The sequence below is a fragment of the Pristis pectinata genome, chromosome 16 (assembly GCF_009764475.1).
Source record: "Pristis pectinata isolate sPriPec2 chromosome 16, sPriPec2.1.pri, whole genome shotgun sequence".
Lineage (NCBI taxonomy): Eukaryota > Metazoa > Chordata > Chondrichthyes > Rhinopristiformes > Pristidae > Pristis > Pristis pectinata.
Genome location: NC_067420.1, coordinates 34,714,945 through 35,003,302, shown reverse-complemented (window position 1 = coordinate 35,003,302; position 288,358 = coordinate 34,714,945). Strand labels below are relative to the sequence as shown.

Genomic DNA, 288,358 nt, shown 5'->3' with positions numbered 1-288,358 from the left:
AATTTTTTGTGTCCCTGACAGAAGTTTATAAGATTATGAGGGGCATAGGTAGAGTAGACAGCCAGTATCTTTTCCCCAGAGTCAAAATGTCTAATACTAGAGGGCATGCATTTAAGGTGAGAGGGGGTAAACTCAAAGGAGATGTGTGGGGCAAGTTTCTTTTACACAGAGAGTGGTGGGTGCCTGGAATGCACTGCCTGCGGTGGTGGTGGAGGTAAATACGATAAGAGACGTTTAAGAGGCTCTTAGATAGGCACATGAATAAGCAGAGAATGGAGGGATATGGACTTGTGTAGGCAGGAGGGACCAGTTTAGTAGGCTCTTAATTACTAGCTTAATTAGTTTGGCACAACATCGTGGGCTGAAGGGCCTGTTCTTGTGCTGTACTGTTCTATGTTCTGACTATATTCAGTTGGCCACATTGTTCAATGACTAACACCAAGCTCCTGAAGTGGACACTCTATTCCAACCCCTGTCATTAAAAGAGAGTACCCATAGCTAGGTAACTCAAGAGAGGAAAGAAGAGAATAAAAATCTGGATTTTAATAAAACCTATTGTACTATTCAATGTTAATTACAATTATATAAGCATCTTTCAGGAGTGAAATAGTTTTAAAGCATAGTACTTTCCTTATGGGAGTGGTAAAGTTTCACTGTGAAGATTTTGCCATGACTTCCTTTCCCTTGCTTGCTGTCTCACTTGTTTTTAAAACTAGAGTTCTCTCTGTTTTATTTTGAAATGTCAAAGGAATACCGAACACGCAGAGTAGCTGCTGTTATTACACAAAATTAATCATATCTTGCAACCTGAACTGGGAGAGGCTTGAAATTTATATATATATATAAAAAAAACCTCAATACAACTAACGCATTCAACTGCAAATAAGCACCATCAATCATGGTACAGTCAGAAATTCATGTCTACTTCTACCTGCTAGTCACCGGCATGACTCTCAGAGTCTCTAGAGCAAATGGTTGGTTTTGTGTGAAAAACTACTTGTCAGCAGACAAATGGCAGGTGTGTTAGGAAACATTTTAGATTTTGCAAAGTTCTTTTTTTTATCCTTCTTGTGAAGCAGGTCGATAAGCGAGATGACTGGGACATCCACAGGGGTTACAAGCAGTCCGTCCGCAATCCACTTACACCTCCCTTTTTGCGTGGATATGTTGATGCACTTAAAACCCTTTGCTTGGAGCGTTCCACGGTTAAGCCGAGAAAAGCCACTTGCTACTTCAAGTGAAGCTCAACTTCAAATGGCACTATTCCCCTGTGAGATGAATATCTCACAACTGCAAATTATGGAACAGCAGGTCGGGACTAACTTCATCATTTAGGAGCAGATAGGTGAGAGTCAGCATCAGATTAAGGAAATGCTCAAGGGTTTTCTCAGCTTTCATAGTACTAATGAAGCCTGTCATTGCGTTTATATGGAAGCAGCTGAATTGCTCAGTCTGTGGTTTAAAATCCACTTATTAAGGCATAATGAAACTAAGCACACTGCTATCGCTGAGAACTTGTAAGTGAGAGCTATGAAAACAGGTCTCACTGTAAGCCACTATAATGACATGTTAAAACTACTTCCATATGGCAACCTTTCAAGGCTTCTTCAACACCCATACCATCACCCTGCAAGCTTAAGGCAGACTTGTCAGCTGCACATTTTGTGCTTATAATGTTATTCTAACTCAGTTACTTATGCAGAGTACAGCAGAGCAGAATTAGAATCAAATGATGCAACTCCACCAAAGATTTTCTGTTCAAAATTTGCACATCTGTTACAGCCTTCCCAGTCCTCCAAAGGAAAAGCCCAAATCTGACCATTTATAGCTCATCAGTGTCGAAGTTGTATTTGTATCACAGTCAGCATGGGAATGTTAGTCATGTGTTGCCAGTCTGGCCAGGTTGCTTAGGAGGAGGTTTCTTTAAAGCCATCTCCCTCAGAGTGTGACACGTGGATGGTTCAAAGTGGGGTTCAGTACAATACCCACCCTGTTCTATTAATGTTGCAGGGGTTAGAATTTGTTTTTGTTCCTTCTATATTGGGTGCTGGTTGCAGATTTGTGAACCTGAATCTACCACGGATTGACTGAAGCACTTGTGGATAATGTACAATGATATTACTGGATTAGCAATTTATAGACATGGTCAAATAATCTTGACATAGGATCGTGACACACAACATTTATGAACTTAAATTCAATTAGATCAAAAAGCTAATGGCAGTAAAGGCAAATAAATACTTATCTGCTTCACTCCCTGGGAGAAGGAAACCTGCCGTCCTTACCTTTGGCGTATATATGAATCCAGACCCCAAATAACATTGTTGACTCTGAACTTGTGCTTGGAATGGCTAAGCAAGCTATTCAACTTCAAAAGGATTGGCAATTAATTCCAATCTTACCGGCAATCCACAAATCCTGGGAATGCATTAAAATAAATTTACCCTCCTTTGCACCAGGTCAATGTGTGACACAGCAAAGTATTCATGTTGCACTCTTAAGAACATAGGCGAAAATTTCAGATGCAGGATTCTACCTATATATGTTACATCGTTATGCACTCAGCACATTACAACAAGGCTAAGGTTCCACCCAGTAATCTCTTACAGAGATTATCTTTATGTAACTATAAACATACAGATGAGTCCAACCAGACCTGTCGTTGGAATCTTGAAGAGGCCAGATAGCCAAACCAATGCTCGCTCAGATTTCTGTGTCTCTGGACATCTTGTTAGACATGCTTATCCATGCATTAATCTTCTTTATGTCCTTTGTATTATGTTTGTCACAAGCACATCCCAATGAATATAGAACATAAAACATAGCACAATACAGCACAGGAAAAGGCCCTTTGGCCCACGATGTCTGTGCCAAACACAATATCATATTAAAATAAATTTCTTCTGCCTGCACATGATCCATATCCCTCCATTCCCTGTATATTCACATGTCCATCTAAAAGCCTCTTAAACATCACTATCGTATCTGCTTCCACCATTCCCCCCGGCAGCCCGTTCCAGGCACCCTCCACTCTCTGTGTAAAAAACTTGCCCCACACATCTCCTTTAAACTTCTCCTATAGTTAGTCTTTAAAACATTCTGCTCTTTCAGAAGTGATCAAACAGAATCTCCTTATTTAACTCACAAAAATTCACAGGGCAAGACATAGTGGTCAGATGCATGGTCCATGATTGGTTCAAAATTTATTTGAGTTATTTTCTGATAAACTTCACTTGCTTTAATGGGTACCTTAACATATAGGAGGGAAAAACAAAGCAGTGATAGGTGGACAAAAGAGAGGAGGCGGGGTGGGCACAGGGTGGTGATGGGCAGGTAAGAGATAGTGATAGGCAGGTGCAGGGAGGGTGGGGAGAGCAGATCGCCCGGGGGAATCTTACCCAAAGGTAAGGAGAGAAAAGAAGAAAAATGTACAAAGTACTTTTTTTCCTTTCTGTTTCTTTCTCTCCTTACCTTTGACCCATCCCCAGGTGGATCTGCTCTCCCCTCCTCCCCCGCATCTACCTATAACTATCTTTTACCTACATCTACCTATCACCACCTTGTGCCCACCCTACCTCCCCTCTTTTGTCCACCTACCACTGGTCTGCTTTTCCCTCCTATGTATTGGGCTTCTCCTTTTCCTATCATCAGTCCTGAGGAAGGGTCCTGACCCGAAACGTTGACCGCCTGCTTTTCTCCACGGATGCTGCCTGGCCTGCTGAGTTCCTCCAGCATCATCATGTTTTTCATCTAGATTCCAGCATCAGCAGCCTTTGTTTCTTTAATGGGTACCTTATCTTCAGATGCTAACAGCCAGTTCTGCTCACTCCCTAACAAACCAGGATTCATCTTTGGTTACCACCTGTCTTTTTAAAGATACTTGCCCCAGTCAGTTGCACTAAATGCTTAATTTTGACGAAGGGTCTTTGGCCTGAAGTGTTAACTCTGTTACTCTTCCCACAGATGCAGTCTAACTTGCTGAGTATTTCCAGCATTTTCTGTTTTCATTTTGCACTAAATGAATTATGTAGTAAGATAAGACAAGATATCTTTATTAGTCACATGTACATCGAAACAAACAGTTAAATGCATCTTTTGCATAGAATGTTCTGGGGGCAGCCCGCAAGTGTTGCCACGCTTCCGGTGCCAACATATCATGCCCACAATTCCTAGACCGTACGTCTTTGGAATGTGGGAGGAAACCGGAGCACCCGGAGGAAACCCACACAGACACAGGGAGAACATACAAACTCCTTACAAGCAGTGGTGGGAATTGAACCCGGGTCTCTAGCACTGTAATAACATTATGCTAACCGCTACACTACCGTGCCGCCATAGTAGCATCGCCATATTGTAGTCTGAACAAATTTGAGGTGGAGTACAACTCAATGATGCTACTGCAAATCATGCCTAGCATCACAGACTGAGAATGAATTTCCAAGCAAAGCCTATTACTATTTTTTGCTCTGATGAACATTTCTGAAATGTTATCTCTCTCTCTCTCTCCCTTTGTCAAGGAGATGTGCAAGGCAAGTTTTTTTACACAGAGACTGGTAGGTGTCTGGAATGCACTGGCAGGGGAGATGGTAGAAGCAGATATAATAGCAATTCTTAAGACCCATCTAGATAGACACATGAACAGGCAGGGAATAGAGAGGTACAGACCAGGTGCAGGCAGATGGGATTAGATTCATTTGACATCATGATCGGCGCAGGCATGGTGGGCCAAATGACCTGTTCCTGTGCTGTACTGTTCTATGTTCTTTGTTCTATGATCAATGCATCACAAAGGTTTTCATTGAATCTTCAGCATGAAGCACATCTGATACCACCACTGTGCTGACAACTTCATCTTAAAAGTATCAATTACATGGTTAACTTCACCTGGCAATGCACTCCAATATTCAGTCAGGCTAATGATTGGACCTGTATAATTAAAGCCCTCTGTGGTTGGGGGTGTGCACTTAGCTCCACTTGGTCCTTATTAAGCTACACAAAGTTGTCCTATAACGACAACTGTGTAACTGTCTTGCCCTGTGGAGCTTCATGAATTACATAAGGAGATACTGTTTGATCACAGAAGTCTAAAGAACAAAGGCTATTAAATCACTACAGCCACCTGTGGAAATTTTTCAAATCTCACCCATCAATACAAATATTGAGCAGTCTGATGAACTTATTTTCATATGAGTAAATCATCTCTTAATTTAACAATGGAAGTTTGGAAGAGAGGAAATTAGGTGTTTGTTGTCAAGCTGACTGTGCAAAACATACCATAGCTGCAAATTGCCACACTATCAATTTGCATAGTGTGTGCTCACCAATGATCAGCTCATTAAGCAGCCATGTGAGCAAAGCCATACATCTTCTTTCAAAACAGTAAGCCCCTACTGTTATCCTGCTGCCATCTGTGTGTTCAAGTGCTGGAACAGGCCAGGCTGTTTCCCTGACAATAGTACAGGACAGTGGCATTGCCCCACAATACTGGCTGGACTAACAGGATCCAGTGTTGCAGGAAACAGCACAAAAAGGCTGAGCGCTGGCTCAGTTGGCCCAGTGCAAGAGCTAACATTTATCACAGGTTGCTTCGAATGAGTTAATTTCAAGTTGAGTTAGACATTGATGGGTGTTCCAATTAAGTATCACTTTCATTAGAGCCAATATTAATATCAAACTATATTGTTGGTAATTGAATCAGAATTGGAGCTCCAATCATGAATTCGGATTCATAGATAGTTAATTAGGTTCATTTTGTGTTTATTCAGCCCTTAATATGGATGAAGGAGAAGAACAACAACTTGTGGTGGCATTGTGCACTTACAATCTAAAGCTACACTCCACACAAATTTATCAGAACAGTTCTTTCGCTGAAAAACAGGTCATGGAATAATGCAATTTTGCAATCTTGGCTTCAAAAGCGAGGATTCTGTGTAGTGAAGAACCTTCCGTGCACAAGGAGCCCACAGACAATCTGAAGCAAGTGATAACCTTAAAACCCTCAATATTCATGGTCATAGGCTACCTGAAACAATTTCACAAAATAACTGAAGACCCTTGATACAAATAAAACAAAATGCACCCATTCTGAAGACATTTGGATATGCTCTCTGAGGAATATTTGAAATATTTAATGCCTATGCTGTAATTCTAGCCCAGCTGGTCAGAGCCGAGTATTTGATCTTGTAGGTCCCAGTTTTGCTTTGCTGCCAGAGGAAAGGATGACCACTTTGGATGATGTCTGTTGCAGGATTAGATAAAACTCGAAGGTCAAAGGAGAGGATTATAACATGAGCATTAAGATGATATGAATAGAGTTGTACTCAAACAGAATTTGTTCACTGTTTTCAATGTCCAAGAATGATACTACAAGTCATTCCAACGTCAGATGTGAGAATCTTCGGTGGGGCACTAATGATTTAATTATGTCCTATACTCACACCATATGCACAAATCATATGTTACAGAAAGTGGCTGAGTTCACACTGGTTCTTTCAAAGCAAAGTCCAACCTGTCCTTCACCCTCATTCTTCCCCCATATCCCTGCATTTCTCAAGTGTTCCACTTACTTTTGAAGGCTCCTACTGAATTTGGTTCCAGCTGTATATCAGGAAGCTGACTCTAAATTACATAAAATTTTTCCTTGTGTCCACTTATGCCAATCACCTTGATCTCTACCTTCTGGCTACTGACCCTTGTAAACAATTTATCTTTACCTGCTCTGCTTCTAGAAGAAAACACCTTTTGTGTTTTATTCCCCTCAAACGCTGGGCGTGAGACACAAACTCCCATCATCATATTTTTCCCCTCTGGCTCCCTATGAGCTCAGGAATTAAAAGACTGGGAATGAAGCAAAGAAAACAAACTTTTACAGACAGATCAATATGTAATTATGTGGTGAGTCTAAACTATCAGGTGGTAATGCAGGAGTCATTTTATCTTATTACCTGTACAATATGTTTAAATGTATTAACTGTGATCCCTCAGTACAAAAATGATCTGCTGCTATTCACTGATGGATCCTGAGGTGACTCAGTAATCTGATCCGAGACCCACAGATCCGCTTGTAGAAACCACAGACGTTTTCGTGTGGGAGAACTGCCTGCAGGCTGAGGTGTCTTTCCCTTTCCTTTCAACGAATGCTTCAAGGGCAAAGTGTTTCTCTTTGAAACAAGCTAACTGAGGTTATGATGCCATTGAGATTAGTCAGTTAGTTAACCTAATGTTAGTTAACCTAAGACCCTGGATTTAGGCAGCAAATTCAGTACAAACAGGGGCATTTCCAGGAATATTTTACACAGGTTAGTACAGTATTAGCAGAACTGTCCACGTTGTTATTTCAAAAATCAGGCATACTAGTATTTTCTGATGAATCCTCTTCTCCCATTGCAGGTAAGATATGAAAAATAAATTGATCCTCAAAATGTGTGAGAGTTTTGCTTTAGTTCAATGTTTTAAAATGCTATTGAAGATAAAACATCAGCTTCACTCTGGTTATCAATGGTTTGGGTATCACAACACAGAGGTTGTATTTGATAGAATCTACCGCCTTCATTTCTGCCACTGATAAGAGAATTTATAAATAGCAAGAGCTGTTTTGGAGAGTGCGATCTACAGCACCAATCCGACTTGTCAATCTATCAACTATAATCAAAGATCTCCACCATCCGGGCCATGCCATCTTTTCGCAGCTACCATCGGGCAGGAGGTACAGAAGCCTGAAGCCCCACGCCACCAGGTTCAAGAACAGCTACTTCCCTTCAACCATTCGGTTCTTGAACCAACTGGCAAAACCCTAATCACTACAATTTAGCAACTATGACCACTTTGATCACTTTGCTATAAAATGGACTCTGTTTTTTGTTCTAATTGTGTTCTTTCTTGTAAAAATTGAGTATAATTTATGTTTAATTTATATTTTTCCCATGAATGCTACTTATATGATGTTATGTGCCTGTGATGCTGCTGCAAGTAAGTTTTTCATTGCATCTGTGCATACATCATGGCTTGCTTCATTAGGAGTTTGAGGAGATTTGATATGTCACCAAAGACTCTTGCAAATTTCTACAGATGTAGGGCAGAGAGCATTCTGACTGGCTGCATCATCACCTGGTATGGAGGCTCCAATGTGCAGAATCAAAAGAGGCTGCACAGGGTTGTAGACTCAGCCAGCTCCGTCACGGGCACAACCATCCCTACTATCAAGGACATCTTCAAGAGGCGGTGCCTCAAAAATGCAGCATCCATCACTAAGGACCCTCACTATCAGGGACATGCCCTCTTCTCATTACTACCATCGGGGAGGAGGTACAGGAGCCTGAAGACCCACATTCAATGTTTTAGGAACAGCTTCTTCCCCTCCGCCATCAGACTTCTGAACGGTCCATGAACCCATGAACACTACCTTGTTATTTCTCTTTGGCACTTTTTTGTCATTTGTTGTAATTTTTATATCTTGCACTGTACTGCTGCCGCAAAACAACAAATTTCACAACATATGTCAGTGATAATAAATCTGATTCTGATGTACTTGTGCATTTGACAATAAACTCGACTTTGACTTCGAGACTAGAAAAGTAACAGTGAGAGCTAGGCCTTCAATGGCTTTAATCTGAATTTTTTGGGAGATGAGAGCAAAGACTTTTTTTGCAGGAGGTGTGTTAATTTATTGAATTCAATACATTTTTAACTGAGGACTATGAGCCTTAAAATCACACCTTGCCTTATCAAAGATCAAATATCTCACCCCACTATTTTAACACACAAGTTATTGTGTTTAATTTACACAGATTAGCAACTCCTTCAAAGAATTTTGGATAGGAATTTCAGATTTAGGCACAATCATAGCTCTTACAGTGCCTTCAGGATACTTGGGCATTACTGAATGAAGATGTTTATCACATTCACAAAGCAGCCTGTAACCCATTTTGTTCTGTAATTATCGTGGGATTCAAGGTGCCTGAAAAAAACCAGTGGCACAGTTTCAAAACTGAACAATTGTCTATTACTATGGTACTAACTATCCACCTGCTGGATTTTTTCTTCTATTCTATTTGTCAAAGTATTTGGTAGTACAACTCAAGCTAATATTGTATCCAAATAGAAAAGAAAGAGGAGTTGATGGTTTTTTTTGTTAGCAACAGATTTACCGAGAGGGAATTGTTCAAGTACAGGCACTCACTAAGGACAACCAGCCTGCAATCGTTTACAATCATAATCCAAGCAGAGAAAGGTATATAGGAAGTCAAACTCTTTTTTTATTCATTCATGGACACGGGTCCTGCTGTTGAGAAGGTGATGGCAATCTGCCCTTTTGAACCACGGTGAAAATACTCCAATTTTGTGACTAGTTCCAGGATTTTGGTCCATCACCAGCAAAGGATCGATGATACATCTCCAAGTCAGGGTGAGGTGTGATGGTCACCTCATGGTCACCTCTTGTCTTCCTAGATGGCTGAAGTTGCAGGTTTAGAAAATGCTGTCAAAGAAGTATCTGTGGAGCAACATTTGATGGTACGCATTGCAGCCACGGTGAAGGGAGTAAATATTTAAGGTGTTGGATGGGACGCCAGCCAATTAATTGTTTTGCACCTAATGATTTTGAGCTTCTTGAGTGTTGAATTCATCCAGGCAAGTGAAAAATATTCCATGTTATCTTGCCTGATTTTAACCTTGTAGATGCTGGAACGGCTTTGGGATCAAGCAGTGAGTCACTCGCCACAGAATAGCCAACCTGTGACCCAATCATGTAGCCACAGCATTTATGTGGCTGGTCTATTGCACACAGCTATCTTTTTTCTTATTCATTCTCAGGACCTGAGCATCACCGACATTCAGAGTCATAGAGTTATACAGCATGGAAACAGGACCTTCAGCCCAACTTGTCCGTACCAACCAAGATGTCTGTCTAAGCTAGTCCCATTTGCCTGCATTTGGCCTATATGCCTCTAAACCTCTTCTCTCCATGTACCTGTCTGTTAGACATTGTAATTGTACCCGCCTCTACAGCTTCCTCTGGCAGCTCATTCCATATACCCACTACCCTGTGTGTGAAAAGGTTTCCTCTTAGGTCCCTTTTAAATCTTTCGCTTCTCACCTTAAATCTATGTACTCTAGTTTTAGACTACCCAGACTATAACCATCCACCTTATCTACACCCCTCATGATTTTATATACCTCTGTTAGATCACTCCTCAGCCTCCTATGCTCCAGGGAAAAAAGTCCCAGCCTAACCAGCCTCTCTGTATAACTCATAACCCATCCCTAATTGCCCTTGAGAAGGTGGTGGTGATCTGCCTTCTTGAACTGCTAGAGTCCTGGTAAAGATATTCCTCAGTACTGCTAGGTAAGGAGTTCAAGGATTTAGTTCCAGCAACGATGAACGGCCAGTGATATATTCCAAGTCAGGGTGATGCGCAACTTGGAGAGGAAATTGCAAATGTTCCCATGCACTTGCTGCCTTCAGTTTTCTTGGGGGTAGAGGTCGCAGGCTTAGGAGGAACTGTCAGAGTACCCTGGGCGACTAGCTGCAGTGCATTTTATGGATGGTGTGCGCTGCAGCCACTGTGCATCCATAGAGGAGGGAATGAGTGTCTGGGGTGGTGGAAAGGGTTCCAATCAAGCGGCCTGTTTTGTCTTGAATCGACCTACCCTCTTCAGAAGAGAGATTCTCCAGTGAGATTGTGCCTTACACGTTACACAGTCATTCCCATCCCCCCTCCAATGGTTGCATTTAATAGGTCTTGAGAAACACTGGAAGTTCCCTTGGGATACCGTTGAAACTACTGACTGAAGAAGCGATAAAGTCAGCATGCATATGAAATTTAGGTTGGAAAGTTAATTTGTGCCGTAGTTTGAACATTCAGCTACAGAAGTATGATGAGGGTGCCCTGAAAACTAAGCCTTCGGGCCATAATTCGAGTCTGATTTGAACATGATTAATAGTCCCTTCCAAAATGCGAATATGATGTACTCACCCTGACACAGAATATTGATCTATGCTTGACTAAGGTCAAATACTGAATACCCAAAGGTATTTACTCAGTACTTTGAAGTAAATCCCCATCCTGCATTACTAATAGTAAACTTTTTTTTAAATTCTGACAAGCAACTAACGCCTTATTTTTGAATGACATATGTTTAAATGTTTAAAATCCTGAATCTACCTACAACTTAATTGCCAAATTGACTCTTCTGTTCATTTCAATAGTTTATCCCAGCCCCACTTCTTTATAGAATCAGTGACATTGTTTAAAAAAGCTGGAAAACAATTTTGGAAATAAATATATATATATGGATAGACATCAGATTTGGAAAATTTAAATGCAATTTTAGCTTCAGCCAAGGGGCCAGTTATCAGCTAAAATTTTAACCCCACTGAAATGTCTTAACAGAATTACAGTATATGCATGCCTTATGATGAGATGAATCAGCAAAATGAAAAGACAAGTTAGTAAATTGCAGAAGGTAAATCTGCAAAATCTAATGGATGTAGACCCAGAAAATGGACAAATTCCCTTCAGCATCATTGGTATGGGAACTAGGACAGATGGTTCATTGACAATTGAGTGGAGAGGGAGGTCATGTAATTCATCTATGGTTTTAACCAACATCAGAGTCAGTGAAGTTTTAGTACATTTGTTTTTTTCACCCTGCAAAGTTTGCAATGCCTTATTTTGAGTCACATTAAATGTAATTATTTATTCAATAACATTTTGTCTGCTACACCTTAATATTATATCTGCCTAGAAATTCATTCAACTTTGGGTAGTGTTAATTGCAGTATATGGTGGTGTCAGCGCATTGTACAATGAAATTCATTCCATTGACTTGACAATCAATAACAACAATATATCCTAATTCCCACCCTTCCAAATGTAAAAAATATTATTCACTACAAGGTTATTTGAACTTTAAAAACAAATTAAAATGCTGAATTTGCATTTCTTTAGTTTGTGCCGATTCACAATTTCATTCTTTGCAAACTGTAATAGAAGATTAATAACTTTGGTATCACGATGGGACCTAGGGCAGATTGTGCACTCAAAGCTGAATGGAAAAGGAGGTTCTGTAATTCATCTAACATTAGAGTCAGTGATATTTTAATATACTGAAAGTACATTTTTCCTGGAGAATTTACGATGAAGTTTTATTTATTTTTAGTCAGTAAAGTCACTAATTTGTTGGGTCATTAATCAGCAGCATCAGTACTTTCCCTTCTTTGGAAACAATGGGACCCTGAGTGTATGTGACTGCCTTTTCTGCCTAGAGTAAGATGCATTCTTTCTGTCCTGTTCTTTTTGGTTGATGGAAATACATAAGGATGTGTAACTGTCAGTGAGCAATGAGTGCAGGGCCTTACAGGCAATAGAAGTGCAAATCAGGAGATACCATAGTCCCCTGGGAAGTTTGGAAAATCTCAATATGTGGAAAATGTTACACAAACTTGGAGAATGTTGTATTACAGCCAGAACACACTGGGATGTGTGGTAGATACTACACTTGCATTCAATGTTAGTTGCCATCAATGCAAATAGACATTTATGACATTCCAGGACTGATCATTTTGCATCAGTTGGCTGACAGTGACGGTGTCTGTAGGTTTGCAGGAATGGACAGCAGCTCCCTGAAAAATGCAGTACTCATTGAGCTCTTGCCCCATGAACTCATGGACATTCCATGTCAATGACTTTGTTCTCTAGTCCCTGCAGACTCTCACTTTCCTTTTTCTGTTGTTGGTTTTCACAACTTACCTCAATATAGAAAAGCAAATTAACTTCAGTAAGGGCAGACTAATTTGTATAGAATCACAGAGTGGTTACAGTACATTTGGCCCATTGTGTCAGCACTGGCTCTTTACTAGAGCAAATGATTAGTTCCATCCCAGGCCCCTCTCTGCAGCCCTGCAACTTCTTCCTCACCATATATCAATCCAATTCCCTGCTAAAGGCCACAGTGGAACCAATCTCCATCACATTTTAAGGCAGTGTGTTCCCCTACTCTACTCCCTATACACTCATAACTGCGTGGCCAGACTCTGCTCTAACATCATCTACAAGTTTACAGATGATACCACTGTAGTGGGCCGTATCTCAAATAACAATGAGTCGGAGTACAGGAAGGAGATAGAGAGCTTAGTGACATGGTGTCATGACAACAATCTTTCCCTCAATGTCAGCAAAACAGAAGAGCTGGTCATTGACATCAGGAAGGGGTGGTGGTGGTGCACATACACCTGTCTATATCAGCGGTCCTGAGGTCGAGAGGGTTGAGAGCTTCAATTTCCTAGGAGTGAACATCACCAACAGCCTGTCCTGGTTCAACCATGCAGATGCCATGGCCAAGAAAGCTCACCAGCGCCTCTACTTCCTTAAGAGCTAAAGAAGTTTGGTATGTCCCCCTTGACACTCACCAACTCTTATCAATGCACCATAGAAAGCATCCTACCTGGATGCATCACAGCTTGGTACAGCAACTGCTCTGCCTGGGACCACAAGAAACTGCAGAGAGTTGTGGATGCAGCTCAACACATCACGGAAACCAGCCTCCCCTCCATGGACTCTGTCTATTACTTCTTGCTGCCTCAGTAAAGCAACCAGAAAAATCAAGGACCCCACCCACCTGGGACATTCTCTCTTCTCCCCTCTCCCATTAGGCAGAAGATACAAAAGTCTGAAAGCACGTACCATCAGGCTCAAGGACAGCTTCTATCCCGTTGTTATAAGACTATTGAACGGTTCCCTAGTACAATAAGATGGACTCTTGACCTCACAATCTACCTCGTTATGACCTTGCACCTTATTGTCGACCTGCACTGCACTTTCTCTGTAGCTGTGGCACTTCACTCTGCATTCTGTGTTGTTTTGCCTTGTACTACCTCAATGCACTGTGTAATGAATTGATCCGTATGAATGTTATGCAAGACAAGATATTCATTGTACCTTGGTACAAGTGACAATAATAAACCAATTCCAATTCAAAAGAGTCCAAATATATATTGCATAAAAAAAATTAAGTAACTTCCTCTTCCTCTTTGTTTTATATCTGTGATCTCTGGTCCTCAATCCCTCCATGAGAGTCAACAGCCTCCGTCTATCCACTCTGTCTAGACCAAGTATCATTTTATGTACTTTCATCAGATCTCTCCTCAACCTTCTCTCCTCCAAAGAAAAAGGTCCTAGCCTCTGGACTCTATCCTTGTAACTGTAGTCCCTCATCCCAGGATCCATTCTCATGTATCTGCTCTGGACCCTCTTCAAAGCCTCCACAACCCCTCTGTAATGAAGTGACTAGAACTGAAGAACCGATTTTATTCCATTTGAGGCCAGACCAGTGTTTTATAATGGTTCAGCTTGGCTTTCCTGCTTCTGTAGTCTATGTTTCCACTGATAAAAACCCAGAATTGGTGTATGTCTTTTGAACCGCTCTCTCAGCCTGCCTTGTCACCTTCAGTGACTAAAGCACCCATGCTTTGTTCTTCTGCTCTTGCACCCCTTTTAGCGAAATATCCTTTATTCTGCGTTGCCTCTCCTCATTCGTCCTGCCAAAATGCTTCACCTCACGTTTCTCTGTATTAAACTTATCTGCCCATTCTTCCCACCTGTTTATATCCTGCTGCAAATTATCACCATCTTCTTCACAGTTCACAATACTGCCAAGTTTTGTGTCATCTGCAAATTTAGAAATTGTGGCTTGCACTCCAAAGTCTAGTCATTAATTTCGATCAGAAAAGTAATGGCCTAACATCGATCCCTGGGAATCACCACTATTCACCTTCCTCCAGTCCGATTAACGACCGTTCACAACACTCCGCTGTCTGTTACTTGGCCAATTTTGTATTCATGCTATCTTGTGATTTTATTCCATTTGCTTCACTTTTGCTCAGCATCAAGTTATTTAGTGTGTCCTAACATGATGGTAAAACTAATTCTATTCTCAACTCACCCTTAATTGATCTTACAGTAAAATAATTTAAATAATCTCCAACTACCTTGAAATGATCTACAGGGTGAATGAATCCAATTAAAGATCTCTTCAAGTAAATTTAGATTCAGCTATTTATATTCAATAAATAATCTTTTCTTGTCAGTCTCTATTTGTATGTTTGTCCATTAGCTCAAGTTCATCTTGAAAATGTTGTATTAAGATCAGAAGTTTTCAAAATTAGGCCCATTCAGAAGAGTCTTCTAAAACATGAACCGACTTGTATTTGAAAGGAGCAAAGCGACCTGAGAAGGATAGCTCAGAGGCATGTTCGGAAATGTGACCCTTCTGCCAAATAAAACCAACACCCTGACCACTATTTCCATTCCCAAACTAGATCACATTAATTTAAAGTGTATTCTGTTTTTCTTTTAATTTAAAGACTCAGAAATGCCTCATATATTCAGATCGAGTATTCTGCTTCTCATTAAAACAAAAATAATATTTACTTTACAGGATATTGTGGTGTTTCCTTTCTAAGACTTTTTTATTTATTTGTTTTAATCTTTCTCATAGATTCAATCCTTTTAAAATGATATGGTCAAGAATCAAATCACCAGATTAACATGTCAGTAGAGAGAAAAGGAACATGTTATTTTGTACATGGGAACAATTATGTAAGGGCCAGCTCCAGGCGCTTGTTAATTTGAGGCAAAAATAACTTGAGTGCCAGCATTTAGTGCACATTTCAGCACAGAATAACGCTGACCATGCAACCTGCCAACCACTCACAGTCGACCAAGAATTCAATTCAGAACATTAGAAGCTCTAACTACTTCCTTCATTTTGTTTTAAACAACCTGAATGTGTGTATGAGGAAACTTGATCTCAACAAATTTATAAAATCATAGATCCACCATCGATCCCCGACTCTTAAGCAAGTCTCTAAAGCACAGTGGCTGCTGAATCCTTTCCCTGATAAAAGACACCAATTTAATTTACAAAGAGAAGCCCTCCTGGTCATTTTTCAAACCAGTCGAAGGGTCTAGTCTCTTGCTATTAAAGTAAAAACGAAAACATAAGCAGAGCCACATTGTCCCGTTCTTCTTGATTTCATTTACAAACTAAACAATATTGCAGGATGATATGTACTGACAGGCAAGGAAAGAATACAACGAAGGAAAGCCACAGGCTGGACAAGACCAAAACTCACAGAGAATGATTATTCATCAACATTTTTCCATCCGAATTTAGTTCATGAGAAGAAAAGCTGATTTCAAGGGAAAACATTGAGGAGGTATATAGTGAGGCCAGTTAGAAATATGCGTTGACTGGAAGTGTGAATGTGCGTTAATATTTATCCCTTGGGTAAAATCTGAGCGGGAATGAAGTTTTGCCTGTGGGTTACATGGAAGGCTTGAAGGAATTTCTACCTAATGTTTCCACACCTAGGATTTAATAGCTTGAATATTTGAAATTGAGAATTAAAATTTAAAATATGTTAAGGAAGTAGAATAATTTAGCAGTGCCTGCACAAAATAAGTCATAGGGGAGTGATGATTCAAATCTAGAGATGCAGTGTGCAGCAGGGTTTCAGAAAGCAGGTTGCACACAAGATTACAAATATCTAATTGCTCATTGAGGGGAATTCATTGAAAGGCGTAATGATGAAGATGTAACGATCAGTTCCTGAGTTAAATGGCAACATTGACTGTAACTTTAAAATTTATCGAAGTGAACAAAATCCTTCCTCCTGACCATTATTCAGGGATCCAGACTCAAAAGTTCTCAGGTGTGAGTTCACTGTCTGCACAGTGGTAATGCTTCTGAACTTATTGAATAAAAACAGACAATGTTGGAAATACTCAGCAGGTCAAGCAGCATCAGTGGTGAGAGAATTGGAGTTAATATGATCAGAACTGGAAAAAGTCAGAAATAAAACAAGTTTCAAGTTGCAGAGAAAGTGGGGGAAGCTGGAGAGAACAATAGAGGAGATCTATGGTAGGATGGAGATCATGCTGGTGGCACTGGCTGTAACACGGTGGTAAAGGCATTTCTGAGGGAGCCATAAACAGGAAGAGTTGAAAGAAATCTGAAATACCAAGAGAGAGGATCCTAGAAACCTGGAAATGTGAGATATAGACTGGAACGGTTGATTATGAAATTGCACCTGGACTAATAATTTGGAGACATGGGATCAAATTCCACCAAAGCAGCTTGGGAATTTATGTAATTAAATAAATCTGTAGTTAAAAATCAGTGATTGTGACAAAGAGACTTCCCAGCCGTACCTCGTCTTGAATACTAAGAAAAGTGATAATGGAGGGTGACCTCTATGGTGAGGTAGCATCTTAGATAGAAGTAGAATCATCCAGAAAGAGATCTGGCTTAGAAATTCACCTCCCATTACAAGCTCTAAATGCACTGTTTGGTAACTTCCTCTCTGCCTCCAAAATTCTTTCCATTGACTCGACAAAATAACTTTGGAGCAGAGTAGAATACTGTTATGTTTCGGGCTATCAGTGAGGGATGTACTTCTTGCTACTTGTTTAGAGAACAAGAGGGAATAATATTGAAATAAGAAATGAATCTTGAGATTTGGTAGCATATTTCTTGGTGTTTTATGATTAATGAAGTCTTTACACAGTGCTTTAGAATTATATGAAACCCAACACCCATTTTGCAGACAGCAAGGTATCCCGAAGGGAAATGAGATGATGACGAGATAACCTGTGTAGGTAATGCTGGTTGAGGGGTATATATGACATTGGACACTTCAAGGACTCACATACAGAAAGATGCTATGGGATGTTTTACATCCATCTAAGAAAGAACAGTTGGGATGCTGCCCAAGACCAAACAGTTGAATGACTGTCATACATGTTCAACAGAGAGAGACATGAGAGGAGCACTGGGGTCCATAAGACGTATTGTGAATGTCAGATCACAAATAACATTTCAGTGAAGAGAAGAAGAGGCACAAACCAGACTAACACAGCAGAATTACAGAGAACTGTTGGACATGATTTCTCCCTCAATCATTAATAGAATTTCCTCACATTTTAAATCACCATTCTTGAGCTTTATGTGAAGGCAATGCTCCTATAATTGGGACACATCTGCACTCGTTGATTCATCCAATTCAGGAGGTTCACACCAAACATCTCCAGGAATATATCAAGTAGCCTGTCTCTTCCTGTTTATACAACCAGCATCCACAGAGAAATGTGAGTAGTTTGGAGAGAATGTTGAGTTAATTTCCAAAACTGTAAGAGACATTCAATAAATTCCATTACAAAAACAGTCTGTGTGAAGACAACAGCATCTGAAATTGAATGAAATAAATATGTTATGTTGTAAGAATCTCACTTTCTGAAGAGGCTCCTTTTTTAAACTACATTATTGGTAGTAACAGTTACATATATCCCACCAGAGTAACATTAGTTGTTTTAGTCATCTAATAGGCTGCTTTGTAAGGACAGGAGTACAATACATGATAAAAAGTCTTATTTTTCTGCTAAAGTGGAGCTGTGTGTGATCTACTCTGTCCCTTTTCTAATTGCTGTAAATGGGCACATACTTAGGTTACTAGCTAAGCATTTACTGAGGTCAGAGGATAATTGTTTCTCAGTAGCTTGCAGCTGCTTTTAAACCCCTGGCTGCTTCTAAGACGAGAACCAGCAGGAAAGGTGTCTCCCTCTCCTGTTTTAAACTATCTTGGTTCTCTGAAGTGTGATCCCAGAAGTGTGATATCTGACTTAATAACAATATTTCATGACATTGTTTGAAATACGTCAATGCAAATTTGAAGAAAACCTGAAGTGCTATTTATTTTTTTGTTGTGATTTTCTTTTCTCACTATTAGGGACTACTTTGTTCACACCCATAATGGAAACTGCCTGCATAACTTTGCATGTGACAATCTTGAAAGCACTTCTTGAAAGGACAGTGTATGGAGATTCAACTGGAACTTTCTAAAAGGAGACTGGATGTATATGTCAAAGAAACGCTCACGAAGCTGGAGGGAAGGAGAAAGCATGTGGATCTAGCCAAAGAGAGCTAGAACCAGTGAAATGGATTGAATGGCCTTGCTCTACTCTATTGTTCAATAATCTATATTCCAACTTAATTTTATTTGTTCAGGACTTTATAAATTTCAGATTACAGCATGGTTCCTTTAAACTTGCCAATGAAATCTTCAAAGAATATTTGAAACGGGTGAAAAAAAGCAATGCAATTAGTTTTCGATTTTTCCTATTATTTTATAGATATCTGTGGTCCTGTGGCAAAGGCTAGGTGCTAGAGCTAAAGCATCAGCTGTCCACCTTGTTCACCTCCCGATATTCAGTTTGGTAAACAGAGATGGCTATAAGGATGGGAGCACAACAAGCCATCAACACACTGGCACACATAAGCGACTTATTTTCAGTGTGAAGGTAGAGAGAAAGGAGAAAGGCTCAAGGAAGTCAAACAAGATGAGATATCAAAATGAAAAGTCAGGAGATTGGGAGGGGAAGAAGCAAACAAATTCAAATTACACATATCGTACAGAATATAAGAAAACAAATTTAACCAAAATCATTGATTAAATAGAACATTAAGCCCTGCTGTACTGTAGTCAGTGATTTTACTTATGAATAATTTGTTTGTAAAACTCGTTTTTTTTAAAACCTTCATTTAATAAACACAAGCACTTGGGGATAAAATAAAGAGTCACCAACATCAGGAGCATTATCCAGAACAGAGGTAACATCATTGTGCCTGTACATATTCTCTATAATGTTGTCTTTATTGGATGAATTGCATCATTAATTAAATTGCACAACTAAAAATGCACCATTAATTTCAGAAACAACAGTAAGTACATCTCATTTCATATGTAGGGTCTGCATTGAAATATTTTGCCTGCAGCTACCTTTGCAAAGTATTAGAATCACATTATATAAACTATAATGATGTAGTCACATTGCTAAAGTGTCTGTAATATGAAAATTAATGTCTTTTTAATTGTCTGTGACTTGTATGAAAGTATTCAGAGTGACTGACATCAGTTCCATTCTCCCAATGCCTTGAATTTAAAATTCTCACCCTTGTGTTAAGATCCCTCTAACTCTAGACTGTTGGGTACTGTCCATTTCCTTTCCCCTGGGATCATATGCCTAAACCTCTCCACTTCTGTCTGCTCCCTTAAAATTCTTTAAACCTCACAAACTTCTGTCCACCTGAACTAGGGGTCCTGGAACTGAAACATTAACTGTTTCTCTTTCCGCACGTGCTGTTTGATCGGATGAATTTTCCAGCGTTTTCTAATTGTTTTTCAGATTTTCAAAATCTGCAGTTTATTTTGATCTTCATGACTTGTCAATTTCTGACTGAGTAGTGAAGACACAAGCGACTGCAGATGCTGGAATCTGGAGCAAAAAAACAAACCTCTGGAGGAACTCAGCAAGTCAGGCAGCATCTATACAGGAAATAGACAGTTGATGTTTTGGGTCATGTCCCTTCATCTGGACTGCTGACTGATTAATGCTGCATCAAAGATGATATATTAATGCAAGCTAGTGCTATTGGCTTAATGCAAACTCTTCACAAGGTATAAACCACATGACATCCATTCACCTATATGACAACTAAAACAGGAAAACAACTTCTTTAAATCTCTTCCTTTAAATCAACTTCCTTTTTCAAAAACATAGAGGAATGGTGAGAAATACTTTTAACCAATGAGTGATAGGTATCTGGAATTCACTGCCTTCAAGGGAACTGGAGGTAGAAATCTTCATCACAATTAAACGTACATGGGTAAACACTTGTATGTGCTATAACCTACTAGACTAGAGACTGGGAGCTGGGAAGTGGGATGATCTGAAAAGCATTTATGGCACGATGGCATTATGGCTATCTGGCCTCCATCAATGTTGTAAACTTCTATGATTCTGTGAAAGGTGCAAGTCCTTTATGAAGACTAGAGGTAGTCAATCAATAGTTAGTCTTGTAATACCATCCACAATCATGATCTGGTGAGCAACTCCTTAATGTTCAAATTCAAAATTTGGATCATTCCTTCAATATCCCCCACCAAACCTTCTTGATTATGGATAAGTAGTACATTGGGAATGACTAGTGTGGAGGAATTGGTTATTGAAGGGTATTAGTTATTTATAAATGAAGTAATTGTGGGATATCTCTTCTAGAGATTTTCTTTAAGTCAAGCTTAAAGGCTCTGCACTTACCAACACCTCTGCAGCCAAGAGAAACTCCATTGATTGCACTCAGCTGAAGGGAGAGATTATGATCCAAAGTCAGGCAATGAAACGTCATGTCACAGAGGCAGCTCTGAGTTAGAGAGTTAGCCATAAGTTAACTTTTCAAAGGTACTTGCCAAAGACATCCTCCACTGTTACAAAAACAATTCAAAAAAGGAAGGCTTTCCTTGAAGTGATTTCTCTGTGGGATTCTGCTGTCTGGCATGAGAACCTCCATAACAAGTCTGATGGAGCACAGCATTGAAGTCCCAAACATGGTGAAGCAAACGCAACGGAGCAGTGACTCAACAAATCCAAGTGGAAGACAGACTCCAAAAGTAGAGCACTGGTTCAATATTTAATATTTGGCATGGCTAACCGCCCCCTTCCAGTGTCTCCTCACCACTGTACAGCTGGATGGAATACCACCCACCCCTTACCCACCCACCCCTTCATTCAGTCGTAGCCACAGAATCACAGCAATTGTGTCACTTCCTGCGCATTGATGTCCCACAGGGGTCAGTCCGCTGATTCTAATTTACAGTCTATCCATTGACACCATCATCAGCAAATACAACATAAGTTTCCACATGTACGCTTATGATGTCCAGTTGTACCTCACCGCCACCTCTCTTAACCCCACCACCATCTTGATGTCAGATTACTTGTCTCATGACCCATTCTGAATGGACAGAAATTTTCTCCAATCTTTGGACATAGTCACAGATTTCAGTTCCCCAGCCACCATTTACACCACTCAAGCAATGACCTGAAACTAGACTAGACTGCCCGCAGCTTTAGTTAGTTCTGATCTCAAGTCCATGCTATACATGGAATACTCATGTTTACCTCCATAACACCACCTAAATCTGCCCCTGCCTCAGCTCAGCTGTTGCTTGTCTTCATCTCTGCCTTTGTTATCTCCAGTTATCACTTTTCCAATGTCCTGTCTACTGTTCGTCATTCTGCATTCCAAATCCTGCTACATGTCCAAGTTCCCATTCACCCATCACTCTTGTGCTTGCTGACAGACACCAGCTCACAATTAGCCAATGCCTCACTTTCAGAAATTGTCATCTTTGTATTTTTTTAAATCCTCCATAAAATTACTCCTCCCTACCTCTGTAATCTCCTTCAGCCCCATAACCCTCTGAGATACCTGCCCCGAGCTCAATCACTTTACTAATGATCATCTTCCTTGGCCTCGACCTCTGGAATTCCCTTGCTAAGCTTCTCTACTTCTCCACGTCTTCCTTTAAAGTGTCTCTTAAAACCTACCTCTTTGATGGAGGTTCTTATCATCTGCCTAATATCTCCTTCTCTGGCTCAATGTCAAATTTTTGTTGATAACACTTCCATGAAGACTACTGGCATGTTTGTGCTAAAGGCAGTAAGCAAGTGGAAGCTGCTGTTGTTATCGTGATGAATTTGTAGCAGAAAGTGATTGGTTTGAATTTGAGCAACTTCTCACAGAAGAGTAAAGCAACATGTGAACATACTTCAGGAATACACAAAATGACCAAAGCACTGGCTAAATTTCCTTTGACAGGAAAGTGTTGCAGTTCAAGTCACATTCTTTCTCCCTCCCCCTCTCTCCATCTGAGGAGCAGGATCTATTTTAGTGTTGCAAAATCCCACTAGCGGTACTTGTGCTACACAACATTAAACACATCATTCCTATTACAAAATCAATTCCTTTAGCTTACAAAACACACTGGTTGTAAAATCTTACAGTTTCACAACCCTGGTCTACCTTGTCTAATCAGCAGCCTCAGCCCATTGAATTTAGTGAGGGATGCAGACTCCACTGCTGTAATTGATTATCTTAGAATCACCTCATATCTGATGTAGGTTATGTCTTCTGAGGGTTGTCTTTCCATTAAAAAGCAATGCAGGTGCAACCCTAAGCTTCATGCTGAATAATTTCTAGAAGTAGATTATATAAGCGACAGCCATCCTGGAATTGACAGATTGGGATTTGGATAAGAAAATCAGAAATCAGAATTTTCATTGCGATGCAAATAAACAGAGTTGTCCAGCAACAGAGGTATGGTTCATGTGAAGGTTCCTCCTCTCAGGACAACAATACATCCAGATCTATTTGCCAATCCATTTCACTGGCAGTAAGTGTGGGTAGGAACTGGTATCCCAGGGCTGTGGTAGATGTCAAGGTTCATCATCTGGGGCAACTGGGAGAATGGGCAACACAGACAGATAGGCAAGCAACCAGAAAGTAAGGGTACAGTGGCATAGTGATAAAGTTACTTGACTAGCAGCCAGGGTCTGGACCATTAACCACAAGACTTGAGTTTGAATCCCCATATGGCAGCAGGGGAATGAAATAAAATCTGTGATTTGCAAAAAAATTCTAGTCACAGTAACAGTAACCACGGAACTACTGCATCACCTTAAAACCGATCTGGCCATCAGGGAAGGAAATCTGCAATCCTTACCCAGTCTGACCTACATCTGACACCAGACACACCAATGTGGATGACTCTTCACTACCTCTTTGGTTCAAGGTCAACAAGGGATGAACAATAAATGCTGATATTCATGCCCCCCGAACAAATATAAACAGAAGGTTAATTTTTAGACCACAGAGGAGATAGATATCAACAAAAGTAGATGTTGGCATTTTTTTAAATTTACAACTCATTTAAGGACATAAAATTTGGTCGATTAAGCCTATTTCTTGAGGCTGGTTTGTTGCAATTTTGGGTAAAATCTACAGGCAACAGAAATTAGATCCATGGTAGTTTATACATACCTTCAGTCAGAGGAAGTGAAAGGGTAGCTGGTACGAAGGACAGTTGATCCATTAGATCGTGTGTGTACTTACAAAGGAAAGTTGTAAAAGTTTGGCTTGATCAGCCCACAATGATAACTGTCCTACATTTGGGTGTCCTCCCTACAGTTAAGTGTCCACCATCTCTAGTTGCTCCATAGTTGTGATGCTTTGGATGACAAAGTTGTGCATTATTATTTGAACCTCACAAGAAAGTACAAGATTCATCGCAGGAGGCCATGGTCACAGCCCTGGAGATTTTGGTTAGACTCATCTGCTCCCCCCTCCTTGAGGCATCTAAAATGCTTCAACATGTCTCACAAAGCTTCTTGTAGCTATATACCGCTCGAGGTCTGCGTGCTCAACAGATGTTTTCAGTTGCCACAAATGTGTCCTAAGTGAAGGCTTTTGAATGGAATAACAGAGATTCAAACTTCAAATGCCGCATTCAGAAATTGCAATAAAATTATGTCTTTCTGTAACTAAACTAACAGTGAACTCAGAAACAAAAACTTCTCCAACATTCATCCACAAAATCCAAATTCACAGTTAAAAAAGCATAAAAATCAATATAAATATCGAAACTGACACTTCAGTATAAGATGCAGGGAGTTCCATACTGTCAGAAGTACTACCTTTTGGGTGAGATGTTAAAACACATTTCCTTTTGCTCTTTTGGGTGAACTCATGCTATTATTTAGGAGAGAATTGGGATCTCGTTCAACACTTTTCCTCCAACCAACATCACAAAAACATTTCTATTGTGGGAGCTTGGTGTGTGTAAATGGTCTGATGCATTTCCAATTTTATAATGGTACTTCAGAAAGATCCCACCAATTGAGAAGTGTCATAGTTTGCACTGAAAGAGATGTGAAAGGCGATATACAAATACAACTCTTTGTTTCTCTCAAGCATGCACTTGCTGTCAACAAATAAACCCGCAGCCTTGGTCTCCTGACCAAAAGAGGTTGCATGAACACATGTCACGTTCCTGCAGCAAGCTACAGCCAGTTCTAATTTATTCTAATATTTAAGTGATGCTTTTAGCTGCTGTCACCAACAGCCACCACCCAGCCTACCAGACAACCCGGACCCATTGCAATTCGCCTATCGGCGAAACAGGTCTACAGCGGATGCCATCTCCCTGGCCGTACACTCAACTCTGGAGCATCTGGACAGTAAAGGCACATACGTTAGACTATTGTTTATTGACTACAGCTCTGCCTTCAATACAATAATTCCAAGCAAGCTTGTCACTAAGCTCTGAGACCTAGGACTCAACACCTCCCTCTGTAACTGGATCCTTGACTTTCTAACAAACAGACTGCAATCAATGAGGATAGGATTATTCTCAACACTGGTGCCCCACAAGGCTGCGTTCTCAGCCCTCTACTCTACTCCTTATGCACTCACGACTGTGTGGCCAGATTCTGCTCTAACTCCACCTACAAGTTTGCAGATGATACCACCGTTGTAGGCCGTATCTCAAACAGCGATGAGTCGGAGTACAGGAAGGAGATAGAGAGCTTAGTGGAATGGTGTCATGACAACAACCTTTCCCTCAATGTCAACAAAACTAAAGAGCTGGTCATTGACTTCAGGAAAGGGGGCGGTGTAAATGCACCTGTCTACATCAATGGTGCTGAGGTCGAGAGGGTTGACAGCTTCAAGTTCCTGGGAGTGAACATCACCAACAGCCTGTCCTGGTCAAATCACGTAGATGCCACAGCCAAGAAAGCTCACCAGCACCTCTACTTCCTCAGGAGGCTAAAGAAATTTGGTTTGTCCCCTTTGACTCTCACCAACTTTTACCGATGCACGATAGAAAGCATCCTATCCGGATGTCTCACGGCTTGGTACGGCAACTGCTCTGTCCAAGACCGCAAGAAGCTGCAGATAGTTGTGGACACAGCCCAGCGCATCATGGACACCAGCTTCCCTTCCTTGGATTCTGTCTTTACCTCCCATTGTCTTGGTGTAGCAGCCAGCATAATCAAAGACCCCACCCACCCGGGACATTCTCTCTTCTCTCCTCTTCCATCGGGTAGCAGATAAAGGAGCCTGAGGGCACGTACCACCAGACTTAAGGACAGCTTCTACCCCACTGTGATAAGACTATTGAACGGTTCCCTTATACAATCAGATGGACTAGGACCTCACGATCTACCTTGTTGTGATCTTGCACCTTATTGCACTGCACTTTCTCTGTAGCTGTGACACTTTACTCTGTACTGTTATTGTTTTTACCTGTACTACATCAATGCACTCTGTACTGACTCAATGTAACTGCACTGTGTAATGAATTGACCTGTTCAATTGGTTTGAAAGACAAGCTTTTCACTGTACCTCAGTACAAGTGACAATAGTAAGCCAATACCAATACCAATCATTTGAAAACAACATAAATTGAGATTATATAAAACTACCTGCTAATTTCAAGCTGTGCTCTGAACCTCTCCACTTCCTCCTTATTCCCACTGTTCCTTCTTCTCCCACATATTTCTGCTAATAAACTCTTCAAAAGTGTCAACTAGAGTTAAGAAGTGGTGAATGGAATTCAATGTAGATGACTTCCCCTTGTTTTAAAGGAACAGATTTCTCCTCCCTCTTTAGCTAATGTTTGAGGCCATCGACCGCCAAAGAAAATGGCCAGAAGCAGCAGTCAATGACCTCCTTCAACCATGATGTCTGCACACCTGCCGAGGAAGAACGGTGACACCCCAGGAGGCAGTAGCACAGAATCCTTTGCATAGTGGTGCAGCTGCAGTAGTGGTAAGGTAAGTACAGCAGAAGAGACTGCTCACTAACTGTTAACTTGCCAAAAGATGAGAATGAAATGCATTTAATTCACTCAGTCCAGGATAATGCATAATCCTGCACGTGCATAATGCTCAGGACATGAGGATGTGCTTTTGAAAAGCCCTAAAGTCTTGAAGATCCCACTATTATCAACTGCAGGGTATTTAATTACCAAGCTATTTTGTAATTACACAAAATTCTCCTCAGTTCCATTGAGTTCAACTTGATTGCTGTAGAGCCAAACAGCAAGCCTATTCGGGCACACTGGATCACGAAAAGCAGCTTGTGGGTTCCTGCAATGAACTGCACATGCATGAACACCCCAAAAGTCTCCATTAATTTCAGGAGTACCAAATAGAAACACTGATAGTTTCACCATGAGTGCCATTGCAAAATCCGGACCAATGGGTCACAATGTAGACATGACAATTCCCTTAAACAGTAGCAGAAATATAAATACTTGAAGCCCAAAAAAAAGGACCATTTTAGCCTTCTTAAGTTGACAGGAAATATAAATCCCTTGGGATTTATATCTAGAAACAATTTTAATTGCTCCAAACCAGATATGTTGTTCAATCTTTCTTAAAAGGTTGGCACTACCAATGTGTCCCACCAAAGCAAGACAATGAGATCAGCTATATATAGTCATTATCATAACACAAATATGCACAAGTATTTCCATCATTATCCCTCTTTATCTGACAGATTTTTCTTTTTAAAAGATTTGCTGTATAATTTATCAGGTGCATGTGCATTCGGCATGTACAAGTGCAGTAAATGTAAATATAGATTCCATTTTCACATTTTTTAACTGCTCTGGGAATTTACAAAAGACAGCCCTTATTTACTCCATACAGGGAGTGCTTGGTAATAAATTATCACCATTATGGACCTAAATAAGTCAATGACAGTGAATAAATGGGAAATGAAACCACGTACCCAAGTGTGTTTCTCAGCCATGCATAAGATGTACTCTCCATATATGAAGTAAAAATGCAAATGCTTGTGTAATGAAGTTTAAAATAGCAGTGTTTTAAATTAAAGCACTACAATCACTTTTTATTCCAATTCATTTAAAGCAAGATCAGAAAATATATAAAAAAATCCAAACTTTCTCATTAACTTTAATATACAAGGTGGCATCCTGTTCTTTTAACAATATGAGAAATGTCAGAATTGGTTTACAGAAGTATGTGTGTAGCACAGCTCACTTTAATCCCCCAGAAAAAAATATGGAATAGTGAAATTGGCAGTGATATATTCCCACACCAGGATAATAATAAGCATGAATCGTGGACAGGCAAAAGGAAAATCGAAATATCACTTTTCTGCATTCATTAAGGATAATTTCAAAAGAACTCCTTTCTCTTATTCAAGAACATAGAACATAGAGCAGTACTGCACAGGAACAAGGCCCTTCGGCCCACAATGTCTGTGCCGACCATAATGCCAAATAAACTAAACTTATCGGCTGACAGATGATCCATATCCATCTATTCCCTGCATGCTCGTGTGCCTGTCTAAAGGCCTCATAAACACTATCGGGTCTGCTTCCACTACCACGCCTGACAGCACGTTCCAGGTACCACAATATCTCGCATTAGTTACAATACGAGGAGGCTATTTGGCCCATCAAGTCTATGCTACATCTCAGACCAATTGCAGTCCCATTCCCCCTCATATTTCCCTGTAACCTATCCTCTCTCACACGTCCATCAGCTCTCCCTGATCCTCCTGCTGCCCTTCTACATGAAGGGCAACTTACAGTAGCCCAGCACATCTTTGGGATGTGGCAGGAAACCAGACAGCCAAGAGAAACCAATGTCAGGGAGAATGTGTAGAACATAAGGCCATAAGACACAGGAGCAGAATTCAGCCATTCGGCCCATTGAGTCTGCTCTGTCATTCGATCATGGCTGATTTATTTTTCCCTCTCACCCCATTCTCCTGCCTTCTCCCCATAACCTTTGACATCCTTACTAATCAAGAAACTATCAACCTCCACTTTAAAATGCCCGATGTCTTGGCCTCCACAGCGTCCGTGGACAATGAATGCCACAAATTCACCACCCTCAGGCTAAAGAAATTCCTCCTCATCTCTTTTCTGAGGGATGTCCTTCTATTCTGAGGCTGTGCCCTCTGGTCATAGACTCTCCCACAACTGGAAACATCCTCTCCACATCCACTCTATCCAGGCCTTTCAATATTCGGTAGGTTTCATAAGATCCCCTCATCCTTCTAAACCCAGTGACTACAGGCCAGAGCCATCAAATGCTCCACACACGTTAACGCTTTCATACCGGGGATCATTCTCATAAACATATTCTCATAACCTCCACATGGACAGTTCTGGAGATCAGAGTTGAACTCAGATCATTGGAGCTACAAGGCTACTAGCCACTGCACCTCTCAGCCACACCACAGAGCTGCATGGGGTTTCCAAAACCTAATAAATGAGCTTAAATCCTATCAAAACAAATAATTAATTAATTGAAATAATGCTGGAATCAAATCAAGCATCAGCAGTTGTGATCAAGATTGTCTGGGAAACTAAATTGGGATTGGGAAAAAATACCTGAATCTTCACCCAATCTGGTCTGTGATGTCATATTGACAGACTCCAGATAATTAGTTGATTGAACCAGAAATCTACTCAGTTCAAGGCCAGTTGGGGATATCCATTAGACACCGGGCTTTCTACTGATGCCCACATCCCATCAGTGGACAACATAATAGGTTGCAATGCTCTGTATTAACCTGGGCGTAGAGCTCCATTAATTGGCATTTTATATTGTCAAAGCTTAAGAGTTAAGAGAGAGCCAAAAAGATCTTTAAAAAAAAAATTTATAAATCTCTTGAGTATTCCAATGGAAACTCTTAAATTTGCCTTCATGTGAGACTCCTGCTGGGGGATCTCACGTCTATTTGGGGGACGTTTAGTGTAATTACACTAACTCAGTTTGGATTAATGCAAGCCAATATAATTAAGCCCAAGGAGTTTTATGAAAACTAAAAATAATTCCAGTATATTTCATGTTGAGAGTGAAGGGAACTCCGTACTTAAAGGGAATGAAACTAGCTTTTGCGGTTCTGTGATTACTGGGGTACCACATGAGGATGAATTTGGTATACAATATCAGTATTCTCTCATCATCAGGCGCTTTGGTCTGATCCCGAAACAAAAGTATGTACAATTGTATGTCAGAGCTAGAACCAGAGCAATGTTTTACCTCTGTTGTGACTTGTGGGGCAAAGGATGAAGGCAAGAGGGGAGAAATTTAAAGGAGATCTGAATGGCAAGATTTTCACAAAGAAGGTGGTAATTATATGGAACAAGTACTAGAGAAGGTGATGTTTAAAAGATATTTGGATAGGTACTTGGAAAGGAAAGGAGTAGAGGGATATGGGCCTAATGCAGACAAATGAGATTAACATAGAGGGGCATCAAAGTTGGTATAGATGAGTTAGGTCAAAGGATCTGTTTCTGTGCTGTACAACTCTATGACTCTATGACATACTGATGTATTGGTACAAAGACAGAATAGCAGTTGACAAAAGGTGAAAGCACCAATTCCCATGTGAAATCTGTATATAGGGTACAGTGGCACAGTGGTTGTGTTACTAGATTAGTAAACTATAGCCCTGGACTAATCCAATGTCAGGGGTTCAAATCCCATGATGGTAGTTGGACTTCAGTTAAATTCAGCTAATTAAACAAGCATGGGACTGAGAAGATATTATAGGAAACAGTGAACATGGAACTATCAAATTGTCATTGACACCTGTTTTGTTCACTGACGTCTTTCATTAGAATGAAATCTAGTATTCCTACATAATCTGGTTTAATCACTGATTCCAGGCTCACACCAATATGAATCCCCTGAAGTGACCCAGCCAGCCATTCAGTTCAATGGTAACTAGGAGTGAGCAATAATTGTTAGTCTTGCTATCAATGCCCTTAAAAGTTATTTTCTGTCAGTGATTTACTCTACGTCAAGTAAATAGAGTGAGCTTGCAGTCAGTCACAGGACAACAGAATGGAAACCCACATCCAACGTAACCGTCTAGCACACAGACCCACAAGAAACCAGATAACTAGAAAAATTATGGGATGTAGAAATACGTCATTTGCAGCACCACGGTTAAAATGCTTAAGAAGAATATTACTTCCGTTAGTAGCCCAGCTCATCTTAGTTCCACTGATCTCACTCAGTCACAAACTATTGTAACTATTGACAGGCAGAAAAATTACCTGCTTTTAATCACATCCTTTAACCACTAACAATGATATATATTAGCACAGACTTGGAGGCAGCTCACCTCCTTGCACTTTCATTAAGAGTGTGCAATTTGGTGTGCAGTGCCTCTAGTTATTCGTCCCATAACGTTACACACTCACCAGCTCCGAACAATGATTGCTGGAGTGGCTTTTTCTTTCAGTTAGTGATTGGCTTAGTCGAGTGATTGGGGGGTGGGAACCAAAACCTTGTAGCTTTTTGTCCTCTGAAGAGAAGGTAGTTCATTCCTTCATCTCTATCCACAGTTATCATTCATCTATCATCACAATGAGCGTTGGCTCTAGCTCCAGTATTTTTAAGATATTTGTAATAAATCTTTGTATCAGTGCATTTTCCCTTTAAATAGTAAACTACAATCTCCAAAGGCAATGATTATACATTCCCAGCTTGTCAATGGAGAGGAAAATGCAATAACTGGACACAATATTTAAAGTGACCCATTAAGTAATATTAACTTAAAATTAAGTGAGACTCGAAGGACTGAGTTATGAAGAGAGGTTGAGCAGGTTGGGACTTTATTCATTGGATCGTAGAAGAATGATGGGGTGATTTATGGAGGTGTATAAAATTATGAGGGCATAGACAGGGTGAATGCGCAGTCTTTTCCCAAGGGTGGGGAATCAAGAACTAGAGGCATAGGTTTAAGGTGCTAAGGGAGAGATTTAATAGGAACCTGAGGGGCAAATTTTTCACCCAGAGGGTGGTCGGTATATAGAATGAGCTGCCAGAGGAAGTGGTTGAAGCAGGTACATTAACGACATTTAAAAGGCACTTGGACAGGTACATGGATAGGAAAGGCTTAGAGGGATGTGGACCAAACATGGGCAAATAGGACTAGCTTAGATGGGAATCTTGGGCAGCATGGACCGGTTGGGCCGAAGGGCCTGTTTACATACCGTATGACTCTATGACTAGGTATAATCAACAAGAGAGCATAGCTTTAAGTGGAGAGGTAGGAGATTTAAAAGCAATCTTAGGGGTAAGGTTCTTACACAGAGAATGATTGACATCTGGAACGTGCTGCCGGAGGCGGTGGTGGAATCAGATACAATTAATACTTTTAAGAGGCATTTAGACAGACACTTTAATAGGCAAAGCATAGAAGGATATGGTCCTAATGTGGGCAAATGGGAATAGTGTAGACGGGCAAAAAGGTCAGCATGTACGCGATGGGTTGAAGAGCCCATTTCCGTGCTACACAGCTTGATAACTCTATGAATGTGAAAAACAGTGGAAAACAGGGAATATATTTCCTTTAGTAATGTAGTGTGATAATTATTATGTGAAAAGGATTGATCTCAGTGTAATATTCTGCGAAGTGATAATGAAAAATGACAATATATTTCCAAGTTAGAATGGAGTGTGAATATATTCCCAAGGTGGTGTTCCTATGTGCCTGCTTGGCATCATTCTTGGCAATAAAGGTCACGGGTTTGGAAGTTGCTGCCAGAGTAACCTGGGTGAGTATCTACAGTGCTTTTTCTAGATGGCACACACTACAGCCACAGTGTAATGATGCTGGAGGTGGACAATGTTGGTCAAAAGCAAGCACATCCACATGCATGAGCACACGCACTTGCACATTCATGCAAAGGGACAGGCTGCACTTGCACGGAGCTTCGTTTGGGAGTTCCAAACAGCCAGCCATCTGAAGTAAGTATTTTCCACTGCAAGTGTGTCTAGTCACCAGTTACAACTGAGATGTGAAGGAAAGATTTATGTCAACAAAGTCAGTTGCCAGGTGGGATTATCAGTGAAAACAGCAAGTGATTCTGATGTGAACACTATTGGAAGCTCTCCAGCTGTGTCTTTATTATTAAAAACATTCTTAGGAACTTGCAGTTAGATTGCCGTATTCTACTCCACTGAGCTGATGCTGGGCTTGAATCTCCTTTATTCCGAAGATTGAATCATTAATTGAAGCCTGTGACTGTGGTAAGTGTCACAGTTATCACTTAACATCCCAGAATCAAACCTACAAATCATTACCATGGCTACAGGTCTCCTGCCAAGTCTCAAGAGTTTGTTAACGCTGTGACTCTTCCTGGTTCTGGCAACATTTCTTCCCCTTTGAGAGCAAAGTTGTTCAGAGCAGTGCCAATTGTGAGATCATTTCTTCTTGAGAAGTAGCAGGATGCCAGCCCCATTAGTTTTCACTTCCATTCCCCATCTCACTCTGCCTTCACCCAGAGAGATTGTTGAGGGCTGTTCAAAGAGTCAGAATTGGACAGGATAGGTATTACAGTAACCTAGGTGAGTTGCTGCAATGCCTTTTAACATAAGGCTGATGGAGATTATAGACATGGAGTGGGAAGAAACTATGGAGGGAGAAAATAAAACAGAGAATTTTAAAAGCATTATGTTAGTGTACTGTGCAACAGTCTTTCTTTTTCATTTTTCAGGACATGGGCATCACTGGCAAGGTTGGCATTTATGGCCAATGGCTAACTGGCCTTGAGAAGGCGATGATGATCCACCTACTTGAAACACTGTGATCCTGAGGTAAAGGTACACCCTCAGACTATTGGCAAAGGAGCTCCATGACTTATGCCAGTGACAATGAAGGGATAACAGTATTTCCAAGCCACGGTGGTGTATGAGTTGGAAGGGAATCTGCAGGTGGTGGTGTTCCCATTTGCCTGCTTGGTGTCCTTCTTAGTAGTTGTGGTCACAGGTTTAACCTAGACAAGTAACTACAGCGCATTTTGTAGTTTGCGCACACTGTAGCCATGGTTCAAAGGTGCCGGAGGTATTGGTATTGGTTTATTGTTGTCACTTGTACCAAGGTATGGTGAAAAACTTGTCTTGCATACCATTCGTACAGATCAATTCATTACACAGTGCAGTGAGGTAGTACAGGTAAAAACAATAACAGGATGCAGAATAAAGTGTCACAGCTGCAGGGAAATGCATTGCAGGTAGACAATAAGGTGCAAGGTCACAACAAGGTAGATTGTGAGGTCAAGAGTCCATCTCATCGTGTAAGGGAACCGTTCAATAGTCTTATCACAGTGGGATAGAAGCTGTCCTTGAGCCTGGTGGTACGTGCCCTCAGGCTCCTGTATCTTCTGCCTGATGGGAAAGGGGAGAAGAGAGAATGACCCGGGTGGGTGGGGTCTTTGATTATGCTGGCTGCTTCACCAAGGCAGCAAGAGGTATAGACAGAGTCCATGGAGGGGAGGCTGGTGTCTGTGATATGCTGGGATGTGTCCACAACTCTCTGCAGTTTCTTGCGGTCCAGGACAGAGCAGTTGCCATACCAAGCTGTGATGCATCCGGATAGGTGCACAAACTGATGTCAGTCTAATACAAGCACATCCACAGGAACATGAACGTATAAACACACGTGCACATGCACATAAACATACAAAATTATCCGACCAAGCTACTCAATCTAGTTCAAGCCTAACCACTTGGTGGGTAATTCACAATGTTTCACTGACAGAAGCACTGACGATAACTCACTTTACATTTTAACTCCTCCAGATGACAGGCTGTTGCATGGACAACATATCATTACAGGCCACTTGCTCAAGTTACAGATGCTGAGGAGTGAGCATCTGTTTGAACAATTCTGCAGTAAGACTTCAATTCAGTGCACATATGGAGATGGCCCCAATCTGTCGCTTTACACCTCTCACCAACTCGAGAAAGTAACTATTACTTGTTGCCAGTTACCTATTTCATGTAACAATCTAATAATGCTTAGTCAAATTAGAAGCATTTTCATAGGAATTTTACGCTACAACCCAGAAAGGAAAGTTGGAACTCTGGTCCCTGGCATTTTGAGCAATAACCAATAGACTTTATATATAACAATTAGGGCGAATAATAATTTCTTGAGACATCCTTTCCAGGGGAAAATCACTGATCCATGAACTATTGTTTCCTCTAAGGAAAATACCAAGCACGAGACTCCAACAACAACAACAACTTACATTTTTATAGCACTTTCAACATAGCAAAATATCCTAAGGTGCTTTACAGGAGTGCAACCAAATGGAATCTGACACTACAAACATGAGACCTTGGTGCTAATAATCTAAAAATTGGTCAATGAATGGCTTTTAAGGGGCATCTTAGAGATAGGTGTGGAAAGATACAGCACAGAAACAGGCCCTTCAGTCCATCAAGTCCAGACCAACCATCAACCACCCATTTACACTAATGCTACAAAATACCACTTATTTTTCTCTGAACATTCCCACCAACTACCCTCTGATTCTATCACTCACCTATACACTCAGGTCAATTTACAGTGGCCATTTAACCCACCAACCTGCATGTCTTTGGGATGTGGGAGGAAACCAGAGCACCAGGAGGAAACCCACACAGTCAGAGGGAGAATATGCAAACTCCACACGGAATGACCCAAGGTCAGGATTGAACCTGCGTCCCTGGTGCTGCGCCACTGTGCTGCGCATATTAAAGGAGGAAAGGCAAGTGGAAGGGAGTAGAGAGTTAGAGAGGGAAGTGCAGAGCTTGAGCATTGTCAATGACTGTGTGATTGGATTCAAGAGCTGTCAAAAGAATGGAACTGGAGAAACAGATATTTCAGGGAGTTGCAGGATTGAAATGAATTTGAAAGGTGGAGAAGGAAGAGGTCACAGAGGGATAAAAACAAAACAGAAAACACTGGAAACACTCGACAGGTCAGGCAGTATCAGTGGAAAGAGAAACGTTTCAGGTCCGAGATCCTTTGTCAGAATTGATGAGGCATCTCAGACCAGAAACGTTTACTGTTTCTCTTTCCACAGATGCTACCTGTTTTAATTTCAGATTTCCAGCATTTGCAGTTTTTTTTTAATTTTCAGGTGTTGGAGGGATCTGGACTGAGAATATTAATATCATTATTGTACTGTACCATGCAGCAAGCTCTGATTGGTAGTCAGCATCAGCCTATGGACGGGATTCATTGACTGCCTTGTCGTTACCCAAAGTATAAACGCATACACAAACAAAATCAAGCACACACACATACTCAATCAAAGGTTATGATTAACAATAAAGAGTCCAAACTGGCCAACTTTCTTCTTAAATCTTGGAAAACTAAGGCAATTGGAGAACTCTGCAATGCCCCACAGAAATCAGCAACACAACAGCAAATAGTGATTAAAGATAGGAACTTCCTTGTCTGCATGTCTCTGCTGCACACTCTGTAAATGTCCTGAGAGACTGGAAGAGTGCCTTTGTTAAAATTTGACTAAAAAATATTGTGTTCTTGCAGAGGTGCCCAGTCATTGCCATACAGCTTTCATTAAATGTCAAATCCTAATGTATCAGTTGCAGTTCAGTATCATTAAGGCATTTAGATATTAAATATCCTGCAAAATTACAATTGTTCCTTTATAAAATTGATTACAGGCACTTTTCCATTGAGTAGGAAGTTCCATTATTCCCAAAAGCAGCTGGAACCTCATATTTGGAGGTGCTGTCATAATCGGTCTTTTACCTCAGACATCATTCATAGGAGCATTAGGATGGGGAACAGGCCATTCAGCCCCTCAAGATTGCTCTGTCATTCAAGTGTCTCATGACTGACCTGAACATATCTCCATCTGCTCTATTTTTCTCGATACCCTTTTGACTAACCCTACGGACAAGATGGATAAAGGAAGGGGGACCTCACAAGACTCCACTTACCCCAGCAACATTAAGTCAATACAAAATTCCATTTACATTCAGGAGGAGTTAATAAAGACACTGTTTATTCTATAATCAAGTAACCCAAGCTGTTCTACGAAGTCCTAACTATGATGTTTAATCTGATTTGCAGATACCCCGCACATGGCAAGCACATGACCATCCCTTTGGCACAATTCATCTTGCTATCCCAGCGCAATCTGTAGCACTCAGATGCAACGTGTTCTGCGGTTCGTTTTTTGACAGATGACTCGTTTCTCAGATACAAATTGCTAGCAGCTTGCCTTCACATACATCACGGCATGCAGACGAGTCCTCATCAAACCCACACTGCATCTCCCATTTATTACCCAGTTTGTTTGCAGTTAATCTGTATCCTTGCTCAGAACAGCATCCATCTTCCACACATCTGCTACCTGTCAGCCAAGCGTCAGCCTGATGACAGTGAAAATGACAAAACTGTTGTAACAGTACAGCACTTTCTGTTCACAGCAAGAGATTAAATTGTACCAAAAAAAAAGCAGCACCAGGGGGAAAAAAGAAGAAAAAATTGAACAATTAATACTCACAGATAAAATGGAGTGACTATGATGAATTTTCTTTCTGTAAAGCAAACCTGTAAGAGAACTAGGGAAAGGCTGTTTATGTATCAGGGAAAAGCTAGGTGTCAAAATTGCTGAAATTGTCATTTTTCTCCAAACCATGATTTATAAAATTATGTATTAACTGTGTAAGAGCTAAAACTGTCTCGCAGCTTCAGGCCACTGGTGTGTGTGCCACACAATGACTTCAAATGGGAAACCTCAGACTGATCAAACCTCGTTATTACAGACTCACACAGGGACCAGAACAGTCGTTTTTCTTGTTGGTGGAGGCTAGAGAATCTCATCACACTCACTTACTTCTCCATAAGATGGAGAAGGATAAATAATTTATAATAATAATTTGTTCCAGCATATTATTCCTGCCAACAAGAAGTTTATCATTGCAAAGCTTCCCTAAGCAAAATTGCGTTTTATTGGAGTTAACTGTAAAAGATCTTCAATTGGATAGTTGTTCCTCTCTTAATGTAGATAATGCAAAATCCAGGTAATTCTATTCTTGGATCACTGAGAATAAGATCAAGTGGATGACTTGATTAGACTCTCAAGAGCCAACATCTCTGCTGCAGTACAAACAAGATCATGGTCTTGGTTAAGATAAGCATGGGATATTTCAACCCCAGCTTCTCTGCAGATGCATTTCTCAAGGCAATCCAGCTGAATCCCACAAAGATCACAGACCTGTAATACAATGATACTGACACTTGTGCAATATTAGTGCACAATGGTTTCTGAGTGCTTTTTGTCTGCTATTTCAACGGAGAATTAACCTTATTTTGACCATTAATAATTTCAGTTTCGGTTCCACTGAAGCAAGTACTCTCACTGAACTCAGTCTTCAGAGGCACAGTTGAATGAGTGTACCTTTTCATAATTATAATTTCTAAACATCATAGGTACTGGGTAGCTCCTCACCACTTTGTGTTTTCTGAATTCAAGTGCAATGCTGAATTCCAATGTGCCCCAAGCAATTGCATCTAATTTCCATGAGATAATTGATATGCATATACATTAAAGGTTCTAAAGGATCAGCTTAATGATAGAGAGGAGTATTTCAGCAAGAAAGGTTCTTCTTTCCTCCACCTGTCCCAACAACTATCTTGTATTTCTGTTCCAATGAAACTCTTTGTTTTGGATTAAATTTATCACATTTCCTGATCACCATTACCGCTGACAGGAAAATCAACAGTAGCTTTATTGATTCATCTAGAGCAACAATGGCAGCATCCTCACTGAATGTGTAATACAACTAACTTTGCACCTCCTTTCTGTATCTGTAACATTCTATAGCATTTACATATTACATACTGGAAACATAACATGAGAGACTGAATATGTACAGCGGGGCTTACTGCCCATTTATTATACAAAAGCACTGACTATATAATAGGACTGACTGTTTCTATTACTGGGTGATTCTATCATTGCCGACTATATGTATAACAAGACCAGTTGTCTCAGTGCTTGCTGCACCACGTGCAAAATATGTTCCCGGCAATAATTTGCTTTTAATCAGGATTGTATAGACATAAACTTGAAAGGGCATTTGGAAGATTAAGATGCTTATTTGTCAGTGGCACAGCTAATAGAGCTGCTGCCTCACAGCTTCAGCAGCCCGGGTTCAATCCTGACCTTCGATGTGGAGTTTGCACGTTCTCCCTGTCACTGCGTGGGTTTCCCCAGGGTGTTCCGGTTTCCTCCCACATCCCAAAGACATGCAGGTTGGTAGGTTAATCTGGCACTGTTTTCCAGTGTGTCAGTGAGTGGTAGAATCTGAAGGGAGTGGAAGGGAATGTGGGGAGAATAGATAGGGTGAGTTTAGTGCGAAAATAGGTGTTTGATGGTTGATGCAGACCCAATGGGCTGAAGGGCCTGTTTCCATGCTGCATCTCTCTATGACTCTGGATTAAAAAACATTGAACTCTGCAACATGGGTTTAAAAATGCACTCTTCAATTTTGGTGCTTTGAGTGCAAGTTAGGAGTGAACACCTTACAAGTGAACAGTAGTAGCTCATGGGTTTCCTGTGAAATGGATTAGCATAGAAACTTTGGAGCAGGAGTAGCATTCAGCCTTCAAGCCTATTCTGCTATTCATATGATTATGGCTGATCTCCTATCTCTCTATTATATCCCCACTCTCTCCCCAAACCTTTAATGCCTAGAAGTCTAACTATCTCCTTAAGTATATTCAGCAAGTTGGCCTCCACAGCCCTCCTTGGTAGAGAATTCCATAGGTTCACAATCCTCTAGGTGAACAAATTTCTCCTTACCTAAATCCTAAATGTCTCACCCCATATCCTGAGAATGTGACCGCTTGTTCTGGATTTCCCAGCCAGGGGAAACATCCTCGCCGCATACCGTCTGCCTAGCCCTGACAGAATTTTGTATGTAGGCAATAATAGGCAGCCACGCACAATTTTCCAATGAGTAGCCAAAGGCACCAAAGCAAGATTTCTGACCTTAAGTGCACTCAGAACAATTGGGTGAAATTCTCTGTATATCCACAAGGAGCCAAAATTGATTGCTTTTTAACAACCCTAGAGAACACAAGCCTGTATATCTCTGCACTAGCTCCAAATGTCCAAAGTCACTCAGTAACGCAGCTGGCTGATGTGAGAATATCACAATGGAATAATTCTGGTTACTACACTGAGCGTGAAGATGAGGCACATGGATAAAGTAGGGTCTTTATTGTCTTTTCAGTATAATAAATCTAAACCTGGAGGATTGATCAATTTATTAAATAGAAAAATATTCCAGACCAGAACAACAGCATGCCTGAATGTATAATTCTCCAAAATATAACAAAATATATTCCTATCCAAGTAACACACCATCAATTTAGATATATAACAATGTTCTTTCATCAAATCTTGTGCAAAATCCTGAAACTTCCTCACTGTACTGTTCTATGTTCTATGTTACGTTCTAACAGTAATGAGAAAACATGTTCATCACAAGGACTGCAGCAATTTAAGAAGCCCTACCAACACTTTATCAAGAGCAGTTCGGGGTGGACAATTATGTTGGCCTTGGCACGGACACCCACTTCACACAAGTGAATATGTAGAAATCAGCCCATAAAGGAGTGATTAGCATACAATGATAAAATTAATGGTTTAAAATGACATCGGAGGATAAGGAACACAGTCTCAAAAATGAGAGAGAATCATCAAGTTCACAGTCTTACATGGAAAGCATCGCAAGAGCATTGTCTTATATGAAGTGAAAATGCAGAAGTACAGCCTTGCACAGTGAGCATTATCTACTAACTCAAACCTACATTATAAATCAATGTCACTCCTCGACTATCAGCTGTCACTTTTACCTTTGTTCCCCATTCTTTTTAGTGCTTATAACATACTGAAGGACTACGACAGAACAGATACTCCACCATTGGCTTAATGAGTAGCTTATAATATTTTCCTATATTCACCAACAGTAGAAAATACTGAGACTAACAATAAAAATCTGTTTAAGACAAAAGAACAGCAGGAACAAATCTAAAATGTGCCATTTTAAGTTGACATCGAACTGTTGTATTGAAAGCAATAATCTACACATCGCAGGTAGTGAAGTAGTTAAACTGTGGAGGCTTTATTATTTCACTTTTACAACAGACACTGCCTGGCCACATAGAACAATTAAAGAAAGCAGTTAAAGTGAAACACTTCCCTGCAGTTTGACCACTGATTTGAATCTATGTCTTAATATATTTACAGCAAACTCCATCTCATCAAGCCTCTCCTTGGTTAGCAGGAGTTGGATGAGCACTGTACTTAACCAAAGACTAATAGAATGTATTTCTATTATCACGCAGCCACAGCCTCAACATCTGAACGTCAATCTTCAACTTTGATCAAATCACTAATTAAGTCATGCATTGTTAATGAGGGCTAGTGCAATGAACTTAAGCAAAATATGCACAGTGAATAATTAGCAAGGAGGAAGATAATGAATTTTCAGTTCCAGCACCAGTTTGTGATAAGACATAAATGCTGAAATGTTTTGGCAACCTTTTAATGATGCCATGAAACCAGACATTGAAAACCCTTACCCTTCAACACAATTACACTCTGCACTGCATTACTACTTCAGGCTCACCCTGAAACCATTGCTGTATCATCTCAGATACTCCCCACTAAGTGCTGTCTCTTAAGCACCTGAATGTACTGTTTGGTGCGCTGTGGATGCTTGGTTTAGAGCTGCATTTAACAAACTCTTTTATCTTCCCTGGAACAGGCTTTACAATATTCCATAATCATTGCAACGAAATTGCCAGAAATATCGCACCCAGCACCATTGCCCCCTAATACCACACTGGCCTCTACATTGAGCTACCACTTTACCGTGCATCGCTCACTAGTACTCCTCATGTACCACATATCCATTTCTTCAACACACCTGCAAATCTGTCACATAACATCTCAATGTCATAACCCTCAGGCGCCTCGGCATTCTTCACACTACTAAAGATGTACAAGTAAGTGATAGAATATATGTCTTAAAAAAATTCAGGATTCTTATTTGACTGACTGTGGAGCAGGTGTGCTTAAATATTTCTTTGAAGTTATTCTAACAAATGGAATACTTAATCAAAGGCAGCAGACTCCAGTTAAAGATCTACACATGTCTAATATTTCTTTTTAAAGTTCGTTCATCACATTAACAAGAAGCATGACATTTAAAGTACAAAACACAGATATATTGATGCTTTCATTGGACTTGCCATAAGCAGGTTCAGTAATTCTGTACAGAGTCACTAAGATGAATGTTACATGAAGAACAACCTTTGAAGCAAAAAAAAAGATGATCTTTGGTTACACGGCTGTGTGGTTCAAGCACTGCTGCTGTACAACTGAGTCTCAGTGAATAAAATGAAAAGAGACACTATTTATATGCAGCAACAGCACATAACATTGAAATGTTGCTTAGACAATAGATTTGATTGTCCAGAAAGATTGGGTCAGACTTGTTAGAAGTGCAGTGTTTATATATTTGACTCTGTGGGAGCACGCACTGCAGGAGCTGTTACTCTGCAAGTTAATGCGAATATTGGTACGTTATTTGGACCACTTATCCCAACACACAGATGTCTAAAAATTCATCTGCGGTCAGTAGTGTTAAATGCATCAGTGCATGGATTTCAGTGGAAGGAATTTCAGATGCAGAATACAACATGCTGATTTGACTACAGAGCCTGTTTAATATTATTAATCAGATATAAATTTCTAACCTTAGTTAATGCATGCACTGTCCAATTAATACTAGGGTATGCCTAACTAACCAAAAAGAATGTCATGAATTGAAACTCTCTGCTGTTTATTGGAATGGCAGAGAGAAAAAGAAGGACACATCCACTCAAAGAACCATAATCCCACAGGACCTAGAAACAGGAAAACATTCACACTGGGACACTTGAACATAATCCCAAAGGGATATAACACCATCATTCCAACAAGGATCAGGAACACAAATTTACTGGGGAACAGGACCAGATTCTCATAAGAAATGAACATACCTCCACAGAGAAATATGAAGGTAGCCCTATACCAGAATGGGAACACAGTCCAGTGCAGAGGCACGTAATTCTACAATAGAACGTGGTCCCAAAGAGAAATAAAGACACAACCTCATATCCTGTCTCAATTGCCACAGAGGTGGATTATACTGAATTTGACAATCTGTTTTTATCAACTTTAAGAATATAAGAACTTTAGAAAGAGGAGAAATGAAATCGCCATTTGAGCCGTCCTGTTTTGGACAATAGAAGAATCAGGGCTATGAGCATCAGGTAGGATAGTGGAGCTAAGGGTCAAGGTAAGATCAGCCATGGTTTTATTCAATGGTGCAGTAGGCTTACAGGATCAAATGACCTAATTCACCCTTCCAGATATGGGGATGATTTCGTCCAATTTATCTACTGAATCTTCAACAGTCAGAGATGATGACCAGAGGAAACGCATTGAAATCTACACAACCTTCTCCTTAGTAAGAAGTCAGCTGTCCAGTGCCCTCACTAGTCCTGCCTGCAAGGAGAGTGGACCCCTGTCTCTGGACAGTGCTCTTTGGGAGCAGTTCTTCCATTATTGGTTGCCTTGCATTGCAGGCAGCTCCAGTGGAGAACATTACACCCAGTATGAGATACAACACTGTCCATGCTAGTTCTCCACAACTTGCAGGGTTCACTCCCCAATCAACCTCCAGTCTTCAGTGGCATTTAATTTGTGCTGTCATTTTAAAGAGTCTCAAATTACCCCAAGCAACCAAAATAGTCATTTGGCTTCTTTCAGCAACTCTAGGACCAGTAAGCAACAAATCTTTAGCAATTCTTACCTCTTCATTGCTCCATGCCCCTTTAATCAGCCTGAGGCCTGTAAGGCCTAGTTTGCACCTGAACTTCAGTCCTCATTTTAACCTCAACTGCAACAGGGAACGGAACGGGTCCCTTCGGTTACCTGTTTTGCATCTTGTCAATTTCAATCAAGCATAAAATCACACAGCCCCCTGTTGCTATTGGCCGAAATGGGTTAAAACCAGAGGTTTCATGTGCAGCTATTATCAGGAAGAAACCCATATGCACAAGTAGTTCCTTCCCTGGTACGACTTTTGTCTGATGCATTGCAGATGTGTTACCCTAAAATACACCCACATGAAAAATCAGCACTGGTATTGTACGTTAATAGGAACCAGTTCAACAACTCCCCTTCCCCAACCCCACCCCCCTACAGTAATTTACACTCAGGATTAACAGTAATTTCAGTAAAAGTCATCGAGCAAGAATCCTTTACCCTAATTAGCCTGAAATATGCAAGTTCAGGAGTGGTTAAAGAACCTGCCAACTGCCGTTGTTCGATCAATTTGTAGTTTTTTTTTGCAGTTCAAATTAAATTTTCAATGATAAAAACTCAGCAGGTCAATTGCAAATTAACTTAATTCCACTCTGTTAATGGCAAGCGCAAGGTTGTTACATCCAACACTGCCAGTGGTGATAAAGTCATCAAGTAATGAGGTCTGAAGTTTCTACAAGAGTAACCCCTTCAGGGAAGGTCTGAAAACGTTATAGGACGTATTGCTTATCAGGGCCACGGAGCTCCGACACTCCAAGTGCACCATGGAAAGGCTGTGATTCCGCTTGACATCCTCGGAGCCTCCTACAATTGCCAGTTATTGAGTTCCTTTGACATTCTCCTCCGCCTCCAGAGGGCAGTCGCTGCTTCTCTCACTGTTCACCACCTCCACTCACCTTCAAAGAGCTTTTCCTGTCTCCTTTCACACTTTGTGTGGTCTATCCCGTGCCTCCACAGAGACAGGACATGATGTCCCATTGCAGACTGCTCAGCGTAGGTGTACACAAAAAGGGCATTGGCTTATACACAAAGGGATACGAAAATACACAACCATGGAATGAAGAAAAAGACATCCCCAAGTGGCTAATGAAGGTAGAGATATTTGTGGCAGAAAGTTGCTGGAGGAAAAGCACAAGGTAAGTTACTGGGTATGTTCTGCAATTGCATTTCTAAACAAAAATGTTCACCCATAGTGCTCAACCAATGTTAGACCTTTTTTAAGTAAATTTAGAAGGATGCATGAATGAACCAGATTGTATAACACTCTGAATCACCAATGTAACAGTTCCATCAGATGCAAATATGTCAAGTAATTATCAAGTGAGGAAGTCTTTGCTGGCTTAGACGTGCACAAGATGAAAGGTGGCTACATATTCAAGGATATAATATAGAGCCAGGTGGCCCAAGCCAGAATTCGAGTGCTTAAAGCTACTTTTTAAGGATGTTAGTAAAAGGAAGTGAAAGACCTCAACATTGATTATGATGTGGACAATTGTAAATGACGTCAGAAGCAAATGGCAACATTGGTTTTGGGTAGGAATGGGCCATGATGATGATCAATGCCCCACTGTGGATACCAGAGACATGAGCAAAGCCACAGGACCATAGTTCACCCAGCATCGTCACCCGTTCACACTTTTATTTGCCACATTTGTGGCTGACGCAGTCTTTCTAAAATTGTTTGATTTAGTTATCAGTGAAAATGCTGATATAGCATCACCAATTGGATTTGAAGCCTTATATCCGGCTCAGATCAGAGGGATTGTATCTTAGGATTTTGAGAGTAGTTTGGCAGTAAATCTCAGGGAGCAATGACCATAATCTTTCAATGCTCTTTCAATAGGTGGGTGGTACCAGAGGATTGGAGAGTGATGAATGTTACTCCCTTGACCAAAAAAGGGGAGAAGGGATAAGCCAAGCAACTATAGACCAACAGTTTAAACTCAGTGGGAGGAAAGCTTTCAGAAATATTGATCAGGACAGGATCAATAGGCACCTGGACAAAAGTGGATTACCTAAGACAAACCAACATGGATTTCTTAGGGGCAAATAATGTTTCATGAATTTGATAGAAGTTATTGATCAGGTGACGGATAAAGTTGTTGAGGCTGATGTAGTTGATGTGGAGTACATGGACTTGCAGAAGGCTTTTGAAAAAGTGGCACATAACAGGCTTACCAGCAAAGTTGAAGCACATAAAAAGAACATTGAAATCATTGATGCAAGGGTGATTATGTAACAAACAACAGAGGGTACAAAGTCAAAGTCGAGTTTATTGTCATATGCACAAGTACATGTATGCATAGATGCAATGAAAAACTTACTTGCAGCAGCATCACAGGCACATAGCATCATATATGCAGTATTCACAAGAAAAACATAAACATAAATTATACACAATTTTCACAAGAAAGAACACAATTTGTACTTGAATTTTCATTAGTTTTTACTTTAGGAGCTTCACTCCCTTTTGCACTTACCAAATTAACTAAACATATGATTAACCCAATTGTTAAACATACAATACGAATATGGTTTCAATTTCATAAATTTTTTGGATTGAAAAAATTTAACCTGTCAAGTCCCATTCAATCTAATTTTTTCTTTCATCCATCCAGGGTTGACTCAGCTTTTTCCATATGGAAAAGGAAGGTATGTTTTTGTGATTTATTCATCGATAACTGTTTTTCATCTTTTGAACAATTATCTAACAAATACAATTTGCCTAGATCACAATCTTTTCAATATTTGCAGATTAGAGACTTTTTAAAAGCTACTATACCCTCTTTTCCGACTCCTTACAAAACTGAAATTATGGAAAAAATTTTAGGTCTTAATCCTTATCAGAAGGGCTTGATAGCAATAATCTATGATTTAATTATGAAAATACATCCAGAATCACTGGACAACATTAAGAATGAATGGGAAAGCGAACTCCAGACATCTTTACCTACAGAGACTTGGAAGAAAATTCTTCATTTAGTTAATACATCTTCAATGTGTGCCAGACACACTTTGATACAGTTTAAGGTAGTTCACAGGACCCATATGTCAAAAAATAAGCTAGCTCGTTTTTATCACCACATAAATCCTATATGTGACAGATGTAAATCGAATGTGGCTTCTTTGACACATATGTTTTGGTCCTGTCCTCTTTTGGAAAAATACTGGAAAGACATTTTTAACATTATTTCAAATGTATTGAAGATTGATTTACAACCTCATCCTATCACTGCAATTTTTGGATTACCAAGGATAGAGTCTGGCCATTTATCTGCTTCCACTAACCGTATGATTGCCTTTGTTACATTAATGGCCAAACGATCCATTTTGCTTAAATGAAAGAATCTATTACCCCCTACTACTTTTCAATGGTTCTCTCAAACAATATCATGTTTAAACTTGGAAAAAATTAGGAGTGGTACTGTTGATCCTTTGCTTAAATTTGAAGATATTTGGAGTCCATTTATTCAATATTTTCACATGATATAGATCCCCTTTCAATAACTTTCCAACTTAGAGGAACGGAGTTGATGACATAATATTGCTCTGTTTCTACCGAGAAATTTTAGTCCAGTCTTTTTTTTTTGTTTCTTTTAAATGTTTCTGTTTGGTTTGATATATTGTTTATAATTTTTCTTATTGATTTGGGTTTTTTCTCTCTTTTTTTACTAATATAATAAATCTTTTTCCTTTCTTTTATATTATATTCATTTACTAAGAGATCTTTGGATCTACAGATTTTTTTTATATTTTATTGTTCTTTATGATTATCTATGCCATGATTGTTCTCCTGATCTCTTTGTATTACATGTACAAACATTGATGTTATATATTAGTCTGTATTAATTTGAAAACTAATAAAAAGATTTAAAAAGAAAGAAAGAACACAATTCAAAGAAAAACAAATTTCATTTTAGTGCAAAGTGATCAAAATGGTCATAGTGTTACTATACTGTAGTGATAAGTGTTGTGCCGGTTGTTTCAAGAACCGAATGGTTGAAGAGAAGTTCGAGGCTGGTGGTGTGGGACTTCAGGCTTCTGTACGTCCTGCCCGATAGTAGCTGTGAGAAGGTGGCATGGCCCGGATGGTGGGGATCTTTGATGAAGGATGTTGCCTTCTTGAGGAAGCCTCTCCTGTCGACACCACTGATGGTGGGGAGGTAAGTTTTGGTAACTTGTTGTTTTCTTGACTGAATAATGGTGTTCCCTGACGTTCAGTGCTTGGACACTGACACAATGGGCTGAATCTCCTTCCTCTTCCTGTGCTGTGACCATTCTGTGATTCTGTAATGCCAACTTGAGTGAGCTACAGCAGATGTTATTGTAGATTGACATCAGAATGTAACAGAACAATGTAATCAGACAAACAAATTGACACTCAGCCAAAGGAAAAGATATTAGGATTGGTGGCCCAAGGAGAGAGGTGAATTTTCAGGATTGATGTGAAGAAGAAGAGACAGTAAGGTTCAAAGGGAGGATTCCAGATATTACAACGTGAACTTTTCTTATCTCATACTTACAGCAGCACAGAAGGTGGCTATTTGGCCCATTGGGTCAATGCTGGTCCCTGGATTGCAATCCTACTATTCCCACTTCTTTGTGTCCCTGCAATTTATTCTCTCTCTCACATGTCTGTCAACTCCCCCTTGATTCTTTTTTTGCCATTGAGGTACACTGCAGAACAATTTACAGTAGCTAATTAACCTTACCAGAACTTCTTTGAGATGTGGGAGGAAACTACATCACCCGAGGGAAACACATGCAGTCATATAGAGACCGTACAAACTCTCCACAAATAGCGCTCAAGGTCAGCATCAAACCCAAGTTCCTGGAGCTATGAAACAACAGCACTAACTGCTGCACCACCATCCTGCCATGGTTACCAGTGGTGGAGATATGACAATGGGGAATGCACAAGAGGGCCAGAGATGTCAGAAGGTTGAAGTGCTGGATGAAACTTCTGAGATTTGAATAGATGAGGCCCTTGTGGGATTTGAACACAGCCATAAAAAATTTAAAACCAAGGTGCCCAATGGTCACCAAGAAATGGAGTGAAAGGTGAACTGTACAGTGAGAGTTAGCCAACTTTTGGGTGAGCTATGTTGACAGAGAGTGGATGCTGAGAGAACACCTGGGGCAGCACTGCATTACTCAGTCCTATTGGTAATGAGAACACAATTGCATGAAGCATTTTCAGAGGAAACTCAACAGAAAGGGCTATGATGCAATTTTAGACTTTTTAGTTTCACAGTAACAACACAAAGCAGGCAAAACTAGAATTGTCCAGGATACAAAATAGGTGGACTTGCCCTTATCGATCTTTACACGACACACCTGGTATTCATTTCTACTGCAGCCAATGGAACTGAACATCAGACCATTGGTCGATTTTATGGCGCTGCAAATATCCAATTGCCCACCCAACAAAGTATGGCACTACCGCCAGGAGATAATCTCACACCACTTGGACTTCACATCAGGTTCAATAAATCTCCTGTATGCTGTTAAGACACCTACGGTCAGAACACTGGTCCCTGAACAGAGCCAACAACATAGCTGATGCTCACCAAGCCCAAGTTTGCAAGGTTATGGTGGGATAAGTTCAATCGTCTATGCATTACTCCAAATTTTTGGGCATGTGTACTCCCAGATATGAGGAAGGATAACAGAATAGCTATAATAGATTCACACATAACATGATGCAGAGCAACTGAGACCAAACCTTTTATTCATAAAATGCCAATGCATCCAGAAGCAGGAACAATAACTGAGTAACTTAAAACAGTTGCATCATTAGCACAGTATACTGGATTAAAGCAGACATATCATTAAGATATAAAGAGTCAGTTAGGAATGAGGTGGGAGGGAGATACATCTTTAAATGAATCTCGCAGCATCAAAAAAAATACAGCACAGAATTATCCAGTCCCACGCAATCTGCATTCATTTATTCCGAGGGTCATTTAACACAACTATTTCTTTAATTTCAATCTCCTGCTTCAAAAAATTGTACTTGGTGATGAAATGAAAAATAAACATGAGGCATTGAGCAGGCCGTGCTTGTCAGTACAAGTAAGAAGTAAAAACATCAGCAAAAAGGACCATCGCTTTCAGCATCAAGAAACACAATCACCACTAAATTACATTAGAATTTTTTTTATGAAAGAAAATTGCTTCCTGTAAAGTTAAATAATACAATCGCCTCTTCTTGCATGCCATGGCCCATTTCCTGTTGTATTTTTCATACTAACTAGTAGATACTTGTGACAGAGGAACTGTATAAAGAATCAGAATCAAATTAACTGTACATTCTAACTGCATTAGGTGCTGTCAAGCATAGCACTTTCACTTCATACATTTGTATCTTGGGAGTAAACAATTCATACCATTTATCTCCAAGTAAAAATGAACAACTTGCATAATGGAGTATTCCTGTTAAACTGTTTGGGGATTATTTTTCAGAAAAGGGTTGCGGTAACACTGAGGAAGTGCGGGGAGATAACAGCATATTAAGAAGTAAACAGAGGACATTGATTCATTTTGCTCTTCAGCTTTTATGATGGCTAGACTTCGATCTGCTTCTCAAAATCTGAAACACCATCACTTCTAGTATCATAATATCATAATATCAGGCTCCCTGTTCTACTTGGCCTTTGCCCATATTGATTGCCTGAGGCTGAGAGCCCTGATGGATCATTTTATAAGGTTTTTGCAAGTGTTACATCCAATTTATCAATAAACTAAAAGAGCAATGAACACCTTACATGGGAGCTTTTATCTTTATTCCGTTTCCTTTGATAGTAGGATAAAGGTGATCTTCCAATGTAGAGTTGCATCTCACTTCAAAGAATTACCAGTGCTTTACCTCATGGGCAAAGTTGCCATTGCACTGGATTCATAATAAAGATCATATTTACCGCAAATAAGTTTACAAATTTTGCATTTCTAAATTGCTTACTGTGTAAATGTTATTCACATGAGGTCCCCAAACTGTAGCACCCCAGGGAATACACAAGGCATCTTTGGAAGTTACATGGGAGAAATTCTGTGGTGGCACTGTAAGGTTATGGGTGATGGTGAAAGAACGGATTGGGGAAGGTGCTTGGGCAGGTGATAATAATTATTGATAATTGGTATTTAAGAGGTTAAAATATAAATTGTGCTAGTAGAAATATGGGGGCAGCTAATAAATCTGGAATTGGTAATACAACAAAAAGATGTAAAATATGGGAAATGATGCCACAAGTTTATTACAATATTCACAGTTCTTAACTTAATTGGTCGGCTGTACTGCCCGAAATCCTTGCTCTTTGTCACAATCTTTTTGCCTTATTTTCTCCAAAAACAAAAGTGAACATTGAAGAAACATTTGCAGGTGAAATATTCACAGAATGGTGGAGAAGGAGCAGGGATGGGATTAAATGGTTAACTCCACCAGGAGACAGCATGTGTATGATGGGGCAAATGGCCTTCCTTATACAACTAATACATTTTTGACTTCCACTGTGATGGTGCCTTCTATTAACGGCCTTGGTCCTTTATCAAGATTTTGTAATGGAAGAAAAATATCTACAACAGTTAAAATGCCAGAGTTCTTGTTTGTTCAAGAGTGCACAGATTATCCATTGTGTAACTACATGGATTTCTGTTTATCAAGTAAGACAAGAGTAACCCACTTTGTAACTTATGAAGTTCTATAGGGTAGCTGATTGGATCAACAGAACTAAATTGTGCGCATTCTATCAGCAGTACGTCATATGCGCTAAGGGGCACTATTGAAGCTTTGCAAGGAATACACTAGACTGCATGTTCCAGTCTTTATACGTATTAAATGCAACTTCTGAAAACACTATTAGTTGGGACCAAGTGGGGCCAATCTTGGCTAAGGGGGACCAGAAACGTTATAGGTTCAAACCTACTCCAAAGACTTGAGGAGATGATCTAGGTGCACATTACAATGCAGTTCTGAAGTGCAAGATTACTCTTCAATGAGACATTAAACTGTAGGCTGGCTACCCATCCAAATGGAAATAAAACATCCTTTCTTTTGTCCATTTGTTCCCAGAATTCTGTTTCTTAATTTCACTCCAAAATCTCAAATCTGTGACTTATATTTACTTTTAGACTGCAGGTGTCGCCCAGAAAAACATGTCCACACAATATTCAGTTCACTGGTGAGAGAGATGATACAATTATTGATATTTATTTATTAGTCACATGTACATCGAAACACAGTGAAATGCATCTTTTCGTGTAGCTGAGAATGTGCTGGGGGCAGCCCACAAGTGTCGTCACTCTTTCAGTGACGACATAGCATGCCCACAGCTCCTAACCCATATGTCTTTGGAACATGGGAGGAAACCGGAGCACCCTGAGGAAACCCACGCAGACACGGCGAGAATATACAGACTCCTTACAGACACCCAAATCGTACACCTGTGCCCATAACAAAATAGATACTTATTCATTCTTGCAGTAATATAACACCCCATTTTCTTTAAGAAAAGCTTTCTATCCATTTTCTTAATGCTTTTGAATGAAATCTTTAAAACTAAATTTAAATTCAATTAATAATTGTCACAGTTAAAGTATCATTCACAAAATCACTTGGGTGGTTGTCAGTTGTGTCTCCTTTTCTTTACATTTGGATGTAGTCATTGCAGTCGGTGATGGATTGTTGCATTGTGTTGATAATGTGATGCCTGTTACCTCTGTTGTAAATGTAACACTCTCTGTTGCTGCTCATATTCCTCCTTTCATCAAATCCGGAAAAGGCTGGAGGTGGATTCTGTTTCCCTTCACCTGCTGGTCCACCTTGGTCTTAACATGCGATTTTGGAGAATTAACTTTATCAATAACTTTAACAGGGTTCCAGGTTTTTATAACTGGAAGCTGTACATGCAGTGTCTGTCCTCTCAACAACTTGAGTAATATTTAGCTTGGTTGCTGTATTGCTGTGCATCAGTCATTGTCTTGCTGCTTCTTTGTCATGTGGAAGATATCTCTTGTACTTTCTGCCATTCAATCCTTGGCTGGCAGTTACATGTCAATCGTAAAATGCATGCCCTTGTTTTACAATAAGGCAAAGTTTGACTCTTCCTTTGTCTCTCTACATTTGACTAGTTGATCCATTGTGACAGTTTGAACGTGTCTCTCTACAAAGCTGTGTGTTGGATTATGTGGGGATGAGATCTCAATGGTGAACACACATTCTGCAGATCCTCTAAATCTCTTGAGGTGAGTTGGATTACATTGTTGATCACTGGGTTCTTAGGGATCTCCTGATCACCAAACAGGATTCACACTGCTATGGTAGTTGCTGTGACTTTCAAGTTTTTCATCCTTCTGATGAATGCGAGCTCAGAGTAGCCATTTACAACAATGAGGTACCATTCTTAGTTGTGTTCCATGGGATGCCATAGCCTAGCTGGTATTGCAGTAGCCATCATCTCCTCTTTTTGTTGTAAAAAGAACATAGAACAGTACAACACAGTATGGGACCTTCAGCCCACAATGTTATCCCAACCTATTTAAACCTTCTCCATGATCAATCTAACCCTTCCCTCCTACACAGCCCATAACCCTCCATTTTTCTTACATCCATGTGCCTATCTAAGAGACTCTTAAGTGACCCTATTGTATCAGCCTCTACCACCGGCAGTGCATTCCAGGCACCCACCACTCTCTGTGTAAATAAATCTACTTCTGACATCTCCCCTAAACTTTACTCCACTCCATTTAAACAGATGTCCTCTGGTATTGGCCATTGCTGCCCTGGGAAAAAGGTGCTGGCTGTCCACTCTATCTATGCTCCTCAGTCTTGTACACCTCTATCAAGTCACCTCTCATCCTGTCACTCTAAAGAGAAAAGCCCTAGCTCGCTGAACCTTTGCTCATAAGACATTCTCGAATCCAGGCAGCATCCTGGTAAATCTCCTCTGCACCCTCTCTAAAGCTTCCACATCCTTCCTATAATGAGGTGACCAGAACACAATACTCTAAGTGTCATCTAACCAGTGTTTGATAGAGCTGCAACATTACCTCACAGCTCTTGAACTCAATCCCAACTAATGAAAGCCAGTACATCACACGTTTTCTTAACCACCCTATCAACTTGCGCGGCAACTTTCAGGGATCTATGGACGTGGACCTCAAGATCCCTCTGTTTCTCCACACTGCTTAGAATCCTGCCATTAACCTTGTACTCAGTCTTCAAATTCGATCTTCCAAAGTGTACAACTTCATACCTCTCTGGATTGAACTCTATCTGCCACTTGTCTGCCCAGCTCTGCATCCTGTTTATATCCCATTGTAACCTACAACAACCATCTATGCTATCCATAACACCACCAACCTTTGTTATCTGCAAACTTACTAACCCACCCTTCCACTTCCGCAGCCAAGTTATTTTGTAAAAATCACAAAGAGTAGGGGTCCCAGAACAGATCCCGGCAGAACACCACTAGTCACTGACCTCTAGGTAGAATACTCTCCATCTACTACCATCCTCAGCCTTCAGTGGGCAAGCCAATTCTGAATCCATGCAGCCAAGTCTCCATTGATCCCATGCCTCATGATTTTCTGGATGAGCCTACAATGGGCATCCTTTTCAAATCTCTGAACTTCTGGCATACACGGCACATTTACACCATTCTTTCTACACCTTGGTCAATCCAGTATACAGCTGATCTAACTCAGCTTGCATTCTCTACACACATGGGCCTTCATCTATTTTCTGGAGTAAATCTCCTTCTATCTTTTTGGATATGGGGATTCTGGATCCAGCCAGTAAAACCTCTTCTCCCAGTGAAATGTCATCTATGATTGAACAATAACATTTTATGACTGACTGCTTATTTCATCTTTTCAGGCCATACCCGAATCCCTTGCTGAGAAAACATCCAACACCTCATCTGTCGGCCTTCTCTCCGACCTTACCCAATTTGTTGTGCCTCATTTAATAGGGAGGGTATCTTCACACCTAAATCTCTTATCTCATGCTTCTCCTGTGGTGATGGATGAGATAGTCTATTTGTTTTCCTGGTTTGTATTTCAGAGTGAAACCACAACTATGAAGACCCAGGCATAATCTTCACACACTTGTAAATTTGCTCCAGGGATCAACAATCATTTCCTACCACGAGTTTCCTCCCCTAGCGATAGCGATATCTTGTTTCCATATACAACTTCCAACATTTCCCTTTCTCTTTCTACTTTGACATACCCCTTGACTCTGCTTCTCTCACCACAGATGCTGTCTGATCAGTGGAGCATTGCCAGAATTCTCTCTTTTATTTCACTAAAATTGATTGTCTGATCTGCAATTTCATTGCAAAAACCTGCAGTCAGATGTTGATTCTATATCTGCAGATGGTAGCTTTGTGGTTATTTTACCTCTCTAGTAATCCAGTAATTGGACCAAAGAGCTGGAGACAAGTTCAATTCCCTGGAGAATTTTAGTTCTGTGAATAAAATAAAGCGGGAATAAAAATGGGCACCAATGTACTTCAGAGAAGTAACCATATCCATCTGTACCTGGTGGCCTTTGTGAGACTCCAGAGCTGCATCAGACTACCTGGCCATCCCATGAGCACTAGAGTTCAACACCTGAGAGTCCAATAAATATTTACCTTCACCGTTGAAGAACCATGGACTGTACTGACCACTCCCGCCCTGACCAGCTACACACCACCCAACCCCACAAGCCCTCAGGTCCAAGGCTCCCATACCCCTGAGCTGCTTTCTTGTGATTCCACCCCACCTCATCCAGAAGGTTGCCACATCCCAACACCACCCAGCCACCAGCCTTCTTCCCCACCCCACCCCAACTTGGCTCCCAAACCCACCATCTAAGTGCCAGCACCCTGGTCACCCACCCCAACATATGACACAACATTGCACTCTGTACTACCTCAATGCACAGTATAATGAATTGATCTATATGAACAGTATGCAAGACAAGTTTTTCACTGTACCTCAGTACAAGTGACGATAATAAACCAATACATCAGCATCCCACTCCCAGAACTGTCTGTCAATATGTGTCTGACACTGATGTCTCCTTGAACAAACTCTCACCCCAGCTCAAATGGGCAACTGGACCTTGGGTTGCTAGGCATTGCGAGTAATGGCAAGGGTAGGGGTCGGGGTGGCGGAAGGACCGATAGCTATAACAGTCCACACCACCCCACTGCTGCCTTTGTCTAACACATGCATTGAGGTGCACTGGGAGCTTCTAGGTAACGAGCTGTTGTGGGTTTGTTCTATAGAGTAGTTACTACCAAAGACTTAAAGCAGAAAACCTCCTGGTTTCCAGACCTACTGATCTTAACACCATTTTAGAGAAGTAACAAATGTGTCTCCAGATTCAGACTACTTCACATGTGTGGTATACATTTCAAACAAGAAAAGATGAATGCACATGACACAGCAATACCACATCAGAAGCAATACCACAATGTTGCTCTGCCTGATAGAGAAAGGCACAGTACAGTAGATCAAACCATTGTGGACAGCCAGTTGTATTATGAGGATATGACTGCCTATTTGATTATAATGTTCCAGCAACTGGGCCTTGAGTAAAAGAGCGAAAGTGACAACAGTTCTCAATTCTCCACAGAGGAATGAGTGAATAAGTATGCATTACTGAGACAGGTTAGAACTTGCTCCTGACACCATGTTATGGCCATTTGTATGATAAAGTGTAAATAACCTGTCAGACAATAACTAAAGACTTCTTTCCTCTACCTTTCCCTGAGGAGTCAGCCTCTGAACAGGAGAAATAATTGCTTTAACAAGGTGGGAGATTCCAGTGATTGTTTGCTTACCATTGTCTTGCTGCCAGATGGTGGAAATGATGTAGTGCTTAGGAATACAATACACAGGCCGTGACCCAGTGATCTACAACAAGGCCCAAGCAAGAAGAGAAGAATGGATTAGTTTGTAAAATAAGATGCTTTTTGAAGCAGAGATAACAAATGCACATTTGCAATTTTTTTTTGCTCAATTCTTTTGAAATTGCTTCAGTAACAAAATAAGCACTGCATTCAACTCACTGGAACCAGATTGTTCTTGTCCCTAATAATGTACTTCTGGAATGTTGCCTGTTAATACTGTGCTAATGATACCCCCAGAGAACTGTAATACCCCATCATGAACATTACATCCCTTCAGCACAGGCAGGCTCCAGCTCTTCCAAAAACACTTAAAGGTACAATAAAAGCAGAAACACTAGTTCACTGTCACCTAAGAAGAATGATAAGTTAGTATGTTGGGTAATGGAATGTCCTTCAAATTACAGATCAAAATGACACTGACAGCCCTGTGCATTTTCAACATTATTTAGTTAACATTATTTTCTTTTTCCAGGTATTAACCATGTTTCTGTTTTTATTTTAAGCATTTACCATTTACTATTTATTTTATGTAAACATTAAGAAGCAATTTTTTCAGCTTCTAAATACTGAGGGAGATTATTAATGGCTTTCAAGTATGCATAATAGTATCAACAGTACAGATGTAGGCCATTCAGCCCCTTGAGTCTGTTACATGACTCAGTAATGTCACAGTTGATCTGTGTTCACCTGCCTTGGCTCCATCTCATTTTGTAGACTTCAAAAATGAGTTCTTGTGGTCTGGAATACACCAAATAAAACGCTGGTGAAAGCTGATTCAACAGTAAGTTATAAAAGGGAACTGGCTAAATTCTTATAGAGATTAACAACATGGAAGGAGACCATTTGGCTTGACGTTGGTCAAAAATGTGTTATTCCCACTTCCCAGCTCTCAGTCCTTAGCCTTCTAGGTCACAGCACTTCAAGGCGTTTGCTGGGAAATTGTTGGGGAAGAACAGCGTGAAGGACTAATTAAGTGGCATTACCAACAAACCAAGAATGGGGGCCAAATGGATTCCTTCTGTCCTGTACCATTTTACAACATTATAATGTCTTCTTATATTATTGTGTAAACAGACAAGCAGAAACCAACAATGACATTACAGCCTTATAATTTGCACCTCTGTGTCTGTTAATGGCTGTGTCACAAATTCCCAGATATCCATTCTTCTTGGTGCATTGCTCATGCATTACGTTCCATAGAAATGAACCATTCTCATTTAGCTTCACCAGGACTGAAAGCTCTTAGCAGTGGGCAAGGCCAGTATCTTCTCCAGAAAGACTGCAGGCAGCTCACAACCACATTCTCAAGGACAATTAGGAATGGACAATGACAGCTGGCCTTTTCAGATCCTGAAAAATGAATAAATAAAAAAATTAGTCAGTACCTATGACTCGCAGGGCTACACTGGAGTGTCAGCCTAGATGTTGTCTCAGGTCTCAAGGCAGAGTTTGAACACACAACCTTATAATCCAGAGGCAAGAATCCTGCCAAAAGAGTCACACCTCAGAGATGCAGCTCACCTGTATTTTTGTCTGAGTGGACCAAAATCTCTCTGTGGTAAGTGGCATTAAAGAAGTAGAAGATAATCAGCCACCACTCGTACTTACCTCCTGACACTCAGTTTGATTGTGGAGAGAAGTGCAGCAAGCAGGCAGTTCTCCAGCATTCATCTTGTCTGAGTGAGTAAAGACAACTTTTGCAACTTTGTGATTTTCCTGGCATACCCAAATTACTTCTTTAAGAACCAACTACACAGATCCCATCAATCAGAAAAACAGACAAACTTTGGCTCAAGTACAGAAAAATTTGGCACTAGATATTAAAAGGAAAATGAGACAGACCAAAAATTGGTACTCATTCCGAAATGTAAAATAAAACACACACAAAGCATAAATCCCTGGGAAAACTGGCAGGAAGTGCCACCTAAGATTGATCAGTGAGTCAGACTAATTCTTGAGCAGATTATCATTTGGGGGGTGTGGGGGGGAGCCTACTCTATAAGGTTTGTGAGAAATTGGGACTTCATCTTATTCAGTGAAAACTGGAACATTCAAGCAAACACACCTGCAAAGGATACTTGCAATCAAAAGCTGCAAAAAACAAAAAAAAACATCTTATTTCTTGTTATTAATAGTCCATTAACTGAGTCAAAAATCATGTTGCAGGTCTCCAATAAAATTTAAGCAATTAGCTCCAATTACCCACACCTCTGAACCTGTTCAGGAAGTTGTTCTCAATATTGTTCACTTAATGCATCGGAGTTAATCTGTCCCAGTTGGGTTAGGATGGCCATATGTTTTTGATTTTGTTGTTGACTACACAATGTTACAAATGTTGTTCAATAATCAAAAGAATTTTAGCAACAAATGAGACCAGACTGCAGTAGAGAGTTTCAGGCACTTCAGTTTAAGGACTTTGCTTTTAATTACATTTCCAAAGTGAGAAAATGTAACCTTGGAAAAGCTCTTGATCACCAATAACAAAGAAAAAGATGCCCAGAAAGAACTCAGAGAGCATGTCTGACCTATAACCTTGTTATTGTGCCCTTTCCTCTTGACCCAAAGCCCTGCCATTTACTCATTGAAGAGAGGAGCTTGCATTAAATAAGCCGCAAGTGGCTAATAATTACTCAGTCCACTTCTGATAGTGCACAGAGTTCATAAGTACTACAAAAAATTCATTATTTCCCAAAAGTAATTTGCGATCCAGTGCAGTCAAGGAACAATGATTAACAGTGGTTTTGCAACAGGATTTAATCAACAATGTATTTTACTAGTATTGGCTCCTCTTATACCTTATCAAATTACTTGGAGATATTCTTGAACAGGTGTGCAAATAGAAAAAAAGTTAAATAAAGTCCCATGTCAGTGCCTGTTGCCGTGAAGAGAAACTTAATTTTAGTTTTCATTTTATTTACACCAATTCTCTGATATGAAGCAGTAGCAAAGGGGGCAGCTTGGATGATGGACTGTTGCATAAACAAAGGGTGTTACACCACTTACCTGTAAATATTATAAATGCAGGAAAAAATATGAAGAGTAATGGGTTTATCGTGTTAAACTAGAAAGTTGTAAATTATGTTTTTGCTTATGGTAAATGTGCAGCTCAGCTGATACGGTTTGTGTCAGCAGCACTTAACGTTACGCATGACATTGATAAGCCATGACAATTTGTGAACACAGCCTGTGACAGCTAAAGACATGGAGCGTGCCAGACTAGCATCCCTCAATCACATGGCAGAGAAAACTGTCACCTTGCACAAAAACACACACACACACACACACACACACACACACACACACACACTGCCATGGGCTGCATCTTGGGCCTTGTCATTTTCCTAAAATGAAAAAAAATCATAGAAGAAACTGTTGCTGCCAACAAGAAAAAAAATTGTCTGACCATAGCAAAGTACAGCAAGACAGATGCACTGCTCGACATGATAGAATACCTTTACCATGGATCACCACTTTTTTTCTTCCTGCACCTTCCTTCTCATGTTACTTGCCTCCATTACTCATTGCAGATAAGAAAATGTGAAAAAGTAATAATAATTAGACAAGGACAAATGGCTGGACATGGATATGGATGGCTTGTTCCACTAAATAACGGCCTGTTACCATGCCAACTAGCCAGCAGAGTGCTGATCTGACAGAGCGCTGAGCCGCTAACACAATGGCACATCATCCGTTATACCGAGACTCGGGCACTGCTCACTGAACACAAGACAGTGCCCAGGGCCTCACGCTCCATCAGTTAAAGTCAAGAGAAGCTATTTTTTTCATTACACAAGCCGCACGATTTGGTTGGAGCAAATTAGGCAGTAGTTCAGCGCATCAGGAAAATCCATGGTCCATTTACAGATTCAGACAAGTAGGACAACGTGAAAAAGCATGTACGCAGAGTCAGGAATGGACTTTGATGTCAGTGCATCAGGTAGAACGTTGCACAGTAAAGTGCACAGGCAGGTCCTGGATTGGAACACAAGTGGTCAGGCAAGTTTCATTACTGGACAATATTATACCACAGCTAGAAGTCGATACAATACAACAGGTACAACAAGTCAATACTTTATTCAGTGTAGTATCAAGGGACTAGAACAATGCCTAGGAAAGTGTCTGTTGTAAGATTGCATGAAGTGGCTCAGTGTGTTACACAGGAAGGCATCACATTCAGTAGCTATCCTTCAATCCCTCCATGTGACTCCTGCCAGGAGAGAGAAAACTACAGTTAATGTCAGCCGTAGGGAGGTGTGGGGTTGGTAGTGATGGGCTTGGTAATGGGTGGTTGGAAGTTGTGGGTGGTTGGTGGTGATGGGGATCGGTAGTGGTTGGTAATGGTGGGGGGGGGTCGTTAGTGGTGAGGGTTGGTTATACTGTGGGGTTGGTAGTGGTGGGGGCTGGAAGTTAGAAGTGGGAGGGGGACGTTGACAGCCTCGACAGAAACCCGCATGTGAAATCTTTTAATGTGGTGCAGATCTGGTATGCAAACACCGAGCTCCTTAAGTAGACAGGAAGGAGTCCTGGACCCAGTCATAAGAACATGACCCCTCCTCCATCTTCCCAACCATTGCTAAGGTCTTAAGGAACTGGAGCAACACTTCCCCTGGAACAACACTTCAGAACTGTTAACCTTGGGTGGCCTTCCAGAAACTTAGATGACAGATCACTGAGGATCTGAAATGAGAACAGAAAATGCTGGAGATACCTGGCAAGTCAGGCAGCATCAATGGAGAAAGAAAAACACAGTTAATGTTTCAGGTTGTTGACTTTTCATCAGAACTGAGATGTCCAGCATTTGCAGTTTTTTGACTTCACTCTGGTGGGATTTCTATCTGTCCCATTTGCTGTGACCACACATGTTGGCTTCTGTTCAAATCAAAACATTTCAAACTTCCCTCAATTCTGATAAAAGGTCAGCAGCCTGAAACATTACCTCTGTTTCTCTCTCCATCATTGTTGCCTGACTTGCTGAGAATTCCCTGCATTTTATTTCAGATTTTCAGCATCTGTAGCTTTTTTCTCTTTCAGTTGGCTTTAAGGATGATTGCAACACCAAGGCCTCTTCACTGCGGGGTTACAATCCAAGAGCATGAGTTACTTTGAGTGAGAAACAGAGCTAACATTTCAGTCATTGATCTTGTTATTAGAACAGTTCTAGGTCCAAAAATGTGAAACAAGAAACCATACTGAATCAGAAGGAAAGGAAATGGAAACACTCATCCTCAGATACACAAGGTTTTCATTTATCTTAAACTCTCAAAGGTGAAACTTGTTCAATTTGTGGTAAATTATCAAGACAATTGCAATGAACGTTTCACTTTTACTATTCCATTACAGGTTTTCCATCAGGTTACAATACTAAAGCTAAGAATTTTCTTTGACTGTGAGTATTTGTGATTGGTAATTGGTTTATTATTGTCACAGGAACAGAGATGCAGAGAAAAGTCTTGCTTTGCATGCCATCCATACAGATCATTCCAAACATAAGTACATCAAGGTAGTTCAAAAGGGAAAACAATAACAGAATGTAAAATAGAATGTGTTACATTTACAGAGAAAATGCAGTGCAGGTAGACAAAAATTGCAAGGGCCATGACGAGGTAGACTGAGAGATCCAGAGTTCATCTTTATCGTACAAGAGGTCTGTTCAAGAGTCTTATAACAGTGAGATAGAAGCTGTCGTTGAATCTGGTGGTACGTATTCTCAAGCTTTTGTACCTTCTGCCCAATGGAAGGGGGGGGGGGGGAGAAGGGAGAATGACTGGGGTGGGAGGGGCCTTTGATTCTGTTGGCTGTTTTCTGACTCAGCAGGAAGTGTAGACACCTCCTGCTGAGTCAATAGAGGGGAGGCTGGTTTTTGTGATAGACTGGGCTATGTTCACAACTCTCTGCAATTTCTTGCGGTCTTGGGCAGAGCAGTTGCCATACCAAGCTGTGATGCCTCCAGAAAAGATGCTTTCTATTGGTACATCTATCAAAATTGGTGAGGGTCATTGGGGACATGCTGAGTTTCCTTAGCTTTCTGAGGAAGCAGAGACACTAGTGTGCTTCCTAGGCCATAGTGTCTATGTGGCTGAACCAGGACACACTACTAGAGTTGTTTGCACCTAGGAACTTGAAGCTTTCAAGCATCTCCACCTCAGCACCATTGATACAGATGGGGTGTGTAGTCTGCCCCACTTCCTGAAGTCAATGACCAGCTTTGCTGACATTATGGGATGAGCTTAGGTTCCCAGTTCAAACATTAGAGTCATAGGGTCATACCACACAGAAACAGGCCCTTTTGGCCCATCAAGTCCATGCCAACCACCAAGCACCCATTTACACTAATTCTACGTCAATCCCAATTTATTCTCCCCAGATTTTCTTCGGATCTCCCTGGATTTGACTAGTCACCCACACACGAGGTAATTTACAGTAACCAATTAACCTACCAAACCACATCTTTGTGATGTGGGATGAAACTGGAGCACCTGTAGGAAACCCATACAGAAAGCAAATGTGCGACCTCCAGACAGACATCACCGGTGGTCAGGATTGATCTTAGGTTGCTGGAGCTGTGATGTAGTGGCTCTACTAGCTGCACCACTATACAGCTGACCTTTACCACTGTTTAATTGTTGGCAGTAATAGGGGAATCAGAGATATTTCTACAGACATGACTGATGCATGTGTTATTTGCAGAATGCATAGGGTACCCACCTCAGGTAATAGGCTGAACATTCTCTAATGGACTCTCAGAATAGCTTTAATGGAACAGCATTGTCTATGAAATGGTCCATTTTTAAATGGGACAGTTTCCCTCATGTAATCAGTCACTCTGTTCTAAGCCACCCTTTCAAATTCTTTAACAATGTGGATCATAAGGATTTCAAGAGTCTTTAGCCTAGTGGATGAAATATTGAATTTATCTCCAATCCCAGATATAAGAGACCTGAGTGTCATTTGTATAAGATGTTAATACTGCAATTCATGTCATCATCTTGGATTTAGTTACCTTTAATGAAATAGACACTTGCAGCTAGAATCACTACATTCAAATTTTACTTGTCTGATTCAGGATTAATGCGTTGCTAAATTCTCAAACCACTATCAGTAGATATGGTGTCCAATTAACAGCAACTTTGCTCTCTGCTATTTTGTGGCAGAAGACCCTTCTTGTATGCAAATTAGGGTCCCGTAAAATTCACTTTGTTTTAAATGTTGATTTTGCTCCCACAGTGCTGTTGGTTTATTGGTTTATTTTATTGGTTTATTATTGTCACTTGTACTGAGGTACAGTGAAAAACTTGTCTTGCATACCGTTCATACAGATTAATTCATTACACAGTGCATTGAGGTAGTACAGGTAAAAACAATAACAGAATACAGAGTAAAGTGTCACAGCTACAGGGAAATGCATTGCAGGTAGACAATAAGGTGCAAGGTCAAACAAGGTAGATTATGAGGTCAAGAGTCCATCTCATCATATAAGGGAACCGTTCAATAGTCTTATCACAGTGGGATAGAAGCTGTCCTTGAGCCTGGTGGTATGTGCCCTCAGGCTCCTGTATCTTCTGCCTGATGGGAGAGGAGAGAAGAGAGAATGACCCGGATGGGTGGGGTCTTTGATTATGTTGGCTGATTCACCGAGGCAGTGAGATATAGACAGAGTCCATGGAGGGGAGGCTGGTTTCCGTGATGTGCTGAGCTGTGTCCACAACTCTCTGCAGTTTCTTGCAGTCCCGGGCAGAGCAGGCTCTGGGATTTTAATCCAGTGAAGATGAAGGTGATATATTTCCACATCAAGGTGGTGAGTGACTTGAACAGGAACTTGCAGCAAGTGATATTCCCATGCACCAGCTGCCTCAGTCCTTGGTTGTGGAGGTCGTGGGTTTTGGAGGTGCTGTTGCAGTAGGCTGGGCAAGTAACTGCAGTGTATTATGTAGATGGTGCACACTGTAGCCACTGGGCACAGGTGGTGGAGAGAAGGAGTGCTTAGGGTGCTTGGTGGGGTACCAGTCAAGAAAGATGCTTTGTCCTGGATGGTGCTGACTTCTTGAGAGTTGTTGACACTGTGCTCATCCAGATGAGTGGAGAGTATTCCATCACACTTCAGACTTGGGCCATGTTAATAATGGAATGGCCCTAGAGTATTAAGAGGTCAGTTAGTCACCATGGGTTACCCAGCCTCTGACCTGCTCTTGCAGTTATAGTATTTATGTGATTGGCCCAGCTGAGTTCCTGTTTGTTGGTGACTTTGATGGTGGGTAAATGCTTTTGAAGGTGGTTATACTCTCCCTTGTCAGAAATTTTTTTTTAAATTTTATTTACAGCGTGGTAACAGGCCCTTCCGGCCCGATGAGTCCACGCCACCCATTTTTTAAACCCAAATTAACCTACCCGTACGTCTTTGGAAGGTGGGAAGAAACCGGAGCACCCGGAGGAAACCCACGCAGACACAGGAGAATGTACAAACTCCTTACAGACAGCGACGGGAATCGAACCCTGATCGCTGGCGATGTAATAACGTTGTGCTAACCGCTACACTACCATGAGAAATGGTCGTTACCTGGTGCTTTTGTGGCACAAATGTTTCTTGCTACTTATCAACACATCCCTGAATGTTGTCCGAATCTTGTTGCATGCAGGCATGGCCTCCATCGTCTGCTGAGGAGTTGTGAATGGCATGGAAAAAAGTCAAAGTCAAGTTTATTGCTGTATGCACAAGTACATGTATGTACAGGTGCAATGAAAAACTTACTTGCAGCAGCATCACAGGCACAGAGCATCATATACACAGCATCATATACATATACGTAGGTACTACTCCTCCCCCAACCTTCAAGGCTCAACTGTTCCCCAAGTGGCTGTGGACAACCACCCAGCATTTATCTCGTTACCACAAGGAGACCTTTAGATTGATTCTTAAACAGTCAATGTGAATCCTGCAAACTACCTTGAGATACCCGGTTGGCTTAGACAGTCAATTAGGTCTGTCTAAATAATTACTTTCTCTCCTTCCCGGGTAGACAGATCCTTTTGCAGGGTCAACACACAAAAAAAGTGCTGGAGGGACTCAGCAGGTCAGACAGCATCTATGGAGGGAAATGAACAGTCGACATTTTGGGCCGAGACCCTTCATCAGGACTCAGTGTTCATTTCCCTCCATAGATGACGCCTGACCTGCTGATTTCCTCCAGCAACTTTTCTTGTGTGTTGCTCCAGGCTTCCAGCATCTGCAGTCTTTCTTGTGTCTCCTTTTTCAGGGTGCTGCCCAATAAATTAACATCACCCCTACCCCCCCCCCCCCCCCCCACTAACCTTTCCTGTGAAGTTGGAAGTCGGATGGGTGGTGAGTTTAAAACTCTCACTTCTGTCAGGATATTCACTTCAGAGAGTTGAGGTCAAATATCCAAGCTAATTTTCCAGTGCAGAACTGAGAGAGTGCTGCATTGTTGGAGCGTTTTCAGATGAAATGTTAAACAAAGGTCTCATTTTTCCTTTCACAAAGAGTAGAAGACACCATACCATTATTTCAAAGAAGATCAGAAGACTATCATAATTCCCTGAGTTATATTTATCCCTCACTCATAATAAATCAAATAAATTATCTGATCATTATCACATTTTTGTTTGTAGGGACTTGTAAGAACCACATTTTCTGTCACGTTTCCTGCATTATAATAGTGATCAAGTTCAAAATCTAATTCATAGCTATAAAGTATTATGGTGCTATAAAAAGGAAAGTCTTCCTTTTTTTATTCAGAATCAGTTTTAGAAACTCCCCAAGCAAATAAAATTAAGAACTTCTTAGTTTGCTGGTGGTACAGTGAAATAAGGGAAATCAGATTAGTTAATCTTAACCCAGATATGGATCACATGACATATGACATGTAACATTGTACATGTTACCATTGTGTTGATGGTATCAATTATAGAGGTCTTAAGAATGCCTGGAGTGAGTTGGATGATGCTCCCACGAGGTTTGAGTCAAGTTTCATTGTTGGACTGAAGTGTAAAGGAAGCTTTTGCTTTGCATCCTTATCTGAGATGATTGATGCTGGGTCCTCTTTCCCAATCTGGGGAAGTGTTTGAGTTCCTGGCAGAAGACATCCCTCACCTTGATAGGGAGAAAAAAAAATTGTCCAAAAAAATAAATTATTTAAAAATATATAGTTCAAAAAATACTTGTTACTTGACCCTTAAGGGATCCGCAATAAAAAGAAAAACTGCTGCTTCCTCTTCTTTTATTGTCCAACATAATCCTATCTCAAAGCCATCATAAATGTTATATAGATCGGCGCTGGATACAACTCAGCCTTTTTTCAATGACCCAAGCAATTCTGTTGACATTTTCAACCCTGGAATGACAGAACATCTGAAAAATACTCACATGTTCAGCCATTCATTTTTCTTAAACAATTTTGATGCACTTTGGAAAAAAAACTCTGATGCTTTACTTGATAAATAACTTTAACAGATTGTAGGAGAAAGTTAGCAATTTATAATAAAGCTTGTAATGTTCCCTTTTTAAACAAATTGAATAAAAATTAATTGCTCTCCACTTTAATTTCTCACTCCCTAAGGCAGTGTCCCGAAGTAAACTAAGCAAATGTATCTCCCCAGAATAAGGCCTCATTGTGTGGGGAATAGTGGGGAAAAAACCTTTCACCCTAATGCAGTTCTTTAGTACACTGGTGCTGTGTTGTCAGATGGGAACTATCCGTGCCTGTTGAAGGTTTCTATCTACTCCAGTTGAAATGAGGTTATGGATAAGGAAGTCCTCCTCATATCTGTTACATGCCTCAAAAAATTACTTCTGATTGTCAGTTTAATTGTGTTAATCTACACCACACATCTGTTTGTTATTCAATAAATGGAATTCACAGTGAGAAATCTTATGAGGAGTGAGGGTGAGAGAGAACGGGGGGGGGGGGGGTTGGGGGTTGGAGAGAGAGAGATTCAATTGCTGCTTGGCTATAATGAACAATGTGCTTTTAAGAATGGGCTTAACATTAAAAAGTACTAGTTACAAAAACATAACTGCTTCTATTTTCTCCAACAGGATCGCCACATGATTTAAACCATGCATAGAACTTCTGAGGGAGATAAACAATCACAGATAAAAGTATCCAAACCATGTTACAACTTCCTGAAATGCTTCCCTACCTTAGATCCTAAAATATTTCAGGCTGGCTTGTTGGTAATCAGCATTACATAGGGGATGTTTCTATTATCCCAACAGGAGTAGAGAGGAGTGCTCTATGCCTTTGACCAATAGTGCCTTTATTCATCATTACAATTTTTCATCTTATTTTTGCTTAGTTCTGATGATTTTGATTTGATTTGATTTGATTTGATTTGATTTCTTTATTAGTCACCTGTACATTGAAACACACAGTGAAGTGCATCTTTTGCATAGAGTGTTCTGGGGGCAGCCCGCAATTATCGCCATGCTTCCGGCGCCAACATAACATGCCCACAACTTCCTAACACTTACATCTTTGGAATGTGGGAGGAAAACAGAGCACCCGGAGGAAACCCACGCAGACACGGGGAGAACGTACAAATTCCTTACAGACAGCGGCGGGAATTGAACCCGGGTCGCTGGCGCTGTAATAGCGTTACGCTAACCGCTGCACTACCGTGAGGAGTTAATCATCAAGTATTAATGACATTTAATATACTTTGTTTCCACATACTTAATGAAGGAAAAGATGGTGCTTCAGTTTCTGGTTGCATTTGAAGTCTGCCACTTTTCTGCTTGTGGTTATTAATAGGCATTTTAAATATTTGTGTTCTTTCCTTTTCAACTGTTTTATTCATTTTACCTGATTTTCTTCCAGAATTCTTATTTTGTGATTTATGTACTAGGTAAAGTTGAGGAATAAAGCTCTGCCTCAACAATTTGCTTCAATTTGGACCTCAGCAGTTGGTGTTTCACAACTGGTATCACATTCACATTTTCCATCAACAGCTTGCAATTAAACCGTGCCTCCCACTAAACAGAAGTTATACCATAGAAAACCATGGCATCAAGTGAGATGTAGAAGTGAGCCACCAAGTGAGATATTGGCTGAGATGACCAAAGGCTTGATCAGAGTGCAAAAAGCAAACTGCTGGAGAAACTCAGAAGGTCAAGCAGCGTCTGTAGAAGGAAATGGATTGTCGGTTCGAGACCCTTCACCTGGACAGGATCAGAGAGGTGGGTCTGAGAGATATCCTAAAGGAGAAAAGAAAGGCAGTAAGTTACCAGGACAAACTTCCAGAGCCTGGTGCCAATTAGGTTGAAAGTCCACCTGCCTGTGATGGAATGTTTAAAATCAAGAAAGCGCAGGAGAGCAGAAGAGAAGGAGTTAAGATACCTAGAGGATTTGTAGGAGAAGAAATTGCAAGGGTGGAGGGATGTGGTTCTTCTGTGAGTAGTATTGTTGCCAGGGGCAATTTTATGCTACGAGAAGATGTTCATGCCTAATGATTGCTTGAAAGGGAATATCTAAACTAATTTGTTCTAAAAAATTTATATTCAAAAAGATTTTAATGCCCTCACTTTAGTCCAGATTTTAAGTACCAATCATAATCATTGCTCTTCCATGAAAAGATTAAGCTACCTTAAAAGGAGCTTTTGAATGATTGAAACCAAGGCTTTATCTGGTTTCCAGCACTTTTCCCCCACTGCATCCTTAAGATGGGGGTATTGCTGGCAGGACCAGCATTTATAGTCCATCCCTCCATCCACTGAAGCAACAGCAATGAGTTAAGACCAAAGTTACATATGGACCAGGTAAACCCCCACTTGAAGGACACAAGCCCAGCATTTATTTCCAGATGATTTCAACTGAATTCAAATCCTCAAACTGATTCAGATTTGAACTATGGTTTCTGGATTATTTGTCCTAGCTTCTAGAATACTAACCCAATAAAATAATGACTGCACTCCCATCAATTGTAATCGCCCATTGGGTATAGTGTAAAAACTATGCCATTCCATAGGTCATTTTAATCTTGATTAATTAAAAAAAACTCTGCCTAATCAAATGCGTGGCTGATGAACATTTGGAGATTTATTTTTTCCTTACGTTCATTTCAAAACCTACTGCCCCTTAGGGCAAGGTTCTGAATGAGGATACGCACTTCATTTTATTTTAACACTTCCTTCACCTCATCTTAATTAGAACATTGCAGTCCAATCATTGTTATAGCAGACATCTTGCGAAACAATCTCTTATCAAGTTTGACTACAAACAGTAAAAGGCACTTCATAAATAACTAATGATGCAGAATGTGTACTTGGCATATGTTAATCATGTGCTGGTGGCTCTCAACCACAGCAGTTCCACAAACGAAGGACATTGAGGAGTTCTACCAGTGATTCAGCATGAGGCATGTTAAGATAATAAAAGAGACCTTCTTGTGCATGTGTTAATGTGAAAACAAAAAAAAATTGAAGCATGCATAATGAATTAGTCCATTGCAAGCATCTGTGATTGCTCAAATACTAGGGTTGACAAATCTAAAACCTGACTTGAAAAAAAATTCTTCCATAACAGTTATTAATATAAATTGCATAATCTCAGATGAAATGAATCAATTAACACCAAATATTTTTAAATCTCTTTTTCCTACAAATGTAAAATATAAACAAGCTAAAGCACACCTGATTTTCTGAAACACACTTTAAAGAAAATGGATTTTCTCCCTAATTTTCTCACTGACACGTGACTCAAATTTTTAAAGTAAATTCTAAACACAGAAAGCACATTAGAACATTTTTTAGCATGTATTCTGAATACAAAAGACCTGATAAATGTTTCAGAGATTTGTTTTCCAGGGCCTCCTCAAGCTCAAATTCTGAACTTTGTTATACAATAATTCATTGCAGAAATCTGGCCACAGTCTTGAAAAAGGAATAGTAGCAGAGAGAGAGACAATGTCATCCTCACATACATGTTTCATTATTTTACTTATTAAAATGCTGTGCAGTAATTCAGTTATTTGGTACCTTTGTGTTGCCTCATTGGTATTTGCTTCATTCAAAAAAAATGACCACTAAAATACATAATGATACTCAGTTCACTCCTACTAAAGTTAAAATAGTTTACATTACTAATCACCTTTGAGGATGCATTTGCAAAATGTGACTTTACTAAACAAATTAACCCTTCATTAGTGAAACAGAGGAAGTTCCTCTGATGATAATGCAGGGTAGAACAATATCTGCCTGTTTACTTACATTAATATGTGCAATTCCTTGGTACAAATTTTATCTCCATAATCCATTCTACAAGTCATCTGAACTGTGGTCTTTTTCCCAGCCATCCTCAATATCTTTTCCTATATGGGAAAAGTCACAATTCTAAGTCCAAACTCGGAAATGTCAGTGCCTAGGTGTCTTACACATGTACATTTGTTCCCTGTGAGCTCTGGCTAAGGATTCTGCTGAAAATTGTTCAAATTGATCCAAGTCAAGTGAGTAATAGCCCTGGATTCGTTCAGCTGAGGCAAATGGTTTATAATGACAGAAAACTGGAGACACAGTCATATAAAGTAGACAACTGATTGAAGTAACAGATACCCTTACATTCACCCAACTCAAGCAAGCAATTTGGAAGTAACAAGCAAATCTAGACTACGCCCTACTAAAGCAATCAATTTGGAATGACAAGAGCCTTGGGACTCACTCAATTGATGAATGAAAATAAATGGCTGACTAATTGTAGCTGAACAAGTATCCCCAATCCTGACAGCACCAAATGGGGATGGCTCTTTGATCTTCCTCCTGACTAAATCAAAAGAGATAGGTCTCCAATCCGAGCTAAGTGAATTTTGATGAGTTCTCTTTTCAACAGTCATACCAACAGCAGAGGGGAAATGGAGGTAAGTAATCACATGTGTGGGGAGTGGGAGCAGAGAAAACCCAAGAGAGGTGCAACCTCAAGATGAGAATGACATCAGCAGCCCGATGGCTAAAACAATAGAGATAGAAGTAGGGGAAGAAAAAGCAATCTTCATTCTCTGAGAAATTACACACTCAGATAAAATGTTAAGTATTTACTGAGAGAACTGTGAAGAGAATGTGATTCCTTTTTAAAAAAAATGTGGATGATTCTACATTGTGTTACTTCTCAAACTCAACAATTCCCAGAGGATATGTTGACGGTCAGTGTAAATCTGAACTGGCACTATTTAAAAGCAGGTCACCAATAATATGGAACTGGAAAGCTATAAATGTGGAAAATCCACATTGAATGAGTGTTAAGGCCTTGAACCCCTGATCATGGATTATCTATGATCTATTCTGATATGTCTCCCTTTATTAGTGAGTTTGGCCTTCTATGTCTCCGTCTTTGATCAATGCTGTTCACGATCACTGATGTTTTTTAGTCTGGTGTCTAACTGCTCTTAACTATCTCACCTGATAAACAGCTGCTTTAGTGAACACTGATTCCTTATTGATTTTTTTCCCCATGCTGCCACAATTCTATGTGTCGACCATTTCCCTTGTGACAGATCACAAAGATTTTTGTTGTAACTTATTCTTTTGTCTCACAACATGGAATTCAACCATTTAACCCCAGAAGCTTTCTACAAAATAAACCACTTCACCTGCTAGCAGCTGTTCCCACATTACCAGCTTTGGACATGGAAGTGGGTGTACATCATCCACAATGTTTGTGAACAAATCAGGTCCTCAAGATTAAAAGAAAACATAATTTCATAATTCAGGAACCAAGATTTGTTCTCTAAAAATTATAACCACTTACATTTCAATCAGCTTATGAAAAAACAGCAAAGATTGAGGAGATTGTGATGAGCCAACTCCTTGAACCATTGCAGTCTATGTGGCAAAGGTATTATCATAGTATAGTTAGGTAAATAATAAAGGAAGATTGACATATCTCCAAATCAGGATGGTTTGTGACTTAAAGGGGGCCTGCAGGTGGTGACAAGCCCTGATGCCCTTGTATTTCTGGGTGACAGAGATCTCAGGTTTTGGATGTGGTGCCAGAGACGCTTTGGTGAGTTCCTGCAGTGGAGTTGGAGATAACACTCTCTACTGCCATGAGATACCACTGAGGGAGTGGCTGAATGTTAAATGGTTTCGATGAGATGACAATCCCTTGCAACAAAAACGTGAAGTTTCTTGGATTAACTCGAGGTGCTTTCATCCAGGCATGTATTCCACCATATTTCCGATGTGGCTTAGAGTTGGTAGAAACGCTACACGGAGTCAATATCTGATTCATTTACTACAGAATATTCAGCCTTTGAACCCACTCTTGTAGCCACAATGTTTATATGACTAGTCCACTTAAAGCTCCAATCAATGATGACTCTCCTCCCCAAAGGTTGATGATGGGTATTTCATGATCATATAACGTTGTCATCTATCAATGGGAAGTTATCAGACTCTCTGATTGGAAATGCTCATTCCTACTATCTGTGTAGGTTAAATTTTAATTGCTGTTCATCAGCCCATGGCCAGCTATTGCCCAGTCTATCCTTGTGGGCAGTTAGGGTATATCATACAGAAGTAGAATACATTCAAAAAAATGGTACAGCCTGTTATATGTGTTGTTACATATTTGTGTAATCCAGCATAATCCATGTATAAGTAATCTGATTCAATTGAAATTACTTAAATCAAATCTAGTCGAAACTCTCCTTATGAATCCAATCTAAATTTAGTTGCTTCGTTCGTATCTATCCTGATGCAAATCAATCCAGTTTGCTGAGAAGATTTTTAAAAAGGTTTGAATGTGATCCTGTTGATAAACAGAATATTAAATTTTTGCACTTTAAAAATGTCATTATGTCTCCCCAAACAATCATTTACAACTTTTCCAGCAAGATTGAATTCCTTTGGTACTTCTTTGCAGATCTTCAACTAACAGAGTGTATGATAATGCAAAAAAAGATAAATGTGGTAGTCATTATTAAATGGTCAAAGTCACTTCTTTAACTCCTTGGCCTATAGTTAGTATTACAGCTGGCAAATTCAAGACAGTAAAACAAATCTATGAAAGCAGATTGATTTTATGAAAAGACTCTAATTCATTTTTGTCATACTCTAAATGATGTACAGGAGCAAATAGTTTGAGATGTGTTAATGCATGTGTTAATTTACAACGGTACTAAAAGATGGTTTCCCCCCCTTTCAAAGATCTACTTGTCCTGTGCTTTGGGACCAGTGATGATTATGATGTGTTCCATAACTGTAGTACTCTGTCACTTCACTAACTCTGACTGAGGCTACTGTGTTCAAATATAAGGGCTGGAAATTGTGCCCTTTTTATCACCAGACAGCAGGCTGATAAGTGTCTGTGTGTGTGTGTGTGTCTGTCTGTCTGTGTATGTATGTGTGTGTGTGCATGCACGTGTGTGCGCATGTGCATGTGTGCGTGTGTGCGTCTTACTTTCATTAGGTTAATAATTAGGTTAATTTGTCCTGCAAGTCAGGACAAATACTTGTGCACAAGTGCAATTCATCATATTTATCATATGTGCAATATTTTCCACAACTCATATCTACAATGATGTGACATAAATGGGCAACTGCTAATAGTTTGAAATATTGGTCTAGAAATTCAATGGTGTAGTATGCCTGTTATGCACAGTGCAACTGGACTGAAGTGTAACATCAATAGTCAAACACATTATCCACGTTGGAAATTGAATCACGTGCTTCCTTATCCAGGACACTTGTACACAGTGGTGCTGCTGGGCAGTAGTAACAATCAGTGCACGTAACACTTGACTTTGCAGATTTGCATATATGTAGCAATGAAATCCTCACCTGACTTATTGCAAGTGAGTTTGCAACAAAAGACATTAACGGTTTCTTCTCCAATGCACCATTGAACAAGTTTGCACTTGAAGCCACCTTCTTTTTTAAGTGCAAACCTTGCCCCAAGTATCCCCCTCGACTACCATAATATCCAATGGAGTGCCACAGCAGCAAGATATCCACTCCCACCTCTGTACTGCCACTCCAAGCATCAGGTCAACCAAATTCACCCTGTGCTTGCAGTAGCAATTCTTGGCAGCCTTAAAAGCACATATCGGTTTGTTCTTCTCCTGTGTCTCCTGAAATTAAGGGTAGTTGTTATAGATAACTGCAGCAAAGGGCAGGAATCATGCTGCTTACATACAATGTCTTATGTGAAAATTATTCCCCCTTGGCTCTAGAAGAAACTGTGCTGTGCCAATTTAGTCCACGTTTTTATGCATGGTATGATTTCCAGCCCATAATTTGTGTTACGATGCTGCAAATCATTGAAATAAGTATTTTGAACTTAACATAATTAAATGCATGTTTATTACAAATGATACTCCATGATTTGTGAAGTGACATATGGTCAAAAGGGTTAAGGATTGAAAGGATTATACAAAATAAATGATTTCACATCTCTTAATCATCTACACCTAGAGTTGTATTGCCAATTTGGAAACCATCTGTGAATCATATGAAACGCAAAAGAGAAATTTCAGGCAGTAAAGGACAGAACAAAGAAATGACTAAGTATAGCAACAGAGGAATTATCTTTGTGCAATACATTGTATTTTCAGGGTAAACAATGCTATGCAAACCACATGGGAATATCTGAAACCAGCAATAATTTTGAGCTAAATTAGCACTTTATAAAATTATGCAGTTTGAAATGTAACAGGAGCACAAATTTGACACAGATAAATGACTTTCAAAGATTGCAACAATGCTATGTGCATTTATTGTATATTTATAGACTTCATATATCACTATCTAGGGTAGTTTGGGAGGAATACTCAATAGGGTTTCCTCTGCAGAGCCACCTTTAGAAAGGAATGGAATGGCAGGCACTGGAAGAAGCCCTGGCATTCTCCCCAAGGTGGACTCCAATTAATTTTACAGGTAACTTGGTGACTACATTCCTGAAGGATTACATAAGGAATGGTAGAGTTTCACCAATGCAAGAACCACAAAAATAAGCCACATTGTGTGGACCTGTTCTGAGACATTGCAAAGCATTTACAGCTGTGGACGCATCAACAATCTCTGACACATGGGTGGGGCAGCAAGGAACAACATGTACACCCAGGTGATATGGATCTCTTAATGCTATCAGACCTCCAGAGAATATCTCCTTCCTGCCATCCAGCTCCACACTCAAGAACCACCTCTCTCTTTTGAGGTTTAATATTTTCTGTCATTCATGTCTTTGGCACAAATTTTATTTGCAAATTACAGTCTGTTCCCATGGTAAGTGAGGTGCAAACCATCTGATCATTCTGACTTATTAATTTTACACCAATCCCTTTGAATGTTTATCTGCAGGACTGGGTGATAGGTTTCTTCAGTTCAGAAGGCTGAGTGTTCAAACCCCACTCTAAAGGCTTAACCAAAGTCAAAGTCGAGTTTATTGTCATATGCACAGGTACATGTATGCACAGGCGCAATGATAAACTTGCAGCAGCATCACAGGCCCATAGCATCATATAAGCAGCATTCACAAGAAAAACATAAATTAAACAATTTTTTCAAGAAAGAACACGATTAGAACAAAAAAAAACAAAGTCCATTTTAGTGCAAAGTGATCAAAATGGTCACAGTGTTACTAGCATCTAGCGATTAGGGTTGTGCCGGTTGGTTCAAGAACTGAATGGTTGAAGGGAAGTAGCTGTTCCTGAACCTGGTGGTGTGGGACTTCAGGCTTCTGTACCTCCTGCCCGGTGGTATCTGCGAGAAGCTGGCATGGCCTGAATGGTCGGGATCTTTGATGATGGACGTTGCATTCTTGAGGCAGCACCTCCTGTAGATACTACCAATGGTTGGGAGGGATGTGCCCATGATGTATTAGAAAATCTTTTATTCATGGAGTCCTGCTATTCAAATTAAACATTAATATGAGGCACCAGTAAATCAGCTTTTCAGCTTATTATCTCCCTACTGTTTGTGGTAGCTTGCTGTGCACAAATTGACATCAATATTCCTTGCACTGCAATTATTTTTAAAGAACTTCAAAAGCAAAATGCTGGGATTGCTGGAAATCTGAAATAATAAAACAAAATGGTGGAAATAGTCAGCAGCTCCATTTTCCTCCACAGATGCTGCCTGGCCCACTGAGTTCCTCCAGCTTTTTGTATGTTGCTTCAGATTCTGTCATCTGCAGTCTCTTGTGTCTGAGCAGGTCAGGCATCTTCTGTGGAGGGAGAAATCAGAGTTGGGACAATTTAGAGGGAACAGAAGGAGGGACAGGAGGAACAAAAGAGAAGGCCGGAGAGATTAAGTGAGAAAGAAGAACAATATCGCAAGGAGAAAGCAGATATTAATAGGACAAGAATACTGGGTGCAAAAAGTTATTATCTAATCAGTAGGCTGTAGTATGACTAAATGCAAAATGAGGTGTTGTTACTCAATGTGCCAATTCCGCTCTCTCTCACCTTCATTTGGTCCAACTCCAATCCTTCCCTTACTGAACCTCTGAGGTCAGGTTTTACATAGACCTGACAGAACATCCAGAGTTAAGGCCGCTGAGGCTTATCACTAGAAAGTCTGCTCACCCACGCCCAAAGGCACCGTCTGGTTCTGGCCCTAATACAAACCTCGCAATGCAGAAAAAGGTCAAATCTCAGATTTTGTAGAAGTTTAAATATGAAATGTTTACAGCCTTATTAAGAAAAGGAAGAGTAAGCCTAGAATAAAAGTAATTAGCCATGAACATATTTTAGAGCAACAGATGTGGGAATGGACTCTAAAACAGGGAGAAGTGAATGCAGTATGCTGCAAATGCTCTGTTTTATTTATTATGTCCAAGAGTGGCAATTTTACTTTAAGAATGTCAGTATTCATTGCATCCTCTTTGATTGTCATTTCAGCAGTTTACTTGATTTGTTTTCAATTATAAATAATTATTTGATTATTGATTAATTTCAGTGTTTGTTAACATTACATTGTCACCACAAACATTGATACCCAAATCTCTGCAATAATTCCAAGACTGTGCAGGCCTATAACCCAACGTGCTCTAACCAACCCACTTGCAGCTTATAATTACTAATGTCAGGGTATATTAAGTTGTTTTCCCCACCCAAACTATGGGCAGAAATTAACTTTGGCTTCAGTGTAGAGTCAAGTGATATCTGCCGATGAATGATTCTTTTAAGCTCATGTCTGTTCATCAATCAAGCCCGAAATAGCCACACCTGGATGAAACTGACCTCAGCAGAACTTGCTATCAAGCAAAACACAGCAATGATATGTCTTGCCATGTGCCAAAAACAGATTAAGTTGGTAACGTTCCCAAAATATTTTTATATAAAAAAGATAGCATACAACATTGAGACACACAAAGTTGCACTGAGTATAGCATCAATGGCAGCTTCCAGCACTAACACTGCAGAATAAAGTTATGTAAATATGATTAATATCATTTTTTCAGATGAATGGCAGTTCTCTGAATAGATTTAACAAACTAATGTAAGTGGTGAAACAAAATTTGCATTGAAGAGTCAGCAAGCTGGAATGTTATTTGTGTTTCTCTCTCCACAGATGCTGTCTGACCTGCTAAGTAACTTCACTTCTGATTTAGAGCATCTGCAACATTTTATTTTTACATTAACAAATTATTGGTTGCACTTCCTCCCTCAGATGCATTGTTGGCAAGAAATCATTCCAGAAAATGACTAAATAGCAGTGCAGCCTTTATAAACCCCCTTTTAAATATTACATAGCCTTCAGCTATTAATACATTGCAATAGCACTGATGAAACCAGAAACATTATTAGTTAATTAATAATGGATGATCTCTTGTCCTGTACTGGGAAACAATGAACATACAGAGGATTTGGAGGATCAAGTATTTCATTCAGCTTCCCTGTGTAGTTCAGAATTTATTATCTGCGCATTTCATCCTTTTTGCCAATGCTTTGGCCGAGGAATTGTATATTGGTGGAGAAATGCATTAGGCAGACCATTTACAACAGTTCAACAACTACTTTGTGTTCAGGTTTTCCACTGCAAGATTCTCTTCTACTTCGGCAGTCCTTGGGGTTACGGTCAACTCGCTTCCACTTGAGTTCTGTGCGCTCTGAGGTGGCTGGAGAGTCCTGTGATGTATCCACTAACCCTGCCACAAGAGGGACTTGAAGGGTTGGACAGGTGACTTGTTTGAGAATTTGCGTCCTCCTTCCACTGCTTGCGTATGTCCTCCATCTGCTTCCATTATAGAGACTCGAGGTTCCAGTGCCATCCAAGATGCTCTTTCTCCATTCTGAGCGGGCCAGCAATTCCCTTGAACCACTGGCGATGATTGATGTTCTCAAGGAGACTCTGAGAGGTGACTTGATAGAGGTGTACAAGATGATGAGGCATAGATCGAGTGGACAGTCAGAGACTTTTTCCCAGGGCAGAAATGGCTAACACGAGGGGACATAATTTTAAAGTGATTGGAGGAAAGTATAAGGGGGATGTCAGGGGTAAGTTTTTTACACAGAGAGTGGTGGGTGCGTGGAACGCACTGCCTGCAGAGGTTGTGAGGGCAGATACATTAGGGACATTTAAGAGACTCTTAGATAGGCACATGAATGATAGAAAAATAGGAGGCTATGTGGGAGGGAAGGGTTAGATAGATAGAGCAGGATAAAATGTCAGCACAACATTGTGGGCCGAAGGGTCTTTACTGTGCTGTAGTGTTCTATGTTCTATGTAACATGGCTTGAGAACAGATTTCCATTGTGGGGGGGGAGGGGGGGGAAACTAATGCACATTACAGAATGGGTTTGTGCAAGGGTATGCAGAAAGGATAGCAAGCAAGGCAATGCTCCCTACTCACCAGCCCAACCATCCCCAGGCAGTAATGGGCATACGTTTGCACAATTGACCCAATGCATAAATTATGCACAAGCGCACCTCTTCAGATGCTGGAGATGTGGCCCCAAGCTTTGCACACCTTGTGTGCTCAAAGGCAAAGGAAAATGACAGTCCTGGTGGGAGTGAGGGAAGAAATTCAGTGAATGGGTGAAACTTTACAGTACTTAAAAACTAGTCTCTGTGTAAAATATTAATCTGAGAGGATTACAATTCACACCTGTAAACTTGGATTATTAGGGTCTGAGAGTTGGCTGAGCAGTAATTGTTAAAAGTTCTCTAAAAATGTGCAACATCTTTTACTGAGCCATAATTACTGCTGAGACAACTCTCTGGGATTTAAAACCAAAGTTTATAAATGTAAACTGTGATTCCCTCAGATAAATATTTCAAAATTTGATGGATTTTGAAGTTTTTTTTTGATTATATTTTCATTTCTATCTTGTATGTTCCAATTGTAATTTAATAGTCTGTAAAATATTTCCTAATAGCTTTTTTCTCTCTGGGTTGCACTCCACGACAATACTTCACGAAGACTGGCTTCCTGGCCAACTTGTTAGTGATCAAGGAGCCCCTCAGAAACTGATGAAAATAAGTAACGTTGGTAAAAACAAAGTCCAGATGACAGAGATCACTAGACTTCATTGGGTAGTTTTCTTTGAGGTCATCAGCCAATATATTACCAATTAGGCTGTGTTCATGTGCATACCTTGACAGAGTATCAGCAGGATATTCTACAATGAAAAACATCGCTGTTGAGTTCAATCTTGTCTTCCTCTGATACCCATGTGCATGGACTTATTATGAAAGTCACTGTATAGCAGCCAGGAATTGTCACTGAAGCTTCTCTCCCTGCTTAGAATTCTGCTGTAGCCAGTTGGAACACCGTTAGTGATAAATGAAGTCAAATGACTTGGCATGGGATTGGGATCAAACCGTAGAATCTTCTGGTCTGTGAGATGTAGCAAAGTTTTAGATAAATCCATTGAAATATCTAATATGCCAAATGTAATTTAATAGCCAAAATTTCCTGTTACGTTTGTAAATTGAAAGGGAACTTTCATAAACCTCCACTATGCAAAAGTGTTCAAATGGATGAGTTTGGAATCACCTGCAGGAAGATCACCTGTACACATAGAATCAGCTTCTCAGTATCTGAGGATGGTACTGAGCACTCCTTCACCATTTTGTCCAACCTCGTTCTCACTCAGGCACTGCTATTCCACTTCCTCAACACGGTTGAGTGACAACTCACTCTGACTGAACATCAGGAGGACTGATACCTTCTTCGGTTCAGAAGATGCTGTTGCTTCCATCCGATGCCTCTGAATTCAGGCTAGACTGTGCAAATCTCACTTAAGTTTTGAAGCTCCGTTTTGAAGACCTTAATCATCACCAAGACTGCCAACTTTTACCTTACGGCCCATTTCTGCCCTGCCTTCTTTATTGAAATCATTATCCATGCAATCTCCTCAATGTCTCCAACATTTTCCGCATTTGCCTCTCATTCTCCACAAACCAGATAACCCCAAAACTCAACTCTCCTGCACACAGCCCTGTTTACAAGTTACCCACTTCCTCCCCTCATTCTGGCATACATTAGGCACTACATTCAATTTAAACGTCATCTTTCATGGCCTCCCCACACCCCACAGCACTGCTCAAACCCTTTACCCTAATCCTGCATCTCCACAAACACTCTTTGCTTCTCCAGCACTGACCTTTCAGTACACTTTCTCCTCCTTTTGTCCCATCAAAGATTGAAATGTTATTATCTGGAACTAACAAGAGAAGCCTTCTATATATCTCCCTCAGTTTCTCCACATGATTCCTTTGACCATTTCTATTTACATTTTTCTTTACCTTCACTATCTTCATTGCCACTACTGCTAAAATATGTTGGGAAGTTCCCTTGTTTAAAAGGTGCTATATAAATGCATTGTAAGCTTAAAAGTTGTAGCCTTACAAGCTTCTGCTGGAAGTTGAGTATTTTTATACAATCAAAGAAATCAACAGTTATATGTTCCATGACTGATTCTAAATCATATTTCTGACAGACTTTAGTTGCCCGATCCAGTTCCACATCTGCCTTTATCTGAACATAAGTCTTGCAATAGGAACACTGTGATCAAAGTACTTTTTAACTTTCCTCAATCTTTTTTCTCGCTGCTTGTTCAGATTTATTAATTTCTGTCTTCTAATTTCTGAATACTTGGGCAGATTTCTTTATGAATAGGAATGCATAAATGTCTCAGTTTAGTGATGTTTACCCATGACCAGCTGTTACAAAAGTCTCATTCATAAAGACTTGACTGATTACAATCAACCACTCTCACATTTTTCTAATATTATTATAATGGTGTTCAGAAGAAATGTAACCAGAATTTACAGGCAATTCAGCAAGTCCCAGCTGAGGCAGTGATTCTACACTGAATATACAGTGGAGACAGTCCATTTGGCACATAGCTCGTACCTCACTCAATTCTCCTTCTACCCGTCCTCACCTATAAATGTATATTCAATAATTTTAGACATTGGTGGATATGGGTCAGTGCAGGAAAATGGCACTGAGGTGAAAGATCAGCCATGATCACGTTCTACAGTGGAGTAAGCATGAGGGGGAAAATGGCCCACTCCTGCTTCTATTTCTTATATACTTATGTTTATAACTCATTACCTCCTCTTCCATAAGCTGGACTAGACCCCCTAGTCTTCACAACCTCCACATTCTCCTAACTCTCTGGCTAAAGATGTCTTTTCTGAACTACCACCTGATTCCTTGGTGCCTCTCTCGCATTGATGGTGTCTAATTTCATCTTTCCTACAGCTGGAAGAAGCTCTTGATACCTTCTCCTGGAACATTGCATAATTCCAAGGAGCAGAGCAGCACAGTTTGTTCATCCTTCCCTGATGTATACAACTTTGCAGATATTGAATGATTCTTCTTTACCTCATTTTCGCACCATCTCCAGTCTCTCTCCCTCTAACCTGTCCATTATACCATGACCAGCACTGCCTACAGTACTGCAAGTCGGCACTGATGAAGCATCGAAACAAATTTATCATAACTTTGCTGCTTTTCAATTCTATTCCCCTCGTAATAAACACACATCCTTGGTTTGGATATTTTAAACAGCCTTATTAACCTGTGTTATTAGTTCTACTAATTTGTGCATTAGTACTCCAGGATTCCTTTATTCCACCATCCTGTTTTCATCCTGACTCTCCAAGTAATGTGGCCTTTTACCAAAATGTAATACCTCATTCAAACCAGTGTTAAAATGTATTTTATTCCCGCTCTGCAAGTTTATTCACATCTTCTTTCAATTTGTTGTAACCCTCGCAGCTGTTGACTCTCTTTCTTCCCCTCCGCCATCAGAGTTCTGAACGGTCCATGAACCCATGAACACTACCTCATTATTCCTTTTTTTTTGCATTATTTATTTATTTTGTAATTATAGTAATTTTTATGTCTTTGCACTGTACTACTGCCGCAAAACAACAAATTTCACGTCATATAAGTCAGTGATAATAAACCCGATTCTGATTCTCAACAATTTGGTATTGTTTGGTATAACAATGGCATGGTAACGTAGCAGTTAGCACGACGCTATTACAGTGCCAGTGATCGGGGTTTGATTCCCGCCACTGTCTGTAAGGAGTTTGTACGTTCTCCTGTGTCTGCGTGGGTTTCCTCCGGGTGCTCTGGTTTCCTCCCATATTGCAAAGACGTACGGGTAGGTTAATTTGGGTTTAAAATGGGCGGCGTGGACTCGTTGGGCCGGAAGGGCCTGTTACCACGCTGTAAAATAAAACTAAAAAAAAAATTTGGTGTTTGCATCAATTTTTGGAATTATGCTTTTGGTTCCAATGTCTAAATCATTAATATATATTCTGGATAAGAGTAGTTCTAGAGAAACGAGTAGTTCCAGCATTGATCCTGGAAGAGCCCCACAATCCACTTTCTGCCCCTCTGAATATCTACCTCCTGCGCGCTCTCTCTGCTCCGTGTGTCGAAGGCAGCTGGTTATTCCTTCGGCACTGTTGGAGTGGTGTCAGCACCTTCCACTCGTGGCCCTCTGGCGCCACCTCATGTTCCAGTGTGGCACATTAATCATTGGAGAGGTATGGGGAAAAAAATGCAACTGTATCTTTCCATACATTTCAAAGGGAAGTGAAGGATGGCCTTGTACATATGAACTGCTCTTCACTTCATCAGATTCCGTAACAAATGGAGTGCCTTTTGCACAGTTTTACAATCACAGAGCCTCTCAGTTTAATTCCATTCTCACTCAGGGTCAGGACAGGAGCAGTCAGCATCAGCAAATGCTTCTTTCTTTCACCATGCAGTAAACTATGTTTAGGGATTGTTCCTCCATATGAAATGAATGGGCCATTTATCTACAAGTGCTGGCTGTCGCACTGCACTGCCTCAATACTTCAGATTGACCTAATACAGATCACAAGGTGCCCTTTCAAGCTTTTCCAGGTCACAAACTTTTATTCTCCTAAATGGGGTTGTAGTCCTATTAACTCAAAACACTCGATCCTATTCCAACTCAAAACTTTTATTCAGCAGAAGACATAAGAGGGGCAGCTGCCTTAAAGCTAGAGGGACCTTTCATTTTAATACCTCAAAGGTGATATTTAAAAGATCGAAGATGACCACACATAATACCTTCCACCCAGGAGGAAATAACTCACTCACTTCTGAGATGGGAAACTATTCTCGCTCTAGGTTTGGGGAGTTTCACGGCCGGATTTGAAATTTAATCTTGGTGCCAATTCCGGTACCTCTGGTCTCTTCCAGAGTCCCGTCAGTTTAGTCAGTAGATGCCCTGTAAATGGGAACAGTTCAGACAGACTTGATATGGGCAGGCACGGTTAGCGTAATGCTTTACAGCACTAGCGACCTGGGTTCAATTCCGGCCACTCTCTGTAAGGAGTTTGTACGTTCTCCATGTGTCTGCATGGGTTTCCTCTGGGTGATCCAGCTTCCTCCCACATTCCAAAGACGTAGGGGTTTGGAAGTTGTGGGCACGCTATGTTGGCGCTGGAAGCGTGGTGACACTTGAGGGCTGCACCGAGAATATTCCATGCAGAAAAGATGCATTTCACTGTGTGTTTTGATGTACATGTGACTAATAAAGATATCTTAATCATCTTAACCATTCATCACAGCTTTCTCACTGTAAGCTCAACCATAATACTCTGGTTTGTGCAAACCTTGCTTCTGTCTTGGTCCATCACAGTGGGATGATGACTCCCTGACCATGCAGTTGCTGCCAGAGATTCCAGCTCTGGTTGAAGATTGTTTCATATGCTTTCATACAACCACATCTCAGAAGATCTTTTCCTTGAAATAAAGAACTAAAATTCACTGATATTAAATTCCAGCTTACATGCAGGACAACCCAGACCACTTATGACAATGCTGCAGGAAAATATTACATATCCTTCCACTAAATAAGTACAATACCTCTTCAATAGGAGGCCCTCACCTCTCTTTGTGCCACGAACTCACAAGTTTCCTGTGGGTTTGTGACACACCCATTGGTCAGACCCCATTTGGAATATTGTGAGCAATTTTGGGCCCCGTATCTAAGGAAAGATGTGCTGACCCTGGAGACGGTCCAGAGGAGGTTCACAAGAATGATCCCAGGAATGAAAGACTTAATCTGTGAGGAGCGTTTGATGGCTCTGGGCCTGTACACAATGGAGTTCAGAAGGAGGTGGGGGGAATCTCATTGAAACCTACTGGATACTGAAAGGCCTAGACAGAGCGGACATGGAGAGGATGTTTCCATTAGTAGGAGAGTCTAGGATCTGAGGCACAGCCTCAGAATAAAGGGACATCCCATTAAAACTAAGATGAGGAGAAATTTCTTCAGCCAGAGGGTGGCGAATCTGTGGAATTCGTTGCCACAGACGGCTGTGGAGGCCAAGTCATTGGGTGTATTTAAGGCAGAGGTTCCTGACTGGTAAGGGGGGTTAAGGGTTACAGGAAGAAAGTGGGAGAATGGGGTTGAAAAAAATCAGCCATGATTGAATGGCGGAGCAGACTCGATGGGCCAAATGGCCTAATTCTGCTCCTATATCTTATGGTTTCAGACCCCAGAACCATTTTCAAAGCTCAACATCCCTGGAAATAATGTATCCAGCTGCTACTAGATTCACAATACACTCCAACTCCTGCCAAATAGATGACATGCACTCTGATCAGCTGACAGCCAATAAGCTTCTCCACTGGTCCAGTTGCAGTTGCTAAGCTATCATTATTGCTCATTGGCATCAGTGGGAAAGAGAAAGTGGGTGAGAATGAGGGCTGCCAGCTACCTAAGGTCTTTCTCCCAGCTTTCCTCAGGACTTCGCTGGAGATCTGTCTGTAATTCCCTAGAGACCTCAGGTCAGTCCCAGAACTAATGGACTCAGCACATGTTCTTCCTCTTTCATTTCCTCACAGCAGGTGAAATGTACCTTTGCTCCACACAAGAATGACCCCAGGAATGAAAGACTTAACCTATGAGGAGCATTTGATGTCTCTGGGTCTGACTTCAGAAGGATGAGGGGGGGATCTCATTGAAACCTACCAGATACTGAAAGGCCTGGACAGAGTGCACGTGGAGAGGATGTTTCCATTGGTCTAGGATCCAAGGGCACAACCAGACAAGCAGCACCCAGCCATTATAGCCACTTGCTCTTTGGAATAGGGTCACAGCCTCACAAATTGCATTGAACTTACAACACAGAAACAGACCTGTCGAAGTATTTACGCTGGGCCTCAGGATGTGCTTAGGTTATTTACATATCTTCCTTTGGAAACAATACTGAACACAAATAGATAAATCAAGAGGAGATTTTTATATCACCCACATGTCTGAATTAAATTTGGCAAGTCACATAATTAAGCCTGTTTCAACAGGCTCCCCTCTCTACAGTGTAAGGCAAGGTAAGTCAAATCAATACTTCCTCCTCCTTAGACAACAGATTTCTATAATATTGAAACAGAAACTATTTGTTGAAAATCCCAGTTCAATAACAATGCATTCTTAATATCTGTAAACAGCAACAGAGAAGAATCTTGCAAACTCTGACCTAATGCTATTCATTAAACTCTTCTGCACTTTGCCAAATGTCATCGGTCAAAGAATCAAAAAGTGCTAAATTCGGGAAATTTGAAATAAAAATAGAAAATGCTGGAAACACTCATCAGATTAGGCAACATCTAAAGGGAAAACCCACGTGCATCCATTCTCACTGGGCACAGGGATTTGAACAGTGGGCTAAGCAGGGAATTGATGCAAGGGAACAAGTCTGAGTTCCCATGTTGGACTCAATGGGTTATTAAAACAGGGCAAACAGCTCAGTGGAAAGCTGAGACACAAGGGATTCTGCAGATGCTGGAATCTGGAACAACACACACAAAACTCCACTGTCCGTAAGGATTTTGTACGTTCTCCCTGTGTCTGCATGGGTTTCCTCCGGGTGCTCTGGTTTCCTCCCACATTCCAAAGACGTATGGGTTAGGAAGTTGTGGGCGTGCTATGTTGGCACCGGAAGCGTGGCGACACTTGTAGGCTGCCCCCAGCACATTCTACGCAAAGATGCATTTCACTGTGTGTTTCGATGTACATGTGACTAATAAAGAAATCTTATAATCTTACCTTATGCTGGCAGAGCTCAGCAGGTCAGGCAGCGTCTATGGAGGGAAATAAACAGTCAACATTTCAGGTCGAGACCCCTCACCAGGACTGGAAAGGAAGAGGGCAGAAGCCAGAAGCAGAGTTTGCTCCTAAGCCAGAGATCAAAATGTTCACTACCAAAACAAAGTATGTACCAACGTAAATGCAGAAGACCTGCTCCACTGAGGCTATTTTCTAAGTTCTGAACTGCAGAACACTGAATGTAAAGATTGCCTGTTTGAAATGAGAGTCCAGTGTTGCTGGTTATTCTGGAACAAGCACAATAACAGAGTGGTAACTGTGTTATAGATTTTTCTTTCTTTTTTAAGGGGTCTGGCGCAATAGCTGCAAATGATTTAATTTTCCTTTCATTGGTCTAGAGTCAATTGGTTTCCCAGTGGGAAATGGAAGAGAAGATCATCCTGGCCTAATCCATGGAGGACTAACTGCAGAAGGAATTTTCATATCCATGTGTACAGGCAGCGCAGAAATACCCTGTGGATGCTTCTTTCCCCAAAGGGAGTTGGCGACAGGACCGGAAAGATTAAGTGTTTCTCTTTCCACAGATGCTGCTCGACCTGCTGAGTGTTTCCAGCATTTTCCATTTTTATTCCTGAATTTCCATCCTGAGCTTCCTTTTGTTTCCTTTAACTTGCGCCTCCTACGTTCCTGCACCCTCAGCCTGAGCCCAGCGGAAAGCTCCCACACCCGAGTCACAACAGAGTGGGTTCAGGTACTGCTCCAGACAATTGACCACATGATGTCACGCTGAGGTAATGCTGCAGTGTCAGCAGTGCCTTGCTCCTGATGAATCATCAACCCACGCTAAGGTGGACAGTTAAGATCACAGAGCATTTTGCAGAATATCCCAGCTCTCTGTCTACTAGTCCCCCAATCAACATCACTGCAACAGATTACCTGTTCATTATCAGACTGCTGTGTATAGGACCTTGTACAAACTGGTTGCCACTTTTCCAATACTACAATTGTGACTTCTTTTCAAAACCACTGTGAAGCAGTTTGAGTCACGCCAGGTCTTGAAATGGCCTGAATAACTGCAAGTCTGCAAGTTCTCTGCCATATTCAGATACCGGTGGAGACGCAGAAGATGCCTTGCTCTGGATAGCCTGGTTGACAGTTTTGTATCGTAAGTCTCTCCTTCAGGAAAGTACTTGTGGTGCTGGGATGGAGAGCGATGGGAAAGAGGTTTGAAAATAAACCTGATTCATAACTCACTTAGAGATGGCTTTTCAAACCTGACCATCTGGAAAATTAATTTGTGAGGTAAAGGACTTCAGAATGTGTCATCCGCCTTGCAGGAATGATGTGTGTGTGTGTGTGTGTGTCTGTGTGTGTATGCTTACATGTGTGTGTGCGCATGTGTGTGTGTGTATGCGTGCATGTGGGTGTGTGCTTGTGTGTGTTGTGTGTGCGTGCGTGCACATGTGTACACGTGTGCACATGTATATGTGTGTGTGTGTGCATGCATGCACTGTGTGTGTGTGTGTGTGTGTGTGTGTGTGTTTGTGTGTGTGTATCAGTAAACATACAGCAATGATACAGCAGGACATAGATCAGCTGGAAGGTTGGTTGGAGCGGTGGCAGGTGGAACTTAATCCAGACAAGTGCGAGGTAATGCACTTTGGGAGGTCAAATTCTGCTAGGACATACAGAGTAAATGGCAGGGACTTGAGAATTGCTGATATACAAGGGGATTTTAGGACCTTGGGGTACAAGTCCATAGCTCCCTGAAAGTGGAGCCACAGGTGGATAGGGTAGAGACAAAGGCATTTTGTGTGCTTGCCTTTTCATAGCCTGAGGCATCGGATATTAGAGTTGGGATGTCACGTTGCAATTGTACAAGAAGTTGGCTAGACTGCACTTAGAGTATTGTGCACAGTTCTAGTTGCCACACTGTAGGAAGGATATGGTAACAATAGAGAGAGTGCAGAAGGAATGTTGCCTGGAATGGGGGGCTTTACTTCTAAGAAGAGATTGAATAAACTGGGTTTATTCACGTTGGAAAGTAGGAGGCTGAGGAGTGATCTTATAGAGGTTTACAAAATTATGAAGGGCATAGATAGGATAGATAGTCAGAACTAAAGAATTGATCATTGACTTCAGAAAGGGGATGGAGGGTGAACATGTGCCAGTCTACATTGGCAGATTAGTGGCAGAGAGAGTCAGCAGCTTTAAATTTCTGGGCGTTTACGTATTGGATGACCTGTCCTGGGCTGTGCACATAGATGCAATCACAAGGAAGATGCACCAGCATCTTTACTTTCTTAGGAGATTAAGGAGGTTTGGCTTGTCACTGAACACTCTAACAAACCTCTACAGATTTACTGTTGAAAGTATCCTGACTGGTTGCATCATGGTCTGGTACGGCAATTTTGAATGCGTAGGAACATAAGAAGCTGCAGGGAGTAGTGGACTCTGTTCAATATATCACGGGCACATCCCTCCCCATCATCGGTAGTATCTTCAGGAGGTCCTGCCTCAAGAAGGCAACGTCCATCATCAAAGATCCCCACCATCCGGGCCATGCCATCTTTTCACAGCTACCATTGGGCAGGAGGTACAGAAGCCTGAAGTCCCACACCACTAGGTTCAAGAACAGTGACTTCCCTTCAACCATTCAGTTCTTGAACCAACCTGCACATCCCTAATCACTACCTCAATGTAGCAACACCATGACCATTTTGACCACTTTGCACTACAATGGACTTTGTTTTTTTTTTCTAATTGTGTTCTTTCTTGCATAATTATTTGTATAACATATGGATAATTTATGTTTTTCTTTTGAATGTTGTGTCTCTAATGCTATGTGCCTGTGATGCTGCTGCAAGTAAGTTTTTCATTGCACCTGTGCACATATGTACTTGTGCATATGACTTGACTCAAATCTATTTTCCCAGGACAGGGAGTCTGGAACCAGAAGGCAAAGGTTTAAGGTGAGAGAGGAGAAATTTAAAGGAGATATGAAGGGTAGGTTTTTCACACAGAGGGTGGTGAATATTTGGAAAAACTGCTAGAGGGGGGAGTAGTGGTAGATACTACTACAAGGTTTAAAAGGCATTTGGACAGATAAGAAGTAGAGGGATTCGGGATTAGCATAGTTGGGCATCATAGTCAGCATGGACAAGGTGGGCCATAAGGGCCTGTGTCTGTGCTGTACTTTTCTATGATTCTGTGAGAGGGAGGGGCATGGCGGGAGGAGGGCATGTAATGGAAGGAGGTCTGTATCCACAGAGATGGGAGTTGCTGGAGCAAAATGGAGCGAAGACACGTCTCAGTGTAAAGAGCAAAGCGCAAAGAGGAGCTGGAGGATCAGAGGGCACAGGGAGGTGCATTAGATGTCAGTAGAATTCTTTGAATCACAGAGGTTCTAGGTTGAAATCCCTTTTCCAGAGTCCCGAGCACAAACAGTAGCACTCCACTGCAAGACAGAGGAAAGCTCCACTGGTGGAAGCCCTCTCTTCCAATGAGCCCCTTCTCAATTACAACATCACATGTTGCATTTCTGAAGAGCAGAGAAACTGAACATTACGCAACAGATGATCTGGTATTTGCCGTGTTCCTGTTCGTGGGATCTTGCTGCAGATGCAATGACTGCTGTGTTTCCTACGTTTTAAAAGTACGTCACTGCCAGTAAAGCCCTTCAGGATTTCCTAAAATTACACCTTGTAAACTCAAGTCTTTCTGTAAGGCAGGAAAAGCAACAAGTCAAAAAGTTTAAACCAGTGGAGACAATGGAGAGATTTGACACTAAAATTGAGAATTTATAAATGAACACAAGGGAATCAGAGGAGGTTGGACAGGGAAAAATGATAGGAAACTGGGGCAGCCTGGAGTAACTACTGTGTGCAGACAGGGCTCTGATCTTCATTTGTTTGCTAACGCAGGTTGTGTAATACTGGGGTCAATTCAGATTTCTGAGGTAACAGCGCCCTCCAGTGTTACAGATTATTTTTGTTGCATATCAGACTTAAGGGGACAGATATTTTCTCCTTATTTAGTGATATCAGAATAAAGAAATGGGTAATTTAGTTGTTTGTAGACAGTCTACATAGAGTCTCCCACACACAGCCAAACCCAAAGGTGGAAAGTGCCTGTATGGAAGACCCCAGCAGGGGTGTGAAGCTGGTGATATTCCCCAAAACAGTCTCCTGTACCCATCAACATTTTCCTGATAATTAAACTAGGAAACTCATTGCCGGCTGGTAATAATTGATGGACTGAGATAACAAAGAGGAGAGTCACAGACAAGTAGTGTCTAATTTCATTTTGTTTACACTCTAATTCTACTGAATCCCACAAATAATGGTCACAAATTTGGCCCCGTAAAAGGCAGGACAAGCTTGAGCATGAGCTTCCCAATGCTCATCTCAGAAAAATGAGGCTATGCACACTTGCAGAAGGTCACTTCACTAAGGATAAATGCACAAACACTCTTCCAAAACCAGCATCTGTTAAATTCCTGCATGTGCATTTTAAAAATGTTTTAAATATCCTACTCCTGTGGCATTGCTCATTTCCAGTCTGGGTTCCAAAGTACAATTTCGATGAGTAGTTTCTGATTCTCTCTACTTCTCTAAGACTACTATCATTATACTCCTGTGATATGCTGGGCAAGTGGTCTACACAAACAAACCCTGATAATCATAACTCATCAGAACGATCAGAGAGTACTGCAATTTTAGGCTTCTGTTCAACGATTAACTTTCTTCCCTTCATTAAAATGGTGGGAGAGCTGCAGAGAATCCCATACCCAGCAAACCTTCCTGATGCTGCGGTTCTTATGAAAATGGGAAAATTGCACATCAGGGACCTTCAAGAGTGAAATTAGGAAATGTTTTTTCAGACTAATAGCCCTAGAAATTCAGAATTTACGCTCCAGTGCTGGATCCATTGAAACTTCAAGACGGGTAGTGTTAGATTTTTGCAAGGTAATCAAGAGAGAGTAAAGTTAAGGGCAATGAAAGGGCGAACTACAGATCTGATTGACTAGTAGATCAGATTTGATGGACTGAATGGCCTCCTCATTCCTGTTCCTTCCTCTTTCCCTTATATCCATGGGAATATTTTCATGCACATTCTGTTACAATTACAATAGAGCTCATACAGAGCTCTTTTAATGAAAATCACACCAGAGAGAGAGGAGTACCCAAGGATAAGCTGTAAAGTCTTAAAGGAGGAGAAAAAAAGTGTTTGAAGGGTTAAGGAATTAATTGCAGAGTGTGAGTTCCAAGCTGCTGATTATATAGGCTCCAAAGATGGGAAAGGAGGTTGCAAAAGAAGCCTCAAATCAGGGAGCAGAAAGTTGTGAATGAGATGTTGTCTGTTAGGGAAGAATTAGATTGTGAATGGATTCAGATAGAAAGATGAGAAATTTAATTTTGAGGTCATAGAGTCATACAGCACGGAAACAGGCCCTTCTGCCCAACTGGTCCATGCTGACCGAGATGCCTCATCCAAGCTTCTCCTTTTTGCTGGCGTTTGGCCCATAACCTTCTAAACTTTTCCAAGCCATTTACCTGTCGAATTGTCTTTTAAAAGTTGGTTTTGTACCTGCCTCAACCAATTCCACTGGCAGCTCATTCCATACACATACCACCCTTTGTGTAAAAAAGTTGCCCCTCAAGTTCCTATTAAATATTTCCCCCTCACCTTAAATCTATGCCGTCTAGTTCTTGATTTCCCCAACCCTGATACAAAGACTGAGTGCATTCACCCTGTCTATGTCCCTCATAGTGTTGGGAGACAGGAAGCAATTGATAACTAACCTTTTGTTGTTTTTTTAATGATGGTTAGAAATTAAAAGAAGGGGGAAAATTATCATTCTAGACATGTGAGACTTGGAAAATAGACTATCACACTCACACCCCAGTTTTAATAACTCTCACCCACATCCCCAACTGGCCTTGAGAAACATTATGTGCCAGACGTGGCAATCACACTAATGTTCATCAGTGCACACACAACACAATGCAGAGATTATGCAGCACCACAAATGCAGGACCCTCCTCAAATGCTGGATGTATCTGAATTGCAGCTTATAAATGGCAAATACATTCTGCTTCCAGAGACTCATGGCACAAACAGGGGGATCTGATTCAATTTGGACTTATGTAAAAACAGAAAATGCTGGAAATACTCAACAGGTCCCTGAAACCTTTGACTTGAAACATTAACAGAGACACAAGGAGCAATACACAAAAAGTGCTGGAGGTACTCAGCAGGTCAGGCGGCATCCTTGGAGGGAAATAAACAGTCGACATTTCAGGCCAAGACCCTTCATGGGGACTGGAAAGGAAGAGGGCAGAAGCCTGAATGGGGGGGGAGGGAGAGGAGCACCCGCAGGCAGGGGATAGGTGAGTTCAGGAGAGTGGGCTTCTTTTTCTTTCCCACCCCCCCACTTCCCTTATTCCCATGGCTCCCTTCCTCGCCTTGATGACCTGCCCATCTCCTCTCCTCCCCTTCCCCATCCTTTATTCCATGATCCACTGCCCTCTCCTACCAGATTCCTCCTTCTTCAGCCCTCAGCTTCTTCTACCGATCACCTCTCAGCTTATTACGTCTTCTCCCCCTCCCACTACCTTCCCCCTCTCACCTGGACTCACGTATCACCTGATCTCACCTATCCCCAGCCTGTGCTCCTCCCCCTCCCCCGACCTTATTCTGGCTTCTGCCCTCTTCCTTTCCAGTCCTGATGAAGGGTCTCGCCCCGAAACGTCGACTGTTTATTTCCCTCCACGGATGCCACCTGACCTGCTGAGTTCCTCCAGCACTTTTTGTGTATTACTTGAAACATTAACTCTGCTTCTCTTCCCACAGATGTAGCCTGACCTGCTGAGTCTTTCCTGCATTTCCTGTTTTTATTTTAGATTTGCAGCATCTGCAGTTTTTGTTTTTTTTTGCTTTTCACTCAATTGCACCTATGTCGGTTTTTAACAGTCAGACTTTTATTAAAATCTCAACCCCATCTCTGCAGATATAATTGCAGCGCTGAGCCACACACACACCAGCAGTCAATCTGCATTGATAAACTTATCTCAGCCGAGGGAAGGCCAGTCTTTTGTTTCTTTATTTGCCCCATAACCACCCATTTGTCTTGTACCATCATCCCTTTTGGTTTTTGACCTCACCCCTATCACTGCTCTTCCATTTCTCTCTTCACTCTCTGCATCTTCAAATTTGTTTCCTCTCCAATTTTTTTTTTCCATTTTTACTGGAAGGTTATTGACCCAAAATGTTAATTCTGTATCTCTTTCCACAGATGCTGCCTGGCTTAGAGTGTAGGTCCAGAACTCCCAGGCTTTAAATTATGTACAGGCGACCCCTGTGTTATGGACGGTTTCTGTGGAAAACTGCCTGTATTGTGATTTTCTGCAACACGAATCCCCTTTTCCCATTCGGTAGTGTAGCAGTTAGCGTAACGCTTTACAGCGCCAGCGACCCAGGTTCAATTCCGGCCGCTGTCTGTAAGGAGTTTGTACGTTCTCCCCGTGTCTACGTGGGTTTCCTCCAGGTGCTCCGGTTTCCTCCCACATTCCAAAGACGTACGGGTTAGGAAGTTGTGGGCATGCTATGTTGGCGCCGGAAACGTGGTGACACTTGCGGGCTGCCCCCAGAACACACTGTGCAAAAAGATGAATTTCACTGTGTGTTTCGATGTACATGTGACTAATAAAGATATCTTATTTTATAAGTGGAGATATTTTCCTACGAAAGTCCCTCCTTTGCCACACCCTCTCCAGTATATGGACATGTGAAGGGATGTCTCAGAGTACAGCGCTGATGCAGTCGTCATCTGCAAGGCATTTTCCCTGACACTCCAGGCTCATGGATCAGGAAAGGATTTAAGATATGCTTATTATGTTTATTAACATAGCATGTTTACCAACATAGCATGCCCACAACTTCTGAATCCATACATCTTTGGAATGTGGGAGGAAACCGGAGCACCCAGAGGAAACCCACGCAGACACGGGGAGAATGTACAAACTCCTTACAGACAGTGGCCAGAATTGAACCTGGGTTGCCGGTGCTGTAAAGCGTTACGCTAACCACTACCCTACCGTGCCTGCCCGCATGGATTTAGAAAGTGGAGATGTCAGGGAGGGTTGAGAATCGGAGTTCATGGGACAAACGTGGGGGTGGAAGGAGTTCAGGGAAATAATGGGTTAAAGCACAGTGACTCAGTGGAAGTGGAGTAAAGGCTGAGGGATTACCTGTAGGAGGTGGTCCCACAATGCAGTGTATCAGAGAAAGCACCTTGCAGTTGAAGAGTACAGCAGTGCTGCACTCCGAGGTACCTGCCCAGACTGTCGAGGGTGTGGCAAAGGAGGGACTTGGCTGTGACTACCAATCCACTCAATGCACTGAATCATTTCCCAATCTTACTGTATTGAGTGACTAAAACTAAAAATTGACAACATTTGTTGCTCCTTTCACATTTTGTGTTTATTTTCTCACCACATAAATTACGTAAGAGCGAATTTTATTCCCCATCTCAAATTTTTGAGTGGTGATTTGTGAATTCCATAAGGGTGAATTTCCATAACCCGAGTGTCTGTAATCTGGGAGTCGCCTGTATGATAAATCAGATATTGAACAAAATTTGAATAAACCACTATCTTTAAATACTGCTTGAGGCTCAGTAACCAAAGATAAGAAAGGGATTTTTTTCACTAAAAATTAAAGTGTTTTCATTCCGGTTTGGGAAGAAAACATCTGATGATGTGATATCCATCCAGTATATATTACCATTACTCAAAAAAAAACAAACCCATTGCTTCACTTTGTCACTTGGACAGAGATTGGAACGTAAGTGACACTTTTTAAGACTCTGCTAAATAATGATTTTTATTTAAAGTTGCTTTTAAGATGGGTTAATTGGCAGCTATTTATTTATGGTCCAGAGGAGGGATGTATTACAGAAGCATGCTTAACTCTGAAATCCCTGTAATACAATTAGTCCAATAATATGTATTATGTAGATGAAAAACACTATGATGCTGGAGGAACTCAGCATCTAGCATCATAGTGTTTTTCATCTAGATTCCAGCATCTGCTGTCCTTTGTTTCTCTTGTATCATGTAGATAACTGTTAATGAAAATAAGAGAAAACTATCAAGGCTGTATCATCGTTAATATTAACTCAGTGTTTCTCTCCCGACAGACACTGCCTGATATGCCGGGCATTTCCAGCATACTCCTTCTGGTTTCAGGTTCAGCTATAATAGGGCAGGCACGGCAGTGTAGTGGTTAGCATGACGTTATTACAGTACAAGCAATCGGGCTTCAATTCCCATCGCTGTCTGTAAGGAGTTTGTACATTCTCCCCGTGTCTGCTTGGGTTTTCTCTGGGTGCTCCGGTTTCCTCCCACATTCCAAAGATGTATGGGTAGGTTAACATGGGTTTAAGTGGGCGGCGCGGGCTCGTTGGGCCTGAAGGACCTGTTACCAAACTGTATAAATAAAGTTTTAATATCCCTGATCTGCATTTCAGGATTTTAATATGTCCCTCTAAATACCTCATTCATCTATTAACCAGATGGCTCCAAAACCATTGGAATCACCTGGAAAACCTCAGAACCAGGTTCAGTCCTGACCTCTGGTGCTGTTGTTATGGAGTTTACACATTCTCCCCTGTGACCATGTGGATTGCCTCTGGGCACTCCAGTTTCTTCACACATCCCAGATTCGTGCGGGTTGGTAGGTTAACTTAGACCCTGTAATTACCCCTAGTATGTAGGTGGGTGGTAGAATCTGGGAGAGTTGATGGGAATGTTAATGTAGGATTAGTGTGAGATGGGTTCTTGATGGTCAGTGCAGACCTCTTTGGCTGAAGGGCCTATTCTGGTGCTGTATGACTCTGTGGTCTTGCCTGTGACCAAATGCTATATACTTCTGGCAGGTCAGAGATTGATGCCTGTAATCGAGAGCAGTCCACTGTGCCAGTCACATTTTGGCCACCCTAGCAAACCAAGAAATGGGTGACAGTCAATGATGGGAGGACTTATGTGATCCACATACACAAGTGCAGCACACATGAGAGCTATGTTGCCACAAGGAATGTGATAAAGCAAATCAATGGCATGGTCAGACAAAGATTCCACTGCCGAGACTTCTCTTCAGGAGCTCTTGCTTCTTGCTTGTGCAGATCTCAAGACTCACTGTGATCTACTACAAACTGCTCAACCTTGCCATTACTACCAATGCAATAATGACCAGATAATCTCTTTTAACGGGTGTTGCTTGTGGGCTACGTATTGACTCAGATAATATCTCCCCTCTTCGTCTTCAACATAGTATCATGGGATCATTTGTGTCCACCTCTGAAGGAGAATGGTTCCTCTGTCTAACATCGCATCAGAAAGATGGCACTTTACACAGTGCATGCTCCTTCAACACTGTGTTGGAGTGTAGCCTAGATTTAATTCTCAGGTCTCTGAAGTGGAATTAACCTTCAGAGGCAAGAGGGCAGAGATGATATTTCTGATGGCATCCAAAACCAAATATTTGTTACAATAGTTGATGTCCATTTCATTTTAATGCCCACATATAACCAGAAATAATGTGCTTTCTTTCTCCTTGCAGTCTACAAGATGCCTACCTGCATAAACTGTGCCAATTCTTTGCACACTTGGAAAGTCAATGTACAACGCCAGCCGAGTTATATTTGGTCTATCTTTTCCAAGCCCACTCCACGCAATGTTAAAGAGCTTTTCATCCTGTTACTTTTCTGTCTGAGTATCGCTGGAGCTGCTGGAAGTTCTTTGTTTTACTGGATGTCTCATACACTCCAATTCAAGGAGGACGTGTCTGGTATATTTAGGGGTAGCTTCACCGCTGTTCTTCTGGTGCTCCTCTTTCTGGTGCATCCTGTCCGGTGTCTATTCACTCTGATAATACCTACATTGATCACCCAACAGGGGCAAAAGATACTTCTATCTGGATGCTGTTTACTCATTGTAACAAATATAATTCCAAACATAATTCAAAATATCAAAATGGTGCTGGAAGTAAACCAATGCATTATGTGGAGTACCACAGAAGGTATCTTAAACTTTGTACAGTTTGCCCCTGACAAAATGCTTACAGAGGGAATGAGCAGCATGGCCAGATTTATTACATCAGCATTCATAAAAATACAAAGCTCTTCTACAAAAACAAATCTTGAACGTGTAAGAAATAATTTGACAAGCATTGGCCATAAGATAAACAGAGATTTTCACGGCATACAAGTGTGGATGGATCAAGTCACACTGGTGTTAAACAGAGCTCTTGCTGTCATTTTCTTCATTTATATGATTGTAACATCAGCCTGGTATCTCACTCACTATCTGACAGATCTAGATTTTGACAACAGATACTCTCGGAGGAGGTTGGAGAAACTGGCCAAGAGCAGAACCACTGATTGTGCCGAGATTAGGGCTGTGGCTGAAAAGTTAACAAAAAGAACGGGACTCAAATTGTCTGAAAAGGAAAAGAAGAAATGTCTGATAAATGTTGCAATGATCACCACCTACCTGTTACTCTCTGCGGTTGTTGTAGCAGCAGACTATGGCATCTTCTACCTCACAGGAAGCCTCCTAGAATGGACAGAGAATGCTCCTCCCATTCCTATAACCATTGATTTCCAAGTAAGTTAAAGGATAAAGTGAAATCAAAGTTTAAGTGACAGCTTTTGGTTTATATTCTAACTGTTTCTTGATTGATGATCAATCATGGTGCTGGAAAATGCCCTTTAAGTTATTTAGCCAAATATATTAGGTAAAGTGTGTGGATAGAGCCATGCAACACAGAAACAGGCCCTTTGACCCATCATCTCCATGCTGACCTTTTTTGCCCATTTACACTAACCCGATTTGCCCGCAAAAGGACCATATACTTCTATACCTTGTCTATTCAAGTACCTGTCTAAAGTGCCTCTTAACATAGTGATTATATCTGATTCCTCCATGTCTTAGCAAGCTCTTTTTCTAAAATTGGTAATACTGTCAGAATTTCCTTGCTATAGATGGTTAATAATCAACCAAATGGTGTCCTTAACATGTTTAAATAAGAGAGAGGACATTTCCTTTGTATAGCAGTTAATTACTCAAAGCAGTTTACAATGAGAACTCTGTAATATCGTCCATACCATCTTTGCTTACACAGCTAGTTTTTTTCCTGGAACCTTCAGCACCTCAGTGCTGCACCTAGTCCAAAGGTTTATGATTCATACCATCAGTAATGACTCATTAATCTCCTTTTAGTTGTGTTGGCTAGGACAAGAGTATTGACCGTCTCAGATCTTCTCTTACTACTGTGTTCCTAATATCCTTCTGGACCAATGATGAAAGGTAAATGCACAAGTGTGATACCACTGCTAAAACCTGCTACCTGTAACAATGCCACACTCCTTCAGCTTTGCAACTAAGAGTCAGCCAAGTTACAGTACCAGTCAATACACAAAAAGCTGGAGGAACTCAGGCAGCATCTACGGATGGAAATGGACAGTCAATGTTTCGGGTCGAGACCCTTCATCTGGACTGAAAGAGGGGAGATAGCCAGTATAAAAAGATGGGGGAAGGGGAGAGCAAGAGCTGGCAGATGATAGGTGGATCCAGCAGAGAGGGGTGATAGGCAGGTGGGGGAAGAGAGAGAGAGAATGAAGTAATATGCTGGGAGGTGATGGGTGGAAGTGACAAAGGGCTGAAGAAGATGGAATTTGATAGGAGAGGATGGTGGACCATGGACTAAAGGGAAGGAGGTGGGGAGGGGAACCGGAGGGAGGAGTGTGTGGGTGGTGGGCAGATGGAGAGAGTGGCAGAGGGGAAAGAGAAGGGGTGATGGGAACCGGTGGAATAAGGGAAAAAGAAAGGGGTCAGAGGGGAGTAGTTACCGGAAATTAGAGAAATCAATGTTCATGCCATCAGGTTGGAGACTACCAGTTACTGGTCAGTTCTGATCCACCTGTGACATTGTTTCAGTCTTTCTCTCACCATGGATGCTATCTATCCATTGATTACTTCCAGCATTCCCCTCTTTTTCAGGGCTTCCAATGACCTGTGTTCCGCATCTCATGATTCCAACAAGTATTTTTCTCGCTACTTCATTCATTCAGCTACCTCTATTTACCTTCCTCTAGGAAGATGGCAGGCACAGTAGTGTAGCGGTTAGCATAATGCTTTACAGCGCCAGTGACCCGGGTTCAATTTCAGCCACTGTCTGTAAGGGGTTTGTACGTTCTCCCCGAGTCTGCATGGGTTTCCTCTGGGTGCTCCAGTTACCTCCCACATTCCAAAGACGTACGGGTTAGGAAGTTGTGGGCATGCTATGTTGGCGCTGGAAGCATGGCGACACTTGCGGGCTGCCCCCAGAACACTTTATGCAAAAGATGCATTTCACTGTGTGTTCCGATGTACATGTTACTAATAAAGATATCTTATATTATTTTATATGTAAAAAGATATGTGTTCACTGGGACAACCTTCACATCCACTCTATCATTGTTCTCTCCAGCCCTATTCCTCTCTGCAACCTAAAACATACATCTTTTTATTAGGGTTATTGATTAGGGTTATTTATTAGGGTTTTATAAGGGTTATTGACCCGAAACATTAATCCTGCTTCTATCTCCACTGATGCTCACTGACCTGCTGAGTATATCCAGCACTTGCCATTTCCTTTCAGCCTAACATCAAGACATCTTTATTAGTCACATGTACAGTGAAATGCACCTTTTGCGTAGTGTTCTGGAGGCAGCCCGCAAGTGTTGCCACGTTTCCAGCGCCAACATAGCGCGCCCACAACTTCCTAACCCGTATGTCTTTGGAATGTAGAAAGAAACCATAGCACCTGGAGGAAACCCACGCAGACACAGGGAGAACGTGCAAACTCCTTACAGTGGCCAGAGTTGAACCCGGGTCGCTGGTGCTGTGATAGAGTTATGCTCACCGCTACACTACCGTGCCTGCCCTTAGGAATAGTAAAGGGAGAAAAATAACTGATGGGAGTTGTCTATAGGCCACCAAATAATAACATTATAGTGGCACAGGCAATAAGCCAAGGGAGAGTCAAGATAGTCGAAGCCATGAAGGGGATTGAAAATCAGGATGAGAATATCATAATTGAGATCAGCGGAAAGTGATGCATGAATGAGTTGTTGCAAATTGGGACATATACTTAGGTTCTGTTGTTTTATGATATTGTATCCACTTTAAGAGTGTTGTATTTTCCTTTGTTGTTCAGTTTTTAGGTGTAAATGTTTGGAGTTTTCCCTGGCAATACACACTGATACCTGCTCAATGTGTGAAGCAGCCAGTTCCTCCAGCCTCCAAGGGAATATATATTACTGGTGGCCTATTCATTATGACTTATTTCATGGCAGTGTTAGATGCTTATGCAGTCCGCATACGCAGAAAAGTTGCGGCCTCGTTTTTTTGGAAGGTGGAAGAAGAAAGGATTTGTTATTTCTACCAGAAGATTTCAGAGAAATATGTAAAAGAAGACAATGGAGAGTGTTTAAGCACAGATGACCTCTTGAAGAAAGATTCCCGCCAGAGAGGAAGTGCTGAGCAGGAAGCTCATGTGCCTCCACAAGGAGGGCAGGAGAACAACAGAACAACTGGGGCTTGTTGCCTCTGCCCCTGCTCCCGCCCCCAACCCACTGAGTTCCTCCAGCAGATTGTTTATTAACTCAAGCACGAATTTTAAATACCTAACCACAGGGCAGCGCTCTCTAAACAGGATAATGTGGGAAATGAGAGGAGAAAGCAAGGAAGGTGAATTTTTAAAAAGGTGATGAAATTCTATTGAGCAATGTACTGTCAAAGATGAAGAACCATCAAACATTAACAACTCTGAACAGTAGTAATACCATGCAGTTTTGTTGTAATACAATAATGTCTTGAATTATCATAGTTATAATCCTTGATTGAGCTTGTTTATAAGCAACTCGATTGCCACGTGAACAATTTGTCGGTGGCACAAGTTTTGCTCGTGGAGATTTTTGAATATGCATTTCATTTGACATGTGCCAGAATGTAACTGAGAAGACTTGGTACTGGGAGAGCTAGAACCAGTTATATGTGCATGTTGCATCTTCCAGGAAGATTTGTTTTATTTAACAAATTGCATTAAAGTTACATAGTCAAAGCCCATAAATCCAGCCATGTTATTTAGATTTGAGCAATTAATTTAAAAAGTTGCATCATTTCCCATTAATTTATTTTTGCCCTCTATTTTTCACAAATAGGATTGCAACATCATGAGATACCCCATCTCCCCTCACACACACTATCATCAAAATAATATGTTTTGCTTGCTTACCCTTAACATAGCTCGATGTTTTTTCAAACATGTTGCAAGTGTGGATATTCTCACAGCTACGATATTCATGCAACTAATCCAGGTAACATTCGAGCCAATGGACATCATCTACAGGGGAAACTAAACAATGGTTTTGCCATAGAATGCAATGGAAAAGTAGGGTCTACTTGGAGATACAAATGTGACTTGCCACTGGACCAAGACTATGAGGTCTCGAGTTAGTTTAGGTCCAGGAAGGACCAGATAACCAAGAGTGTGCAAGATTTTAGTAAATGCAACTAACTAGCATCATTGATAATCTTGAATTTCTTTAATGATTAAGAATAGACTGGGGCTAGCACTTGAGAAGAATGGATTTTACTATCTTATAATTCAAGTTCTTTACTGGTGTTTGTGATCTCACTTCTCTTGCACTATGTCAGGTGATTATTTATGTCTTCCCAGCTTATGCCAGTCCTCAACTCTTAGCTGAAATCTGCCTCTTACTTCCTGTGGTCATAGAACATAGAACAGTACAGCACAGGAACAGGCCCTTCGGCCCACAATGTTGTGCTGAACCAATTACATTAGTAATAAAATGCCCAACTAAACTAATCCCTTCTCTTTACACAATGTCCACATCCTATCATTCCCCTCACATTCATGTGCCTATCTAAGAGCTTCTTGAGTGCTCCTATCGTATTTGCCTCCACCACCACCCCAGGCAGCACATTCCAGGCACCCGCCACTCTCTGTGTAAAACAACTTGCCCCGCACATCTCCTTTGAACTTACCCCCCTCACCTTAAATGCTTGCCTTCTGATATTAGACATTTCAACCCTAGGGAAAAGATACTGGCTATCTACTCTATCTATGCCTCTCATAATCTTATCAACCTCTATCAGATCTCCCCTTGGTCTCTGCCGCTCCAGGGAGAACAATCCAAGTTTGTCCAACCTATCCTCAAGCACATGCCCTCTAATCCAGGAAGCATCCTGGTAAACCTCTTCTGCACCCTGCCCAAAGCCTCGACATCCTTCCTATAATGGGGCGACCAGAACTGAATATAATACTCCAGATGCAACCTAACTAAAGTTTTATAAAGCTGCAGCATAACTTTCTGACTCTTGAACTCAGTGCCTTGACAAATGAAGGCAAGCATGCCATATGCCTTCTTTACCACCTTATCAGCCTGTGTAGCCACTTTCAGACCCCAAGATCCCTCTGCTCATCAAAATTGTTAAGGGTCTTGCCATCTCTTTACATTTGATCTCTCAAGGTGCAACACTTCACATTTGTCCGGGTTGAACTCCATCTGCCATTTCTCTGCCCATATCTGCAACTGATCTATACCCCGTGTATCCTTTGCCAGTCTTCTACACTGTCCACAACACCACCAATCTTCGTATCATCTGCAAACTTACTAACCCACCCATGTACATTTTGGTCCCTTTCAATTGACTTCATGATCTTAAATAAAATTGGTTTAGGAGTGTTGAATATTACCTCTGGCTCCTCATTCACCTTTCCCACGAAGCCAGCTTCAAAACAAAGGGTTTGCTAACACCAGCACTTTTCTCAGTAGACACACCAAAATACCGCCATAAATCAAATCTAAATGCTTCAATGTTTTTTCAGCTCCCTTCAGAGAGTATCATTCAGTTATAATTCACAGTTCAACTGAGTAACTAATTGCCTCCTTCATATTTCCATTGGGCAAAATCTTTGCCAAACTGTAAAGAAAAAGTATTACAAGTCTAACCACTAGGAAATGTCCTCAAATAGACTGTATCTTTATTTATTATTACATTATTTGTTTATTATTAATGGCCATAGGACAACTAGCAATTAATAATGTAATTATAGTAAGTTTATGTCTACTGCAATGCACTACTGCAAATTTCATGACAGACAAATCAGTGATAATAAACCTGATTCTGATTCTCACGTTGTTCCTTTGTTCAAGAAGGGAAATGGGGATAATACTGGAAATTATAGACCAGCAAGTCTCACGTCAGTCATAGGGAAGCTATTGGAGAGGATTCTTAGGGATAGGGTTTATAAGCATTTGGAAAAACATGGCCTAATTAGGGACAGCCAGCATGGCTTTGTGCAGGGCAGGTCATGTCTTACTAACTTGATTTGAGTTTTGAGGAGATGACCAAGGTGATCGACAAGGGTAGAGCAGTAGGTGTTGTCTACATGGATTTCAGTAAGGCAGTTGACAAAGTCCCTCATTAAGATGAATGGGATCCACAGAGACTTGGCTGTTTGGATTGAGAATTGGCTTGCCCATAGAAGGCAGAGGGTAGTGGTTGATAGGTCTTATTCTGGCTGGAGGTCTGTGACTAGAGGTGTACTGCAGGGATCCGTACTGGGACCTCTGCTGTTTGTGATGTATATAAATGACTTGAATAAAAACATGGATGAGTGGGTTAGTGAGTTTGCAGATGACACAAAGATTGGTGGCATTGTGAATAGTGTTGAAGGTTGCCAAGTGATACAGCGAGGTATAGATTAGTTGCAGATATGGGCGGAGAAATGGCAGATGGAGTTTAATCCAGGCAAGTGTGAGGTGTTGCACTTTGGGAGATCAAATGTAAAGGGAAAGTACACAGTTAAAGGCAGGACTATTAAGAGCATTGATATACAGAGGGATCTTGGTTTATAAGATTATGAGAGGCATAGACAGCTGGTATCTTTTGCCCCAGGGTCAAAATGTCTAATACTAAAGGGCATGCATTTAAGGTGAGATGGGGAAAGTTCGAAGGAGATGTGCAGGGCAAGTTGTTTTTTTTTTACTCAGAGAGTGGTGGGTGCCTGGAATGTGCTGCCAGGGGTGGTGGTGGAGGCAAATACGATAGAAGCATTTAAGAGGCTCTTAGATAGGCACATGAATATGCAGAGAATGGAGGGATATGGACCATGTGCACGCAGAAGGGATTAGGTGTCATTAGCTTAATTGTGGGACAAAACTAATAAAATTAACAAAATTAATGACAACATTGTGGGCCAAAGAGAATGTTCTTGTGCTGCAGTGTTCTATGTTCTAAATACAGCCCTTGCTTACTTGCACACACACATTGGCTGCCTCTCCACTGCCCATTAATTCTATTTCCCTTTCTCAGCCTTGCTAAGGAGTATCCCTATGATGATACAATCATTGCTTTGCATCCAACATCCCTTCCTTAAACCTTTTCTACTCCACTTTATAAGCTTTCTGCCACTGTGCCAGGTCAATTTCAAGGTTATCGCAGTTGTTTTCTTCAAAGATTTTCCAAAATTTCTCACACACTAGCCAGATGAGCTACATTCCTCAACTGTTACAAATCTTGCAGTTAAGGTCACAAAGGACAAAAGTCACTCCTCATAGTGGGATTCCAGAGCTTCACTTGAAGTCACACAGTTCTCTAAAGGCACACTTGCCTTATGACACGAGATATCTTCATTAGTTACATGTACATCGAAACACAGTGAAATGCATCTTTTGCATAGAGTGTTCCGGGGACAGCCCGCAAGTGTCGCCACGCTTCCCGCGCCAACATAGCATGCCCACAACTTCCTAACCCATACGTCTTTGGAACGTGGGAGGAAACCGGAGCACCCAGAGGAAACCCACACAGACATGGGGAGAACGTACAAACTCCTTACAGACAGCGGCCGGAATTGAGCTCAGGTCGCCAGCGCTGTAAAGCATTACGCTAACCACTATACTACCGTGCCTGCCATCAGGCAAGGTGAAAGACAAACTGCCAGCTAAGCAAATGCTCAAACCAATCTTTAGCCAAGATGTAAACAAAATCATTATGGTCACAAAATAATGAGCAAGGTTGCGTCTGTAGGGAAAATGAGGTTGTCACTTCTTGCCCCCTGTAAGAAACAAAATTAGATGCAAGAGCAATGAATTAGTATCTAGATAACTGCATTACAAAGTGATTGCTATTTTGGCAGCAAACGTTGTTGGTCTTTAAGGTGGATAGTAACATGGTACGTAACTGAACCATTAATTGAAGTTCAATTTTCATAAGTTGGAAATAAAAACCTGGTACCAGTTTAAAACAAAAAAAAATGACACTTTTAGTGAACCAGCGGGTTGCTGCCAACATGTTTTAGGAAAGAAGTTTGTTGGCCTTACCTTGTTACTTCAAGCCCAGACTACTGGAAATTTAACTTTTGAAATGGCACAGGAAGCCACTCACCTCCTCATGGCAGCTTTGCCAGTGGTAAGAAGCAATAAGACAACAATTTAAGTTTTGGTTCCACCTCTGTTAAGTTGCTGAATTTCTAATAACCTTGTTAGTTCTAATGACTGCACATATGCAATGACAACTTGTAAATGCTTTTAATGTTGTAAAGCATCCCCTGACATCAGAGTTCACCATGAAACAAAATTGAGCCTCTAAATGAGATACTAGGACAGATAACCAAAAGGGTGTCCAAAAAGGTAGGTTATGGAGTATTTCAAAGCAGGAAAAAGACTAAGGACTTTAAGGAGGAAATTCTGGAACTTAGGGATTTGTAGCTGAAAGCAAGGCCATCAAAAGCAGTGATTAAATTTAGAGATGATCAAAGGGGCAGAGCTGAAAGAGCAGGTACATCTTGGAGCACTGCAGGACTTAAGACTAAAAGGGGATTAGGGGAAACCTTTAAAGGGATTTGCTGACAAGAGTGAGATTTTTAAAATTTGAGAGCTGACCTGATGCTTCTGAAACTTCCCTTCCCATGGGCACTCTTCCATGAGCACTTACAGATACCCAGCAAAGTCTGGGATCTGTTCTGTTTCAAAATACTGCTGGGCAGAGTTCCAACTTGCTATCATCATATCCCAGACTCCCTACTCAATTGTCATGGTGTTGCCTACAAAGCTGATAAATGTAATCAGAACTAATAATTCTACTCAGCTGTTATAAAACTTCCAATTCTCAATTTGCAAATAACATGGAAAAATCTGCTAAATAATTGTAAAAAAAAAGTGGATGTTGACCAAAAGGTTATAGTCAATGCCAGGCTTGGCACAAAACTATTTTTAAAATCAGAAAATGTTGATTTCATCTCAGATCAAAGAAATTATAGTTCTCTCAACAATTGGAATCCATTAACAAATCAGCAAAAATAAATAACTTTTTGAAATGGAGTATACAGCCCCAGGTTAGTGCTTGGCAGATCTTAGGTCAGCATGACCCTGTTCAGTTTCTTTGTGCTCAGAGAAATAGCCTTTAAAAGCTGCCTGGCTTCCTCCTGCACTGGAAGACAACCACCACTTGAAATAGTTCCAGGGGAGCCCTGTGCCTTGCTGGAAAGCCACACAGGGTGAAAATCACCCGCATCCTGAGCTTACTTCCTGGTGTCAAGGGTCCGAGTCTCAAGGGCCAACAGCAGCTTGAACACTGAATCCTCCCGGGCTTTCCTGATGTCACAGGACAGCTAAACTACAAGGAAATGATGCAACATCTGAGTAGCTGGCCTTTGGCATGGCAAAATGAAGACAATGATTATAAACATTTTAATGGTATGCTGTCATTGATGAATTACCTGCCTCAACTTTAGAGGATTGCACATCAATATTAAAATAAGTGATTAAAACAAACAAATTTTCTGTTGAAATTACTAAAAGTATCTTGTGAAGCCTACTTCTTATAAACTTATCATTCATAATGCAATACTCAAGGTTTGATATACTTCACAGTCAAGTAGTAGTAAGATCATCATTAACAATCAATGAATAAAATGATACACATGGTACAACTATGTTCTTTTAACATTCACATTCACACACTTTAATATCATGAAAATTTATTCAGACATGGCTTGTGTGTATTTAATGTACATCTTTTACAGAATGCTTTTTTACAACATCTGTTTCCAAACAGCTGAATAGCAAGATACGGTAACAAATCGCCAAAGACATTTTAAATAGAAATCTTTATTTACAACATTAACATTGAGGCAAATAAATCAGTAAAAGCAATATCTGCTAATCATTTCACCTTTATCCTGCAGAGCCATCTTAAAATGAATTTTCTTTCTTTCTTGCTTTGCTCGAAATGTAACATAGGGATACAAACAGCAACACTAGAAATCTTTGAGACTATGCTTCATTGAATCCTCTCTACTCTTCAATACTGTGTCTCCTCCAGATGGCCTTTCAAATATTGCTTTTCCAGCATGATAAATTTATCAAATTCATAATTATGATACAAAGAATTAAAAACAAAATAGGCCAAAGCAAAAAGGAAAAACAAAAAAGTGACTCATTATAATACTTGCATTTAATTATTTCTTATTTAAATAATAAATAGTTTGCTCCACTGAATAAACCTATACATTAACTATATTAATGTACAATTTGGTGTTATCAGTTAAGAAATGGGTTTGAATACACGATCTCAATTTCTAAAGCCATAAGCAATCTAGAAATGAAAAAAAAATTAAAAATCTATAATCGCACACGTTTTACCTAGAAATCCCAAATCTCCAAGAGCACCATTTAAGATCGCACATAATAATTGTACAGAAATTTAAAATGGTAATTTTCAGCATTAAAAATATAACTCCATTTTATTCACAGTGCTCTGAACTCATTCTGTGATGTGAAGTAACATTGGGTAAAATGGTCACTTACTGTCAGGAAGGGTGGGAATCAACGTGGTAGTCTGAAAACATGCAGCCCAAACTTTTCAATTTTCAAAATGAGTTACTGATATTACACAAAGTCTGTGTTCAGCCTGAAAGGATGACACCAATTTGTAAACAGTGTCACTGAAGTTTCACTTGGAATAAAATCAGAGTCATTTAAAATTGACTAAAGATACAGTATCCTCACAAAATATGCTTTCCTACAACTGCCTTCCTGATGACATTGGATCCATGCTGGACCATTGTTCCACAGGCAACTGGGTCCTGAGATACCTAACCCAAGCAGCAACTATTCAATAACAATCCAGGAGAGTTTGCATCATATGGCTACTCTTGTCCCTGTGCTTCCCCGATGTCCATTGATGTATAGATTTTAACAGTATTGGGAGTAAGATTCCCAGCCAGTTTCTTCCTCCCCAGAGTCAGTAAGGACAATTGTAGAGCATCAGTCCTCTTCCACAGTTTTAAAAAAAGGGATCAAACCTGGAGCTGTCCTGACCTGTGTGGCTCACCTGCTATGTGGCTGAACCTTCTGAGCTATCAATAAAATCAAAGTACTTTTGACAATTTTGATAATTGTGCCCCTCCTCAATCAGATCCACTGATAACCTTGCACCCTTTGGCAAACAGGAGTAATTCCATTCTTTGAAGGAATAAACATGTTTTAAGAGGAGTTGGTGCATTGATTTTTTAAAAAATATTCCTTGCTAAAACAAAAAATGTAGCCGAGAAAAATCAGCAGTTAATTCAAGTTTAAAAAATAATCAAATGTTGCTATTTTTGTAAGCTTGTAGTAATTAGCTCTGGAAAGAAAAATAAAATGCAAAAACCTTGCACTGCTTCTCTAAGTCATGTAAAATAACTATTTTTGTAAATTGGAAATGTTATACAACATAAGTAATGGCCTTTTCCTGTGAGATACAAGTGATTTTTCCCATGCCATCCACCTTGGACTAGTACCAGAAGAATCAATCCAAAATTGGCTCCAAAATACAGTTTGTGTTGAGAATTAAATGCCTGAGTATGCAAGGTACCATGTCACCAGCTGTAACTGGGCATGTTCAGGCACCAAGGAATGTTTATATACTGGGCTGCAGTTTGAGACCCAAATACCTTTAAACCAGAAATCCTGCCTTACATCTGCAGTGTCTAATGTTTTAGTAGGGATGTTCTGGAAATCCATTGAATCAGCATGCCTACTTCTTGTAAGGAGAGCAAGTTATTTCCCCACGATGTGAAAGAGTTGTAAAATCAGTGAACAATAATAGATGCACATTAATTGGTTATATTCTTAACAGAATTCTTTACCAAATGTAAAAAGTGCATTTTTAATATCTATTTCCTCCTTGAGACACAAGAAATGCAACTGAATATAATGAAGCATTTATTTTTCCAGGTATTTCATACTAAGAATCTGCTACTGCATCGCAGTCAGCCCACTCACAATGTCAGGTTACTGGGTTATTGCCAGGCCAACACAACATCAGGCTAATTTAGCTGTTTTATTTTGTTGTGTTTTGACGAAAATGTAGATGTACGGCAAACCTGAGTATTTTCACTTAACTGATTCCCCTTTAAACAAAAAAGCCTGGCAAAATAACTTCTCAACTCTGAATTGCCCACGTATAAATAAAACATTTAATACCACTTTCATTACTTAAGAACTGGTTCTTAATTTCCAGGCGAGTGGAGTCAACAGGCATTTTACACTGGCTAAACAACAGATGTGCTGGAATATCTGTGCTGCATCTATTGCTCAACTCCATCTATGTTTGACTTCAGATAGCCAGAGTTTGGTTTGGTTCATTTGCACACCATGGAGCACCAATAGCTGCCTAATACTGACTTCCGACAGACAGCTTTCTGATTTAAGCAGGGGTCAGAGAAGGGTTCTTAGAGTCAAAGTCAAACAGCAGGGGAACAGGCCTTTCAGCCTACAACATCCATGCTGCAATATCTATCAAGCACCTATCTACATGAATCCCACTTTTCTATTTGCAGCACCATCAACAACCTCCCCTCCCCCAACAAAGTTCCCTGGTCAATCTGCACTAGGGCCATTTTCAGTAGCTGATTAACCTACTAACCAGCATATCTTTGGAATGTGGGAGGAAACCAGAGCACCTCAAGAAACCCACGTGGTCACGGGGAGAACATAAGAATTCCACACACAGGCAGCACCCAAAGTCAAGACCGAATCTGGGTCACTGGAACTGAGAGGCAGCTGTGTAGCCAGCACCACTCTGTCATCCCAAACTGAACAAAATCAGGTGCTATTGATCAATGTTCTCCTAATGAAGCACACATGCTTTCAAGTTAAGAACAGTCAGTAATTTATCGAAAAGTGTATATTAAATGCTGCGTTTCTCCTGTGTATGGGTTATACAAAAACACCCCTCCATTGAATAGTTGTGGAATGTATCAGCTGCTGTTGAAAGCAACAAGTCATTTAATAAAAACCTGTTAAGTGATCAATATGATCAGAGGAGGCCTCAGGCCATTAACTACACAACACATATCCATTGCTTCAACCAAAGTAGGTGCAATTTGTGATAGTATTCAATTTGTGATAATATTCATAAATGTTGCCAGAAACAGCATTTTGTCTCAATCTCCACGCAAACGATAATTGTGATTGAACTGTTGCATAGATTTCTTTACTAGCTGAACATTTAAGCTAAAATCATTAGGTAAAAGTATCCATTTATAATGCTGTCTCTACTTAGGGAAACAAGTTTCATCTTGACAGTGGCATATCCAACTCTGTATTAAAATAGAGGTCGTGATTTTGTATGTATGTCCTTACTGTACGTTTTACTTCTTAATGCAGTAGCAGACCTACCTATTTATCTTCGGAAACATTAAGATGATACATACCAAACAATGGTTTTCAGAAACAAATTACAGAAGAAACAGGAAAAGTGGAAGGTAAAGCAAAGTAGAAGTAGGTAGGGCAATGAACAATTAAAGGCGTGTAAATTGATTCCACCCTGTGTTACCTTCAAGGTGATTTGCCAATATTATATTTATAGTTTAATCAGTCTCATTCACCTACAGTATTATATATTTTTTTGTAACTACCAGAAAAAAAAACCCCACTGCAATCAAAGAATTTTGCCTTTGATTAAACAATCTTAAATCAGTGACATTTACTCTTAACACGGTTTCTTCCAGATCAATGAGCTGAAGGCAGATGCAACTCAGAATACCAGTACCCGCAAAAACCAAAGCAAACAAAATTTAGTCTTATATTACTGTGTTGCCCATGGAATTGCACGTTGCTCAGTTCTGTCACTCATTCATCAAGTCATCATGCAGTTTGCTCATTCAGAATTATACGGAATCAGTAAGTTACATCATGTACAGACTGTTATTCCTTTGGAGTACAACTGTAAAACTTGCTGTTTGAGGCAATGTCACTCAGGCCCGACACCAGAATTGGATCGCATTTTAATGATGAAAATTATATTCCATCTCCCTGAATAAGTAGAAGTCACAGAAAGTCTCCTCTTCACCATGATCCTTACATCATCCATCACAAGGGATTCAGCAATTATTAACTGTTCAACAATTTACAAGCAACTCCCCCCTCACCTTCCTTCTCAGAGGTGAGGGTGGTCAAATGGCATGATGGGGAATTCTATCTCAATACAAATTAAAAGGAAAACCAGAGAGAAATAAATCGTTCAAATTTTTGATCAGTTGCTGTTTAGTTGATTTAAACCTCAAAGGTCAAGATTAATACAGTTGTACTTTTCAGAAGCACCTCCTTTTGAAAATGAAATTAGAGAAGGTGAGGGTCAGGAATTGTGAGGGAGGGGAAAGAGAAAGAAATGCAGGCTTTTTGTAAAATTAAAATCTAGATGGCGACATGGAAAAATCTAAACATTTTGCACATTCATACAAATTAGTTCCATTGTCAAGGCCAGGCGCAAACAGGACTGACAACCTGAAATGATGCTAAAAGGCATGTGTACAGAAATAAGTCCATCAAATAATTAGCCTCACCAATGCTGTGCAAACAAAAAAAATCTGTAAATGTGACCTATAAAAGTGTATATATAATATAATATTGTATTCATTATTTACATGATATATTCACAGGAGCCAGCTTCCAGGTGTTTTATGCTGCAGTACCTTGCTTAGAGTCAACAGCACACACCTTGTATTACTCCCATTTGAAATTTTTATCTGCAATATTTTAAAATGAAGATTATTATTGCTAGACATTGCATATGCAGATTTAAAAAGTTGGATGTTGGGATACATATAGTTGTGATCTTTGAAATACCAATGGAATACTTAATGCAAAGATGATCCAGAAAACGAAAGCAAGGATGTGCCGATGTGCAGCTATGGCTACACTGATCACAAGAACAGTGAACCTCGACTACTTCAATCTTCTCTAAAGTGCATCCACAAGCACACTGTTCTATGCTGACACTTGGCAACTTTTCACCCAAATGTTCGTAACTGTATAATGACCACATTGCTAGTGACATTTCACAATACTGTCAGGAAAAAAAACATGGCTAGGTACTGCAATAAAGTAGATGCAAGATTTGGCAAGCAAAGATGACATTAAAGGACAATTAAAAACCAAAGCAAATCCTAAACAATTTGAGTTTTCGATCCAGCTCTGTACTGTTGCCAGGAGTCTACTTTTTGATAAAACATCTAATAAAAACAGAGAAACAGTTCTCCTTTCTTAAGAAATGAACACCTTAGCAGGCTGGCACAGTGGTTCTGATTGGGCCGCACCAAACACCAGCAGCACACAAGATGGCACCGTTTCCTTCTCTGTGCAAGTGTCTGCTGTAGATCCTTAGTGCACTGATTTCACAAGCCATGTGGACCCAGATTAACCTTTTGGATTGATAAACAGCCATCCTGAGTTGTCAGCAATATTTCTGTTTCATGAAAAAATTAAAAAAATAATAAAATGTTAAAAATATGGAGAGTCAGTTGTTTAGTCCACTTCAAAATAAAACCTAAGCAATTCAGTAAAAACAAATTCACTCTATTTCCTTTGGTGCTTGAAAAGGAAGTCAGTGACGGCAAATAGAAACTATTTTTTCTTCCCCTTATAAGTATCAAAAGTCAACGTGAACAGATCAAATCAGACAGTCCAGATACAAAACCAAGTTTCTTTTACTTAACCCCTTTAACATGTTTCTGCACCTGGCAGCCCACAAGCTTCTTATCATTCTTTTTAAAAGACAATACAACATGAAATTGCAGGCAGAGAAATGAAATAACTGTGACCCATAGACCAACCGTACATGTGTGGCATTTCCATTTTCCACACAAGCCACCCTTACAGCATCATCAGAGATACAAAGGACACTGCAAACAAAAAACACTAAATTACCACTACTGCTACAACTATCCCTACTCGGAATATGTGGCTGAATGCATTCATTATATTGTTATTGGTTCTGCACTGGCCAGGCTGCTTAAGATCATCTGGTTCTGCTCTGTGACAAGTGACTACTTGTCTGATCTACTCAATGTTCAGGACATAAATTTGTTTATCTTCCCTGAGAAAAAAAGCAAAACTACCACACTAGCATTTCTTGGATCTTCTGTGCAAAAGCTTTGTTTCTTAACCAAGCTATGGTAGGTTCAGAGTCTTCTTCAAAAACATAGATATTGACATTCACCAGCAGTCAAGAGTACTGTTTTGTCCTCAGATGTTGTACCCATGTGGAACCGATTGATTTATCTGTTTACCTCCCAATCTCCTCGAACTATGCAGCAAGGGTCATGACCTGACAACCTCAGGTAGATTTAAAGTAAGTCCTGACATACATGCATTGGGAGTTATTTTCTATATTTTAATACTTCAAACTAATGCAGATTTATATGAAAGCAAATACTGCAGCAGCATTTCTTCGGTACACTGTCTCAGGACTGAAGAAATTTCATTAATAACCTGTTCACTAGGTTGGTTCCTGCTATAAATAAGTTGTACTATGAGGCAAGATAAAATAGAATGGGCCTATATTCTCTGAACAAATCAAAGAAGTGATTTCATTTAAACATGTTAAATTCTAACAAGTTAGATGCTGTAAGACTGATTCTTGAATTTGGAGAGTTTAGAACTCAAGATATGGAAGTGGTTGGTTTGGACTGAGATGAGCAAACTTTCCAACCGGAAAGATTTGCAAATCTTTAGAAACCTCTACCCCTGTGGGTTCTAAACGTTTCATCAAGTATTCTGAAAACTGCGATTGACGGGTTTTTTGGGCATCAAGGGGTATGGGGAAAGGATGGAGAAGCAGATGATGTAGAAGTTCAGTTATGTACTAATGACATAGCACAGCAGACTCACATACCTGAGGGGCTTTAAGACTACTCACCATCCTAATTCTTGTGGACCACACTTAAAAATTATTTTATTGGCTGTAAAACATTTTTGGGACATACTAAGATTGTCAAAGATTCTAAATAAACACATTTATTAACTGAAAATTCCTACCTGTTCTGGACCCATGCTTGATATCCCTGACACAGACATTGGAGCCATGCCCATTTGCCCTGGCATCTGACCCATATTGTTGCCACTGGCATTTACTGGCATGTTGTTGTTCATATTCATCAGGTTGTTGTACGTGCTGGCATTTGTCTGTTGCCCAAATTGCTGTGGAGATTGCTGTGGAAAAGCACTGCAGAAAAAAAGAACAAAATAAGCTAACTTACACCTGCTGAGTTCCATTGACCTCAATAGACTATTACAGAGGAGTGAAGTCTGCATGACCCAATTAAGATTCAGCTGTAGAATGTCATTTAAACCTTTGGGCATCTTCCCTTAAAAAAATAAACCCAAACTCTTTCTATTACAACGTCTAGCAATTTCATTATCCAATATGCCTACTGTTCCAGCTTTTATCACCTATATGGAGAAAAAGTACTGATGCTTGTGTTTCATAGCCCACGGTTTTACTCTAACTGGAAAAGATTGCTCTAGCTTTACCATCTTCACACTTGGTATTCACACTTGGTATGTGCTTTCTCTACAGTTTTAATATTGGTATAAGTGGTTTTTATTTCAGACCCACAGTAGACGTGTAATACAAATTGGGAGTCAGGGATTTATCTCACTTTAAAAAAAAATAATGTAAGACTCAAAAGGGAAGCCTAATATTGTTTCAACTTGACAATGTACGAACATTTGTTTGAGTTTCGTGTCAAAATAGATTGAGAGAGCATCTTGGGAGTTCCTTGTGCTACACGGTTTAGTTGTAAACCCAATCATTAATGTTATGGGTTTCATTGCTGCCACCCTCACATACAAGACATTTAAAATTTAGCCACATACTCACAAGCCAGCTCCCTCACAGAAATATGGGAATCCCAGGCAAGCAATGTAGCCCATATACTATTTTGCTGGAACCCAAAATGCAAAGCAAAACCCTATTGAGCTGTCTTTCTTAACATGAAATTATGCAGGCAGTCCTAATAACTTGTGCATTAACCGATATAATAGCTCTAAATAGCATACCTATTTCCACCCATATTTCCCGTGGACCAACTCTTCATGTCAGTGGTTGTTTGGTAGACAGAAGCACCCTGAGGATGTTGCATTATGGGATTCTGTGAAGGGCCCATTCTTGACATGAGTGCATTATGGGGGCTGGGAGCCCTGCCAAAAGTTGGATCAGTCTGCTGATTCATACCTGCATAGAGAAAATTAGTTAATACAGTTACTACAACTCAAGACCAATCCATTCACACTTTGAATAACTACAGTCATTAATCAACTTGCCAAAAAAAACCTTTGCAATCAAAGGCAAAGATGTTTCACTGTAATTCCAGTTTATAAAGCACAGTTTGTAATTTTTCCCATTTTGACTCTTACTGGACAGGCAATGTCTCCGTGCTACTGACCGCATGGTAATTTTTCTTGTCTGCCTAGACAACAGGCATTAACAGATTAATAGACTGTTCAGGAACAGAGATCACCAAGCAGGTTGCAGGTTTCTCCTCAGCCCACACAAGCACATAAATAAACAGGAAAAACACTGGATAATCTTCAATGACAAGAGACCAATTGATCTTTGTTTCTAAGTTTGGACTCATTGAAACACTGATAGTACTCCATTTATTGCCCTGACTGTTTTGTATGGCAAACGGGTCACAAGCAGAGGCCCGTGAGTCAATGTGATAAAACAAACGATTGGTGCTTACACTTGTCCAAGTGGCTTATCAAAAAATTTCACTCTGCCCACTCCTCAAGATCAGATCCTGAAACTAAATACAATGAAGCTCCTATTGTTTTTTTAACTCTAAGTGATGCAAGGAATAGTAATGAAGGGTGGGGGAATTGTATTAAGAACAGGGAAATGAAGTTACCTAAAACATTCAAATTATTTGAGGAAATAAAATTATGCCTGAAATGCTGATGAGGTGATGGAAAGTTTAAAAATGCACAGCTAAAATGCTTTGGAATTGTAAATTTGTCAATTGCCAAGAGCAGTGATGAACATTGTTCTTTACAAAGATTCATAGAATTATACAGTATGGAACCAGGCCCTTCAGCCCAACATGCATCTGCAGACCAAGTTGCCTACCTGAGCTAGTCCCATTTACCTGCATTTGACCCATATCTCTCCAAACCTTTACTATCCATGTACCTGTCCAAATGTCTTAAATGTCATAATTGTACCTGCCTCTACCACTTCCTCTGGCAGCTCATTCCATATACTCACCACCCTCTATGAAAAACATGCTCCTCAGGTCACTTTTAAATCATTCTCCTCTCACCTTAAATCTATGCTCTCTAGCTTTAGACCCCCCTATTCAGGGAAAAAAAAACTGACCATTCACCTTATCTATGCCCTTCATGATTTTATAAACCTCTATAAGGTCACCCCTCAGCCTCCTTCGCTCCAGGAAAACAGCCCCAGCCTATCCAGTCATTCTTTTTAACCCAAGTCCTCAGGTAATATCCTTGTGAATCTTTTCTGCACCCCCTTTAGCTTAATCACACCCTCCCTATAGCTAGGCGACCTGAACTGCGCACAATACTCCAAGTGCAGTCTCACCAAGGCCAGAATTGGAGAAGCAGAGTTCTTGGAGGCTTGGAGCAGGTTACTGAGCTAGGGTAGAGTGAGATTTTGTAAAAGCAGTAAAGAAATGCTGACAACTATACAAGAGATATTAAAAATAACATTTGCTGGAAAATACTCAGCAGGTCAGGTAGCATCTGTGGAGAGAGAAAAAGAGTTAATGTTTCAGGTCAATGATCTTTCATCAGAACTAGGAAAAGTTAGAGATTAAAAGGTGTGAGATCCAGCAAAAAAACTGGGTTGGAATGGGGGCAGAGATGGAAAGGGAGCATGGGAAGGTCTGTGCTTGGAGTTAGGGTTAAATGACAAAAGAGGTGATGCTGAACATGAAAAATAGTTATCTAAAATAACCAAAGGAATGAAGAACGAATGCTGCAAATGTGTGATAACGTTGAACTCACTGTTGAAGACGGAAGGCCTAATTGGAAGACAGGTAGATAATGCAGATGGGATAGAGTACAATTTAAACCCAAAATAAATGAATTTTATACCATAATTTGCAGGGTATGTGAATTGTTGCGGTGACGCCGGAGTTATCTGAGGACCTCCCATGGGAGCTTCCATGCCAGTGGGGGCTGTTACATTGGGTGGAGGGCTGAAGCCCTGCTGTTGGTGCTGTCGCATGATCATGGCTCGATGCATTATCTGCCTCTGACGAAGCTGTTGACTCAAGAGCTCTCGTCTCTGGGCCATCATCTGTGCGTTGAGAAAGCCCTACAAATGAGTACAGAAGACAACATAAACAGCCCACAGTAATCCACAGACCATTATTAGGATTGGAGCGTGATTGTCTCAATTTATACCATGTTGAGCAGATAGCTCACAGTGTCTAAGTTCTAATGCAGTGGTAGATTACTCGTGGTGTCCAAGTTCTAACACAACAGTAGTTCAGCATAAAATTTAAATAATGTGGAAAATCCATGTACAGAGAAATCCATGTTAACAAAAAACAAATCTGCATAGGATAGGGTTCCTCAGTCTCTGGACTGATCGAAATTGTTTTTTTTATTCCCTGCAGATATTGATGTAATTATACTTTGGTAACTGATGTAACTTTCACCAAATCTCATTGATTCATTGATTGTCATCTTCTCATTCTAAATGTAGTGACTAGAAATTACACTTTTTGAATCTAAAACTGTTCATGGCCTGTTTTCTCAAGGAAAACTGTGTGCAGAATGGGTACAGTGATAACACAGGAGACGTCAGAAGTCATTATAAATGGATTCAGAAGACTCATTATTCTGCAAATTCAGATTATAAATACAAGTTATGCATCTCAATGATGAAAAAACTATGCACACATGTGCCCACACACCCAGAAACACATTTAACAATTAGCCTATGGGGGAAAACAATATTATTTTTGTAAAAACAGATTAATATTTTGAGAATAAAAAACTGAAGATGAGTCATTACCTGTGTCACCATTTGCTGTTGGATGCCTGGTCGGAGAGTTGGATTGACCATACTGGGATTTTCCAGTTTGACTCCAAGGGACTGACGATTTGGATTCATAAGCTTCAAAATACAAATATGAATAAAGTATTTCCAATTCTGATTCAAATATACATTGCACTCCACATCAATGCAGCATAATTTTATCTGCCATATTTCCAAGGGGCATATGACCAACGACTACTTTTTCATTTGTTATTTTCTTAACTAAAGACAAGTTTGAATAATCGGTTTACTTTTACCACCAATTCAACTATCAAGAATTGCCACCTTCCATTCACCCAAATGAAAAACAACAGCAGTAGTACTCAAAGTGACCAGGTAGCCCAAGTACAAGAAATCAGATGGATTTCTCTCTGCATGGGGAAATGACAAGTCAGAACGACCCCCTCTGTCCAAATGGCAAAAATTGTAGCTTTTCCATATCCGTATTTGGTTGCAGAGCAATCTTTGCAAATTTCTAAAACAACAGATTCAATGGAGATACTGAACTCCATCAGCCCCAATAAACAAAACAAGAGGTCCACAATTCGTGGCTGATGAAGAACCTTACCAGTGGTAAAAACCAAGAAAATATATCACACTATTGCATTTGGCTGTGATAGTTTTTGGGGGGGGGGGGGGGGGGGGGGGGGAGAGGGTGGGGCAAGGGTGTGCATATTTATGCTGGTAATATTTTTCATTTCTCAGATACCCAAGAATGTAATTGACATGAATCAGACATAGGGAAGCCAATGACAAAAGAGATTCTGCAGATGCTGGAATCTGGAGCAACAAACACAAGATGCTGGAGGAACTCAGCAGGTCAGGCAGCATCTAAAGAGAGACGGAAAACTTCTTCAGGACCTGCTGAGTTCCTCCAGCATTTTGTGTGTGATAGGGAAGCCAGTGTTGGTATTCAAACACTTTACCTGAATATCGTCAGAACAAATTATGTTGAGAGTATGAATTTTTCCACTGGCAAGTTACTATGCATCTTCAATGACAATAAGTGGTCTAGTAGAAAAAGGGGTTTCATTTTCAGAAAGGAATATTAAAATGCCATAATTTGTTCAAGAAATTCAATGTTTTTTTAAACTTAAAACCTGAATACGAAAAACAGAAAATGCAGGTGATGTTATTTCTGTGGAGAGAAACTGTAATGAAATTTTATCTATTTAAAATGTTAAGCCAGTTTCTCTCACTTCAGTTGCTACCAGATCTGCTAAGCACCCAGAGCATTTCACATTCATTTCAATTTCAAACCTCTTATGATTTGAAAACATAAACTGACACGATCAGAAAGTAAAAAATACAAAAATAGAATTTCTGAGCACTGCGAGTAACAATGGCCCAGAAATTCAATGATATTAAATGTATTATACACATATGAAATGGATGTAATACATTTTAAAATGTAGGTGCACCTCAACCCATATTGGTAAAGGCATAATAGGTTTGTCTGGAATAGACCTCAGGTGCTTTGCATGTGTAATTCAGAGAACAAACATTCCTTTGCCTCCGTAATCACACTGGGTTGCTTGAATGCACCGTAGCTGGTCCAGGGCAGAATGCTTAACAGAATATTTATTGACAACATTAGCCAAAGAATTAGCAGGGTGGGCTAGGGTACATCTTTGTGTACAGCAGACCACTGTGCAGCATAGTTTGTCAATTTATGAAGAAAACAAATTTAACATGTGGAAGAAACTACAGAAGTGTCTCCCAGTAAAGGCAGGGTAATTTCTTAACAAAAATACAATGAATGAAGGATAGTTAAATAAAAATTATGTGCATTGAATTATTTTAGTCATTTAACTCCACTGTGGTTAACAGACTTAATCAACAGTTTAATTATACAAGCTTCTCCAGTCTGGCTTGAAGTAATTTGGTCAATAAGTGTAACCTTGAAAGGTCTTTGTACAATCTAACCATAAACTTTCTAAGGGCTGTTGTAGACTTGCACCAAAAATAATTAACCTTAAGATGATTAGGCAGGTGCACTAATGCTTCTTCTACATTAAAATCATGGACTATTGATGGCTTCTGTTTGAGGACCTTCTCTAACAGCATCCTTCCAATTGTTCTCCCAAGATTCACCTGATGGCTACAATCAGTATCCAATGGGCCCATATTCACATATCATTTACACTTCAGCAAGCAGGTGCCTGTCAATCACTTGTCTAATATATGTGAGGCCCGACTTCGAGGCACCGCAAATTTGTTTCTGGGACCTGTCCTTTCTTTGTGATCAAGACCAAGCACTGAAAAAGTTAACAAGATTAAACATCTTCAATATGAAAATCTGAATTCCAGAAAAGCTGCTCTTACCTGCTGTTGTCCTTGTAACCTCTGCTGAAGTTGAAATCTAAGTTGCTTGGGAGCAGAAGCATTCATCATACGATGCCGAGCAAAGTTTGCTCTGGCATGGATGTTGGGAAGGGGAAAGCTGCTTTGTTGACCCATTTGATTCATCATGGGATTAAAACCTGGTTGCTGCCCCTGCATGGAAGGATAACATCCTTGTGCTGGACCAGCCTGTGAAGGAAATGGCTGACTGTACATAGCTTTTTGTTCTAACATTATGGCTGTGTCTTGTCCCGAGAACAATTCTGAGTGTGCCTCAAGAGGCTGAGCCTAGGCAGCAAAAATAACAAGGGTTAATTCAATTAATTTGCAAAACCTTAAGATAAAGTAACTCAAATATTCATGTGCAATATCTTCAGCAAACTATAATTCATAAATTCAAGTTCTATATATAGACAATAGCCTAGTTTGTGGTACAAAGCCATTTCTCTTCTAGATTTGTCAATCTAATACAACATTGCAAACATTCGTTTTCAGAACATTTACATGTGAAGTGGTGAACAAGTCACACACACACACACACACACACACAATTGTAATACTACACACAAAGTGTTCATGTACTGCATTTTGATGTTTTTTGCTAAAAGTGTGCAGACCTTTGCAGGACAAGTAAAAGAGAATTCCATTGAGTTGCTTAGAGACAAATTTTCATTAAAATATGGAGGGGAGAAATTGGTTGGTTCAATGTAGGCACAAGAGGCAGACATAAATGCAACAGGCCCCGAGCATAACCTGGAGTTAGTATTGTGGGCTCATTTCTAGAACAATGCCAATGTACTGAGTTAAATGGATAACCATTGCAATTCCTCAGTCAAGCCTAATACAAGATTGACCAACTTGATCATTGAGAAGGTCCAGAGTAGGAATGTGGCAAATAAGAACGGAATGGGAGTGAAGAAGTGAGAGCCAGCAGTGATAGTTGTATCTCCACAGAGCCAGGTCAACATCTGCTCCTACCAACTCCATATTTAGTTAACTGAAAGTGAATTGGAATTCACTCTACTTTTTGAGTCATTTCACAGCAAGGACTTTAGGCACTCACTTCATAGATTGGACACCAAGTTGTCTGCCAATTTCTGATTCTCTTAAGGTGCACGGCTAATTCTATAATTTGATAATTTTATGCTATAATCTCACCCTGAAAACAAATAACAAACTCTCCAACTGAATGGAGTATCACATTTATCCATCTCCAACTGAATTTTGTTGGGGCAGTTAAATGGAGTAAAATAGTCCTACGAAATGTTTAATGCACTCTCCACTGCAATATAAAAGTTACACATAGGACTTGTGCATTTACAGATGGTGCACTGTCTTCGGTCTGACAGCAAGCACGGTGAGGTGAATTTTGAAAATATATTTTGATTGGCCATAAAATGTGCTAAAATTAGGGGGAGAAAGTATACAAATGGCCTTCCTTATTCCTCCACCATTTGTCAAATCAGTCTCCTTTAAACAATTGAAGACTTTGTGACTATAATGTGCTCCATTTCAGCAAAAAATAGGGAATTGTTAAAATAAAAACTTTATTCTTCAAAACAGCTTGAGCAATTATTACAAAGAACGGAGGGTGGGGTGACATCATTTATGCTTATGAACTTCTGTTGAACACATCATTTCAGCTAACTCTGATTCAGAAGGCAGGTACATAAGTTAGGTGGAATGTTGGCAGATGGTGTTTGATCCCGACAAGTGGAAAGTGACGTGTTTTGGGAAGTCAGATAAGGGTAGGACATGTACAGTAAATGGTAGGGCGCCAAGGAATACTGATAAACAGAGGGACCTTGGGGTTCAAGTCCACAGTTCTTTGAAAGTGGAAACATGTGTAAATGGAGTGGTAAAGGCATATGGCATGCTTGCCTTCAAAGATCAGGGCAAAGAATATGAAGCATTGGGACATTATATCGCAACTTCACAAATCACTGGTTGGACTACACTTGGAGCATTGTGTGCAGTTCTGGTCACTACACTACAGGACGAATGTGATTGTGCTGGAGAGCGTACAGGATGTTGCCTTGATTGGAAGACTTATGGGGAGAGATTGGAGAAATTGGTTACGTTTCCCCTGGAGCGAAGGAGGCTCAGGGATACATAAAATTATAAGAGGCACAGATAGGCTAAATAGTCAGAATCTTCTTTCCATTGTAGGGGTATCAAAAACAAGAGACGATATATGATTTGAGGGGGAAGTTTTTTTTAAAAGTACACAGAATGTGGTTGATATCTGAAACACGCCGCCAGTGGGTGTGATGGAATCTGATCTTCAGGGAAATTTTATCTATAAACTAGTACATTAATTAATGGAATCTCTGAATACATGTCATAAATGCATGTCTAAACCCGGTTAAGCAACACCTGGCTGTTTAACTAGTGATACAGGAAGTAAGCCAGCAAACGTCTCAATGAAGAACATTGTAGCAGCAAAATGGAATTAATATCAGGTAACTTTTTGGCATGCAGAGTGGGGAGGCGTATAAAATGCTGATTTAAATGCTGTTGAAGCCAACATTGCATAGCATTTCATAACCTATGTTGTTAGACAATGGACAGCTTGAGCATAGCAGATGGGTCGTTACATAGAAAAGTGCACATAGCAATCAAAGAAAATACATGAAGGATTAATTATTGTACCTGACTGATAAGATCTGGAATTCCTAATGCCCTGTCAATTTCTTCCAGCCCCATTTCATCTGCATTGCTCAGCAGCGTGTCCAACTGATCCAGTAGAGCCTTCTCATCATTCTGAGCTTCGGCAGTAGTGGGAGGGCAAAGAAGATCATCCAGGGAGCTTCCAAATGGTTGCCTGAAACAAACCATTTACCACCAAATACATCACTGCAGTTACAAACTGGTAATCAAATATTAACTTGAGTTAAAGGAGCATAACAGAACTATTTTAGCAGGTGAATCTAGGAGGTCTTGATCATCATCTGCAATGTGCTGGAGCCACGCAAATGATGCCATGAAAGTCTCCTGATTGCACAGCAAGTATGGGCAGTCACAAAAGTGTTCCAATAGCGCACAATATCACAGCAACAAATCATTAGCTTGCCACTAATTAATATCAAAGAGGCCTCAAAGATACCTACAATGGAAAAGTATTAGCATAAGTGCTACTTACAAAGCCCCAGAGGTAGACTTTTACTCTGCCCATAACTAATGCTACATTTGATAATGCTCAAGCACAAATAGAAGAGTATTCAGCTCTCGTTCCTGCTCTGATATTCAATGCAATTATGTCTGATCTTTTAACCCAGTGCCAAATGAAACAAACATAAAATAAATCCATCAAAAATTAAAGACCAACTGATTCTAATGTCAACATGTATCCTCAGTTTTATATCAATCTAAGCAAGAAGCCCAACCAAATTAGCTTCCATCACAGACTAACCTGTTTTGATTGCCTGAAGGCCCTTGTTCCATCTGAAGAACACCTTCTGGCCATGAAGTAGGTGGATTGGCTGGACCCTGTTGTTGCCCAAACTGGGGACCTCCAACTCCCATATCCATTTCTGAAGATCCTGGGTAATAAGGTACATAGACCACAAAATTAAGTAAATTAGCAGACCATTAATCTTATTTCCTTCTCCACACTCATCCTCTTACATAGATGAAATTAGACAAATGTGTTTCCCTCCTACTTCTTCTTGAAGAGCGAAACAACTGCTCCAATTAGTGAAACAAAAATATAAACAGCTAATACACAAAAAAAGCAATGGAAGTCCTAACTTAAGAAATTAGCTACACTAAAATATTGTAATTGCTGGAAAAGCGAAGAACTGAAAATTCCAGACTTAGCAGGTCTGCAGAAGTAACAGAGTTAGCATTTCACGTCAATGACCTCTCATCAGCACTGGGAATAGAGATAAAATAAGTTTGAAGAAAAAGAGGGAGGTGAGGAAAAAAACAAATAGATCTGTGACAGGGTGCAAGGCATGAAAGATTATATGACAAAAAGGGCAAGATGGAAGTTGAAAGAAAATAGGCAGTCTGAGAGGTGCAAATGCAGAATAATTATCTGAAATGATCAAACAAAAAGAATACTACAAATAAAAATGCTGAAAATGGTAATTATCTAAAGTTGTTGAACTGTGTTAAATTTAGAAGATTGTTATATGCCTCATCAGAAGATTAGGTACAGTCATAGAGTAATACAGTATAGAAACAGGCCCTTTGGGCCAACTTGTCAATGCCAACCAAGATGGCCATCTGAGCTAATCCCACTTGCCCGCATTTGCTTCATTACAACAGTGCAGAAGCCAGGAAGGTGGTCAGAGTGGGAGTGAGATACAGAATTAAGATAACAAGTCACTGAGTGTTCAAGATTTTGCTTATGGACTGAATAGAGGTGCTCTGCCTAATAGTCATCCCATCCACGTTCTCCCTTTCTCTGTACTTTCAAACTTATCTTTAACTATTCCCAGTTCTAACTAAAGATTATCACCCTGAAACATTAACTATTTCTCCCTTCATAAATACGACTTGACCTGTTGAGCCTTTCCAGCAGTTTCTGTTTTTATTTCAGTTTTTCAGAATCTGCAATATTTTTATTTTGTGTTTAGCAATCAGCCTTTATTTAAATAAGCTCCATTTTATTCTTCAGTCAAACTGCTGAATTAAGAAGAGATGGACTCCTTTTCGAAGAGATGGGTTTGGGGAAGCAGGGGAGAGAAAAGAGACAACAACTTACTCATTCCCATCATCTGTTGCTGGAGTAATGTTCTTGCACTGGACTGGCCATTAGATCGCATCTGCATTCCAAGTGAGGAGTTAGCCACCACACCCCTTTGCATTGATGAGCTATACTCTGCACCTGGTCTGATCATGGACACAGGTCCTGTGTTTCCACTAGAGTTTTGCAGACCCCACTCTCCAGTGGCCATCGCTGTTTGCTGAGCAATACTCATATTGCCTTGCGCACCTGGTGGAGTACAATGTGCTGCAAAATGACTTTGAATAATGAAAAGTCCCAAGTTATCTCATACGTTCTGACTGTAAGAAGAAAAGTGAATGCAGCAATATTCTTCTGTAATATTTGCTAAGGTGACAGAAGTCCACCACAGAACATTCACTTTGGTTCACAGTGCATATGTATATAAATATTTTGTTCAGATGATATTTTACCACCAGCATCACTCCGAAATAGAATGTCCCAAACAGCAAATGAAAGAATGAACATAAAATAGTCCATGGTTTTGTTTGAGGGAGGCAGCTGGCCACAACACTGTGATAGTTGCTTTTTTTTGCTTTCCATCCACCTAAAATAGCTCAAGGCCAGAACTCAACATCTCATTGAAAAACAATGCAGTGATGTCTCATTTCAACAGAAAACAAGACAAGACTTGCTTTCTGCTGAAATGAGACATCACTATGTTACAAAAAAGTAGACAGATAGGGTGAATGAGTGATAGTTAGAAGACAACAAGCAAAGATTAGGGATACAAGGACACTTTTTGATGAATGCAATTAATAGCTTTCCATTGGGGAGGGGGAGGCACTCTTCACATTATAGGAATAATATTGCAATTTATTGCTGACGATACTAGATTCTGAAACATTAACACAGATTACCAGCAGGGTGACATTCCAGGCAAACAAGATGGTCAAATAGACAAGTCCAATATACTAAACTGTAAAGGGGAAAAGAGGGAAAAAATATCTTAGTGACTGAATCTTAAATAGACTGTAGGGCAGTTGGACTACGTCATGGAGACATTCAAGTCATTAAAGACTCAGCTTGAGTACATACAACCATGAAAAAGAAAATTATATGTTGGAATTCAAGGCAAGCCCATGAGGAAAGTTTCTACATCTTTGAAAACACTACTTCAGTTGTTCAGCTGGTGAATAAGCACAAGCTCCCTGTTGTTACTGCAAACTTTGAACAGTTATTTCAATTATTCAAAGGGCCAGGGGTATGAGTTACTAGAATGTAAATCTTAGAACTCTAGAAGAACCATTTTTTTTCTATTCCTATCATTTTGTACACTGGGTTCTCAACAGAACTGTTGTGAATAGGGAAATCAAGTTTATTTCCATCAAGCCCATTCTCTCTACAGAAAACGTACAACTTGTCCAAATGTGCAATTAACTGTCTTCCTGAATGAGTAAAACATTGAAGATAAAGCTCATGCAATTTTCTCAATTGGCTCGAATTATACAACCAAGAATTCAGGAATAATGAGCTATCTTCCAATTGGACACTGAACCAACCATCCTCAGGAGATTGTAAAAGTACCATAACACTCTTTTCAAAGAGCAGGTAAGTTATCCCTGATGTACAAGCCAGCAGTTATCTATCAATCAATATCACTAGAAACATCACCTAATCATCATCCTATTGCTGCTTCTGGAGCTTGCTGGATGCAAATTGGCTGTCATTATTCTTATACATCAAGAGTGAGTGCACTTCAAAAGGCCATCACTGAGTGAAAAGTGTATTATTCCATTCTGAGGTCATGAAACTACAAAAGTGCAAGTTCTTTCTTGTTTTCTTTTAGAAACTGAGCTACAGGAATTAAATAGATGTGTCAACAACTAAACAATAATCCTAGCAGTTTTCAACCTATTTGGCTTTAAGAATTTGATCACATCTATACTTGTGAGCTGCAGTGCATTCTTATTCAGTTATTCAATGACTCATTCCTTAGTATGTTAATCCATTTCCTAGTATTTTGACTCTAGTCTCTTCCTTACAAACCCAGAAAAAGATTCTTCTCTGTACTATGCAGATTATAAGCATATTTTTCAACAAAACTTATTTTTGTGACATAATATGATTTTTTTTTAACTAATGGGATACTTCAAGTCTGCGTGAGCAAAAAGCAAAGGTGAACAATGCCTGTAACACCAAGATCTTGTGTGTTACGTCCCCCCAGTGGATTCACAAAGTCAGAGTGCTCAATATACTTAGCAAAGGGGAAACATACCTGCACTCCCCACAAAACTCTCTTGGCTGCCTCCCATTCGGTTTGCCATCATCGCTTGCTTTGCCATCATTCCATAAGGGGTGTTGCTTCTTAGAGATGGGCCAACTCCTGCACTGGCCTGGCCCTGAGTGTTAACATCCAATGACATGGCTCGGTTAAACCGAGGTCTGGAGGATTGCATAGGTGGTGGACTGCTTAAAGCTAGTAGGATTGGCACAAAGAGATATCCTGTTAGAAGTGTTAAAATGTAATACAATAGGAATATGAAGCAAATATGAAAAACACATGCAAAATAAAATTTTGTTACTCTGTATCTGTTCAAACATTTTATAGCCCAGAGGGAGGCCATTCTACCCATTATCTGTACTAGTTGTTAACAACAACACTGATTTCCCATTACCATCCCCTTTCCCCAAAATATCATCTTCATGTCCATCATTGTAAAGCACTCTTAAACAAAAATCATAACATTCAGTAGAGGCTTTTAGTTTAAATTTAAGCGAGATGAGGAATACAAAGTCCAATTTATGCTAGCTAAAGGAACGTCTGATTATTATATATAGCCCAAGGGGCAAAAATAAACTCATGATGATCCACTTCAAAAGTAATGGGGAAAAAAAAAAAATCACTGATTATTATAGATAGAGGAAAGACAAAAATATTTTATAAGAGTAAGTGAATGTTTTTCTTAAGGAAAATGTCATGGTATCATTATGAATAATTGAAAAAAAACTAGTAAGCATTTGTCAGTGATGGCGATTAGTCCAGATATTTGCTTTAATTATGTGAGAATTCTTCTTCCTCAATAACGTATCCAAACCATTTCCCAAATGGAAGTCACCAGTATTTCCTTTTAAAATGAAAACTATATATTGAGTCAGCAGAAGCAAAATAAGAAAATTTTGTAATAAACCCTACAATTAAGACTGATGATTGATCTCACTGTTGAAAAGTACACTAAGTAGCTTTTAAACTATGAGAGAACATCAAGTCCATAAGTCCATAAACAGTACTCCCAAACTGGTTGCAAAAATCCTGCATGTTTATATAATTCAAGAATCGCATTTAATGAATTTCTTTGCCAATATTCACCCCAATCACCATGACTAAACTAAGTGGTAATTTATCTCATTGATGGTTGGGCATCAGCTAGTTGCTTCATTTGCTGGGGAAAAAAGAAATGATTATTCTTGAACCATAGGAATTTAGAGGGCATGAAACATTTTGTGATATTCTGAACACAAACATTGAATTAACACAAAAACTAACTTGTGTTTTGCTGAATAATGAAATTCTTTCTTTAAAAAACTCTCAATGTGAGATTTTCCTCATTTCAAAAATGTTCTTGTCATAGTCTGAATATTTAATTAGAGTACGAATGAATGAACATTTGATTTCATTGAAGGAAACAATATCAATATAATTTTCTACAAAAAGCAGCACAGGCAGTCCCATTTGCCTTGTTTTCAAAAATAAAGCCAATGACAAAGTATTTTTTATGGAATTAGGTTAAAGGATAGGTTCACAATTCCATCAATGTTGTAGATATGTACAAGTAATTTAATCCAGATAACCTAATTGCTTTCCAAAATAAATTCTTTAGATTGCATGAAATTCTCAGACCAGGCATTTGACTTATTCAGAATTAAAATCAGAAGCAAAATTGCTGCTGAAGTTTATTATCCTAATTTTCAGTTCCTCCATCCCATCCAAAATGTATTCAAAGTTCATTGTGCATGATTCAAACTGGGCTTGCATCTGCTCCAAGTGCAAAATGTTATCCTACTCCTAATGTGGCACTACGTCAAGGATGCCACTTTACAGCCCCTGCAACTTGAAATAGGGATTTCTACCAAAATGTATTCAAAGTTAATTGTGCATGATTCAAACTGGGCTTGCATCTGCTCCAAGTTCAAAATGTTATCCTACTCCTAATGTGGCACTGCGTCAAGGATGCCACTTTACAGCCCCTGCAACTTGAAATAGGGATTTCTACCATATTTGAAATGGGGATTTGATACTGTACAATGGCAGCAATCAAAGTGCCTCCAGTTCTGATCCAAGCCTCCAGAATCCCAAGTCCTCCAGTCTTTGTTGCGTGATTCCATGGTACTTAGCCAAGGGCTGGTTGCAAAGCTTATGATCATCTCTTAAAAGCGGCACATTAAGCTTTAGGGAATTAAAGTGATTTGGGATGGCCAGGAAAGCTCCCTATTGTGTAATTAGCACAGCATCCTTTGAGTCATCCTGCTCCCTCAGCAAGTGAAGCCTAGATATCCAAGGACGACATAATACAGATATGGACCTACATTGTGAACTAATGTATCTCATATGATGTTGGCCTATAAAAGATAACATGTCTATGAAAGCTAATAGATTGTTTATTTATGACAACTTTGATCTCATAAAGAAGAAGTGTTTGTTTTTAGGATTGAGAGCCAAGCAATGAATAAGAACATAAAGGAAATTACACGCTGCTGTAATACTCTATCCAGAAATAGGCATTTCCACATAAACAGCACTTCCCTCCAACCTACCTTTAATATATTCCACCCACTTCTAGAGAGGAGACTTGTTTTTCATTTGGGCTCATTCCCCTTTTACACATTAGGCCTTCTAACAATATACTGATTTCTCTAAGACCAACATCATACAACACTCCACTACCAAATTATCATTTCCCCAATCCTCAAATAATTTCACATCATAGGGATTGTTGTAGCCCAATTCTTCAACTATTAAGTATTTCATTTATGATTTAATACACCTTCAAAAGACCAAAGCCTCCAGCAGACTCTGACAGCAGGTGGAGCAGCTTTGCTTCCTGTAAAACTGAAGTATTATTACAGTGCAAGTAATAAATGCAACTTACTGCCACGGATTTGTTTTGATGTCCCTGGGGAAGGTGAGTGACCTCTTTCAAATGCCATGGCATCCTGAAACATTGCTTGTTTGTTTATCATGGAGCTACTGTTCCCAGAATCTGTGTAATACTGGGGCAAGTCACCCAGAATATCATCTAAAGTATCCAATTCATTGCTTGCCTAAAATACAACATAGAAGAAAAGTCAGCATTATTAGTTTAAGACCAACTGCAAATTAATGGTAAATAAACACCATTTGTTTGCTCAAAGCACCAGAGAACCAAATGTAGTATTTCTCTTTGTTTAGGTTCAACAGAGGAATCCTTTCATGAACTATTTTATCTAAAATCCTAGTGCATAATCTGCTTGCTTTAACCATAAATAGGTCATTTACAAAGAGCCCCTGTCACCAGGACTACAACGAGAATAACTACATGATTAAATGCAATCACCAAGAGAATATAATAAAATATTGCCCAAGCAGACATCAAAAGAACAGGTAAAATAGAGGCACAATTGCACAAAATGCAACTTCCACCAACCCACTACCCATTTCCCTCATACCACCTGTAATCCAAGAGTTTTTTTTATATAAGTTCTAGATATACAGTGGCATGCAAAAGTTTGGGCACCCCGGTCAAAATTTCTGTTACTGTGAATAGTTGAGTAGAAGATTAACTGATCTCCAAAAGTCATAAAATTAAAGATGAAACATTCTTTGCAACATTTTAAGCAGATTAGTGCATTATTTTTGTTTTGTACAATTTTAGAGTGAAAAAAGGAAAGGAGCACCTTGCAAAAGTTTGGCACCCCAAGAGATTTGAGCTCTCAGATAACTTTTGCCAAGGTCTCAGACCTTCATTAGCTTGGTAGGGCTATGGCTTGTTCACAGTCATCGTTAGGAAAGGCCAGGTGATACAAATTTCAAAGATTTATAAATACCCTGACTCCTCAAACCTTGTCCCAACAATCAGCAGCCATGGGCTCCTCTAAGCAGCACTCTGAAAATTAAAATAAATGATGTCCACAAAGCAGGAGAAGGCTATAAGAAGATAGCAAAGCGTTTTCAGGTAGCCGTTTCCTCAGTTCGTAATGTAATTTAGAAATGACAGTTAACAGGAACGGTGGAGGTCAAGTTGAGGTCTGGAAGACCAAGAAAACTTTCGGAGAGAACTGCTCGTAGGATTGCTAGAAAGGCAAATCAAAACCCCCGTTTGACTGCAAAAGATCTTCAGGAAGATTTAGTAGACTCTGGAATGGTGGTGCACTGTTCTACTGTGCAGCGACACCTGCACAAATACTACCTTCATGGAAGGGTCATCAGAAGAAAATCTTTCCTGCATCCTCACCACAAAATTCAGCTTCAGAAGTTTGCAAAGGAACATCCAAACAAGCCTGATGCTTTTTGGAAACCTGTGGACTGACAAAGTTAAAATAGAACTTTCTGGCCACAATGAGCAAAGGTATGTTTGGAGAAAAAGGGTGCAGAATTTCATGAAAAGAACACCTCTCCAACTGTTAAGCACGGGGGTGGATAAATCATGCTTTGGGCTTGTGTTGCAGCCAGTGGCACGGGGAACATTTCACTGGTAGAGGGAAGAATGAATTCAATTAAATACCAGCAAATTCTGGAAGCAAACATCACACCGTCTGTAAAAAATCTGAATATGAAAAGAGGATGGCTTCTACAACAGGATAACGATCCTAAACACACCTCAAAAGCCACAATGGATTACCTCAAGAGGCACAAGCTGAAGGTTTTGCCATGGCCCTCACAGTCCCCCGACCTAAACATCATCGAAAATCTGTGGATAGACCTCAAAAGAGCAGTGCATGCAAGACGGCCCAAGAATCTCACAGAACTAGAAGACTTTTGCAAGGAACAATGGGCGAAAATCCCCCAAACAAGAATTGAAAGACTCTTAGCTGGCTACAGAAAGCATTTACAAGCTGTGATACTTGCCAAAGGGGGTGTTACTAAGTACTGACCATGCAGGGTGCCCAAACTTTTGCTTCGGGCCCTTTTCCTTTTTTGTTATTTTGAAACTGTAAAAGATGGAAATAAAAAAAGTAATCTTGCTTAAAATATTAATGAAATGTGTCATCTTTAACTTTATGTCTTTTGAAAATCAGGTCATCTTTTACTTGCTTAGCTATTCACAGTAACAGAAATTTTGACCAGGGGTGCCCAAACTTTTGCATGCCACTGTAAATAAGCTATGTTCACTGAAATAGAAGTGTTACACATGAGTTTAAGTGAACAGATTTGAAGAGATGGTTCATATTTTAAAGACAATCCTATCGTCTTCTTTTATTGGTTTCTGCAATTATTTGCAAAAAAGAAATTCAACCTATGATTAAACTGTTCTGAACTTTTATGGTTCCAGCATCAGATCCACAGGGTAAATTTGGGACTCAGCATTGCCAGAGGCACACAATTTACATAATTCCACAGTCTGAGCTTCCACTGCTGCAACCAGATGTTGTGTGGCTTTTGCTTGTGTATCTTCAGGTGATGCATTTTGGTTGGGTTTGCAATTGCTAATGTTGTTGCTCAGCACTTCCACACTAGAAAAGATGAGATTCAAATTCTACACAAAACACCAGGCAAGATTGGTCAAAGAGAAACAAAGGACTGCAGATGCTGGAATCTAGACGAAAAACACGATGATGCTGGAGGAACTCAGCAGGCCAGGCAGCATCCGTGGAGAAAAGAAGGCAGTCAACGTTTTGCGTCAGGACCCTTCTTCAGGACCTAAGATAGGAAAAAGGGGAAGCCCAATATATAAGAGGGAAAAGCAGAGCAGTGATAGGTGGACAAAAGAGGGGAGGCGGGGTGGGCACAAGGTGGTGATAGGTAGATGCAGGTAAGAGCTAGTGATAGGCAGGTGCAGGAGAGGAGGGGAGAACAGATCCACCAGCAGGTGGGTAAGGTGAGAGAGGAAAAGAAAAGGTGGAAAAAAAAGAGGCTAGGAATGGGAAGAAGAGAAGAAGCATGGTGGGGTGGGGGTGGAGGGAGGAAGGGGGATTACCTAAAGTGGGAGAAGGCTGAGGACTGTCATATCAGTGATAGTGTGGGAGGGGGAGTTGAAGTGACCGGCAACGGGGAGATGCAGATCGCAGTTACAGACAGAGCGCAGGTGTTCTGCAAAACTGTCACCTAGTCTGCATTTGGTCTCACCAATGTACAGGAGGCCACACTTGGAGCACCGAATGCAGTAGATGATGTTACGGGAGGTGCAGGTGAATCTCTGTCTCACCTGAAAGGACCGTTTGGATCCCTGGATGGAGGTGATGGAGGTGGTGTAGGGGCAGGTGTTGAAGGTGTTGGTCAAAGGCTCCTCTTTGCTACTTGATATTGCCAGTCCTGTCAGAAAGGCAGTGTGCAAAGTACAAAGCATTTCATTGTGTATCCTCATAAGCCATTTTCTAAAGGCCCAAAGTCATCATATTGGTTTTCTTGTAGCTAAATAACTGTGCAGCAGACCCTTCAGCAAGCTCATACCTCCAGTTCTTTCCCTGTGCCAAGGGGCCCACCATGTGCAAAACACCTTGAAACTAACCTGGAAAGTACGCAGAGTCAGTAGCTGAGCTGGTGACTCAGAGTGGTAAACCAAGTGACAGTTTGTCTTCATCTTCAATCTTTTCTCACCTTTATACTATTGCCTGGACAGGCTGCAGTTCTTAGTTAAATGCAAGGAGAAAGGTATGCAAGAGGGAGAGGGTTACTGAGCATATGTAGCTTGTAAACTGGAAGAATGTGATGTAATACCTTCATCACGATTGAAGGACCGTTAGTATATGCAAGCTGGAAGACATGGATGTTAGGCTTTCAGCAATGGTAAGCAACATTAGGGAAACTAATGTCCTCACTAATATTATTGGAAGGGGAGTTGTGAAGATGCATTCACTGGCCCTGAGTGCACATTTAAGATCACTGAACTATTTGCTTCACTGTATCCAGGCCCATGGTACTCAACTTTTGATGCTGACCTCTATATCCAATTCTTCCTACTGTCTTCTATATCAATCTGCATGTTGAAGGATGGGGTTGTTTACTTGGATACAAGACATCTCAACTCCTCCTGCACTAAGACATTTTGTGCAGCGTCAGAAGATTGAAGAGCCCATTATTTGCTATGAAATTATCCAACACTTATAAGCACCTGCTGAGGCCCCTACGCATCTCTCTTTTAAGAGATGCAGGACATCTTAAGATGATGCCATCATTAACCAGATAGATAGTTGAGAAATTGGGCTTCATGCTGATATGATGAGCCAAAGAACATCAGCAATAAGTCTGCAAGTATACCGAAATTGATATAATGATTCCAACGTCCATTATCCAAATTAGATCCCTTTACATACAACTTTCTGAACTGGGCTAGATTAGGCAACCATTTCTTCTAGCACCAAATATCTTCTGATTGAAATTCTGGATTGCAGCTACACCAAAACTTAATCCCTCAGCAAGATGCCACATTTAGAAGAGATGAAGCCATAGAATTAGGGGAAAGAAATAATGCAAAGAAGGGAAACCAGACACATTAGCTGCTTACATATGACCAAGAGGCAATTGCATATTAACAACCATTTATACAGCAATCTAAAGCTTAAGTGATACATTTGAGGACATTTTGAATAATCATTTTTCAAACTATGTCACATCACAAAGTAGGACATAATTGGAAAGTATTGCAAGAGGGATACACTTACCTCTATCACCTAGTAAATCAGAACTATTCACTATGGCAACAATAGATGCATCCAGAGCACAAGGAATGCTGGATAAATCTCTCTTCCAAAGCCTGATTATTAAAACTATTCTGCTGCAACAGCAAACAGCAGCATGCAGGAACAATGAAAGCGAAACGTATAGGAAAAGGAGAGACAACACTGCCTGTCAGGAACTCTGTGTGCAATCTTCCACTATTTGGGTTCTTACATCAAATACCAAACCCTATAACAACCCATATTGTATTAATAAAGCACAGCTACAGCTCATAAACAAACGCAGAATTTTTTTGTGTTACCTGGTCAGTTGGTTCAGTCTTGATGCGCACTTCATCTTTCACTTGTATTGAACCAGACATCTTTGCTGCATTGCAAGGATCCATTTTGTCCATTCTTTCTATTTTGGGCTTAATATCCTTTAAAGTTAGTTCTTTTGGATCATCTTTATCCAACAGGTAGCGCAGTAGTGCATTTTCCTTCTTCTTCGGACTCATCTGCTCTTGCTTGATCACAGCATCACCCACTGGTGTCATGCTACCCGAGTCCTGACACGACTCTTTGCCTGTAGCCTCTGCAGTAAGCTTGGCTACTTCAGCAGGAGAGTTGCCATTCTTTAGCAGCTTGTGCAAAATTTTGTGTTTCTCCTGTACAGAAGAGCCATGCAATGCAGTTGCGGCAGAGCTAGCACCAGCTGTAGTCGAGGTTGAGGAAACCCCTGTTGGACTTGTGATGCCTGCAGAGGAATCCTTAATACTGGAATCCAAGTTGGAGTTTGTTAAAGAGGTCAGCCCCATGTCATCCGAGGGAGAGGTCAACAGCTGCAAAAGCTTTGTGTGGTTTTTGTTCTCATGGAATCTTCTCTGGCCCTCTAAGTTGTCACTGTTACTGAAAACGTTCAGATTACCTTCCTTAACATTCTTCTGCTCAGAATGAGCATCTCTACTTTCTGGTCGACCTACTGTGCTCTCAACCTGGTTATGTTCCCCATAAAGGACAGGAGACTCTTTTATATCCATGCCACCCATCTTTGGTTGCTGGATCAAACTCACATTTGGGGAAGATTCCATTTTCTGACCAGGCGATGATAACGATGATAGGAGTGAAACTCCTAACCCTTCACTAATGGCTTGAAGTGCATTGAGGGAACTACTAGAGAAGGTGCTAGTTCCTGTGCTGTTTACATGTCCCACCGGTGATTGGATCCCACCAGCTGAAGAATATTGACTGGGTCCCATTCGTGGACTTACTCGATGCCTCGGTGAAAGCATCAGGTTCTGCTGGGTGGTGTTCACTCCAGGACTACTGTGTGGGGGGCTGTTCATGGTGAGTGCATAGTTGTTACCCTGTAAACCAGTCGCCTGCATGCTCGGCCCTAGGTTTATTGCACTTGTAGTTCCACTTCCTGCACCAAATCTTCCCATCTGCCCCATAGAACTGGGGTCATTCAAGCTATTTGCACCATAGGTCATGCTGTTTTGAACCGGCATCCCTTGTCCTGTTCCCCCTGATGACATATTCATATTCCCTGTAGAATTTGCATTTGCTGTGGCAAGTGTCTTCATCATTTCTTGCCCCATGTTGGTTTGATTCAACCTGCAACCATTCTGTTCCCTACAAGGAGATCAAAATTATTGGTGGGGGTGGGGGTGGGGGTGGGGGCGGGGTCAGAGGCAACATCAACAATTAAACATGTTCATTGTGAAGACAAAAATCCAAGAAGAGAATTGCAATGTTCACAATTACGATATTTTACTCAATAAAAAAAATGACACATTTCCACATTTTGAATAGCTGAACAGACTTGAAGGGATAAGTGAATATCACCACTGGCTGCCAAGATTCAGCAAACCCTGAGACTGACACGAAAACACCCTACTAATTGTACAGAAAAGAAATGGGCCCTCTGGCCCAACTCACCCATGCCAACCATGATGCCTATCTATGCTAATCCTATTTGCTTGCATTAGGCCTGTATTTTTCTACTCCTTTTTCCCATCCAAGTACCTGTCCAAATGCCCTTTCAACACTGTAATTGCATCTGCCTCTACCACTTCCACTGGCAGCTCATTCCATATAACCACCACCTTCAGTGCGGAAAAACTTCTCCCCTCTCACCTTAAACCTATGCCCTTTAGTTTTAGGCTCCACCATCCTAAGAAAAAGACTGATTATCCATTCTATCTATGCCCCTCTATTTTGTAAACCTCTATAAAGGTCACCCCTCAGGCTCCTACATTCCAGTGAGAATGAACCCAGCCAATCTAATCTCCCCTTATACATAAAGCACCCCCATTCGATATATGACTGAAAGTCATACATGTAATAAAACCAAAAGAAAATTTGTTTCTTTATAACTACTTAAGTGTTCGAACTACAATCCAGTGCAGGAACTGAAAATGACAACTAAGTTGAATTTCACAGCTGATAGCATGAACCCCATATGAACCTTGTGGAGTCGGCCCTCTTGCACTGACCTTGGGTGCTGTCTGTGTGGAGTTTGCACCTTCTTCCAGCTACCTTGCACATCCTAAAGGTGTGTGGTTGGAAGGTTAACTCGCCACTATAAATTGCCCCTACTGTGTAGGTCCGTGGTAGAATTTGGGGGAGTTGATGGGCATATGAGGAGAATAAAAAATGGGATTAAGGCAGGGTTAGTGCAACGAGATAGTTGATGGTGGTGTGGACCAGGTGGACTGAACATCTGTGCTGTATCACTCTACAATTTTTCAAACTTGTCTACACTTGCACAAGCTCTAGAATGAAAGTGATGGAACATTCCTTATTGTAGAAACACAAATACTTCATAGAATCACCAGGTGATAAATAGATAAAAACCAAAAAGGGGGTAGGTATAATAACTAGGGTGTGATACAACATGGCTTCCCACATGGCAGGCTGTGTACCTCAGTTAGGTCTACTGCAGGTCATTAACTCAAAGAAAGGGGCTGCAGAAAGCAAAGCAAATGTGTGCTAAACTCAGTAACCAATAAATATTCTACTCAAGAAGAGTTTGTACAGATACCATAACCTTAGCACTCACACAATTCTCACTCAGAAAGAAGTAGAGAATTAGAAATTTGGGTAGAAATTCATCCTTGGTCACATATGCAGGATATAGCAACGCACGTGTGTTCTACTCTTAAGTTTGGCTCCAGTAACTTCAACGGAGTCCTATTTCAGAAGTGGTATTTTATGTGCCTAGATTGTCATTTAGTACATGCCACTAAGATTTAATTGAAACCATTATATTTCTTTGAGAATCCCTGAGAATTACAGAAAATCTGCAGATTATAACACCAAGATTTGCATTCCCATACCTTTGGAGCAGATGTGTGGAGCCAAAGCCAAGGGATTCATTGGACGCTGGGTTACGCAAAAGCTTGGTCTTGGTTTGTGCAGTAACTACAGTGCCATCTGACAAGGAGAACCGATAAAGTGGACTCTCAGCTTGACCTTGCATCAAGGCTAAATAGGAAGAAAAACATTGAATGTTCTCATACAAATGAACAGACACTATAAATCTAAAATTTATGGAATAGTAGAGCCACCGATGTAACAAGTGAATTCTTCAAAACTTTGACTGAGTTTACTATTACACATTTTATATCATGGTTTTCTCAGTGAATGCTACCTCACGGCATGGGATTAAGGGTGTGGATAAATTACAACCATAGACATCTTCCTTCAAAGAGGATACATTTCCTTAAAGTTGGGATGCTCTAGCCATCTGCTTTGTTTTATCAATATTTTCTGTAATAATGCATTTTAATTTATCAAAGGGCACTTAGTACACTCTAAAATAACTAGATCAGGTGGCCTTTGATGTACTCCAGGTTCAATTAATTTAGTATTAGGCAAGTCCATTGTGCCAGTCAGAACATACTAAATACTCAAATGAAGAATAGATTGGAACACACAACAGTAATCACATTGCCATCAAGTTGGGAAAGCTACAAGCATGGTTTTCAGCAAGATAGCTGAAGGTAATAGGTAGTGATTAATTAATCAACTACAATGAGGCAAAAAAAAATTCATCAGATTTTGTAATGTGCCAGTGAAGTTGAGAACCAGAACATCAAAGAGCATTTAGCTTCAATGCACCCTTTAATATTTCAGATATATTTTCCTGAGGGAGCGTGAGTAATTTATTAAACTGCACCATCTTTGAGCTGTAATGATGTATTTACTTGTAATAAAACTGTGGTTGAAATCATGCCTTGCTTTTGAAAACTCCCACCTCACTATTATCAATTCTCTTTAGGAAATATCTGCTTGCACATAATTACTCCTCACAATTCATCAACTACTCATTTCTAGATTAATGCGATTATAGAGCATTTCACCTTCTTGGTAATGTCTTTTCAATGACCAGGGCTGTCCATCATTATGGTGAAAGAATCTCTGAATGCATCTTCTCACAAGATCTTCCCAACCTGGCTTCATCGAGGCACGTAGGGAACTTGGATCAATTGAAGTTATCTTGCCTAGAAATAGAAGGGAAAAGGAACTTCATGTAAATCCACTCCAATATTGGAACAGAAAAAGTAAAAGGATTGTGACCAATATGTACCACTAATATTCACTTCCACCACCACTGTGGCTGCAGTGTGTACCATGTACAAAATATACGACAGATAATCACCTAGGCTACTCCAAAATCTGTAATCACCCCCATCAAGGTCAGGAACAGCATCATCTCCAGGTTCCCTTCTAATTTGCAGACCGTCCCAATTTGGAAATATGACACCAATCCTTAAACTGGGTCCAAACCCTGGAACTCACAACACAAAAGTTATGTGGGATTACCTTAACAGGAAGGTTAGCAGCAGCTGAGGAAGGTGGCTCACCATCACTTTGCCAAGGGTAGTTAGGGATATTGGCTTTGCTAGTGATGCCCACGTCCCAAAAAATGAACAAAAGGGGAAAAAATTGCAATATGATTGTGCAATATTGCAAAGGTGAGAACAAATAGTTTTGGCCATGGGAGCGTTGAAGTCAAACTCATGGTAGAACACCAACAATCTGCATGATCAGATTTGACAAATAATTAGCCGGGGAAGGATATAAAACAGATGCATGAAATGTTCAGTTTTAATTACCAAGCCTTAAGCTACCTAAAAACAAACTGCTGGCTGACTAGCTTTGAATGATTTGGGCCTCAATGTCACAATGAACCCTCAATCCACATAGGTTAGTCTGAACATTGAATCTAAAAAAAAATTACAATGGGGAATGCAATTCAGAAATGTATTTTAAAAAGCAAAAGTAACAAGAATAAATGAGGGGAGAGGCTAAAAAAGCCAAGATTTTAAGAATATTGTTATAAGGTGATTAACAGTCATACAGCAATTTTCAAAATGCATACAATTTATTTTCAAATAGTCAGGCAAGAGAGCGTACAATCCCTGTTAGCCTCAAGCTGCTAAAGCTTTAAATGAATGCTATTAACATAAGTAACACCTTTTCATAAAATGAATTTAACGTTACCTGTATTAAATTCAATGTTTTAGAGCCATGGTAGAACTTATGTATTAGGTATAATTTCTCAGTGTGCTCACCTGTCATGTCATGTCTTGTGACAAAGCTTTCAGGACTGGTGGGGAATTGTGATCTTTCCACTGGTGTAATCCGTCTCGCTACACAAATCATACAGGACTGAAGATCTAAAGCAACAAAATCAGACTTTGGTTCCACTTTCCACAGAATAATCAATTCAATTCATAAAGTATTCTTCATTACAAATAAATATCATCTCACTTTACTTATTTCCCTGGCAAATGGCAATAACAGGTCAAAACAGACAGAAAAAGGCAGCTTATCCAGTCATCCCATTGAGACAGCAGACCTTTACAGCTGGTAATAATAAACTAATTAGTCATCAAATTGACTAAGTTTAATGAGTTCGAATTCAGATCAAAAAGTGGGCCATTCACAAGCACCTTGAAGCTTGCCTGAAATCCAAGCAGTTAAAAGAATCTTCCACATTGCACCCTAAGTGTGTGGCAAGTTAGCTAACCTCATTTCCTCTTGAGTTGCAGTGGTGGTGTTGTCGTTGGGTCTCAGTGTTGCTGAACTTGGGGAAGGAAAATCAGGTGTGGAAATCTGGGGTGCTGCTTGTAATGAGCACTGAATGGGGATAGTGCCAAATTTACTGGTGGTATTGTCTAAGATGAGCTCATCCATCAGGCTTCACAAAAATGGTGTACATGAAATGGTGCGGGAAATAACTGATGCCCAAGGAACCAAATCTTAGTATGTTACTGCCAGCAGAAATTATTCCCTTTATGAGAGATAGATTACTTTCAAATGTTAAATTTTCCACATTGAGTATTTTCTGTTAATATCTTAATTTTCCAATTTCTCTTTCTATTTTTATAGACCAGTGATGAAAATGATAATAACCAATTTATATATCTATTGACATTGCATTTAATCTAATATAAAATGCAGTAATTAGAACTGCCTGTCTGGATGGATGATCAAGTAGTAATAACAGCCAATTTGAATTAGGAAAACAACTAGTCCAAGTTGAGCTACAGGAAACAATTAGCAAACAATGGCCTGTAAGAAATATCGAGGAAGCTTGAAAACTTTGAATGTTTCAGTATAAAATCAGCAAGTTTAATAGCTGAAAATTACAGCCAAAAATTACAATGTTCCAGACCACGCTCCATGTAATGCTTAAAAGGGTACAAGAATAAAATTACAGAATAAGGAACCAAACAATCCACCCACCAATGTGGAAAATGGCCTAAATATATCCTGTTCACAGAGAAGTCTAATCCAATCCATGTGATAACTGCCCAATCAGCTGGTTCTCAATCAAAGTTCTGCAAGGTGTGCTATCAAGTGGCACTTAACCATCAACCAACTTACTGATGCCAATTCTGGTTTTCGCTAGGAGTATTCATCTCCACACCTCGTCACAGCCTTGGTCTAAACATGGACCAAAGAGTTGAACTCCAGAGGTGAGGTGAATTGAATTCCAAGGGCAAACTGTCCTTAACATCAAGGTTGTATTTGACTGAGTGTGGCATCAAGGAGCCATGGTAAAACTGCAGTCAATGGACATCAAAGTAAAAACATTCCAACGGTTGGAGTCGTACTTTGCAAAAAGGAAGATTGTTCTGGCTGTTGAAGGACAATCGTGCCCAGCCCCAGGAAATCACTGCAGGGCAGTGTCCTAGGACTATCACCTTCAAAAGCTTCAAAGATCTTCCTTTCATCACCAAAGATAAAAGGCAAGGATGTTCCCTGATGATTGTAAAATGTTCAATTTCATTCACAATTCGTCAGCAAATAAAACAATCCATGTCTGCATGTTGCAAGATCTAGACAACATTGAGCTACAGGCTGACAAGCAGCGAGTAACATTCATGTCACAAAAGTGCTAGGCCACAACCACTTGGAACACGAGAGAACGTAATCACCTATCTTTGACATTCAACGGTATGACCACCATCCCATGCCCCATCATCAACATCTTCAGAGTTACCACTGATCAGAAACCCAACTGGACCAGCCAGATAAATACAGTATTGAAGCTATGACAGGAGGTTAGAGGCTGGGTATCCCACTGCAAGTTACTCACTTTCCTGCCACCTCAAAACCTTTCCTATAAGACAGAAATCAGGGGTGCAATGGAATGCTCCCCACTTGCTTGGGAGACTTCAGCTCCAACTGCATTCAAGAAGCTTGATACCATGCGAGAGAAAGCAGCCAACCTGATTGGCAACCCATTCACCACCAGAAATATCTATTCCATCCACTACTCTCACATCAAGGCCACAGTGTGCACCATTTCCAAAATGCACTACTGTAACTTGCCTAAACTACTCCAACAGCACCTCCCAAACCTGCAACCTAGAGCCGTGAGAAGGATAGCAGTTACAAGTTCCCCTCCAAGTCATACACCACCTCCAACTGGACAAATATCACTGTTCATTCGCAGAAAGGCCAAGTAAGTTTGATGTCCTCTTCGGGAAAAAAAAGATGACCCAATTAAGATTCTAAATTATATCCAGATTAAAGCAGATCCGTTCATATTATATTGGGTAGGTTAAGAAAATGTTTCAGCTCTTTACACAGGAATACTAATATTTTTTTCAACACAGAAACAGCATACAACAAATGATACAAAGAACATTATGATGAATTCATGTCATGATCCCCACTTGAATAAAATGAATAACTTCATCTTTTAAACTGAAATATTTTATGATTAATATATCAGAGGCTTACCTTCACCTTCTTCAGTTACAGCCTTAGGCTGGGAGAGTGCAAAGCACTGCATGGTTTCATATTTCTGACGTGGCTCATGGTTTCCATTTGACTCCTCCAAAGAATCATAAGGAATCTGCACTAACATTCGACAGTTGAATGTGTGACTCTTCTGCCTCTGTGTTTCATTTGCCCAAGAAACTCCATTCACTGAGTAAACATGAATGCAGATCATAATCAGGGAAATGAATGCAGATCAGGGAAAATTCCTTTTCCCTGGACAAAGTAGTGGAGACCAGCAACTGTCAGATATAATGTTCAATAGGAACCCAGAGGCACCAAAAGAGTAATTAATTCTTTGACTTGACGATACAGTAATTCATTTGGAGTGACACACAAAAAACATATCATATACATCTGAGCACATCCCCTATTATTGGGAAAGGGTGATGGGGGAATTAAAGGGGACCTGTGCCCCAGCTTTTGCTTCTTACCTTAATCTTAACTGGAAATATTGCCCAAGGTTGAGGTTAAATGCATACAAGTTAATGCATGCATTTGTCTTGTATGCCCTCCCACACACCTCTACTTCACAACTGGGCAGGGGTTGGGAGAGGAGTTTAACGCATTGTGTTAAAACTACCACTGAATAGGTACAGTATTGTGCTTGTCATTGGAACCCCGCACCCCCCCCCCCACTCAAAAAAACCTTTCTCCCACTTCTCCCGGAGAGATGAGATAACAAGTCATATTTGAGCAGGTTCCCCGAACATGGTTGAAGGCTTGATTGATTTATCAGTTGTCAACTGGGGTCCAAAGACTCTGGAAACCTGTCAAATAGAAGCAACAACTGCCAGCTCCAGCAGTTCAGTGCTTTTAACATCATTACCTGTGGACGAGGGAGCATGAGTGCTTCCCATGAAGCCTTTTACTTCCATTTCTTGCAGTCTTCCCTCATCATCATAATCAATACCCTTACAAATTTCTCAAGTCTTCTGCTGGGCAGTGACTACAGCACCCGCCCCCACCCCCCATACTACCACCACCCAACCCAAATTCTCCTCTCGCCCAATTTGTGTCTCAACTGCCAAGGTACAAGGTACTTAAAAATATATTAATGCAAGAAACCAGATGTGGAAGTGGGCATGATATATTTTACTGAAAAATCCATATCCCAGGATGAACTTTAATCAACACAACGTACATGAATAAGTGCCTAAATCAAATATTATCACAACAGTGAGATTCATCAGGAAAAGGAACTATTTCAACTGACAAAGGAGGACAGTACCCTGAACCTTGGAGGAGAGGGCTCCAAAGTGCTACTCCGTCATCTTAAAGTGCCCTAGGCAAAACAAATGCACTGTACCAAAACATGGAAATTTTTAAACACTTTTCCTACCTGCTGATTTCGGCAAATTTCGAAGAAATTCATCGCGGTCCTCTTGGTGAAGAATATTATACACACTAGTGTTCATAAGCTCCTCCTGTTTGTACTGAAGGTACTGGGTAACATTTTCAGACACAAAAACAATGTTTCCGTCTCGATTGACCACAAACAGAAAGCCATCCAGTGCCTGCAACAAGTAGACCATGTCTCACTGAGCAAAATGTGTGTCGGATTATCATTCAGATTATGACAAACATGTTGAAAGTTGAATTAAAATCTTCTCTTCAAGTCTACTTACACAATTAAACCTACCAATCCACTTTGTTGGAGAACTGGTCACACAGAAAATTAATATTAGAATGTATTGTTCATTTGCAGATTACCTTGAGCAACAGGGGTCCCAATGAATCTTTGTCAATTACTCCTTGTCCTGTTGAAGATACATCTGCTTTTTGGACATCATCTTCATTTGAAGATGCTTTTCCTGTGAAGAGAAAGAATTAATTGTACAGGGACAAAACAAATAAAAAGGCTGCTCTTAAGTTTCACTACTATTCTGTCCATTATTAAATCTACATTTTAAAATCTAGGATTGTAAAAAGCTCCGAAGTATGTCTACACAGCAAAATCAGTGAACTTGTTCCTTAAACCACACAAGTTTCTGAATGTAATGATCTAAACTTAACATTTACTATGTGACAATTGTAGAACACATTTTAAATGAAAAAATTCCCTGTTAAAAGAGAAAATCCCAATGTGCTTTGCAGTGAGGCATCTGGGAAAAGCTACTAAGCCAAGAAAAGATTAGGTGACAAGATGGCATTTTGGGAAGTTAATAAAAATAGAGGGATGGAAAAGTTGAGGGATATTCTAAGAAAATAAATAATGGAAACTGAAGGTTCCTTTGCCAGAGCTGGGCGAGTGGAACAAAAATGGCTGGAATCAGAAATGAAAAGTTCACAACAAGATACAGTATGTAAGTATATAAAATTACAAGAGGCACAGACAGGGTAGATCATCAGAGACTTTCCCCTCGTGCTCCCCCCCCCCCCCTCCCAACCCTGAGTGAAAATGTCAAATACTAGAGGGCATAGCTTTAAGGTGAGATGGGTAAAGTTTAAAGGAGACTTATGGGGCAAGTTTTTTTTCCCCACAAACAGTATGGGATAGGTGCCAGGGGAGGTGGTGGAAGCAGATACAATAGCAACGTTTAAGAGGCATTGGAAATAAGGTGGAACATTTGAAAATGCCTGCAGGATTTAGAGATAGCACCAAAGAATATATCAATTGTGTTCTCATTCTCAGTCCTGTATCAGGTTTACAATAAATAATCCACATTAGGTGATCAATTAAAACATATTTCTGGAAATCCAAAGGTTGATTAGTGTATTTAACTCCATAATAAGTTGAAGAAGCCCCTCAAGCCTGCTCTATCACTCAGCAAAATCAGAGGTGATCAAGTGCCCTAAATCCAGTGTCTAAAAATCTATTGTTTGCAGCCTTGAATATACCCAGCAGCTAAGAATCCACAGTTTTCGAGATGAGGAATTCCAGATCTTTACATATAGGTATGGAAATTTCCTTTCAGTGCTGTCTGTCCCTTATCCCAAGACTGTTCGTACTAGCTCTAGACTCTCCACTAGAGGGAAAAAGTCTTTCAGCATCATACTGGGAACTCTGAACAAACTCAAACGATATAATTACACTAAATTCAACCACAACATTAAAAGGTTACATTTATGTAGCACCTTTGCATTGGAAAAATTACCCAAAAGGTGCTACAATTATCTGACAGATGGGTGTTTTAGGCAGCAGATCTGGAACCTTCATTTGCCTCAATGTAGATATTTGGATGAATTGAAATTTTTGAGGAACTGAAAAATCAGTTTCACAGAGTTTGCTGCAATTGCAAAACCAGCAGTGCAAGACCCATTAAAATTTGTACTTCTGACATCACTGCACCAAGTGACTGTCCCCAAATTACAATGTTGGCAGCAGATATACGAATTCCTTATCAACAGAACACTCATTAATGCCAGTGCCTCCACTGCTACCTCTTTAGGGGGGCCAAAAAGAATTGCAAACAGAGGACTTCTTCTGTGACTAATATAGACAAACTTGAAAGAATGGTGGGAGATTTGGGGCTACCTAGTATGTCTCCCAATATTTTTCTGGCTTCACTAAATCCTAACTTCAACAATACTATCTCAAGATACTTCATGCCAAGTGTACAATAATTAGGAATTTGTATAGTCTTTTAATATAGTAAAACGCTCCAACAGGTTTCACAGTAACATTATCAAACAAAATGGTAGTGGCACAGGCCATTACAGATTTTTTACATTAATATTCTGTGGAAAGATTATAATACATCACATTACCTTGCTCTTTTATCTGACGAATCTGTCTCACTGTTTCTTTCAAGATTGCACATTTATCAGGTTTGACATTGAAGTTGTCAATGTCACTTAGGTTAGCTGAGATTAGTTCAGCCAGCTCCTCAATGTATTTGCTCTCTTGTTCACGACGACGCTTTTCAATGCTGCAGTTCACACTGTCAAACAAGTTATACAGGATGGTTAATACTCCGATAATCACTACTAACAAAGTCCTGTTAGAATGTGTAAACAGCATTTTGTTTTCATTATAATCTATACAATCTGCAATTCATTTTTCATACAAAAAGTGAATGACTTGATACTAACTACACTGCACAGAATGGGTATCAAAAGGAAGGACAGTGATTCATGGTCTTCCAACTATCACAGAGCATAATGAACAGTCAATTCGGCATACAACAATGCTTTTCTGAAAAGAAAGAACTTTAAAAGAAAGTGGTCAATTGAGAGGATTTATCAGCTTGTGAAGTTTCTCATGTCTACTTCAGTAAATTTCCTGGTGCTACACTCCATTGAAAGGGCAGTGAAATAATTAAATAATAATACAATATTCAGTAATCACCCAGAACCAAGATTCTTTCAGACTTGGATGTCAGTATAGGAATAGTGAATTTACCTTTATACTGCATGGAAGAATAGTGCATGCACTAAAAGATTTCTCAGTGTTGACTGAACTGTAATAGGAGTCATTGGGTTGCACAGCATAGAAACAGGCCTTTCAGCCCACCACATCCATGCTGACAATCATGCCTATTTATACTAATCCCACCTGCTTGCATTAATTACATATTCCTCTGCTTCATCTTGCTCATTCAAGTACCTTTCCAGATGTCACTTAAATATTGTTACTGCTCCTGCCTCCACGACCTCCTCTGGCAATTCATTCCAGATACCAACTACTCTTTGTATGAAAAAATTTACCCCTCAGATCCCCATTAAATCTCCTCCCTCTGACCTTAAACCTACGCTCTCTGGTTTCAGATTCCTCTATCATGAAAAAGACCCAGGCTACATACTGTATCCATGTCTCTCATATCACATCATATACCTTTATCACGTCACCTCTCAGCTTCCTTCCCTCCAAGGGAAACAGACACAGCCTATCCAAACTGGGGGATATGGAGGAGCACAATCACATGTGCCTTCAGTTTATATGGCCATGTCAACTCCCCCCCCCCCCACCCCCCTCAACAACCTTGGTGGCCAATGCTAATCGAGTCCCATGCCACGTGCAGTTCTTAAGCTGCAGAAGTCACAGCATCTATACGTGCTGTAATTTTTTTTTACAATTAAGCATTGTGAAGCCTGCAGTGATTTTTGCAATGTACAGAGAAGCAGTTAGGCATGTCCAGAGAGCAAAACATTGATGCCCTCGTAAATTTATTTCTGCCTGTTGACTTGATCCAGGGTTTGCATCTAGTATGAAAAATGAAAGTTGGAGTTTATATTTTATTGGTTCAATTTCTACCCGTAAGGCACAATTGAACATCATGCACATTGATGACATTATCGTGTGCACAAATGACACTGGAAAAATATCATCCGTCTAAAGCAGAATGGTGCCTGGAAGTTCCCTGGTATACTATGCCAGTAGGTAGGACTTGGGGCAAAGTGCAAAAAGCACAGGCAATTCATAACCAAATTTCTAAGTAAATACCTTTATGATATTAGAAATTCACAGAAAATATCGAGATATTGGTAAAATAAAGGAAAAATAAGTAAAACACTTACCTGCACTTCACTTGTTTATCAAGGTCAACTGACCTCATTCATATTGCTCCTCTTGTGCCTGATGTATCAGGCAAAAAGGTAAGGGGCCTGGTGAATAGTGCATCTGCCCCCTTAACTCAGAATATTTGTGATTCTCTGCTGCATTTGATGGAGAGTCCAGTGATGAATCTCCCCTCCTGTTTACCAAGCTGCAGTTCTTGTCCCACTCTGCTTCACCAGAAAGCCACTGAGTCCACAGCTCCAGCTAAATGTTATAGAATCTTGCAGAACAAAACAGGCCCTTTGCCCCACCAAGACCACACTGACCATACTCACCCACTTATTATAATCATACAGTATTCCCATTTCGTTCTCCCCACATTCCCATCCATTCCCCCCCCCCCCCCCGATTCTACCACTCAGCTACATAATGAAGGCAATTTTCAGCTATCAATTAATTGTGGGAGGAAGCCAGAGCACCCCCACAAAGTCACAACAAAATCGTGCAAATTCTGCACAGATAGCACCTGAGGTCCTGATTGGACCTGGGTCACGACAGCTGTGAGGCAGAAGCACTACCAGGTGTGCCATTTTTCAGCCCATTGTTCCCAAAACGCAAGTTAAGTTAAGCTAAAGGAAATGCTCAAGCTTCATCGAGCACCATACAGAAAAGTGTACATCAACACTAATGGCTCTTATTCATCACCGCAGTTTATGGAATTAGTATAAGGTTGTAAGCATGGTTTAAACCATAATCTTGGAGATATGAAAACCGCTAATTTACAACCATTTTCTGTAAGTTCAGTAAAATGCAAGATTTTAACATTTAGAATTTAAAAATTTAAATTATTATGCAGATCAGCATCCACAGATGAATATAAGCACTGTATTTCTGGACCACGATTCCTTGTTATGCACAGTGTAGCGCAGTCAAATGAAATGTTAAGGAAACTGAAGTACAATTATGCAATAGAAACATGCCCTTTTGAAATAATTTACAATTCCAAGTAATTCAGGCAAGTATTTTTATTTAGAAAGACTTGTATAATCACAAGAAAAATATTTTCTGGGAGTACTGCAGATCCTCCTACAGGTGGCAGCACATTACTGGCTTGAGCTTGTTACTGGATGATGCATTTAAAATTCACAAGAGGAAGAATTGAACTTAAAACTCAATTATGTTTGATAATAGCCTCAAATCAATGTATTGTTTGTGCAAGACATCCGTTGAACGGATTAATGCAGGTTTGGGCAGATTTCCAATATACTGCTGGGCAAGTTCTACCAAATACATTCATAAAGGTGATGTTTTATTTGACACCTAAACCTGCATTATTTGTATGAAAATGATGGGAGCTTTAAGATGATCAATATTTTGGGAATGGAGAAATTTGATCAACAAGTCCCAAAACCTGCAATCCAGCACCAGCAAGGGAGCTCATCCAAGGAGGCATTGTCTACTCTAGTGGAGATTCCCAAATAAATCTTCTGGCAATTGACTATCAAAATAAATGCAACTTCACTAGTTTCAGAACATATCAAGCTGTTCACTGCTAAGAACATCATAAGAACTCTCAATGAGAATGTAAACAAAGCAAGAATCTGTAATGAATGCAGTATAAGTCACAAGTGGGAACTGTTCTTCAAACAGTTGAAAATGGAAGTGTTTACTGCATAGCGTTTAAACACTTCCATTTTACAAACATTTCTAATGGATAGATGCAAAAGGAAATCCACCCAATTTCCTTTATTACAATGACTACACTTAAAATGAATTTATTTGGCTGTAAAGGGCTTTGGGACATTTTGAAGGGAATGTGAAAAGTGTAATGCAAGTGGAAGATTTTTTCTTTCACTCATATTCTCTCTGAACAAATCAAATAAATTTTTTTGTTGCACAAAGTCTGCAGAATTGAAAGATGTTAATTTTACTGACTAGCCCATAAATGTCTAACTTCATCTGCATAAGCAATTGTCAAACTCACTTCCACACCCATGTCAACTGAGCATTAGTAGCCTGAGGTTTCTACTAGATTGCGATGGATTTTTTCAGTGCAACTTGCCCGACATTCATCAAACCAGTAAAACAGATCATGGAAATTCAAGTGGAAACTACGCCCAAGGCAAATTGAGTTTCCGTGATTTGTTGCACTAAAAGCTGACTCCGCCCACAAATCTGGTTAGCCATCAAGATTGAATTAATTAGTATTGAGTGTTGCAGCTAACAGCGCACATTTGCAGGCCAAGGCAGCTCTTAAAATTAAACATTTTTTGATGATGGAACACTAATAGGTACATGTTAAATGCTTTAAAAATTTTCGAAGATACTTGCTGCTGTATCTTGTAAATGGTCCTGGATACTATTCTTTAAAAAGTAATTTTTTTTTAATATTTATTTCCGGTAATGCAAGCTGGTGCACCAAATACTAAAAAACTTGTTTTGAATTAAACATAATTCCACCTGTATTATGGGGATTGCATTGAGCTGGCAGTCTTCATTGGAGAAATCAAACGCAGATTAGGTGACTGCTTTGCAGAACACCTTTGTTCAATTTTACAGATAACTCTGAGCTTCCATTACCCATCTCTTTAATTCTCCATGTCATTCACACTGCAACCTGTCTTTAGTCTCCTATATTGTTTCAATGATATCCAACATGAACTCGAGGAAAAACCACCTCCATCTATCCATTTGGGAAAGCTGCAATCCTTGGGACTAGATACTGAATTCAATATTTTCAGATAACCACCTCTTCTTCTCCACGGATGGCCCTGGATATTTCAGTATCAAGTTGTACCTTTATTTCTTTTCTCTCAGAATTTAAAATAGCAGTACAACTTTGCTTTGCATCCCATCATGGACATTCTCCCTGTTCTGTTGACCCCTCTGCCTTTCTGCTTGTTTTCTTATTGACCCGTTTCTCTCTCCACAAATGCTGCCTGACCTGCTAAGAGCTTCAGCAATTTTATGTTTTTTTTTGTACCCAATATATCCAAGATGTTTTTATATTGAATTCAATTCTTGGAAATTTTTTTACATTTAGGAATAATGAATGGAGTTTGAGCGAAAAAAAAAGTCACACTGTAATACCACTACAGGTTTGAGCATGATTTCTACCAGATTGTAGAGTGTTCTCAAAAGAGAAATTCTTGTCAAATACTGCCTATTGTTCAAACAGGCCAAACAACCCAAGGTAAATTCCCCAGTTACATCAGTCATGGATGGCATTCAGCATCATCTCAAAGATGTGAAAACACAAGCTGATAATCACATACATCCTTGCAGACAACTATCACCTGCAATATTCCTAAAGTGACAATTAAAACATAAATTTCATCTTGATCAATAGTTATTAAACCATTTGTTCTGCCTTGGTTTAAATTCAGACCCTACTAGCTTTGTGATACAGAGTGAGATGCTTACTGTGCTGTACTACTGAGCTAAGATTTACACATTTTCACTTTAATAAAACTTAAGATCCAGGGTAACCTAATAGCCACCATCCTACAGTGAGAAAGGAAGAGAAGAAAAAAAAATTCCCTTCCCAAACTGATCAATTCACAACATATTTGCAGAAGACCTCCAAATGGGACACAACATTCTTTTTTCGCCTTGGTTTAAATTCAGGCCCTACTAGGTTTGTGGTACGGTGAAGTGCTTACTGTGTTTGTACCACTGGGCTTCACCACATTTTTTCTGTTATGTCTTCAAAAGAGAGAAACTATTACTTAGTAAAACAAAATGTTTTTGCAAAGTGGTCAATTATACTCATTACACCCCTAGCTGTAAAGCTGTCACTGCCTTTCAATGAGATCAATTTCTAACTCTAGCTCTTCACATACCTTGAGCCCTGAGCATCAAAGGAAGAAAGTTTTCGTTTCCTTGAATCAGAATTCACCGGATCCAAAGCGTTTTCTCCAGGTCCACTCATTTTAAACACATATCAGCAACTGTGAAACAGAATTGAATTAGTAAGAACTCAGCAACTGTTATTACCGCTTCAGAAATTTTTCTAAATTAAAAAGTTTTAAAATAAACATTCACACCTTTATATGTCAATTCAAATAAGCAGCAAGATAGTGTTGGTATCTAATGTGCCAGCATGATTAATATTAATCAAAAATTAATGCCAACAGAATCACAACCACAAGCAACTAGTTTCTGCTGAAACGTTTACAGAAACAGCACGTCATTTTCCATTTGTCCTACACGTGAATTGCATTTCCTTTCAATTTTAAAAGAAATAATTGGTTGACATTAAAGTTACTTTGTTCCAATTGTTAACTAATTTGCATAAACTAATCTGACATGATATATGAAATGTTCATGAGTAAACAACTTAATACAAAAACTAATGATACTTCACTAGTGAGTGAGTGAGTGAACGAGCATACCAAGTTAAACTACACGAAATTTCTTGGTACCATTAAATGTCTGAATTCAAGGTCAGGGCCTCGTCATAGCATGAGGCTGCAGGGGAAAGTTCCCTCTCTGTATTTGTTCAAGAGTTAATTCTATTCCTAACAGCCAACTTACATAGTACATTTGACATTGGTGTTATGACAGAATCACTTCATATCAATAGCAAGTGCTCATGCATTATTAGAAAATACTAAATAAGAAACCACTGAAGGCAAACAAAATTGGTAAATTGTCATTTTTATTGTTCCAAGCTTGCCAAAAGTCACAATTAACATTTGTTGAACCTCCCATTCTATCAGTTGCTGAAGTATTCTTCAGCAGTGCAAAAATTCAGCACAGAACACCATCTGCAAAGCTTTAGATATTGTTCTCTTTCTGAAGCTATCTCAACTCAACACCCGTTTCTCATTTACAGACTTTCAAAGGAATAAGTGTCCATATGGTGCTGAAACAGAAATGTTGGGAACTGCATTTGGCTTTAAAATGATTTTGTTTTAGCAGTCGCAAGATCTATTTTCATTTCTAGCAACCACCAAGGTCAGCTGAATAAGTCAATGTCAACTCACTACAGTCAACACCAGCACCACATTAAAGAACCATTTCGTTTTCTCTCTCTCTCTCTTTCTCTCTCTCATTCAAATTGTTCTTTTTACAGGCTGTAGATAAGTGCATTAACCAGATTTTAAAAACTCAGCTTAGGGCTAATTGCAGTTTTTTTTTCTGATTTGCTGGAAACAATTAATTTCCCTCATTTTGCTGGGAGGGAACCCAATGATGGTTAAGCAGAACTTCCTGTAAACAAGGGGCGGAAGTTGAAGTTTTTCCCCTACAAGACTGACAGATACATTTAACCAACTGAAACCAGAAGTCAAATTCCATATCCTGGCAACCTAAGAATAAATTGACCAGCATTTTTTTTGACTAATGCCTAAATTTGATTATTTAATGCATTGTTAATATATAAACTGTTCTTAGAAAAATACTGTCCATACAGCAAAGGAAAATGCTTAGTGAGTAGTTTTAAGTTTTACTGGGTTTACCCTGTGTATGGTATAATAGGCTATTCAAAGATTAAATCCAACCAGACAGAGATCTATTACTTTAAAACAAAAACTGTGTTAAGTGATAGAAACAATTTCACAGTATAGATTGGAGGCGTACTTGTGTAGCAATAGTTTAAAAAGTAACTAGAGTGCTTGTACAATAAAAGCTTAATAAGTAACAGCATGGAGTTAAGAGGAAAAGTTCTTGCTCAATAAATCTCCTCCATTTCTTTGAAAGTGTTAACATTACATAGATGATACCGTTTATTTTAGCTTCTAGAGAAAAAATTAATGAAGTCCTACATCAAAGATTACATGGAATTCAAACATAACACAACTGGATTAAAAACTCAAATCAATAGAAAAGCAGTTCGGGAGGTGTACATTTTCAGGCCAGGGGAGAGGTGGTGATGTGGAATACTACAGAGGTCAATGCTTGGACTTTTGATATTTCTTATTTACATAAATGTCCTGGATGAAGTAAGGAATTGTAAATGCATCAACATTGCAAACAGTACCAATGCGAATTGTGCAGTTAGAACTTTACAAAGAACTTTGGATCTGCTTTGCAACTAATTAATTGTCAATTTGAATTTTATATAAATCATTGTGAAGTATTAGATTCTGGAAAAAAATAAGCAAACAAAATGAGAGCAGAATTAGCAATGGAGGATAATTTGAAAGAGACTTAGTAGTGAGGAAGGATTTCTCACTTGCAATTCGAGGACAAGTCCTCAAGATTTCACAGGGGAGGGGGGTGGGGGCGTCTTGCTGCCATTTACTCAGTCCTTTCACCTTCCTCCCTCACTTTTTTTTTCCAACCTGCAGATTCCCAATGACATAATAATGAGGACAGTTCCCATCATTTGGCCATCCAATGGTTATGTAGAGAAGCAATGAATTAAGAATGCTTGAATGTACAGCAAGAGCAGTGGAATAAAAGAACACAGAAGTAATGCTGAAACTTCATACGTGGTTTAATCAGACTGGTCTTTGTGTAACTGCATACTTCAATAGAGATCTAAATGCATTCGAAAGGATGAAAAGAGCAGCAAGAATAATCACAGGGACAAAGAATGAACTTACAAGGAAATATTATAAAAACCTAATCTCAACTATTTAAAAGTTCAGTGACAATATTATGGATACTAATCTTTTTTATAAAAACAATCCAGAACAGAGTAAAACAGATGAGATCCGTAAATGAGCACGAATTCAAATTACTGAAATACAAATTTGAAACAAATCTTGAAGTAAAATTACACAAGAGATGATAAATGTTTCACATCATCTGCCAACTGAGAAGAGGACTGGAAGAGTTTAAAAGGTGGTTGAAAAGTTGAAATGTGGCAATAAGCTGGATAAGTTAAATGAATTTGCACATCCTTGATTTTATATTATGTTTTTTTAAATACTACCATGTAATGTTTTAAAATTATACCGGACAGACAGCTTTCAAATCAGTACAATAGATGCGTCAAGGTCAGCTGTCCTCTCTACCCTATTTTCAGATAACAATATGATGTCATTTCCTTCAGATCAAGGGTCCTTTCAGAGATGGAGATCAAGAACCATTCAACAGGACACACATACAACCATAAGAATTTCAGTCAGAAAATCTTGTATTACATTAAAACATGATATAGCAAGCTTCTATACATAAGCAAATAATAACTTGTTCAGCCTTAAGTGTCAAAAAGATAATGATTTATCTTGGATTCCTTCGGAGATCCCCACCATTACAGAAGGCAGCTCTCAGCCAATTTGATCAACTCCAAGTGATATCAAGACAAGAGCACCAGAAACTGCAAGAGCTGTTAGACCAGAAACAATTTTAGCTGTACTATGAGCTACACGCCAGAACTAGCTGAGTCTTCAGTTTAGCTGTTTGAGTACAATGATAACCTGACAGGAATATCCTGATCACAAAAAAACAGGACAAGTCCAATCTGGCAAATTACCACCCAATTTTTCCACTCTCAATTATCAATGGCATGTAGGAAGATCTCATCAACCATACCATTAAGTAGTATTTACTCAGCAATAATTTAATCACCCCCGATCCACTATTTGGGTTTCACTAGGGCCACACACCTCCACATACCACAGCCTTGGTCCAAACATGGGAATTCCAGAGATCATGTGAGAGTTACTTCCCTTGATATCAAGACAGCACTTGACCAAATACGGCATCAATGTGCCTGGGTAAAACTAAAGTCTATGGGCATTAGCGGGAAAACACCGCAGTGGCTGGGGTCATACCTCACAGAAACTAAGATGGTTGTGGTTGTTCGGAGTCAGCCATCCCAGACCTAGGACATCTGTTCAGAAGCTCTTCAGGCAAGCAACGACCTAGGACCAACCATCTTCAGCTGCTTCATCAATGATCTTCCTTCGATCATAAAAGTTCAGAAGTGGGGATGTTTGCCAATGGTGCACAATGTTCAATTCCATTAGCAACCCCTCAAGAAATGAAGCAATCCATACCACCATGCTGGCAGGCACACTAATTATTGCAAAGGTAGGAAGTAATCGGGCAAAACCAAGACAACTTTGAGGTCTGGGCTGATAAGTGGTGATGAACATTTGCCCTACAGAAGTCCTATGAAATGTCCATCTGCAACAGAAGACGTTTGACCCACCTAACCCTGACATTCAATGACATTACCACTGCCAAGTACCTCAACCATACACATGCTGGAGGTCACTATTGACCTGAAACTCAACTGGACTAGCCAAGTGACATCAGAAATAAAATATCTTACAGTGAATGGCTCACCTCCCGACACACTTAAGTCTTCACAATCAAGTTTATTGTCACTGACATACGTCATGACATTTGTTGTTTTGTGGCACCAGTACAGTGCAAGAAATAAAAATTACTATAAGTTACAAAAATAAATAAATAGTGCAAAAGAGAAATAATGAGGCAGAAATCGTTCAGAAATCGGATGGTGGAGGAGAAGAAGCTGTACCCTGAAATGTTGAGTGTAGGTCTTCAGGCTCCTGTACCTCCTCCCCGATGGTAGTAACGAGAAGAGGGCATTGTCCCAGATAGTGAGCGTCCTTAATGATGGATACCGCCTTCTTAAGGCACCATCTCTTGAAGATATCCTTGATGGGGGGGGGGGGGGGGGGCTGTGGGTTGTGCCCATGATAGAGCTGGCTGAGTCTACAACCCTCTACAACCTCTTTCGATCCTGCAAATTGGAGCCTCCATACCAGGCAGTGATGCAACCAGTCAAAATGCTCTCCACCGTACATCTGTAGAAATTTGCAAGAGTCTTTGGTGATGTACCAAATCTCCTCAAACTCCTAATGAAGTAGAGCCGCTGGCGTGCCTTCATTGTGATTGCATCAATGTGTTGGGCCCAAGATAGATCCTCTGAGATGTTGATGCCCAGGAACTTAAACTGCTCACCCTTTCCACCACTGACCCCTCAATGAAGACTGGTGTGTGTTTTCCTGACCATACACAAGGAACAAGTCTTTCAACCATACACAAAGAACAAGAAAGGAATATTCTCCACATAATGAAGGTCCAACATCTCTCAGGGAGTTCAACACTATGTAGGACTATTCAACCTGCTTGTATGCCACCACATTAGTCATTAATTCCCTTTATCACTGTCACGCAGTGGCTGCAAAGTAAAATGCACTGCAGTTATTTTGACAACACCTCCCAAACTTGCAACCATTACCACCAAGAAGGATGAGGGTAGTAGGGCCATAGAAACACCTCCATCATCTGATTCCCCTCCAAGTTACACACTATCCCAATTTAGAAATAAGTCACTGGGCCCAAATCCTGGTATTCCCTACCCAACTGTACTGTGGGAGTGCCTTCATCACAACTACTACTTGTGGCAGCTCACCGCTGCCATGTCAAAAGCATTTTAGGCATGGGCAATAAATGCTGTCTGAATCACAAAATTAAATAATTAAAAAAACTCCATCTTTTGCCTATTCCTTTGTCCAAGGACAAACCCTGGATAAGCAGTAACAATCTTCAGTTCGTCCCCCAAGATAATATCTGTGTCCTTGTCAATGAATCCATGACAACATTCCAAGGCCAAAGCAGATCATTCTAATGAAACACCCAAACCTAAAACAGTAATTTGTCTGCTTTCTCCATAATTCTGCCTCACCAATTTTGCATCGAAAACACTCATACATGGCTTTGCCATCTTCAGCCACTATATTCGAAATATTTACAATAGTTTCCCAATCTCTAGAAAACTTCTGCTATACATTTGCTGTTTTCTACGAATTCTCACTTACTCATCTCTAACTGCTGACAAAGGCCCTCCTGTCTTCCATTGTATTCATTTCAAAATCCTTCCTTTGTAAATTCCTAATCTGCAAATTCTATCACACTTGACTCCTCCCAGTTTTACATGGATTTACCAATCCTAATTTAAACAATAGATAATGGATTTAAAAGATACTGGTTCCCACACTCCAGGGCCTTAAAGGAACAGTACACATACAATAAGATGCTCAGTCTCCTGATAATGAATGACTGTCAAGTGTTGATAAGTTGTATCAGTAGAAATTTATTATAATTCTTGATGTTTGAAGCAATAGTGACATTTGTCTTATTGTGCAATATTGTAGTTCAGTAGGGAAATAGTTCGCATAATAGTTATAAAAATGCAAATTACATGCAGGTATTGCTTGTTCATTAGTCAAAGAGTTGCTTTTCACAATCACAGCCTTTCTTCTCAGACTAGGAAGTGCAGCATTTATTTTCCAAACTAGTTCATTTAATTTTTCCGTTGATCAAGCTCCCTACTCTATTTAGCCTGTCATGAGCTCAACTCCCCAGAGAACCTAGCAGCATATTTTTTAAGAAATGCTAAGGCAGTGCACTGATGCACTAAGTCACTGTGCAATGCAACACTAGGATACATGTTTTGTGCTCCGACTTCTTCACGTGGCAAGTTCCTACCTCCATCTGTCAATGAGGAGCATGTCAACGAGAGAAGTCTGGGCAATTTGCCAGAGGAAGAAAGTGGACAGCAAGTGTCCATGAGTTTCTCCCTAATTCACTTTCAACTGGGCAGTTCAAATTAGGCCAAGCCAGAGGTTTGAGTAATGGGGGCCACAGCAACACAATATCTTATAACAAATGAATGACTGACAGTTAGTAGTCTAAAATATCTAAATAAATTAATTTTGGCATTCTAAATTAATATTTCTTTTCTGAAATTATGCAACTGCACAAGTGTGGCACACAAATTTAGCACAAAATTAAACTATATTTCAAGATTATTCCATATTGGTCTCCAGCATTTACTACAGGAGTCAGTGACATACCAACAGCAGAGAAACAGCAGAGATGTTTCATATCCTGATGGAGATGGGCATTCTAAGAAAGACTTCCCAAGTCTAATATCAGCTGAAAGCCACACCTGGGCATCAGTCTTCCAATGCCTAGGACTAACTCAAAGCAAGTCATGGCAATAAAACTCAACTTTAAAAAACTGAGTATTAATGATTAATGAAGAAACTTCAATCTCTGACCCAAAGTTTGGATCTAAACCAAAGGTTAAAGATAGAACTCCATCCTGGCCTTCAATCCTTAATGCAATTCCTAATAGGAAAAACTCTGCGAAAGAGTTGGATGTCATTTTATTACAAGGCATCTACTTAGCTTTTAAAACATACAATGTAGATTTAATGTTTCAATTCAAAACTGAAATAACATAAAATTACAAAATTTTAACACATACTCTTTAGATTAGAGACACGAATAAACTCAGCAGATGCAAGTTAGCAGCACAGGTATAAAAGAACAATGTGGCTCAATAAAAACCACACTGATCGTTCATGAAAACCATTAATTAAAAATGCTGCATCAATCAAACTCAATTATTGCAGTGCTAATATTTTCCCAACTTTTTCCAAGTAATCTATAAGAATTATTTAGAAAAGTTATATGCTGGAGATGCAGATTCTTTGGGACATATTAAATAAACTGTGAGGGAACTCAAAACTCAGTTCAGAATTTAAGAGTTATTTATTTTAAGCACTTAAATTATTGAAAGGTTCTACTCACTGACAAGACTGTAAACACCAATTACAACTTGCATTTATATAGCAGCTTTAACATTGTAAAGATGAAAAAGGCATTACAAATAAAAATAGACATCAAAGTAAATGACAAGATAAAGACAGGCTTCAAAGTTTCATGAAAGAGCTGCATTTTAAGCAGCATCCTGGGTTGGGCAAATGGCAATTCAAAAGAATTGCAGAATTTGGGATCAACAGAGTCCCAAACTTGTCAGTGCAGGGCAGAAGACCTGGGGACTGCGTAAGAGACTCGAGAGCGTTGTGGAGACTTAAAAATAATATGGAAATACAAAAATAAAATGAAAGGAGCAATTACATGCCATTTTTGTATTTATTATTGCAAAGAAGGTGCTTGTTACCAGGTTTCTACAAGGTCAGCAATAGGCAGCATGGTCAACAGAAGGATTGGGACAAATTAAAGGGTACCATTTAACATTGGGGCGGTGGTGGTGGCAGGTACATTGGTCAAATTCAAGAGATTACTAGATAGGCATATGGAGGAATTTAAAATGGGTATGGAGGAAGGGGTTAGATAGTATTAGGCGAGGTTTAAAGGTCGCACAACATTGTTGGCCGAAGGGCCTGTATTGTGCTGTACTGTTCTATGTTCTATTACCTAAATAAGTCAAATGTATGAATCTCAGAAAAGATCCAAGGGTGTGAACTGAAAGAATGTTTAAGATGACAGCAGTGATAAAACATATGACTGAACAGAATACATTTAATCCTTTAAACTGAATGGAAATATATAAACCTCAGAGGTGTAACCACGAATGAATGAATTCAATGCACAAAAGCTGAAATACTGAAGCAAGCAGGAAACTAAATGTAGAGAAATAAATGGGCCCTTGAAGGCCTGCAAATAAAGCCAAAGTCATACATTTTCATCTCGGCAAAAAGCTGACTGTCAGAAGCATTAGGTGTAGACAGCAAGCAATAGGTACACGCAGATAAGTGCCATTAAATTGATAAGCAATTGAGTTTCGGTTCAAGTAAATATTTCACACTTGTCCTGCCATGTAAATACAAGTGCTCAATTCCCACACCCGATACATGTTAAACCCCTCACACCTCACCAAGTGAAGAAACTAAATTCTCAAAGGGAAAATAATGGAATGAGTCATGCTGGCTCCAAATTGGGGCAAAATCGTTGGAGTGAAATGGAGAACAATGCGGATAAGTAGTCCGAAAGTGGAAGAGAGAATGAGTGCAAGAGAGTTAATGCACATAGAGAGTTAGAACAGTTTTTGTACTTGTGGACTTGTACTACTCTGCTCTGTTCCTGCCAAGGGGGCAGCATGTAAATTAGGAAGGATTGATCAAACACAGTTCTTTGAAGGACCATGTTCTGATGGGACAAAAATCATTGGCACTAGGATATTTTGACTGTAGTGAAAACATGAGAAGTGAAGGAGAGATAATCTATCATGCCTTGAATCACAGAAAATTCTGATGACTTTTGTTAGGGCCATTTCCAAAACCTTAGAGATTTGGATATAACTAGAAGACAGTAGTAGTTTCAAGAAGAAACAAACAACAAACTTTTAGAAATGGGAAAGGAATTAGTAAGAAAAGGTGTGTCCAAGTGGTTGGGGATATTTTGAAAGGAAGGAAGAAATGTATTGGAGGAAGAGAAACTAACTACACAATCAGCCAGAATGTGGGCAAACATGGGTGGGCGAATACTTTATTAAGTAAGAATAATGTTGAAGAAGCAGAAGGTATGTTTCATGAACAGGTAAGTTCAGAAAAGATGGCTATAGGGTTACGAGGGAGAGATTGGTTTCTGAGCAACAGAAGGAAAATATAGGAATAAGCCAAGCTTGATGGCAAAGGAAATCCGCAGAGATAGCTAAATGGATGGGCTTGGGGAGATAGTCATGGTGAATCTTAGAGAATTAATGGATGAGGAAGTGACTGAGGAGCTCAAGAGAAGTAGCTATTTAAAGAGGAAAGGAAAGAGACCAAGGTGACTTAATGAAAAGTCACTGCAGCTGCTTAGATATGCTGATACTGCAAGGGTTACGATCAACATCAGTGATGCAAATTTAATTCAAAAGTCAGGATGTCCATCTTATTAGCGATGGCCCATATAACTACTTCCTTAATAACTTTAACTGTGAGCACTTTCAATTTGCTGCATATTGTCTCCTTTTACACATCAAGCTTAAGCTAAAAATGTAAGTATAAATACTCAAACAAAACAAGGTAATCCTTTATAGATTTCATGCAGAATTCACTCTCAAAATTCAATGCATTAAAATTCAGTACAAGTGCCAGTGTTTACTTTCTGATCAACCTTACACAAACATGAGACATCAACTCCTGGTTGACAGAAAATGAAGGGAAAGGGAATGGGTCTTACCATTCTGCTGAGGAAATGAGTGACTGCTGTGTAGGATTTCAACCACAGAATTCACGGCACATTAAATGGTTACATAACATTCCATTAAAGAAACTTCAGGGCTTCTGTATTACACTGCTTCTTTTTCCTCAGGGAATGGAATGAATGAATCACTTTCTCCAATTCTCAAAAATCTATACAGGCGCTCTTTAGATTTGAGAAAAAACCACCATTCCTCCAAGGATAGAATTTACTCTCAAGTAAAATTTCTACTGCATTCATTGCTTTTTTTTCATGCTACATACGGAAACTAACTGCAAACCACACACAGTCTGCAATTCAGCCTCTTAAGCCATTGGAAATTCACTTTTTACTACTCCCTTGACGGAAAGACGGGTCCTCAATAACGTTTTTCAAACCAGCAAATACAAAGTGTTTGTAGGCTTTGGACATCATTGAATACTTTATCCATAGTATGGATGACTTTGTGTGGGAAGTGTCACCAGCTAGAGCAGTTTAAACAGTAGCTGCAGTCAATACTGTGCACCCGTGAGTCTGAGAGCTATGTTAATACCGGGTTTCAAGAGGCGATCATCCCACAGCTTAATGCACAGAAAGAGAAGTGGATGACCACCGGACAGGTAGTGCAAAAGCTCCCTGAGCCCATGTTGCTCAGCAAGCAGTATTCTCTGCTAAGTACTGGTGAAGATGATGATTCCTTTGGGAAGTGCAACCAGAGCCAGGTCTACAGCACAGTAGAAGGCTCAGTTGCACAGCAGATGGGTGGGGAGGAAGAGAGGAAGAGGCAAGAGAATGAGGAGAGGAGGACAATAGTTGCTGGGGATTCATTAGTTAGTGAAACAGACAGCCATTTCTGCTACCACAGATATGACTCCAGGATGGTATGTTGCCTCCTTGGCTTTAGGATCAAGGATGTAACTGAGCGGCTGCAGGGAATTATGAAAGGGAAGGGAGAGTTAAAAAGCAGGACCTCAGTAGGTGACAATCTCCAAATTACTACAGTGCCACGTGCTAGTCAGTGCGAAAAATAGAGGAGGTGAGTGCATAACTGAAGCGATGGTGCAGGAAGGCTAGGGATTCCTAAGAAATTGGGACCACTGGGGCAGGGGAGCTAGACCTTGACAAGTCAAAGGAATTCACCTCAAGAGGAATGGCATCAATAACCTGGCAGGGGACTTTGCTAGTGCTGTGTGGGAAAATTTAAGCTAGCTTGGCAGTGGGATGGAAGCCGGAGAGTAGATTGAAAAGGGCGAAAAGGTCGTCTGGAAATGGGGGATATGGTTCATATGAAGAGGTACAGGAAGGCAAAGAGAAAGGAGAAAGCAACAATTCAGGCAACAACAGGGATAATAATAACCAAACTGCAACAAGGAAGGACAGAGTATACAAGCATAAGAGTGTACCACCAAAGTCAGAATAAGAACATTGATAACATAAAATGGTAGGCTCTTTATGCTGTGGGATACAGAATAAATCAAAAAATTATTGGGGCTTGTGAGAAAGGTACTGCAATAATCATGGGGAATGTTAAATTTAAGTGATCGAACAAATCAAATCGGCAAGGGTGGACATGAGGACATGTTCAAAGGGTGGATTCAGGCAATACATCAAGGAACCAAGCATGGAGCAGACTATTTTAGGTGTTGTATTGTATAATGACACAGTATTAATTAATTATCTCACAGTCAAGGAAATCTGCAGAGAGAGTCACCATGGCATGGTGGAATTTCAATTTCAGTTTGAGAGTGAGAAACGTGGGTCTGAATCTTGTGTCCTAAACATAAATGAAAGGTAATTACAATGAAATGAGAATAGAGTTGGCTAGAGAGGACTGGAAAAATAAATATTTCAGGAGTGTCAAACAGTAAAGGAAATTCTTCATAAATCACAATAAAGGCACATTGTAATGATAAAGGAAGATTCTTTGAGAAGGATGTACCATCCGCAGCTAGCTAAGGAAGCCAAGGACAGTATCAGATTGAAAGGCGTACAAAAGTTGCAAAAGATTGGTGGTAGGCCAAAGGATTGGGAAATTTTCCAATTTCCAGCAAAGGAAGACTAAAAAAATTACAAGAGGGAGAAGATGGCATATCAGAGTAAACTGGCCAATAACATTAAAAGTTAAAAATAGCTCCTGCAAGTATATAAAAAGGAAGAGAGTAATTAAAATGAATGTTGGTTCCTTAAGTTACGAGGCTAGAGAATTAACAATGGGAAAGAGTAGAGATTCTAAATATTTACAGAGAATACTGGAAACACTCAGCTGGTAGGCAAAGAACACTATTTCTTTCTCTGTAAACGCTGCCTGGCCTGCTAAGTGTTTTCAGTATTTTCTGCTTTTATTTCACATTTCAAGCATATGCAGTTCTTTTGACTTTCATTCTAAACTAATATTTTGGATCACTCTTTAAACAATATCAATGCTATAAACGACCCAATAATAAACAATAATCAAGAGGCAATAAAGAGGGATGAACTTAAAATAATTTCTGTCATTACATAAAAGGAATGAGGCTGAAGACTGATAAGTCCCCTGGTCTTAAAGGAAGTGGTGCAGAGCTGGAGGATATGTTTGGCTGTAATCAACCAAAACTCCTTGGATTCTGAAGAGGTCCCAGAACATTGGAAAACTGTAAATATAATGTCACTATTCAAAAAGCAAGGGAGACAGAAAAAAATACCATTTTAAAAGTAACTGTACAAGAGTGCGTAGGGTTGGGAGATACCACATGGGCATGGATATGAATCAGCTAATTAGCAGAAAACATGGGTTGGGAATTATAGTTTCATATTTCCTATATATTATTTCAGGTATATGCAAGCTGAAACAGTTAAAATATATATTTCACCATATCATAAATCTTTATGCCACTCATTGTATAAAATCAAAAAAGTTGAAGGGATGGCGAAGGAGATTATTGGAGAAAACTGATCTGGACATCAAAAAAATATTAAGGCTTTATTAGCATAAGATTTGAGGTGGGCAATGTCTTCAGATAAAAACAGTTGATGTTTATGATGGGGAGGATCTACTGTCAGAAGTTCAGCTCAAGGTCAAAAAGAATGCTGAGTCTACAACAGATATGGGAGGGAGATATAGAAGGAACAGAGTTTCCTGTGAGGCTAAACAGAACAGCTTTGGTCTTCCCATATTTAATTTATTTTGGATCAAAGTTTCTAATATGAGCTATTGTTTACCCTAGCAAAATTGCACATCAACTCCAATCAAACAGCAACACAAGTAGAAGTGGGCAAATGCTTCAAACAAAGCCAATTATAAACAGCCCACATTCGACTAAGAAATGTCAACAGTCCTGCATGGAACTACAGTACACCCCCACATAATGGAGGGGTTGTGGTTGTAGAAAACTGTCTGTAACACAAACCCTTGACAAAAATTGACAAAATTTGTTGTTTCTTTTGCATTTTGTTATTTTTTTCCCTTCACATAAATTCAGTATGAGTGAATTTCTTACTCCACATCTCAAATTTTTTGGCAATGATTTCTGAATTCCATCAGGGTAAATTTCTGTTAGTCAAACTGCTGTAACACAGGGGTACACTATACTGACATTTATTTCCCTCCATAAGTTTCAGAAAGCTTGGAACTCCTGTGCAAGTGTGTACAAACTTGGAAGTCCAGAATTTCTTAAAAGGTGTGCACTGGCATTTTACTGCCAGCACTAAAATGGAGCAGGAAAGCACCAACTGCCTAGAATTTCCCAGTTGCATTGGCAGATTTGCCTGCTGAAGACCATAGAGTCTATATAGACCATAGAGTTTATATAGACTATAGAGTCTATAGCTCTATGCTGAACCTCTGCTAGGTTAGACCTGTTTAGACCTATCTTGGTAAACAATTCAAAAGAGCCATTATGCCCCTCTAGTTACGTCATAGAAGATGAAGAGTCAGAAAAAATGGGCCTGTATTGGGTTGGAAGGATGCAAGGATGAGTTCTTGGACTTCAATTACATACTATTTACATTAATCACCTGGAGGGGAGGGCAGAGTGCAACGTATCCGAGTCTACCTATGACACGAAAATAGGGACGATGGCACATTGCACTGAGGAAATAGATAGATAGAATGTTGCTGAAAACTTGGCAACTGGAGTTAGAAATGGAAAGCTTTGAGGTCATGAACTTTGTTATCAGGAATCAAAAGGCAGACTGTTATCTAATGGAGGGAGACTGCAAATGAGTGAAGTACAGAATGATCTTGGTGTTCTTATGCATGAATGACAAAATAAGTTATCAGACAGGTGCAGCAAGTAGTTAAGAAGGCAAAAGGCACATTGGCCCATAACGAAAGGAGGAGTTCAGAAATAGGGAAGTGCTATTACAATCGTACAGGATACTGGCAAGGACACACCTTGGGTACTCTGCAGAGTTTTGATCTCTCTATTTAGAAAGTGGCAAGAAAAGGGAATGGTCATTTTAGACTGCAGACCATCGGAGTTTCTCCTCTCTGGGGATGGCAAATCTCTGGAATTCTCTGTCCTGGAGAATTGTGGAGGCTGGATTGTTGGAAGTATTTGAAGAAGAGGTAGATAAATTACTGAAAGATCAGGGAAATGAGGGCCATGGGGAACTGGCATAGATCAACCATAATCATGCTGAATCAGGGCAGGCAAATAGGCCCAGGTGGCCTACTCCTGCTTCAATTTTCTTGTGTTCAAAATAACTAAATAGCTTCTGAATCTTAAATAAATCTCATTTTTGTTTATTTGCAAGGAAAATGCCCCAAACTTTCAGTAGCATTAAACATAACATACCTCAGCTTTAATCTGTAAATATCTCGATGATCCTGTAACTTCTTATAATAATGCCTTCAGTCATCATGTGGCATCGCTGAAAAGCAATGAGACCAATTAAACTCTCAGCTAAACAATGAGCGAATACTATTTATGCAATGACATCTCTCTATACCTTGCAAATACATCACTGGATCACATTTTCTTCCAAACTAGAAAGAATCCAACACACAATCATTTCAGCTTAAGTATTTGAATGAATAAATATAATCAATCCAACAATTTTACTCCCCTATGTTAACAGTAACTTCTTGTAGTACATAATGTGGCTTGTCACATTTTAATTTGCTCCATTGTTATTTATAAAGAGTACTTTGAATTAACAGAGCTACTGAAAACCTCAGTGAGGCTGCTACAGAATTTAAATTCAATTAAGTAAATCTGGAACTTAAAAGTTAGTCTCAGTAAGGACAACCACAAACTACTGTATTAAAAACCGATGCAATTCATTAATATCCTTCAAAATCAAAAAAAGTTATCTGTGTGTGGCTATAGATCCACTGATGTGTTGCACCTTAACAGCCTGCTCAATTCTGGAGCATTTGAAGGACAATAAAATGTCAGCATTACCAGTGACATTGACATCTCAAGAACAAATAAGTAAGAAAGCAAATAACACATCACAATGATAGGTAGATATTATCCTCACTGACTACCCACAAAACCTATAAATCCTGAAGAGATAACTAATCAAAAACCAACTGGGAATTTTCTTTTTGGTGAATCGAGTGGATTTCACTTGAACTCCCCTCTTTTAATGTTGTACATGAGAGTCGTGCTATGCACCTAAGTTATTCACTATCCAGAGAATTACATTTTAAAGTTTCTTGATTTCAGTTAGGCAATGATAAACACTTTTCAGTTTGCAAAAAATTAAAGATAATATTTTAATCTGATAATTCAAATGTTAGCTGAAAAGGTTTCATGTTTTGCAGAAATCATTGCTCTCAGTGCAAGAAGATCAGTTAAAGGGCAGGGATTTTTATTTCAAAATATATTTTATTGCCAAATGGCATAAAAATTATAAACTTTTGCATCATTTTGTTTAAGAGGGCTGTGTGGGGGGGGGGGGGGGGAGGGCAGACATCTTTGATGAAAATCAGTTCCCACAACCAGACATTTGTAATTAGTTATTCCAACATCTAGATTTTGCAGGGAATTACCAGCACACGAATGTCTTGCTGACAACATTTATCTAGCATTTCCTGAGATGGCTCCGAGTTGGAATCCTCATGGAAATGTTCAAAAATATTCATAGTATTTTTATAGCTTTAACAACCAGCCAAGCCTGGGAACATGTTAAGCCAGCTGTCAATACCTTTATTACCATTTTCATGGGAGGAGCTTATTATAGCCCAGTGACAGAATTTATACCCAGAAGTACAAGTGCTGGGGAATTCAAGTACTGCACATGAAGGTGTCCATTGTTGGAACACAGCTGGGGAAATGCTGGTAGAACTGTGGCAGCAGGTTCAGGGTTTCCATGTTCACACACAAGTCCTGAACTTGTTCATGCTTGCAGGGAGTAAATACTGGCACGTCATCATAGAACTGCTGGCATCCCAGCATGTTCCAGCCTGTAATATCTTGCTTGTATGAAACCAAGGAGATGTGTGTGCAGACTTAACCAAAATTTAATATGGGAGCAGACTCTGGGATATAAAGTGCTTGAATGTGATAATTTCAAAGCCAACTAAGGAGAGGTCATTGCTTAGCACAAGGGTTATTAAAATAATGCACAGGATAGTTAAGCTCCTCCAAGGCTCCTGAAAAAAATATTCACAGTGTGATTGACAATGTTTTAAAATAGAGAACTGAAATCACTCCCAATGTGGTTTAGGATCAGTATCTGGCTGATTGAAAAATGTAGAGTTTGCACAGGAAATTCTATGAATATCAGGAAAGTGCAAAAAAAGTTCATCAACAATTTTCCCTTGGAAATGCTGTCCCTTGCCTCAAACACTTTAAGGGAATTTGATAGCGTGCCAGGTATTGCACAGATTGGATCAAATGAAAAGGATCTCCAAACTCACTGACCTTTCAGTAAAATCACCTAGTACTTAAAGATTGCTTTTGTTAAGTGATACTTGTTGTCTGATGATGGTACATTTTTTGTGTAGGTGCAAATATTATTGGTTACATGCAAGGTAACTGGTACTGGTAATGGACGGTGAATTTTCATTGAAGAATGAACATTGGACTTGGAAGTTACTTGAAAATAGCACTACATGAAAGGATTGATGTGGTTCAGAAGAATGACACAGCATTTTAATTATCATTGCAGAGGCACACCCAAGGCAGAGAAACTATCTGAACTGATGGTTTCAGTAATAACACAAATTAAAGGGATTTAAGGGACATTGACAAGAAGTGAATTTAAATGGACAGCTGAGGGATAAGGAAAGCTAATACCTTCCAATAATAATCCATGGGATGGATACAATTAAAAAGGAGCAAAGGAGGAAAGTGTGTCTGCAATTGGGATGGTGTTAAATACTGCTTCCTCTATATTGTTTTTTGTGAATCGGAATCATTATTCAGATGGCTAATCGTACTTCATAATCCACCAGTGCCCAGGCTGACGGTGCTAACAAGGGGTAGTACTAACAGAGCAGCCAGTCCAACTCTTGATTAATGAGCACTGCTCAAGTCCGAACAGAGCTTTTTGCCATATCAGTGTGACTTCAGTCTTGGGTTGACTTTTGTGAAATAAGATTTTTAACATCAAAATTTGGTCTCCTCGAGATTACAGAGATCAGAGAAAGAGTTGGTCAAACTCAATTTTAGGTGGCAAGGAAAATGAATCCATTTTTAACGCATCAGATCACAAGTTTTGTGCTGGTTTACATGTCTTCGTCTTCAAATACGCTTTTCCTCAGACAAGCAAGCGCTGCGCTGGTGATGACGACCATCATTGCTGATATCTGCGCTCTTTGAGAGATGGCTCCAGAGATACTGAAAATGATCCACGTTTTTCAGGTTCTCACTGTAGACCATCAAGTACTGGTATATTATTGTCATATGTAATAAGAAAAAAACATGTTTTCAAATGATCGGGATGGATGGCTTGCAATACTAAGTTTTTCCACTGTATCTCGGTACTTAAAGTACTTTGAAGTACAAGGGAAAAGCAATAACAGAATGCAGAATATAGTGTTACAATTACAGAGAAAGTGCACCTTATTACAGAGAAAGTCTACCTGTACTGCGAGGGCCATGACAAGATAGATTGTGTGGTCAAGAGTTCATCTTTAACGTACAAGAGGTCCATTAAAGAGTCTTGTTCAAGAGTTCATCTTTAACGTACAAGAGGTCCATTAAAGAGTCTTGTAACAGTGGGATAGAAGCTGTCCTTGAACCTGTTGGTGAGTGTTTAAGCTTTTGTATCTTCTGCCCGATGGAAGGGGATAGAAGAGAGAATGTCTGGCGTAGGAGGGGGTCTTTGATTATGTTGGCTGCTTTTCTGAGCCAGCAAGAAGTGTAGACGGAGTCCATGGAGGAGAGGCTGGCTTTCATAATGGACTGAGCTGTGTCCAAAACTCTCCGCAATTTCTTGCGGTCTTGGGCAGAGCAGTTGTCATACCAAATTGTGATGCATCTGGATAGGATGCCTTCAATGGTGTGTCTATAAAAATTGGTGAGACGGGGATATGCTGAATTTCCTTAGCCTTCTGAGGAAGTAGAGGTGCTGGTGTGCTTTCTTGGCCATAGTGCCTACATGATTGGAGCAGGACTAGCTACTAGTGATGTTTACACCTAGGAACTTGAAGCTCTCAACCATCTCCACCTCAGGACCATTGATCCACCCTCTTCCTGAAGTCAATGACCAGCTCTTTTGTTGTGCTGACAGTGAGGGAAAGGTTGTGGTCCTGACACCATGTCACTAGGCTCTCTATCTCCTTCCTGTACTCCGTCTCGTCGTTATTTGAGATCCGGCCCACTACAGTGGTGTCAGCTGTAAACTTATAGATGGAGTTATACAGAATCTAGCCAGACAGTGGGTGTACAGGAAGTGTGGTGCTGAGTCAGAGGGCAGTCTTGCAAAGTGGAGACAGATTGGTAGAGGGCCTTTCTTTTGCAGATGTTAAGCGTAAAGATGTTTAGATATCAAGAAGAGCACAAAACTCATGGTCTACTGTGCTGCCATGATCCCTGCTCTCCTGTACACCTCAGATATGTTGCAACTATAGCAGGCAATTCACAGCTCTTGAGAGATACCACCAATGCAATCTCTGCAAATCTTCAAAGTCCACTGGCAGGACAAATGAACCAACATCAATGTCCTCTCCCAGCCCAGCATTGCGGCTCTAATGATTCTAATGTTTAAGTGCCTAACACCAGATTTCTGAAACACATATTTTATTCTGAGGTCTGTTGTGGCAAGAGACTACCAGGTGGATGGATGAAAAGATTCAATAATGTTCTCTAATCCTACTTGGAAAAAGAGCAATGTCTCCTCCCACTCCTCTGATCCACAGTTCAAAATGGGGGAGCAGCATTTTGGGATGGTACTGAGAATTGAGTCATTCATAAGATCATAAAAGCCTGATGTAAGTGGCAGGAGGAGGATACCACCTTCCAGATTACACACCTGCTGTCCATCCAGTATCCTGCCCCCCTCTGTGGTAAAGTCTGCAGGTCCTATATTGGCCTCATCGGCCACAGAACTGGGGTGGAAGCAAGTCATCTTCAATCCCAGGGGACTTTGTAATATGATAGAGATGACCATTTTGCTAACATCAAGGCCTCTAGCTGAACCACCTGGAGATAATTTCTTCGGTTTGTAAGTAAATTATAAATATCAGTCTCATCAACTTTTTATGTGATAATAACCAAGAATAATAAACAGCATGAACCCAGATGTACTTAAGGCATCAATAGGCTAATGAAATAATTCATGGTGGGGTGGAACTGAACAATAATCAAGAATCCTGGCCCCTCTGTGTTATAGATACAAGAGTTAAAAAGTCTTCCCTGTAATTGGACTGGAAAATTCAAAGATAAATTATGCAAACATCCAACCAGTCCAAAAAACTGTCCATGGGAACTTTAGTGGAAAAGTGCAATAATGATGGCATCCCAGAAAGTTAGGATGGTAATATCCAGAGCTGCAGTGGTATCCAGGGCTGGAGTACAGATGGATATTACTGTAGTCAGTCAGGAGGTCAATGGACTTCGACTGTTTAATGGAGGCAAATTGACGACTCCTTCTGGGCTTGCAATTCACAGGAGACTAGAAAGAGAGGGTGGACCAGTGTGCCACAAGCAAAGTGATCACACATTGTACAAGTTTTATTTTGTTTGTGACTTTGCAAGCTTGGAACATTAATGAATTTTCTGAAGCCAAGTAAATAGGTTATCTTAAATTACTACTAGAAGTTGCCTACCCCATAATGGGGCAAGAACTCATTCTGATGAAGCCTTCCCTGTAACATTTGCAGCACTATAAACCATACTTGGTTACAGCCACAAACGTGTTTAATCTCCGACTCACCATGGACCACTTTTGAAAGAGAAAAGGTGTTTCAAGTTGAAATCTTTTCTACTCCAATCTCATCCACAGACAAAATATATAACCCTAACCTTTTGTAATATAAGTGGAACAGGACATTGTCATTCGGAATAAAATTACTTTGGAATCCCAATGCACTATAATGGGCCCAGGTATCTAAAAGTGGAAATCAGGATCACGCTGAACTTACAAGTCGGTAATGAGTTAGGCCGAACACAAAATACATAGGCACTCCACCAAGGGGAACAAGCTAAATTTGGTGCACCAAGAGAGGCAAATATGACATTTAAAAGGCATTGATGAAATCAGTAAAATCAAAGCATTTTGTGAAAAGCACACATTGTGTAAATCTTGTGATAATTCAAGCACTGAATCTGATCAAGAACACCACTGTAGTCACCAGCATTTTGCACGTATCCTATCCAAGTGAGGCACCGGTGGTGGGAACAGCAGGAATGATGTCAATGGCATCCCAATGACATCACCTTTTGGAACAAGACTTAAAGGATGAACAGGACCCAAATCAAAGGATGAACAGGACCCAGTCTTTCCCTCACAGGAAACTAACAAAGCCTGGTCTTCTGTGGGGGGATTCAGCATGTCTCACTTCAATCTTATTTCATCTACAAACTCCTCCCCCTATTCCCTGACCAAATAGTAGGCTTCAACAGCAAAAGAAATCCACCTGCATGCAGGATTTTACGAGAAAATTCAATCCACTGAGAACTCACTAACTTCCCACGAAACAAGACATCCTATCCAACAGGATGTGGAAGCATTGGAAAGGGTGCAGAGGAAATTTACCAGGATGCTGCCTAGTTTAGAGAATATGCATTATGAAGAGAGACTAAGCGAGCTAGGGCTTTACTCTTTGGAGAGGAGGAGGATGAGAAGAGACATGATAGAGGTATACAAAATATTAAGAGGAATAGATAGAGTGGACAGCCAGCGCCTCTTTCCCAGGGCACCAATGCTCAATACAAGAGGGCATGGCTTTAAAGTAATGGGTGGGAAGTTCAAGGGAGATATCAGGGGGAGGTTTTTTTTACCCAGAGAGTGGTTGGGGCATGGAATGCACTGCCTGGGGCAGTGGTGGAGGCAGGTACATTGGTCAAGTTCAAGAGATTGCTAGGTAAACATATGGAGGAATTTAGAATAGAGTGATATATGGGAGGAAGGGGTTAGATAGTCTTAGATGAGGTTTAAAGGTCGGCACAACATTGTGGGCCGAAGGGCCTGTATTGTGCTGTTCTATGATTCTACGATTCTAAATTAAACACTTTCTCAGCTTTCTTCTGCTTCCCCTCAAATATCTTTTCCCTGATTCATTAGAATATTAACCTTGTATTAATCTTTGCAATAAAGTACATGCGATGGCCTAGTATCTCTCTTAAAACATATTCTTCCCTCTAAAAGTAAGATGGTAATTTTACTTCTTGTAATTATGGCCTTGAAATTATGTTATGGGATAAAAGTGCTTAACGCAATGCATTAATTTTAAGCTTTTAAATCAGCATTAGAACAATGACTCTGGGTTGTAATGTATCCTTTTTTAATTTCAGTAGATCAATATATAAAACCCCATAAGATTTGTTTTCGTATCAGAAGAGAACCAATCACTTTCTTCATCCTTCATTCAAAACACTTTAAATGCACAAAATTGTTTGTTTGCAGCAACTGAATGAATTGGCAAAACTACGGTAATTGGAGCTCAGTATGGTGAGATTCATGACCATCCACTTTGGATTCACGACAGATAAACTAGAACATTTCCTTAATTATGAGAGACTAAGATAGGGAGGAAAAGTGCCATGTACACAACTCAAAGGTAGTGTAAAGGTACAAAAGTAATGAAGAGAACTAATGGGGTCTAGAATTCGAAGAAAGAATCTGATATTGCTGTAGTACAAGATCTTTCACTCTTCACCTGGAATTCTGTGTTCAGTTTTCAGCAGCTAAAAATCAGCATAGTTCAGAAGGAAAGCACAAATTCAAAAGATTTACAATAAGCTTTAAATGGTTCAATTGAGGAATGGGTGCATAAACTTCAGTGGTGTTTCTGGTTTAAGGTTGAGGAGTGATCTAATAGAGGGGTTTAACAGGGTTTGATAAGATAGATGCTGGAAAACTAAATTTCATGGAGGGTATAATCTTGTAATAGTTAAGCCATTTTGGATTGAAAAAAAATTTACAAAATGCTCCTTTCTACAAAGAGGTCAAGTTAAAAGCTGGAACACTTTCCTCAAGCCTGTTGATATTGGATAATTAATATTTTCATGATAGATTTTCGTAGGGCAAGGGTCACAAAAGATATGGAACAGTGGCAGGTAAATGAAGTACAAATCAGCAAAGTCAATGGCAGAATAAGTATGACTGTTTCCATAATTTCATTTTAGTAATACTGCACTTAAATTTTACTCAAGAACTAAATGAGCCATGAATAGCAATTCAAAATTTTTTAGAACTCATTATTAGCTTAGTGTCAAGATTTGCCAGTAAACTTGAAACATTTTCTTTAGCAACTGAACAAAACATTTTCCCAACATGTCTGATTACTCATTTAATGTAGTTAACTTTATATTTGAAAAAGAACATGAATTGTTCTTCAGATAGTAGGTCCAGAAAACTGACAGTGTGAACTGTATCAAAACTAATTCAGAAACATTTCTCTCAGAATAAAAAGTGTAGCAAAGTGAAATTTGGAACTAGCAGAAAACCAATCTTTCTGTCCTTCAAAATATCTTCCACAAATCAACAAATGCCAATAAATTCTACAAATTTTCGCTCCACATTTTTGGCTGCCATTTTCCTTTACTAAAGTCAGTGTAATCAACTAATATGATTTATAACAATGCATGGCAATCATCCAATTCTTGATCATTTAATGATAGCAGTGAAGCAATGAAATTTTCGCTCACATAGTTATGCCATGGTGACTGCAGGTCAGGCTCATGTTGGAAATTTTACATGGACTTGGGATTTCCTTTACATATCTTGGACAAATCTTATACATTGACTCAACACAGAAATTGGCTTTCACCGTGTACCTAATCAAAGTGTACCTTGTTACAATATGTGTTACAACCAAACAGAAAATTTACAAATAAATGCTAGCCATGGCAAAATAAAAAAAGTAAAATCTTTTGGACTTCGACATTTTAAGTTGTGTAAATCACAGCACATGAGAGGTTAACCTTGACGTTTCGAACAAGATCTGTGCTACATTAACCTGATGTCCATTCTATGACTAAAAGGGAATGCAAAACTGCAGCTATGAAAGAAAATTCCCATTCCACCCTCACCAGCATCCCCAATCTTAACACCAAGCTTGTACCTTAAGGTTTGGCAGGCATCCATCTGTCACCCAAGTGGACCAATTTCACACACTGCATCAGAAAATAAATTTTCTACCCTTAACCTCAGTCTCCCCACTAATGAAATTCTTCCAAACCCTCTCACGCAGCCCTGATCACTCCGATTTTCTCCTTGTTGGCAACTCATTCTCTGAACACCAATATCTTAAATTCTGCAAACTTCATCCTGTGTTTCCTTGACACCAGCTCGATTTTTCAAACACATCTTTGCTAATTTGCACCTGTCTGTTATTCCCTGACATATTGGATTAAAAAACTTAGGCCACAAATCCTTTCATGATCTCCTCTTGTGTTTTATCAGTGCTCTCCTTCACTGCCTCCAAGCTCGAGTCTTTTAATTCTGGCCTTCACATACATTCCCCCCACCCCTCCCCCCACCCAAATAATTAAACTCCACATTTAATGGCAGAGTCTTCAGCCGCTACAGTCCTAATCTGTGCCTTTAAAATTCTTCCCCTTGTCATCCAAAGACTTACCCATTTACCAGCTAGGTGTATGTTTGTAACTTGGTGTGAATATCTTGGATTTCATTTTTTTTTGCATGATTGATTTTTTTAACTAATTGAGAAGTGAGTCTTTTGGGGGAAGACAGCAAACAATTTTAGAGCAAAACACTAAGTCCATAGTTTAAGGAGAAGCAAGCAAGTAATTTTATAACACAAATATAAACCTGAGCAAGAAGAGAGACTAACAAAGGGAAATTTGTGAGGTGGAAAGCAAATAAAAATCTATTTTTTTTATTGTCAAAGCTGCACCTTTCAGCTTTGGTCTGTTGTACATACAATTTTAAATAAGTATTTCTGTGCTAAATCCAAATAATCTTTTGCAAACATATTGTATTGCATACCCAGGGTGGGAGCAGGCAATTATTTGTTCCATTAAAATATAAAAAAGCTTAAAATATGACATTTTTAAAATACCTTAATGCAAAATCTGGTGATGGTTTATAAATGAGAAACCCTGAAGTAAATCACTTTTAATTTTTTTTTAAATTTCTAAAATTAGTAACTGGTAGTTGAAATACAATGGAAAGGCTAGGAGACAGCACCAGACTGCTTGCAGTGGTACCATAAATGACCTAATTTGAGCTTTGGGCTACATCTTTAAGAACATCTATTTCCACCACTGTAACAATGCCTGATATGGCCCTTGCCTTAGCCAATCTACCACCAAAACACTCATCCACATCTCTGGATTCCTCAGTATACATCTTCCATAATTTTGAGATCAACAAAACTCTCATGTTCATCTCCTGTACCAAATCCCTCTCTCCCATCTGACCTAAACTTTGGCCTTTCTTGGCTACCTATTAAGCAACTCAACAATTTAAAAAAGCTCACCCTGGCTTTCAAAACCACCCACATTAAAACTTCCCCATACATTATCACTTCCAGTCCATTGACCAACCAAGAAAACTGTTTCCAAAATTCTAATCATTTGATCAATCTCCAATTTAATTGCCCTCTCATTGCTTCTTGCATCTTTAGCTGTCTAACCAACGGAATTCCTTTCCCATCTCTTTTTTCCTCCTCTAAAAATACCTCAATGACTACGCTTTTAGTCATTTGCCTGAATGTGGCTTGACATCAGACATTGTTCAATAACACTTCCATGTAACATATTGGGGTATTTTATCATATCTGTTAAACATACGTAAATAAACACACATTGTTATTTTTCATGCTTGTGCACTGTGCTCTGCTGTCTAACCTTCCCTTCTTCATGGTGAAACACCATAGCTAGATCCTGAGAGTAGGTTGGTAGTCAATGATGTAAGAGGTCTATTATTTGTCAATTTGTCTTGGTAGTATCATTCTCTTCTCAGAATCAGAAGATGGAGGTTTCAAACCAGTTCTGAAATACTAGGCTGGCTTCCAGAAGGGTACTTGCCCAAGGAATCTCCAGGCAACAAATCACTGTTAAGTGTATAATCACATGTCATAGCACATAATCCTAATGCATACAATACAGGTGCAGAATATAGATTCTACATCAGCATGAGGAAACATCTGCTTAGGTTAAAACAAAATGGAGAGTGGTCCAAGTAATAGAAAAGTAAAAAGCGAAGTCGTGGTGAAGTGACTTTTTTCCAATGAACAATTAAGTAAAAAGGACAATGATTTAACCTTAAAAAGTGAAGTAAGTGTTATAACAATTCAGCATTAAAAACTTACTTTCCGAAATGTGCTTTATAATTGATCAACCAGAATATCCTTACAGCTCTGAATGTTCAGTCCAATTAGAAACACTAATTGCCATGGGGAAATATAAATTATGAAAGACCCAAATGACACTATAGGATAAATTTTTAGACAAAATTAATAACCTATATAGCACAGTGACAATCACCAACAGGCTGCATATTTGTTGGATCCTATAGGATGTGTTGTATAATACCACTTGGCTTTTTAAAAGGAGGAAGTGCTGCAACCTTTATTCAGAAAGGCTCTAGCATTGCAAGGTCATATACCAGGAAGAGCCTTAGAGGGTAAATACTTCTGTTGCTGTGATACCATTACAACCGATAGTCACGACCACCTTAAACGGATGGGCAATAGCAAGTTGCAATTCATACAATAGCAATTCCATCCAATTCTAGTGATCAGAAGACTTTTCAGTAAGATCCTAAGCTTTAAAAGTGCTACCTGTTCTCTGCTACTTTAGACCCATCTTTCCTTAAAAATAGCTTTTATGCTACTTATAAACAGCTAAGACTTTAATGTGATAGTTCATAATGGTGAGCCCTTCCCTCTCTACTTAACAATGACACTTGAACAAATAATGCTTCTCCAAGAATTCTAATGAAAAGGCAGATGTATAATATCAGGGAAGTATTATACTTTCAAATCATTTTTGAAGTATTCATGCCAAAATGGTTTACATATGTGCATAAGGGGGCAGGGATAAAAGAGATTATTTTAGAACAACTTTCATCATTTAGCTCTCCATATTATAGCTATTCACTCATTCATTTCAGCCTCATGAATTCTCTTTACCTATCAAAATCTATTAATCTTATCAAATTTCTTTGTTAATCAATCAAGTGAAGGAAAAGATTAAGTGATTCAGATATGAAAAAAAAGCAAAGTTTAAGCTGAATATCACCACAAATTAACTGACTAACAGGATGTGTATATGTGCAATAAAGATTAACAGATGGATCTGCATTACTATTCATATAGAGAAACATTTCTCAAACATGCATCACAGCTCCTCCTGTTAAAATTACAGGTTTATCCTACCAGAATCCCATGCACCGCTTTAACAAATTAACACTCATGTGTTTGTGTTTCACCATGAATGTAGGCATGAAAAACTGCTTCAAGTGGGGGGAAAAAATGATACTTAGAAAATTTTCTAAAAGTAATCTTTAGCAAGCAAAACTGAAATAACTGCACCCACACACTCGAGAAGCATTGTCTCTATGACAGTTCTTCCAGTAAGAAGCTTTTAATGTAGAGGAAGTCATCACAAAGACTGAACTTATATTACAAAAATAACTAATGCTTACCTTTAGCCAATGAGATTGCTGAAATAGGGCAAGTTGCCAAGATCTTCCTGGCAGTTCGATTAAAACCCTAACGACTGACAAGTTGCCTAAAGTATTTATCTACTTTGTTTTGTTTTCCCACTTACCTCCTCCCAAACATTAACCAAAGTACAAAATGAACTGAAGACCTTTCAGAATTCAGAGCCCTCAGCTCGTTCTTGGTGAAAACAGAAAACAGGAAACAAATCAACAAAACTCATCAGCTTGTTTCACTTAGTTCACGTGATCTTTGCCCAGTCAGCAGCCAATGCATTTTCCTTCCTGTATTGGCAGAATTATTGCACTGATCGTAATGAATGCTAAAAAAAAATCCCAATCTCCTCCTCCAGAAGAATGTACCAAGCTGCTTTCCAGCATGCAGAGTGCTTCCAAAGAATGCTGCCCTGATTGGATTATTTTTTTTGATCTATTTAATTACTGTAACTGAAAGCTGCAAACGTCACACTGTGCATGTTTTAAATTAGCTCTTTTACAATGAAAGGTGGTGCAATCAGAACACGTATTTAAGATCTGGAATAACTACAGTAGACTGAACCATATCTTGCTATTTATAACAATCTCTGCTTACATGCAGTATTTTCAAAAATCACAACCAACCCACCCCCGACATATTATGTGTAAAAATCTGATATATTTTCAGCCAATTATTCTGTATCTACTATTTTTGGAGGTCTGTGTCATAACCACTACCTGTGAAAGAGCAGCATAAGCATTTGGGGATTTTAGCTTAAAATATATGCATGCAATTTAAACTGATGCAGTCTTTAAAACACAAGATTGCTGGTTTAACAACTAACTTGCTGTATCTTTCTCATTTTACAGTTCCTCGCCTGTAAACAGAAATCTCTCTAAACGCAAAAGGCAGTTACAGTCCAGCTCTTTTTTTAAAAATAGATCCTGCAGGGTTGTGAAAAACAAGGCACTGAATCAAATTTACATCCATGCCTTCCCCACCCCTCCTTCCACATAACGACATAACAGGCAAGGCATCTGCATTTATTTTAAAAAATGTTCGTGATGCATAAAACTGGCCTGCTGAAAGATTATATATCATGCCAGTACCAGGTTTGCTGTCTTTTTTAAAAAAAAACAAGGCTACAGGACAAAGGTCTAGGCACTCTTGTAAATATTTGACTTTATTTATCTAGTCTGTATCAAAGTTTTACAAGGTATTCAGTATCTCTCAGGATCACTGAAGTAGATTCTTACTGATTTCCAACAATAATTTTTTTCCCTGTTTGGGAGATCATCAGAAATCAAATTGAGTCTCCAATTAGAATGGCCAACTTTGCCTTTACACTGAAAATTAGGTGCCAAATTGCTTCCATATAACCTACCTTGGAACTCAATTTTCATTTGCAGTTTCTTCAGGAAAACCATTGAGGAAAGTTCCAGCTTCAGCATCAGTCACAGTTACAGTTGAGAGACTGGATTCCCAGTAACAAAGATGAACATAAATACTCGGTGCTTTCTTTCATTGATCCTCTGAACTTATCCTTAATATACTACCATGCAAGTCCAACTGTCCTGACCCAATTGCTCTACTAAATCATTAATGCACAGATGCAATGTCTTTAAAACTCAAGATTTCTACTACTTTAAGACTAGCTTAATCCAGAATTCTCACTTCATAAAAATAAAAAAAATGCAGATGCTGGAAATCTAAATAAAAGCAGAAAATGCTGGAAATATTGAGTAGGTGAGGCCACATCTGTGGGAAGAGAAACAGAGCTAACACTTCAGGATGAAGACTCGTTGTCAGAAATGGGAAGGAGACAAAAGAAGCTCGTTAAACTGCAGGGAGGATGGGGGAATGGAGGGATGTCACTGATAGGGTAAAATCAAGGTGGCCATGGGGAATAAACTGTAAACAAGATTATCAGGAGAATGTGTGAATGGGAGCAGTTAGAGAGTGAGAATTTAGACAAAAGAATGTAGGCATTACAAAATGCAAAACAGAAAGGCATGAACATGGTCAAGCGAGGCATGTCCTACACTGGCGAGGAGAAAAAAAAATGCTGCAATAACTGACCACACACTTTCTTGTGTCAATCCTAACTCCATTCACCTGGGGTTCCATTTAACCCTCAATAGCTTTAGGTTTCTGAAGGCTCCTTTGGCCATATGGAGAGATATTAAGTTCTTGTATCTATGCCAAGATCAAAGTTGAGATGAGGCCTGATATTAAGTGGTTTGATAAGTGCTGAATTGAACAGGCCACTAGTGAGAAGTCTTTGTTACATACTACTATTTATAACTCCATCAATTCACTGATTGCTTTGCTTAGACCATGTTTTTTGTAGCGAATATATATACATATATATGGGCAATGTTCCAACTTGTCAGAGATACCAATATTACCATTGCTTCAAAGTAGCTGATTTTCTATTTTTGGTATACAAGATTTGGGCATTACTGCTGCAGTAGTGCTAGCTTTGCTTCATCCTACATATGCTTCATATAATCATGAGATAACATGAGAAAATAATTGTTTTATTTTTGTATCTTTGCTGGTGACTAGGATCCCAAGATGAGGCAGAATAGGACTGCTTACCCAAAACACAAAGCCAGAGGACATGCCTGAGAAACTTGATGTTCAGAAAATCCAAAGAAAAATATTCAGTCCAAATCATTGGAGCAAAAATCAGAGAAAAATCAGATTTTGCGCAGAATAGCTACAAACTTACAGAAAACAGGGCAACACAAAATAACCAACATTTCACTTCCAACCACTCATCTCATTGATAATTCCTTAAGTACTGCAACTTTCCAACATAACAATCAAGTACAGGTAGTTCTGCTATAACGAGTTTCCATAACGTGAATTGGTTATAATGTGATTGATGGATTGGGGAACGTTATTTGCATTATGCAGGCCAGACTGGTTATAGGGTAATTGCAATCAGAAAAACCTGTTTAAATCTGTGCTTTGAAGGCAACTACAGCCTGTTCTACTATAATGCGAGGTTTCTTAGGAACATAACTATCGCATTATAGCAGAACTACTTGTAATTTGAACAGCAAAATACAGTTTCTGTTTCCGTACATAGGGAATGTGTTAGAAAATTCTGACTTCTGAATCAAACAAAAAGATGTGCCTTGCCAGCAATACTCAAATATAGTTGCTGCTAATGCTAAAATGCGATACTGCAGTATGTGCTACGATGAATGATGTATTGCAATCATTCTGTGCAGTACATCCTTCACTAACATAACAGCAATTAAGGAGGTCCTTCAACCTGTGTCCTGAAATTACATATCAATCTGTTTGTATATCGAAACTAAGTCTTTTTTATATTTAAAGACAACTATGAAATTGAAAGTTTCTCTCCAATTTTTCCAGAATAAGATACAACAATGGAACTCAGTAAAACATGTTGTTAAAATCCCAGGCCTAATGTGACAACTTTTCAGATTGATCTTAATATTGTTCATACAGTGTTAGTCAAAGTGGACAATTCATGCAATGAAAAATCAAAAGGAAGCAAATGCTTAATAAGATTCAAGAACAAACTTAAAACATGTTTAATTATTTTTATAGTCCTCCCACAGCTCTGCCAAGAACACTCTAGCATGCACAAATGGAAACTCTGGCCTGAACAAAAAAAAATATTTGGGTTAAATATTTTTTCAAAATGTATCCAAGGTTTTTTTTTACCTTTCTGCATTGCTTATAATATTAGAGGTCTATTTAATGTCTTTCTATTTCCCTTTAAGGGCTAGGACAGTACTTCAGTGCAGGAATTGCTATCACATTCTTTGATCAGTTGAGAAAAATGACTTAAATGGAAAAAAAAAGCCCCAAAAGGAAGCAAAATATCAGAAAATGACAGGCCTTAAACTTACTGGAACCATGACTTCCTTTGTGCATCTGGGAAGTCGCCTTCATTACTGGTATACAGTTGTCTTACACTGTTGTACTGTTGTACGGTTCATGAATTTTGACGTAGTATTTAATACTTATTTTCAGTATTCTCATAGTCGTCCCATTATATACATAATGTCATCCCATTATGTACACATTTATTCTTAAGTTAATAATTTACAATTGTAATTGAAATGCAGGGTATTTACTAATGAACACAATTTACATAATGGTTAAATTTCTAACAATGCTATTTATAAAGTACTGCTTTTACTGATCCTGTATGTATACACACAAACACGCACATTAAAAAGATAGAGATATATAATGAAACATTAAAATTAATCACCATTAATGGAAATCATGACATTGTAACTGTAACAACTATGATAAGATCTAACTTTTTCTTCTTAAGGAAACATTCGTGCATGCTCTTAATGCCAATATCGGAACAAATCACTTGAAAGCATGTTTCCAGTTTAGAGTTCACTTTTACTTTCAAAACCTCTTATTCACTCAAGAGGATACCTTCTGAAGCCACTTCCTAAAGTCAGGAAACATGCACCAATGAGGAGAAAAAAGTGTTTAGTTAATTTTCTTTGATTAAAATTAGATGCTACTTTTTCCTCAGAAGAATAAGCATTTGTGAATTCTATAATGGTAATCGAGTTCTTTTCCTTGTTGACCTGATTAAATTGGCCTTTAGAGACCTGAACTGGAACAGGCATTGAAGTCAGAGATTCGCTGTTTAAATCCAAAAGCAGCTGAAGCTGCCAGTGAATCTGTTTGAAAAGTATTTTGTTTTGATAGATGACCTAGCTTACAAGGATAAGATAAGATCGAAACACGCAGTGAAATGCATCTTTTGCGTAGAGTGTTCTGGGGGCAGCCCGCAAGTGTCGCCATGCTTCCGAAGCCAACATAGCATGCCCACAACTTCCTAACCTGTATGTCTTTGGAATGTGGGAGGAAACTGGAGCACCCAGAGGAAACCCATGCAGACACAAGGAGAACGTACAAACTCCTTACAGACAGCAGTGGGAATTGAACCCAGGTCGCTGTACTGTAAAGCGTTACACTAACTGCTACACTACCGTGCCTACCCCAAGACAAGAATTTTGTGTGAATACACCCTAAACACAGCATTTGACATATTCATCTGGGATACAAAGGGGTGCCAAGGGTAGCAAAAATATTAGAGGCCCTGATGGAGTTAAGGCGATTCCAAAATGGCAATGAGATCAACAACTTTAAAAAATGCATATTCCCAATATTTTGGTGTTTTATTTCAGATTTCCAATATCCACAGGATTTCCCTTTGTAATGTCAGATAACATGCAGGATGGCGCCAGAGTGTGGCGACACATTGCAAATTGCTCTCTACAGATCTACTCATTACCTTTACTATAATCGTTCTACACTTTTAAATTTAAACTCTATGTCACTAACTATTACTAATGATGTTCACTAACTATTACTAATGATGTTCACTGCACTTTCTCTGTAGCTGTGACACTTTACTCTGTACTGTTATTGTTTTTACCTGCACTACATCAATGCACTCTGTACTAACTCAATGTAATTGCACTGTGTAATGAATTGACCTATACAATCGGTTTATAAGACAAGCTTTTCACTGTACCTCGGTACAAGTGACAATAGTAAACTAATACCAATAATTCTACTTCTCCCATTTACACTTTTTGCTTCTTTATATCTCACATTATCACTCTTTCACCTTGCACTGTCATCCGATTTCAAATCATTTAAAGACTCCAGTCTGCCAACCTCCCAAACACCTTCCCTTTAATTTTCTCCTCCCTCACTTTTCCCTGCATATTAAAACTGGTTTAATTCTAAATTCCCCCTTTTTCTAAAGAAAAGTTCTTGTACTGAAATGCTTACACTGTTTCTCACTCCACAGGTGCTATCTGACCTGAAAATTTCAAGCATTTTTTTTTAAATTTCAATCCCAAACGGCATATATGGCAAATGAAAACGGGAACAAATCTTTGGTAATGCAATACCCAAGGCAGACAGTTGTAGAGTTCTTCAGGGACCTACTGAAAACTGAATGCTCCCATGCACACTCTGGAATCCTAAGTTTTGTTCCTTGGACATCAGCAAGTAAGGTGTGCCCTGTCAGTTACATTTGTTAAAAGAGATAAATGGAACAGGAGGAGCTCCACAGACTCTGGAGCCATTCATTTGGATAATGAGTTGACCTCTCTTTGTGCAATTTGCTTTTAGCAGCTTGGTTTCTGAAACTTTCAATCAACAACATGGATTTCCAGGCAAATTAGTGAAATATATTTCACCAGCAATTGTGGATCCAACCATGACAATCGATCATTCCAGCATACCAGAATCTAGGAAGTATGCCTTCTTGCAGAATCCCTCCAACCACACCAATATTCAATGGCACTGACACACTGCAGCAGGTACCTAACTGGCATTGCATCTTACCAATTGATCATCTTTTATTAGAAAATTTTAACAATCCTCTATTCTAATATACAAAAATAGTCTACAGTTATATGATTCAAATCTGAGAGCATTTATCATGCAGGTTCAAGTAAACATTAAACTTCAGACTGATTTCAAACAACAGTTTTCAGTTTTGGTAATTCAATGCTATGATTCAATGAATAGAAAATATGTCCACATTTCCTCACAGCAACAATGTGGTCATTTCTGGGGAGGTGTAGAGAATTGGCCTTTAACACTGAAACCATGTAATTACCAGCCGAGCCAACATATATCTGGTATTTTAATGTATTACTGTCGACGTGTAACATTACTCAGATATTCAAGTGGCAATGCATGAAGGAACAGATTTAACAGAAACTTTCTACTCGATGACAGCTCCAACATCGACAGAATTCGCTGTGCTGATGACTTATGGACACTTGGTGGCATAGACGATTAGGTGGGGCAAAGTTTAATACTAATCCAAAAGCAAAATATTGTAGATAATGGAAATCTTAAATAAAAATCTGAAACATTTCCAGCATATTCCATTGTACAAGCAAGTCCTCTTTCCATTGTCAGTGAGGCAAAATAAGAATTTGCAATTTCAGTATTGATATTGGTAGACAGAGCATAAATTAACACCAAGAGCATATTGGATTGAAGTGTCGGAAGAGGAGAATGTGATATCATTTTTATTGGTATATTTTTCAGAGATTGCCCAACAAAGCAATGGAAAAGAATACACGTAATTACGGCTGTTTTACTCCTTATTCATGACAAGAGGCAAAGGAGAAAGGTACCAACAATATACCCAGCACCGCTTTGTGGATCTATATGTTTTAAACTCAGAAAAAGGCATCATGAGATGTGATTCTGGAGATGTCCAAAGCAAGTAGGTGATATAAAGGGATAGAACAAGAAGAAAGCAGTGAGTAAACACTGAAAAGGATAAGAAACTGTCGAAGGTACAGATACTTCCTAGGAAAATTCCATTTCCAGTTGGACAAAACAGGGATCACACTCACTTGAAAGAGAAATAGTCAGGTAAAACATTGCATAGACAATGGGAAATATTTAAGTAGCTGCTTAAGGCAACCCAGAAACATAAGCAAACAAGAATGTTGAGGTAAGTAGGGAATGGAGGTTCTTATATCCAATCTTTCAAACATCCATAGATACAGAATTTATGCCAGAGGACTGCTTCTCCTCTGAGCTAAAGAGATAAGCAGGGTTTTCTGGAGTAATCAGCCAAATGTTTATATTGGAAATATCCACAGGGTTCAATACAAGATAACGTTAATAATTAGAAAGGTAGTGGTTAATTAAAGGCAGCCATCTTTTGTAAAAGACATATCTGAATTTTAATAATCCTATAAAGAGGCAAAATTATACAATAAAAGGATACTGAACATTTTGCCACAAGTATTCAATGACATACAAAAGGAATCATAGTTAAAGGATAATTTCTGGACTAGGAAGAACACAAGCAGCATTGTCCTCAAGAGTTGGTGCTTTGAATATTGCTTTTCTTGATATCCAGTACACAACAGCTAATCTGGCCTTTGATACGGAATACTTAGGCCAAAATGTTTAATGACGCAAACAGGGAGGCTGTGGGTTACACAATTAAATGTCAAATCGAATTTAGTACATTCAAGGACAAAAATCAACAGGCTAAAATGCGTAGATACATCACTCTTTAAATTAGGAAAGTGAAGTGCCAAATCCAAAGAAATATCCTCAAGATTCTAGATTTCACCTAAACAAATGTTGAGCACAAAGCTAAAAGCACCATTCTTGATTTAATCAAAACATCAGCTGAGACAGAGGAGAATAAGCAGTTTTGGGTGCCTTGTATTAGGAAGCATATCAAGACCCTGAAATGAGAACGTGGAAGTAGTTCATTTAGGTGGAACTAGAGTTTCAGCTGTGTTCAGTTTTTGCTATAGGAAAGATACCATCAAAGTGGAAAGAGTGCAGAGGAGATTTACGAGGATGTTGCCAGGACTTGAGTAACTGAGTTATGGAGAGAGGTTGAGCAGGTTGGGACTTTATTCACTGAGTGTAGGAGAATGAGGGGTGATCTTCTAGAGGTACATAAAATCATGGGCACAGATAGGGTCAATGCTCACAGTCTTTTTCCCCAGGGCTGGGGAATCAAGAGCTAGTGGACATAAGTTTAAGGTGAGAGGGGAAAGATTAAATTGGAACCTGAGGGGCAACTTTTTCATCCAGAGGGTGGTGAGTATATGGAATGAGCTGCCAGATGAAGTGGTTAAGGCAGGTAAATGAACAACATTTAAAAGGTACTTGGACAGGTACATGGATAGGAAAGGTTCAGAGGGATATGGGCCAAATGAGGGCAAATGGGACTAGCTTAGATGGGAATCTTGGTCGGCATGGGCCAGTTGGGCCAAAAGGCCCCCTTCCATGCTGTATGACTTACTCTAGAGACCAAAGCTTCAATTCAAGTAGACTGTAAGTTCAAAATAAGATCTAATAAATCACGGATGTGGAACTTGGCTCTTAACTGAAGAATAAATGCAGCCCGTTGAGCAGTTCTTCAGTAGACAACCAGGAACAAGGCTTAAACTAGGAGCCCAGTCTGGTTTTTGGCAGGAAATGAATACAATTCACTTTGCTATAGTCACTGTGAAACTACTTTGCACCTGAATTTAATTTTTAAGCAGCTGCCCACCTGCTCAGGCTGAAAGCCTAGGTTCAAGGACATTAGTATGTTCAAAATCATTTCCCTATGAAGCCGATTCTGTATTTCAAGTTTTCTTGCACCACCTTTTACACAAAATTGAACTTTTCACAGCTGGCTGGAGTATTTACAGACATATTCAACCTCTTGCTTCTGCAGTCTGAGGTTCCCACTTGCTTCAAAAAGGCATCTATTGTACCAGTGCCCAAGAAGAGCGTGGTGACCTGCCTCAATGACTACCGTCCAGTAGCGCTTACAGCAACTGTAACGAAGTGCTTTGAGAGGTTGGTTATGGCATGAATCGGCTCTTGCCTCAGAGGTGACCTGGATCCACTCCAATTTGCCTACTGCCACAACAGGTCAAAAGCAGATGCAATTTCTCTGGCTCCTCACTCTGCTCTGGATCATCTATACAACAGGAATTCATATATCAGGCTGCTGTTCATTGACTACAGCTTGGCGTTTAACACAATCATCCCATCCAAACATCATCAAGCTTCAAGACCTGGGCCTCCGTGCCTCCCTCTGCAACTGGATACTCGACTTCCTCATCGGCAGACCTCAATCAGTGAGGGTTGGCAAGAACATCTCCTCACTGATCATCAACGCAGGAGCACCCCAAGGCTGTGTGCTTAGCCCTCTGGTCTGCTCTCTGTACACACACGACTGCGTGGCTAAGCACAGCTCTAATGCCATTTTAAAATTTGCCAATGACACCACTGTTGTTGGACGAATCACAGGTGGCAATTAGTCAGCTTAACGGAGCAAGATAGTGGTCAATACAACCTCTCACTCAATATCAGCAAAACTAAGGAGCTGACTGTTGACTTTAGGAAGGGGAAGGAGGGCAAACATGCACCAGTCTACATTGGGAGACTGTCGGTGGAGAGAGTCAGCAGCTTTAAATTCCTGGGCGTTAACATATCGGACGACCTGTTCTGGGCCAGCGTCTTTACTTTCTTAGGAGGTTAAGGAGGTTTGGCTTGTCACCGAACACTCAAACTTATACAGGTGTAGTGTTGAAAGTATCCTGACTGGTTGCATCATGGTCTGGTATGGCAATTCAAATGCACAGGAACACAAGAAACTGCAAAGAGTAGTGGATGCTGCCCAATGCATCACAGACACATCTCTCCCCACCATTGGTAGTATCTACAGAAGATGCTGCCTCAAGAAGGCAACATCCATCATCAAAGATCACCACCATCCGGGCCATGCCATCTTTTCGCAGCTATCATCGAGCAGGTGGTACAGAAGCCTGAAGTCCCACACCACCAAGTTCAAGAACAGTTACTTCCCTTCAACCATTCAATTCTTGAACCAACCGACAAAACCCTAATCACCACTACAGTTCAGCAACACTATGACCACTTTGATCACTTTGCACTAAAATGGACTTTGTTTCTTTTTGTTCCAATTGTGTGTTTTTTTTCTATAAAAATTGTGTTTAATTTATGTTTTTCTATGTGCCTGTGATGCTGCTGCAAATAAGTTTTTCATTGCACCTGTGCATACATGTACTTGAGCATATGACAATAAACTTGACTTGGATTTTGGTCTTGCAGTGAGAAATAATCAGGAATGCTATAAAAGAGACAGAGCTGTACAGCATAGAAACAGGCCCTTTGGCCCACTGCATGCAAGTCAACCATCATGCCTATTATACTAATCCTATTTGCTTGCATTAATTCCATATCCCTCTATGCCTTGCTCATTCAAGTACCTGCCCAGATGTCTTTTTAAATGTTGTTATCAGAATCAGGTTTATTATCACTGACATATGTTGTGAAATTACTATAATTACAAACATTACACAAAAATTACTATAAGTTACAAAAATAAATGGTGCAAAAGAAGAATAATGAGGTAGTGTTCATGGATTCATAGACCATTCAGGAATCTGATGGGGGAGGGGAAGAAGCTGTCCCTGAAATGTTGTATGTGGGTCTTCAGGCTCCTGCACCTCCTGTGCTACTTACTGTTACTGTTTCTGCCTCCAACAACTCCACTGGCAGTTCATTCCAGATACCAACTACTGTGTGTGTGTGGCAAATTTACCACTCAGATTCCCTTCAAATCTCCTCCCTCTCACCTTAAACCTATACCCTCTAGTTTTAGACACCCCTACCATGGGAAAGACACTGGATATCTACCCTATTTATACTTCTCAGAATTTTATAACCTCTATCATGTCACACCTCAGCCTCCTTCACTCCATGGAAAACAGACCCAACCTATCCGATCTCTCCCAATAACTCAAGCCCTCCAATTGAGGCAACACCCCGTGAATCTTTTCTGCACCCTCTATGGCTTAATCACATCCTCTCAGAAAACCAACTGTGGCATAACCAATTTTCTTACAACTGTAACATGACATTCCAACTCTATACTCAATGCTTTGGCCAATGAAGGCAAGCATGCGATACACCTTCCTGCCACCCTGTCTACCTACATTACCACTTTCAGAGAACTATGCACTTGTACCCCAAGGTCTCTCCATTCACCAACACTCCCTAGAGCCCTGCCATTCACTGTGTACGTCCTGCTCTGGTTTAACTTCCCAAAATGCATCACTTCACTCTTGTCCAAGTTAAATTCCACCTGCCATTTCTTTTCCCATTGTCTCAGTTGATCAATATCCTGTTTTAACCTTAAATACCCTTCTTCACTGCCCACTATACCAATTTTGGTGCCATCTGCAAACTTACTCATCATGCCACCTATATTCTCATCCAAATCATTAATAAATATTACAAAAATAAGAAAGGATCCAGCACAGATCCTTTCTGCACACCACTGGTCACAGGTATCCAATATGGAAAAAGAACCCTGCACTACCACCCTCCTACCAGCCATTTTGTATTTAATTGGCTAGGTCACCCTGGATCCCATGTGTTCTAACATTATAGTCCAGCCTACCATGCAGGACCTGATAAAGGCCTTGATAAAGTCCATGTGGACAATGTCTAGCACTCTGTCCTTGTCAATCCTCTTGGTCATCTCTTCAAAAAAAAAACTGGATCAAATTTGTGAGGCAGGATTTCCCACATGCAAAGCCATGTCAACTATCCCTAATCAGTACTTGCCTCTCCAAATGCAAATAAATCCTGTTCCTCCTAATTCCTTTTTAAGCATACTCCTACATCCTTTATACTCTTCAAGGGATTTTGCTTGCCCTTCACCCTAACAGGAATATGCTGTCCCTGAACTCTTCATATCTCACTTTTTAAAGCCTCCACCTTGCCAGACATCCCTTGAACTGCAAACAGCCCCTCCCAATCAACTTTTGCAAGTTCCTGTCCAATGCCATTGAAATTAGCCTTCCCCCAATTTAGGACTTTAACAAGTCCTATCTTTTTTCCATAACTGTCTTGAAACTGGGCCCAAAGTGCTCCTCCACTGACACGTCAGCTACTTCTCCAGTCTCATCTACTAAGAGGATGTTGAGTTTGGCCTGTTCTCTGGTAGGGCCACCTACATATTACCTCAATTTCTTAGTACCCTTATGCTCAGAAGCAACTGTACATGTAGCAGCACAAAATAACTATCAGCCAAATAAGTTTGGCTCAGATGGTTGACTGCCTCGCTTCTGATCAGAAGCTTATTTCAAACCTCACCAGAGCCTCAACAGATATTCTGGGTTGTAACTGTGATGTCGTCAAGATGGCTAATGAGCAAACTACATCGAAGAATTCTTACAGAAAGCAAGCCAGGAAGTAAAATGCATAATATTTTTGCTACTATTTTATACATTCATACATAGGATGAAATATTCAAAATATTATAAACATCTGTAAAAATTGAATCTTAAAATTTGTTACATTTTGAAATCTTTTGGAATTTCAATGCATATATACGAAATTTGTTCTTCCAGGTCCAGAGCTTGCCGAGCTGTAATTATGGTTCAGTATCAGAGGTTACAAAACAAAGAACCCAACTGTCTTCGAGAATACTAACATTCCTCCCTCCAGCAACGTCACCTTAAAATAGATTGATCATTCATCTTGCAGCTGTACATAAGAAACCTATGCAGAACTGTCAAATGAGGAATTAGTCATAAGAACAAGAAATCAAAGGAATAGTCCATTCAGCCCGTGTGCTGACTTCACCATGCAATAAACTCACGATCTTTCACCTCAGTGTCACATTCCTGCACAATCCCCATATTCCCCAATGTCCTTAATATTTAAATATATATTGATCTGTCATGAAAGTGCTCAGCAACTGAGCTTCCATAGCCCTCCTAAAAAGCAAATCACCACCCTCTGGATGAAGAAATTTCTCATCCGTCATGAATAATAGACCCTCATTTAAAGACTGTGACTCCTGGTTCCAAACACACCAGCTGGCAGAAAACATCAAGTCTGCATCTAGCTTGTCAAGTACCACAGGAATTTTATATATTTCAGTGATCACCTCTCCTTCTTCAAAAGGATGAGAGTACAACTCTCATCAATTCCTGGGTTAGAGTTGTCCCACACCCCATCAGGTGACTTTCACTGCACTCCCTCTATCCCAAGTACATCCTTACTTAGGGAAGGAGACCAGACCTGTAAACAACATTCCCGATGTGGTCAGAGGCCTATGTGGTTGGAGCAAGATATCTCTGCTCCTGTATTTAAAAGCCTAGTTACCATTTGCCTTCCTAATTGCTTGCCAAGATTCATATGCAAAGAAACTCAGGTTCCCTTGCACGCCAACAGCTTTGAAACCCTCAATATTAGAAACATAGAAAACCTAAAGCATAATTCAGGCCCTTTGGCCCACAAAGCTGTGCCGAACATGTCCCTATCTTAGAAATTACTAGGCTTACCCATAGCCCTCTCAGCTCCATGTACCTATCCAAAAGTTTCTTAAACGACCCTGTCGCATCTGCCTCCACCACCGTTGCCGGCAGCCCATTCCACACACTCACCGTTCTCTCAGTAAAAAAAACTTACCCCTGACATCTCCTCTATACCTACTCCCCAGCACCTTAAACCTACGTCCTCTTGTGGCAACCATTTCAGCCCTGGGAAATATTTAAGTACTTCATTTTTTTCTAAAAAAATTCTACCAAAGTAGAGGACCTCATTTTTTTTTTAAATTTTGCATTCAATCTGCCATATTCTTCACCCATTCACCTAGCCTGCCTTTATCCCTCACAGCCCACACTGACATCTAGCAAACTTTTTTGGATATATTATACTTCATCCTAATCATGAGAGATCGAAAACAGCTGGGGTTCCAGCAGGGATTCCTACAGGCTCCCAGTCCTAAAATGACCTATTTATTCTTGCTCTGCTTTCTGTCCAATAACTCGTCCTCAATCTACACCAGCATATTATCCCTAGTACCATGCAAGCTATTGAATAATCTCACATAGCACCCTATCAAAGGTCTTTTGAAGGTCCAGATATACATCATCTACTGGTTCCCTCTTATCTATGCTGCTAGTTACAAACTCCAAAAAAATTCCAACATGTTTGTCAAACATGATTTCCTTTATATAAATCCAAGTTGACTCTGCCCAATCCTATTATTATTTTCCAAGTGCCCTGTTACCACTTCCATAGTAATAGACTTTCCCCTACCACTAAACAGGTCAACTGGTCTATGGTTTTGTTCTTCCTTTCTTAAATAGTGTGGTTATTTTTGCTATCTTCCAAACTCTGGGAACTATTCTAGAATCCATGGAATTTTTAAAGTTGGTCCACCATCTCCAAATGTGGAGGTTCAAACAAGACCAGAACTAGGCAGCCAGGCAGCACGAAAGGCCTGTTAGGCTAAACTGCATTTACTTTAATGCAAGCTTCACAGGTAAGGCAGATCAACTCAGAGCAAGGATCAGTATATGGAGATTATGATATTATAGCTCATTTTGAAACATGATTAAGGGATGGGCAGGACAGGCAGCTCAATGTTCCAGAGTACTGATGCTTCCGCTATGACATAGGTGGAGTGGAGAGATAGTTGTATTGTTGACTAGGGAAAACATCATGGCAGTACTTAGAGAGGATATCCCGGGGGAAATGTTCAGCAAGGTCATATGGATATGGGTAGAGCTTAGAACTAAGAAAGGAGGGGTGGGGGGGGGGGGGGGGGTGGAAATCACTGTAATGGGATTCTATGATAGGCCCTCCAAAAGTCAATGGGAATTAGAATACAAGTGTAGGGAAATCACAGATAGATACATGTTTATAATAATAGATGATTTTAACTTCCCTAATATCAACTGGGACCACCTTAGTGCTGAGGGATTTGCCCCTTAGTGCTGGGGCAGAATTTGTTAAATATGTCCAGGTAAGTTTTCTGAAGCAATGCATAGATGGCTCTACTAGAAAAGTGGCTACACCCAACCTCCTCTTAAGAAATGATGCTGGGCAAATGGTTGAGGTGTCAGTGGAGGAGCATAATTCTATTAATTTCAAGATAGCCATGGAAAAAGGTAGGATTGGTCTACAAGTCCTAAATTGGGGGAATCCTAATTTTGATGGCATCAGACAGGAACTTGCAAAGTTTGACTGGGAGAGGCTGCTTACAGGTAAAGGGGCATCTGGCAAGTGGGAGGCTCTTAAAGATGAGATAAGATTTCAAGGCTACCATGGTCCTGTTAGAGTGAAGGATAAGGCTATAAGATTAGGGAACCTTGACTGACTAGGATATTGAGAGTCTGGGAAGGAAAAAGGAGACATAAACAGTTGGGATCAAACAAGTTCCTTGAAGAGGATAAGGGATCTGGGAGTACACTTAAGAGAGAAATTACAAGGGCAAAAAAAGGCCATAAGATATCCCTGGCAGATAAGGTAAAAAAAAATTCCCAAAAGATTCTATAAGTATATTAAGAGTAAAAAGGAACTAGGAAGAAATTAGATCCCCTCAAGGATCAACATGATAATTTATTTGTGGAGCCATGGAAAATAGGAGCGGTCTTAAATGAATACTTCCTGCCTGCATTTACTTTAGAGGACATAGAAGCCACTGAGTTTGGGGAGGGAACAGTGATAATCAGGAGCATATCAATGTTACAAAAGGAGGATGTGTTGAAGCTCTTGAAACACATAAAGGTAGATAAATCCCAGTGGCCTGAGCAGGTTTATCCTAGGATGTTTTGGGCAGCAAGGGACAAGATTGCTGGGGCCCTGGCAGAGTTCTCTAACTTTGTAACCCACAGGTGAGGTACCAGCAGACTGAAGAATGGCTAATTTTGTGCCTTTATTTAACAAGGGCAGCAGGGAGAAGTCAGGGAACTACAGGCCAGTGACCTTTGCATCAGTGTTGGGACAATTATTGGAAGGGATTCTGAGAGATGGGATTTATTTACATTAGGAAAGCCAAGAACTGATTAGGGATGGTCAGCATTGCATGGTACATGGGAAATCATGTCTCACAAAGTTGATCAAGTTTTTTTTTTGAAGAGGGTTGACGACTGCAGGGTGGTAGACGTTGTCTACATGGACTTTAGGAAAGTCTTTGACAAGATCCTGCAAAGTAGGCTGATCTGTAATGTTAGAACACATGGAATGTAGAGTGAGTAGCCAACTGGATACAAAACTGACTTGGTGCTAAGAGATAGAGAGTGGTAGCGGAGGGTAGTTTTTCCATATTGGAGGCCTCTTACCAATGGTGTGCAACAGGGATTGGTGCTGGGTCCTCTATTGTTCATCAAGTATATGACTTGGATGAGAGTATAAGTGGCATAATTAGTAAGTTTGCAGATGACATCAAAATTGATGGTATAATGGACAGTGAGGAAGGTTGTCTTGGATTACAACAGGATTTTGATCAACTGGAAAAGTAGGCAAAGGAATGGCAGATGGAATGTAACCAAGACAAATGCGAAGTAATATATTTTCGGATGTTAAAAAGGGCTAGCCATACACAGAATATGGCAGGGCCCAGGGCAGTTTTGTTGAACAGAGACACCTTGGGGTACGAGTATATAGTTCCCTGAAAGAGACAAAACATATAGACAGGGTGGTAAAGGCAGCATTTGGCATGCTTGCCTTCATTGAGTACAAAGCCTCTATCTATGCTATGCAACTCTATGATTCCATCAAAATGAAAGAGAGGTCATTTGATCCTGGGGGTTTATCAACTTTCACTTCTGTTAATTTCTCCAAAACATTTGAACATTTGGAGAGGTATAATATGATTAGGAATAGTCAGCATGGCTTTGTTCAGGGCAGGTCCTACCTTACGAGCCTGATTGAATTTTTTGAGGATGTGACTAAGCACATCGATGAAGGGAGAGCAGTAGATGTAGTGTATATGGATCCTGGATGAGGAAGTGGAGGGGTGGGTTAGTAAGTTTGCGGATGACACGAAGGTTGGGGATGTTGTGGATAGTTTGGAGGGCTGTCAGAGGTTACAGAGGGACATAGATAGAATACAGAGTTGGGCTGAGAATTGGCAGATGCAGTTCAACCCAGATAAGTGTGAAGTGGTTCATTTTGGTAGGTCAAATATGTTGGCGGAATATAGTATTAATGGTAGGACTCTTGGCAGTGTGGAGGATCAGAGGGTTCTTGGGGTCCGAGTCCATAGGACGCTCAAAGTGGCTGCGCAGGTTGACTCTGTGGTTAAGAAGGCATATGGTGTATTGTCCTTCATCAATCAGGGAATTGAATTTAGGAGCTGTGAGGTATTGTTGCAGCTATATAGGTCCCTGATCAGACCCCACTTGGAGTATTGTGCTCAGTTCTGGTCGCCTCACTACAGGAAAGATGTGGAAGCCATAGAGAGGGTGCAGAGGAGATTTACAAGGATGCTGCCTGGAATGTGGAGCATGCCTTATGAAAGCAGGTTGAGGGAACTCAGCCTTTTCTCCTTGGAGAGACGGAGGATGAGGGGGGACCTGATTGAGGTATACAAGATGATGAGAGGTATTGATAGGGTAGATAGTCAGAGGCTTTTCCCCAGGGCTGAATTGGTGGCCACAAGAGGACAAAGGTTTAAGGTGGAGTAAATTTAGAGGAGATGTCAGGGGTAAGTCTTTTACTCAGAGAGTGGTGAGTGCGTGGAATGGGCTGCCAGAAACGGTGGTGGAGGCTGATACGATAGGGTCTTTCAAGAGACTGTTAGATAGGTACATGGAGCTGAGTAAAATAGAGGGCTATGGGTAAGCCTTGTAATTTCTAGGGTAGGGACATGTTCGACACAGCTTTGTGGGCCGAAGGGCCTGAATTGTGCTGTAATTGTTCTATGTTCTAACTAGTTTTTTTGTTTAAAACTAATACTTGGAGCTCCTCTAACTCTGGACTATACGTGTCCATTACTTCTACTCTTCCAGTGTTTATTTTCCATGAAGACTGACAAAAAATGTTTAATTTTTCACCTATTTCTTTATTTCTCAACATGATTTTTCCTGCTTCAGTCTGTAAGGGACTCACATTAACTTATATTTTTCCTTTTAACACCTGTATAGAAGATTTTAGAATGTGTTATTATGTATTTTGGTAGTCTCAAATTCTGCTTTACCACATCAATGCCTTGGTCCGCCTCTGCAGGCTTCTGAAATGTTCCCAATCCTTGGGCATATTACTTTTTTTAAAGCAACATTAAACCTTTTCTTTTGATCTAATACTAACTTCAACTTCTCTCGAGTGCCGTGACTGGCCCAGTTCCTGTTGGCATTTTCTTAAAAAGGAATATATATTAGATAAGATTTCTTTATTAGTCACATGTACATCGAAACACACAGTGAAATACATCTTTTTTGCGTCGTGTTCTGGGAGTAGCCCGCAAGTGTCACCATGCTTCCGGCGCCAACACAGCATGCCCACAACTTCCTAACCCGTACATCTTTGGAATGTGGGAGGAAACCGGAGCACCCGGAGGAAACCTACGCAGTCACGGGAAGAACGTACAAACTCCTTACAGACAGCGGCCGGAATTGAACCCAGGTCGCTGGTGCTGTAACCCTCTAAAGAATTAATGCACAGATTAAAAGGGAGCCACTACAGGTTTACTGTCACATCTTTTAGCGTAGTTTCCCTAACTACCCAACTTGCACCTTTTGCCTTTGTAGTTTACTTTTTACAAATGCAAGAATCTTGTTTCAAACTTTTTATTAAACTTTATTAGAATCACAACTCGCATTACAACTAACTCTTTTCATTATACATTAATAAATCTAAAATAGCCTGTTCCCTCATGGTTCTATAGCATACTGATCCAGACAACCATTATGTCCATGCCAATCTTTTTGCCCAGCTACACTAAACCCATTTGCCAGCATTAAGGCTGTATGCTTCTATGCACTGCCTATTCACATGCCTGTTAAACGTAGTGATTATATCTGATTCTATCATTTCCTCTGGCAGCGAGTACCAGATACACTCTATATAAAAAAAAACTTTCCCCTCAGATTCCCTACCTCTCATCTTAAACCAATGCCCTCTCATTTTGAATACCCCTACCTTGGAAAATAGACTCTGGCTAATAAACCCTATCAATGCCTCTTATACAGTTTTATATACCTCTATCAGGTCATCCTCAAACCTCCTGTGCTCCAAGGAAAACAATTCCAGCCCATCCAATCTCTCCCTACAAGTCTTTCAATCCAGACAATAACCTGATGAATCTACTCTGCACTCTCTCCTGTGCAATCACATTCTTCCTATAATGTGGCAACCAGGACTGCACACAATAGTCCAAGTGTAGTCCAACCAATGGTTTTGTAAAGTTGCAACTTATTGTCTCAACTTTTATATTCTATTCTTCGACCTATTGGCTTCAACCCCAAAGTCCCTCTATTGATCAACATTCCTTAGTGCCCTACCATTTACTATAGGTATCCTACCCCTATTTAACTTTACAAAATGCATCACCTTGCACTCGCACAAAATGATTACACATTTTGCAACTCTGCACTATTGCTCTCCTTTCTCCTTAAACTTTTTGAAATGTATTCTGGTGAAGGGAATTTAAAAAGTACCCCTGTGATCAAATTGCTGTGATATACTTTGCTGTACATTTATAGAGGTACCAATGGGCACATTTTCAGATGTAGATGCAAAACTGGTTGAACCAAATCACAGCAATCACATTTTCAAGTGAATGTTGCTGAATCAATTCACTAACAAAGCTCAGGAGCTTCAAATTAGGATTGTGTTGTATAGGTACCATGTCTAATATTATGAAGAGTGGTTGAAGAAAGGAGCAGGAGACAAAAATGTATCATCCTTTGTGGCCATCAGCTGAAAATTACACAACTTAAAGGCCATATTTACAAGGGAGAAGGCCATAGTAAGTAGTCCATGGCAAATAACAACATAACCAATAGCCTGTCCTGGTCCAACCACAGACGCCATGGCCAAGAAAGCACAACAGTGCCTCTAATTCCTCAGGAGGCGAAAGAAATTTGGTATGTCACGTTGACCCTCAGTAATTTTTACAGATACACCATAGAAAGCATCCCATCTGGATGCATCATGGGTTGGTAGGGCAACTGCGCTGTCCAAGACCACAAGAAACTGAAGAGAGTTGCGGACACAGTTCAGCACATCATGCGCCTCCCCTCCAAGGACTCTGTCTACACTTCTCATGCCTTGATAAAGCGGCCAACATAATCAAAGGTCCATCCCACCCCAGACATTCTCTCTTCTCCTCCCCACCACTGAGCAGAAGATACAAAAGCCTGAAAGCACATTACACCAGGCTCAAGGACAGCTTCTATCCCACTGTTATTGGACTTCTGAATGTTCCCCTTGTACAATAAGATGGACTCTTGACCTCACAATCTACCTCGTCATGGTCTTGCACCTTATTGTTTGCCTGCACTGCACTTTCTCTGTAACTGTAACACTATATTCTGCATTCTGTTACTGCTTTTGTCTTGTAATACATCAATGTACTGACGTGATGAAATAATCTGTATAAGGTGGTATGCAAAACAAGGAGTTTCACTATCCCTCTGTGCATGTGACAATAATTAACCAATTTACCAATGCAGAGAAATAAAATTTGTGAACAGAAATGAAACAACACATCACTGCACTCCCATTTTCTAGTTTATAAAATGGGCAACTTGAATCCAAAGAACGCAGGGATTGCCTGTTTGCAATTCACTAGACCCTTTTCAAAAGATTAATGCATCGTTCCAGGCAAACTTCCAACCATACTCAACATACACAATTGCTACTTGTGCCAAAAACTGCATACTTTAGGAATCTGACAAAGATCCAGTGATTTAATACGTCAAGATGAAAAGAATCACCCATCAATCTATTCCATATTCATTACCTGCCATTACTCAAACTTGCACCCACTTCCTTACCACCCATACATACATATCAGCAGGGCATGCATTCAACTTGTAACATACAACTGAAAAAAGCTTTGTTGAAAGCCGAGCTTAGCAATTTATATAAAATAGCCAAGCTGCTTGATACAGTCATCAACAGTCCAGGGAGGCCTCTAAATGGGGTAACTGCATATCTACCACTTTAATTTACAGCCCACAAAATTATTTTTGCTTGTTTCTAAGACATCAACTGTGATTTGCATTTTTAAGCACCTTTCAGGGTTTCTCAAAATGACTTATGAACAATGAGTAAGTTTCCAAATGCTTCACTGTTGTAATGTAGGAAACGCTGCAACCAATTTGTTGTCAGCAAACACCCACAAGCAGCAACATGCTAACCATCGAGAAATCAATTTCAGAAAGACTTAAATGAACATTAGGCAGGACACCAGGGATAATTCCCCTGCTCTCTGTTGGAAGATCCTAATGGATCTTTTACTTTAATGTGAGAACAGATTGGGTGAACATCCCAAATGAAAAATGGTCCCTATTGAAGCACAGCACACGATCAGCCTTAAGCTTTGCCCTCAAGTATCAGAGCCCACAAGAGGCAATAGTGTTACTGGGTGAGTCATGTTGAAATCTAAGTAGAACTCATCCAAGTTGGGGACTAGAACTATTCTGGTTACATTTCCTTTCTTAGACTCTCAATCATTCACATAATCACATAAGCAATACAATATCTTGCCATGTTTATAGCCAGCAATCTAATTTTGTTCCATTTCTATCAAAGACTGTCCACATCAAAAGATTGGGATTTTCAAGAGGAAGCAATTACTGATGCTCAGCAAAATTAACAAGACGTCATTGTACTCCTGAACGACGTCAGATTGCTGCTCTTCAAGAGGCAAGAACTTGAAAGAGTCAATGCTAATCAAACTCTTAAGCATTTGTGAAAAATGTGAAGCCACACCATTAGCTGAAGGAACAGTATTGCCCACAGAAAGGTAGAGACATTAAGTTGACCTTGCCTGTCAGTGGCAATGTTGTCCCAATATTTCAAAGCTCTTCAACAGGCCTCCAATTGACAGAGCCTGCAGAGGCAGTTGTCCAGTCACTGGTAGGCTGATGTGCCAAGGTCAGGGGCATAACAGCAGGACCTGCCAGTTAGGCTCAGGTACCAATCAATCTTCTCAGCATCGTTCTTTATTGCCAGAACACCTTCTGCAGCTTTCACCGTGAAGTCCTATATTTGCATATGTCCAGATCAACACTTCCCCTTCATGTCTAATTATTTTATCTCCACTTGCTATGCATCAAGCCTTGCATTTAATATCTTGTGGCTCTGAGTTTCATATCCTCTTATTTTCAACTAAACAATTTTGCTGGAGACTTGTTAAAGGCTTCCTTAAGTCTTGCTTTTGGTCACTTCACAAACAATTGGATACTCAAAAGAACGACTTGTAATCATTTCACCATTATGAATATAACATTTTTCACAATTATTCCAAAAGCATTTTAACTAAAAAATTGTGAAAGTGTTAAAGAAAGTATTTAGAAAAGACCAAGAAAAAAAATGTGAACTGTTACCTCATGTTAGCTGCAGAAATGTGCAATTGAGTCATCAACTGAAAGTGTGATACAAGTCTGAAGAATGTGACGGAACAAATTATGTGCCTGATGAAACTAGATCATGCCATTACATTTACGAAATATAGAGTGGGCAGAAGGATCAGGAGAAAAGGTGTTACCGCTTTAAGTGGCTTGTGGATTTCTAAACAAGAGTTTGATTGCTATGCCTTGTCACAAGCTGCAAACTCAGGAGCCAGCAGGGTACAGTAACATCATCGAAATTGGTGCAGGCAAAGCCATCCAAAAAATGAAGAATAGACTTGTGGCATTCCAACTGAAGAATGGACTTGTAACACTCTTGAAACTTATAAGCTCTACACCTGCTCAAAATAAACTATTAATTTTTTTAAAAAATCACATGCCCTTAAGTAATAAAGCAAAAGGTACTACAGGCTAAAAACAAACTTAAGATGGACTAAACAGGATTTCCTTCCTTCATCAGTTTAAGACTTTCTTCTAATTTCATCCTGTACATAAATAAAAACACACCACAAATTTAAATGAAGTGTGGACTACAACTATTTTCAGCATTTATTCTTTGCGCAGGTAATGTGGATCATTAACTTAAAATTAATTGCAGATAGTTGAAGACACGCTGTGGAAGCTGTATATTTTGGGTATAATAACACAGGAGACCCAAGTACCATAGGTGTATGTCATTGCTCACAAATAAGTTAAAGCATAGTAAAAGGCCCTTCCCTCTACTGCGTTTGTCAATCCTAGTACTTCAACTGGAGTAATGTTATTATCCCACTGTGAAAGATTTCCATTTTCAATACCAAACCCTTGTTTAATTCCCATGAGATAAAATATGCAATATTCAAAACTATTATATTTTTCTTCCAAAATGGCAAGACTGAATATCAACTGTAATATCCATGTAGAGGAAAAGTGCACTTTACTACTTTCAGCTTTTACAGCAAGATATGCCTCACAAATTCCTTGATTTATCACTACATTAAAATGTTTTTGGGGGTTAGCGCAGTGGCTGTCAAGTTTGAGGCAGTTAGATAAAAAGTCAAGGCATCTGCACTCAAATAATTGTACAAGTAGACAGAATACTTACAACAATGAAATTGATTCCTTACACAGGAGTAAAATCTTCACAAATCAAGATCCTTGCCATCGCCTTCATATGCATCTATCGTCTTATCCCAGTCCAAGTTCCACTTCTTTACTAACATGGTCACTCACCTGGTCACTTCTCACATTTAACTATTCCTTTCTCCCTTTCCTTTTTGCTTAATAATTGGCTGCCACTATAAGCCACTACAGCTCAGTTTTAGAAATTGCTGCCAAAAGTCACAGCACCCAATGTCTACTTAACGAAATTTTCCGTGCACTTCCTCCGACCTAGTCCATAGCATTCAGTGTTCCCAATGTGGCCTCCTCTACATTGGCAAGACCAAGCACAGACTAGGTGACTGGTTTGCAGAACACCTGAGCTTTGTCCACAGTGATCATCCCAAGCTCCTGGCTGCATGCCATTTCAACTCCCCTTCCCATTCCCACACCAAGTCTGCCCTCTGTCTCCTCCACTGCCAGGGTGAGGCCCAATGCAAACTAAAAGAACAACACCTCGTATTCCGCCTGGCAGTTTACAACCCAATGGTATGATCATGGAATTTTCCAATTTCAGGTAACCTGTACCTCCTGTGTTTCCACCTCCACCCCCCCCCCCTCCACTCTCTCTCCTTCTAATTCACCTCCAGTCCTCCTGTTTTTGTTCCCTTTCCCATCACCCATTTTCATGCCCTCCTGGATTCCCCGTCATGCCCTCACTGGAGCCCCTTCCTCATCTGGTCCCACCTGCCCTTCATCTTTCCCTTAAATGGCTCCCATTATCACTTTCCTTACTTATCAGATTGCAGCACTTGTAGCCGTTGTGTCTCTGCTTATCACCCTTCCCTTCCCCGTCCCATCTGGCTCCCCTTAGCCCCCCTACCCCTCCCTCCCTCCCTCGTCTGCTTCCACCTGTCATCCACCTGCTTCAGTTTCCCAAATCTACTCCTCCCCTCATCTGACTCCTTCTGCCCATCTTCTGTCAGCCCTCCTCGGTCCACCTATTCCCTTCTGGCCTGTCTCACCCCTCCCCCTCTGCTCTTTATACCAGTTATCTTTGCTCTTCCTCTCAGTCCTAATGCAGGGTCTCAACCTGTAGTATCAACAATTCCTCCCAGCACCTTCCTCCCAATGCTGCTCAACTCACCAAGTTCCTCCACCTCTTTATTCTTTGCTCCAGATTCCAGTACTACAGTCTCTGGTGTCAACATTTTTCCATTCTTCTACTCTCACGCCCTTCAGCTGACTCTTTTCTCCTCTCATTTCATATGTTCCTGTTCTAGAAGTACTCTCAAGCTAAGCAGTATTACTACCTTTACTCTGAATTGGTTATTATCCTTGCCTAACAAACATTTACCAATCTACATTTTGGAAATCTCAAATGACTTCAACATGTTCTCTTCTGAGGAAACAGTGTTCCAGATTTCTGTTATCTTTTCTGAAATAGTGCTTCCTGATTTCACTCCCGAAATACTTCAACAAGATAACCTTCCCTGCATAGTACTTCAGCAAATGACCATTTACAGTTACTACAAAAAAGTGTTTTAACCACTCAATTTCTGCAACTTTAGAACTGAACTATTCCCTTTAAAAGATCCAAAAGTCATCATAGACATGCACCAACAATATCTTTGGAAGTTTACTTTACAGCTTATTTGGATTTTAATGCACAAGGCAGTATTCAAAACTGATCTAAATCCCAGCATGTCAGCATTTTTGCTGTTTCTCAGATATTTAGTTGAAGTTATCTCCACCATGATGTTGGCCAGAGATTTCCAGTACTTCAACCCAGCAATGAAAAATGACAACAATTACTTCCAAGTCAGGATGATGTTGCTGAGCATGACTTATGCATTTACTACCACCAGTACACATACCTGAACAACAAGCCACAACTTCTCATTTTACATATTTCCAAACACTAAATGCAAGTCTCTAATATTGTGGATAGAGGGCTATGGACTAACTCCTCCCTTAAGGGACTTGAGCCCTGTTAGACTTCTCTGCATAGGAGTGAGGAAGTGTTGTACTGTCCAAGAAGCATCCTTTTGTGTAAGTTCCATATTTCTTTTCAAGCTATTGTCATTTACATATCATGGAAGCTTACTTTGTTGCCATAGGATTGTTAGAGCAGAAGTAGGTCCATTTGGCTCTTCCAGTCCGTGCCGGCTCCTAGAATTGCAATTCTTTCAGTCTCATTCCCCCAGAACGCCACAAAATATCCTCACTCAAATGGCTATCTAATTCCCTTTAGAAATGGCTGATTGATTTGACTAAATCTTTTTTGCACCCGTCTAGAACCTTTATATCCTTCTTAAAGTTAGATGATTGAAATACAGTTGTGATCTAACCAGTGTCTTCTTCAGATTCAACACAACTTCCCACTTTTGCACTCTTGAATCCCAGCATTCTATTTACTTTGCTAGTTACTCTTTAAACAGGCTCTGCCACTTTGAAGGATTTATGCATATACACACCTGAGTCCCTTTATTTCTGCACCCCATTTAGAACAATGCCATTTGTTTGGTATATTATCTCTCTTTACTCTGTCTGCCAAAATGCACAATGCTTCACACTTAATATTAAATTCTGCCTGCCACTTGTCCACCATCCTGTCAGTCTATTGTTTGTGCCTTTTAGGCCCATGTTTATCTCCACACACACCAATATGACTGGCTTGCAACAATCTCCCTAGTTCAGTAGCATTTAGAAGTGCATTATAAATTCTAGCATTATCAATGCTATCCACATCCCATGAACAAATAAATAAAAACTAATTTGTTTTCTATAATTCTGAGTTTTATGTCACCAACAAATTTAGAGATTTTATTCTGCACAGTCATATCCAAATCAATAATATATAGCACAAAGAGGTCCTAGCACTGACCCCTGGGATCACCAATCCCAAAAAGAACCATTTACCACAACTCTTGGCTTGCTGCCTTTTAGTCTGTTTAACTATCCATTCCACTGAGACCTTGCAATTCCTTGAGCCTTACTCTTACACACCAGCCTTCTGTGTCAAACACCTTCTTAAAAATCTATGTGGAAGACTTCTATGCATTTACTGTATCAGCCACCTCTGTTACTGCGTTGAAAATTTGATCAGGTTGGTCAAACACTATTTGCTTTCAATAAAACCACATTGTCTCTCTTTTATAAATTTAATCTTAAGTGCCTATTAATGTGTTCTGATTTTCCCAAGCAATATTTATCCATCACTCATTAAAAGTATAATTCTTCTCAACTGACTGCTGACTGTGGGATTTTGTACACATTTTACTACAACTATACTGGGCCTTTGTGAGATCACACCTGGAATATTGTACACATTTTTGGTCTAATTACCTACAGGAGATATATTTGTTAGAGCAAGACTGCAGTGAAGATCTACCAGACCGATTTTTGGGATTGTTGTTTGTTTTAGAAGAGATTAAGTAAGCAAGTCCTGTATTTCCTACAATTCAGAAGAATGAAAGGCAAACCTCACTGAGACAAATCTTTATTAGGTTCAAAAGGGTAAACGTGGGAGGATGTTTCCCCTAGCTAAGAAGTTCTAGAATTAGGCATCAGTGTCAAAATACGGGGCTCGCCATTAACGACTGAGATGAGGAAAGATGTTTTTTTTTTGAGGTTGGAGAATTTTTGGAACTCTCCATCCTGGAGGGAAGGGAGGCTCATTCATTGATTGCATTCAAAACAGATCAACAAAGATTTCTGGATATCAGAGGAATCAAGGAATTTGAGATAGGCCAGGTAAAAATGAGCCACAACCATATTGATTATCTAAATGGCCCACTCCTACTTCACATAGTTTCTTATTTCCCTATATAACTCAATAATAAATAGTGTTTTGGAAGATCAAGGTCCTGAAATGCACTAGGTTAAGTGGTAGCCCTTGATCAATGGCAATCGGAATGGTTCTCACAGCTATCAAGAGTAAAGGTCTTTCAATGGGTTGCTTGGGTGGCCATTTATAATTCAGCCAATTAGCCTAGGGCTAGCCAATAATGAATTGTTAATGGAGTGCACTTGCTTGCTCATATGGAAAAATTGTTAGCCATTGCTCAACAGCAACATGCTTATCTTCAAGTCCAGAACTAGTGGCTTCAACTTTCACACACCACTATTTGAAGAACATAATTCGAATGAATTCTTCAATGCAATATCAAAAGACCACGACGTTGTCAGTGGTAATGAACATAGAACAGTACAGCCTTTCGGCCCACGATATCTGTGTCGACCATGATGCCATTCTAAATTAATCCCACCTGCCTGCAAATGGTCTACACCTCTCCATTATTCAGTGAAAATACTAAACTTGAATAAATATAAAACGAAAAGGCTTCCAGTAACTCTTCTGGCTTTGTCAGGTTTTTGCTTATGCTTTTGAAGCAGATAAACAAACAAATAAAAGTTTGGATTTATATGCACTGTTCTATGGCTTGCACCTACCTTCTTAAAAAGACAATTCCCCTTGCAGTTTGAAGTCTGCATCATCTTACTTCTTGCTCCTGAAGACTGCAGTTACCATATTTATCAGCCCAGAATAGGTATGGATCCATTACGCTTACAAACATACCAATAGAATTAAAAAATTTGGAATATTAACCGGGTACCTGACAGGCTGAAGACAACGAACTTACAAAATTAGATTTGTCGACCTACAAGATAATCAGTGTTATAACATCCAGTAAAACAGTGTTTATAATAGTTCATCTATAATAGTTAAGATATTCTCTGATTCTTAAACAAAATCTTTCATGCTGGCATCATGAACAAGCCAGAATGATTGTATCGCATGGAAACAAACGGTTCATCCATATTCCTCTGATTCAACTTCAAAAACACTCAAGCCAAATATCCTCAAAGCTATTCAGAGATGTTTTTAAAACACTGAATAGCTCTAGTTAAACAATCTTTCATACTTGTAATTATTTTAGATAATCAAGTTATTAACAAAGTAAAAAAAATACTTTTAAAGTTGTTATTTGCATGCATACCAGTCACCCAAATTTTAACTAACTGGAGTCTCCATTTACACTAAATTCCTATAAATGATTTCTTAACTAAATGACTGGTGTGATTTTGAAGAGATCCATCCTCTAATAGTTTCAAAACACAGGAAATGGCATTTACACTTAAATGAAATTAGCTAACCTAGCTTTTGCCTTAAAAATATGGAATCAAAAACAAAAATCACCTCTGGTGAAGTGTCAGCATGGACATAATGGGCCAATTGGCTTCCTTCTGTTCTGTAGCCATTCTACGATTCTACTCTCTGATTCATCTTTTAACAATCAGCAAAAAAATATGCAAATGCCAGATATCTGAAACACACAAAATGCTATAAAATAGCAAGTAGGATGCAGAGGCTGCACCTGACACCTCAACCTCTTTCTACTCCCCACAAAACCTTGTGCTAAATATTTTTCACATTTTCTCTGGTTTCAACTGCTTGAAGAAAGTCACATATTTTAATTACATATATTCAGAGCCTGGGTCAAGAGAATTTGCAGAACAGTACTTTCCTTTCTTCTATTAATTGCATGGTATTTCTCATATGGCCTCATGATGAAACATATTTGCCACCTTACTTAGTAACAAGTACAGGGGCTCCCTGAGTTATGGATGGCCTGACTTACAGAATTCTGACTTCACATAAATTCACCCATTTATTTTTAAAGCATTTTTCAAGACAGTAATTATAATAAAATGTTTTATGGTATTCATTAATGACTGGATACAGTATATATTCCATTAGTTTAATTATGGGTAGCGTTAGGGTGAATATTTGATGAGATGAAAGAATCATAGCAAATGTCTGTAGAGCAGTACAATATGGGATACGATATAGAAAATGAATATTTCTGACTTACGGAGAAATCGGCTTACAGACAGTTCCCAGGAACGGGAGACCTTACATAATCCAAGAACTGCCTGTACTTTAAAATTGAGACAAGGCCATATTCAACTGAAATATAATAAAATTCCAATAACTTATCTGACTTTTCAGAAATCTTGACGGTTTGGCAAGTGGCTCACCAGGTGATGCTCACTGTGCTCCCTCTCCAATCATGGAGTCCCACGCACACTTTCCACACACCAGGTTCAATTGAAAATTATAATCTTGTTAACAAAAATTAAACATTGAGGTATTAATAGAAGTAACATCCAGTAGTTTGGAAAATCTGCCAGTCCAGCACCAAAGTTCTGAATGTGCTAGATTATCCGAGTTTTACTGTTGTCCCAATTTAAGTGACAGATTCTAACTGAATTCTCTAGTGCAGCTGATAAGGAATCTTGATTGGGTATCAGGTTTCCCCAGAGGTACAGAACACCAAGATATTTGCCAATGGCACTAAATTGAGTTCTCTTCCATTTCCCCAAATCGCAAAGTATATGTTCCCCTATGCCAATGCTCAAGACCAAAGTGTTCCAAAAGAGACCTCTCTCAGTATTTCTGTGCATCTTACGTTACCCATGTTCCATGGATTACAAATGAAATTATGTAATTTGAACACAGATGAGACACATAAGAGACATTACAGACACTGCAATCTGGAGCAACAAACCATCTGTTGGAAGAACTCAGTGGGTCAAGCAGTATCTGTGGGAGGAAAGGAATTGTTGATGTTTAGGGTGGAAACCCTGCATCAGGGTGCAGGGCTTCAACCAGAAATGTAGACTATCCCTTTCCTCCCATAGATGTTGTTTGACCCACTGAGTTCTTCCAGCAGATTGTTGCACAAGATTTAAAGATCTTAGTTTGTCACCAGAAATTGATCACATAAAAATTTCTAACTTCCAGTCTGCTAATCATCAAAACGAAATTACAGAACACAAATTTAAGTGGACTATTCAACTGGTGGAATATTTCTAATTAGGATAGCAGCAGTTATGCTGTCTAAACATGTAACTCAGTGTAAAATGGAAAAAAAACTGTTTATTGTTAAAATGCAAATATATTACTTTGGTGAACAAGAGGCCAGAGTGATGCCCTGTTTTGCATAGTCAAACAAATTACCTTTGTTTTTATACAGTGTTAAGGGTCAGGTTGCTATTTGGTGAATGTCTCTTTAAGGCACCTAGACAGTAGAGCGACGAGAGAGCAGAGAGTGCCAGAAATTAACGAGGAGAGAGTTTTTTTTCTTTCCAGCGTTCGGGATAGCGGCGAGTGACTGTGCAGGCACGTGACGTCACTCAGAAGCGCGCGGGCGATTTAAAAGTCAGAGGTTTACCTTCGGCTTTCTTTCCAGCGATGAGAGAGCGGATAGTGCCGGAAATTAACGAGGAGTGAGTTTTTCTTTCCAGCGTTCAGGATAGCGGCAAGTGACTGCACAGGCGCGTGACGTCACTCGGAAGTGTGCGGGCAATTTAAAAAGACTGCCATATCCAGCGGGCAGCGTCGGAGCGGGCAGCAGAGTGAGAGGGAGCAGAGTGGTTTGGGCTTTGGCTCAACGGGCTTCAGCGAGACCGGGTAAGAGGCGAGATTTATAGAGAGGGGGTAAGTTATTAGTTTATTTATTGATCTCAGTGGTATTTAGCAGTATGCATCTGGGGTTGGTCTTATGTTTGGAGTGCCAGATGTGGGAACCCTGGGAGACTACCAGACTCCACGATAACTACATCGGCACAAAGTGCACCGAGATGCGGCTCCTCAAGGAGCGTGTTGAGAGTCTGAAGCAGCAGCTCGATGACCTTCGGCTGATTAGGGAGAGCGAGCAGGAAATAGACAGGAGTTATAAAGAGTTTGTAGACAGTACCTCTGTGGCGGTCCCCCTCGAAAACCGGTATCTCATTTCAGATTCTGTTGGAGAGGATGACCCGACAGAGGAAGACCTCGGCAACTGGGACCTTGGCACCAAGCCTGGTACTGTGGTCCAGCGGGGAAAGCGAAATGCAGTGGTTATTGGGGATTCTATAGTAAGGGGTATGGATAGCAGATTCTGCGAAACCGACAATGAATCTCGGATGGTGTGTTGCCTCGCTGGTGCCAGGGTACGGGATGTCACGGACTGGGTCCAGAATATTCTGAGGGGAGAGGGTAAGCAGCCAGAAGTCTTGGTACATGTAGGTACCAATGACATAGGTAGAAAAAAAAGAGGTCCTGAAGGAGGAATACAAGGAGTTAGGGAGAAAGTTGAGAAGTAGGACCTCAAGGGTGGTAATTTCAGGATTACTACCTGTACCACGTGCCAATGGTAGAAAGAATAGACAGCTCTGGCAGATGAATGCGTGGCTGAGTGACTGGTGCAAGGGGCAGGGCTTCAGATTTTTGGATCATTGGGACCTTTTTTTGGGGGAGGCATGACCTATTCGCTAAAGATGGGTTGCACCTAAACTCCAAAGGGTCCAATATCCTGGCAGGAATGTTTAATTTAGCTGTTGGGGAGGGTTTAAACTAATCTGGCAGGGGGATGGAAACCAGGATGTTAGGATACAAGATGCTAGGGTAAGGGAGGAAGTTTGTAGAAACAAGTCCAAGACAGTGTGTAGTGAGGATGGTAAGAAGGATAGGCAGGTGAAAAGTCAGGATAATTTGCTGAACAATAGAAGTACAACAAAATCAATAGCAGATACTGGACTAAATGTACTATATTTAAATGCACGTAGCATTAGGAATGAAGTAGATAACCTAGTGGCACAACTACAGGTTAATAAATATGACATTGTGGCAATCACTGAGTCATGGCTTTATGATGGATATGATTGGGAACTGAATGTCCAGGGGTACACAGTGTATAGGAAGGATAGGCGGGTAGGCAGAGGGGGAGGTGTGGCCATGATGGTTAGTAGTGATATAAAATCAATAGAAAGGAAGGACATTGGGTCAGAAGAGGTGGAATCTTTATGGGTGGAGCTAAGAAATAGCAAGGGTAAAAGGACAATAGTAGCAGTTATATATAGGCCCCCAAAGAGCAGTCAGGAAGTGGACAATAAGTTGCAGTTTGAGATAGAAAAAGCGTGCCAGGGTGACAATGTGAAGATAATTATGGGGGATTTTAACATGAAGGTGGACTGGGAAATCCAGCAAGGCAGTAAAACTCAGGAGAGTGAGTTTGTGGAATGTCTACGGGACGGTTTTTTGGAGCAACTTGTTAATGAGCCCACCAGGGGATACAGTAGTTCTGCTGTATAAGAAACGTGGGAGGCAGCATAAAGGAAATTACAGACCTATTAGTCTGACATCAGTGGTGGGAAAGTTATTGGAATCTATCCTCAAGGATGGGGTTATGGAACACCTAGAGGTGCAAGGCAAGATAGGTCCTAGCCAACATGGTTTTGTGAAGGGAAGATCCTGCCTGACCAACCTATTGGAGTTTTTTGAAGAAATCACAGGTAGGGTGGATAAGGGAGAGGCGGTAGATGTTGTGTATTTAGACTTTCAAAAGGCCTTCGACAAGGTGCCACATAAGAGACTGATTAATAAGATGAGAGGTCATGGAATTACAGGTAGGATAACAGAATGGGTGGAGCATTGGCTGGTTGGCAGGAAGCAAAGGGTGGGAATAAAAGGATCTCGTTCTGGTTGGCTACCGGTTACTACTGGTGTTCCGCAGGGGTCGGTGTTGGGGCCGCTTCTTTTTACCTTGTACATTAACGATTTGGATGATGGAGTAAATGGTTTTGTGGCTAAGTTTGCGGATGACACCAAGATAGGTGGAGGAGTAGGGAGTATTGAGGAGACAGGAAGGTTGCAGAGAGACCTAAATAGTTTAGGAGAATGGGCAAGGAAATGGCAGATGAGATTCAATGTCGAGAAATGTGCAGTTGTACACTTTGGAAACAGAAATAAACGGGCAGATTATTACCTAGAAGGAGAGAAAATTCAAAGTACAGAAGTACAAAGGGACTTGGGGGTACTCGTGCAGGATACCTTAAAGGTTAACCACCAGGTTGGATCGGTGGTAAAGAAAGCGAATGCTATGTTGGCATTCACTTCGAGAGGTATAGTGTATAAAAGTAGGGAAGTGTTGATGAGGCTCTACGGGGCACTAGTGAGGCCTCATTTGGAATACTGTGCACAGTTTTGAGCCCCATATCTTAGGAAGGATGTGCTGATGTTGGAGAGGGTTCAGAGGAGATTTACAAGGATGATTCCCGGAATGACAGGGCTTACGTATGATGAGCATTTGTCGGCTCTCGGACTGTACTCACTGGAGTACAGAGGAATGAGAGGGGACCTCATAGAGACATTTAAAATGTTGAAAGGACTGGACAGAGTAGATGTGGCTAGGCTGTTTCCCTTGGTGGGTGAGTCCAGGACCAGAGGGCACAGTCTTAGAATTAGACAGTACAGTTTTAAAACAGAGATGAGGAGAAATTTCTTTAGCCAGAGGGTGGTGAATTTGTGGAATTCCTTGCCAGGTACAGCAGTGAAGGCCACATCATTGGAGGCGTTTAAGGAAGAGGTAGATAGATATCTAAATAGTCAGGGTATCAAGGGATAGGGGGAGAGAGAGGGGGGAGAGGAGAGAGAGGGGGGGAGAGGAGAGAGAGGGGGGAGAGGAGAGAGAGGGGGGGAGAGGAGAGAGAGGGGGGGAGAGGAGAGAGAGGGGGAGAGGAGAGAGAGGGGGGGAGAGGAGAGAGAGGGGGAGAGGAGAGAGAGGGGGGAGAGCAGAGAGAGGGGGGAGAGCAGAGAGAGGGGGGAGAGCAGAGAGAGGGGGGAGAGCAGAGAGAGGGGGGAGAGGAGAGAGAGGGGGGAAGAGGAGAGAGACTGACCTATGGTCTCCGTAACAATGGATGAAGAACAATAGCTGTGTCTGTCACTACAATCCATGTATGGATTTTTGGAGCAAACAAGTGGAGTCCACTTTGTCGTTAACCTGCAGTGGGAAATAGGTATTTCTGTGGGTGGCCACGTATCGAATGCCTTTGGGGTGGCAGATACTTCGGAACAAAGCAAAGGAGATCATCAGTGATTGAGGTGTCGTATGGGTTCCATCATGGAACATGTGGATTTCATAATTTCTCTCTATATTCTCTCTACATTTTCTCTTCAGTCAACGGTGGTTTTGCAGAAGCCTTTGCTCACGTTTCACCTTATGACTTGCTGAACTGAACTTTGAGAACAATTCCTAGACTTGGGGTTTGGGAATTTTGACACACACACACTTCGAGTTTAGTTTTGGGGTTAATGCTTGATATCTAACCTTTTTACTTTTCTTATTATCATAAGTAGTTATTAATAAAATAGTTTCTAACATTTATACATGACTCAGTGTGTTTCTATTGTTGCTGGTATGTAACAACAGTGTTGAGAAAATGCATACAGCAAAATTAATACACTTAAGTTGTTACCTTAAAAGCAAACTGAAGTCCTCTCAAATTTGTTCTCATAAATCTTGATGATCTCTCACAGTTGCCATTTGGTCACAAAGTAAAAGGTGCAGAAGAAAATAAACTTGTGCAGATTGTTTGAACTATATTACAGAATGCAAAGTATATGAATGTATTTTTGTTCAAAATGCACAGATTCTTCCTCTCTCTGCAAGTATTCTTTGTATACCATACAAACCAATGTGCTTGGTTAATGTATAATCAATAAAGATGAATACTTAAGCTCTTTTTAAGCGCCTGCACAGATATCATGCACTGAAAAGCCTTCTTATGTGCTACATCATTCATTGTATTTGCAACACTATTACTGCACACTGATCAATTAAGAATTTGCAAGAGTGCAATCAGCAATATATAGGTGTCAGTCATGTCTCACAGTTGGTAGCAATCCCAACGCAGAGTCAGAAGATTGTGGATTAAAAAAACACAACCCAGGATCTGGAGCACAAAATTTAAATTGAGGCTCCATTCCAGTTCTGAAGAGATACCAGAGGTGTTGTTTCTTGGATGAAACATTTAATCAAGGCTCTGTTTGAGCTGGTGTAAAAGATGCCAAGCCACTATTTTATAAAGAGCAGGAAAACTACCCCAGTATTCTAATCAATATTGATACCCTCACTCATCATTACTGAAACAAATCATCTGATCGTTATCACATTGCTATTGTGTGAACCTGCTGTGGGCAAATTCACTGATGTGCTTCCTATATTACAACTGTGAGCATAATTCAAAAGTACTTCAGCATCTGTAAGTTCTTTGCAATGTTCCAAAGTCAAAGGGTTACATATAAATATACTGGTGTAGCGGCCCGTACACACGGGACTCGAACCGCCATCGACGGCCGCGGGCAAACGCACGGGAGCGCGTCGTGAACAAACTGCGGGGGCGGGCCTTCCAGCAGGAACCTTACGTCACATCCATCCCATGTGGGCCCAGAGGGGCTCTCGGGTACTTTGGCATGCGTGCGCGTTTTGTCTGAGTGAGTAAAGTGTGTTTTGAATTCAACCTCCTCGTCTCTGAGTTTTTCTTCGGAAACGCGCCGTGTCCGGCTACATTTGGTGACCCCGATGCTTCCAGTCTGCATCTGAAACCCGCGACATGCATTCCAACGACTCGCACAACGCAGTCTTGCTCAAGCTCCTGACTTTCTGGGCCGCTCAGCCCCACGTTTGGTTCGAGCAAGCTGAGGCCCAGTTCAGTCTCAGAGACATTACAGCCGACGCCACACGGTACTACTACGTGGTCAGCACGCTCGACCAGGACACGGCAGGCCAGATTATCGACTTCTTGCACCATCCACCAATGGAGGACAGGTATGCTAAGATCAAGGTGCTCCTAATCCATACTTTCGGACTCTCCCGCCGTGAGCGAGCCGCGCAGCTCCTGCACATGGAAGGCCTGGGTGACCGCAAGCCATCCGAGCTGATGAATGATATGCTGGCGCTCATGGACGGCCGTAAGTCGTGCCTTCTATTTGAACAGTTGTTCCTCGAGCAACTGCCAGAGGACATTCGCCTCTTCCTTGCGGCTGAAGATTTCAGCGACCCACACAGGCTCGCGGCCAGGGCGGATATTCTGTGGCAGAGTAAACAGCAGGGAGCGGCCTCCATCTGCCTAACCACGACCGCACAGCCCAAGGCCAAGACCCCACAACCGAAGCCACTGAGACCCATGGGGGACAAGGACGAGGGTTCGGACCACTAGTGTTATCGTCACCAGAGATGGGGTTCGAACGCACGCTGCTGCCGCCCACCATGTGCCTTCTCGGGAAACGCTGGGGCAGGCCGTCGCTAGTGACTTCGACGGCTGGCCATCTCGACAGCCTCCTATTCCTCTGGGACCGACACTCCGGGCGACGCTTCCTGGTAGACACCAGGGCCGAAATCAGCGTTCCTCCCCCCTCCAACATGGACATCCATAACGCTGCCCCAGGCCCCGATCTCACCGCTGCAAATGGCACCACTATCCGAACGTACAGCTCGCGAACCATCCCGCTGCGTTTCGGGCCCAGCCGTTTCACTTGGATCTTCACGGTGGCAGCGGTATCAAGGCCGTTACTTGGGGCGGATTTCCTAGGGGCCAACCATCTTCCGGTCGACCTGAAGGGCCGGTGTTTGGTCCACGCCAAGACGTTCCAGACCTTCCAGTTCAGGGAAGCCCAGCTACCGGCTCTCCACCTGGACTCCGTCACACTCTCAGGTGTCAAGTTCACCAGGGTGCTGGCAGATTTGCCCTCCATCATCACCCCACAGTTCTCCACAACCGATCCCAAGCACGGTGTGCAGCATCACATTCCCACACAAGGACCACCGCTGCACGCCCGAGCCCATAGGCTCCCACCCGACAAGCTCCACCTCACCAAGGAGGAGTTCCGGAAGATGGAGGAGATGGGGATTATCCGTCACTCGGACAGCCCATGGGCATCCCCGCTGCACATGGTGCCCAAGTCCGCAGGAGGTTGGAGGCCCTGCGGGGACTACAGAAGGCTCGATGACACCACGACCGCCGACCGATACCCGGTGCCTCACATCCAGGATTTCACGGCGAACCTACACAGGGCAACCATCTTTTCGAAAATCGATCTGGTCCGGGGGTACCATCAGATCCCCGTGCACCCCGATGATGTGCCCAAGACAGCCCTCATCACCCCCTTCAGGTTGTTCAAATTCCCGAGGATGCCTTTCGGCCTCAAGAACGCCGCCCAGACTTTCCAGAGGCTCATGGACTCGGTGGGGCGAGGCCTGGATTTCGTCTTCATCTACTTAGACGATATCCTGGTGGCCAGCTAGTCACACCAAGAGCACATGGCACATTTACGCCAACTCTGCCAACGCCTGAGTGACCACAGACTGGCAATCGACCCGAAGTGCCAGTCCGGACATACGGAGGTCGACTTCTTGGGCCACAGAGTCAATCGGCATGGCGCCACCCCTCTACCAGACAAGGTCCAGGCCATCCGCCAGTTTCCCAACCCAGCACGGTCAAGGGCCTGCAGGAATTCATGGGGATGGTAAATTTCTACCATCATTTCGTGCCAGCAGCAGCACGCACCAAGAGGCCCTTGTTCGGTCTAATGGCTGGCAAAGGACGCGGAGTCCACGGAGGCTTTCGAGCAGGCCAAAGAGGCACTGGTGAAGGCGACCCTCCTGGTACACCCGGGAGTCGATGTATCCACGGCGCTCACAGTCGACGCTTCCGACACGGCGGTCGGCAGAGTCCTGGAGCAGCTTGTCGAGGGCCAGTGGTGACCACTCGCCTTTTTCAGCCGACACCTGCGACCGTCAGAGGTTAAGTACAGCGCTTTCGACAGGGAGTTGTTAGCGCTCTACCTGGCTATCCGGCATTTCCTCGAAGGAAGGGATTTCACCGTGTATACAGACCACAAGCCCCTCACCTTCACCCTTGCAAAGGTATCAGACCCATGATCGGCTCGGCAGCAGAGACATCTCTCCTTTATTTCGGAGTTCACCACAGACGTCCACCACATCGCAGGGAAGAACAACGTGGTCACCGACATGCTGTCCCGCCCCCACATTCACTCAGTGACCATCTCGTCCCCAGGGATCGACTACAGGGCACTGGCGGAGGCGCAACAGGCGGACACTGAGATCCCGGCTTACCGCACCACCATTTCAGGACTCCAGTTGGAGGACGTCCCTGTCGGCCTGAAAGCCGCTCGGCTCCTGTGCGACACGTCTACCGGCAAACCCTGGCCCGTGGTACCAGCAGCATGGAGGCGCTGGGTGTTCAACACACTACATGGCCTGGCCCACCCGTCCATCCAGGTGTCCATCAAATTGGAAGCGGACAAATTCGTCTGGCACAGTTTGCGCAAGCAGGTCGGGCACTGGGCCAGGACCTGCGTACACTGCCAGACCGCCAAAGTCCAGCGGCATGTGAAGGCCCCCCTCCAGCAGTTCCAGCCGATGCTCAGGAGGTTTCGGCACGTACACGTGGACATTGTCGGCCCCCTGCCTGTCTCCCAGGGCTCCAGGTATATCTTTACCATGGTCGACAGGTTCACCAGATGGCCGGAGGCCATGCCGCTAGCAGACACATCTGAATCCTGTGCCAGGACACTCATCGCAAACTGGATCGCCAGGTTCAGACTCCCAGTGGACATCACCTCTGACAGAGGAGCACAGTTCACGTCAAGTTTGTGGACAGCACTGGCGCAGCTCCTGGGCACCTGGCTACATCACACCACGGCATACCATCCCCAATCCAACAGTTTGGTCGAGCGGTTCCACAGGCACCTCAGGTCGGCCCTGATGGCGCACCTCAGGGGCGCCAACTGGACAGATGAGCTCCCCTGGGTCCTATTGGGCATCCGCACAGCCCCCAAGGGGGACTTGGGCACCTCCTCGGCGGAGTTGGTCTACGGCACCCCCCTGACGGTCCCAGGTGAGTTCGTGCCAGAGGCCCGAGGTCCAGCAGGGACGCCAGCAGAGGTGCTGACAAGGCTGCGGGACAAGGTAGGGACCCTGGCACCGGTTCCAACCTCCAGGCATGGCACTACACCGTCCTTTATCCCTAAGGACCTCCAGGATTGCGAGTACTTTTTCATTCGCAGGGGCATGCACAAGTCACCCCTAGAGCGGCTGTATGAAGGACCCTTCAAGGTGATCCAACACAACGGGTCTACGCGTGTCGTGGAGGTGGGTGGCCGTGAGGAGACTTTTACAGTGGACCACCTCAAACCGGCGCATTTAGACATCGAGCAACCAGTGAGGGTACCCGCACTGCGTCGGCGAGGCAGGCCACCCACCCAAGCGGGACACACAGACAGGGGGCCCTACGCCCCCGATGGACGTTTCTGGGAGGGGTGGTGTAGCGGCCCGTACACACGGGACTCGAACCGCCATCGGCGGCCGCGGGCAGACGCGCAGGAGCGCGTCGTGAACGAACCATGGGGCGGGCCTTCCGGCGGGAACCTTACGTCATGTCCGCCCCACGTGAGCCCGGAGAGGCTCTCGGGTACTTTGGCACACGTGTGTTTTGTCTGAGTGAGTAAAGTGTGTTTTGAATTCAACCTGCTCATCTCCAAGTTTTTCTTCGGAAACGTGCCGCGTCCAGCTACACTGGTCTCTTTACAGCTATAAATTAAAACCAGTTGCAATGTTGACTGAAGCTTTTTTCCCCCCACTATTTCTACAGTCAATCTACATATGGGATCTGATTTCATACACTATTAGTATTTTTTAAGTCTCCACCACAGTTCATCCATTGCACAGGGTCTATGAAGTGAAGACAATCAGAAGTAGAGAGTAGATTATGCATCATCCTAAGATTTCACCATCACAGAAGTCTGTCTTCAACCACTGCAATTCACTCTGTGTGACATCAAGAAACAGCTGACACCATTGGGGATACAACAAAGGCTATGGGACAAAACGTCATCCCATCCCAGATCTGGTATTGAAGACTTTTGTTCCAGAGCTAGCTGTACCTTTATGCAAGCTGTTCCAATATCTGCATCTACCTAACAATATGGAAAATTGCCCACTTAAATCCAGTTCACAAAGCAAGTCAAATCAAACTAACTAATTACCATCCCATCAATCTACTCTCAATCATTAAATTGGTGGAAGTTGTCCTTGACAGTGCTGTCAAGTGATATTTATTCACCAATAATCTGCTCATGAATGCCCAGGCTTGGTTTTGTCAGGATCACTCCACTCCACACCTCATATGGACCAAGGGTCAAATATGGACCCAACAGCTGAATTCCAAAGGGGAGATGAGAGTGATTGCCTTTCTAAAATTGAAGTTAATGAGTGACAAAGGGAAAATACTCCCATAGTTTAAGCAGTATCTTGCACTAAGGAAGATGGATGAGGTTTTTTTAGAAGTCAAATCATCCCAGGCCTATCACATTAATAAAGAATTCCTCAGGACAGTGTCCGAGTCCTAGTTATCTTCATCTATTTCATCAATAATCTTCTTTCTATCCTATGGTCTGAAGTGGGGATGTTCACTGACGTTCAATTCCTTTCACAACTCCTCAGCGAACAAAGCAGTCCAGCCTACATGCAGCAAGACCAAGAGAGCATTGGTGTTAAGAGCTGACAGGCTCTAAAGCGCTGGGCAATAACAACCTCCAATGAAAGAATGCAGCATTTAATGGAATTACCATTGTTGTTTTTGCATAATCAACATTGTGGCGGTCTCCACTGACCAGAAAAGCAGCTGGATTAGCTACATTAATACCATAGCTAATAGAGGCTGGGTATCTCGCAGTGAGTGATGCACTTTCCATCACCCCAAAGCCTTTTCGCTATCTACAAGTCAGAAACATGATGGGTACTTTCCATTTCCCCAAATGAATGCAGCTCATCACAATTCAGATGAAACAACTGACACACCTCAGTTGCAGTGTTTCCCATCTACAAAATGTACTGCAGTAATTCACCGGGCTACACAGACAATGCAAGACCTCTACCACCAAGAACAGCAAAGGCAGTAGGAACATAGGAACAGCAACATCTACAAGTTCCCCTCTGAACCACACAACATTCCTATCCTTGAAAGATATCATTGTCCTGTCATTATTGCAACATTCAAATCCTAAAGCTCCCTACCCAACAATATTGTAAGAATACCATCACCAGAAGTAGTTTAAGGTTTTAAGAACATGGCTCCAGCACCTCAAAGACAACCAGCAATGGGCTGTAAATTCTAGCCTTCACAGCCAAGTGAATAAATTAAAAATACTTACCACAATCTAAATAGCTGTTCATGATATGTTTTAGTCATTTGTTCACAATGGCATATTACACATTGACACAAAATGCTTACAATCTTTAGTCTAATCCCTTTGTAAAGCAAGGTCCAGTTTGCGAAACAGTTCCATGAATACCAATTACTGTTGTCATTCCAATTGACGTATGGAAGGTGTGAAAAGCTCTATAAAAATGCAAGTCTTATAGCAACATTATCTAATGAGAAAGAGATTGAATCTCCACAGAAAGCTAATGCCGAATTTTCAATGTAAGCAGCAAAGAATTCATTTGAATATACTAGTGCTGGATTTCTATTAACACTGTAGTGTAACAACAGAAAATGGTGGAAATAATCAACATAGCCAGAGAGAAAAAGAATTTCTTCCAGGTTGATGACTTTTCACCAGAAATGGAAGAGGTTAGGGCTATAACAGTTATCTTGACCAGTTAAAGTTAGATATTTCTTGTTGGTATCATCACCACCAGTAAGAAATATCTAACTTTAAATGGTCAAGTTCCACAGATTTCACTTGGATATTTTCTACAAGATTCAAACCAGTTTTATCTGTGTCTTGAAATATTAAACTAATATACATGCTTGGGGATAAGAATTTAGAACCACTATGTAATCCTCTTCTGGAGCCAAGTTCAGTTGCATTAAAAATGTACCTTGCCAATGTCCTAATATGAGAGTTCATTGAAAACAATACCAAAAATTTCAGAGAGAACAACTAAAGGAGAAGGATAAAATAGGAAATCTCCATTTGAGCTACACATTGCTGGGCTGAAATGTCAGAAGGCATTTTGAGAACTTGGCTAAAAATGAAAAGATTTTTGTGCAAGTTACTGTCCAGGCTTACAGCAAAGGTTAGGTACATAATTTTAAATCTCAAATTGCCCCCCCCCCCCATTACATACCATCCCATTTCTCCCTCACCTCTCCAGTCCAAATGCTCTTAAAATGGAGGTGTCAATGTGGGTTTACGTCCATAAATGAAAATTCTATAATGGCATGAATATTAATTTGGACACAACAAAAGATACAAGGCATTTTTCCCAAGAGTAAAAAAAACACCTTTTTCTTGGAAATTATTGCATGTTGAAGTGAATTAAAACATTGTGTCAACCTTTATTCTTAATCTAAACATGAAAACAAGCTGATATGATCTTCCTCACAGTCAACTAGTTATGATACAAATACTGAGACATTTGAACAATACACTAGGCTCATTCCCCAATCCATGCTCAATCTGTCTGCTGCAACTAGGTAGCAGGATGTAGCGTCACAGGTTAGAGAATTTAAAAAATAATTTAGTGGTCTCTACTCCTGTACACACATGAATACTAAATAGCGTAAGATTAAACTCAAATGTGATGTCTCAATACATAAAAGCCACTCATTTGTGTCCAGCTAGCAATCACAAAAGCGGTATTTTAGAAGTCTGTTGCTCAGCATAAAATTATCAGCAACAATCTGACAATTTCTCAGTTCTTGGTACAGGCACTATGGGGAACATTGGGGCTTTTCTAGGAGGTATGGGTGGGCGGTTTAGATGGGAAAATGAATATCTGTTGGGAAGATTCAAACATTGGCTTCACAAACCACCTAGCTGATCACTCTTCTCTGATTACTGTGCAATGAACTTGGCACAGTTTTGGATCCAAGCAAAGATAACATCAGTATTAAAACTAAAGTTTGTGGGGGGGAAAAAGATTATTTATAATCCAATTTAGGCCAAATTCAGTGGAATAAAGTGTTTAATTTGGTACATGTGTTTTTTTCAGAATACTTCATAAAATAGTTAAGAAAGAGACAACAGCCGAGACGGGCCCTGGAATGGGATTTTGAAAGATTTCCAAATATAGTCCATTTGTCATTATGTGAAGCTTTGATAATTTAAACTAATTACCTTAAGAGTACTGCACTGATGAGAAACAATGCACTGGAGGATAAAACACTTTTCCCAAAGCACATGTTGAGATCTATGTGCCTGTGTCAGCTTTGTGTAAAGTTGTTAAAACTTCAGAAATTTAACAAAACCTACAGTTTCAGTCTTTTCCCTTCTTGATAAATGTCAGTGAATACGAAACAGTTGTTTCCATTATTGGTTCCCATACTGCACACAACCCAGCACAGGAAAACAGCATTTTTAGTTCTTGCCAACTACTCTGCATTCTACATAGCTCCATCCGATGAAGGTCAAAAGTTTAGAGTTTTTCAGAAACTAAAACAGCCAATCAAGAGAATAGTCCCTGCTGCATACACTTTAACACTAACCAAATGGATTTTTTCTTTTTTATCGTGGAGTTGTGGGCATGATTCATGATTAATTCAACATGCCAACTGCAGTTTAAAGTATTAAGTCTCAAAGCAATGAGGTTGTGACTAATTTTGAGACATTTATTAAAAAAAATCACTTCAGTCTACAGAAAATTTAGTTGAAATATTTGCATAACTATCAAGACTGAAAAATAGAAACTGCAAACAAAAGTTAAATGACACAACGACTTAGTTGCAGAAAACCTAGTTGCACCATCTGCTTCCTGGGCTGTTGCTCATTATTTAACAACATATTCCACCAGTTACGTTTACCACAAAGAATTGTATGCATCAACAAAAGTCTGCTTGTCCCACGTGACAGTGCATTTCATTTGGCATTTCTACATTTATGCCAAAATAACTCTGGAAGTTAACCAAAAAAAAGACAATTTCAGTTCTTCCATTCAAAGAGTACACAATATTTTAATGTACATACAAATTCAGAACACAAGCTGGCCACTCAGCCCCTCGAGTCTGTTCTGCAATTTAAAAGATAAATGAATGCAAGCTTGACTCCTCATTCCTGCCTGCCTGCAGTAACCTTTCACCTCCTCAGTTATCAAAAATTTATTGCTGCATTAAAAATATTCCAAGTATCAGCTTCTATCACTCTTCCAGGAACAGTTCAAACGACTTGCAAGCGTCAATAAATTTACCTCATCTGTGTCTTCAATGGACCGCTCATTTATTTTTCAACAATAACCCCCAGTTTTAGATTCTCACACAAAAGGAAACATCCTCTCCATATGCCCTCTATCAAGACTGCACAGAATCTTGTTTCAATCATGTCATCTTTGAAACTCCTGCAGATACAAGCCTAGCCTGTCCAATCTTTCCTGAGAAGACAACCCATGCATTATATGCATCAATTTAGTCAACCTTCTCTGAACTGCTTCCAGTGCATTCAAACTCTTCCTCAAATAAGACCAATTCTGTTCCCAGTACTCCAGATGCAGTCGATGCCCTACATAATTGAAGCATAACCTTGTTACTTTTGTATTCATATACAGATCTACCCCAAATATTAGAAGAGACTATAAAGTATAATTTTGAGGATTTCTAGACCCATCCTCCTCCCTCTTCATTCTACTTCAATAAATGAAAGCTTATTTCTGCTTTTACAGCAAGAATTATGACTGAGAGTGAAATACTGCAATTATCCATTAATTGATAGATTTAATAGGATGGTTTAAAATTATGAAAAATCTTGCTCGGGTGATCAGCAAAGATTATTTCCACAAGATGAGAAGTCCATGACAAGGATTATTCATTTATAGTGGTTGATAAATTATTAAAGTGGCTAGAAAAAAAAGTGAAAAAGCTGATCATAGAAAAAAAATCCCACTATTTTGAAGGATCAAGTCAAGTTTATTGTCACGTGCACAAGTACAGTAAGGTACAGGTACAACAAAAAACTTGCTTGCAGCAGCATCACTGGCACATAGACACAGATAACACACAGAATACAAATTATACATAATTTATACAAGACAGTGAAGAGAGGAGAATAAAAGACGGTGCAGAAAGATGGTGCAAGAGGTGGTCCGTAGTGTTCCGTTGCTGAGGCAGGGTGAGGGTTGTGCAGGTCTGTTCGAGAACCTGATGGTTGTAGAAAAGTAGCTGTTCCTGAACCTGGTGGTGTGGGACTTCAGGCTTCTGTACCTCCTGCCTGACGGTAGTAGTGAGAAAAGGGCATGACTCGGACAGTGGAGATCCTTGATGATAGATGCCACCTTCTTGGTCTATTATCCTCCACACTGTTTCCAGAATTCAAACTTTTGTATCATCTATATACCATCCAACTTTACTAAAGTCCAGGTCATTAAATATTAAACAAGTAATGATCCCTGGAGGACATTACCTGTAAACTCATCAGTCTGGAAAAACAATCACCACTACTTTCTGTCTCAGTCAGTTTTGCATCCATGCTGCCAATTACCCTTCAATTCCTTGGGTACTAGTTTTGCTATAATGTTGCCTTTTGTCAAAGAGCTTTTGATGGCCCATATAAACATCAACTGCAAAACCTTAATCAATCCTAGCCATTAATTCTTCCACTTAAAACAATTTGGCAGACACAACTTGCCATTAAGAAATCTATTTTGCCCACCATTAATTAACCCTTACCTTTCCAAGTTATTTTTTTCCTCATATTAAGGTCATTAGAATTCTCTCTATCACTGATATCAAAGCATGGAAAAAGAGTTCAAGTTCAGGTCCAAGTTCAAGTTTATTATCATGAGCACACATATCCAGGGTATAAATACCATGAAAATTAGCTTTTTGTAGTAGCAGCATAGTATATTACAAACGTGACAGACATAAATTACATAAATATAAATTATAAATGCATTGCTTAAAGAAATCAAGATATGCGAATATGGAGAACGGTAGCACAGTGGAAGGCATTTTAAAATATTCTAGCAAAGATTTGGCACGGACACAATGAAGGACACAATGAGCACCTTCTATGCTGAAAATTTATATATTCATTCTAATAATGGGCTATCCAAATGTTGATCAAGAATCAAAATCAGATTCTATAGATGTCATTTTCTAGGAAGCATGGAAAGCTTTCATATTCTTCAAGGATCGCTACATCTGAACAGCAATTCGTGAACCTCCAAGTGATCAAATATGAAATAATACAGCTTGAAGGGGGAAGAAGAACTGAAAATAATTAATTGGAAAAAAGTCAAAGATAACATATTCCTTAGTCTGATCTAAAAAGGATTTATACCAAATTCAATTATCAATATATTAACTTGAGATATACATTATCTCAATTATATACAAGTAACCAGTGATATTTCAAGTACAAAAATTGCCTTTAAAATGTACCATTAATTACTTCAATTTGAAAATGATAACGTCCAGTGATTTACCTTGTATTTTAGAACATAAGCCTCAAAACATATTTCAATCATATCATCAAAAACAACATAGGAGAAACTACCTGATATTCCTTCTGCTTAGCTTTCACAAAAGCAGAACGGACATTGGGACACAAAGGCAAGCATTAAACCATCCTCCCTAAAGGTGGTTGTGATGGTTGGGAAAACAACTTGGAAAAAGGAGAAAAATGAATGAATTTTTGGATGGGTACCAATGCAAAAGGTCACTGATATCTTCATCTATCATATTTTACTATTGCTGAAGAATATCAATTATATCACCCTGATATTGATTTACCTTCCCACCAGCAGTAATTACAATTCAAAACTAATTAATTGGATTTGAAGCACTTTTGCAAATGTCAGGAGAGATGATAGACACCAGATATTCAAATTCTTTCCTTTGAATATCCTTGTTCCTCATTACGCTACTAATGATTATGGCTGATGTACTGAAAATACAAAGCTCAAGTTTCATCTGAGGCAACTAGCCAGCAAGAATGCTTACCTGGAATTATCAAACTAAATTGATTTGTTAAAATTGTGTAACTTATTTAGACTGCTATACAATACAAACTGTTGCAAGTTTCTAAATAGAGGAAAAAAATTGCAACAATGCAGAACTTCCAAGCTTCATTTCTTAACATTCAAGTGAATGGACCTGGAGTTAAAAGCACACAGTGTGTGTGATTGCAATTGAGAGGTCTGAACTAATGAGAATGCAAGTTCAAATTCGACACAGGCAGGTTGAGAATATAGTTACTGAGTATATTTGTGGCTGAGGTCAATAACATTTTAAATCTCAAATGAAATTATGAGTTATTATAATTGGGAGACAGGTAAATCAGTGAGGTAGAGAACAGCCATGATCCTATTGATGGCAATCCTGCTTCTCTTTTAGTTTGTCCTTTGTGTTCAGCATTCACATTACAGGTCAAAGGTACTTTTAAAAGAACTCCAGCTGCATAACTATTTTAGAAAATTATTTCAACCATACCTTTTGACAATCAAAACAAAATGCTGGAGTGAAAGGTGTTCAATCAGGATAGGAAAATTTCAACCAGATGCTTCAATGCTTATAGCCAACTCATGAAATTGCCTAATTCAGTGTCAATCTGCAATGTATTTCCTACATTTTGTCTTATTTCAGATATCCATCATTCAAGTTTGCATCTTCTACCTTCACTAATATTTTTTATGCACCAATATCAACACTACTGGTATTGTGCCATTACTTAAGCTGTTGCACTGCTACATTGTAAACCAAAAGGGACAGGTGCAAAAATATGTTAAATGTCACAACTTGAATTTAATAATCACTCCAAGCATGAACTCAGATTTTAAAATATGGAAGTTTGATAGGTAGGAAGGAACAAAATATACATGCTATTTCACTTAGCTGCTTTCAGGACATCCAAGACATATTACTAGGTTTTAATTCATTACCTTTTTATAAAAATTACTGTAACTTATCATTTATTTTTTCTGACCAACATAATAGGTATGAGATGATGACACGTACGATATGCAAAATGGTAAGCAGTCATTCATGAATGGCTTATTCATGTAAAGGGATAAGAGGTCAAGAGCACAAGGACAATCCAAAAAGCAGCATTGCGCACAAGGCACTTAAACCATCACCAAACAGCAGTACAGTAAAAAAAAGTTTACCTTTAAATGGGTAATCTTGACAGCTGACATTCTGAATATAGAATAAGCAGACCAATATGAACAACGTACACAATCACTGATGGTGAGAAGAGCTTATATCTTTCTTCAAACCTAGATGAAGCACTGATCCTGTGTGAATGGCACTAGGATGTTCCAAGACCTCAGATTAAACTTGAGCTCTGTATTAACAATATATCTGCCGTTACTGTCATGTAATAAGAATAATTTGAATAATATATTAAATTTTGGCTGAAATGTATATTGAAGACTCTTTCTGGTGTAATCATTTCAGAATGTGCAATATAATTCAATGTGAACTAATAGTCAGGGTTATTTAAATCTCCAATCAAAAACCCAAAAGGGTTAAGAACCATAGAACATTCATCTTTACGTGACCTTTACAATTTTCAGCATATAAACACGAAGATAGAAGACCCAAGTACTAGGTGTATGGAAAGCATGATAGACCCTAAAATTCCCCAAAGACTTCCTCCAAGTCAATAACTAACAGTACTCAGAAATTACAAATAATCACCAAAAACTTGGTCTTAATTTTTTATAATGATGCAACTGCCAGGCTATTATACAGTCATAAAATCAGTCATCTTGTTCCCGTCATCTTCTGTTCATAGTTAATATGGGAGTACATTGAACATGCAGCCTGAGTCAACTAAGATTATTATAGTATACTGTATCTGTTGGAAAGAGATAAATTTAAGTGCTTATGCTGAAGACATTTCATATTAGATTTAGACAGTTTCACTAGCAAACCCTCTCTAAGGTTTTAAAAAATCAAAAATATGCTGAGGAAAGCAACATCTGTTAAAAAGATGATTTAAAATGTTATTGTATTCAAATGTATCCAGGAAAAAAAGCAAGGACTTTTGAAATGTACAATTAATTGACAACAACTGAAGCATTAAATAATCAGTGAAATACATCAAATATATGCTTCCAGAAATCAGAATCAGATCAGGCTGATATGGATTTTTATTCTGTAAAACCAGATATCCATTAAATGAATGAGCAGAATTGAAAGCTATGGCATTCTGGAACATAAAACCAACTGCAATTATGCTCATTCTCCACATGGGCTCTGATTAATTCACTGACTACTGCAAATCAAGATAGCTATATTTGATGTATCATTGATGACATAAAACCAAGTGCGAATGTGAGCACCGAAGAGGCTTCAAGAGGATATGGACAAACTGAACAAGTGGATAGCAAAATACCAGAAGGAGCACAATGCAGAAAATGTGGTCTGAGGAGAGGGGGGAGAGATGACTGGGAAAGCCCGATGTTCAAAGGGACCTGGATGTCCTCTTGTATAAGTCACTGAAAGCCGGAAAGCCGTCATATAGGTGCAGCAGGCTATCAGCAAGACAAATGGTAGATTGGTCTTTATTGCAATAGATTTTAAACTACATAAGCAAATGCCTTACTACGATTATATGGGATTTGAGTGAGATAGTATACAATTTTGGTCTCCTTACCTAAAGGAAGATGTACTCACTACAGAGCTAGTGCAGCAAAGATTCATCTGACTGGTTCCTGGGATAACAAGTTGCCAAGGGAAGTTGGATAACTTCATTGAAACATTATATATATATATATATACACACACACACACACACACACACACACATATTTTTCATATATATTTATATATATATTTTCATATATATATATATATATATATACACACATATTTTTCATATATATATATATAATATATATATATATAAAACAAAAACATAAAGGGATAACATAAAAGGTTCAAAGTAGTAAATGCAAGAAGAAATGTTTCCCCTAGTTAAGGAATCCAGAACTGGCAAGGGAGTGGGGTTCACAATCTTAAACAGTTGGCCATATAAAACTGAAATGAAGCTGGTAAATCAATGGACTTCTCTATCCTGTGTAGATGTAGAGGATGCAAAGGAAGATTGGTAAATTTCCAGTATTTAGATAAAGTATTTTTATTAGGTGAAGGGTAGGAAAATGGTGCTCCTGGCAGAAAATCAACCGTGATCTTGGTGAATAGCAGAGCAGGCAGAAGGGTCTGAATTCTGGGGCTCTTAATGTCTGTATTGTTTATCAAGCAATGCTATGTCATCAAGCACAAAAACACCACCAAGATCAATTCATTTATAACACGATCTTTACTTTTATGACTTCCTTAATTTTTTTTTTCCTTTTACCGACTAAAATGTTGCTTTTATCAAGATTACTGGATCAAAGATCTTGCTTTCAATTATTGTTACGGCAATCTCAATTATTTCAGCAGAATACAAATCACACATTTTCTTGTTCACTTAAATAGAACTGCATATTACTTGAAGAGCAGGAAGGGGCAATTTCCTGCTCTCCATCAAGAAAGGCAGGAAGGGGCCCCACAGTCAACATTGGGGGGGGGGGGGAGGAAAACTTAGGGAGAGAATGGAACAAGATAAATGAACACAAGTGAAAATGGTGTTTGGGACCTTAACGCTACCCTTAGATTTTTCCGCAGAGATGGCCTGAAGCTGAGATGACTGATCTCCCAAATTCACAATTATCTTGTCTTGTGCTCAGGCTGACTCTATCAAATAGACTGCAGTTCCCCATAATTCTCACTGACTTCAATTTTACAAGACCCATTGATACTACACTCTGCCCAATGCTACATTGATGTCAGTTCCATCTCTGGAATCCACTTCTTTTGTCCATGTTTGAACCATGCCTTTAAAGTATACAAGCCCTGTAATTCTGGCTAACTCAAAGTGAGCATCAGTTTGAATTATATTGGTTAGTAAAAATGCTCGACAACACTGTCAACAATGTATTTCCTCACTTTTCCGATGACCGTGGGCAGTACGATTGGGAAGTAATTAAGAAGATTGGATTTGTCCTTTATTTTTAATGGACAGGAAACACAGTAAATATTTAGCTGGAGGTCTGGCTAGCTCTGGAGGACAAGTTTTCAGCCTGCACATTTCTTGAAGGTTTAGATCAGTAGTTCTGTCTTTATTGTAAGGGCGTCCATTTGTAAATGTTAATGGTTAGTCGTAACTCATTTCAGATCCCCAAGCACTTTTGTGTTGATGGTGCTCTTAATCATTTCTGACCACATTTTGGGAATCAAATTGGCTGAACTAACTGACTTCAGTGATGGTTTAGAAGCAGGCTAAAGTAGATCATCTGCTTAATGTTTCTGACCAAAGATGGCTATAAACACCTCAGCTGTGTCTTTGGCATACAAATGTTGCACTCTGCTACTGTTGACTGTGGAGATATTATTGAAGCCTCATCCTCCCATCAGATGGAAAGTCACAAGATGATATTGCTGTTAATGCAGATAGTTGAGATATAGTTGAGCTCATTTAACTTCCAGTGTGAAATTTATGTTCTTGCATCTTTGGTTCTCCGAGATGTTCTTAGACAGTGCTTGATTAAAGGCTGTTATAATATTCCACATAAAGTGCACTCTCTGTTTTGCTTATCCATTATATATTTGACATTTACTAGTTTGAAAATATTTCATTTAAACTTCAAAAAATGTTAGAAGGATACCATTGTTAACTTGATAAAAAGGGTTTCATAAGGAGTCATAATAGGGAGATTAGTCAAGTCTTAATTTTAATTGCAGTAGTAAATCCTGCCAATCAGAGTTATATTTTAAAAGCACAAATAGCGAGACACTATTGAATGGGATTCAATTCAGCAAAATTATTACCTCCATTCTTATCAACTCTGAAGTGACTTTAAAATCACATCATTCATGCACTAAATGACTTTTCAATAAAGGAAATTTCTCCCAGTTTACCACTAACGCAAATATATTCTAACTTAAAAATTGTTGCTAGTATAAACGTAACATGTGCTTTACTGATTAATTTGCATAGGGAGGAGGTCAAAGTCGAAAGGTAGCAACACAAAATAGAGTTGATGCAAAATATTTCACTACTTGCAGTATTTGAAAATACTTGTACAGGAATCATCAAGTACTGGTGTCCGCTGGCATCCACCCTCACCATTTGGCATCTTCACATACATCCAGAACAGAGCGCCAATGGACATTTTCTAAGATAAGAGCTATCATCTTGCAATGGTTTCTTGAAAAAAAAAGATTTACTGAATCCTATAGTAAATATTCTGGGTGTATGGTCCACAAGTATCCTTCCTTTGAAAGGCAAGTCCATTCAGGTGAAAATGAAAAATTTCAAAAGGAGAATGTGAGAATGAAAGCTTCATTGCTAAATACCAGTTTTAGACAATGGCCTGTCATCTTCACTACACATCCACTATGTACTAGAGTATTTAAGTTAGTGTCAGCAGACACTCACCAGCACAGGAAATTGAAATTATTAAAAAATAGCATATTTATTAAACTTTATATGCATTCATTGTTTGTTTTCCTTGTTCTCTCAATCACAAATGGTGCAAGATGCTATGAAATTATAAACTATGAACTCCTAAACTGAACTCTTACTAAAACCATGAAGCCATAAGGTACAAGAAAGACAATTCAAGGAACTAAATTCAGCAGAAACAGACAATCAATCATTCACTTCGAATTAGGCTGTACCTGAAAGACAGTCCTAATGGAAAACAGATGTCTGACACACAACAAGTCTGTTTTGCTCTGGATATAGGATTCAGTGGTATCCTTTAAGTCGAAGGAATATTAAGACATCTCTTCTCAATTGCTCGTTTAACTTGCAAATGTGCATCTTACTTTTGTTTTAGATTTCAGAATATCTTTTGCTACAGTATGCATACCAATTTGATTGATAACTAACAATTGCTTCACAGATATTGCTAATCCGTTAAAAGCCAAAAGGACTCAAAATTGAAAACAATAAAAGTCACTTAAAATATCAAAAGACATCAATTCAGTAAAAAGCAGCTCCTAGATACTGCAAACGTTAAAGATAAGGGCAGAGAAAAGGGAAGAATGCACTAATTATTCTCTCCCAAACTTGTTTCAATCACAACCTCAGTCATGTCACAGCTTCTCTCCCCACATAACCAGTTTGCCCATTTCCATGCTCAAGAAAGATATTGCCATAATGATGGTAAGCGTGAGGATTAGATGAAAAAACTCAACAAGCTAGGTACATTTTTGAAAATGAAGTAGAGGTAGAATTTGGGATCAACATAGAGAATTCCATTCAATAGCCAGCTGAAGTACAACTCATCCAAGGCACACAAAGGGTAATTAAAATAGGAAAATATTACCACTCATGACACTGAGCTGCCCAAGTCTGATGAATAAAATTCACTCCCCAAAAAGTTATTTCACTTTTAATTACAGAATGAAAGATTTTTGTGACTTTAGGGCATCCCCAAGCACTTTACAATCAAATGAAGCACTTGTGAAACACAGACTTTGCTGTAGTGTAGGGAAATGCAGCAACCAGTTTGTGCACAGCAAGCTCATGAAAACAAAGCAATAATGATCAGATTACGTATTCAATGATCTTGGTTGAAGTAGATATATATATATATATAGGTTCTTTTCATTCACAGTTATGCCACAGGAATTGTTTTTGTCCACAAGAGCAAACAGTGCTCAAGATTAACTTTTCAAGGAAATGATATTTTTATCCTTCCAAAAGGTTCCTTCAATAAGGTCCAGAAATGCAGTATGATTTCTATGCACAAGTGCCTGGAAAGGAGCCTGAAACCATAACCTTCTCTCTTGTATTCTCCTCCTAAACAATAGTTCATATGATTTTGTTGTATGTTGCCTTAAATTTTAATCTCTCTATAACCTGCCAACAATCAGAATTAAATGCAAAAGATAAACGACTAAACGAATCTAAACTTCAAAACAGGCAGTAGATAAAATGTCGTAGCTCTGCTCTAAAATTAACCTATTTGAAAAAGATACAAAAACAATGTCCAAAATAAAATCAAGATGTTAAATAACCTCCTCTAAACTGTGCATTAACACATTTACCATGAAGATATGTAGATCAAATTACAAAGCTGATTGATTTGAGCTTCATCAAAGCTGGCTTTAGGAACTATACAAAGTCATATTTAGAGTATTATGTGCTATCTATAATGTTCATGTGTACTTTGCCCCAGAAGCAAAGAGCTCAGAAGGTCATTCATTACATATAATAACTGAAAGGAATTATCTTTCAATTATGTTTTTCAGAAGAGCAGAACAAAAAAAACACTGACAATTATAGTTTGCTCCTTACACAACAAAATGATATAAACAAAAAAGTCATGATCTTGCATTCTCATATGCTGATATTTTGGTTTTATATACCATGTTGGTGGCTTACATTCTTCTGTTTGGGTACATGTTCATGGGACGCACTGAACTAGTTAACTACAGGTAGTTCCACTATACTATAGAAAAAGTCATGTTCCTAGGAAACCTTGCTTTATAGAAAGTTGTGCTGTAGCAGAACAGGCTGTAGCTGCCTTCAAAGCACAGATTTTAACAGGCTTTCCCAGTCACAATATTACTAAAGTGGCTCGAGTAATGCCAACAGTATTCCCTAATCCATCAATTGTATTATAACCAATTTGTTTTATGGAAATGCATGTTTTAGAAGAACTACCTATATCAGCATCTCATTTTCTTGAACTACCTAGGATCATAAATCTAGTTTTACGATAAACAAGTGAACAAGTTAACAACTAATTTATATGAGACTACTTTGCTACCTACTGGTAAACCAGATCAACTGGTCAAACATCATACTAATTCCAACTTGGTTTCTATATTGGATTACTGACTGCCAAAGACAGTTGACTTTTCATTAGGCTTATCAGCTCATTTCCCAAGGAGAAACCAATTATGAGGGGAACTTGAAATGCAGATTCTGGAAATCTAAATTAAAAACAGAAAATGCTGGAAATACTCTGCAGATCTGGTACCTGCAGAAAAAGAAATAGATTTAAAATTTCAGGTTGATGTCCTTTCATCAGAACTCAGAAAACTTTAAAAATCAAAGATTATTAAGTTTCACAGAAGGAACAGGAGTGGAGAGAGCAACAGAAAAGTCTGTGATAGATGGAGACAAGATCACAAGACAAGGGAGCAGAAGTAGGCCATTCGGCCCATTGAGTCTGCTCCAAGGAAAAGGGAAAAAAGAAAAAGAAATGAGAAATTGGGGGGGGGTGGGGGGGGCAGGTGAAAAAAAAAACACACACTATTCTAACCCCAATTTCCAGCCTTATCCCCATATCCCTTGATACCCCAACTATTTAGATACCTATCTATCTCTTCCTTGAACGCCTCCAATGATCTGGCCTCCACTGCTGTACCTGGTAAGGAATTCTAAGATTGTGCCCTCTGGTCCTGGACTCACCCACCAAGGGAAACAGCCTAGCCACATCTACTCTGTCCAGTCCTTTCAACATTTTAAATGTCTCTATGAGGTCCCCTCTCATTCTTCTGTACTCCAGTGAGTACAGTCCAAGAGCCAACAAACGGTCATCATATGTAAGCCCTTTCATTCCGGGAATCATCCTCGTAAATCTCCTCTGAACCCTCTCCAACATCAGCACATCTTTCCTAAGATATGGGGCCCAAAACTGGGCACTGAGTGCACTGAGACTGAATGACATATCTTGGAAGTGCAAGCTGTGAAGGAGTGGTGAAGGCTCGTTCAGTGCAGATTTTCTGGAATTTCCAGCTGTGCTGGAAGTAGTAGCTTTGATATTCTCAATGTTTAAAACTGGTTGAAATTGTGACGCACTTGGAATTCAGATGAAACGTTAGAGCAGTGACAATGCCAGGATCAAAAAAAGTTGTGGAGAGGCATGACTGGGTGAAGACAAAATACATCTGGAACTAGTAGAGGGAGGGCCCATGCATAAATTCTTGGGTGCCACTGAAGTCAAAGATGCAGGGGTGCTTTGAAAAGCCATTGCAGGAAAATCTTTGGCAATAGCTAAATAAGCATGAGTGGAAGGCATGGGTAGTCCCACTGAGCTGGTCAATGGAGAAGAGAAATTAGTGGAGGATGGTGTAGTTAACCCTGTCAAAACCTACAGAGGACAAGGAGGAATACATTGGTACCCCACAGAGTGCTGTTTCATTATAGTGTTCTTGGTCCTCTATTCCAAACATCCACAGATATAAACTCCCCCTTAAAAGACTTCATGTTACTGACTGAGCCCTCCCCATTGCTGCAAGCTGCTGGGAACCTCTCATGAATCACTGCCCTCTGCTGGTGCTTTCACAGCAACGAATCACCTACAGCTTGGTGCGGAGAGGGTGTCCAAGATGGCCAGGTGAGCAGTCCAGTAGCTCAGTGCTGAAATTTGGGGCCCAGGGTTGCATTCTGTCCAGCATAGTGAACGTGGGCCTTTGCTAGGGTTTGGCAGCACCTGCTCTATGTGCTGACTGACCATCGGATCCTCCCAGCTCTCATCACCTTGTATTGTTTGGCTGCTGGATCTCCCAAGCCCAGAGAGTTCTCTAAACAAGTTCAACGGCCAACGACTGCCATCAACACACGAAGCCGATGCTGCCAGTCCTGCAAAGGCCTGTGCTCACCGTGCTGCTGAGGTACAACCCTAAGCCCTGTATCTCAGCTCTGAGTAACTGCTCTGCTCAACTGGCCAACAGCAGCCCTCACTGGTAGCTTCTCCATATGAAGTCATAGGCACTTCACAACTCTGGGACACTAGCTGAGGGCAGGGGTTCATGCTAGGTTCCCAGACCAGCAATGCTGTCAGTCATGCATCTTTCTCTCTACATATAAAGACACTTTTAACACTCATTCCATGAGCATTCTCATTCTTGGGAAGTCATCACAAACACCAAGCAAGGCACCAGTGTAGTGTGCCACAGACACCATCTTAAAAGCTGTGATTTATGACTGTGATTAGAGTACTTTCTGTGACATTCAGGGATGAAAACCTAATTAGAGATGTTTGAAAAACTGAGCACTGATTTGGAAGGCAAGGACTAAGCTTAACATACAAATCTACTGAAGCTTTTGCAATCCTGTGCGCTAAAATTGTTAATAGAATTCACTGAAAGACAGTGAACAGATCCATGCCAAATGATCTAGAATAATTGGAAACCCTGACTCTACTTCCAGATTACTCAATTTAAAAAACTATTAAATCAAAGAAACTCAACTATTATGGCCAATCATCTCATCAGAAATTAGAGCTGTACATCATGCATACATTAAAGAGTTGCATCAAACAAAAGCTATCAAATTTGTCAGACTAATTTGTCCAAAAGTAAGGGCAAATCAAGGGAAAAAGTGTACTTTGGTATACATTTTCAGATATATTCTCCCAGTAGAATCCAGTCACCATTCCAACAAAAAGTTTCCTTTTTTGTTTTCTTCATCCATGCAATTAACATCTGTACCAGAAATCAAATGAAAAATAGGAAATCAATTTCCAATCTTTGCTGAAATTTGCCACCAATTTTAAATGGTTTTAGGTGTTTCAAAACAATGTCTCAAGTCAAAACCCTTCAATAGGATATTACCGGACAGTATGATATTTTCTTCATTATCAACATTAAGTCACCATCTGATAATGCACATTGACAAATCACAGATGAAATTCAAATGAAAAGTCTTCGAAACAGCCCAAGCTCTTTTCACTTAGGAATCCTGCAACCACCAGCAAGATCCGGATGCTCAATGATAACAAAACAATAGAAGTTGAGTATCCATTCGACAGCGCCCACTTACAACTGCTACCCTGCTACTTTATCAATGTAAGTTTAAAAGAAAACGATTGGTGGACATAATCCTAAAAACATTAAAATAGCACAGAAACCTTTCTGCTTTCCCTTGCCTTATGCTTTTGTTTTAAGTACTATCTAAACATTTTCCACGATGTTCCCTTTTCACCATCATGCAATGCTATCAATTATGGACATATTTCTAACCTGTTGATGATACAAATGAAATAGAAAATCTACATAAAATTATCTTTTACAACAATATGTGCACATTTTTAAACACATTTAAAGCCTTTAATTCCAGCTCTAGGAGATCCAACAACAAAATGATTAGGTGTTAAGAAGCAGTTTAAGTTCTAAGCAACCAAAACTAAATTCAGATGATAACCTGGATAAAATCTTCCACAAAACCAAATAACTTTGTAATATTTTGAAGCAGTATCCAAAGAATCACTTATTGATGTACAATTCATACTATACACAAAATGATTAACCTGAAGGGTACTACATATAGAATACAAATCAAATTTGCTGTGCACCCCCCCAAAAAAAGAGAAAAGAAGATTCTTAATTACTTCTCCAATTGATTCCTGCCAGTTAGAATGGCACAAATGTACACTCCACTCTTGTTTACATTTCAGCTATGGCAATTGTATAAATTTAAAAAAAATATTTTCAGCCAGGTTGGCAAAAATCACTTCAAAGTGTGGACTAGAGCTGTCACATTGAAATAGAAAACAAATAGACGTCAAAAGTAATCCACTGCTGTGAGAACTGGAAAATTCATACTTGTACAGCAATTCCAAAAGCCAGTGCATTTTGAAGTTTTCTGACTGGTTTCAAAGCTGAAGGAGAAAGGCAGAAGATAAATAGAAAGAGAATTTGTCTCAACATTATAGTATGTAACTGCAGTTCTATGGAGCTGCATTACCTCAAAATGGAGACATGACTCTAAACCCTAAGGAAAATGAAGTTTCTTCTGCTCAACAAAACCTCATTGTATAACAAATCCCGCAAGCCTCAAAAAAAAATCTGAGTTGAACCTTACCCTATTTAACAATCAGCAATTCCATAAGCTTCAGTAAAGACGCAATACTCCTCCACTTATTTAAAAAAAGTTATAGACATTCATGTCACAGTTGCTCTCATATACGTGCATAGACGTGTTCTTCCATAGTAGCTCTCCAACACAGTGTCTTGTTTTAAACTCAACAGAACAAGGCAGTCTTAACGTGAAATTACAGGCTTCTATTTCAACAAAAATTATAGGCTCTGCTGACCCAATTTAATATAATGTTGTGCTTATGTACCAATCACTTTTGAACGCCCAGAAAGAATCCCGTCTCCAGACAGAACCAAGTAAGCTGCTACTAAATGATTGACCTTAAACATGCAACAAAGCTAGCAGTGTTGCAAATTCCATCTTGGGCAGAGCTCACTTGGGACTGTAGTGCTGTCAGGTTGGACCCACACACATATACGTATATATTTAAAAGTGCATATTATCTTCAAGGACCACAGTTCATAAAACTCCATTAGCAAACCTGTTTCTTTGAGGATTTCCTACACAACATAAAGTTTAATTTAATTAATCTTCAGTTTATTTAAATTTAAACTTCTACCCATACTCTATTATAATGTGCTTCACTTGGGCAATGGTCAAAAATAATAGCCAAAGTGGTTTGCTCTACTAGTCTATTGTTTGCTAATGAGAGACAAGTGCTTACATTTCTTAAGATATTCAGAGAAAGTCATACCAAATAGAAATGCTGTGTAAGATCAAACATTTGGAATTGGAATTGTCCCAGGATATAAATTAGCACAAATGTTAATAGTCAGCATGTTTAACTTGATGCTGTGAAAAGGTGCAATAAAGCATTATATAAAGCTGTCTGAAATGTTAAAAACCATTGTTATATGACAAATGTACATAGTCTTATAAGTATTGAACTAATAGAACATAGAAACATAGAAAAACTACAGCACAATTCAGGCCCTTCGGCCCACAAAGCTGTGCTGAAAAATCACTTGTACACAGTCCCTTAAGGAAATGCATAATGAAAGCAGAAAAATCAAAAGGTCAAACAGTATCCATGAAGAGAGAAAGCTTTAAAGTTTGTGCTTGGCTCCATCCTGTTTCTTGCCTTCAACAGTGAACAATGTAGCTTTTAATGTTTATAATTTGTTGATGCAACCACTCGAATTAGCGATACACTAATGGATTCCCAGAGGCTGATCTTCAAAAATCCATCTAATAGAAACAGAATTTGGCAAATCATGTTACTTAATGGTAAAGAGATGGAATTGTGGAATGCAATGAGATCAGCAAGGTGCACAAAGTTGCCCACCCACATAGATGATTGAATTTGCAAACTCTCTGCTCCTTAATGTATTTTGTTTCCCCATTACAGCAAATTGTTAATTGGATTTAACTTGGCTCTGCTACCCCTTGATAGTTCATCCCCTCCGAAGGGAAGTAGACTAACAGTTTGTACAGTAAACCACATCATGACAAAAAATTATCCTAATTAAAAAGAGATGCAGTGGGCAGGTGATCTGTTAGAATAACTGTAGCAACATAAAACCTGCAACCAATAAATTGTGGGACATAGAAGTTGCTATAACAGGTCGTGGCATGTTCCTTTCAAAAAATTAAGAGGGAGCACTTACAACCTGCTCCTTCCATCCATGGAAGTTTGCAAGACACTATTATTACGGACAAGTGCAGAAGAAACAGTTCATAGAGTTGAAGCATTCATAACATGCCAATCTATACAACAATATGTACTATAATGATCTTCCATTAATACACAAGCATTGGTGCCCTAATAAAAGCTCAACTAATGTTTTAATCTTCCAAGATTCCTGAAAGTTAAATGGCAGTTTCTTGGAAAGAATAATACCAGCTGATAGTAAAACAAACAAACAAACTGCAATACAGTCCTCTTCTCATTACATGCAAATACAAATCTGCTTGCCCAAGTAAGGAAAAAGTGATACAACCAGTTTTTATTGGAATAGCTTTTTTTTAACCTAGAGCTTTAGCAACTGTTTCCAAACAGTGGAAATGGGTGTTGGAAGCATGCTATCCATGCCCTGACCATCACAAAGAAGAATTCACAACAATTTTTCTCATGGCAGAATGATCATAGTCATCATCCTTGGAATGATACAGCTCATACTATGGACTGACACGAGTCAATTCTCCAAGCACAAATGCAGATATTTGATCAAATTATGTCAACAGGATAGCACCATTAATGGGAAATACATTCATCATGCTTGACAAAACTGTAAAACGCTTAACTGTAAAATATTCTGATCAAAATTAAAGTCCACCATGCACCTTGGATATTACATCCTATCATGAATCGTTTCCTCTTTGAAGTCGTGAAATAACAGAAAGAACCAAAAAATGCCAACAGTTTTACAGTTCTATAACCTTATTACACTTAGTATGCAAATCACTAAACATTATGGTTAGTTTTTTTCCTAAATTCCTGACATCACTTTCCATTTATAGATTCAGAGACAACACAAATCCTACCACTCCCTACAATGTTTTGAAACTGAAGCCAAAACAAACATTCCTCTGGCATTCTGCAATTCTTAATATACAAATCCAACATAACAGAAAAAAATAGGGTGTGGAAAGAACAATTATAATCAGTGAGACAATGATGTCAGGAACAAAACTGAGGAATGTAACCAGAGCCTCATCTAACTTCAGAAGCTTTGATCTAGGCCTACTCAAACACATAAAACAAGAACTGCTGAACAAATGAGATTTTGATTTAGCTTGTATTACATCTTATTCCTTTTCATTTCCTGGAGATTCAAGCTCCCCAAGTTGAATGCTTCCCTGATAAGCAAAAAAAAAAAAATCGCAGAAATGGAAATCTGGAACAAAAATAGAAAATGCCGGAAATATTCAGCAGGTCAGGCAGAATTTGTGGAGAGAGAAACAGAGCTAACATTTCAGGATCAGTGACCTTGTTAGCACAGTTCAGCAGTTTTTTTCTCCACAGATGCTGCCCAACCTAGATGTTTCTTCTTTAAATTAAAATCCAAGGCATTCTCGTTTGAGATTCAAACTTTCTCATGACAGTGCATCCTTTTAATACACATTTATGGATTCAAAATTACATCAAATGTGGAATAAATAATTGAGGTGGCTCATCATTAGTTTCTTTAAAACATGCAGAGCACAACAGATTATCAAGGAATAAAAAATCCAACACACAACAGAAAACAAAATCTCTTTAGACCAATATAATACTTGCCTTTGCACTTCCTACATTTAGATAACTTACTTCCAGTCTGATGCCTCCACATGAAACATTTACTCAGGTGAAAAAGTGGCAAGTAAACTGATTTCAGGTGTTTTAATCTGGGACACCAATTCTGTGGCACGACACTACTTACTGCCTTACTTATTACTTACTGCTACAAAATTTAAAATTTTGTCCATTCTTCTGAAGGCTGGTTCAAATGCAACATACATTAGGGAGGGACGTTGTGGGAAGAAAAGAGAGAGTCATACATCAAAAGCTTTGCATATTAAGGTATAGATTCAAGCCAATTACAAGCACATAAGATTTTGATCAAAGATGCTTGCAGTAGTGAGAATGAGATTTCAAATGTGCAATACCCATTTCAAATGGAAAATGTACAGTACATCTTTAACCATATTACAGATTTGTATTTTTGAATCACTGATCTAAAAATTAATTATAAAACTATAATTAGGAGGCTATGAGTGCTCAAGATAAACTTCTATGCTCTGCTCAAGCTAGTTTTAACTTTTATTTATAGCAAGGAGAACATGTACTAATGCAACATCTACAGCGGAAAAAAGGGCACTGTGCCCTCTTTTAATGCATCTAAACAGTTGACTTCAACAAACAGGAGCTAGTAGAAGCAGATAAGCCGTGCAGTGGGCAAGTTAAAATGAGCAACTTTTATGAACAGAAGGCCAGACTGCTTAGTAACCTATGAAGTTTTGTTCACTTTTTAAAATCATATCAGGAATCTGCTTTATGTTTACACTTAAACCTACTACCAAATATTTTTTCTCTCCTCTCAGAATTCAAAGAAGGGATTCACAAATGCAGACTGCTGGCCTATTAACTTACAGGGAAACAGCATTCTACAATTCACCAGTGGTGGGCGTTGCACAGAACATGTACCAAAGAAGGGTCAAAAGTTTATAGTGCTTCTATTTTCACCTTTTAGCATCCAATCAGAGAGAGAGGTTATGCTAACTGAATTTCAACTTATGCAATTAACCCCTTAAGTACCACATAGATTGAGACTGTTGAAAGCAGTAAGTTCAAAATGAAATTATGGAAAACTTAAAGGAAACACCCTTAAATTCATTTATGAAACTTAGGCATGCTTGAACAGATACTTAAACATGGGAATTTTTTGACACAATTATTTTGCCAAGAATTATGAGAACTAGATTAAACAAGCATTCTGATCTGACTTAAACAATTTTAATTGTATAACTGTGCCAGCAGCAAATTCAAGTATGAATTTACAATTGTCCCTGCATGTAAATTTGCTGCCTCCACACAAACTCAAACTATATCAAAGCAAAATAATATGGATGCTGAAAATTATCTTCAAGCAAAGCAGCATTTCTGGAGGTAATTTCAGGCTAATGATTCCAGTTCAGAGCTGGAGGAAAAGGTAGAGAGAAAACAAATGTTATGATGTGCTAGGAGGAGAAAGGAGAAGAGAACCGAAGGGAAGGGCTGTGGAAAGAAAGTGGAAGACAGAAAAGATTAAATGACAGAAGTGAGAGGTACACTGATGAAAACAAAATCATGAGAGGAGAGGAAGGTATCAATGAGATAGCCGAATTATTGCCTGAAATTGCTGTCTCAAACATTCAGTCCAGAAGACCACTGAGCCTATTCAAATGATGGATATGCTGCGCCAGGCCTCCTTCCCAGAATCACTGGCAATCTGCATTCACCTGGGGCAGATGCAAGGGCCTGATATCGCTGGCCTTCTGCATCTGCGAGTCAGGCAGAGAGTTCTCAGCAGCTTCTAGGCCTCAGGCAGTATGAGGGTGGGATAATCTGAGGGTGGTCCCACAGCACCACCCTCAGATTACCCCATAGGCTTCGACAGAAGGCAAAGCTGGAAGTGAAGATTTCACTTGGCAAAGTTTAAGCTATGTAACAATGTTTAAAATGACATTAAGAGCTATTTAAAAACTAGAAGGAAAATAATGTTTATTAAAACAACAAAAAATCATAACTTACCCTTCCCCATTGCACTGGCCAAAAGTCCATACTAAAATAAATGAGATTACCGAACCTATGCCAGGTCAGACCTGAGAGGCGATTCCTCAGAATAATGCTTGGAAATCTCAGCATACCATACTTTGTAGGAGGACTCCACGTGGGATCAATACAAGCCCAGGACATGCTTCTTTCCGAGTGATCAGGTCTGCTGGCCACAACCAGCAAGATTCAGCCCATGGTTCCTTGAGCACTCCATTGTGGTGCACAGAATACAAAGTGGACATGCGATGGAGAATTAATGCAGCAGCTTACCAGCAGTTCAGTCACACTTGTGGAGTGAACAAAGGCATTCAACAAGGCAGTCAGCCAATCTACATTTCATCTTTCCAATGCAGAAGAGATTGCATCATAAACAGAAAATGTAGAGAGCTAAATTTAAAGCGGTATAAGTAAAATGTTTCACCTGAAACATGTGCTTACTCCTGAATGGTGGAACTAAGAAGGAGAAAGTACAGGACAGAGGTTGCATTTCCTGCACGGCATGATGCCATGGAAGATTTATATTTCCTGCACCTCTGCTCTCACCCCATCACCTAAATCCAAGATAGTTTTCCCCATGTTCCCTTTACACCCAACAGATAGTGTTCATTTCAGATATCTCCAGCATGATGCCACCAAATATTTCTTCCCCTGCAACTCCCCTCCACTCTTCTCCCACCCCACAGTTAGCACTCAATGTTCAATTCCTTCACAACACCTGGTTCCATCTTCAAATTACCTCAAGGCAAAATATGGAATTTTGCACCACACCAGATTCTTAATAGTCTAATTTAAGCTCCAATTTTAATTAAGAATCAACATATGCCACAAAAATGAATGAATCAGTCTGCCAGATTTTCAGAGTGTTAATTCCAGTCTGTACACCTTTAATGGTCATCAACACAAGTCTCATTATTCCTTTTTCCCCAATCACAATTTGTGGACAAGAGTAAATGCAATGCAAATTATGTTCTGTCCCAGTTAACAACAAGTAGGTTCTTTAGTCCATATCAAAACTAACATGCGATTTTTAGTTATAAACCAGAAGCAGGAGTGAGCCACTCAGCCCCTCAAGCATGCCCCACATTCAATAAGATCATGGCCCGACTGCAACCACAATTCATAAACCCACCTACCCCTAGAAAGCTTTCACACCGTGTAGGCTCAAAATGTTATAGAACACACAAAGATTAAAATACAAGTCAAAAGCAACAACTTGCCTTTATAGTGCCTTTTAAATGTGGTGAAAAGTCCCTCGATGCTCTACAGAAGCATTGTTAAACAAATTTACCACCATGCTCTACAGAGATACTGGAACCAGGTGACCAAAAACTAAGAGATAATGTTTAAAGAAAAGGTAGAACAGCAGAGTTTTAGGAAAGATATTGCTGAATCTGGGTGTCAATCTAACAGCAGGAAAGATTACTAAGGAGATGAAAACTGGAATGTGCTAGGGGCCAGAATTAGAGCACCACAGAGATCACAAGATGTAGGATGTAAATTTTGCAGAAAGAGGGAAGAGTAACACCACAGAGAGATGTGAACAAGGGTGAGAACAAGAACCCAACAAACAGGTGCAGAAGTAGGCCAGATTGGCATATTTAGCCACTTAATTCCCATCGACTGCCTTATCGTTCAAGTGTCTGTCAACCTCCGCCTTGAAAATATTCAAAGACCCCATATCCACAGCTTTCTGAGGTAGATAATTCTAAAGATTCACAGCTTTTTTAAGGAAGAAGTTCTTCATCTCCATTTGAAACATCTTCTCAGCATCCATCCCTCAACCCTCCACTCCCCACCCTCAGAATCTTAGTTTCAATAAGATCAGCTCTCATTCTTTTATACTCTGAAGACTATAGGCCCAACATGCTCAACTTTTCTTCATCTGTCCAAGAATCAATTTATAATTCCTTATACATGGGGCAAAACCCTACACAGTGTTTCAGGTGCAACCTCACCTGCATCCAGTACAGCTGTATCAAAATTTATGTCCTCCTCACAACTTGCCTACCCAACTATTATCTTATCAGTTCCTCCATCCAGGTAAATAATAAGGATTATAAATAGCATAAGTCCCAAGGCCAATCTAAGTGACATCCTACTAGTCACTCACTGCAATCCTTAAACAACCATTTACACCAATTGTTTCCCTCCTTTTATATCATTAACTTCAAAATGCGGAGGCGTGAGATGCAAGAGGTTGACTGTAGCTAATAGCGGTGCCGTGTTGTTGGGTCAAACTAACTGCTATTCTACCTTGTTCTAATTAATGACTGTTGTCTAGGTTGCCATGGAACTGCCAAGAGTGTGTGCAGGCCATGCTTCACCTAGTTTTGCCATATATCTTGCAGTAGGACTCAAAACTGATGAACATTTTCATTGTATATTAAAACTTATTCATTGCTGCTTTTAGAAAGTGAGCATCAAAACGACAGAACTAATATTGCAGATGTAGATTAAATGCAGGAGTTAGTTAACAATGCACAAGTTTATACCCGGGCAAAATACTTCAACTTTTATTGTACTTTTGTCGAACCATGCCCTTTACCAAGTGCTGGAATGTCAAATCAGCTTTATTGTTTTTAATTAAGTGCAATACCTCTGTCCTTGATGATAAGAACCTAAAGTTTGCAAACTGGTCAAATACCAACAGATAACAGAGTAAATGGATTAATATTTCAAAAACCCAGCCTCACACCAGCTTAGTTTAATTGTGAATAGAAATGAGAATTTTATGTGAACAAAATATCAATTTAGCTCACAAAACCTGTATGTTTCATTTGCAGTTGTGCAAAAGCAATACAATTGTAACCAGATTTAAGAAAACTGTAAAACCAGAAAATTTGCATATTCTCTACAAATAGTTTAAAATAATTATTAACATTGGGAGCACAAATTAAAGATTCACTATTACACAACATATGTGATTTGATAGAACAGGTGCAATGAGCTGGTGGATAGTTAGTACTAAAGCTATAAGAAATGAGATGGAATACATCCAGGAAATCACAGACTAGTTTGCGTGAAGTTGGTGATAGAGGAAAAAGCTTTCCTTGCTAAAAATGGGAAAATCAAAAGAAAATCCGAAAATCTAAATTACTTCAATGAATGATCAGCATGGGTCAACAGGGTATCTTCTGTGACCAACTTCACTAACTTCTTTAAAGACAGCGCAAACCAGAGTAATATAGAAGGTGATAAAGTAAAAAGTAGGACTGCACGTTTATAAGATATAACAAAAGCAAAGCAGATACTATGGTTTATATATAAAGGGAAATAACTGAAACAATAGAATTATCCTGAATGCATATTGAACTTGAGTATTGTGTGCAGTTCCAGATGCCATATTATGGAGACATAGAGGCAATGATGAGAGTACAAAAAAAAGACATTAGACAATCCCGCATGGTAGGCTGAAGATTAAGGTTCAGAAGGTTAAGGCACAAGGGATTCAAGGCAAACTGTCTAACTAGATCCAAAATTGCCTTGGTGATAGGAGGCAGAAGGTAGTGATGGAGGGGTGCTTTTCTGATTGGAAGTTTGCGGCCAATGGTGTACCACAGGAATCAGAGCTGTGAACCTTGTTGTTTGTGATAATATATTAATGACATGAATGCAAATTTTGGAGATATGATTAGTAAGTTTTTGGATGACATGACAGCTGGTGGTGGTGTGGATAGCGGAAAAGATTGTCTAAGGCTACAGCAGGACAGAGAATGTTGGCAGATGGAACTTAATCCCAACAAGTGCAGGTGATGCATTTTGGGAAGTCAGATAAGGGTAGGACACATGCAATTAAGGGGCAGGGCACAAAGGAATGTTGATGAACAGACCTTGGGGTTCAAGTCCACAGTTCCTTGAAAGTGGCAACAAAGAAAGATAGGGTAGTGAAAGAGACATATGGCATGCTTGCCTTTATTGGTCGGGGCATACAATATAAAAGTTGAGATGATATGTTGCAACTTTACAAAACACGAGTTAGACCACACTTGGAATATTGTGTGCAGATCTGGTCGCCACACCAAAGGAGGATGTGATTGCACTGGACAGAGTGCAGAGGAGATTCATCAGGATGTTATCTAGATTGAAAGACCTATGGGGAGAGATTGGAAGGGCTGGGCTTATTTTCCCTGGAGTGCAAGAGGCTGAAGGGTGACCTGATGGAGGTTTACAAAATTATAAAAGACATAGATAGGGTTCATAGTCAGAACCCCCCCCCCCCTCCATGGTAGGGGTATCAAGAACAAAACAGCACAGGTTTAAGGTGAGAGGAAGGAATTTTAAAGGGGATTTGAGAGGATTTTGTTTTTTTTAAACAACAGAGTGGTTTATATCTGGAACTGGCTGCCAGGGGCATTTAAGGCACACTTAGGCAGTCACTTATAGGCAAGGCATAGAAAGATATGACCTTAATGCAAAAGGGATTAGTGAAGACGGGCAAAAAGATAAGCATGGGTGCTGTCCAACGCTATGCACAAACTAGGTCTCTTGATTCATTAGATAACTTTACAATAATAAAAAGGTTTTGATAGACACAGAGCAAATGTTTGCACCAGTGCGTTAGAGGAAAAAAACTTGAGGTTCTCAATATAATGTTGTCACCTAGAAATCAAATAAAGAATGTTGTTTTGAAGTTTTTGCCTATATTGTTTCCTATTCAAAAGAGCAGAAGGGATAAGCTGGGAAACTACAGGCCAATGAGCATTGCATCCATAGTTGGGAAATTTTTGGAAAAAAATCCTATGAAACAGAAGTTATGTTCACTTGGAAGGGCAAAGACATTAAGGGGAGTCAACATGGTTTTGTGCAGCAGAAAACCTGTCTCACAGATGTGATTGAGATTTTTGAGGAGGATTTTTGTGGACTTTAGCATTGTGAATTAATTAGTAAGTTTGCTGACAACACAAAAGTCAATGAAGTAGTAGATAGCAAAGAAGGTTGTGAAGGGATACAAAGGGAGATACATCAATTGGAAAGCTGGGCAGAGCAGTGGCAAATGAAGTTTAATCCAGACAAAGTGTGAGGCAATGCATTTTGGGATATCAAATACTAACAGAACATATAGAGTAAATAGTAGGCACCACAGTAGTGTGTATGTGTAGTGAGACCTTGGTGTGTAAGTTCATAGCTCACTGTAAATGGCAACACGGGTGCATTGGGTAGTGAAGAAGGCATTCAGCATGCTTGCCTTCATAAGGAAGCTGAGATATGAACAGGGAGTTTGTTTATATAACTAGATGAATAGGATAGGAGGGAAGCTCCTGTAGAGCATAAAACTCTAACATGGACTAGATAGACTGACTGGCCTGCACCTATATACATATTGTATGTAATTCTATGTTAACTCTGAAGGAATTCAAAATGGATGGCAAGCAAACCTTCATCAAGCATCATGATGGTCTTATCCTAATTATGTAATCACACTGCCACTTTCCCATTAACAAGTAGCAGCTTTGGTGCATTCAGTAACAGGATAACTTAAACTACCAAAACCACAACAATTGTTAAGTATGAAACCACCTCACAATGGTTTTAAGTTAAAATCTAATGTTTAGTCACAAGAATTACACAGCACTTAATAAACCACAGACCTACTATGACCCATTAACCTACGTTTAAGCTGGATAAAATGTGACAACTATTATTCCTATGATGGCCATTAATGGAGGTGTTCACCTCTCAGACTATTGTAGACACTTTTGAATTTTTGCTTTTGGACAAAGGTATTGAGGAAAAGTCACTATTCATGAACAGGTCTAAAAAAATGACTTGCTATTCTTCAGAAATACAAAACTTTATAATGCAAACCTGAAATTTAAAAAAACCCATTTCTAGTTCTTCCAAACAACTTATTCTTTCCATTTCTGTGGCAAATAGGAACAGATATAATAAAGAAACAGAATTCTTAAATTCCTTGTACGGGCTGTCCCTTGGTAACAAGTGGGTTTCATTTTTTTTTACAGATGTCCATAAATCGATCTTGTCCATAAGTCAGAAAATACACAAAAAATTACTCAATATGGTAACCATACTTATACAGTACTGTAATGAATGGCAGCAAAAGCACATAAGACTGATAAGAAAGAAAAATGACAAAGTGGAGAGAAGGAGGAAACTAGTTCTGCCATTTGGGGTACCTACGCAGGGGTACAGGTACGCAGTTCCCTGAAAGTGGTGACACAGGTAGACATAACGGTGAAGGCAGCGTATGACACATTTGCTTTCATCATACAGGACACTGACTACAAGGGTTAGGAAATCATGTTACAGCTACATACGTCATTGGTGAGACCGCACCTGGTTTATTGTGTGCAGTTTTGGTCACCATACTATAGGAAGGATGTGATTAAGCTGGAGAGGGCGCAGAAAAGGTTCACAAGGATGTTGCCAGGACTGGAGGGCTTGAGCTATGAAGAGGCTAGGACTGTTTTCCCTGGAGCAGAGGAAGTTAAGGGGTGACCTTACAGAGATTTATAAAATCATGAGAAGCATAAATAAGGTAGATGGTCACAGCCTTTTTCCCTGGGGTAGGGGAGTCTAAAACTAGAGGGCATTGGTTTAAGGTGAGAGGGGAAAGATTTAAAGGGGACCTGAGAGGCTCTTGAGTTTTTCCCCACAGGGGAAGGTGGGTATACAGAAGGAGCTGGCAGAGGAAGTGGTAGAAGCAGGTACAATTACGACATGTAAAAGATATTTTAGGTACATGGATAGGAAAGGACATGGGCCAAATGGGACCAGCTCAGCAAGGGACCATGGCTAGCATGGACAAGTTGGGCCAAAGGGCTGTTCCTATGCTGTATGTACATACATCAGTCTTTTGAATTTCGTAACATTATGGGAGCTCGTTTGCATGTGCGGGTGTGCATAAGTTGAGCATTAGTAACCCAGAGACAGTCTGTAGATCATTGTACCTTTGCCCTTGCAGCTTTACTAATAAATCAGTGCACCATGAAAATCATGTGGCTTATTTATATTCTAATTCTCCCAAGCCAAAGTGCCTGCTTGAAACGTTACGTGATAAGTGCTCTGGTTGGTCCACTTGCATTAAGTATCCAGATTAGAAATCCAAACCAAATCAGAATAATGCCACCAAATACAAAATAAAAACAAACTGCTGAATTCACTCAGCAGGCCAGGCAGCATCTGTGGGAGGAGGAACAAAGTTAATATTTCAGCTGAAGACCCTTCTTCAGAACTGAACACACACTGAGTTGAATTTCATACTCAAATTCTGTATGTAAGTAAAAATGGGCATTTAATCACCCTCACTCAATTATTCTTTTTCTAACTGTACCCTGCCAGACCATCCATGTTACTTGTTTCCCCCACCCCCATTAGCTTTTGTGTGGGACACAGAAATATACACATAAACTCTTCTATAAATTAAAGATCAGAGTTGCAAATAATACACAACTTCTGCCAATTTCAGCAAAAATCACTTATTTATGATTTATGATTCAACTTCAATTAAACTTCTGTTTCTCATGACTACAATAGTTTCAATGAGTTTTAAAATAAACTATACTTGTTAATTGGTGAGGAACTTGGATCTGTAATATTGCTCAATGATAATGAAGTTTGCATATGTGTAGTACACACACACACACACACACACACACACTGGTCATACTCAGTGTGAGCTGCAAGTAGGTATGTTCCCTTCAGGTAAGTTCTCAAATTAAATTTGAAATAGCAGAATTCATAATAAATCATTAACCTAATTGCAACTGGAGTAATTCAAAAAAGTACAAAGGTTTTGAAATTCAAACTTAAAAGTAAAACAGTTTTGAATAGCACACATCAGACATTCACTTCCTGAATTTATTTTCAGTAACCTCTCATTTAATTTTCACTTTATATTTCAAATCCCTAGAGCAGGAGTGATAACTTACTCAAAGTTCTCACCTGCTGAAATAGAGGGTACACCATGAACCCGATGGCATAAAATAGCCCAACTTAGATGAAATCAAGGGTTTCACTGCCTTGGGCTTGATATAAACTTGATGAGAGTCTATGTATCAGATAGTAAATACACAAAGCAAGTAAATTCACATTTCAAGCAGTACAACCCCTTTTTTGCATAGTTATATAAAAAGCAGAACTCACTTCCCTACATCAGCAAGTCATTTAAATTTGCTTAAAGACATTTTTTTAAAAAAACTTTTCACCCAAGAATTTTGACTCCAAAACTGTACAGTTTTTATAGTTCTATTTAAAAGTCCCTCTAATCTGAAGGCTTTTGTTACACTGTTAAATTTGAAGAGGTTCCTCCATAATCCCGAGGGATTAACCAAATTTAAGTCTTTGGCAAACTCAAAACAACCCAAGTAGTGGTTAATGCCGATCCCTATATTTCTGTGATAAAGCGAAATTTAGACCCTGTTTTGCTCTGTGCAGATGCCGCCTGGCCTGCTCGGTATCCCTATCTTTTTCCATTTTAATTTCAGATTTCCAGCATCTGTAGTTTTTTTTTTACTTTTCAGTTCTTTCCACAAATGCTACTTATCATGGATTTCAGCACCTATGAGGCACTGTGGGCACTCTCTGCTCCTGATGGTGTTGCTGCAAGATGTTTACTTAGTAGATCTTCCTTCATAGGATCCTCGAAGCCTTTGACAAATTTTCCTGCAACAGCATTTCCATTGCAATTGCAGTTTTGGGGGTCATGTCAGTGGAGATAACAGGTGGATAGGCTATGAACCCAACAATCAGCTGCAGTGGTGGGTGTGGTTACACAGATATCCTGTAGTCCCCTGTTCAGATCATGATATGGCAATGCCTGGAATGAAGGCGTTCCCATGAGTTGTGTACTTGTCTTTTAAAGAGAATACTTTACTGGTTATAACAAAACCATTCTAAACATGTAATCAAGAGGAAATGCAACCAAGTTTGTTTTCCATGCTCCTTTCCTGTCAGTTATACCTTAACAGAGCTTCAAATCCTTTTCACTATTGGCAGAAAACACCAATGAGAATCAGCTGGTCTCCTGTTAGAATTCAGATTGTGGACCTTTTTCCCAGGGCAGGGGAGTCTAGAACTAGATGGCACAGGTTTATGGTGAGGGGTGGAATTTAAATGAGATCTTGAGGGGTAAGTTTTTCTACAAAGAGAGTGGCGAATATCTGGAACAAGCAGCCAAAGGTGGAGGAGACAGATACAATTCAATTCGAAAGGTGTTCGGACAGATATTTGGATAGGGATATGTGGGCAAATGGGATTAGCATTGATAGACATCAGTCAGCATGGACGAGGAGGGCCAAAAGAGCCCATTTCTGTGATGTATGACTCAAGCAATCAGAATCCTAAAGAATGGAATAGCCTTCCTCTTATGCCTTATCTGTTACTTCCATAGTCAGGGCATACATACTGATAACTATGGCATGCTGGTTCAATGATACAATAAACCAAAAGGTTGTGAGGCATTTATTTATCCCATGGGGAAGTCACCAAGACAGCAGGCTGTTCCTTCCTGATGGTAAAATCTACCCCTTTGAATTGACCTTTTCCCTTTGAACTTCCAGGAAGGTGCATCAGCCATTTTGTTACATGATTTGCCCTGTAGCTTATGTAGGGGAGCTATGTCAAAGTTGAAGCATCCAAGTTCCTGGGTTATGGTAAAAGTGTGGCCACTGCCAAACATCTGCTGCCATTGCATTCTCCATGAGGTGTGACGTAGCAAACTTCATTTGAAGTGTCCTGATGCAGGGTTTCGATCCATATAGTCAACAATTCCTTTCTCCCCATAAATGCTGCTTGACCTGCTACATTCCTCCAGCAAATGTTCCAGATTTCAGCATCTGCAGTCTCTTCAGTCTTCATCTGAAGAGTGCAAGATGCTTGTAGGCGATTCCTTTTCATGTGGGTTTGCTGCTGCATGCCAGCTACCACAAAATCTTGATCACCCATTTTCTCTAATATTTCAATATAGTGCTTGGTCAGGAGAGAGTGCAAAACCAAGCACATAATCTCTAGATCTTATTTTGTTCCTTGCAATTAAATTGTGGCTACACATGAAAATTACCCAACCCGGGGTGGTTAAGTTACCAAAAGACCTGGACTGACAACTCTGAGACACAAATTTAAATTCCACCAGATTGGTTACACAATTGAAATTCAGTTAATAATTTGGAAGTTTAAAAAAAATCTTCATCTGAGTAAGGATGACCACAAAACTACTACTAGATTGTTGCAAATACCCCATCTCGTTGCATAATGTCCAAGGGAGAACATCTGCCATTCTTACCAAGTCTGGCCTTGCGTGGCCTCAAGAATCATAATGGCAGCAACATGATTGACTCTTAACTGCCATATGAAATGACCTACAGAAAGAACAAAACCCAAGCTCCACCTGACATTCACCCAGGCACTGTATGCTGATATACAGCAATATTTTTTCCAACCTAGTTGATCTAGCAAAGTCCTTCTCAAACATATGGGAATTGGCATCTAAAATGGGAGAACTATCTCACAGACCAGTGATACAGCAGCCCAACTCACAGAAACTTACTGTACAGACAACTTGCCAGACTCCTCCATCACAATCCCTGGATACTTCCTGTCCCATCAACAGACAACACACCAGCAGGGAGAATACAATGGTATATGGATGGGATGGAGAAAGTCCTCAACATTGACTCGATACGCCATGCAATCAGGCCAAACATAGTCCTGGTAATCTTCTGATTACCACCTACAATATTCCCCCAAGTTAAACAACGTTAAAGCAGCACTGAAAGTACCAAGGGAATATAATAAACTCTGGGCAAAGGAGTTCAATTTCCATCGCCTACTTGTTCTTAAGCTCACCAATGTATGTGTCCATGACAGTACTGGTAGATGTGACTATCATACAGTCCTTGTGGTGACAAAGTCCCATCTGTACACAAGGGACACTCTCCATCATGTATGACACCACAATTGTGTCAAATGGGGCAGTCTAAATTCAGATCTGACATGGCTAACCTGGGATCCATGGAGGCACTGTCGATCGTCGGAAACATCACAACAGATAATCTCATGGCCTGAAATCTTACTCAATTCACAATCAAGCCGGGAAAGTAATCCAGGCTCAAGGGGTGCGCAGAAGGGCATGCCAGGTACAACAAGGAAACAGCATGCAATAGGCAGAAACACAATACACAATTCACTAGCAATGAATTGGGATCAGGCTCTAAAAGTCTTTCCACTATCTACAAGGCACAAGTCAGGAGTGTGGTAGAATGACCAGAATAAGTGCAGCTTCAACAGTCAAGAAGTTGGACAAGATCCAGAATAAAGCAGCCTCCTTGTCTGACAACCCATGACTGCAGTTATACTCTCCACCAAATGATCTACAGTTAACAGCCTAGGTTACTCTGACAGCAACTTCCAAATCCTATTTCCTTGAGGACAGGCAATGGGCAAATGAACATACACAAGACCTGCACGTTCCCCTCCAAATTGCACATCATCCTGACTTGGAAATACAATCTCAGTTCCTTTATCACTGCTGAGTCTAAATCCTTGATCTCCCTCCCAACAGTATCGCAGGAGTATTTTTACAGTAAAGCTTGAGAAGGTGGCTCATTCACCATCTTCTCCAGGGCAACTAGAGATGAACAATAAACATTGGTCTTGCCAGCGATGCCCAAATCCTGAAAAACAAAAGAAAAGGCTCCAACTATAGAGCCCTCTGGGACGCACTATGATTGGAAAAAAGACCTTATGTAAAACATGACTATCATATAAAGGTTTTTCATTGCCACTTGGCTTTTATAGTCGATACCTTTAAAAATTTATCTGGCTACTATAAATCTCAATTTCCATCAATTTGCTTGAAGGTTTAAAAAAAAATGTAAATTAATCTTTTTTTCAGCTTTGCTGATACTTAGCCATTTGTAAAAACAGAATAATTCGGTAAATTTAGATTCACATTACTCTCAACTCAAGCTGGCTTTACTCTGCAATAGGCTGCTTTAAAATCATTAGAATTCTAAACAATTATTAGGAGCACAAATACATTGATTTAATTAAACTGATTTTTTTTTTACTTTTTCCACCACTGCAGAAAAGCAAATATGGTTTCAATTTTAAAAGCTGGAGCGAATTATCTTCATCAGGGACTCTGGTGATTTAATACAGCTGTAAGGTAGGCCATCAGAGAAATTTCATATGGCATGAATCACCAAAATCCTGCCAGCAATTTACATGCATTCAACCAGCATTCTAAAGCACACTTAAATCTTGGAATTTTCATTACCTTTCAGCAGAAACACTTATCTTTCAAAATGATGAGAAATTCTGTAAAAGTTATAATTAAACAGTTTTCAAAAATGATACCAGGAACATTTTGTTCTCAAGAGTATTCCCTTGGTAACACTGAAACAGTAAAAACTGTAACACTAGCACGTTCTTTTAGTTCAACAAAAACCACTGCTACAACTCGCAAACCTTTAACTCTTTTGCTGACACAATGCAATCAACTGCATTTCAGTCAGATGATGCTCAGATAGCATCAAACAATGCTGGAGTCAGGACAGCTCCCTCCCATTTTGAGTTAATTATTATAATGCTTTATCCACATAGAATTCTGGGAATGAAAAACATGAAACAGGCGCTTCAAAAGACTTTGAACCAAAATAGAACACTGCAAACAAAAGCAGGACTTCAAAAAGTCAGGCGGCAGAACACTCATGACTCAGTGCCATATGGAGTGGGTTATAATTAATGCAGCAAACTGATGAAGGGGTGAAAATGCTTTAAAATAAAATGGGTGAGACTGCGGATTGTTGAATAAGAGCAACTAAAGGATTCTGCATCTATCCTCCAAACACCCAGCACTCCATTTGTCACTCCCTCTGCTCTTCTCCACCACAGTTAGGATAAAACTTCAGCTGATAAGTTGAAAAAAGTATTTTTTCAGTCCTCATTTTGTCCTTGATTTTTCCATTGTTTCTGCAGTTCTCAATCATATTCCCCCAACCCCAAAGACTGGCTTAAACTACTTTAATAGTGAATTATAACCTCAATTGCATTAACTTCTTGTATAATGACGAAGAAGCCCCTGTTGGAGGTGTCAAACATTGCGAAGTATCCATTTCCCTCTTCCAGGAAGCAGACTTGTTTTTCTACAATAAATATTTGCAAGTCTTTTTTAAAAAAATGTGGCAAATAAATTCTAATACATTCTCCAGAACCAGTTTTTGGGGACTACTTTATCCTTTGTGGTTCAGATCTAAATGGAGATGGGTGGAAATGCTTTATACAAAGAGTAGCATTGTCACTAGAACATTCAACAACGCCACTGCTACCACACTGCACCAAAAGCTTCAAATCTCAAACAAACAGCCCTTCTATAATCCTACCTGATTCTAAGCAAAAGCAGAAAATCAATGTGCATCTCAATAAAAACCCTCACAAGATTCATTGCACAGAAAATGTCACTTGGTCAAACAGATCTAATGTGGTAGTTATGCTCCATCGGAACATCTCTCCACTCAACCAAACCCATCAACACATCCTACTTACTCTGCCACATTCATCCATCTTGACCTTAAATGTAGCCGCACAAGTGACTTCATATGCTTTGAGTTCCATATTCTAATCAACCTCCAAGTAAGTTTACTTGCATTCAATTGTGACCAGCATGTGACCTCAAGTTTGCATTATCCTCGAAAGGGAAGATATCACATCTTTTCAGAATAATTTCCATCAGGTCCCTGTTCAGCCTTTGCTTTTCTAAGGATATCAGCTCTTATCTTGTTCTATCTTCCCAAGGATACACCTTATCAGTTCAGAGATCATTCTACCTTCTCCAGTACCTAAATCTTTTCAAATATGGAAACCAGATATGCAGGAAGACAGAGTGCATTACAATTAGGAGCACAAAGGACATAAACAATGGACATAGTCAGGGATGGGGTTAGCAAACAGAAAACCTTGGAGGTTAGGCAAAGGCACAGTCAAAGAGCTGGATATTTTGTTGGTTTTGAAATAAGGATAGTAGTAAGAAAATGAAAGAAATTCTATACAGAATTCAAGAGATTTGAAGTACAACAGCTAATCAAACAACAAACTGTGGGACGAAATTTTAAAGTGTCAGTAAAGTAGAGGATGTGTGCACAAAAACCAGCGAGGCCATGAAAATGTTTGAAAACAAAATACTACCTTCATGCTGAAGCACAGAAAGACACTGGACACAAGTTGGATATAAGTGGAGTCTTGTGGAGAGTTTAAATAGGGAGGTCAGCAAAAGAACACTGAAGTAGTTTTTGGAGACGAGGATTCTGGTAACAAAAAGGAAATATTGCAGTGTTACATAAGCAGTTAGTTGACACAAGGAAGAAACTGAGTTCAACAATGACGTGAAGTCACACACTTCAGGAATCACCTTGCAAAGGCAACCTGGAAAAGCTGATGTTCTCTGAATGAAAGCCTGGAACTGCTGACAGAAACCAAAGAAAGCAGTGCCAATGTGGCTACTAATATTTAGATGGAGAAATATTTGATTGGCTAGTCATTCTACCAGGACCGGCAACTAGCAGTATGGCAATAAGGTTGGGTCAGAGATCACAATAAGTTACTATAGAACCAAGTCTCAATAGCACATTAATAGATACCACTTTATAAGGCAGAAATTCATCTTTAGTCACTTGGAATAAATGTGCAATAACAGCAGATTCACACTGTACTTCCAAAATTTGGTTTCATTAACTTCAACAGAATTAAATTACAGAAAACAAAATATAATAATCAGCTGCCACAATACATGCTTCTTTTGTGACTGCAGACTTATTCCTACTCCCTGGGGTAGAAAGCGACCTTACGAACAAGAGAATTTACTCAATCAACTAGGTAATAATTAGAAGACAACTTGGAGTATTTTACTTTTGAGGCTGACAACTTAAAAGAGGAGGGAAGTGCTAAAGATAGCCTATATCGGCAAACATGGGGCAACGTGGTGCAGTTAGGTATCCAGGAACAGATAATGATTCTATGGATGCATTATCTGAAATCAAAGTGAAGGTAACTGTAAAGGGAAAGGATGAAGGTATGCTAGTTGGAAAGGTAATTAAGGAGCTAAAATATTATGAGAATAGGAGTATCAGGAAATTGTAAGAACGACAAATACCTTTATTCTGGGAGACAGGACAAAGGCCAGTAGAGAGGGTGGAGTGGGCAAGTTTCAGCTGTGCTTATTAATGTCGAGTAGCCTGCATTTTATTATATCATAATTACCTTGCCAACTACATGTTGCTGAAGGACCTTTGTCTTGAAGATGTTGAGTGTAAACTCCATCCTTTTGGAAGCTTCAGTGAACATGATAAGTCAGAGGTTCAGCCTTGGAATATGCGCAAATATTGTATGTGTATTGTAGCTCCAGTACAGACCGAGGTGAACTTGGTGGTGACATAGGTTGAACAGTCTCACATTAGTCCTTTAAATTAGTTCCACTCCAAGTCTTTGGCGATGTGAAATAAAAAGCTATAGGTAGTGCTGCTCCCTGCATTTCTCTTGGAGTTGTGGTGGACATCATATCCTTTGCGCTTCTTGATGGACGAAATCCACACAACCACATAGGGAGCAACTCTTCGCCCACTGGATGGACGCAGTTGAGGAAAACCCTGATTATGAGTTTCTATGTGGTAGACAACAGGGATATCCCTCTGTAGTTACCAGAGTTGGTCATCTCCTTTCTTGAAGATGGCAATGATTATAATACCTGAGAACCCCGGCACCCACTCCAGATATGGACAAGGAGATTGTGGATTTGTAAATCAAACTTCCTTAGTGCCGAGCCTTAAAACTTCTGCAGGAACACTCCTGGTCTTGAGGCATTTTCCTTTTTTTAAAAATCTTGGCATATGGTCTTCTTGTCAGTCAGGAGTAGCAGCAAGGCTAAACTGATTGGGATGTTCTGTGATGGAATCAAGCCCTCTTATAAAAGTCAGATTCATGGTTGAGAAGGTTTTCGAAGTGTTCCTTCCAGCAATCACTAACTTGCTCTCTTTGATAAGTTCGCCTCCTGTTCAATGGGGTGGGGCTGTGGGTAATTTTGTTGTAGTTTGCCCCGACAGCACTGAAGAACCAGTTGAATCAGATGATGGGTGTCAGTGAGTTGCCTCCTGTCCTCTTACCACCCACCTGTCCTTTAGGTCCCTGCAGAGCTATATTTCTGTCTACCCCCACCCCTCCCCTCCAAACATGGAGTTTCCATCCTGTGATGCTTCACATTTGCAGTTAATTAGCTCTTCGATCTGCAAGTTATTTTCATCACACCATCCTGATTCAGCCTTGCAGAGTCTCTATGTAGTTGTTAATTATGTGGGACTCCAGAAAGAGCAATACACAGTAGACTTACTACGTCTGTCATTGGCAGGGATGTCCAAGGACAGCAGACATTTGTGGTCCTTGAGTGGCAACAGGGCATTGTATATTTTGTCCACTGCACCAATATTGGAATTCTAACCCCATGCAATTAGAGTTGCATGGTGGTTAAATCCAGTGGTTTGCACCATTACTCCATACTTCATTTCCTACCACAGAAGCTAGGGGACTTAAACCCAAGCAAATTAAAAAATATTTGATATTTAACAATTAGCAAGTAATCAGTAACAGTAATAATGAGACCACCGAATTTTTGTGAAAAACCATCAATCACATCCTTTGGGGGAAAAAAATCCACCATCCTTACCTGGTCTTGTCTACATGCAACTTAACTATCTCCTCGGTTCAGGGGCAATTCGGGATTTTCAATAATGCCAGCTTTGCCAGTGATGTCCACAACCTGTGATCAAATAAAAATTCAATTACTACAGTACAGATACTACAGTACAGAATATTCAGTTGTTTTTTTGAATTTTATGAATAAGGCCCAAACATCAGATGTGTGTTACTTTTAAACTAAAACTTTCAAGAACGCTTCATAAATAGATGGGTTTTTGAAATCTCAATCACATTAATGTCATTCAACATGAATTTGAAATCTTGCAGCCACACTGTTTTTAACAGAGGTGCCACATTCCATCTGATAAAGAATCATGCTTACAAAGCAAAGCCTCAACTCAGAATTATATTCAGAATTGGCAGAAAGACATTCCAAAGCCCCAAAAGCGCAGATATTGCTTTCTAGATTATATTTCTTCTTTTTCTACTCCATCAAAGCAAGAACAGTGCAGAACTGCAGAAAACATTCTCTCTCCTCTTTTCGATACCATTGATTCCTTGCCGAGACAGTGTCACACAAGTGCCAGAAGCCCTGTATAGTAAGAGTCAGCAATCTATTTCAACAAAAAGGGGCAACACAACTAATCCCAATAGGATTTTTATCCAACAGTCATAATCTGCAATTCCAGTGGAAGCTCCAGTGGATTGCGGTATAGCAACAGGACCTTTAACCAGATTTCCCCTACCTAACCCAAGAGAAGGGTAGACAGCTCTTGCACAATGATCACCATTAAGTTTCACCTATTCTGGTGAATTTAGTTTTGTTAATCCATTCACAATTCCTCAAGTGCAGGAAAGTGTTACAGCAAACATGGGAAAATAAGTGGCTGGTTGGATTAATGAAAAAGCCTAAATTTTTCCATGACAAGTTTTGAATCAAGTTAAATCATATGCAACTATGTCAAAAGTTCACCGAAATGACATTAAGATTCCTTTTGTAATAAAAATAGAATTCTGGTTTAGTACGTATGAAAAAAAAATGATAATCTGTTTTTATTGCCAGTTTTCTTCCCACTCCCCTCTCCCCCCCCCCCACCCTCCCAATACTGTTAGAGTATACTAGAGGGTTATGTGGTGGGGAGGCATATTATTTTGATCAAGAATTTGTTAGTGCAAAAGCTCCATTTGATCCAGCTTGGTGACAGCATACTTAAAATGAAAATTGCAAGTGTCAGCAGCTGAAAAAACACACTTAGACCTCTGCATAAGTTACACTTTCAAAAAAAATCTTCATTTCAACCAGCTCAGTTAATGCCTTCAATATTATATTTTAACTACTGAGTAGGAAAAGCTAGCAAACATTTGACATAGCAACATTATTAGCCAGCTTCTGGACTATCATTTGAAATATGCAGCATTAAGCTGTATGTCAAATTGGTCAGAAAAAGATGATGAAAGCACAAATATATTTGTCTTCCAAAGACACAAAAGATGAGATTGATGTACAGTTGAGGATTGTTTCAGCTAGATTACAAAATCTTTTCTTTAATGAAACAAAACCAGCCACGGTAGAAAACCACTTGAACCAAACTAATTACAACAGGTACTTCTGCAGAATTACAGAATAGTTACAGCACCAAAGCAGGCCCTTCCAACTCTTCCCACGGTGTCTGTACCCCCTGGAAAATTCTCTGCTTTCAGTTACTTACCCAGCTCCCTAATGAACTTCACAACTAAAATTGCCTCCATTACAACTGCCAACACTGTATTCAAGATCCTGAGCATTGCTGTGTAAATGTTCTTATGTGAAGGTTCGTTTCACTTTGATTCAAAATCATTTGCTCCTTGACACCCCCATGAACGAGAATAGTTTTGCCCTATCCACTTTATTCATACCTTCCATGATCTTGAAAACTGAAGGTTCCATTGCAACGTCCTCCATTACAAGAAAAAACATCCCAGACTGTACAATCTTTCCATTTAACTAAAGTCTCTCATCCCTATCAATGTTTTAGTAAATCTGGATTCTAACATCTTCCCTAAAATATAGTGCCCAAAACTGCACACAATCCTCCAACTACAGTGACCAAGTGTTTTACAAATATTCATGACTTCTTTGCTCTTGTACTCTATACCTCTGTTGAAAGCACTGGATCCTGTATGCTTTTTTTTAAAATATAAAAAAGCCACTTTCTCAACCTACCCTGTGACATTGTTTATATTCCCTCTTCTCATTCTTCCTACCAAAATACAAACTGTTATATTTTTTTTAACCATTAATCTTCATCCACCTTTCCACCAGCCTGTCAATGGCTCCTTGAAGACCATTATGATCCTCCACAGAGTTCACTCCACCTCCAAGCTTAGTGTCACCTGCGATTTTTGAAACTGTGCCTGGTACACTCAAATCAAATGATTAATCCATATTAAGCAGTATCCTTGTACCAACCATTGAGCTGCCCCACTATATATTCTCCTCTGGTCCAAAATAAAAACCCCATCTTCCACTGTAACTACTGCTTCTTGTTATTTAGACAATTTCCCATCCATGTTGCTGCAGCCCCCTTTATTCTATGTCCAAACTTGATCAGCATATATTACACCTTATTAGCACTTTTTAAGTTCATATACTTCATACACTTCAACCGCATTTTCTCATCAATTGCCTGTTACTTCATCAAAAGAAGTCAAGTTTGTTAGAACTGATTTGCTAATTTCGTCTAATCAATCCACATTTATCCAAGTGACTGCTAAATCTGTCCTTGATCGTTCCCATAATGATTTCCATGACATATAGGTTAAACTAACTGGGCTGTAGTACTGAGTTTATCCACGCCCCCTTTTTCGAATAAAGGTGTAACATTTGCAATTTTCCAGTCCTCAGGTACTACCCCCAAATCTACTGACATTTGGGATATTACAGCCAGGGGGCTCTGCAATTTAGACTCTTCCCTCAGCAAGCTTAAGTGCATCCATCAGGGCCAGATGATGTAACATTAATTGCTGCTACCCTTTCTGGTACCATCTCTATTAATTTTTCACTCATCCAGAATATGTTACAGCTTCCTGTGCTTGCAGTCCAGCAGATCAGCATTGTTGGTAAAGTCTGATGTATTCATTTCAGACCTTTTTGGTCTTTATCAGCTTCCTGTTTCTCTTACAGTTAATTGACCTGCTATGATATTGTACATGGCAAATATAAAAATCACACTTCAACACTTCTTTCAACTATCACCGTTGCCATTTCTCTGTCACTGATCTTCAGCTCCTGATGCTCCCTTTTGTTTGTCCCTCTTCATTTAATTGACTACTTTTTGAGTCAAACAGCAGGAAACTGGTCCTTCCGTCCACCTTGTTCATGCCAGCTATCAATTACATATTTATATCAATTCCATTCACCAACAATTAGTCCTTAGCCTTTTATAGCTTGGTGTTTCAAAACCTCATCCAGAATATTACGAGAGTCTCTACGTCCACCATTCACTCAGGCAGTGTGTTCCAGATTCCAGCCACCCTCTGGGTGAAAAACAAATCATCCTCAATTCCCTCTAAACTTCCTACCACTTGCCTTAAATCTATGGTCTCTAATTTTAGATACATTTAGCCAGGTTGGTGGGGGGGGGGGTTGGAGACAAAAAAAGTTTTCCCTACTATCTAGTCTATGCCCATGTAATTTTGCATACTTCCATCAGGTTCCCTCTCAGCCTCCTCTGCTTGGAGGATAACAAACCCAGCCTATCCAGGATTTCCTCACAACTCAAATGTTCCATTCCAGGCAACATACTGGCGAACGTTCCTCCCATAAATGTAGTGACCTGAACTGCACATGGTACGCCAGCTGTGGCGAAATCTCCCTGCTCTTACATCGAAGCCCTCAGTCTTTTCTTTTCACATAGGAGATAGTGAGCAGTGCCAGTTACGACTGCTAAATCAGTCGCAGTGGATTTGGGAAAAATTGTGACCCTAAGTGGCCAATTCTTACTGCAACTCCCAATTACTCCTGCTTCCATCCATCACTATCCTACTACTGGTCCTGAAGAAGGGTCTTGACCCAAAACATTGACCATCTGCTTTTCCACATGGATGTTGCCTGACCTACTGAGTTCCTCCAACATCTTCTTGTTTTTTCATCTGGATTCCAGCATCTGCAGTCATTTGTCTCTCTACCATCCTACCACTGTCCACCTCTGTGCCTTCTTGCTTTCCCCATTATTGCTCAGACAGAAAACTGGGCAGGAAAGTGTCACACTGGAATCTTATTTCACATTCATTTTTTTCCCCTAAATATTTCCATTGAACCCCAAAATCACTAACAAATATGGGAAGCACAATTTAAAAAAAGGATGGGAGGGGTTATAAATGTGTAACATCGTACTTGTTTGTTATAAATATTGGGACTGTCTTTTGTAGCATCTTGAGAACACGTGTCCTATGTTGGAGTGTTTCATCATTCCCAATGTTTATTTTTTTACCACATGGCAAGTCAGAAAAGCCAAAAGTGATTTTTACTGGATAGTGCATCTTTTAGTGCAAGTCCTCAAATGCAATCGCCAATTTTTATAAAGGTAGACTGAAACACTCAAAATTAAACCACAAGTCATTAACTGTTAAGTTTATTTGCTTAAGTCGATATCAATTCTCTTTTAAAAACTGGAAAAGTCAAAGTCGAGTTTATTGTCATATGCACAAGTACATGTGTGCACAGATGCAATGAAAGACTTACTTGCAGCAGCATCACAGGAACATAGCATCATATAAGCAGCATTCATAAGCAAAACAAATTAAACAATTTTTACAAGAACACTACAATTTGAACAAAAAAAAAAGTCCATTATAGTGCAGTGATCATATAGTGTTGCTATACTGAGGTAGTGATTAGGGATGTAGGGAAGTAGTTGCTCTTGAACCTGGTGATGTGGGACTTCTGGCTCCTGTACCTCCTACCCGATCGTAGCTGCGAGTAGATGGCATGGACCAGACGAAAGATGATAGATCACTCAAGCCCCATCCACCAGTCAGCATCCAATGGCAGCAGGCATGTGTACGTTATGTGGTATCAGACATCCCTTCTTATTCATACAACTGACTGGCTTTGGGAAACGTTGAAATTGATACTTCGTCAGAGGCTGCAAATTTATAATATATACTGCCTTTATAGTGGTTAATCTTAATATGCCACAGAATTGCACCTCTTGTACAAGCTGAACCATAACTTGTTTTTGGAAGCTTTATGTATAAACGGCAAATGAAGGCCACCAATAGTTTATTTGTAACAAAAACAGAAAGTGTACTGTATTTCTCACTTCCCAAAAAAACACAATAATCCCTTAAATGGCTGCATTGTTACTGGGTGTAACGGTAAAAAACAGACTTGTGTTAAAAACAAAATGTTGGAAACGCTAAGCAGCTCAGGGAGAATCTGTGGAAAGAGAAACAGTTAATATTTCAGATCCAAGACCCTTCATCAGAACTGGGAAAGAGAGAAAACAAGTTAGTTTAGATGGCAGAGAAGGTGTGGGATGGGATGGGTGGGACAAAGGAAATATCTTTGATACAGCAAGACCAGGTGACCTAATGTGGCAATTAAAAGGCCATTTAAATCAGTTCAAGCTTCTTTTCTGTGTAATGTGCTGCTTAAGGCAAGGTTGTAGGACATTCCCAGCAGGCCAGACTATGCAAAAAGGAAAGAAAAACTGGGCCAAAAGATGGCAGACAAAAATGGCTGGTTCTACTACAAACAAAGAGCGAGCTATCTGAAGTTGGAGAAATCAGTACAGGTGACCCCGTGTTACGGTCGCTTGGGTTACAGAAATTTGATCTTACAGAATTCACAAAATCACTGCCCAAAAATTTGAGACATGGAATAAAATTCGATCTCACAGAATTTGTGTTGGAAAGTAACTAAATAAATACAATTTTTTTTCAACTCGTGTTTCTTGACACATTCACAAATGATGCAGTCTAGTGATACAAATAGTGATAGGAACCATTTTCTAGGAATGTTAAACTTCACCCCCCCCCCTCCCCTCCTCCCCCAATACAGCAGGGTCACCTGCATTGAGTTCTACAGGCTGCAGTGTGCCCAGACAGATGATGGTGTGTGGTTCTACAAGTCTGTGTTGAACCTTGCTTATTTAAACTGTGCAGAAGGCCAAAGACAGAAAAGTCAGAGTGGCAGCAGGATAGCGAATTAAAATGGCAGGCAATAAAAAGCTCAGGGTCACTTTTGTAAACTGAGCACAAGTGCTCTGCAAGGCGATCATCCAATCTGCATTTGGTTTCTCCGAATTAGGAAGACACGTTATGAATAGTAAATGCAGTACATTAGATTGGAAGAAATGCAAATGAATCACTGTTTCACCAAATTTGTACATTTCTTTCTCAAAGTTAAGGTTTTCATTGGAAATGTTTTTTTTTGTTGCTTGGTAAAGCTGTTCAAAACTAATGCACATACATACCAGAAATAAAAGGGCAGACTGGAATTAGCTTTATCTGCATAATAAGGGTCCCAACACAACAGATGAAAGGAGATTGCCAGATTCTCATGTGTCTCTACATTGTTATGAATGCCCAGGGCAAAGGAATACCAAAACAAAGTAAAAAAAGTTTAATCAAGTTGTAACATTTCACTCAAAGCGCTGCCAGTAAAAACTCAAAGAAGCAGAAAATCTCTTGAAGATGCATCGCTGATGAGCACACCTATGGCATCAGAAAATTGCTTCTTATTCATTAACTCTAATCATAAGCTAGTCATACCCTCAGGCTGTACAAAATTCGAAATCTGAAACAAAGAAAAACTCTTCCTTTGGAATAGTTACTGGAGCCTCCAAAATATTTTGAATTAACCAACCATACAAATTACATTCAAAGTTCAACTCTCATTTTATTTTTAAAAAACTTGCCTGACTGCCACCTTACAAACTCCTATTTTGATCAGCATAAGTTTTGGAAATAAAACACTATACAATTGCAGATAGAATTTTAAATCAACAGAAGAAAACTTATCATAACTCATTTTCAAAAGGCTTTTAAACTTGAAATATAACCCACATCACATCTTTGAGAGTTTGCTGCACATGTTCGGAGTTGGAAAAATCACAATCCAGACCACCAAAATGCAAACATTAACAATGTGACAAGTTTTTGTAAAAATACAATTAACAATGAAACAAAGCTCTGAAGGATCACTAAAAAGATCAGCTGAAATTGTCAACATCTCAAAATATGATTCTGCCAAATAATCAAAAGGCTGCCACCTAAACACACACACACCTTCTCTTTCCAATGAGTAAACAGTGAATATCTGAATTCATCTCCATGATTTCAAATAATATATGAACTGTGTATTTAAATATAATTCAAGAAAATTCTTCAGGAATTTATTTTCCACCATACCTTCAAATACAACTTGGAAGACTAAATTCTTTATAAAGAACACACTACACAATATATGGTACTTGGTTCCAATTCTGTGTAATTTTCTTTTTTCCATTTTGTAGTCCCCCACATATCTGCAAACTGGGGCCCTAGTTATCGGCAAGAAAGGCAACATTTAATATTTCCATCAACAATCTGAATTTTATAAGTGCACAAGGAGTCTCTGGCACAGAAACATTCCAATAACCTTTCAAATGCACCTATTACAATCCTCCACATTGAGCAGACTGATCACTGTCATAACTGACCGACCTTGAGGCTGCATTCAGCAGTCTGTTCCTATAGCAACCACACATTTCATCGACTCTAGTCCGCCTGTAAAAGACTCATAGTAGGCAAGTACAGAACAGTAGTACAACCACAAATGTAGTTTTTGTTTAGGTTTCAGAAAAATCATTGTAGAAGCTTTTTGCATGATTAGCAGGATAGCCAGTATTAAAGGTTTCACTTCAAAACAATAAATATCAGGGCAGATGGAATTGTTTGAGGATCTACAAAATCCATTCTCCTCCTCTCTCTATCCCACTGCCCAATCTCAATCCAATTTTGTACTTTCCATTTCTCAAGATAATGACATACCCCAAGAGTGACCATTTGTTTTGGATGAGCAGAATGTCAGCCAGCTCCTTGCTTGCAACTTGAAATGCACATTACAGAAACGTATTGGCTCAAATTTTGCAGGAAGTACTGGCAGTATTCTGCCACCAGGTTTGGAATTGCTGCACATGTGCATGTGAATCCCAAAGCCTTTTATGCTTCTGTGACTCTTCACCAGCTTATCCCAACTGTACTCTGGAATTTATAGTGGGGAAATCCACCTGCAAAACTTGTGCCAGACCAGACTAAAGCAGTAATACCATCCCCATCTATTAAAATGTAAAGAAATGACGAAGGGAAAAAAATAAGGCAATTTACATTTCTGAATTAATTGAATTCAGGTGAATGTTTCTTTGATTGTTTTTAAAAGATTAAGTATTTTAAGTATGAAGACAAAAGAGGCTGCAGATGCTGGAATCTGGAACAAAAAACAGAATGCTGGAAGAACTCAGTGGTTCAAGCAGCATCTGTGGAGGTAAAAGGTGCAAGTCAATGTCTTGGATGCAGGATCATGACCCAAGATATTTTACAAGGTGCATGGCTTTGCCAGCTGTCAAAGCTTTCTTCCCATCTGTTTTGTGGTCGGGGCTTGGTCCAAGGAACCCTAGCCAGTGCCTTATTTTTATCATTCAACCCCACATTCCCAATACTGCACCTCGAAGTATTGCCCTTCATTAAACAAGATTTAGGCAAATTCAACCACAATATGTAAATCAATGCCAAGCATAGGTAGCTCAAGTGCTGAACAAAAAATATATACAGGCCACCATTTCTAAGACTTTACCATGAACTAAGCGGTAAAGATTTGTTCTGACAATCATCTTTGTTATTACACCATCAAGTGTAAATTATCAGCGCAGCAAAATTCAAACATAAACCATGGATGCTGGTTTTAACATTTGGAAGGTGGCATCAAAAAAATTTCCTAGTTAATATAGATGAATGAAGAAAAGAAGTATTTGCCAAATTCAAAAAAGTACAGTGCAACCTCAATAATAATGTGCCTCATTAGCCTGTGATTTCTTTGGTATACCAGAGATGTCACTATGCTACCCAAGATGGAAACTGGATAAATGTTAACTTCACCTTTAACATGAGTGTTAGGGTATCCCCTAAAATGTGGTTATGTAGAGTTTGTACTGTATTTAAAACAAGTTAGCCCACTAGACTGACTCTATCAAATAACAAACATTTACCCAATTAAGTAACCCCAATTAGAAATGTAGAATACCTAAATATATGCTGAGCATTTCACTCAAAAGTTAAGAAGTCCAAACTACTGATGTTACTATATTAACAGCTTTTCATGCATAACAATTACACAATCAAAATTACTAAATTAACAAAATTCATTTGAAAGTTGGGTGGGGTCACACAACAGATCCTAAGCACCAAGCATAACAGGAACTATTTTATAAAGATTACAGTCGTTTATATAAATAGAGCTCAGGAAGGATACTGTTGTTTCACCTTGCACAGTCACAGATTTTGAAAGAACAAATACCATTCTGGAAAATGTAAATGCAAAACAATGCAAAAAAGATTCCTTTAAAACAGAATTTTAAAGAAATATTTAATTTAGAATCTATGTTTTTTTTAAAAGTAATTTCATCCTTTCTGCTCAACATTGTTCAAAGTAATTAGAACATAACAGAAATACATTCAGTTGTAAAGAACAATACATTTACAATGACCCTTTGACTGGAATGCAGGCATTCATAAATCTGCATTTGGTCAGCTATTCAAATTTCCTCCAAAATTCTACAAAAACTTGCAATGCATTATTTGATTCCACATACTAATATTCCAAATATTACTGTACATCTGACATTAATCGGACTACTTATTTCTTGCAGGCCTTCAGTATAATTAAGCATGCACAAGGCTGTGTGGCGCAAAAGAAAATGGCACACATATTGAATTCATTAGTCGAATTACAGTCCACTCCTGACAAACCGCCATTTCTTCAGTCTTTTTATCATGACAAGCTCTAGGAGTCCTGCTTAAGCTTTTTGCTCCATCTGTTAATGAGACAACACAATGATCATTGTGAATTCCTGCTGGTAACAGATTAGTAAGAGCTATTCAGCTTTCATTACAAGCTGATTAAACCTTCTATAACATAATGGGCAGGATAAAAAAAATGTTAATATCTGTGCAATGGCTTATTGTTAAGCCATTTTGTGGGGGGGGGCGAGAGGAGGGGGGGCGAGGAGAAAAGGAGAGAGAAGAAGAGAGAGAGAGAATGGCTGAATTTCAAGGAACCTTTGATGCTTTAAAAAAAAAGTCATATATGGACAAAAGGGAAAGAATGAACCTGGATGGGACAATTGATCATGATAGACTCAATAGCAGAACTGAGAGGGCTTTTGTAAAAATGAAAGAGGATAGGCTTAACAGTTCCGGAGAGTTGGTGCCTTTAAATTTATAGTGTGGAGGTTTGCAATCATGAACGTCAAAAGTGATGGTCAAGTTGGCGTACTGTAGTGCAAGATTCATGGAGAATTGTAAATACCACAGGTTGTGGGATAGGCCTTGTGTAATAATCCTTTAAATTTATCATTGATGGAATAACTGGGAAATTAAATGATGTGATGTTGACAATGTAAAGACAGTATGAAAATGTAAAGATATGCTTGGTACAGCGAATTAAGAAAATACCATGATATTCATCATGTAACAATATATTTTATGAAGAAACTATTTTATGGGGAAAAATACTACAGTCAAAAATGCTAAGAAAATCACATGTATGGTCTCAATAGAGAAAAGAGAGGCCCAACATGTTAAACGTCAATTTTGCAAAAACATGACTGTACTATCTTCATGATGATTAGAAAATGGAACTTAAAACTCAATCTAAGGTTAAGTAGCATGGCAAAACTACAACAATTCAGCCCAAAAATAATGATTTATTAGTCACATGTACATCAAAACACACAGTGAAATACGTCTTTTTGCATTACTGAGAACGTGCTGTGGGCAGCCCACAAGTGTTGCCACGCTTCCAGCGCCAACATAGCATGCCCACAACTTCCTAACCCATACGTCTTTGGAATGTGGGAGAAAACCGGAGCACCAGGAGGAAACCCATGCAGACACCGGGAGAACGTACAAATTCCTTACAGACAGCGGTTGAATTGAACCTGGGTCACTGGCACTGTAATAGCATTATGCTAACCGCTACAGTACTGATACCCAGTGAGATAATGTTCTAGGGAAAAAAGAAAAACTATTTGATTATCACCAGGCTTGTGGAAGCCATCCCTATCAAGTGATAAAAACTCAGGGCAGTGGGAGAGAGCAAAATTGGTAGAGAATGTGGATAAAAAGATCTGCTAATATTTCAAATTCTTGAGGAGCCCATTTTGCAACTAACAGAATTTGTTTATACCAGAGCAAAAAACAAACTGTTGAAAGAACTCAGGAGGTCAAGCAGCATCTGTGGAAGCAAAGAAATGGTCGTTGTTTTGGGTCGAGACCCTCCATCAGGACTGAGTGTAGAGGGACGATAGCCAGAATGAAGAGGTGACAATTCCTTTCATCCTTCAGATGCTGCTTGACCACAGTTCTTCCAGCACTTTGTTTTTCACTCCAGATTGCAGCATCTGCAGTCTCTTGTATCTCTATTGTTCATACCAGAAGCTACTGATCGCAAGCAACTTGTCATCACAGAAATTAATATACTGCACTATCAAATGTATTTAGATAGGACATATGCACAGCAATGAAGTAACATGTGTACATGTGTCGTTTCAAAGACATGGAAGAAGAATGGAGATCAGCTCAACAATTTGAGAAGTTGAAGAGAGTTTAAAAATAATTAAGTCAAAGTGTAACTTCAAGGTTATCAAACAATCTAGAAAATCTAACTGGGTCACCAAGTGTCCGTAAAGTATAGGAACCGGTTGTTCTTATTGTACATTAAGTCAATTAGAGAAGCACATTAAATGCCACTCACACCAGCAACAATCACATTTTGAGAATCAATTTCTTAAAATTCAGCTAACATAATCTGTCAACCATACAGATAAAAAGTTCTACAGTATTATTTCTGATAAACATACCATCCTCAAGCAATAGCATTAAAACAATACTTGTTTATTGCCATAAGTGGGATGCTGCTGCCAATGGTTCGGGTATACTAACAAAAATCACTGTCCTCCAACAAATGCATTTCAACTATCTTTCCTGTTCATTAGCATTCACATACACCTCCACAAAAAGCCTCTCCTTTACCTTATTCAGAATCTGCAGGAATACAGCTTCCAAAGAGACAAATCTCACACTCCAGACACAAAATGTCTCAGAATTTTCCATAACTGTTTTAGTAACATTCAAATAAATTACTTCCAATCTTCACAAATACATAAAACTGCAAGACAAAATATAACGATTACCACATGAATTCATAGCAAGGCTTTGCAAAATATCAATGCACTTCCCCACAAATCATTTTCCTTGGTGTACAAAGTGTGTTCAAGAATGGTGCAAATACTGAAAATCAGCATTACAAGTTGAATAAAACTGAGGAACTAATCTCAACTTGAAAAGTTACTATCAGCACCTAGCTTCCAATAAGGAATACTTACTACAATGTTAGCAATCACTCTCATATGTACTATTTTATAAAGTCTGCTTTTCTTCTGAAGTCTAATAGATAACCAGACAATTCTGAAGACGGTACTTCGAAGATATGCAAACAGATTCAATCTTTATTTGCCAAATAGCTGTATCATCAGTTATTTGTTGAACCCGCCTTTCTTGTGAAAAAATCTGATAATCTTACAATGGAATAATTCAGCCAGAAACAGGCTGTTATGTTCCAAAAGAAAGCGTGCTCTCTGACTCACCTGGTTCTTTACAGAAACTGTGGTCCACTGATCTCATCAGAAGATTCAATATTCAAATAGTGAAGGACATGGAGTTTGAATTGCTTAGCCACCTGTTACCCCCAAAAACACAAATTCAGGCTTGCACATTAAAATGAAAGAACATTTTAAACTGTGATAAATCAGTATCTTTAGCCTTGATAGTTTTCGCAAGTAATTCATTCTTGCACTAAATTTAATGTTTATATTTAGTTTTCTTCCTTATCTCACTCTCAACCCCATCTTTTCTCCCTTCAGCTTATTTTGCTTTCATTCTACACACGACCTTACATTGATTTACTTCTAAATTAGAATATTTCAAATGAAAATTCTCAACTGATTAGTTCACGAGAAATGTCGTTACTTGCCTTGTTCTCACAAGCCACACATCTCCAACAGAGGAGCCTCATCAAAAAGTTCCCTACTAAATAAAACCATGAAAACTCTAAGCAACTGCAAGCATGCTGAATAGCAAGCGTCATTGCTTCACACTGACTCAGATTTTATGGCCTTTACCTTCAAGTAAAATAGATTATGGTAAAAATCCATGTAGTCTCAGTCAAATTAAACCATAATTAAAATGTAATAATTAATACAAAGGCATGCTTTGCAATTTGGAGCATAAAAAGAGCAGCAGTTCACCCTGTTCAATGAAACTGACTGAAAATCAATAAACTGCAAATGCTGGAAATCTGAACTGAAAACAGAAAAGCGCTGGAAAGACTCAGCAGGTCAGGCAGCATCTGTGGAAAGAGAAACAGATTTCAGGTCAGAGCCTTCATCAGAACTGAAAAACCAAGTTCGTTTTAAGTTATAGAGTGGGAAGAAGGGATGGATACGACAAAGGGAATATATGAGGCTGTGCTAATGAAGCGAGAACAGTGGAGCTAATTTCACAAATGGATGACCTACAGCAGAACTAGCCAATTCTGATTCAAATACAGAAATCGTTTCCTTAAGTTGAAAAATTTATATCGAGCTCCTAAGGCTACAACATGACCAAACAGAAGATGAGGTGCTGTTCTTGAAGCTTAAAGCAAGAGGGGGCAAGTTTAAAGGAGATCTGCAAGGCAGGTGTTTTTTTTAAAAAATACATAGAGAGTGGTAGGTGCCTAGAGCGTGCTGTTGGGGAGGTGATTGAAGCAGATACCTTAGCAACATTTAAGCATTTAGGCAGATATGACCAGGCAGGAAACAGAGGGATCAGGCAGGGAGTAGAGGAGTATAGACCACGTGCAGGCAGATAGATTAGTTGGATTGGCATTCATGGTCAGTGCAGACTTGGTGGGCCAACAGGCCTGTTCCTGTGCTGTATGGTTCAATGTTCTTACTTTGGGGATAGTTAGAAGTGCAGGAGGCCAAAACAAACAGGTCAGTGTAGGAATGGGATGGAAAATTAAAGTGGCAGACACCAGGAAACTCAAACTTATCTTTGTGGATTGAGCAGAGGGATTCCACAAAGTGGTCACCCAATCTGCATTTGGTTCCTCAAATGCAGCTTGAGACTACACTATGAGCAGTAAATGCAGGTAGACGGACTGTTTTGAGTCCCTGGATGGCAGGAAGAAATAAAAGATCATATAATCTAGACCATTTGAAGTTACAATCAGGGTGGAAAACTGTCAGCAAAAGTAATGAAAAACAAGTAATTATTGAGTTCTGTACAAGTGCAGGAAGTAGCACTAATACAACTGTTGATGTACCAGAAAGAGAGCAGAGAGTGGGCCTCCCCACTCTGAGTAGGAGTGAAACAAAGACCAAAAATAAACAAGCATAGCTTAGGCATATGTGAGCTCCCTTGGCTGCGCTTTGATCTGGGAAAAATGAATGCAGTTGAAGAAAATCGGTGGTAAAAAAAAGCGAATGCCACGTTGGCATTCATTTCAAGAGGTATAACGTAGAAAAGTAAGGAAGTGTTGATGAGGCTCTATAGGGCACTGGTGAGGCCTCATTTGGAATAGTGTGCGCAGTTTTGGGCCCCTTCTCTTAGAAAGGATGTACTGATGTTGGAGAGGGTTCAGAAAAGATTTGAGAGGATGATTCCTGGAATGAAAGGGCTTACATACAATGAGTATTCGTCGGCTCTTGGACTGTACTCACTGGAGTACAGAAGAATGAGAGGGACCTCATAGAAACATTTCGAATGTTGAAAGGACTGGACAGAGTAGATGTGGCTAAGCTGTTTCCCTTGGTGGGCGAGTCCAGGACTAGAAGGCACAGTCTTAGAATTAGAGGGTACCCGTTTAAAACAGAAATGAGGAGAAATTTCTTATAGTCAGAGGGTAGTGAATTTATGGAATTCTTTGCCATATACAGCTGTGGAGGACCAATCACTGGGAGCGTTTAAGGAGGAGATTGATAGGTATCTAATTAGTCAAGGTATCAAGGGATATGGGGATAAGGCCGGAAATTGGGGCTAGATAGGAATAGTTTTAGTTTAGCTCAGGGAGTAGACTCGATGGGCCGAATGGCCTACTTCTGCTCCTTTGTTTTGTGATCTTGTGAAGAAGTTGTTCAATGCGAGAAGTTCAGCCAGGTGAATAAATATGTTGACAATGGGGAATTGGTCGGGTCTCTGTTCAAGAAAGAAAGGGAGCATCCTCAGACTCTATTGGTATGGTTTACAGGTGTAAAGGGGTTGTTTATCTGTGGCAGAGATGAACTAGTTGAAACCAGGGAATTGAAGAATGTCAAAGTGGCAGGGGGCACCAGAGGTGTCACAGATGCAAGAAGAAAAACACTGGCATGGGAGAAATGATGAAGACATGGAGGAAGAAACAAGTCTGGTGGTACAAGAACAGGCTGAAGCAATGGGTCAGCCCAGATAATTCCCTTGTGGAGCCTGGGCAGGAGATGGAAGCACCTGCGTTGAGTCTGCAGGGGTGACCCTCAGCTTTCTGTCGCTTGTAATATTAATTCTCCATTCCATTCCCAACTAATCTGCGTATGGTGTCCTGGACTGTTAATAACAAGGCCCAACAGAAGCTGGAGGAACAGCACCTCAGTTTGTGTCTCTGCATATTGCAGCCTTTGATACAACTTGCAGCCTTCTACAACTTCAGGTAGTTCACTTTATTTGGTGGTCAGTTCTGCTGCACTTCATCCATCTGTAATCTAGGTTCAGGTTTTTGCTCTTGCCATTACCACAGCATGACCTGTACAGTATTTCCAACAAGCTCTGCATTCCATAGCTTTTTACTTTGCTCTCATCAACCCATCAACTGAATGACTCCATATACAGCTTATCCCCAGGGCAATACTGCCTCTCCATATCAGTGATATCCAATCTATCCCTCCCCTACTCTTTCTGCAACTTAAAATTAATGTATTTTCTAACTTTTCCAGTTCTAGGAAAGTTTTCAACCTGAAATATTAACTGTTTCACTTTCCACAGATGCTGCCTGATCTGTGCAGTGCTTCAAGCACTTTGTTTTCATTAATGACACTACTTTCCTATCGAAAATCAACTTAAAAGCTTTACAAAGAATGTACAAAATACAAACTTCAAATATAAATTCTAGAAACTAAACTTGAATCTCTCTAAAACTACTTACAATGGAAGGCCCAAAATTAGTTCAAAATCCGATCACTATGTTGGGGATTGTAATCAATCGTGATGTTATTTTTCACTTCTAGTCATTTTGCAGCATTATCAACTAAAAATTGACATCAAGCAGCAGAAAGGTATATTGCTATAGCTACCAATGTAGGATTTATTAAACAAGCATCTTTAAAAGAGATTGAGGGAGAGTTTCTGTCCTTGGCAGATGAACATACAGGAGATGCTGGAGATAGGGTAGGGGACTGGCAGGGTGGGGAGTTGGTCGTGAGGAAAAAGGGATATAATTTTGCTTGGAAGCAAACACATTATCTAGAATAGAGGGAAAACTGAAGGAAAATCTGGTGCATGAATGCTTGTGAATCTCACTGCTGCATATTCTTGATATGGAATATAAAAGGCTTCTAACATGCAGCTTATACACAAACTTAGAAAGTTACTGCACGAAGAGAAGGACATTAGAAACAAACCTTCATTATGTTTTATCAAAGAATCCAGAACAACATTTCCTTTTAGTTCCATTCAGCAGCTAGATTCTACTCTGGAGTATTTGTTCCCACTACATAGAGACCACCATCATGCCAACAAACCATTACAAGGCTGCCTTATCTGTCATTCAGACTTAATCAGAAGATGCATCCCTACAGCACTTCAGTTACTCAGATATTATGGATTCAGAATTTAAAAAGTTTTGGTCTATAATGGTTGTAGACTATACAAATAGAAAGTACATAAAAATCACTTCTTGGAAAATGCCCAACACTGATCTAGCAAAGCTGCAAAATCATCCATTGGAATAATCAGTTTTGTGGTGTGTACAGATTGTTTCATTTCCTTGTAAAACACATCCAATCTATTTCTGGGACCCATCATCAAGCACCAGTTACTTCCAAACCAACTACAGCAATGTTAAATACCCTCATTAGGTTGGGGGGAGGGGGGGGGTGCGGTGGAAACATGGATAAGGAGGAGATAGAAGGGGAGATAGAGGTTTCCTGTGAGAAGTTTCCAAAATTTATCACTGCCATATTGTAAATAGTTTTCCAAAATGAGACCCTATTTCAACTTAGAAGCTCATTTCACTCCTTTTCAAAAAAAAATCCTGTTCAGATAAATAATAAAGAACAATATTCATGAACCTAAATAGGGGAGTGATAATCAACAGAAAATTAAATTGCTTTTAGCCATTTGGCTAATAGCAGCTTAAATCATTTAGTAGTCTCTGCAGCAAAGGATACCCTCTTGTGTTTTTTTTAAAAACATGCATCAGCCCCAACCCACATGTTCAACCCCAATTTTGCTGAAACAGCACTTTTCCATGCAATTTTCTTTACACTGTCAGCTATTTACACAGCTAAGCAGATTAAATATTTGCTCAACAAGCCCTACAATGACCTATGGAAAGCTCGAACACTGACAAAATAACTACATATCCAACATCAGCGTGCATCTCATTATCTGATCCAAAGCCAGATAACCAAATCCATGATCTGTGTTTTCTGGATCTTTGTCTACAAAGTGAAATTCAATTCTTCTACAGAACAGTATTCAGCCTCATTTGATATTTTCACTGTTTACAAGAAGCCTTACTACATTACAAAACATTAACTGAAATCATTTTGTCTCCATCACTGATATGACATGTTCAAACACATCATTCCAAATATATATGCATACTTCAAATGAATTTCTTTTTTTTCCACCAATTTATGTTCGCACCTCAATAGGTTAAGCTCAGCATGTAACATGATCTTCCAAATGAATAACCACTGTGCATTTTGGAAATAAGTTAGCAAGTGAACCAAGTTTTCGCTACTTATTAAGTCATGAAGCAACATTAACTGCAGCCCGAGGACCCATCCCTTTAACCAGGAAAATGAATGGGAAGAAAATACACAAAACTCAAGGACCTGCAACTTTAATCTAAAGTTAACTCATAATCAGATACATTTAAATTTAACTCAGTGGACTGGACAGTTTGGTTCTGGGTTGAAAATTCTATGTGTATGTGAAAAATAGTACAGCCTTTGAACTGGAGAGCCTAATTAATATTGATGCAAGCATATACTTAAGAAAGCTGTTCCATTTTAAAAAACATAAGTGCATATTTTTCATTACACTTTTTACATCTAATAGAAGCTCCAACAGAAATTCTCAATTTGAATGGAGAGGGAAAAGTAACTCTCAAAACAAATGATTGCAAAGTACATATTACAATCTGGAGTAAGCTACTTGCAAAGTTGATGAAAGCAGATTCATTAAAAATTTAAAGGAATTGGGTATATATTTGAAAAGGAAATATTTGCAAGGCTGTTGTAAAAGAACTGGGGGACTCTATCAAAACTGCCAGCAACGGGAAATGGGTTGAATGGCTTCGTTGTGTGTAACAGAGTTCTGTGATTTGAAATAAGTTTTCAACCAATAACCTTTGTTTCAGAAAACTATGGAGCTTATTATCATTTCCTTAATGTGATCACATAAATAATGTATAGTTGTCCACAAGAACTTCAGTGTAAAACCAAAGTGTGTTTTGTGTATATTTTTAAATCCTGTGTGGACATTACACCAAATTCAAAATTGCCCAGCAATCTGTAAACAGATTATGCATGTGAAGCATGCTTTTTCAAAGTAAAGAGTGTCATAAGGGCAAACAAATGTTGAAAACTATCACAGTACATAAAATGTGATGCTGAAGTTTGTGCATAACATACACCACAACCAAATTATTTGCCATGTATACACATAGTACGGCTCAGATGCATTGCCCAGTAAAATAAATTTCTTCCTGTACCTGCTATTAACACTGCAGAAACTGCTAAACTTGTGCATAATCTATTATATTAAGACAAACATTTCACAGGCTCGCAATAATTTTAAAAGCCAGGAACACTGCATATGTATAAAGCAGCCTAAGTAAAGAGACATGAGAAAATAGTTTACAAAATGGGGCTGAGGAGAGAATTAATATTCACCAAATGCTTTTTAAAACTGGAACAAACACAATGGTATTACAACTATATGTTGCTTACTTACTAAATGCTACAATACTCTGCCAAATTAAAATCAGGATCCATTTCTTTGGTAAAATGCCAATCCATCTTGACGTTAAAATACATGTTTTGGCATGGCGAACAATATGAAAAATAAAACCAATATTTAGTCACATGATAAGTATCAAGTTTTACTAACTCTGCTTCAAGCCAAAATAAAACTTTTATACAGATATAAAGTAGTAATAAAAATATCCCAAAAGCACATACCCAATGCTATATTGTTAATTAAAAGTATCCCTTAATTTTCATTTGACACCTGGAAACAAGCCCACAAGATGTCAATATTCACTGATGTGAACATTCTATCCTATATGAAGATAGGACAATCATTTGCCCAATCCAACAAAATGGAAAGACAGTAACCATCAATAATATTTTTCCAGCATCCATGCGCCTGTAGATATTGTAACCCTGCTAGTTCTCCCTAACCACCTTTGATTGTAAATGCAGTCAAACTTAGTACTATGTGAGGTCACCTAATGCTGTTACTATAACAACATCCTTGACTGTTACAGCCCGACATAACAATCGTGCGCAGGCAGCCAATGGCTCTACTGAAGTGACAGGAAAATCTAATGTCCACCTTCTTAACTTGCACACAAATAACTGCCAGCTGTTTGAAGAAAAACACAAAGCTAAGTCAGTCTGGAAGAACTCCTGTGAAATTTTAGCAGTCACCATTAAAACACACCCATACTACCTCGCGTACTAACCACAGCAGTCAGATCAAAAATTCAAATAAAACTATTTTATAGTTTTATTCTGACTTCTAATAGGTTCACCAATGCCTGAAAGATGGAAACAAAGTTATGCTTTCCCTTGCAATTGTTAAAGCAATGTCACAGCATGATATTTTTCAGCTTTGGAAGGTGTCCTGTGGAAAGGGAAGCAACTGGTTCTAATCAAGGTCAGGCACGTGTTGCAATACAAGTTTTGGTACCTCTTGGCATGCATATTTCACAAGCATTCACAACGTCTATACGAGTACTCATCTACATCTAAATCTGCATTTTTCTGCACAAATCTCCTCACTTCATAATATAAAAGAAACAAATGAAATTGTTTTAGATTCAATTAATGTCATGATGATCCATAATCATTCAAATAAACTTACATTCACGAGTAAAATAGTTTAGTACCTTCTTAAAAAAGCTAGCCAAATTTGCTGAGCATTTTAACCAAAATATTGCACATATAAATGCTGTACACTTCAGAAATATACAGCTTAGAATTTTATGAAAAGTATCTACAGGCTGTTCTAACAGACCTGCCAATAACAGGATCTAAACAAGATGTAGATGTCAAATCTACCAGTACTTTAGCATCTGTCTATCAACAGGGTCTCAAAAGACACACCAATGACAACAGCTTATGAATGCCATCAGCAAGCAAGCCAATAGCAGAAGTCCCTCAACCCACTGTCACCAGAATCGACGACAACACAAGAGCCTATCCTACTGCTGTCTGCAAATCCACAATTAGAAGCAAGCCATCAAGGAGCTGTCACGTTGAATTATCCTGCTCGACAAACAATGTGTGCTTTTCTAATGCACAAAATGCAGGTATTATTAGCAGTTCTAAATTTTAAAAAATTGGGAACGAAAATCAACATCTGCCAGGAATTACAACCTATTCCATCCACATGGTACTGTCAGAACTTTGTTTTTTTTTAAAATACAAAAAGCATACAAATGGTAGCTAATGTTCAAGAGTTCCTTAGCAAATCTCCCAAAATTAACAAGTTATGCTGTATGCTTTTTTTTTACACACATGTACTTCAGGTAATGAGAAATGTTTCTTCTGTTGGCAGAGACATTACCTCATACTCATTTTTCACAATGACTTCAAGTTGCCTCTACATATTAACATTCTAGATATATAAAATAATGGGCACAATTCTTAGCAATTACAAAATGCAATTTTTAGACATTCCAGGCACAGCTATAAATATTCTACTTCTAAATACTGACATCCTAATCTCTTAACATCAACTAACCCATGGAGAACATTTAATATTGTTTCACTGCAAGGAAACTAGAAGTACCATCCTCATAAAACAAGCAGAGAAATACAGAAATACAAAGCAATAAGCAGGAACTGAAAGACTTGAGATTCACTGGAATCTACTTTGAAAAATAAGAGCTTAGTTCAAACAGAAACTACATATCACAGAATTATTGACTCCATTCATAAGAATACACGTGTGTGCACCACATCTGACTTCCTGTTTCTGCAAGGGGTTAACAGTCACTTGCATTTAGGAACACATTAAGTTCAGTCCCTGGTCTGTTCCAGGAAGAGCGACGTCAGTCAGGGCAGAATTGGATTGCTTGTGGCATGTCAGTGTCAAAATACAGTGATCAAAAACTGGATGCCCAATCTAAAAGATTTATAAAAAGATCAGGGGCAGATGTAGACACTATTTTACTCATAGACCAACACCACCCTTATTCCTTCACGATCAATGTAAAATTACTGAAGTATAACCATTATATTGTGATCTGTTCCCTGCCTATTAAATGCTCCACCTGAAACTCTGTCTGAATACATTTGGCTGATTGGTGCTGTTATTTTAAATCTCTAAGCATTTTAAAACAAAACAATTTGTACATTCCAGCTCATCTAGGTCTACCTAAAAAGGGCAGCTGCCTCCCAATGTCTTTACCTTCCGTAGCATGGCAGTTTCCATATTTTGTGCAGCCCAAGGCACATTTTAATTCTCGTGTTAGTTTAACGTGAGGATGATAAAATATAATCTTTGTTTAACGCTTTTGTCTGCATGGTTCCCTTTTTCCTTGCTAGCTGTCATACACGCGAGTCATTTTGGGTATAATTGCAAGAGTCTTACTGCCTTACCGTCTTCACGACTGCAGACAAGCAAAGCAACCTAGGAGGTAGTATGCGCTTTTTTTTTTGTTATTGTTGTTTGAATGCAACGTAGAAGCAGCATTTAAAATTCACACCGAAACTGTAATTAAAATCCCTCCCAAACCCCCGTCTTTGCCCAAACCAACGTGACGGGGGGAAAATGCCATGGCGACCAGTTGATGGCCACCAATGGGAAGGCGGGCAGGCAAGGGTGAAGAAGCCAATGGGCGAGGGCCGGGGGCGGGCTAACGCTCCCAAGTTCAGTCTCAGTAATTAAGTTGTCCCGAACCAAGATCCTTTTTGGGTTTAATTATTTTAATTTTAAAAAGAAAACGATTCGCTTTTCCTCAACCCTCCCCCCGCCCCACACAAAAAACAGGACGGCGGTCTCGCCCGGACCGGGAGGGCGCCAGCGACCTTCAGCGGGGGCGAGGTGGAGGAGGGGGGTTGGCGGCAGGGCCCCGCTGCTCTCGGCCAGCCCCTCGGTAACAGGTTAGTGGGGTGGGTGGGGGCACCCGTTTAACTTTAGGCCGGGAGGGAGGGAGGGAGAGGGCGGTTGAGGGTGGGTGGGTGGAGGGGCGGGAAAGAAGCAGCGGCAGCTGCTGCCCCCTCCACAGAGAGCAGGCGGCTGAGGGACGGCGGTCCGGTCGAGGCGCTCGGCCGCGCAGCTTTCGCGCCAACTCACCGGCGCGGGGCTGTTAGTCGAAGGAAGCCGCCAGTATCCTGACCTTCGTTTGCCTAAATAAGCCGAGCCAAAGCGCCGCCATGTTGCTCCTTGTTTATTTAAATCTCGAACACTCCCACAGGGGGGCGGCTTACTGCGCATGCTCGCGGGGACCCCGCCCGCAGTGCCGGCTGGGGCTTGTAGTCCGCCGGGCGAGGGAGGGAGGCTGCCGGTGTACAGGTGATGCGCACTGCCTTGGGTGAGACAGCGTGTCTCACTTGGGGTGGTCACTGCCTTGGGTGAGACAGCGTGTCTCAGGTTAATTGCAAAGGGACTCGCCTGCAATTGGACTACTGGGACTCCAAAGTATTGGTATTGTTTTATTATTGTCATTTGTACAGTGGAAAAACTTGTCTTGCATACCGATCGTACAGGTCAATTCATTACACAGTGCAGTTACATTGAGTTAGTACAGAGTGCATTGAGGTAGTACAGGTAAAAACAATAACAATGCAGAGTAAAGTGTCACAGCTACAGAGAAAGTGCAGTGCAATAAGGTGCAAGGTCACAACGAGGTAGATCGTGAGGTCAGAGTCCATCTCATCGTATAAGGGAACCGTTAGGCTGCGCTGGTCGTTTCCCTAATGTGAATGAAAAAGCAAAGTACTTCATAAATACATAAGTCACCTAGCATCGATATCCAGAAAAGGCAGGGTGTGTAGCCTTCAGGACAGCTTAATTATTTGGGTTCTGGAAGCTTCGAGTGTAGGTGACTAAGTGCATTCAATGTACAGATTGAGTATATATGATTCCATGGAACCATAACAGCACCATGCTAGTGTGTATCATCTGCATAAGCACCGGTCTATGTTTTCACCTGCAATTTATGGATTGAATTTATTTAATGAGTCGTTTTTCTTTGAAACAGTATTCAGGACAGCAGGAGTTCCATCGTTTGTGCATGACATCCCTTGCCTGTCAATCCAATTGCAAGCATTAATTACCAGGATCTTCAAATATGCCTTGATATGTAATGTGGTAGTGTCTACTTTGGGAACTAAACTGGTGGACCAAAATCAATCCAAATAAACAGCAAAATTGTTATGTTCCACCAAATAAAGATTGTTATGAATTAGTGTAAGAATTGTCTAAATGACTCAACAATAAAGGATCAATTCTAACAAACCTGGCTTTTTTTTAATGTAACTTCCAGTGGCTTTTGTGCAAAGTTGATCCTAATCTGATTTTAGCTTAATTTGTGTGTTATGCTTAAAGTGCGATTCTATTTAAATAAGTTTAGTAGTTTATTTGACTTTGTAATATTCATAAGCTACTTTTGAGTTGAAGTGGTTCATTTAAATGCACTGAGTAGTATTGGCAAAAGAATAATCAGTTTTATTTATTTGTTTCAATGAATCTAAAATGAAATAAGATTATTGTATTATAAATAATGTGGTATTGATTAAATGCACCCTAGCTAATACCCAAGTGGAAAGAAGGCATTAGTCTAAATATCTCAAAACTTCTCCAAACTTCTGGAGCATTGGCAAACGTTAATATCAAAGAGCCTCCGTCTAAATTTGAGTACAATCTCAAATAAGTCGCCTCTATGTTAATGGTCGCTCTGGGAGTATTAATTCTGTGTTCCTTTTATTTTGTCATAGTAATGAAATTTTGTACGTGCATTGATTATCCTACAATTCAAACGTCAGATGCTTCACTTCTGATATGTGTCAAGAGGGTCATGAACCAACGGAATCAAAGCGGTCTGTTAAAGAGAGCGCGATACACAGCAATTCTATAGAATTACGGAAAGAAATACAAGCAGCCATTACAATCATGCACTTAGGTGGAAAATTGGGACCTAGTATATGATAGTTTTCAAACACTGTGTGTTTATAAATACATGTCATGGAAGAAAGCTCTACGGCAACAGGTCTCAATAAATTCAGACATTAAGAATTCATTATCTACATCTTAATTTTTCTAAAAGATCCATTGCAATTCTCTCTCTCTCTTTCTCTTTTCCATAGAGAATTACCACTGCTTCTCCAGCCACACCAAGCCCATTGCCCCTTTCCTCGTCCTTCGTGGTTCGGGAATGCGAACGAGGATATTTTTAGCTTCAATCTCCTTTTCATAGGAATGTTTCCACTGGCCGTGCATGGATTTGCAAATGTTAAACTGTGAGATCTATTTTAATTCCACGTAAATTGGGTGCTTCAGAACTGAGTAACATTGTATAATTATATTCTGAGGGTAAGATTAAATTCCAGAGATGATTTGGGGACTGCATTGTTACACTAGAATGTCATTCTTATGTAAAATGCTGCAACGTGTCCCGTCGCTTTCTGTCACTGGCCCGCAGTATCATTCTGGGAAAAAAAGTTTGCCACTCCCCTCATTTAAAGAAGTTTATCTGAGGTCCTTACGTTGTGTGGATTTACTTTTGCTAGCGTTAACAGATTTAATTTAACACCAGTACTTTATCTTATGATAATATCCCATCGTGCAT

At 39.9% G+C, this 288,358-nt stretch overlaps 2 protein-coding genes across 7 annotated transcripts; one reads left to right on the top strand and one right to left on the bottom strand.

Moving 5' to 3' along the window:
* The first annotated feature begins 97,670 nt into the window (after nt 1-97,670).
* LOC127579046 (osteoclast stimulatory transmembrane protein-like) lies at nt 97,671-101,748 on the top strand. The gene is made up of 2 exons (XM_052031679.1): nt 97,671-98,708; nt 101,302-101,748. The coding sequence occupies exons 1-2, from the start codon at nt 97,671-97,673 to the stop codon at nt 101,746-101,748; spliced, it is 1,485 nt and encodes a 494-aa protein (XP_051887639.1).
* A 6,360-nt stretch (nt 101,749-108,108) lies between these two features.
* LOC127578695 (nuclear receptor coactivator 3-like) lies at nt 108,109-286,068 on the bottom strand. Of its 6 annotated transcripts, XM_052030984.1 has the most exons (24): nt 285,865-286,068; nt 262,823-262,915; nt 260,296-260,414; nt 168,802-168,877; nt 153,964-154,071; nt 148,393-148,565; nt 146,395-146,495; nt 146,024-146,198; nt 144,643-144,831; nt 141,960-142,064; nt 140,745-140,885; nt 139,719-139,866; nt 136,701-138,012; nt 131,676-131,847; nt 128,804-129,004; nt 126,565-126,795; nt 125,266-125,395; nt 124,506-124,677; nt 121,836-122,141; nt 119,487-119,588; nt 118,559-118,781; nt 116,501-116,675; nt 115,478-115,664; nt 108,109-113,906 (listed from the first exon to the last, which is right to left on the bottom strand). In XM_052030984.1, exons 5-24 carry the CDS (start codon nt 154,050-154,052, stop codon nt 113,895-113,897), a joined length of 4,344 nt encoding a protein of 1,447 aa, XP_051886944.1. In that variant the 5' UTR covers nt 154,053-154,071; nt 168,802-168,877; nt 260,296-260,414; nt 262,823-262,915; nt 285,865-286,068; the 3' UTR covers nt 108,109-113,894. The 6 variants fall into 6 exon arrangements, with proteins under 6 accessions (XP_051886944.1, XP_051886943.1, XP_051886946.1 ...); XM_052030983.1 differs by lacking the exon at nt 260,296-260,414; XM_052030986.1 differs by lacking the exon at nt 260,296-260,414 and having other exon boundaries at nt 285,908-286,068.
* Between the last annotated feature and the right edge of the window lie 2,290 nt (nt 286,069-288,358).

Coding starts and splice junctions, on each gene's coding strand:
- LOC127579046 (XM_052031679.1), top strand. CDS start 97,671: ATGCCTACCTGCATAAACTGTGCCAATTCTTTGCACACTTGGAAAGTC. Junction 98,709..101,301: donor CTATAACCATTGATTTCCAA/GTAAGTTAAAGG, acceptor TTTGTTGTTCAG/TTTTTAGGTGTAAATGTTTG.
- LOC127578695 (XM_052030984.1), bottom strand. CDS start 154,052: ATGAGTGGACCTGGAGAAAACGCTTTGGATCCGGTGAATTCTGATTCA. Junction 142,065..144,642: donor TGTAACTGAAGAAGGTGAAG/GTAAGCCTCTGA, acceptor TTGTTGCTTTAG/ATCTTCAGTCCTGTATGATT. Junction 124,678..125,265: donor CCTTCAGGCAATCAAAACAG/GTTAGTCTGTGA, acceptor GGTTTGTTTCAG/GCAACCATTTGGAAGCTCCC.